The 219,643-nt window shown below is 40.7% G+C and overlaps 4 protein-coding genes, 2 non-coding genes and 1 pseudogene across 53 annotated transcripts; 4 read left to right on the forward strand and 3 right to left on the reverse strand.

The window, feature by feature from the left end:
• Positions 1 to 13,073: 13,073 nt before the first annotated feature.
• Positions 13,074 to 99,964, forward strand: GOLGB1 (golgin B1). 42 transcript variants are annotated; one of them, XM_078352013.1, is made up of 22 exons: positions 13,074 to 13,101; positions 27,420 to 27,533; positions 28,353 to 28,505; positions 29,028 to 29,180; positions 31,571 to 31,699; positions 36,458 to 36,583; positions 39,079 to 39,201; positions 40,324 to 40,437; positions 41,683 to 42,085; positions 43,823 to 43,938; positions 62,444 to 62,558; positions 65,158 to 65,231; positions 66,141 to 71,329; positions 72,192 to 74,106; positions 81,378 to 81,556; positions 85,849 to 86,011; positions 86,275 to 86,412; positions 94,156 to 94,311; positions 95,027 to 95,124; positions 95,559 to 95,693; positions 98,139 to 98,244; positions 98,560 to 99,964. In XM_078352013.1, exons 3-22 carry the CDS (start codon positions 28,374 to 28,376, stop codon positions 98,692 to 98,694), a joined length of 9,699 nt encoding a protein of 3,232 aa, XP_078208139.1. In that variant the 5' UTR covers positions 13,074 to 13,101; positions 27,420 to 27,533; positions 28,353 to 28,373; the 3' UTR covers positions 98,695 to 99,964. The 42 variants fall into 42 exon arrangements, with proteins under 42 accessions (XP_078208139.1, XP_035129940.3, XP_078208146.1 ...); XM_035274049.3 differs by having other exon boundaries at positions 27,420 to 27,505; XM_078352011.1 differs by lacking the exon at positions 13,074 to 13,101 and adding an exon at positions 13,206 to 13,934.
• A 1,960-nt stretch (positions 99,965 to 101,924) lies between these two features.
• Positions 101,925 to 129,520, forward strand: HCLS1 (hematopoietic cell-specific Lyn substrate 1). The gene is made up of 14 exons (XM_002758755.6): positions 101,925 to 102,024; positions 104,478 to 104,561; positions 105,470 to 105,543; positions 114,134 to 114,263; positions 115,489 to 115,599; positions 117,442 to 117,496; positions 123,237 to 123,347; positions 124,601 to 124,656; positions 125,281 to 125,350; positions 126,522 to 126,733; positions 127,778 to 127,882; positions 128,396 to 128,606; positions 128,754 to 128,819; positions 128,937 to 129,520. The coding sequence occupies exons 2-14, from the start codon at positions 104,478 to 104,480 to the stop codon at positions 129,071 to 129,073; spliced, it is 1,422 nt and encodes a 473-aa protein (XP_002758801.3). The 5' UTR covers positions 101,925 to 102,024; the 3' UTR covers positions 129,074 to 129,520.
• Positions 107,391 to 107,518, forward strand: LOC118148267 (U4 spliceosomal RNA; annotated as a pseudogene).
• A 1,739-nt stretch (positions 129,521 to 131,259) lies between the features above and the next one.
• FBXO40 (F-box protein 40) lies at positions 131,260 to 172,573 on the reverse strand. Of its 5 annotated transcripts, XM_054246067.2 has the most exons (6): positions 172,128 to 172,251; positions 147,607 to 147,767; positions 147,324 to 147,514; positions 146,899 to 146,931; positions 144,150 to 146,060; positions 131,260 to 134,702 (listed from the first exon to the last, which is right to left on the reverse strand). In XM_054246067.2, exons 4-6 carry the CDS (start codon positions 146,899 to 146,901, stop codon positions 134,487 to 134,489), a joined length of 2,130 nt encoding a protein of 709 aa, XP_054102042.1. In that variant the 5' UTR covers positions 146,902 to 146,931; positions 147,324 to 147,514; positions 147,607 to 147,767; positions 172,128 to 172,251; the 3' UTR covers positions 131,260 to 134,486. The 5 variants fall into 5 exon arrangements, with proteins under 5 accessions (XP_054102042.1, XP_078208184.1, XP_008980612.1 ...); XM_078352058.1 differs by lacking the exons at positions 147,324 to 147,514; positions 147,607 to 147,767 and adding an exon at positions 172,350 to 172,573 and having other exon boundaries at positions 172,128 to 172,238; XM_008982364.5 differs by lacking the exon at positions 147,324 to 147,514.
• LOC118148260 (U4 spliceosomal RNA) lies at positions 165,196 to 165,335 on the forward strand. The gene has a single exon (XR_004735015.1). It is a non-coding gene; the product is annotated as a U4 spliceosomal RNA (small nuclear RNA).
• A 1,370-nt stretch (positions 172,574 to 173,943) lies between the features above and the next one.
• LOC118148212 (small nucleolar RNA U13) lies at positions 173,944 to 174,047 on the reverse strand. Its single transcript, XR_004734988.1, has one exon. It is a non-coding gene; the product is annotated as a small nucleolar RNA U13 (small nucleolar RNA).
• A 3,212-nt stretch (positions 174,048 to 177,259) lies between these two features.
• On the reverse strand, positions 177,260 to 198,271 carry ARGFX (arginine-fifty homeobox). 3 transcript variants are annotated; one of them, XM_078352060.1, is made up of 5 exons: positions 198,225 to 198,271; positions 195,272 to 195,484; positions 188,225 to 188,341; positions 178,844 to 178,992; positions 177,260 to 177,895 (listed from the first exon to the last, which is right to left on the reverse strand). In XM_078352060.1, exons 2-5 carry the CDS (start codon positions 195,456 to 195,458, stop codon positions 177,332 to 177,334), a joined length of 1,017 nt encoding a protein of 338 aa, XP_078208186.1. In that variant the 5' UTR covers positions 195,459 to 195,484; positions 198,225 to 198,271; the 3' UTR covers positions 177,260 to 177,331. The 3 variants fall into 3 exon arrangements, with proteins under 3 accessions (XP_078208186.1, XP_017820687.1, XP_078208187.1); XM_017965198.4 differs by having other exon boundaries at positions 198,200 to 198,267; XM_078352061.1 differs by lacking the exon at positions 188,225 to 188,341 and having other exon boundaries at positions 198,200 to 198,267.
• Between the last annotated feature and the right edge of the window lie 21,372 nt (positions 198,272 to 219,643).

Consider the following 219,643-nt stretch of genomic DNA (forward strand, 5'->3'; position numbering starts at 1 on the left):
CAAAAATAAAAAATACAAATATAAATATAAAGAAGTATCTGGGTGTGGTGGCAGGTGCCTGTAGTCCCAGATACTCGGGAGGCTGAGGTGGGAAGATCACTTGGGCCCTGGAGGTTGAGGCTGCAGTGAGCCATGATCATGCAACTACACTCCAGCCTGGGTGACAGAGCAAGAGCCTGTCTCATTGACTGGTTCTCTTTTTTGTTTTTTTTTTGAGACGGAGTTTTGCTCTGTCACCCAGGCTGGAGTGCAGTGGCGCAGTCTCAGCTCACTGCAGCCTCCACCTCCTGCTTTCAAGTGATTCTCCTGCCTCAGCCTCCCGAGTAGCTGGGACTACAGGCACATACCACCATGCCCAGCTAATTTTTATAACTTTAATAGAGATGGGGTTTCAGCATATTGGTCAGAGTGGTCTCCAATCTCCTGACCTTGTGATCCGCTGGCCTGGGTCTCCCGAAGTGCTGCGATTATAGGCATGCGCCACCATGCCCGGCTGACTGGTTCTCTTTAACAAACTTTTTCCCTTTTATATAATGCAGCAAGGTGTCTCATAGTACCTCTAACAACTTGAGTTTTAAAAGTGTTACAACTGACAGGCAGCACTGAAAGCATGATTTCCCCTCTAATATTATTATTATAAAGTCTTTCCTAAACTGGTCTCCGTGATGGGTCAGAATTAGAAGCTTCATGTGACTTGAAGTTAGAGGTGAGATAATTACAATAGGATGGCACATTGGAAAACAAGTGTCACCGAAAGTGCAACAGAAGAGGTTGAGCTAAACTCCCTGGAGAAATCAAGCAACCCATAGTGGCACTAGAGTCTCTGCCCAGAAAAGTTTTATTCCCACACTCAGAGGGTGTGCCCTCTGGGAACAAAACATATGTTAGCAAATGGCAGAAATAGCACCAGGAATCCCTTTCACAAAAATTTCTATGGTAGGAAGGAAGAGATGAAAAATGTAAATGTTTCTATGGTCCCAAATTTAAACTCTCCACTTTATTAAGTAACTACAACTAGATCATCAGGACTGTTTCAGAGTTTAAAAGGAAAATATTTCCAAACACTTCATGTAATAGAAGCTACACAGAGTAATCAGTTATTGTATGAGCAATATATAAATAAATCCTTATACAGAAACAAGTTAATTGTTGGTAAAAATGAAAGCTACTAGAAGAGCTGCATAAAGGTTTTAAATAGTTTTGGACTAAAGTCATTAAAAACAAGACTGAAATTTTTTTTGAGACGGAGTTTCGCTCTTGTTACCCAGGCTGGAGTGCAATGGCTCGATCTCCCGGCTCACTGCAACCTCCGCCTCCTGGGTTCAGGCAATTCTCCTGCCTCAGCCTCCTGAGTAGCTGGGTTACAGGCACGCACCACCGTGCCCAGCTAATTTTTTGTATTTTTAGTAGAGACGGGGTTTCACCACGTTGACCAGGATGGTCTCGATCTCTTGACCTCGTGATCCACCCGCCTTGGCCTCCCAAAGTGCTGGGATTACAGGTGTGAGCCACCGCGCCCGGCTCTTTTGATTTCTATAGGTTTGCTATTAGGAGAAAAAAAGGGTTTTTTTTCCTAAACTGAATTCTCCTATACTGTCTTAGTTGGTGGTGCCATACTCAATCCCTTTAACCAAACAAGCTAGAAACACACAGGTATCATCAACTCTTCCCTCTCCATCATACCCTAGAACCAAGCATTTATCAGCTAATCATTTATATGCTAATTCTCAAATAGGTTACTTCCTCATTCTCATTCCTTCCCTGCCCTAGTTAATGTCTTGACCATATCTATTTTACAGCAGATAGTAGCCTCACAAGTAAATTGTCTTCCTCTGCATTTGTGTGCCTTGCACAATTACCACAGTAGTTAATCTAAAACACAAATCTGACCCACTCAAATTCCTTACTAAACGCTGAATGACTTCCCATTGTCAAAAGGATAAATTCCAACCTCTTTAATATGTTACTCCAAGGCCTTTGTCATCTAATCCCAGACAGACACTCCATGATGGCAGATATTAATAATAAACATTTCTTAAAATAAAACAAATTAGGTAATAAATATTGCTTAATAAAATTTGTTGACTAAATATTTACATAAATGAATAACTCCAGGCCGGGCGCGGTGGCTCAAGCCTGTAATCCCAGCACGTTGGGAGGCCGAGGCGGGTGGATCACGAGGTCAAGAGATCGAGACCATCCTGGTCAACATGGTGAAACCCCGTCTCTACTAAAAATACAAAAAATTAGCTGGACATGGTGGCGCGTGCCTGTAATCCCAGCTAGTCAGGAGGCTGAGGCAGGAGAATTGCCTGAACCCGGGAGGCGGAGGTTGTGGTGAGCCGAGATCGCGCCATTGCATTCCAGCCTGGATAACAAGAGCGAAACACCGTCTCAAAAAAAAAAAAAAAAATTGAATAACTCCAGTGGTCTCATTTCTGCTACTCCCTATTTAGCAATTTGTTCTCTGGCAAGATCAAAGAGCCTCTAATTTTCCAAGCAGCCCAGGCTGCTCTGCCCTACATTTCTCTTCTCTTTGACTGTCTGGTTATCTCCCACTCCTCCTTTAATTTTATTTATTTATTTAATTTTAATTTTAATTTTTTTTTTTGAGACAGAGTTTCGTTCTTGTTACCCAGACTGAGTGCAATGGCAGATCTCGGCTCACTGCAACCTCTGCCTTCTGGGTTCAAGCAATTCTCCTGCCTCAGCCTCCTGAATAGCTGGGACTACAGGCGTGCACCACCATGCCCAGCTAATTTTTGTATGTTTAGTAGAGACGGGGGTTTCACCTTGTTGACCAGGATGGTCTCGATCTCTTGACCTCGTGATCCACCTGCCTCGGCCACTGAAAGTGCTGGGAGTATAGGCGTGAGCCACCACGCCCGGCCCACTCCTCCTTTAATATGCATCTAGAACACTGGAAGCTTTCCTCAAATTCTTTTCACTTCGTCTGGGTTCTTATTATAAAAGACCCTGTGAAAAAATCTTTACAACTGAACTGAAGATGATATGAAGTTATAAATCACATTTTTATTCCCAACACTTGTATCATGCCTAGCATATTAAAGATACCCAATAGCTTTAGTTATAATAAATGAATAATTCTAATCTGAATGTCATACATATGTGTATATATATTTTAGTTAATATTAGATATTAAATAAAATTCACAAAAATGTGTTTCTTCAAAAACTTGCACCATTCTACAAAGCATAATTAAATGGGTAAATTCTGATTTAACATTTACAAAAATGTTAAATTTTGATTTACATTATTTACAAAAATTAAATTTTGATTAAACCAAGCTTTGATTTGCCACAATCAAGTTGTTTTTTTTTTTTTTTTTTTTTTTTTTGAGATGAAGTCTCGTTCTGTCCCCAGGCTGGAGCGCAATGGCGCGATCTCAGCTCACTGCGACCTTCGCCTCCAGGGTCGAAGTGATTCTCCTGCCTCACCCTCCCGAGTAGCTGGGACTATAGGCGCGCGCCACCATGCCCGGCTAATTTTTGTATTTTTAGTAGTGACAGGGTTTCACCGTGTTAGTCAGGATGGTCTGGATCTCCCAGCCTTGTGATCTGCCCGCCTCAGCCTCCCAAAGTACGGGGATTACAGGCGTGAGCCACTGCGCCTGGCCCACAAGCAAGTTTTAATCAAAGCTTTAACACCTCTGTTTTGGTCAGTATTCTCTGAATAATCTATTTATGAGGTAATTCTATTATTTAAAAATAGATAATTTTAGGTCAGGCGTGGTGGCTCACGCCTGTAATCCCAACACTTTGGGAGACCGAGGTGGGTGGATCACCTGAGGTCAGGAGTTTGAGACCAGCCTGACCAACATGGCAAAACCCTGTCTCTAAAAAAAAAAAGAGATAATTTAAAAAGTGCTATGAAACAAAGGCAATACAGTACATTAGATTATTACTGCTATTAAATATCTAATATGCCTTTCATATATCCAATATGTGAAAGTGATCTTTATTTGGCTGCTCTGCTAAAATCATAGCCTTGATAACCATGGATTCACCTAGACATCTATTAAAATTTACACAGAATAGTGATGCATTGAATGGATCACTATAGTGATAGACACAGAAAAGACAGATCTCATAGGGTACTTTCATATTACATGTAAAAGAATACATGATTTTTCTAGTAAGTCCAAATTTAATATTAATTTATTTCATAAGTATTGACCAAACTATTTAAAAAATTGTAGTAAAATTTATGCATTATAGTATTTAATGGACATATTTTTTCAACACAAAATTAAAAGCATTAATGAATTTGTGGTATTTTCTCAAAATGCCTACTAACAGAAAGGCTAAAGGAGTGCTGCATTATAAAACCAGCTGAATTCATTTATCCAATGCTCTTTGCTAGTATTTTTGAGCATATATTATGTGCAAGGTGCTGGAATAGATGCTGGAAATAGAAGAAATACAAAGATTATCTTTTAAAACACGTTTTGTTCTCGAAAAAGTGTATAATTTATAGGGATATTGTTTGTGGTCTAATCATATACAAAATTAAATAGAGGATAAAGAGTTTGCAATTTGTTTTTTAGTACACTTTAAATCATGGATCACTTATGAGCTTTGGTTCAGTGAATATCTAGAACCAATATAGAAAATAGTTTGAGCCGGGCGCGGCGGCTTACGCCTATAATCCCAGCACTTTGGGAGGCCAAGGTGGGTGGATCACGAGGTCAAGAGATAAAGACCATACTGGTCAACATGGTGAAAGCCCGTCTCTACTAAAAATACAAAAAAAAAAAAAAAAAAAAAAAAAATTAGCTGGGCATGGTGGCACGCGCCTGTAGTCCCAGCTACTTGGGAGGCTGAGGCAGAAGAATTGCTTGAACCCAGGAGGCGGAGGTTGCGGTGAGCCGAGATCGAGCCATTGCACTCCAGCCTGGGTAACAAGAGCGAAACTCTGTCTCAAAAAAAAAGGGGCTGGGCGCGGTGGCTCAAGCCTGCAATCCCAGCACTTTGGGAGGCCAAGGCGGGTGGATCACAAGGTCAAGAGATTGAGACCATCCTGGTCAACATGGTGAAACCCTGTCTCTACTAAAAATACAAAAAAAAAAATTAGCTGGGCATGGTGGCGCGTACCTGTAATCCCAGCTACACAGGAGGCTGAGGCAGGAGAATTGCCTGAAGCCAGGAGGCGGAGGTTGCGGTGAGCCGAGATCGCGCCATTGCACTCCAGCCTGGGTAATGAGCGAAACTCCGTCTCAAAAAAAAAAAGAAATAACCTAAATGCTAAAAACATGATAGCTAACTCAGGCAGATTGGTAGACTCTATAAAAATGTAAAAAATAGACTCATATCTTTCCAGATACTTTGCAAAATCATCATTTATTAAATGCAAATATTCTAATATTTTCATAAATTTAATATTTATTTATTTAAAGATGGGGTTTCACCATGTTGGTCAGGCTGGTCTTGAACTCCTGACCTCAGGTGATCCACCCGCCTTGGCCTCCAAAGTGCTTGGATTACAGGCGTGAGCCACTATGCCCGGCTGAATTTAACTTTTATTTGTTTGAATACACTGTCATGTCAGTTTAAAATTAAGTGCTAATAAAGGAATTCTTAGATCGATTAGGGAAAAATAAATCATTTCATCATTGGCATTCAAGGGGGTTCTTTTTACACAACCTGAGAAAAGTTTGAAAGTATGGAACATTAAGCAGAGCTCTTACGCCCCCTTGTGATAGCTAAATGAATTGTAAATGCTGCATAAGAGTTTAAACAAGATTTTTTTTTTTTTGGTTTGTTTTTTTTTGAGACAGTCTCACTCCGTCACCAGGCGCCAGGCTGGAGTGTAGTGGCACGACCTCGGCTCACTGCAACCTCCGCCTCCCGGGTTCAAGCAATTCTCCTGCCTCAGCCTCCCGAGTAGCTGGGACTACAGGCGCGCGCCACCACGCCCAGCTAATTTTTTTGTATTTTTAGTAGAGACGGGGTTTCACCATGTTAGCCAGGATGATCTCGATCTCTCAACCTCGTGATCCACCCGCCTTGGCCTCCCAAAGTGCTGGGATTATAGGCATGAGCCACCGCGCCTGGCCTTAACAAGGTTTTTAATGAAATCCCCCAAATGTGGCTAGATTATATATGTTAAATAGAATTCAGCTAATACAAAACACTTCATACTTCTTAAGATAATTTTAAGAATTGAAAGTGAAATTGGCCTGGCGTGGTGGCTCACGCCTGTAATCCAAGCACTTTGGAGGCCAAGGTGGGTGGATCACCTGAGGTCAGGAGTTCAAGAACAGCCTGACCATCATGGTGAAACCCTGTCTTAAAAAAAAAAAAAAATTGAAAGTGAAATTCATCATAACTTACTGAAAGTATAAAAAACTTAATATTGTATTTCTTTTTTATTTTAATTCAACATGCATATCTTTTTTTTTTTTTTTTTTTTTGAGACGGAGTTTCACTCTTGTTACCCCGGCTGGAGTGCAATGACGTGATCTCGGCTCACCGCAACCTCTGCCTCCTGGGTTCAGGCAATTCTCCTGCCTCAGCCTCCTGAGTAGCTGGGATTACAGGCACGCGCCACCATGCCCAGCTAATTTTTTGTATTTTTAGTAGAGGCGGGGTTTCACCATGTTGACCAGGATGGTCTCGATCTCTTGACCTTGTGATTCACCTGCCTTGGCTTCCCAAAGTGCTGGGTTACAGGCTTGAGCCACTGTGCCTGGCCAATCTTTAAATGTCTAAATTTCTTGATGCACAAAAATAGAGCACAAGATAAAAACTAGGCAGCACAATTATTCAGAGGGTTTTAACCAGAAATGATTTGTTTCAAAGGGCCACATTTTTATTGAATAGCTTCTCCATGATACTTGTATTTTAATATGACCAAAGAGAGGTGATAGAATTGTTAACCTGAAAACACTGAAAGGGCCAGATTCACAGAAATGCTCCAGGATGCAGAAATCCATAGCATCAACATAAATGTTCCTTTTGGGTTTTCAAAAGCCAAATGAGATAAAGCAGTTTATCTAAGTTAAAATACAAGGAGGTTGAAACTTATCTTAGATGCACTCTTCTCTGTCCAGCAGCCCTGCAGTCTGCCTCAGCATTGAGGCTTTATCTCCCTCTTTTCCAAGGATCCAATGTTTTCTATAGAGGCCTAGCATGGAGGTATAGGCTTAAACCTCACCCTTGTTAATGTCTTTTTTTTTTTTTTTTTTTTTTGAGACAGAGTTTCGCTCTTGTTACCCAGGCTGGAGTGCAATGGCGCGATCTCGACTCACCGCAACCTCCGCCTTCTGGGTTCAGGCAATTCTCCTGCCTCAGCCTCCTGAGTAGCTGGGACTACAGGCACGCGCCACCATGCCCAGCTAATTTTTTGTATTTTTAGTAGAGACGGAGTTTCACCATGTTGACCAGGATGGTCTTGATATCTTGACCTCGTAATCCACCCGCCTTGGCCTCCCAAAGTGCTGGGATTACAGGCGTGAGCCACCGCGCCCGGCTGTTAATGTCTTATCACACCATCTCTCATACCTCTTAAAAGGCCATAACACACTCTATCCACTGTTTTTGTTACCAACTCTTGGTATTGTATTACCACAGAGAATAAACACACACATACACACACACAAATTGAAGCTAACATGTAAATGTTTGCTTATCACATTTGATAACTGCATTTAACAGGGATTTCCTAGAAATATGATATTTGAACCCAAAATAATGATAGCATTTTAGGTGCCACTGTAAAAGGAACAACTATTGACCATTTACTTTTAGCAGGTACTTTATTTAAAACTTTATTATCTCATTTAACCTTCAGGATAGCCCTGTGATGCAAGCTGAATTGTTTTCAGTTCACAGATTTAAAAACTGAGGCTTCAGTAGCAATTCACCCAAGGTTACATGGTTGATAGTGGATTCAATTTTCACAAACAGGTTTGTCTAGCTCCAAAGCCTATATTACTCACCTTTAGCAAATAAGGACATATTTTTGGCCCAGGGTTTTCAGGTGACTTTCAGACCTCAAATAAAGATTGCTTTCTTCTCTATCTATGCCTAATGATCTTTCTGGTGAGTTGGGAATCATGTTCAGTGCATCAAATATGGAAAAAGTTCTCAAAAATAAACACATAAACATGAGATCACTAAAGAAATTTTCACTCAAGCCCCAGGATTTTCATTATTATTTATAGTTCTCTATTGATTGTTTTATTACATTATGAATTTTGTGGAGTTCTTATTGAACCCTATTATAATCATCAGAAGTATTTAAACATTTATTTGAATTTATTCACCAATTATTTATTAAAACCTAATAGGAACCAATTCTGTGCTAAACATTGGAGATAGAGTGAACATTATTGTCATCCCTACCCTTAGAGCACTTATAGTTTACGGGGAATGTATACAAGGAGAAAAAAGTCTTCAAAACAACAAGATAATCACTCTGGTAGATGTAGAAAAGCCAGAAAGAATGACACCAAGCAGAGGGGCCACCAGACCCAGACTTATTTAGGGAAACTTCTTAGGAAAAGGGATGCCAAACTGAGCCAATGAAAGAAGGGAGAAAACAATGTTTCAGGGAGGGGGACAGTACTGAGAAGCAGACAAATATTTAAGGTATAGAAGCAACAGGATTCTGTAAAATGCTTGATATGATGCAGCAGAGAAGGAGAGAGGACAGATTGAGAGCCTTTAAGCCCAAATCAGCAATTTAGACTGGTTGGTTGTCTGTTTTTGAGACAGGAGTCTCACTGTTGCCCAGACTGGAGTGCAGTTGATACAGGAGGTAGAAAGAAATTTTTTAGGCAGATCGTAAGGGCAAAAGAGTCCTTGGCAAAGCTTCCCCTCTAACAAAAGGCAGCCCCAAAAGACATCCCCTAAAATAATTTCTTTTCTAACAGTAGCCTGAAAAATCAAGCTGCAAACATTGATAAGCAAGCTGGAAGTTTCCACAGGGGAATGCTGGCATCTATGCCAATAAAGAGCTACCTAGGGGCCAGGCATGCCCAACATAAAGGCTCCATCTTCCCTTTTTTGTTACCACATGTATAGTAATAAAGAAATGGGTAACATGGTGCAGCTCAGGCAGTGGCATAATAAAAGAATAAGGTGAAAAGAGATTTACACCCTATGCAAATGGAATGCCTGTTCCAACCAATTTTTCTTTCTTTCTTTTTTTTTTTTTGAGACGGAGTTTCACTCGTTACCCAGGCTGGAGTGCAATGGCGCGATCTCGGCTCGCCGCAACCTCCGCCTCCTGGGTTCAGGCAATTCTCCTGCCTCAGCCTCCTGAGTAGCTGGGATTACAGGCACGTGCCACCGTGCCCAGCTAATTTTTTGTATTTTTAGTATAGACGGGGTTTCACCATGTTGACCAGGATGGTCTCGATCTCTTGACCTCGTGATCCACCTGCCTCGGCCTCCCAAAGTGCTGGGATTGCAGGCGTGAGCCACCGCGCCCGGCCATATTTTTCTTGCCTTAAGTAAATAAAACACTTACTCCTCACCTGCTCATCTATAAAACCCCCTGAATTTCACTGTGGATCTAGCAACCCATTTTTCTGGGACTCCTGTCTGCACCAGAGAGCTATTCTCTTTATTTTGCCTGTTAAACTTCCATTCTCAACCTCACTCTTTGTGTGTCTGCATCCTTGTTCCCATGGCTATGAGACAATAAACCTCAGGTGTTAGTCCAGACAATGAGGCTGCTTCACAGTGACACGATCTCTGGTCACTGTAGCCTCCATCTCTGGGTTCAAGTTATTCTCATGACTCAAGCCTCCCAAGTAACTGGGACTACAGGCGGGTACCACCATGCCCAGCTAATTTTTGTATTTTTAGTAGAGATGGGGTTTCACCATGTTGGCCAGGCTAATCTCGAACCTAAGCTCAAAGCAGTCCACATGCCTCAGCCTCCCAAAGTGCTAAGATTACAGGCATGAGCCACTATCTGACAATTTAGACTTTATAATAAAGGTAAAGATGATTAAACTGGTTAGCAAAAGAAAGATATGATATGCATTTTGGATACATTGCTCTAGAGAATTGATCAGAAAGAGGCCAGACTAGAGGTAGGAGACCTACTGGAGACAATTTCAGCGATCAAGAAAGTAAGTGGATACCCAATTGAAGGTCATTATTGCAGCACTACTGAGAAATAGATGAATTTTTGGAATATGTAAACCATATGATTTTTGAGATCTTTGATATAAGGAGTGAGAGAAAAAAAGAACCCAGGAGATGTTCAGATTTTTGCTAACTCAATAAAAACACAAGTTGTGAGATACAAAACAATAAAGAAAAAGGTTTAAGGGAAGGATGGAAAAATGAGAACATTTGATATTTCAGGAAAAATACAGTCAGTTTGAATTCTTAAAGCCAGGTAATTTGTAGTATGAGAAAACTAAAGCATCTTTTAAATATGTATTGTGGAGAATGGGAACATGAAATAACTAACACTGGGAACCCACGTGCAATTGAAAATGAACCAGTGCGGGCACCACCCTGACCTATTCTGTGATTTTTCACCACCAGTGCTCAGCCAGCCACAGCTGAGGCATGCAAGGACCTTCAGGTTAATCCAGGATTGATGGTGTACTGGTGAATGAAACAAGAAATCAGTGGGGCAAAGAACAAAGGAAAATGAGGCTTTGAGACAGCTGAGGGTTTAGTGTTTCAATAACAAGCACAGTAAAATAACCGAATCGAAGAGTTAAAAATGTGGTTCTCATCTGTGGCTGCAAATCAGTATCACCTGGGGAGGTATATAATATACTGATCCTTGGATCTCACCTCTAGAGATTTCAATTTAATTAATCTGAAATGCAGAAATTTTGAAAATGTCTCTGGATATTCTAAAGTGCAGCAAGTCTGAGGACAACTGAACTGTAACGGATATGGAATTGATAATTGGGTGTTTGACTCTAAGATTTTAAAGAAGTAATGAACTATTATTATTATTATTATTATTTAAAGTCTAGGATGTAGCTTAGAGAATAGCTGGATGAAGTAGTGTGGACGTAAAGGACACCCACAGATGTGGGAATCAAAGACCTGAGCAGAGAAGCAGATGAGCCATCTACATGACAATAAAGTGACCTAAGGTGATGGCAAACTTGGAGGGGAGTCAGTTGTCTAGTTTAAGTTAATCTAAGATTTAAAAGACAAGTAGAAACCAGAAGTTGCTGATTCACTTTATAAATTATATAACTCCTTAAACAAATCTAAAACTTAATATAAGTATTTATAAAATGTTAATATATTTCGTATTATGTATAAAACAAAAACTGAGATAAACTGTAAAGCTAAATCTGTGGTATTAATAAAATCAATTCAGATTACTTTATTGACCTCTTCACTGGGGAAAATGTAGTATGTTATTGGTGACCTTGAAAGCATAGAATATAGAACAGAAGCAGTCTTCTGTACGGGCAAATGGCATTTTGTGGGTATGAATTTTTAACATAAATCAATCTGCCTACCCTTTTATGAGAGCTTCTATTTACCTCATAAGAAACTGAGTATTCCTCTTCCCTGATGTTTACCCACCTCAAGCCACTCTGTCTAAGTTAACAGTGAAAAGGAAGAAAATATTTCTAGCAATTTTTTACCTGGTCCATACACTCACCTAGTTTCTACCAGTTGGTCAACTGGAGAGAGAATATTTATATAACACTAGACAGTATTTGATAGGGCTACAATAACAATTGCTTATATTTAGAGTGTGACTTTGTGACTCTAACCAATCTCTTCCCTGCCTCTCCCAACTCCACCATCCCAGCCTCTGGTACTTATATCTATTCCATGAGATCAACTTTTTAAGTTCCTTCATGAGTGAGAACATGTGATTTTTTTTTTTTTTTCTGTGTTGGACTTATTTCACTTAGCATAATGACCTCCAATTCCAAAAGATGGGCAGCCAGGAAAAGCCTTACTGAGCTGATGTTTGAATTGCAAGGAGTTATGTGACCCTGCCGGGCGCGGTGGCTCACACCTGTAATCCCAGCACTTTGGGAGGTCAAGGTGGGTGGATCACGAGTTCAAGAGAGCGAGACCATCCTGGTCAACATGGTGAAACCCCATCTCTATTAAAAATACAAAAAATTAGCTGGGCATGGTGGCGCGTGCCTGTAATCCCAGCTACACAGGAGGCTGAGGCAGGAGAATTGCCTGAACCCGGGAGGCGGAGGTTGCGGTGAGCCGAGATCGCGACATTGCACTCCAGCCTGGGTAACGAGACCGAAACTCCGTCTCAAAAAAAAAAGATTTATGTAACCCTTAAGATAAGTATGCATCCAACGGGCCAGCTGAGTAACATAGTAAGATTCAATAAATTCAAACCAACATTATTCTTATTGTCAAGAGTGCCTGAAATGACAGGCCACTGGGAGCTGGTTACTTTCCCTCACTTTCCTTAGGAGTTTAAGGAGAGTATGAGTGATTTCAGTCTTTTGCTGGAGCTCCTCAATGACACCCATTGCAGAACCTGAGCCCTTAACTCTCAATTTTTCCTTAGGTCTTGCCTGGCTCAGTCTACACTTTGTAAGAGACACATTCCTAGTAGTCACTCTCTCTCACAATCATGTCCTTACAGACATCGCTGATCCTCGTTCATACTGACATCGGGTTCTAGTCCGAGTTCCATCACTAAGTCGCGGTTTGACTTTGGGCAAGTTACTTCTATGGTTGTTTTTCATCAACAAAATCAAAAGGTCATACTAGACGAACAACTAAGATGCTCCAGTATTTTTTGACTCAAGAGTGCCGTATCCCCCACTCCCTTCTCACAGCTCATTCAACAACCCTAATGGCAGCGGGTGCCCGCAGTCTCAAAGTCTCTGAGGAAGTCCAAGTCGCAGTCCGGGTCAGCCACAGCCGACGAAGCGAAGGAATTGGAAGAATCCAACTTAAGCATTTCACGCCAAGAACACCTGACCTTTCCCAGAACACCCGCCCTCTCAGCATTTCCGGTTCCTCCCAGATCTTCTTCCGGGGCACCTACTCGCATCTAATCACGCCCCTCATTCAGTCTTTAGGGCCCATTGGCTGTTTCATTGAGGAAGCAGAGCATCTTCTGTTGTTGATTGGTTTCCGTCATTGTTGATAGGTTAGTAACAAACAAGGCGTGCCTGGTCTCCGTAGTAACGTTCTGCCGATAGTCTTGATTGGTCGGTGTTTTAATCCCATCTTCCGTCCCAACTGCTAGTGGTTGAGCCCCTGGCGGGGCGCGGCGTTGGTAGGTGTCGCGTATGGGGTTCCCGAGCTGACGTGGCTTGAATTGAGAGGGGGGCGGCTGGAGCCTCCGGCGGCAACACTTGTAGGTGAGTGGGGGACGCTCCCCAACTCCTCCCCTCTGCGAGTCCAATAATGGTCACCCCCGCCAGAGGGGCCGCAGGAGCTGCCCCAGCAGCTACACTGGAGTATCCTCCTCGCCCCGCCTCTCCGGGATTCAGTCCTGGATCCGGCCCTTCACCCGCCTCCTTCACCTACCAGGGCTTATTCTAGTAGCCCACAAATCTCTCGGCACCTCCGGAGGCCCTCGGGGTCGCCCTGCGCAGACTCGGACCCCTTGCTCACGGTCTGTCCCTTCCCCGGCACCTTTCTTCTTTGGGAGCGACGGGGAAAAGCGCCCAGGTCAGTCCTGTCCGCAAGGCCTTATTCCCGGCCTGCCTAAGTCGGCCTCGGTGCGCAGCCGCTGACGTCGGAAAGAACCTGCGGGGCCCCTATGCTCAAGCCCTAAACAAACTTAGTGTCGCAAAAGGGAGACGGGACGCAAAGAAATCAAAGGTCTTGAGGGCGGAGATCACAGAATCATTGGAGATATTAATACAAACGGAGGTCTGTTCAATGATCCTGCTAATGCTAATGGGTAACTGGAAAGATGAGAAGAGAGAAAAGATCCCAACGATCCCAGCAACACGAGAATTCCAGGAATCAGAGGTGGGCAGGCTGTTAGAGAAAAAGGAACCTCGAAGAGAGTTCTGGAGGAAAAATAACTTGACTTGGTGGTATGAAGTATGTTTATTCTGCAGAGTGTGAAAGGGAGGGTGGGTCCCTTGAGGAATCAGGAATATATTTGTCTGACTTATTTAAAGAGCTCCAGCTGGTCTGTGGGGAGCGGACAGTTTGAGAGTGGGACAGAGATATTTAAAATCATAGATAAGTACTTTCACTTTTGGAGATAGTTGGAAGCTGTCCGAGTACTTAAAGGACCTTCTTACAGTGTATTAGCTGCAGGCAAGTGGAGAGCTCTTTACAGACGGGCGGGAGGCCTTTCCGAAAGCGTGAATTGATAAGATTTAGATGATCGGAATGGTTATGAAGGGACAAACTCAGGAAATATTCTATTGGAGAAATGGCAGGATTTGGTTTTGGAATAGATGCAGGAAAAAGTTGAAGAGCACTCAGAAGTTGCAGAAATTACATTGACTGCTTCATAGCTTTAACTTCTCATCCCTTGACCACAGAATGACCATTTAATGTTTTTCTCTTGACTGCATTAATTCTTTTTACTATCTCAGTAGTTTCCAAACATTTTAAATTGCACTCCCCATCAGTAAAACATTTTTGAGCATGCATCTCCCCAAATATCGTATGTTTAATTATGGATAGTATGTGACTACCACTGGAAATATGTTGTGTATAGTATGAAATATACAAAAGTAGAAACTTAATGACATTTTTAAAAAGCCTTGTCCACACCGTGGGACCTCCCAACCCAATTTGACGATCATGTAAAGGTGCTGCCTTGTTTTTCAAGAAGCCCATTGGCTTCTCTGGCATCCAGACTCTGGGATGCAGCCTTTCTTAAAAATAATCATCTTTAGAAGATTTTTTTTCAACCTTCTGCTTGAGGTGTATAGGCGCCCTTTCTTTTTCTCCCTTTGATTAATGGGTTAATTAAAAGGATGTTGATTTTATCTTTGTTTATAAAATGAATCATTCGTTAACTTCTCTAGGTTCACTACTATTAGGAACTGGTATTACATACCAGTCTGTGGTCAGAAACCATTATGTAAAAGGAGACTAGGCTCTATATTGCTACATTTTTAATTAACCTATTTTAAAATCAGCTACATGCTTTTGATAAAGGAAATTTAATAGAGAAGGATACAATGTAAAAAGAAAACTCTTTTTCATCTCTTATCTATTGATCTACCCATCTCCATTTTCCACTTCCCAGAAATTAAACATAATTAAACACCATAAACAATTTCTTGGTTATCCTTAAGAAATTTTATGATCATAATGAAGCACGTGTAAAATATATACTCCCTTCTGTCTCTCCCACAACTGGAATCCTAATGCTATTCTATACCTTTCTTTTGTTATTTAATACTGTATATTAGGCATTTTCAATATCCATGGGTATAAAACTACCTCATCCTTTTAGATAGTTACACAGCAGTCCTCTGTAAAAATATTAAGAATGTACTTAGCCTGTCCCCTACTGATGGACATTTAGATTTTCAGTCATTAGCCATCAAAACACTGCTGTTGTGAACATCCATGTATATTTATATATTCTAGAGCCTTTGTGCGAGCCTGTCTGTGATGTAAGCAATATGGAATTATTGGAGGCCATACTACTATAAATCATTTTAGTCTACGTACTGCTAAAAAAAAAAAGTACTTATCTAACTATTAACACAGTGCCTTTATACCCTCATCTTATTTTCAACCCCAGTGAAGAATATTGGGTAATTAGATTATTTAGAAAATAAAATATTTTTTGTGTATCTTCACCCACCAAGAAGCTTTGTTGAGCTATGTGACTGGGGAAATAATTTCCCTCTGCCTTAGTTTACTCATCTGAAAACTGGGAATATTGACAGTACTCCCTACTGCAGTTGTTTTAAGAATAAAGTGAGTTAGATCAGGTGTGGTGGCCCATGCCTGAATTCCCATCATTTTGGGAGGCTGAAGTGGGTGAATCACTTGAGGTCAGGAGTTCAAGACTAGCCTGGCCAATATAGTGAAATACCGGTCTCTACTAAAAATACAAAAAATTAGCCGGATGTGGTGGTGGCTGCCTGTAATATCAGCTACTTGGGAGGCTGAGGCAGGAGAATCACTTGAACCCGGAAGGCAGAGGTTGCAGTGAGCCGAGATTGCACTACTGCACTCCAGCCTGGGCAACAATAGTGAAATTCCATCTGAAAAAAAGAAAGAATAAAGTGAGTTACATAATGAGGATAAGTAAATTATGTATAAAGATTCTGGAGCATTGCTTGGCAGGTCATGCTGTGTATGTATGTTATAGCTACCACTTACTTTTTTTTTTTGAGACAGAGTCTCGCTTTGTTGCCAGGTGCCAGTGGCACAATCTTGGCTCACTGCAACCTCCGCCTCCCGGGTTCAAGCAATTCTGCCTCAGCCTCCTCTATAGCTGGGACTACAGGCACACGCCACCATGCCCAGCTAATTTTTGTATTTTTAGTAGAGACGGGGTTTCATCATGTTGGCCAGGATGGTCTCGATATCTTGACCTCGTGATCCACCCGCCTTGGCCTCCCAAAGTGCTGGGATTGCAGGCACGAGCTACCGTGCCCGGCCACCACTTACTTTTAAATTCAATTATTGAGCAACATTTAATTGCTACTATTGTATGTAAAAGCTGCTATTACATACAGTAATATGTATGTATATAAAAGCTACTACTTAATAGTATATATGTAAAAGCTACTATGTATGTAATAGTACCATTATATACAATAGTACAATACTACTATTGTATGTAATAGTAGCTTTTACATCATGAAAAATAGTTGTTCATTTTCTAATTGGAAAATTATGTCATAATATTGAATATGTTATTTCCAGCTGTATAGCACTACCTATTAGCCCCTCAATTAGGTTGAGAATCACTTTGATATTTAAGGAATTAAGGACAGCTACTGAGGCTTAACTAAATAGGCATGAACTAAGTTTGAGGGGTCACCTCAACTGAAACGTAACCACCTTCTCTGTGTTTCTGTGGGAAAATGTGATTTAAATTCCAAAGTAGATGATGCTTATGTGTATACACACAGGCATGCACTCAATGTCTTCAGTTATTTTGCTTATTTTCCTGTGCATGTTGTAATGTTTTCTGTGGCTAGGGACATGTCTTATATTTCTTTTTATATTTTTATAGTTCCTAGCATAATGCTCAACACCAGGTGGATGCTATAAGAATAATTGTTGATAACAGTGAAGACATGGAGAAAATAAAACTTACTTAATTCTAAGTGCCACTTCAACACGTATTGTAGGAACTGTTTTATTTGCCTTACTGCTGTTTTTTTGTTTGTTTGTTTGTTTTTGAGGTGGAGTTTCGCTCTTGTTACCCAGGCTGGAGTGCAGTGGCACAATCTCGGCTCACCTCAACCTCTGCCTCCTGGGTTCAAGTAATTCTCCTGCCTCAGCCTCCTGAGTAGCTGGGACTACAGGCGTGTGCACCCATGCCCAGCTAATTTTTGTATTTTTAGTAGAGATGGGGTTTTACCATGTTGACCAGGATGGTCTCGATCTCTTGACCTCATGATCCACCCACCTCGGCCTCCCAAAGTGCTGGGTTTATAGGCATGAGCCACCGTGCCTGGCCCGCCTTAGTGTTTTATAGAATCCTTGACCTTGGCATGAAGCTTTGCATATTATTCTTTTCCATAGTTGCTATTCATGATTTTGGTGCTTTATAAAATAATAACAAGAACATTGTTTGTCCAATAGTCATGTATTCCTTACATGAATTTATGACTATGATTAGGAATATTTCCCCTTTATTATTATTATTTTTTTGAGACAGAGTCTTGCTCTGTCACCAGGTGCCAGGCTGGAGTGCAGTGGCACGATCTCGGCTCACAGCAACCTCCGCCTCCCGGGTTCAAGCAATTCTCCTGCCTCAGCCTCCCGAGTAGCTGGTACTACAGGCGCACGCCACCATGCCCAGCTATATTTTTTTGTATTTTTAGTAGGGACGGGGTTTCACCTTGTTGACCAGGATAGTCTAGGTCTTTTGACCTCGTGATCCACCTGCCTCAGCCTCCCAAAGTGCTGGGATTATAAACGTGAGCCACCGCACCCGGACTCAGTCTTCATTTTAAGATGAGGAAACTGACACTCTAAAATGACTTACCCGATACGATGCAGCTTGTTATTGAGCCAGGACTGAAAACTCAGTTCCTTGGCTCCCAGTATGGTGCTCTTCCCCCTGCTTTCCTGTGGATCTCTGAGATTGTTGAATCAATCTATGAGAGACTCCTTTTATCTTGCCTGAAATGGTACATGTCTAACACTCTCCCAGATTTTTATCTCATTTAAATATTAGTCCTTCCTCTCTTAAAATGTACATATTTTAAAAAGATTATGTGAGAGGCCAGGCGTGGTGGCTCACGCCTGTAATCCCAGCATTTTGGGAGGCCAAGGCGGGTGGATCACGAGGTCAAGAGATCGAGACCATCCTGGTCAACATGGTGAAACCCTGTCTCTACTAACAATACAAAAAATTAGCTGGGCATGGTGGCGCGTGCCTGTAATCCCAGCTACTCGGGAGGCTGAGGCAGGAGAATTGCCTGAACCCAGGAGGCGGAGGTTGCAGTGAGCTGAGATTGCACCATTGCACTCCAGCCTGGGTAACAAGAGCGAAACTCCGTCTCAAAAAAAACAAAACAAAAGAGATTATGTGAGAAAAGTAATCTAGTTTTCCTTTAAATAGCTTTTTATTTTTTCTATTAATCTTATTAATCTTTTAAATTTAATTTTATTTATTTATTTTTTTTGAGACAAGGTCTTGTTTTTTTACCCAGGCTGGAGTGCAGTGGTGTGATCATAGCAGACTGCAGGGCTCAAGTGATCCTCCTGCCTCAGCCTCCCAAGTAGCTGGGACTACAGGCATGTGCCAATATGCCCAACTAATTAATTTTTTTCTTTTTTGGTAAAGACAGGGTTTCAGTATGTTGCTCAGGCTTGTCTTGAACTCTTGACCTCAAGCCATCCTCTCACTTAAGTGCTGGGATTACAGGCATGAGCCACCCTGCTTGGCTACTGTTTTATTACACATTTAGCTGAGGAGGCTTGAAATGTCTTAATTTTTGCGTGTCAGTTTTCCCTCTATAAAATGGGGGTGATGATAATACTTACCTTGCAGATTTTATTAAGATTAAAGAGTATATAAAGTGTCTGGTACACTCACTTTGCATTTAAATTAAATATTGCTCAATAATTGCTGCCATTAATATTATCATTATTATTCTGTGTTCATGTGTATGTGTTCTTTGTTTGCAATGATATTTAATGATATTCAGTTGAATGCTGGTGGGCACACTCCTTTCTAGGGAGGATCAATCAGAAACTCCTGTGCCAGTGGTAATCGGGGAGAGAGGAGGGCAAGTATAATTCTTAAAATATTTAGGATTTTAATTTTATATACATGGAAAATAAAAAATTATTTTCACAATTGAAATTATATACAGTAAGATTCATCACTATCTACGTAGCTATTGATGATATATAAAAGATTTATTCTAAGCCATACTACCTTATGGGGTAGGTGGGTGGGTGCACATGTGCTTGCATACACGTAATATTTACACATTTCTCTGAAGAGGGTATGGCTTTAAAATGGTTGAGAAACACTGTCACTGTGTTTAAAATTTCATTATTTTTTGGTGTATCCCTAAAGGGTGTCAACAGCAGGGCTATGATAGAGGTGGGGTTGGGGAATCTGAACTGCAAAGCGGCGGGTGAGTTAAGTATATATAGGTAAGGGCGTGTGACAAAGCCTGGGGTTAAGTCAAAAAACTTTCTTATAGGTATCTCTAAACATAATTGCTTAACTATTTGTTATTTAATTAAAATAAAACTTATTGTAAAATAAAATACAGATATAGAAAACCACATTCCAGAAATACTCAGCTTAATGAGTTATAAGGTGTCATAGGTACCAGGTCAGTATCTATAAGCCTGCTAGCCATCCCAGAAGCACTTCTATGTGGTCTTGGTCCTCTCCTTCCTTCCAAAAGTAATCACTTTCTTGTAGTTTCTTCTTAGTTTTATCACTTAAATGTGAATCTTGCCCTTTTAAAAAACTTGATTTTCTTTTAAGACTTTACATTGCGGAAAAAAAAGCAAAGCAAAACAAAACAAAACAAAACAGGAGTTGTAACTTTCCTCTCTGACAAAATAGACTTTAACAGTAACAGAGACTAAAAGAAACAAAGGACATTACATAATGGTAAAAGGATCAATGCGGGCCGGGCGCGGTGGCTCAAGCCTGTAATCCCAGCACTTTGGGAGGCCCAGGCAGGTGGATCACGAGGTCAAGAGATAGAGACCATCCTGGTCAACATGGTGAAACCCCTTCTCTACTAAAGATACAAAAAATTAGCTGGGCATGGTGGCGCGTGCCTGTAATCCCAGCTACCCAAGAGGCTGAGGCAGGAGAATTGCCTGAACCCAGGAGGCGGAGGTTGGGTGAGCCGAGATCGTGCCATTGCACTCCAGCCTGGGCAACAAGAGCGAAACTCCGTCTCAAAAAAAAAAAAAAAAGGATCAATGCAACAACACGACTCAATGATCATAAATATATATGGACCCAATATAGGAACATCCAGATATATAAGACAAGTTCTTAATGACTTATAAAGAGACTTGGAGTCCCGCACAATAATAGCGGGAGACTTTGACACCACATTGTTAATATTTGACGGGTCAACAAGATAGAAAATTAACAGGGACATCTATGATTTGAACTCAGACCTGGAACAAGTAAACTCAGTGAATAGTTATAGAATTCTTCACCCCAGGTCCACAGAACATACATTTTTCTCAGTATCATATTACACCTATTTTGAAAGGGACCACGTAATTGGAAGGAAATCACTCTTCAGCATTTGCATAGCATTTCACAAACTTAAATGAAATATTGGTTGGCTGTTTTTATTTTCTTCCCTTATTCCTTTCTGTCTCCGCTGTTAAGCACAATTATCAGCATAAAGGAGATTTTTTGATAACTATTTTTGGATTGCATTCCAGCCTGGGCAATAGAGCAAGACTCCTGTTCTCTCTTCCCCTTTCTCTTTCTTTCTTTAAAAAAAAATTATCCTCTTATTATTACAGAGTGATTTTATTTATCTTTTGGGACAGATTTTTTCCTAGAAGTCTATTTTGTCTGACATAAATATGGCCACTCTTACACTCTTTCAATTATTATTGGTATGGGTTTTTAAAATTTTTAATCATTAACCAATGTGTGCCTTTAAATCTAAAATAAGTAACTTGTGTGAAGCATACTGTTAATTTTAAAAATCTATTTAGACATTTTGTGAATCTTTTATTTCATTTTGTGCTTTAGTAACAGAATATCCTAGTGTTGGTATTTTATAACGAATAAAAGTTTACTTAGCTCACAATTTTAGATTATGAAAGTCCAAGAACATGTCATTGACATCTGATTAGAAACATATTTCCACATCATAAAATGACCAAAGGCATGAGGATGGCAAAAGGCATACACCAGAGGGGTTTTTTTGTTTTGTTTTGTTTTTTAAAAAAGACTTTACATTACAATTGCCTTTGACCTGTGTAGTTATCCACAGCCTAGGAATTGCACATTCTTTTTTTTTTTTTTTGAAATGGAGTTTCGCTCTTGTTACCCAGGCTGGAGTGCAATGGCGCGATCTCGGCTCACCACAACTTCCGCCTCCTGGGTTCAGGCAATTCTCCTGCCTCAGCCCCCTGAGTAGCTGGGATTACAGGCACGCGCCACCATGCCCAGCTAATTTTTTGTATTTTTAGTAGAGACGGGGTTTCACCATTTTGACCAGGATGGTCTCGATCTTTTGACCTCGTGATGCACCTGCCTCGGCCTCCCAAAGTGCTGGGATTACAGGCTTGAGCCACTGCGCCCGGCCGAAATTGCACATTCTTAGAGCAGTTTGGCATTTTCTTCTATCTTCTGCATTTCTTGCAAATTGGCACAGGATGGGAGGCTTCATCAGGCTGAGATTACATCCCTTGGCAGGGCTATAGTTGGTGCTGTGTTCTTTTATCAGGAAGTTCGTAATGTCTGGTTTTTGTCTTTTTATTATCAGCCACTGATGCTCAATGTCTGGATCCATGAATTCAGTAGTGTTTGTAAAATATTAGAATTAATATTCCAATTCTACTATTTTGTTTTCACTTATTAGGTTAGAACCATTTTATGAGATGCATTCCCTCATCTATTTTTTGTTTCCTCAGTAGTAAAGTTCAAATAGGAGAGGCATGATAAATCCTTAGGTTTACTTAGTTTTCAAGAAAATAGGTTTAGATGGTGACTAGTGTATTATTATTATGAAATCATAGACTTAAATATTTTTATTTAAGTGGGTTTCAGTGTGTTGTAGTTTTTGTTTGTATATATTTAAATTATCCTTTTAGCCAATGGGAACCTGTGTCCTTTGAAAGCTTCCTTGCTATCTTGTATGACAAGATGTTTCAGGCTCATTTTTATATTTTCACTTTAGAACTGGAATTAACTATTTCTCTAAGAAAACTTCCTTTTTAAAACTTTTTTAAAAATAGGAAATAGTATTTCAAGACCCCAATCTAGGCACTAAAGATATTCATTGCTTCTCAGTTTGTCATTACTTTTAAGCCTTTTCAGTGGACAGAACTAGGAAAATATATGAACAAGTATAAAATACTGAATTGTCATTTCACATTGATACTTCCTTCAAAGATCAGTTTGTATTTGGGGGTTCTTAATTTCTTCTGTACTACATCTGTGTCTTCTTTTCATAACTGAAAATACAGAATTCGTATATCCACAGTTACTCATGTGCTTTAATTCTACATTTCACAGATAGTAGTCTAGGAGTAATGATACTAATACCACCACAACCACTTTTAGTTGAGATTCGGTATGTTCAGGGTGGTATGGCCATAGACAACAACCATTTTTAATTATTGAAAACTGTTTAAAAATAGCTTTTATTTTTTGCATTACTATTTGCATTCTCCTTGTTTTCCATGGTTGTCCTATATATTGTCAGAGCATGTCATCATTACATACTATGCTGTCTCTTCCCCAGTTTTTACTTAGTCTTAATTCTGTTAGTAACCGTATATTGAATGCTCACCACTAGTTCTTATAATGATGTTTCTTTAGTCTCAAGTTTTGCCTCTGATAAATTATTTAGGAAGGGCTTAAGGGGATATTCATATTTCCTTGCTTGTTCATAATATTTTGTCTGTGTTTTCTATATCTGAAGGTTGTGTTTGCCAGAAATAGAATCCTTGGCTCACTTTTTCTTTTCTTGAATGTCTTAAATTTGTAGCTCTTTTTTTTTTTCTGGCAAAAACATCGCTGTTGAAAATTCTAATGTTTTATTTTCTTTCTCTCACTAGTCATATGATCTTTTAGCCTAAATCCTAAAGGATTTATTTAGAAGTCCAGTAATTTTACTACAGTATGTTGTTGGTAATTCTGAGTTGACATTCTAAGGTACATTGTGGGCTCTTTCAAGATGTAGTTTCAAATCTTTTTTTTTTTTTTTTGAGACGGAGTTTCGCTCTTGTTACCCAGGCTGGAGTGCAATGGCGCCATCTCGGCTCACCGCAACCTCTGCCTCCTGGTTTCAGGCAATTCTCCTGCCTCAGCCTCCTGAGTAGCTGGGATTACAGGCACGCGCCACCATGCCCAGCTAATTTTTTTATTTTTAGTAGAGATGGGGTTTCACCATGTTGACCAGGATGGTCTTGATCTCTTGACCTCGTGATCCACCCGCCTCGGCCTCCCAAAGTGCTGGGATTACAGGCTTGAGCCACCTCACCCGGCCCTCAAATCTTTTTAAAAAAAATTTCAAATAAGTATTCTTGAATTATGGTTTTTTCATGTTTGTGCTGTTTCTTTGCTTTGCTTTTCTTCTTCAGGGAATCCTATTCATATTACTTATCTTCAACATTTATCACTTTCTCACAAATCCTATTTAACTGATAATTTCTTAAATTAAAAAAAAATAAACAAATTATTAGGAATTATTTCAGATCACTACAGAAACTTTACTACAGAAATTTTGCAAAGATAGTACAGAAGTCAGGTGTATCCTTTGCTTAGTATTCCCTAAGATTAACATGTTGCATTAACAGTGTACAAAATTAAGAAACCAGCGTTACTAATTACTATTAACTGAGCTCCAGACATTGTTCACATTTCATTAGTTTCTCTATTAATGTCCATTTTCTGCTTCGGGATCCAATCCAGGATATCATGTTGCATTTAGTTTCTTTCTTTTTCTTTTGTTTTTTAAATATGAAGACAGTTGTAGAGTCACATGTAGTTGTAAGAAATAATAAAGAGGGCTGGGCATGGTGGCTCACGCTTGTAATCCTAGCACTTTGGGAGGCCAAGGTGGGTGGATCACCTGAAGTCAGGAGTTCAAGACCAGCCTAGCCATCATGGTGAAACCCCATCTTAAAAAAAAAAAAAAAAGAAAAAGAAAAGAAATAATACAGAGATCTCTTATATACTTTGTTGTTTCCCCCAATGGTAACATTTTGCAAAACTAATTCATGGTATCACAATTAGGATATTGACATTGATGTATTCCCCAGTTTTACTTGTATATTCATTTACGTATGTATTATTAAGTTCTGTAGTATTATATCACCTGTGTAGCTTCCTGTATCCACTGCCACATTCAAGATATTGAACAGTTCCAATACCACAAGGATCCCTTGTATTGCCTTGTTATGACCACAGCCACTTCCCACCCCAACCCTTCTCTAAACACTGGCAACCACTAACCTTCCCTCCATTTCTAAAATTTTATCATTTCTTTTTTTTTTTGAGACAGAGTTTCGCTCTTGTTACCTAGGCTGGAGTGCAATGGCACAATCTCGGCTCACCGCAACCTCCACCTCCTGGGTTCAGGCAATTCTCCTGCCTCAGCCTCCCAAGTAGTTGGGATTACAGGCACATGCCACCTTTTAGTAGAGACGGGGTCTCACCATGTTGACCAGGATTTTTCGTAGAGACGGGGTTTCACCATGTTGACCAGGATGGTCTCAATCTCTTGACCTCGTGATCCACCTGCCTCAGCCTCCCAAAGTGCTGGGATTACAGGCTTGAGCCACCACGCCTGGCCAAATTTTGTCATTTCAAACATGTTATAGAAGTATGGAATTGTATAGTATGTAATCTTTTGGGATTGGCTTTGTTTCATTCAGTGTAGTTTTCCGGAGATTCATCTAAGTTGTTGGGTCTGTCAGTAGTTTGAGAAGTATTCCATGGGATGTATATACCATTTTGTTTAACCATTTCCTTGTATATCAGTTTGTTTATTAATAGAAATAAAGCTGCTATGAATGTTTGTGTACAGATTTTTGTGTGAACTTAAGTTGTCATTTCTCTAGGATAAATGCTGAGGAGTGGAATTGAGGGTCATAAGGTAGTTGCATGTCTGGTTTTTAGTTCATTTCTTTTTGATTTTTAAAATTATCCTTTGTTTTAATTTTGTTCTTTTTAACAATATGGTTTGTTATATTTACCCATTTTTCTGTTTCTTCTAGTTTCATCTTCATTTCCAAAATGATATTTTAAATTTTCCAGTCACTTCTTGTTTCCACTTTATGTCCGAGTTTTTCTATTTCTGATGTTTATTTTTTCACATCTTATGTCATTTTTAATGCTTTTTAATTCCTTTAGTACATTTAGGCTGTTGTAGTTTTGAACTGTTTTTATGAGCATGGCTCTCTGAAATACTTCCATTTTCTCTCAGGATGTTATCATGATCATTTTCCTCTTTCTTCTAGTAATGCTATATCTGAATTGTGATACTTTTCAGTTGCTTTTTTTTGTTTTTAGAGACAGGGTGACAGGGTCTCACTCTGTCATCCAAGCTGGAGTTGTAGGGGTGTGATTATGGCTCACTGCAGCCTCCACCTCTTGGGTTCAATGAATCTTCCTGACTCAGCCTCATGAATAGCTGGGCCTACATGAATGTGCCACCATGCCTGGCTAATTAAAAAAAAATCACAGAGATGGGATCTTCCTCTATTGCTCAGGCTGGTCTTGAACTGCTAGGCTCAAGTGATTCTCCCACCTCATCCTCCCAAAATGCTAGGATTACAGGATGAGTCAGCACGCCCAGCCTCAGTAGTTTATTTATTTATTTTTTTTGAGATGGAGTTTCGCTCTTGTTACCCAGGCTGGAGTGCAATGGCGCGATCTCAGCTCACCGCAACCTCTGCCTCCTGGGTTCAGGCAATTCTCCTGCCTCAGCCTCCTGAGTAGCTGGGATTATAGGCACGCACCTGCCCAGCTAATTTTTTGTATTGTTAGTAGAGACGGGGTTTTACCATGTTGACCAGGATGGTCTCGGTCTCTTGACCTCGTGATCCACCCGCCTCGGCCTCCCAAAGTGAATTTCTATCCTTTTTTAATATATGCATTTAATGCTGTACATTTTGGACAATGTTTATATTTAAATTTTAGCAAAACCATGTGGTTTATCAAGAAATCTTTCTGAAAGAATGGGGTTCATGGGGCACACAAAAAGAAAAATGTTGCAGGATCATGGAGTTTATTTGAACAAGTGGGAGAGAATAACAGTCTGGCAGAGGAAGAAAAAAAATAAGAAATTCATGTTTGGGACTGTGCCTATAGTCTCAGCTACTCAGAAGGCTGAGGTGGGAGGATCACTTGAGCCCAGGAAGCAGAGGTTGCAGTGAGCTGAGATTGTGCCCCTGTACTCCAGCCTGCATGATAGAGGAAGATGCTGTCAAAAAAATAGAAAAAAGATAAAAGAAATTCATGTTTGTCAGTGAAACTACTATGAAAGAAGGACATTAAAGATAAAAATCACCTTTAAGATCCCGGGATCTTTGGGAGGCCGAGGCAGGTGGATCACGAGGTAAAGAGATCGAGACCATCCTGGTCAACATGGTGAAAACCCATCTCTACTAATACAAAAAATTAGCTGGGCACAGTGGTGCATGCTTGTAATCCCAGCTACTCAGGAGGCTGAGGCAGGAGAATTGCCTGAACCCAGGAGGTGGAGGTTGCAGTGAGCAGAGATCGCGCCATTGCACTCCAGCGTGGGTAACAAGAACGAAACTCCGTCTCAAAAAAAAAAATTACCTTTAAGGTGTATTTAACAATTATGTATTTGTATTTAACACTGTACTAATGTTTAGCAATTAGGTACCTGTGTTTTATTTTAGAAATCATGTTAGTGATGGTGATAACCTCTGTATAATTGCCACTGAAAAGAACAGTGTGTGAGTACACTATAAGTACTCAAATGCCTTTTGAAGACATCCTTGTGCTGCAGACTGTGTCAAATACAAATCACCTGTACGGTTTTCTTTTTTCATTCACGGATGATATGGTTACCAACATAGGAAAAGCCTATGTTCATTTTGCTGTTTCTTAGGTTTTTCTTCCCCCTTGTTTTCCTACAGAAATGCTGAGCCGATTATCAGGATTAGCAAATGTTGTTTTGCATGAATTATCAGGAGATGACACTGATCAGAATCCCTTAGACCCTGTGAGTAGCTCTGTTCTGATTTAAACTGGTAAGACATATGTTCTGTGTTCTTCTAAGGAAAATAATTTAAGATAGAAGGCTGTGAGAAGGCTTCTGGTGCTAGGTGAAGCGAGGATTAATAAAAATATTGAAATTTTATAAGTGATCCTTCTCTTGTAAGTTTTTAGCTTAAAAGCCACAGTAGTGGGAAACAAGTCCTGGATACAATTTGAAAAGCTTTCTCATTTGTCTCCCTGGGCCTTGTTTAGTGCCAAATTTTTAAAGTCCTTTCTTCTCATTCTTGGCTATTCCTGTTCCACAGGAAAGGTCTAAGTGGCAAATGGGGGAACTAGAACGACTTTTGGGTTTCAAAATATCTGTTTGCTTTTATAATTTATTTACCACTTATAGTTTGTATTATATTTTCTTTTTAAGATGACACAAATTGGCACTATGTATTATATTTTCTGAAGGCCACATAAGGAATTTTTAAAAGTCCTTAGTTTTCTGAAAAGACAAGAAGTAATGCTTAGTGGTTAAGAGAGTTTTATTTAACTACTCTCTTTGTTTTAAATTTTGGCCTTTACCCTTACTGGTTTATGATCTTTGCTTCCCTTTATTTTTCTCTTTGGTAAAATCAGGATAATAATAACTTAAATGAAATAATGTTTGTAAAATGCTTGCCATTTATAAAACACTTAATACATTGTAATGGCTATGATAATGATTTTTATTGGATCAGAGTTAGATTCGTAAGTTAACAAGAATATGAATTGGGTAAAACATAAAAAGTTGGAATGAAGAAACTCCTGTTGGGAAACTAATAATGTTTTCCTGGTGCACTGGCAACTTCTTGTCTAAATATTAGGAATTACACCAAGAATCTGACATGGAATTTAGTAATACTACACAAGAAGATGTTCAGGAGCGCCTGGCTTATGCAGAGCAATTGGTGGTGGAGCTAAAAGATATTATTAGACAGAAGGATGTTCAACTGCAGCAGAAAGATGAAGCTCTACAGGTACTATTGTTTTTATCCTTTCTTGTGGAGTGTTTGATAAAGGATAGATGATACACTACTCACTTTGTTTTTGTCTTCACTCAGATTATTAGAGAATCTGATTATTTCCCTACTACTGTATCCTTAGGCCTAGAAAATAACTTTTGGGCTGGGCATGGTAGTGTACACCTGTTATCTCAGCACTTGGGGAAGCTGAGATGGGAGGATTGCTTGAGGCCAGGAGTTTGAGATCAGCCCAGGCAACATAGTGAGACCCTGTCTCCACAAAAAAATAATTTAAAAAATTAGCTGGGCATGGTGGTAGGCAACTATAGTCCCAGTTATTCTGGAGGCTGAAATAGGAGGATCACTTGAGCCCAGGAGTTTGAGGCTGAAGTGAGTTGTGATTGTGCCACTGCACTCCAGCCCTGATGACAGAGAGACCCTGTCTCTAAAAGTAATAATAACAAAATTAACTTTTGGTATGTGGTAGATAAGAGGTGAATAAACATTTATTCATTTGCCGTCATTGTTCTTGGGCAGGAAGAAAGAAAAGCTGCTGATAACAAAATTAAAAAGCTAAAACTTCATGCCAAAGCCAAACTAACTTCTTTGAATAAACACATAGAAGAAATGAAGGCACAAGGAGGGACTGTTCTGCCTACAGAACCTCAGTCAGAGGAGCAACTTTCCAAGGTATGGTAACTGGCTATAGTATATATTTCCTAAGTTGAAAAAACCTACCAACAGAGCAGATTTTCACCAACCACAAACTTTTGGGATGCTAAAATGACACAACACTAAGTCATGTTTTTTCATTTTGTTTTGTTTTTTCTTATTAAGCGTATACTTCAGCTGGATTGTAGCCATACACAGGGAGAATGAAAGGCCTACAGAAAACATGGACATGAAATGCCAGTTGTGACTAGACTTTGAGGGAATCAAAAAAGGCTAACAGGAAGAAATAAGTACTGAAGTGAGGCATTTAAAGAGGAGAGAAACATACCTTTTGGAGGAGTTTCATCATTGATCAGAAGATTAAATTAGATTATCTCTGAGGTTTCTTCCAGCTCTGAAAGTTTTTAATTCAATGACTTAACACAGAATATTCTGTGTCCTCATATAGTTACATAGTGGTGGATTAATGCTTCACGCATGTGGACTGAATTACCTTGGAGTCTCTAAAATGGAGACTCTCTAGGTTTATTACAGCAACCAACAAAACAGTTTAAGATTGGAGATAAAGAGGAAGAGTAAGGAAAGTACTATGCTGTGAGGAATATTGTCCCAATGCTCATATTTTCATTTTCTTTCCTCTGTGGTTAAACTCCACATACCCACATTCAGTCAGCTATTTAGGGAATAAGAAACCAGTTCTTTGGGAGGCCAAGGTGGGTGGATCAGTAGGTCAAGAGATTGAGACCATCCTGGTCAACATGGTGAAACCCCGTCTCTACTAAAAATACAAAACTTAGCTGGGCATGGTGGCGCAGCCTATAGTCCCAGCTACTCGGGAGGCCGAGGTAGGAGAATTGCTTGAACCCAGGAGGCGGAGGTTGCAGTGAGCCGAGATCGCGCCATTGCACTCCAGCCTGGGTAATAAGAGCGAAACTCCATCTCAAAAAAAAAAAAATGAAAAAAAAAAAAGAAAGAAACTTCAGTTTTGTGGATAATTTGGTACAGCTTATATGGAGGCAGGCATATCACATGCATACTGTAGTTACAGAGTGAACCTAGACTTCACCCTATGTAAGAAATATTTTTATCCTTAGTTTTTGGGAAATGAGATTTTAATCAATTTTCTAGGCACAACCCTTGGGGTCGCTAGTTAGTGACCCAGTTCCTGCTTTGTCTTTTCTCTCAGGGGCTAATGCTCAGAGGACATTACTTTTTTTGAATTAATAACCTTATTTAACTTCTCAAAGCTTATTTTAAAATCTTCTTTCAATCTTCTCAAATTATTTCATCTTGATCCTTCTTTTCCTTTCAGTTTTTCCTCTATCAGTTCTGCTCCTCTGACTGCAATAGCACCAGCCTCTCTCCTCATATTGCTTTGTTCCCTCGAGCTTCTAGCCAGCTATGATGTCAGATTTTTAAATAATCCATTTTATACTCTATTTTTAAATTTTTTAGTTCTGAGACCTTAAACAAATCAGTGCCTTAGAGCTCATTTTCTTCCTCTGTTAAAGAAATGATTTCTAAGTTTCAGCAATCAGTTATAGCAACCCTTTAACTATTATATACTTAATACAGAGATAGGTATTCTGTGGAAAGTAGTTGCAGAAAGGTCAGCAGTCTTCAGGTGCTTGACTATTATGTGAAAATAAAAAAGTATTCTTTGTAGTTCCAGTAGGCATAAATAGCTTTGTTTGGGGGGTTGGGGGGAGTAAATTTAATAGAGAGGCAGAATCTCAGTCTAAGGGAGAGTTTCTGAAAAAAAAAAAAAAAAAAAAAAAAAAAAAGATTATTGAAAAATTTGGATTTCCCCTCACTGGCTCTTTTCTGATGTTTTGCTTCTCACTTAACAACAGCTGTAGTTTCCTGAACACTCTCCTTGATTCTTCAAGGCAACAAGACTGTGAGTTTTCTGTTAAGGTTTAGTCCTGCATGGCACTGACTCGTTTTGCCCTCAGCATAAAAGCTGTCAAAATGGGAAACTCCGTGCCATTTCTTCCAATTATCACATCCCCTCCAGTATCTTCTTGCTTTTTGTTGTTCTCCAGTATTTACAGATAGCTGTTATCTATATTGTCCACAGTTTGGGGTTCACATGCTTGGTGTGAGGAAGAAAAAAAAAAATATATATATATATATATATATATATATATATATATATATATATATATAATGTATTCCACAGATTATAGCTATTATGTGAGGGAGGGTAAGTCTAACAAGAACTACTCGGCCATACGAAAACTGGAAAACCCTAAGATTTCATGTCTGTTAGATCAGCTGGTTTTTCTTGCTCCCATCAGTTTAATAAAATTATAACTAAATAGTTGTAAATGAAAAATTAGAAGAAAATATTAAATATATATTAATTGTAATTCTTTTAAATAAGACTTTATCTCCTGCATTTTCAGCATGACAAGAGTTCTACAGAGGAAGAGATGGAAGTAGAAAAGATAAAACATAAACTCGAGGAGAAGGAAGAACTTATTAGCACTTTGCAAGCCCAGCTTAATCAGGCACAGGCAGAACTAGCTGCACAGGTAGGGATGGAAGTTACTTCATAATCATTAGGTTGACAAATCACTAAAACCAATGGATTATTATATGACAAATACATTTTTCTAGATGCCCAGTGGGCATTTATCTATGCATCTATCAGTCTCCTTTTCTTCTTCTTGTCTGGTAATTTTATTAGCATATGCATTGGAGTTTGTCATTTTTAGTTGTTATTTGTAGATACCCAATATGCTCTTTCAATATATTGTTTCATGTATTTTAACTTTTTTTGTTTGTTGTTTTCTTTCACTATGAATTTTCTTTTTTTGTTGTTTACTTTTGTGTTTTTTCTGGTTTAATCTTCTATTCTGCAGTGTTTTTTTTAATTGAATTTTTTGAGTTCTGTCACCTCATTTCTGATTTTTCTAAATCTATGTTTTTCTCTTATGTCTGTATTTTTTTTCCTTTCTTTTCTTTTTCTTTCTTTTTTTTTTTGAGATAAGGTCTTACTCTGTCGCCCAGATTGGAGTGCAGCAGCACGATCTCAGCTCACTGCAACCTCCGCCTCACGGGTTCAAGCAATTCTCCTACCTCAGCCTCTCGAGTAGCTGGGATTACAGGCATGCACCACCATGCCTGGCTAGTTTTTTGTATTTTTAGTAGAGATGGGGTTTTACCATATTGGCCAGGCTGGTCTGGAACTCCTGATCTCAAGTGATCTGCCTGCCTTGGCCTTCCAAAGTGCTGGGATTATAGGTGTGAGCCACAATGCCTGGCCTGTATAATTTTCTTAATTTTTAAAAACTTTTTGGCTGGGCGCAGTGGCTCACATCTATAATCCCAGCACTTTGTGAGGCCGAGGTGGGTGGATCACGAGGTCAAGAGATCGAGACCATCCTGGTCAACAAGGTGAAACCCCGTCTCTACTAAAAATACAAAAATTAGCTGGGCATGGTGGTGTGTGCCTGTAGTCCCAGCTACCCAGGAGGCTGAGGCAGGAGAACTGCTTGAACCCAGAAGATGGAGGTTGCAGTGAGCTGAGATTGTGCCATTGCACTCCAGCCTGGGTAACAACAGCGAAACTCCGTCTCAAAAAAAAAAAAACTTTTTGAAATAGATTACGATTTTAATTTTTTTTTTTTTTTTAGTGTGCCTCTGGGGTGCTTTTATCACCTATAAGCATTATCATTCTGCTCCTTAGTTTTTTTTTGTTTTTAATTTATAATAAAATAAATTTAAATAAAGGAATTTATATCTTATATTTATGGAGGTTGAGAAGTCTAAAGTTGAGGGCCCGTATCTGGTAAGGGTCTTCTTGCTGATAGGGCTCTCAGTGGTGTCCCAAGGCAGCACAAAGCATCACATAGTGAAGGGTGTGCTGATTAGCCAGCTTAGATCTCCTATTCTCTTCTTATAAAGCTACCAGTTCCCCTTCCATGACAACCCATTAATCCATTAAAACATGAATGTGTTCATTCATTCCTGAGTCCAAAGACCTCCTGAACCAGTCCTTTCTTAAAGGCCTTTTGTCACATTGGGGATTCAGTTTTATCATGAGTTTTGGAGGGGACATTCAAACCATAGGTTTCCACCCTTGGCCCTCCAAAACTCATGTTCTTCTCACATACAAATACATTAGTTTCATCCCCACAGCCCCAAAGTTTTAGCTCATTCCTGCACCAACTCATTTGGGAGTCTTTAAAATAAAAATGCATTATCTACCTCCAAGATACAATGGTAGGATAAGCATAGGGTTCACATTCTCATTCTAAAAGGGAGATATAGGCAAGAAGAAAGAGATTAAGAGACCCCAGGAGAGCAGACATTGGGCCTTAAAGTTCCAGAATAATCTTCTTTTATTCCATTTTCAGTATCCTCTGCACAGTTATGGGGGTTGGGTCCCTAAGGCCTCAGGCAGTTCTGCCTGTGTGGGGTTTAGTCCAGCCAGCTCTCCCAGGCTGCCTTCACATTGCACACTGGTAGCTCTATAGTTCTGGTATGTCAGTGGTAGTCCCAAACCATGGTTTCACTAGGCATTACTCTGGTGGGGACTCTGTGGGGCAATTCCAACCCCACATTTCTGCTTGGCATTGCTCTAGTGGGGAGGTCTCAGTGGTGGTTCTGCCCTGGAGACAAGTCTCTGCCTGAGCCCTCTGGCTATTGATGGCATCCTTTGACATCTGAGTGGAGGCTACAAGCCTCCACAGCTCTTGCTTTCTGCAAGCCTGCAGAATTAGCACCATGTAGATGTTACCAAGTTTTACAACCTGTACCTTTTGAGCTGTGGCATGAGCCATACCTGGGGCTGCTTAAGCCATCATTGCACCGACCAGAACAGCTGGGATGCAAGGAGCAGTGTCCTGAAGTGGCACAGAGCAGTGGTGTCTCAGGCCTATTATTCACAGAAACCATTCTGTCCTCTTAGGCCTTTGGACCTGTGATGGGGGTTGCAGGGGCAGCCTTAAAGATTTCTGAAATGCCTTCTGAAATGCCTTTGGGGCCTTTTCCAATTGTCTTGCCTATTGGTAACTGGCTCCCTTTTAGCCATGTTAATCTCTTTAGCAAGTGGTGACTGTGCATTCTTAGATTCCCATCTTGAAATGCTTTTCCATTCTTTACCACATGGCCAGGTTGCAGATTTCTTTTTTTTTTTTTTTCTCTCTCTGTTTTCTTTTTCTCTGTTCACTGTAGCAGTTAGAAGTAACCACATAGCAGCTTGAGCACTTTGCTGCTTAAAATTTTCTCCTGCCACATACCCTAGTTCATCACTCTCAAGCTCAGCCTTCTACAAAGTCCATGGGCATGGACACAGTTCAGCCAAGTTCATTATTAATTTATAACAAGGATGGGCTTTACTCTAGTTTCTGGTACTTTGTTCCTCAGTTCTATCTGAAACCTCATCAGAATGACCTTTACTGTCCATATTTCTATCAGCATTGTGGTCACAACCACTTAACCAATCTCAAAGGAGTGCCAAACTTCCCGTAGTTGTCTTCTAAGCCCTCACCAGAATCTAGGCATTTTTTAGCCAGTTCCTCAGAATTCTTCCAGCCTCTGCCCATTACCCAGTTCTAAAACTGCTTCCACATTTTCAAATAATCCTTATCAGCAGTGACCCTACTTGTCAATACCAGTTTCTTTTTTTAGTCTGTTTTCTCTTACTTGTAGCAGAACGCCTGAAATGGGGTAATTTATAAGAAGTTATGGAGGCTGAGAAGACCAAGGCTGAGGGGCTGCATCTGGTGAGGGTTTTCTTGCTAGTGAAGGGTTGCTTTTTTAAAGAGTAACTTTATATGGGATATGACCCTGATCCTTTTCTGCCTTATTTTTGTGTCAAATTCATTTTCCTAAACCTCTGTTTGGAAGAAGGCTTGATTCAGGAAAGCTTTTCTTACCAGACTTCCTTTTTTGTTATTTTTATGTTGTATTCAAAGATATAGGAGCTGGATTTCTGAGATTTCCTGGCTTTCTTCCTTCTGCCCTTCACTTTGGTTAATGCCAACATTGTCCAATAGTAATAGGTTTATTTGTGATAATTAAAGACTGGAAACAACTCACATGCCCATCAATACAGAAATATTTGAACTGTAATATATCCACACACTGGAATACTACTTAGAAGTAAAAAGGAACCAACTATAGAACAGTAGCAGACCTTTTTAAAATTTTAAAATGTGTCTATATTTATTTTTGAACTTAGGAAATAATTCAACTATAATGTTTATATTGCAATTTAATTATGATTAAATTAGTATCAGCTGTTACTCATGCTATCTGCATTAAGTATACAAATAAACACATTACAATGTTACATAAGGGTCTAGAAAAAAATTAAACTGAATCAACCCATTGACACCAACTACATATACACTTGTTACTTATGCAGCACCTCAATAGTAACTTACATGATGCAACAGATAAGATGAAATACAGTCATGCCAAAACAGAGTTGTACTTAATGGAAAAATAATTTATACCTCAGTTTTCAAATTCCAATTAAATAATGTTAAAAATTAAATTTTTTTTTATATTAGACATGTTTCAAGCCCTGTTTAACCACGTGTCTAGTTGATACTGCGTTATATAGTATGTTTGTAGACTTCTTTCTTCTGTCTCTTTAATTCCTTTTCTGCTTAATTTTTATTTCACTCCTGGCAGTTTCTTCTTAGTACAGGTTCGTGTCTCAGAATGGAGTCATAACAAGTCAGTTTTGAGAGTTCAGAGGGCCAACTAGATTGCTCTAGCCCATTTAGTCCCTTACTATGCACCCTTGCATTTGCCGAGTATTAAGGAATGGCAGAGCCCTGCTGCTGTTCGAAAATTGGCCAACTGTGCATTCCAACAAATGAATACATTGGCTGTTTAGGGTTGTCCCTTTCTCAGAGCCATCAGATTTCACTTTGTTGCTGCCTTCTTTTCCTTACACAATGTAAGACTCTAATGCAATGTAGTTCTTGTGGGTTTTTGTGGTTTCTCCTTACTAGCTTATATTTTAGGGTTCTTAGGACTTTCTGACTAATTTTACTGTAAATGTTATCTATGGTTTTTGGTTTTACTATTTCATGCTGTCTGTATGTGAGGATTCAGAGAAATTGAAAAATTGCCACTACTGCTTCTGTTTTCTTCTGACAAATGAAATTTTGATAATTACTTTTTAAAAACCATAATGCATGCAATTTCCTTTTTTGTTCAATATAAATTAGAAGGGAATATGGTAGGCATTTAACCCAAGCAAGAAAGGGATGTCAAAGAATTGAGAATGCTAATTCTTTTGCTTACTTTTTTTCCTTCTATGTCTTTAGTTTGATAAAAGTTCTGCAGAGATGGAAGAATTTGTAGTGATGAAGCAACAGCTCCGGGAGAAGGAAGAACTCATTAGCACTTTACAAGCTGAGCTCAGCCAGACACAGGCAGAGCAAGCTGCACAGGTAGGGGGAAGGACCTCACAAAATTAGGATAAAAAACCATGAAGTCCAGTGGGTTATTACCCGCAACTCAATTCAGTCACTGTAAAAAATCTTAGTAGCTAAAAGTATAGTAGATGTTGCACTAGAAATTATAAGTATATGTAGTGGTAGAGATTAGAAGAGGTGTGGTAGGTAAGTGTGTCATTAGGGAACACCAGAAAGCCTCACAATGTGTTATTTACCTTGATGAATTTGCTATAGCCTAATTTAGTTCTTAGTTCTGTAGGTCCAGAAACTTAATTTTAATAGCAGACAGAGATTGTCTTTTAGGAATGGGCTCATGCTGAATTCAAAAGAGACCAATAAGTAAACCAAAAGAAATAAAAATAATTAGGTTCATTCTTTCTCTAAAATAGTATCTATCTTAATAGGAAAATAAATTATAGTTAGATTACTTAGCGAGCCTGTAATGAGGAAGTGGTGTAGGTCATGTGATTTTATGTTAAGTGGCACCAGTATGTGATGTTCCTTTTCCCATTTATTTCGGTTATCAAGACCAGACCATTTGGATTGGCATCCTCAACTTTTTCTATTTTTCTAGGTTTCTTGGTTGGCCACCCACTGTCACATGTATGTTTTTGAAATTGAGTCTCACTCTGTTGCCCAAGCTAGAGTGCAAGTGACACAATCATAGCTCACTGCAGCCTTGATCTCCTGGGCTCAAGCCATCTTTTCACTTACCTTAGCCTCCCCAGTAGCTGGAAATACAGGCATGTGCCACCACATCTGGCTCAATTTTTTTTTTACATTTTTTGAAGAGACAAGTTCACACTGTGTTGCCCAGGCAGGCCTTGCACTCCTGAGTTCAAATGATCCTCACACCTTGGCTTCCCAAAGCGCTACGATTACAGGCACTGTAATTTGTGTGTGTGTGTGTGGGGGGGGTGGGAATGCTTTTGAATCATGAAAGATTTCTTTTTCCGTGAAGTACCTTTGTACATAGCTAATCTTATCTATTAGGTGTTTATTGATAATTTGTAGTATTAGTGGCGGCTTCTCTCTGTGGTTGGCCTACTGCTGTGTATACAGTTAAAATTGTATATCCTGAAATTCTTGATTTTACCTATTAGCTTTTATTGTGTCCTTTTATTATTTTTTATTGTGTCCTTTTCATGTATAAGCACTATATACAGTGCAGGATGAAGAAATACCAAATATGGTTTTTACCTTGTGTTGCTAAAATATGGAAAGCCAGATATGTAAATGTTTTAAGAGGTTCATCATAATTTAAGGCTTTCCAAATAAGTGCCAAAACAAGCAATAACACAAACAAAATATTTTGAGAGGTGAAAGAGGTTTCTGTGAGTATGACCATTAAGGAAAATTACATGGAAAAGTTGGGATTTAAGCAAAACCATGATAGATAGATAATATTCTAGACAAGCTGGGGAAGGTATTCCGATCATGAGGAATGGTGTCAGCAAAACTGCAGAAAAGGAAAATAACACGAAACATATATGGGAAAGGAGTTAGATATGTTTGGCTAATGAAAGCCTCCAGTGCCTACACACTTGAAACACAAGAGTCCAAATTCCTGGTGAGGTCAGAATCCAGATAATAAAAAATTATGAGGGTTTTTTTTCTCCTACCAAAAAAGAGAGCCAGAGTTGATTCAAGGTGTCACAAACTGTGATATCAGTAGTTAAGGACCAATGCAAAATGGGCAAGCTAACAGCTAAGCAGCATGCTCCTCCACTGTAGATCTTAAGGAGACGAATTAGCAAATGCACACGCGTATGTGCGTGTGCGCACACACAAACACACACACGAAACCTAAAAACAAAGCAGAATCACTGATAGTGAACAGCTCACAATCAATCTATTTATTTCCATTTCATTCTATTCAGAGCTAGTTAAAAATGAGCATGATCTAGAAGGCTGCAAGTAATGACAGCTGAAAACAGCTGTATGGGGAGGGGGTGTGGAATTAGAAGTACACCAGGTTCTTTGGTAAAAGCAATTCTTAGAAAATAAGACTAGAAAGCTAGATTAGTATTTCCAGTTGTAGAGAATCTTGAATAAATGATATGTTAGTTGACTTAAAGGGCATGAGAATTTCATTGGAAGCTTTTCAGCCATGAGCAAGAAGTGTCCAGGGTTTAGTTGAAATCCAACTTCACTTCATATGTTTAATATTCTAATCTTTTTAGAACTTTAAAAAAATATATACTTCTTATATATTTAAAACATTTCTAATAACAATGAACGTATAATTTTTGATCAAAATTTATGTTGAGGCTGGCTTCTGAATTTGAAAATAGGCTTTTTCTCACATTTGGTAGTTACTGTCTGGCCAATTCTCTTCCAACATCCTCATCCTTGACAATCAAAATTTCACTTTAAAAAGCTACTGTCTATCAATTCTCAGTGTCTGTCTTGGAAAGTAGTCTGTGAGTTTTATTTGTGCAATATTTGGGGAGTGTAACTTGCATAGTTTCTCTGGTATGTGTCTTCAGTTGAGTTCCATGCAGCAGGTGGTCCGAGAGAAAGATGCCCGCTTTGAAACACAAGTTCGTCTTCATGAAGATGAGCTTCTTCAGTTAGTAACCCAGGCAGATGTGGAAACAGAGATGCAACAGGTGTGTTGCTAAAACTCAGTAGAATGACTGTCATTTTGGTTAATATTTAATCATCACAGCCACCTTCCTACCCTTACCCGCTGCTCTTCATTTGGTGTTAGTGTTTTCCTTGTTGGCCTCTTTTTGGTGTTCTTGCCTTCTGTTGTATAAAAATTGTTTATTTTTTCTTATCCTTTTCTTGCCTTTTACTCCTCTAATCAGGTTGCTGGTACTCAAAAGCTGAGTTTAGTTGGTGAATTTATGTGGTAGTCAAAAATTGGTTTCTTTTCAGTTTTCTGATTGTAGCTACCTTTGTGCATAACACACCTAACCCAAAGCTTCAAATCAATGAAGTCAGTTTTAAATGTTCAAAAAATTAGAGATGAAAAAGAATGATTTTGAAGCCATGAAGTCTTTTATTAGATTAGTAATTCTTTTTTTAAAAAAATTTGAAAATTGGCTTCATTGTATTTGAGTTCACCATCTACTAACTCAAAGCATTTTGTTTAATTTAGTATGTAGTGCAGTGCGGTACTGAAAGGCACTTCAGTGATACTTCATGTTTGATCTGTTTAATTAGAGTGAAAACTAATTAGAGTTAATTAGAGTAAAAACTTCTAAGCAGTCTTTCAGAATGTGCCATTAAGTAAAGTTTCAGAATACAACATATTATTAAGTAGAATACTAATTATATATGTGTATCATTGATCTATTTATTCAACAAGTGTTTTTCAAGTGCCTGCCCTGTGCATGAAACTAGAAGAGAAATGGTTCTTGCCTGCAGAGAATGTTCCCTTGGGTGTGTAAGATGTACATGTACCTATGCTATCCAGGTACAGGATGTTAACTATGATTTTGAAAGCAGATACGTGTCATTATTTTTTTCTAATTTTTAAAGTGGCTCCCTAATTCAGGGACTTGCTTGTGTCTGGGTTTGGTTGTTGTTGGTGCTCTGGAGAAGACATTCTGGACAGTCTTTGTTACTGCTGAATGGGGAGGATGGCATGCTGAACTCCCACTCTTTAAACTGTCATCTTCAACACCCCAAAATTTAAGTACACTAATTTACAAGGCATTTTGAAAGAAAAGCAAATGTAAACACTCATATGTTAGCGCATTATGTCTAAAATGTTTTCTTCTCAGAAATTGAGGGTGCTGCAGAGGAAGCTTGAGGAACATGAAGAATCCTTGGTGGGCCGTGCTCAGGTCGTTGACTTGCTGCAACAGGAGCTGACTGCTGCTGAGCAGAGAAACCGGGTACTGCTTTCTAATCTTTACTTCCTGCCTTGGGGGTATTCATTTCTACTTTAGTTTGCCAGGCAGTAGATATAAAAGCCTATTTAAAGTCTTCAGAGAATCAATGCCATTTATTCATTCTTTCAATAAATACCTCGTGCTTAAGTGGTGGGGATGCAGTACAATTATGAGCAAAACTAAATACAGTTCTTTCCCTCATGGAGCATACATTGCAGTTCTTTTGTTGCTCTTTTCCTTTGCCCTTTTAGGTCTGGGGTCCTAATTTCTCTACAATGTCAAACAGATTGAGTATGCCTAATCTGAAAATCCAAAATGCTCCAAAATCTGAAACTTTCTAAGCACCAACATGACACCACAAGTGGAAAATGCCACACTGACCTCGTGGAACAGGGTAACAGGTCAAAGGCAAAACTTTGTTTTACGCACAAAATAATTTAAAATATTGTATTAAATTATCTTTAGGCTATGTGTATAAGATGTATTTGAAACAAATGAATTTCATGTTTAGACTTGGATCCAATCCCCAAGATATCCAAGATATTCCAAAATCCGAACAAAATGGAAAACTGAAATACTTCTGGTCCCAAGCATTTAGAATAAGGGATACTTGGCCTGTATTTTCCTTTAGTGAGTTTCTTTTTCATCAGTTACCCTTCTCTGTCTTGAATGGTTCTTTTCCTTTGTGTACAGTCCTGTCTTTGCTTGTTTTAGTCAATTGACCTTCTGTTGGACATGATCTCATTCTGCAATATTCCCTTGAGTCTGAAGTTAATCAGGAATGCTGATCTGACTATAATCCATCCTGCCATTTTCTTTTTCATATTGTCCTGATCTTCATTCTTATTGAATTCCATTTTTCTCCTCCAGTATGTTAATTCTTCCTGACTCTTGCTCCTTTCTATATCCTGTATGGACCCATGCTTGACAATTTGAACTAATTTTTTTCCAGCTCTTGTATTCCTTGTGTCCCTATCCTGTCACATCCAAGTAGTCTCATCGTAATGCAGAATTAGTGCTAGAGTCCACATTCTCTGTTCGTTTATCTGGGCACTTGTGTGCTGCTGGAGAAAGTCAGCTATCTCCTATCTCCTCTCTTCATTTTCAACTCTCCTTCTTGAGAAAGGCTTTCTCTCTAGCATAGAAACATGTTCTCATTTTTTTTTCCAGCCTCCAAGAAGAAGCATTTTACAATGCTTGTTGAAATGAAATCACATATTTATGGCTCATGAGACTCTTTTTTCTTAGGTTCTCTCTCAGCAATTACAGCAGATGGAAGCTGAATGTAATACTTTAAGGAACACCGTGGAAACAGAAAGACAGGAGTCTAAGATTCTACTGGAAAAGATGGAACTTGAAGTGGCAGAGAGAAAATTATCCTTTCACAATTTGCAGGAAGAAATGCGTCATCTTTTAGAACAGTTTGAGCAAGCAGGCCAAGCCCAGGCTGAACTAGAGTCTCGGTATAGTGCTTTGGAGAAGAAGCACAAAGCAGAAATGGAAGAGAAGACCTCTCATATTTTGAGTCTTCAAAAGACTGGACAAGAGCTGCAATCTGCCTGTGATGCTCTAAAGGATCAAAATGCAAAGCTTTTCCAAGACAAGAATGAACAGGCAGTTCAGTCTTCCCAGACCATTCAGCAGCTAGAAGGTCAGTAGCTGATTACTTTCGAAGTCCATGTCTCTGGCACCTGTGTGGCTTGTATTTCATGTTTTCAGGGATCTGTTAATGAAATTTTTGCTCAAACCAATTGAACCAATAAAAGGACTAAGAAAAGCAGCTCTTCTGAACTTCTCATTGCATTTTTCCTGCCTCTGATTGGTTATAATCTGTCTTAATATTATTATTATCCTTACAGTACTAAAAATGTGATAGTGATGTTCTGGATATTAAATAGAATGTTATGTGAAATATGACTCAGATCTGAAAGATTCAGTGACTGAAATGAGTAGGATTTGAATTAGTTTTTGGGAAACTCAGGCCAGATCTAGGTCCATAGGTTAGGAGACTAAATTGCATGGCATCATCCATAAATCTAAAGATGTATCTCGCCGGGTGCGGTGGCGCAGGCCTGTAATCCCAGCACTTTGGGAGGCCAAGGTGGGTGGATCACGAGGTCAAGAGATCGAGACCATCCTGGTCAACATGGTGAAACCCCGTCTCTACTAAAAATACAAAAAAATTAGCTGGGCATGGTGGCGCGTGCCTATAATCACAGCTTCTCAGGAGGCTGAGGCAGGAGAATTGCCTGAACCCAGGAGGCGGAGCTTGCGGTGAGCCGAGATCGCGCCATTGCCCTACAGCCTGGGTAACGAGAGTGAAAACTATGTCTCAGAAAAAAAAAAAAAGATGGATCTCAATGCTTTTCTTACAGGTGAAAATCTTTTTTCACCTAATTTCTTTTCCTATAGGTGAAAATTTATCCTTTAAGAAGGTATAAAGAAAAGTTTTTTTAATATGCTGTTATAAAATTAATATGTACCATTAAGAAATTGAACATTTTAGAACTTTATATATTAAAAAGTTAAACTTCTTTAACACCAATACTCATCTCACTAGTCCTCTTCCCCAAATTATAATCTTTACTAATAGATTGGCATAGACGTAAGGGAAAGATTTTGGAAAGAATTAAGTTGAAAATTTGTATTGAATAACTGAACTTTAGCTAGACAGTTTTGAAGGGCCTCACACCGGAACAGAGTGTTACATGAACAAGCTGTTCTCTTAAGCATGTTCATGTTTAAAACTTTGTAATGAAATCTTGGTGGGACCCATAACACCTATGTTGAGAGTGAAGAAAATAAAAACCCTAAAGCCATTTTCAAGAGGGAAAGGGAAAATGAACTTTTAAAACATGCCTAGGGCCGGGTGCGGTAGCTCACACCTGTAATCACTGCACTTTGGGAGGCTGAGGTGGGTGGATCACTTGAGGTCAGGGGTTCGAGACCAACCTGGCCACCATGGTGAAATCCCATCTCTACTAAAAAAAAAAAAATTAGCTGGGCGTGGTGACACACACCTGTAATCCCAGCTACTTGGGAGCCTGAGGCAAGAGAATCAGTTAAACCTGAAGAGTTGGAGGTTGCAGTGAACCAAGATCACACCACTGCACTCTAGCCTGGGCAACAGAGTGGGACTCGTGTCTTTAAAAAAAAAAAAAAAAAAAAAAAAAGCCTAAGCTTATTTTATTTTACTTTTGAAGGAAATATTTACCAAGGTGTCCTTTGGTCCTTGAGAACATTTAAACAATGAACAATGTTATCATTGGCATTATAATTTTAACTAAGGTAACTAAACTAGTAAGCAGATACAGTGTATCCTTAGAAGATGATAACTGCATTTTAGACTTGAAGCAAATATTACATTTATTTGTTTTCTTTTCCTTAGATCAACTTCAGCAAAAATCCAAAGAAATTAGCCAGTTTCTAAATAAACCACCCTTGCAGCAACATGAAACAGCATCTCAGACTTCTTTCCCAGATGTTTATAATGAGGGCACACAGGTAATTAAATGTGAAGTTCTTATGAATGAAGTTCTTATGAATGTTAACTATTTGTCTTTGCTATCTGTACTTCAGTGCTCTAATGAGGATTTATTCCAGAGAGCTGTATAAACCTTCTGCTTTTTTTTCTGCCTGACAAAAAAAGGCAGTTCTTTTTTTGAGGACAGTTCTATTTGAAAGGAATCATGAAAGGCATTAATGCAGGGTTTCAACAATAGAGAATGAGAAAATAATAGATAACAAGTAGAATGATCTCAGAAGCCCTTCTGATTTTAAGGTCTTAACAATTTGTATTGGAGATGAATCATTACTTTTGCTTTTATAGTTAATTTTCCCAAATTAGAAGTCTTTTTTTTGGGTGGGGGGGGGGCGGTAAACTAAGATTTGATCAGGTTTAGTGAACATGAATCAGTCTAATCAAACTTAAAAGTCTACTATGGAAATCATATTGTTCTCATTAATTAACAGTAAAAATAAAATAATAATAATAATGGCCAAGTAGCTTCTGATTGGCCACTATATTCTCTCTTCCTTCTGCAAAAGTCTCTGTAGAAAGCTGGATTATAATCACTGAAGGCGGATTCAGGCTGATTGAGCCTGAGTATCAGAACAAAGATAGTTAGTTTGATGTTCTTAATTGACTAATGTCAAGCTGGGATAACTAGATTCATTCATCTCCATTGTAAGATTATACCCTTCCAAACTCACAGACTTATTGGCCAGCAGAGTCCTGTGTTTCCTGCACTGTACTGTGCACTGATAAAAATTTTTGCCTCTTGGTTTCTAGCATCTAGGCTTTCTAATCTCTTCTATTCTCCCATTCTAGACTTTTTCCTCTAATGTTTTGTTAAGACATTTTCTTTTCTTTTTTTTTGTTTTTTTGTTTGTTTTTGAGACGGAGATTCGCTCTTGTTACCCAGGCTGGAGTGCAATGGCGCGATCTCGGCTCACCACAACCTTCGCCTCCTGGGTTCAGGCAATTCTCCTGCCTCAGCCTCCTGAGTAGCTGGGATTACAGGCACGCACCACCCTGCCCAGCTAATTTTTTGTATTTTTAGTAGAGAAGGGGTTTCAGCATGTTGACCAGGATGTTCTCGATCTCTTGACCTCGTGATCCACCCGCCTCAGCCTCCCAAAGTGCTGGGATTACAGGCTTGAGCCACTGTGCCCGGCCTAAGACATTTTCTTTTCTTTCTTTTTTTTTTTAAAGACAGGGTTTCACCATGTCGGTCAGGCTGGTCTTGAACTCCTGACCTCAGGTGATCCACCCACCTTGGCCTCCAAAGTGGTTGGATTACAGGCGTGAACCACCATGCCTGGCCAGGAGATTTTCCAACCATTCAAATAAGTTGAAAGAGTTTCATAAGTTCGTGTCCTTTGGAGGGACATGGATAAACCTGGAAACCATCATTCTCAGCAAACTGACACAAAAGCAGAAAATCAAACACCGCATGTTTTCACTCATAGGTGGGTGTTGAACAATGAGAACACATGGACACAGGGAGGGGAGCACTAGATACTGGGGTCTGTTTTGGGGGGAAATAGTGGAGGGACAGCCGGGGGTGGGGAGTTGGGGAGAGATAGCATGGGGAGAAATGCCAGATATAGGTGATGGGGAGGAAGGCAGCAAATTACACTGCCACGTGTGTACCTATGCAACAGTCTTGCATGTTCTTCACATGTACCCCAAAACCTAAAATGCAATTAAAAAAAAAAGAGTTTTATAGTGAACATCTGTATACCCACTATCTGAATTCTATCATTGACATGTTAACATGTTTGCTTTATCAAATGTCTATCTATTTATTCATAGATATCTGCCCGTTCATCAGTTCATCTTAAATATTTAATATATTTCACAGTAAATTTTGAACATCAGTACATTTCTCTCTAAATATGTCAGCATTCATGTCATTGACTGTATTTCAATATTTATTTATAATTATTTTTTTTTGAGGTAAGATTTACAAACATTTAAATACACAGATCTTAAGTATACCATTCCTTGAGTTTTGTCAAATGCATACACCTTTGTTACCCAAACCCCTGTTCAAGATATATCACATTACCATCACCTTACAAACTATCCTTACACCCCTTTACAGTCATCCTCACCTTTCCCCTTCAGAGACAACTACTGACTTTTCACCATAGATTAATTTTGCCTGTTTTACAACATCATATAAATTTACCATACAATATGTCCTCTTACATGTAAAGCTTCTTTTACTCAGCATATTTGAAGATTCATCCATATTGTGCATGTATTATAATTTATTCTTTTATATTGCTGAGAAGTATTTTGTTTTATGAATATGCTGTATTTTCCTTTTGCATGATTTACTGCATTTTCCTGTTGATGGACACCTGGGCTTTTTCATGTTTTGACTATTATGAATTAAGCTGCTATGAACATTCTCTTTTTCTTTTTTTTATTATTTTATTTTTAATTAAAAAAAAATTTTTTTGAGACAGGGTTTCACCATGTTGGCCAGGCTGGTCTTGAACTCCTGACCTCAGGTGATCTGCCTGCCTTGGCCTGCCGAAGTGCTGGGATTACAGGCATGAACCACCACACCCAGACATTATGAACATTCTCATATAAGTATTAATGTGGACATATGTTTTCATTTATCTTCAGTAAATACTAGTTAAGGTATTGCTTGGCTGGCCATAGATTACCTATGTATTTAGCTTTATAAGTTACTGTCAGATCTTTTTCCAAAGTGGTTGTACTATTTTTTTTTTTTCTTTTTTTTGAGACAGAGTCTTGCTCTGTGGCCCAGGCTGGAGTCCAGTGGCTTAATCTCGGCTCACTGCAACCTCCACCTCCCAGGTTCAAGCAATTCTCCTGCCTCAGCCTCCTGAGTAGCGGGGATTACGGGTGCCTGCCACCACACCTGGCTAATTTTTGGATATTTAGTAGAGATAGAGTTTCACCGTATTGGCCAGGCTGGTCTCAAACTCTTGACCTTGTGATCCAGCCGCGTCAGCCTCCCAGAGTGCTGGGATTACAAGCATGAGCCACTGCGCCCAGATGTGGTTGTACTATTTTAGACTCCCACCTAAAATATATGAGAGTTCCACATCTCCAAGATTTGGTGGTGTCAGTTTTAAAACATTTTAGCCATAGCCGGGCACGGAGTTCAAGACCAGCCTGAGGTCAGGAGTTCAAGACCAGCCTGGCCATCATGGTGAAACTCCATCTTTAAAAAAAATAAAAATAAAAAATTTTAGCCATTTTAACGGGTATGTAGTGGTATTTCACTGTGGTTTAAGTTTGCATTTCCCTGATGACAAATTATGTTGAACATTTTTTCTTGAGATTCTTAGCCATATGTATACCTTCTGTTGGTGAAATGTCTTTCTGTTTTCCATATTTCCTTATTCTGAAAATTGAGTTGTCTTTTTATTATCAAGTAGGAATTCTTACATATTCTGAATGTCAATCTATTATCATATATGTTTGGTGAATATTTTCTCTGATGCTATGGCTTGCTTATTCATTTTCATCATGATATCTTTTTATTAGCACACACTTTTAAATTTTGATGAACTTAATTATTTATCATTTTTTTGTGTGCCCTGTCTATGAAACCTTTCTTAGCTCCAATTCATGAAGATATTCTCTTACGCTTTCTTCCACAAGCTTTATGGTTTTAGTTTTCATATGAAGTCTCTGAATCTCAAATGAAATTTTATGTGTGTCATAAGGTAAAGGTCAAGTTGTTTTGTTTTTCTGCATATGGATATTTAGTGGTTTTAGCACCATTTCTTAAAGAGACTCTACTTTCCTCATTGGATTCTCTTGGTACCTTTGTTGAAAATCAAAGACTAATATGTCCATTTCTGAATTTTCTGCTCTGTTATATTGATCTGTTTGTCAGTCCCTATGCCAGTATCACAGTCTTAATTATTGTAGTTTGTCATTAGTCTTGAAGTTAAGTATTAATAGAAGTCCTCTAACTTTGTTCTTTTCAAGGTTGCTCTGATTATTCCAGGTCCTTTCTGCATAAATTATAAAACCAGCTTCTCAAATTCTACTTTTTTAAAAAAGACAGATGAGATTTTGAATTGGCATTGTGTGGAATCTGTTAATCAATTTAGGGAGAATTGACATCGTAACACTACTGAATTTTTAAATCTATGAATATAGTATGTATCTCCATTTATTTAGATCCTTAATTTTTTTCAGAAGTGTTTTGTAGTTTTCGTTGGAGAAGGTGTACACATTATAACATTTATTCTGGGAGAAAATGCTAAGGGCAGCCAGAGAGAAAGGTTGGGTTATCCACAAAGGGAAGCCCATCAGACTCACAGCAGATCTCTCAGCAGAAACCATACAAGCCAGAAGAGAGTGGGGGCCAGTAGTCAACATCCTTAAAGAAAAGAACTTTCAACTCAGAATTTCATATCCAGCCAAACTAAGCTTCATAAGTTAAGGAAAAAATAAAATCCTTTGCAAACAAGCAAGTACTCAGAGATTTCATCACCACCAGGCCTGCTTTACAAGAGCTCCTGAAAGAGCCACTACACATAGAAAGGAACAACCAGTACCAGCCCCTCCAAAAACATACCAAAGGGTAAAGAGCATCAACACAATGAAGAAACTGCATCAACTAACAGGCAGAACAGTCAGCTAGCATCAAAATGGCAAGATCAAATTCACACATAACAATATTAACCCTAAATGTAAATGGGCTAAATGCCCCAATCAAAAGACACAGACTGGCAAATTGGATAAAAAGCCAAAACACATTAGTGTGCTGTATCCAGGAAACCCATCTCACATGCAAGGATACACAAAGGCTCAAAGTAAAGGGATGGAGGAAGGTTTACCAAGCAAATGGAGAGCAAAAAAAAAAGCAGAAGTTGCAATTCTTGTCTCCAATAAAATAGACTTTAAAGCAACAAAGATCAAAAGAGACAAAGAAGGACATTACATAATGGTAAAAGGATTGATAGAAGAAGAGCTAACAATCCTAAATATATACATACACCCAATACAGGAGCACCCAGATACATAAGGCAAGTTCTTCATGACTTACAAAGAGACTTAGACTTCCACACAATAATAGTGGGAGATTTTAACACTCCATTGTCAATATTAGATCAACGAGACAGAAAATTAACAAGGATATCCAGGATTGAACTCAGACCTGGAACAAGCAAACCTAATAGACATTTACAGAACTCTCCACCCCAAATCCACAGAATATACGTTATTCTCAGCACCACATCACACCTACTCTAAAATTGACCGCATAATTGGAAGTAAATCACTCCTCAGCAAATGGAAAAGAACGGAAATCATTATAAACAGTCTCTCAGACCACAGTGCAATCAAGTTAGAACTCAGAATTCAGAAACTAACTCAGAACCACACAGCTTCATGAAAACTGAACAACTGACTCTTGAATGTTGACTGGATAAACAATGAAGTGAAGGCAGAAATAAAGATGTTCTTCAACAACAATGAGAATGAAGACTCAACATACCAGAATCTCTGGGACACATTTAAAGCAGTCTCTAGAGGAAAACATATAGCAATAAATGCCCACATGAGAAGCAAGGAGAGATCTAAAATTGACACCCTGTCATCAAAATTGAAAGAGCCAGAGGAGCAAGATCAAAAAAACTCAAAACCTAGCAGAAGAAAAGAAATAACTAAGATCAGAGCAGAACTGAAGGAGATAGAGACAGAAAAAACCCTTCAAAAAATCAATAAAACTAGGAGCTGGTTTTTCGAAACGATCAACAAAATAGACAGACCATTAGCCAGATTAATAGAAAAGAGAGAATAATCAAATAGATGCAATAAAAAATGATAAAGGGGATATCACCAGAGATTCCACAGAAATTCAAGCCATCATCAGAGATTATTATAAACAACTCTATGCACATAAACTAGTAAACATGGAAGAAATGGATAAATTCCTGGACACTTGCATCCTCCCAAACCTAAACCAGGAAGAAGTCAAAACCCTGAATAGACCAATAACAAGGTCTGAAGTTGAGGCAGCAATTAAGAGCCTACCACCCAAAAAAAGCCCAGGTCCAGAAGGGTTCACAGCCGAATTCTACCAGACACACAAAGAAGAGATGGTACCATTCCTTCTGAAACTATTCCAAATAATCCAAAAAGAGGGAATCCTTCCCAAATCATTTTATGAGACCAACATCATCCTGATACCAAAACCCGGCAGAGACTCAGCAAGAAAAGGAAGCTTCAGGCCAATATCCATGATGAACATAGAGGCAAAATTCTTCAATAAAATACTGGCAAGCTGACTGCAACAGCACATCAAAAAGCTTATCCACCACGATCAAGTAGGATTCATCTCGGGGATGCAAAGCTGGTTCAACATACGCAAGTCTATAAATGTTATTCACCACATAAACAGAATCAAAGACAAAAACCACATGATTATCTCAATTGATGCAGAGAAGGCCTTTGACAAAATTCAACAGCCCTTTATGCTAAAAACCCTCAATAAACTGGGTATTGATGGAAGGTATCTCAAAACAATAAAAGCTATTTACGACAAACCAACAGCCAATATCATACTGAATGGGCAAAAACTAGAAGTATTCCCTTTGAAATCTAGCACTAGACAAGATGCCCTCTGTCACCACTCCTATTCAATATAGTACTGGAAGTTCTATAGGCAAGAAAAAGAAATAAAGGGTATTTAGATAGGAAAGGAGGAAGCCAAATTGTCTCTATTTGCAGATGACTTGATTGTATATCTAGAAGACCCCATTGTCTCAGCCCAAAATCTCCTGAAACTGATAAGCAACTTCAGCAAAGTCTCAGGATACAAAATCAATGTGCAAAAGTCACAAGCATTTCTATACACCAATAACAGACTTAAAGAGAGCCACATCAAGAACAAACTGCCATTCACAATTGCTACAAAGAGAGTAAAATACCTAGGAATACAACTAACAAGTAATGTAAAGGACCTCTTCAAGGAGAACTACAAGCCACTGCTCAACGAAATAAGAGAGGACACAAACAGATGGAGAAACATTCCATGTTCAGGGTTAGGAAGAATCAGTATCTTGAAAATAGCCATACTGCTCAAAGTAATTTACAGATTCAACGCTATCCCCATCAAGCTACCAATGACTTTCTTCACAGAACTGGAAGAAAACACCTTAAACTTCATTTGGAACCAAAAGAGAGCCTGCATAGCCAAGTCAATTCTAAACAAAAAGAACAAAGTGGGAGGCATCATACTACCGGACTTCAAACTGTACTACAAGGCTACAGTAATCAAAACAGCATGGTACTGGTACCAAAACAGAGATATAGACCAATGGAACAGAACAGAGGCCTCGGAGGCAACACCACATATCTACAACCATCCAATCTTTGACAAACCTGACAAAAACAGGCAATGGGGAAAAGATTCCCTGTTTAATAAATGTAGTTGGGAAAACTGGCTAGCCATGTGTGGAAAGCAGAAACTGGACCCCTTCCTGACACCATACACTAAAATTAACTCCAGATGGATTAAAGACTTAGACATAAGACCTAACACCATAAACCCTAGAAGAAAATCTAGGCAAAACCATTCAGGACACGGGCGTAGGCAAGGACTTCATGACCAAAAACACCAAAAGCATTGGCAATAGAAGCCAAAATAGACAAATGGGACCTAATCAAACTCCACAGCTTCTGCATGGCAAAAGAAACAGTCATTAGAGTGAATTGGCAACTAACGGAATGGGAAAAAATTTTTGCACTGTACCCATCTGACAAAGGGCTGATATCCAGAATTTACAGAGACCTAAAACAGATTTACAAGAAAATAAAAAAAAAAAAACAAGCCCATTCAAAAGTGGGCAAAGGATATGAACAGACACTTTACAAAAGAAGACATACATGAGGCCAACAAACATATGAAAAAATGCTCATCATCACTGGTCATCAGAGAAATGCAAATCAAAACTACATTGAGATACCATCTCACTCCTGTTAGAATGGTGATCATTAAAAAATCTGGAGACAACAGATGCTGGAGAGGATGTGGAGAAATAGGAACACTTTTACACTGCTGGTGAGCGTGTAAATTAGTTCAACCATTGTGGAAGACAGTGTGGCGATTCCTCAAGGACCTAGAAATAGAAACTCCATTTGATCCAGCAATCCCATTACTAGGTATATATCCAAAGGATTATAAATCGTTCTACTATAAGGACACATGCACACAAATGTTCATTGTGGCACTGTTTACAATAGCAAAGACCTGGAACCAACCCAAATGCCCATCGATGATAGACTGAACAGGGAAAATATGGCACATATACACCATGGAATATTATGCAGCCATCAAAAACAATGAGTTCATGTTCTTTATAGGGACATGGATGAACCTGGAAACCATCATTCTCAGCAAACCGACACAAGAACAGGAAATCAAACACCACGTGTTCTCACTCATAGGCGGGTGTTGAACAACGAGAACACATGGACAGAGGGAGGGGAGCATCACACACTGGGGTCTGTTGGGGGGTAATAGGGGAGGGACGGGGGTGTGGGGAGTTGGGGAGAGATAGCATGGGGAGAAATGCCAGATATAGGTGAAAGGGAGGAAGGCAGCAAATCATGCTGCCGTGTGTATACGTATGCAACAATTTTGCATGTTCTTCACATGTACCCCAAAACCTAAAATGCAAAAAAAAGAGAAAAAAAGGAAAAAAAATTATTCTGAAGTAGTTGATATTTTTGATACTATTCTAGATAGAATTATTTTTATTTCATTTTCCAATATATGCTAAGATGTAACTATACAATTGAATTTTATTAACCTTATGTTCTGTGACCTTAATAAACAAATTAATTTTATTGGCTCTAGTCTCTTTTTGTAGATTCTTTAGGATTTTCTATATAAGCAATCATGTCATCTGAAAAGAAAGACATTTTACTTCTCTCTAATTTATATGCCTTCAGTATACTGTTTAATAGAAGTGGTGAGACTGGATTGTCTTGCATTGTTTCTGATCTTAGGGAAAAGTACTCCATAATTTACCATTGGCTGTGATAATAGTTTTAGGTTTTTTATGAATTTCGTCTATCAGACCGTCCTCAATCTGATAGAGGAAATTTTTTCTTAGTTTTTTTGATATTTCTTAATTTTTTTCTTAATTTTTTAAATAAACTCTTAATTTTTTTGATATTTAGGCTATGTGGTTCTTCTATGAGTAATAACAAATGTCAAGTTGTAGCAAAGCTCCAAAAAATTTTATATTTATTTTTTTGAGATGCAGTTTCACTCTGTTGCCCAGGCTAGAGTATAGTGGTGTGATCTGGGCTCACTGCAACATCCACCTCCCGGGTTTAAGCGATTCTCCTTCTTCAGCCTCCTGAATAGCTGGGACTACAGGCACCTGCCACCACACCCAGCTAATTTTTGTTATTTTTAATAGAGTTGGGGTTTTGCCATGTTGGCCAAGCTGGTCTAATACTCCTGACCATAGCTGATCTGCCTGCCTCGACCTCCCAAAGTGCTGACATTACAGACATAAACCACTGTGCCTGGCCTGGCCTTTTGTTTTTCTTTAAATTTTCTTTTTTTCCTTTAAGACAGCATCAATCCGTTGCCCAGGCTGGAGTGTAATGGTGTGATGACAGCTCACTGCAGCCTCACCCTCCTGGGCTTAAGTGATCCTCCCACCTCAGCCTCCTGAATCACTGGGACTACAGGCACAAGCCACCATGCCTGGCTGTTTTTGTGTTCGTTTGTTTATTTGTTTATTCATTTATTGCTGGAAATGGGATTTCATCATGTTGCCAACGCTGGTCTTGAACTATTGGACTCATGCAATCCTCCTGCCTTGGCCTCCCAAAATGCTGGGATTATAGGCGTGGGCCACCACACCCAACCCCAATATATTTATTGAAGAAAATCTGCATATAAATGAACTCATGTAATTCAAACCTGTGTTCAAGAGTCAACTGTATTACCCTTCTTCTATATAACTGAATTTGATTTGCTAATACTTTGTGAATGATTTTTATATTCATATTTATGAAAGATATCAGCCTACAGTTTTCTTGTTTTGTAATATCTTTATCAGGTTTTGGTATTAAGGGTATGGCAGCCTCATATGTTCCTTTTTCTTCTATTTTCTGAGGGTATTTTCTTTTTTTTTTTTTCTATTTTATGAGAGTTTGTGATTGGTATTATTTCTCTTTTTGAAAATAATTAAAATTTTTTTTTTATTTTTAAGAATTCACCAATGAAACCATCTGAGTCTGGAGTTTTAGGAATGTTTTTGATAATGAATTGAATTTCCTTTACAGATAGAAGGCTAATAAGACTGTGTTTTTCACTTTGTGCCAGTTTTGGTTTTTTGTTTTGTTTTGTTTTGTTTTTTAGTTAGGTCCATTTCATTGAAGATGTTGTATTTTTGTTATAATGTTGGTTACAGTATTACTTTTTATCCTTTTAATGCCTGTAAGCTCTGATCCCCACTGTTGTAAATTTGTGCTTCATTTTCTTCATCAGTCTACCTAGAATTTATTCAACTTTTTTCCCCAGTCTTTTCAAAGAACCACTTTTGGCCTTGTTAATTTTCTCTCTTGCTGATTATTTTCATTTTCATTGATTTCTATTTGCTTTTCTTTTTAAGTTTCTTAAGGTGAAACTTTATTTCAAAGATTTCAGGTCTTCTTTTCTCATGAACATTTAAAGTTAACACAGTTCCCTCTAAGCACAAATTGTTATGTTGTAGTTTTTTACTCATTTCAGTTTTTGAAGATTTTTCTGAGTTTCCCTATGATTTTATCATTGGCCATGGATTATTTAGAAGTACGTTCTAAATAAATATGTTGTAGAATATCCAGATATTTGGTTTTCTTTCTAGATATCTTATTATTATTGATTTCTAATATTTCATTATGATCATGAATATGTTTTATATGATTTCAATCCTTTGAAATTTATTGACACTTTGAGATTTTATGGCAGCACATAGTGTCTTGGTGAACACATCTTGTACACTTGCAAATAGTGTGTATTCTGTAGTTATTGGATGTAGTGTTACACAAATAGCACTTACATCATAGTATTGTTCAGGTTATCTCTGTGTTTGATTTTTGTCTGGTTATTGAAACATTGCTAAGAGGGGGCTGAAATCTCCAACTTTGACTGTGGAATTGTCTGTTTCTCCTTTTAATTTAGTTGTTTTTTGCTTTTTGGTAATTGGAATCTCTATTATTAAGTACATACACATTTATCTTTGAGATAAATAACAGATTTTTTCATTTACAAAAATGTTACTCTATCTCTAGTAATACTTCATTTACATTTCTCTGTGTCTGTCATTAATAAAAGAATTCCAATCTTCTTATGTTTATTGCTTGAATGATACATTATTTTCTATCCTTTTACTTTCAACTTATGTCTTTCTTTAAAGTGAATGTCTTGAAGGCAGCATATAGTTGGGTTATACTTTTTTATTTCTTCCGTCCTCTGCTTTGTAATTAGAGTGCTTAGTCCTTTTATTGTAAGTATTGATGTCATTGGATTTAGGTCTATCATTTTGCTTTCTGTTTTTTCCCCTCTGTTTTCTCTTCTTCTTTTTTCCTGCCTTCTATTTGATAATTAGAAGTTTCTTGATTTTAATTTTCATTTATTGATTGACAGCTTTTCCTTGTAAGCCCCTCTATTAAAGATATACTTGACATACAATAATATGTACACATTTAAAGTATGCAGTTTAAGGGGGGGAGTTGTTTATTTCTTTTTTGAAACAGGGTCTTGTTCTCTCACCCAGGCTGGAGTGCAGTGACATGATCACAGCTCACTGCAGCCTTAACTTCCTTGGCTGCAGCAGTCCTCTCACTTCAGCTTCCTGAATAGCTAGGACCACAGGCATGTGCCACGACCCCTCACCAATTTTTTTTTTTTCTGTAATGACAGGGTCTGACTTTGTTGCTCAGGCTGGTCTCAAACTAACTCCTGGGCTCAAGTGATCCTCCTGCCTGTCTCCCAAAGTGCTGGGATTACAGGTGTAAGCCACAGCACCCAGCAGAATTTGATAAGTTTTGACTTATATATAACATATAAAACCATCACTACTACCAAGAAAATGAACATAGGCATCATCTCTAGAAATTTTCTTATGTTCTCTTTTATAAATCTTTTCTCTCACATCTTTCCTGACCTAAACAACCACTGATGTGCTTTCTGTCATTATAGATTTTTTAAAAATTTTATATAAGTTGTATACATACTTTTTTGGGCTTACTTTACTCAGTATACTTATTTGAGATTCATCCTAATGTTTGTTTACCAATAATTCATTCCATTGAATTGTTGAGTATATTGTACACAGCAAAATTTGTGTAACCATTGACTCATTGATGAATAATTTGGGTTGTGGACAGTTTTTGGCTAATACATATAAAGCATTTATGTTTTTTGTTTTAAGGAGATTAAAATATAATAAATCATAACTACCATTGCAGTTACCATTTTTGGTACTTTTCATTCTTTGGTGGTAGATCAGAGGTTGGCATTCCTTTCATATATAGTAAATATTGTAGGCTTTGTGGGTCATACAGTCTTTGTTGCAGGTACTCAACTCTGCCATTGTAGAACAAGAAGAGACATAGAGCAAAGGTAAACAAATGGTTGGGTTATGTTCCAATAGAACTTTATTTATGCAGGCCTCCAAAGTTTGCCAAACCCTGGCTTCATATTTCCATCTGGTATCATTTTTCTTCTATTTGAAGGGCTTTTTTTTTTTTTTTTAAATAGAGACAGGTTCTCACTTTGTTGTCCAGGCTGGAGTGGGCAACAAAGTGTGAACCTGTCTCTATTTTAAAAAATCATGGCTTACCACAGCCTCATCCTCCTGGGCTCAAGCAATTCTTACACGTCGACCTCCCGAGTAGTTGCAACTATAGGCATGTGCCACGATACCCGGCTAATTTTTTTTTTTTTTACTTTTAGTAGAGATGAGGTCTTGCTAAGTTACCTAGGCTGGTTTTAACCTCCTGAGCTAAAATGATCCTCCTGCCTTGGCCTCCCAAAGCCCTGGGATTACAGGTGTGAGCTACTGCACCTGTCTCTGAAGGACTTCTTTTAATTTTTGTGTGTGTGTGCACATGTATGTGTGTGTGGAAGTCTGCTGGTCATGGGTTCTTAAAACACTTTATGTCTGAAGACAGCTTTATCTCACCATTGTTGTTAAAAGATTATTTTTGCTGCCTCGAATTCTACATTGAAAGTTTTGTCTTCTTTCATTTCTGTATTACTCTACTATCTTCTTTCTTGCATTTTTGCTTTTTGTTGTTGTTTTTTTTTGTTTTTTGAGACAGAGTCTTGCTGTGTCATCCAGGATGGAGTCCAGTGGCGCGATCTCAGCCAACTGTAACCTCCTCTTCGCGGGTTCAAGTGATTCTCCTGCCTCAGCCTCCCAAGTAGCTTGGATTACAGACACCTGCCATCACGCCTGGCTAATTTTGTATTTTTAGTAGAGATGGTGTTTCACTATGTTGGCCAGGCTGGTCTCAAACTCTAGTCTCAAGTAATCCACCTGCCTTGGCCTCCCAAAGTGCCGAGATTACAGGCATGAGCCACCGTACCCAGCCCTTGCATTTTGTTTTTGATAAGAAATCTACTGTCATGCATCTCTCTTTTTTCTTCCTCTCTGCTTTTATGATTTTACCACTGTTTTTGAGCACTGGGATTATGATATACCTTGACATAGCATGTTTCTTGTGCTTGGAGTTCACTGAACTTTTTGAATCTGTTTGTAGTTTTGGAAAATTTTCTGCCATTAATTTGTCAAATATATATATATTTTTTCTGACTCCCTACTCTCCTTTGGGAATTCCAATTACATGTGTATTAGATTACTTAAAGTTGTCCCAAAACTAATAAATGGGGTTTTAATTTTGTGTTTTGTTTTTTGAGTTGGAGTCTTGCTCTGCTGCCCAGGCTGGAGTGCAGTGGCGCAATCTCAGCTCACTGCAACTTCTGCCTCCCGGGTTCAAGTGATTCTCCTGTCTCAGCCTCCTAAGTAGCTGGGACTACAGGCACCTGTCACCACACCTGGCTAATTTTTGTATTTTTAGTAGAGACAGGATTTCACTATGTTGACCAGGCTGGTCTTGAACTCCTGACCTTGTGATCCACCCACCTTGGCTTCCCAAAGTGCTGGGATTACAGCCATGAGCCACCGCAGCCAGCTGGCTTTTAATTTTTTAATTCTTTTTTCTCTGTTTTTCATTTTGTTTCTATTTCTTTATGTTCAAGTTCACTCATATTTTCTTTTACAATGTCCAATTTGTTGTTAATCTCATCTAGTATATTTTTGCAGTCTCAAACATATTTTTTTTTCCTAAAAGGTTGATTTGGGCTTTTAAAAAATATCATTCATGTTTTTGTTTTTGTTTTACTTCTTGCATGTATAGAATGTGTCAGTACTGGCTCCGTTTCAGTTGATTATTCTATTCATTGTGGCTTTTATTTTCCTGCTTGTTGGCATGTCTGATAATCTTTGATTGGTTGCTGGACATTATAAATGCTAGATACCTTTGTTTTATTTACATATTTTGGTGCTTTTTTTAAAAATGGAATTCCTTTGGGAGGCCGAGGCGGGTGGATCACGAGGTCAAGAGATCGAGACCATCCTGGTCAACATGGTGAAACCCCGTCTCTACTAAAAATTACAAAAAATTAGCTGGGCATGGTGGCGCGTGCCTGTAATCCCAGCTACTCAGGAGGCTGAGGCGGGAGAATTGCCTGAACCCAGGGGGCGGAGGTTGCGGTGAGCCGAGATTGCGCCATTGCACTCCAGCCTGGGTAACAAGAGCGAAACTCTGTCTCAAAAAAAAAAAAAAAATGGAATTCAGCTGAATTCTTTGGAAATAAAAACTTAATCCTTTCAGATCTTGCTGTTTTGATTTGTTAGGAGGGTTTGAATCAGTGCTCAGTCATTCTTTACTACTGAGACAAGACCTTGCTGAGTATTCTACTCAATGCCCTGAGAAGTGTTTTTTCACATTTGGGTGTAGAACTCACACTCTTTCAGGTTTTGTGTGAGCACCAAGTGCTATTCTGTCATCTCTTCAGATAGATAGTTAGGGGTAGTTCAAGTAGCCTTAGATGCTTTCCTCACATTTATGTGCTGCTCTGTATTTCACTAAACACTTGTTCAGTCCCTTTGCAGATCTGCAGAGTTTTCTCTTTATGTGACTTTTTCCTTTCTGGTATTGTGTTCTGTGTACTGCAGCCGTCTTGTTCTGTCTTGAGTCTCAGCTCTGTCTCATGAACTTACGGAGTGTACAAGGCTCAGCCTAGGTTCCCCTTCTTGGACCACAGCTTGAAGACTCTCTCAAGGCATGAAGCTTGGTCAGTTTTAGGGATCACTTTATTTATTTTCTGCCTCTCTCAGAGATAATTATCCTTTGTTGCTTGATATCCACTATTTTGAAAATGATTATTTCATTATTTTGTCTGGTTTTGGTTGTGATTGTTTCAGGTAGGAGGGTAAATCTGTTTCGTGTTATTCAGTTTTTAGCAGAAGCAAAAGTCCTCTATTGGGTATTGAGCTATATCTTTATACAAAAAATTTTTAAGTGGTTGCTCTAGGAAGTACAACATATATCCATAACTTTTCAGTCTTCTTAGAGTTAATACTGTACTACCTCACTTAAAAGGTAGAGCCCTCATAATCATATACCTTCAGCCTATTCCTTATGCCACAGTTGTTTTATGTATTATATTAACAAAAGTGATAAGCTCCAGTATACAATTTTAATATTTATGATTAAAATGGTTATATATATTTGAAAGACATTAAGAGGAAAATATTGACCTTAATATTTACCCACATCTTTACCATTTGCAGTGCCCTTTCCTCTCTGATGATCAGATATCTCTTTGATTCCATTTTCTTTTTTTTTTGTTTTTGTTTGTTTGTTTTTTGATTCCATTTTCTTTAGCCTCTAGAACAACCCGAAATATTATAGGTCTGTCTGTGAAAAAATTTTCTTAGTTTTTTGCTTATCAAAAATGTCTTTATTTTACTTTTATTCTTGAATGATATTGGTTACTGGATATATACTTCTGGATTGGCAACTTTTCTTTTAGAAACTTTAAACGAGATGTTTCCCTCTTCTGGCCTATATTTTTTCCCTAACAGCTGGTCAGTAGTCATTTAAATTATTGTTCCTCTGTATATAAAGTATCATTTTTCCATGGAGATTTTAAGACTTTCTTTTTATCCTTACCTGTGATGTTCTTAGTTATAATTTTCCTTGTCATTTTCTTGCTTGCTTTTGCTGAGTTTCTTACATATATAACCTTATGTTTGAGAAATTTTTGGCCATATCTTTTTTTTCTTTTTTTTTTTTGAGACGGAATTTCGCTCTTGTTACCCAGACTGGAGTGCAATGGCACGATCTCAGCTCACCGCAACCTCCACCTCTTGGGTTCAGGCAATTCTCCTGCCTCGGCCTCCCGAGTAGCTGGGACTACAGGTGTGCACCACCATGCCCAGCTAATTTTTTGTATTTTTAGTAGAGACAGGGTTTCACCATGTTGACCAGGATGGTCTCGATCTCTTGACCTCGTGATCCACCCGCCTCGGCCTCCCAAAGTGCTGGGATTATAGGCGTGAGCCACCGCGCCCAGCCTATTTCTTAAAATATTTTTTTCTTCCCATTCTGCCCTTCCTCTCTTCTGGCACTCCGATTATAGGTGTACTGAACCTTTTAATATTGCCCCACATGTCCTTGAGGTTGTATTCTTTTTTTAAAAAATTTTTTAAATTCTTCCATCATTAGATTGGATGATTTCTGTTGATTTATTTTCTTCAAGTTCACTAAGACTTTCTTATGTCATTTATAGTCTACTGTTAAGCCTATCTATTGAATTTTTCATTTCAGGTATTACTTTTTTTAGTTCTAGAATTTTAAACTGGTTCATTATTATATTTTCTTTGTACCAAGATTTCATTACTCCTCATTCATTATGAGCATATTCATTTATGTCCTAAGCATAAATAAAAATTGTTGTTTGCTGCTTACAAAATCTGCATCATTTTATGGCTAGAATCTGTTAGTTACATTTTTTCCTTCAGAATGGGTCACACATTCCTATTTCTTTATGTGTGAATAGTTTCATTTTGAATTCAGGATGTGGATGTTGTGTTTTATTTTCAAGATTTTATTCTGTTATTTCTAAAATTTCAATTTCTTTTTATCAGACAGTAAGTTGGACTCGAACTCCAAACTCTCACCTATGATAGAGAGGCATCAAAACTCAGTTCAGTTATTTTTGCCTTAGCTGGGCTGCTTTGAGTCAGCCCAACAAATACATAGTACCATTGTTAAGCCAGAAATTTCAGCTAAGTTTATACATAGGATTCAGGGCTTCTCCTTTCTAATACTCTTTTTTCTTCTCTCTGATCTCTCTCCTCACACCTTGGCAGCTGTGTTTGTCCCAAAATCAGTCTTCTCATTCTTTGAACCAGAAATATCTGTGGCTATTCTATTGGAGTTTTACTTGCTCTGTATAATGCAAATTGGGAACTTCCCTCATGATAAAAGCCATTCATCCCTTGCTATTTGTTTTAAACATCAAATGAAGATTTTGGGTCAAGTATGCTGTAAAGACCCTCATGGCTTAAAAATTCTACAATTGTATGAAGATTTGATAGAATAATACCCATGGAGAATAATATATATTATACATATATAATATAAAATATATATTATACATATATAATATAATATAATATAATATATTTGATGGAATAATACCCATGGAGAATATATTATATATTATTCTCCATGGGTGTATATATATTCTCCATGGGTATATATATTATTCTCCATGGGTATTATTCCATCAAATTGTCATACAATTGTAGAATTGTATGAAATTCTACATACATACATACATACATACGTACATATACATATGGGGGGGGAGAGAGAGAGACATAAAACTAAAGATGTGGTGTAATTAGATATATGCCTGTCCATAGGAAAACTGAAAATTCTGGATGTGTAAATTAAGCCAAGGGAATTTTTATCATACTTGGAAAAAAAAAGTTATAAATCTTCTTTCTTTCTTAAGAGGTACATATTCCTTTGCCTCTATTTCTTTTTGTGGAACCTCTCTTCATGTTTATTCTCCTTCAGGAGAGAGACCATGTTACTTGGTGGCATTAATCTAATCTTTTAATGTTATTTGTGAACCTGAAAATGTTCTTTCTTATCCTGTAGACTTGGGATTTCTATCTTTGTAATCCAGGCTTCAGTCTTAAATTTAAAAGCCAATGAACTTGATATTTGTGTGAAATATTTTATTTCTTTTCTTCAAAGATTACCTAGGCAGATAAGTAGATGTTATTTTTAAAGTATTTTCATGGCTAGAGAACTTTTAGAAGACAGAAATGCTGGAGGCTATCTGGGCATTTAGTGTGAGAATTTTCTACTGGAGAATCATTAATTTGTTGTCTTTCTACAATTTAGGCAGTCACTGAGGAGAATATTGCTTCTTTGCAGAAGAGAGTGGTAGAACTAGAGAATGAAAAGGGAGCCTTGCTCCTTAGTTCTATAGAGCTGGAGGAGCTGAAAGCTGAGAATGGTATGTATAAAAGAAAACCATAATTCTCTGTCTTCTTATCCCACAATTGCCTCTACTTTTATTACTATTTATGTATAACATGTAGAATTATCTGATTCCATGATAATAAAGATTTAGATAGTAGAGCTGGTAACTATCAAAGATAAAATTAATGCACATTATATAATTAGAGGATAGTATCAGTGTTTACATAAGTATAACATTTTACAATATGGACTATACATGCTGCAGGATTTCTTTATAACTCATAATCATCTTGGAGTGGTCATGGTATCCTATGGGAAGTATGGCTTAAACAGGACCTTAATAAGATGATTTTTAAAATAGGTAAAATGAAGAAAGAAAGGGCATTCTGGTAATAAATTTGTGGGATGAGGTAATAGAGATTAGTATAAAGGTTTAAAGGTAGAAACTATTTTGTGAGTGAGTGGTTTATGCTCATGCTGTACCCTGCTTAGAATCCTGCTCCTTTCCTTTAGTCTGGATGATTCTTACTCATCTTTCAGGCCTTGACTAGCGCATTATCTTTTTCGGGAATTTGGTACTGATCCCCAAAAGTTGGGTTAAATGATTTTTTCGTGCTTCCATAACATCCTTATATAACTTTAACATTGTATTAAATGATCTGTTTATATGTTTGTCTTTTTTTACTATATTATAAGTTCCTCAAAGTTGAAATATTAGCTCTTCAAGGGCAGGGGTTATTTTTTTCCATCTTTGCTTTACCGAAAACTAGTATACTACCTGGCAAATAATGGCTGCTGAATAAAGTTTTGTTGGATTAAACTGAACTTAGCATTTTATCCTGTTGGATTGTGTGTGAATAGTTAGTGAGAATGAAGACGTGTTTCTTTTCACTCATCATATGCTTCATTCGGACTTGATGGATTTAGTAGCGTATAGTTAATGATTTATTGATCAAATTCATCTTGGATTAACTGACTACTATGCTTTATCATCTAGGAGTGAGAATGAATAGGAAGTAAAGGTTGTAAAACTTGTATTAAACTTTAGAGCCAATATTTCTAACTCAACCATTTTACAGTTTTCCACTTAGATCTAAATGGAGGCTTATGCACTTATATTAGACGATTCCCACTATTGCTAATAAGTAAAGAACACCACAAATTCAGCTCATTATTTAAACCATTCAGAACACTCTTTTGAGGCCTTATCCATGATGCTTATTTTGCAGTTTTGCAAACAGTCTCTATCCTGTTCATGTGGCTTCATATGATTTGGAGGTATTATATGAGTTCCTTTCCTTTGCTCTTTCCTGCAAGGATCACTGGCCTTAAGGTTTTTTGTATTGGTTTTTATGTCTGGCCTTATAGATTACTTTTACTTTATATGTCATGTTCTTTTCAACTCACCTTTTGCACTGACATTTCTCAAATGGAATCCCTTTTTCAGGTAATCTTGTGAAATGTCTGAACATATTATATACTGTGTCTTGAATTCACTTGCCTCATCTATGGTACCTTTCCTATGTGCCAGGCGCTATTCTAGATGCTGGGGATGTAGCTATGAACATATTAGAGGGGAAGGCAGACTACAGACCTGTCTATACACATAAGAAAATCTCAGAGAATTATAAGTATGAGGCTGAAAATAAAACAGGGCATTTCAAATGCCTTGGAGAAGAGGAAAGCAGAATTAGAGTAGTGGGAGTAGGCCTCTCCAAGGACTTAAAACCTGAATGATGAAAGGGAACAGCCATGCAAAGAGGCTAAACAAAGAAGATTCCATGCAGAGAAAAAAGCAGTACAAATGTCCTCACGTATGAATGAACTCGGTAAGTTTGCAGAATAGAAAACAGGCCAGTGTTTGTAGCAGAGTGAATGAAAAGGGGGCAGTACAAGAAGAGGAGGTTGGAGAATTAGTAGGGTCAAAGCATGAGGGTTCCTATGGGTCACATTAAGACATTTGGATACAGTGTAAAAAACGTATATATTTTTTCCTTTGGTGTATCTGTTTTAGCTTCTCAGAAAGAATATAAGCTTTTTGAGGTTATTGATATCAATGCTCAATATATACACATTGTAATAGAACTTGGGTTAAAACTCAAATGACCTGGATTCTAATCCCAGCTCTCTAAACTAGCTGTATAACCTTTTGGGTCATGTCATTTCCTTGTTTCCTAATATGATAATTGAGGAGACTGGATAGCTCCCTTTTAGTGCTAAAATTTGATATCTTTATGAACACTCAAGAATATTGTAAGTGTAAGTGCTATATTAATGCAAAATATACATTATGAACACAGCAGGATTATGGATATTGTCCTAGAAGTTCCAGATTATGCCACAGAAATAGCTGCTTTATGTCTGTGCGCTGGCATCCTTCTCCTTTCAAACCTTCCACTATTTAGTATACTTTACTCAAGTACATTGTCATTACCTAGTACTGTTTGATCTTATATCTTATCTAATCATATTCTCTTGCCACTTCTTTATTTTAATAAGGCTTTTACCTCTCCCAAACTATTTTGTTTGTTTTTTAAAAATTATTTCATGCATCTTAAATAGCTTCATAGCAATTTTGTTTTTTTACACACTCCACATATATCTTCTAAAGATATTTATGTTGTGACTTTCAGAAAAACTATCTTCTCAGATTACTCTCCTGGAGGCTCAGAATAGAACTGGGGAGGCAGATAGAGAAATCAGTGAGGTAAGTGATATATTCTTAATATAACCAGAACATGAACTAGATTAAGAGAAGGTATCTTCATACCAAAACATGTCTATAATTTTCTAGTGTTGACGGAGAAATATATTACCTACAGAGTAAGATCTATTTAAGACATTCATAATGGTTATTACATCTCATTTATTGTCACTTGTTTCTGAATATTGGAATTCACTGTCCTAAAGCAACATAAATACAGTAACTACTTATTTAGGATTTGATAACTCAGTTTTTATACTGGGTTATCTGTCTCAACTTCTTTGTTCATCCCAGAAAAGTTTCTCAGTGAAGAGATTAGATAAGATTTATTGGGCCTCTTTCCCCACAATTGGCACAGTTTTACTAAGATGAAATATAAAGGGCTCTTTGGAGAATGATGTTTTTTTTATAATCTGAAAATTACTATAAGAAATATATGGTTGCTTAGTATCATTCTCTTGATTTAAGATTATTGTCATCTGTTTTGTGCTTAGTTAGCTGTATTCTTTTAATCAGTAATTCAGTGGTAGAATCATATATGCCCTTGAGGAATAATGTGGCTTCCTAACATAAGTATTGTGTGTGCTTACATTTTTTAAAAAAATAATCAATTAGGAATTTTATTCTGAAGAAAAAAACAGCTTCTCATGTAAGGAGTATCTAGAAAGTGAATTCCAGGTTTCCTTACATCTTATGAATGGGGCTTGACTTCAGTGCAGGATTGGCAAAGTGCCCTTGGAGTTCCAATTGGGAGATACAAACTGATTTTAAAAGGATTTAGCAGTATTATGGTACAACGGAGGTTTTGACTAAAAAGTCTGAGGTTTTGGAAGATGAAATACAAGTTTTTAGTTGAGGTATTTTTTAAATATTATAAAACATTTGATTAAAACTTTTTTTTTTTTTAAATAGATCAGCATTGTTGATATTACCAACAAGAGGAGGTCTTCTACCGAGGAAAATGGACATGATGTTCTAGAGAATACATTTTCTCAGAAACATAAAGAATTATCAGTTTTATTGTTGGAAATGAAAGAAGCTCAAGAGGAAATTGCATTTCTTAAATTACAGCTCCAGGGAAAAAGGGCTGAGGAAGGGGATTATGAGATCCTTGACCAGAAAGAAATGAAACAGATGGAGGGTGAGGGAATAGCTCTAACTAAAATGAAAGTATTTCCTGAAGATACCGGGCAAGATTTTCCCTTAATGCCAAATGAAGAGAGCAGTCTTTCAGCAGTTGAAAAAGAACAGGAGAGCACTGAACATCAAAATAGAACTTCTGAGGAAATATCTTTAAATTATGCTGGAGTAGAATTGCAATCAACAAAGCAGGATGGTGATAAATCCCTTTCTTCTGTATCAGATACTGGTCAGTGTCATCAGAATGAGTTGGAAAGGTTAAAAAGTCAAATTTTGGAGCTTGAGCTAAACTTTCATAAAGCACAAGAAATCTATGAGAATAATCTAGATGAGAAAGTTAAGGAAATTAGCAACCTAACGCAGTTAATTGAGGAGTTTAAAAAAAATGCTGACACCACCAGCGGTGCATTCACTGCTTTGTCTGAAGAAAGAGACCGGCTTCTTTCTCAGGTGAAGGAACTTAGCATAGTAACAGAATTGAGGGCTCAGGTAAAGCAACTGGAAATGAACCTTGCAGAAGCAGAAAGGCAAAGAAGACTTGACTATGAAAGCCAAACTACTCATCACAACCTGCTCACTGAACAGATCCACAGTCTCAGCATAGAAGCCAAATCTAAAGATGTGAAAATTGAAGTTTTACAGAATGAACTGGATGATATGCAGCTTCAATTTTCTGAGCAGAGTACACTGATAAGAAGCCTGCAAAGCCAGCTGCAAAAGAAGGAAAGTGAAGTGCTTGAGGGGGCAGAACGTGTCAGGGATATCTCAAATAAGGTGGAAGAACTGTCCCTGGCTCTTTCACAGAAGGAACTTGAAATAGCAAAAATGGATCAACTCTTACTAGAGAAAAAGAGGGATGTGGAAACCCTCCAACAAACCATCGAGGAGAAGGATCAACAAGTGACAGAAATCAGCTTTAGTATGACTGAGAAAATGGTTCAGCTTAATGAAGAGAAGTTTTCTCTTGGGGTTGAAATTAAGACTCTAAAAGAACAGCTAAATTTATTATCCAGAGCTGAAGAAGCAAAAAAAGAGCAGGTGGAAGAAGATAATGAAGTTGCTTCTGGCCTTAAACAAAATTATGATGAGATGAGTCCAGCAGGACTAACAAGTAAGGAAGAACTTCAGCGTGAATTAGACCTTCTGAAGAAAGAAAGTGAGCAGAGAAAGAGAAAGCTCCAGGCAGCTCTTATTAACAGAAAGGAGCTTCTGCAAAGAGTCAGTATATTGGAAGAGGAATTAGCCAACTTGAAAGATGAATCTAAGAAAGAGATTCCACTCAGTGAGAGTGAGAGGGGAGACGTGGAAGAAGATAAAGAAAACAAAGAATACTCAGAAAAATCTGTGACTTCTAAGTGCCAAGAAATAGAAATTTCTTTGAAACAGACAATATCTGAGAAAGAAGTGGAACTAGATCATATAAGGAAGAATTTGGAAGAAAAGATGGCAGCTGAAGAGCAATTACAGGCTGTGGTCAAACAGATGAATCAGACCTTGCAAGATAAAACAAACCAAATAGATTTGCTCCAAGCGAAAATCAATGAAAAGCAAGCAGTTATCCAGAAGTTAACCACAAGTAACAAGGATGCAGGTGATGGGGACTCTGTAGCACTTGTAAAGGAAACGTTGGTGGTAAGTCCACCTTGTACAGATAGTGGTGAACCCTGGAAACCAGAACTGGAGGAAAAGATACTGGCCCTTGAAAAAGAAAAGGAGCAACTTCAAAAGAAGCTACAAGAAGCCTTAACCTCCCGCAAGGCAATTCTTAAAAAGGCACAGGAGAAAGAAAGACATCTTAGGGAGGAGCTAAAGCAACAGAAAGATGACTATAATCACTTGCAAGAACAGTTTGATGAGCAAAGCAAGGAAAATGAGAATATTGGAGACCAGCTAAGGCAACTCCAGATTCAAGTGAGGGAATCCATAGAAGGAAAACTCCCAGGCACTGACCAGCAGGAATCGTACTCTCCCACTCCGGGTTTTGAAGAACCTTTATTCAAAGCCACAGAACAGCATCACACTCAACCTGTTTTAGAGTCCAACTTGTGCCCAGACTGGCCTGCTCATTCTGAAGATGCAAGTGCTCTGCAGGACGGAACTTCTGTTACCCAGATGAAGGCCCAGCTGAAGGAAATGGAAGCTGAGAAAGAAGAGTTGGAATTGAAAGTTAATTCTACAACAAGTGAGCTTACTAAAAAGTCAGAAGAGGTATTTCAGTTACAAGAGCAGATAAATAAACAGGGTTTAGAAATCGAGAGTCTAAAGACAGCATCCCATGAAGCTGAAGTCCATGCAGAAAGCCTGCAGCAGAAATTGGAAAGCAGCCAGCTACAAATTGCTGGCCTAGAACATCTAAGAGAATTGCAGCCTGAACTAGATGAACTGCGAAAACTCATAAGCAAAAAGGAAGACGACGTTAGCTACCTTTCTGGACAACTTAGTGAGAAAGAAGCAGCTCTCACTAAAGTACGGACAGAGATAATAGAACAAGAAGATTTAATTAAGGCTCTGCATACACAGCTAGAAATGCAAGCCAAAGAGCATAATGAGAGGATAAAGCAGCTACAGGTGGAACTTTGTGAAATGAAGCAAAAACCAGAAGAGACTGGAGAAGAAAGTAAAGCAAAGCAACAAATACAGAGGAAACTGCAAGCTGCCCTTATTTCCCGAAAAGAAGCACTAAAAGAAAACAAAAGTCTCCAAGAGGAATTGTCTTTGGCTAGAGGTACCATTGAACGTCTCACCAAGTCTCTGACAGATGTGGAAAGCCAAATTTCTGTTCAAAATAAAGAAAAAGATACATTCTTAGGAAGGTTAGCTCTTCTTCAGGAAGAAAGAGACAAACTTATTACAGAAATGGACAGGTCTTTATTGGAAAATCAGAGTCTCAGTGGCTCTTGCGAAAGTCTAAAACTAGCTCTAGAGGGTCTTACTGAAGACAAGGAAAAGTTAGTGAAGGAAATTGAATCTTTGAAATCTTCTAAGATTGCAGAAAGTACTGAGTGGCAAGAGAAACACAAGGAGCTACAAAAGGAATATGAAATTCTTCTTCAGTCCTATGAGAACGTTAGTAATGAAGCAGAAAGGATTCAGCATGTGGTGGAAGCTGTGAGGCAAGAGAAGCAAGAACTGTATGTCAAGTTAAGAAGCACAGAGGCAAACAAGAAGGAGACGGAAAAGCAGTTGCAGGAAGCTGAACAAGAAATGGAAGAAATGAAAGAAAAGATGAGAAAGTTTGCTAAATCTAAACAACAGAAAATCCTAGAGCTGGAAGAAGAGAATGACCGGCTTAGAGCAGAGGTGCACCCTGCAGGAGGTACAGCTAAAGAGTGTATGGAAACACTTGTTTCTTCCAATTCCAGCATGAAAGAAGAACTTGAAAGGGTTAAAATGGAGTATGAAACCCTTTCTAAGAAGTTTCAGTCTTTAATGTCTGAGAAAGAGTCTCTAAGTGAAGAGGTTCAAGATTTAAAGCATCAGATAGAAGGTAATGTATCTAAACAAGCTAACCTAGAGGCCACTGAGAAACATGATAACCAAATGAATGTCACTGAAGAGGCAACACAGTCTATGCCAGGTGAAACTAAAGAGCAAGACTCTCTGAGTATGAGCACAAGGCCTGCATGTTCAGAATCAGTTCCATCAGAGAACAGTGCCAACCCTGATGTAAGTGAGAATCTCAGTTCCCATGATGAAATTAATAACTACCTACAGCAGATTGATCAGCTCAAAGAAAGAATTGTTGGATTAGAGGAGGAGCAGCAGAAAAACAAGGAATTTAGCCAGACTTTAGAAAATGAGAGAAATGCCTTACTCAGTCAGGTATCAACAAAGGATGGTGAAGTAAAAATGCTTCAGGAAGAAGTAACCAAAATGAACCTGTTAAATCAGCAAATCCAAGAAGAACTCTCCAGAGTTACCAAGCTAAAGGAGACAGCAGAAGAAGAGAAAGATGATTTGGAAGAGAGGCTTATGAATCAATTAGCAGAACTTAATGGAAGCATTGGGAATTACTGTCAGGATGTTACAGATGCCCAAATAAAAAATGAGCTACTAGAATCTGAAATGAAGAACCTTAAAAGGTGTGTGAGTGAATTGGAAGAAGAAAAGCAGCAGTTAGTCAAGGAAAAAACTAAGGTGGAATCAGAAATACGAAAGGAATATTTGGAGAAAATACAAGGTGCTCAGAAAGAACCCGGTAATAAAAGTCATACAAAGGAACTTCAGGAACTGTTAAAAGAAAAGCAACAAGAAGTAAAGCAGCTACAGAAGGACTGCATCAGGTATCAAGAGAAAATTAGTGCTCTGGAGAGGACTGTTAAAGCCCTAGAATTTGTTCAGTCTGAATCCCAAAAAGATTTGGAAATAACCAAAGAAAATCTGGCTCAAGCAGTTGAATACCGCAAAAAGGCAGAAGCAGAATTAGCTAGCTTCAAAGTTCTGCTAGATGACACTCAAAGTGAAGCAGCAAGGGTCTTAGCAGACAATCTCAAGTTGAAAAAGGAACTTCAGTCAAATAAAGAATCAGTTAAAAGCCAAATGAAACAAAAGGATGAAGATCTTGAGCGAAGACTGGAACAGGCAGAAGAGAAGCACCTGAAAGAGAAGAAGAATATGCAAGAGAAACTGGATGCTTTGCGCAGAGAAAAAGTCCACTTGGAAGAGACAATTGGAGAGATTCAGGTTACTTTGAACAAGAAAGACAAAGAAGTTCAGCAACTTCAGGAAAACTTGGACAGTACTGTGGCCCAGCTTGCAGCCTTTACGAAGAGCATGTCTTCTCTACAGGATGATCGTGACAGGGTGATAGATGAAGCTAAGAAATGGGAGAGGAAGTTCAGTGATGCGATTCAAACCAAAGAAGAAGAAATTAGACTCAAAGAAGAGAATTGCAGTGTTCTAAAGGATCAACTTAGACAGATGTCCATCCATATGGAGGAATTAAAGATTAACATTTCCAGGTAAATGAGTAATGAATCTTTTCTCCTGTAGAGGTAATTGGAAGCTAAGAAAGTGTCTAAACTATTTCTGCTTCCTTTAAGACAATGGGACTAATTTTGACATGAATTCCCATGGAAGATATATTCTCTCTCACTTCTGACTCTTTTTTTTTGGCAAATAACAATCCTGTTACAACTGCATGAACATGAAAAGTTCACATCTTCTCATCTTTCTGTTGAGAGATAGCTGTATTTCTTTTTACTCCCATTTCAACTGCTCTTGTCTGGATTTTAACCACAGTACTCTCAAATTTTATTGCCTTGGTGTACTAGATGGTCTCATCTTTTCTCCTTCCTGTAGTCCACATTAATTCATATTGCATATGCCTCTTAGAGTCATTTTTTCTCAAATTTCAATTTTATATCACTTTTTAAGCTCTAGAACTAGCAATGTCTCTCATCCTCTGTATTCCTTACTTCTATTAGGATCCTTCTGTTCTAAATAGATTTCCTCACTGTCCCATATCAAGATTATCCCATAGATAGGCCAGATATTAGCTTGTCTGGAACAAAGTAGAATAAAATAGGAGAAAATACTACTTTTCAGAGTGTCTAAAACCATGTCACTAAAATAAGCAACACATTTTGGAGTTTACGACTTAAATATATGAACCCTTAGTTGTGATATACCTTTAATACATAGCATTCAGTAGACAAAGTGTAGGTACAGAGAATTAATACCTCTTCAGAAAAACATTTAACATCTTCTGTTATATATGTTAATTCATTTGTAAATCTATTGAGTATATGTTATAGTATTTGTTCTTAGGGAAACATAGTTTTTTCTTGAAATCTATAACTAATGACCTTCTCTCTGTTTCAGGCTTGAACATGACAGGCAGATTTGGGAGTCCAAGGCCCAGACAGAGGTCCAGCTTCAACAGAAGGTCTGTGATACTCTACAGGGGGAAAACAAGGAACTTTTGTCTCAGCTAGAAGAGACACGCCACCTATACCACAATTCTCAGAATGAATTAGCTAAGTTGGAATCAGAATTTAAGATTCTTAAAGAGCAGTTGACTGATTTAAGTAACTCTTTGGAAAAATGTAAGGAACAGAAAGAAAACTTGGAAGGGATCATAAGGCAGCAAGAGGCTGATATCCAGAATTCTAAGTTCATTTATGAACAACTGGAGACTGATCTTCAGGCCTCCAGAGAACTGACCAGTAAGCTGCATGAAGAAATAAATATGAAAGAGCAAAAGATTATAAGCCTGCTTTCTGGCAAGGAAGAGGCAATCCAGGTAGCTATTGCTGAACTGCAACAGCAACATGATAAAGAAATTAAAGAGCTGGAAAACCTGCTGTCCCAGGAGGAAGAGGAGAATATTGTTTTAGAAGAGGAGAACAAAAAGGCTGTTGACAAAACCTATCAGCTTATGGAAACACTGAAAAACATCAAAAAGGAAAACATTCAGCAAAAGGCACAGTTGGATTCCTTCGTTAAATCCATGTCTTCTCTCCAAAATGATCGAGACCGCATAGTGGGTGACTATCAACAGCTGGAAGAGCGACATCTCTCTGTAATTTTAGAAAAAGACCAACTCATCCAAGAGGCTGCTGCTGAGAATAACAAGCTTAAGGAAGAAATACGAGGCTTGAGAAGTCATATGGATGATCTCAATTCTGAGAATGCCAAGCTAGATGCAGAACTGATCCAATATAGAGAAGACCTGAACCAAGTGATATCAATAAAGGACAGTCAGCAAAAGCAGCTTCTTGAAGCTCAACTTCAACAAAATAAGGAGCTGCAAAATAAATATGCTAAATTAGAAGAAAAGCTGAAGGAGTCTGAGGAAGCAAATGAGGATCTGCAGAGGTCTTCTAATGTCTTACAAGAGGAGAAACGAGATTTATCTAAAGAGATTGAAAGTTTAAAAGTATCTGTATCCCAGCTAAAGAGACAAGTAACAGCCTTGCAAGAAGAAGGTACTGTAGGAATCTATCATGCCCAGTTAAAAGTAAAGGAAGAAGAGTTACAGAAGTTAACTGCTGTGCTTTCCTCCTCTCAAAAGAGAATTACAGAACTGGAAGAGGAATTGGTTTGTGTCCATAAGGAAGCTGCCAAGAAGGTAGGTGAAATTGAAGATAAACTGAAGAAAGAATTAAAGCATCTTCATCATGATGCAGGGATAATGAGAAATGAAACTGAAACAGCAGAAGAGAGAGTGGCAGAGCTAGCAAGAGATCTGGTGGAGATGGAACAGAAATTACTCATGGTCACCAAAGAAAATAAAGATCTCACAGCACAAATTCAGTCTTTTGGAAGGTCTATGAGTTCCTTGCAAAATAGTAGAGATCATGCCAATGAAGAACTTAATGAACTGAAAAGGAAATATGATGCCAGTCTGAAGGAACTGGCACAGTTGAGAGAACAACAGAACCTCTTAAACAGAGAGAGAGATGCTCTTCTTTCTAAAGCCACCTTTTCAATGAACTCCACTGAGGAGAACAGCTTGTCTCACCTTGAGAAACTTAATCAACAGCTCCTATCCAAAGATGAGCAACTGCTTCACTTGTCTTCACAACTAGAAGATTCTTATAACCAAGTGCAGTCCTTTTCCAAGGCTATGGCCAGTCTACAGAATGAGAGAGATCACCTGTGGAATGAGCTGGAGAAATTTCGAAAGTCAGAGGAAGGGAAGCAGAGGACTGCCGCTAAGCCTACCACCAGCCCAGCTGAAGTACAGAGTTTAAAAAAAGCTATGTCTTCACTCCAAAATGACAGAGACAGACTGGTGAGTAGCTAATTCTTTGTTTCTGATATGTTTAAGAGTTTTTGAACCTTTCTTTATATATAAAGAAAGGTTTATATAAAAAGATAAATACATTCTTATACATATTATCTGGGCATTCATTTTCCTTTTTTAAATATATCCCACAGGTTCTGTTTGGTCTTAGAGAAACACAGAAACATGATTTAAATTGCTAAACCTGCCAATACCATTAGAGAAAAAATCAGAAATTGCCTTGGCACACATCTCTCCATTGGTTATAAAAGGACTAAGAGGTCGAGGGCTGTTTTACATATTTTATATACACAAAGACACATGTAAGTGTTTCCAGAATTTGTCATAGCTTAACTGAAAGAAAGCATAAGGATCACTTAGTGGGCCTTCTTACAGTATAAGTTTAAGGATCATTTAGTGCCTTGCTTACAGTTTAGCAATAGATTATCTGGTAGAATTTGGAGCAGAGAGGACTCGGTTCATCTCATGGGTATCTCAACCCTAATTTGTCAAAAATAAATGTAAAAAGAATTTCTTTAAATAAGTTAAAATGACTTTTTAGGAAAGTTTTATTTGCAAGCTGACCCATGTACCCACTTACTTTTAATACACCCAACATTTCCAATGGGAGAAAAAGCTCAAGAGGCTTTTAATGCTGAAATTTGACTGCTTTTAGTACAAGCCAGGAGTTTAATCCAGGTCTCCTAAGATTCAGGGACAAGAACTGGAACCATATGAGCTGAGCCAGGTTGTCAAGAGATTCTACTGAACTCCTGGGCTTAAGCAATCCTCCTGCCTCAGCCTCCCAAGCAGCTGGGATTACAGGCATGAGCCACACTCTTGACTTGTTAGGGGAGTCTACTTTACAACGTTATGTCTTCACTTTCATGATAGTCTCTTAACTCTATCGAGGCTTTTTATTTGTAGGAAAATAGGCCACATAGGAAATAAATGGAGTTTTGAAAGGCTAGGTTTTCCATTTTAAAATGTGACCCATGCCCAGAATCTGAAAATTCTAATTTTTAAGATTAGCCCCAGTAAAAAGATTATTTCCCCTAACTGTAGAGTTAGTTTTTCCTTTTTTTAATAGATAACTGTATTCATTTCTATTTCACTTAATATCCTGTATTTATAGACAGTCTTTCCCCTTTTGTAATCTGAACAAAGCCCCTCTGTTCAGTTATGGTTTTGACTTCCAAAATATGCATACTTGTTTATATTTTTTAAATAATTTGAGTTCAGCTGACTTTGCCCTGGGAGCTGGGCCTTTTGTCTGTCTTTCAGAACATAAATGCAACAGGTTCTATTCATCAGGACAGTATGTGTCTCAAAGCTGTAATTTATGATATACTAGTATTAATTGTCTTCTAAGTAAAAATCATTTTTCTTGGAGCTGTTAGGACAGATTCTGAATTAGCTAATTATGCTTAATTCAGTGAATTGCTTTATTATCCTTATCTGTTGTAAACACTAGGCATTAAACTTTGCACATTTTTGACTGCTAGATAGTTATAGCCAAGCCAACCTTTTTATTTTCGTGTTTCTATAATTCACAGTCATATTCTTATGTTCTCAAAGGCTCATAACTGTGATTTTATTTTATTTAACCATCAAGCTATATCACCCCTTTATTCACAATGTGCCTCATATATTTTTCTTTTCCATTTTTAACATCCTAAGATAAGCTCTAACACTTTACCCTTAAACTCTTGTAGTAATGTTGCTTTCAGGTTATCATCTCTTCAGTATTTTCAGACCATTGCTGAATAAGTCTTTCTGAAACTCTATTACTGCACTACTTAAAAATATTTAAAAGTTGTACTATCTCTAGAATTGATTTAGTATTCAAACCCCCTTTAGTCTGGCATTTAAGACCCTGTAATTTTTTCTTTTTTCTTTTTTGAGAGTCTTGCTCTGTTGCCCAGGCTGGAGTGCAGTGGTGCAATCTCAGCTCACTGCAACCTCTGCCTCCTGGGCTCAAGCAATTCTTCTGCCTCAGCCTCTCATGTAGGTGGGACTACAGACACGCACCACCACGTCCAGCCGATTTTTGTGTTTTTAGTAGAAACGGAGTTTCACCGTATTGGCCAAGCTGGTCTTAAACTCCTGATTTCAAGTGATCCGCTCGCCTTGGCTCCCAAAGTGCTGGGATTACAGGTGTGAGCCACCATACCCAGCCAAGACCCAGTTCCCCCATTCTGAAATTTTTTGATAGCATAATTTGGTATAGGTGTTTTTTTCTTCATCATGCTATGGATATGTTAAATTCATACCTTTTCAGCATTCCCTTTTACTGCTCCATACTCATACCCTTCATTCAAGCCAAACTAATCTACTCAGTATGCAATAATCATACCTGGTGCTTCCTACTTGCCCATATTATCATCCTCAGCCAAAATGCTCTCCCAATTGCTTTCCTTTTTTGGGTAAATATTTCCCACTATTTAAAAAGGCCTTTCCAGAACTCAGATCCTCTGCTTATATTTCATGATTGCCTGATTGTCTTTTGCCTTTGTATCTCCCTAGTACTTTTCTTACCATTTGTCACATATTGCCTTGAGGTGTGTGTGTGTGTGTTTGTGTGTTAATTTCTATATACTATTTTTAATTTCCCCAATTATATTGCAAAAAATCACTTACTCAAGATAAGAATGTACAAACACTTGTTTATACATTTTTTTTTTTTTTGAGACGGAGTTTCGCTCTTGTTACCCAGGCTGGAGTGCAATGGTGCTATCTCGGCTCAGCACAACCTCCGGCTCCTGGGTTCAGGCAATTCTCCTGCCTCAGCCTCCTGAGTAGCTGGGATTACAGGCACGCGCCACCATGCCCAGCTAATTTTTTGTATTTTTAGTAGAGACGGGGTTTCACTCTTTTGACCAGGATGGTCTCGATCTCTTGACCTCGTGATTCACCCGCCTCAGCCTCCCAATGTTTGTACATCTTTAGCATAGGATTGACTAAGCAGATGGCATATCTCTAGGGGTGCCCGTATTTGTTTATCTGTACTCTCCTCATTTTGAAAATGACTTGGCATAGCATATAAAGATATAAACAGTTTTTCAAGATAAAAGAAAAGGGACTGAGAAGGAAGAGAAAATAAGGATAGGATAGAAAAATATTAAACCAGGAGTAAGGTTATAGTGTCCCAAGAAATCACCATATCCTGTACTTTGTTTGTTAGAAAGAGGGGTCCCTAGTTTGCTATGAGCTTTCTATCAACCAACAGAAAGAGGGAATGAACACCATGTCCATGAACTGCAGTATTCATATTCTAGGAGAAAAGGAAAAAGAAAAATCACCTACTCAAGATAAGAATATTCTTTAAGTATTGAGGCCTGTAAGAAATTTCTTCTGTGTTCCCATAAAGAGAACACTATATAGTTGTGAAACATTTATTACTTCTCTACAGTAAATATAATAATGTGTTCTTTAGGGTTTTTATTTAGCTGTCCCTTGATGTAAGTGCATAACAAAAGAATTATGTCCAGTTCACTCAAACTACCACTTCAAGGAGCTAAAATGCAGTCCTAGGCACACAGTTTTCTGTGATCCGTTCTAGGATACCCTATTCTAGATGCTAGAAGAGTGAGTGGATTGCATAAGGATATGTTTTTGCTTTAAGTTAAACAAAAATATGTTTGGGGGGTTGGGTTGAAAAAGTGATATGGTACATATTTAATTCATCACTAAATTCTACAGTGTTTGGTGGGAAAACCTAAGAGTAGCACTACCTCAACCCCATTTCTTCTACTCCTGAGGCAATTTGCTTTCAACAATTTCAGTATTTCCTCAGTATCTAAATATCATGCTTACATTGCATTTTGGCTATTGATTTGTTGCACTGACTCTTGACTTTCTTTACACTAACAGAGTTTAGCTCTCCAGAGTCCCCCTGCTTTCACAATAAACTGTCAGTGTATGCACTTTTTTTTTTTTTTTTTTTTTTTGAGATGGAGTCTCGCTCTGTCACTAGGCTGGAGTGCAGTGGCGTGATCTTGGCTCACTGCAACCTGTGCCTCCCGGGTTCAAGCGATTCTCCTGCCTCAGCCTCCCAGTTAGTTGGGACTACAGGTGCGTGCCACCAGGCCTAGCTAATTGGATTTTTCATAGGGATGAGGTTTCACAGTGTTCAGCAGGATGGTCTCGATCTCTTGACCTTGTGATCCACCCACCTCGGCCTCCCAAAGTGATGGGATTACCAGTGTGAGCCACCACACCCTGCCAGTCTATGCACATTTTAATACAGAATTCCTTCCTCATTCTTTTGTTGTAATTTAATTTTAATTTTGGTTAAGTCAATTCAGAGTTACATTTTTATGACTACAAATGCTACTAGAGCGTTAGAGGCATGTTACTTTTATTTTCCTCTGCGTCTTGCTGTTTTTCCCAGATTAACAACAGTTTTTCTCATTGGTGTTACTTAGTTTTTTTTTTTTTTTTGCACTTAGTGTAATTTACCTCCAGATTTACTGCCATTTGTCCACATCTCCTCTCAAGATGTTTATTCCCATCAATTTTGTCTTCAAGAAGAAAATTCTCCTGGAGTACCTGATTTGCTCCAAGATCAACCAGTGGCCCTGTAGTTCTAGGATACTCTTTCTATCCTAGAATATTTCCCTTCACCTTTCTCCTATAGTAGATCTCCTATTTCTTCTATTCCGTGTATTCCTCCTCTTGGTTTTGTGCCATCTTTTTCTTGGAATAAATCATTCAGTAGCTCCCTGAGAAATGATACATGGAAGGTAAATTTATTGAAAATGTCTATTTATCTCGCATACCTGATTGATAGTTTTGCTGGATATAGAATTCTAGGCTGAAATTAATTTCCCTTCAAAATTGTGAAGACATTGGTTTATTGCTTTTTAGCTTATATGTGGTTCACAAGACTGAAGCTGTTCTGATTCCTGATCCTTTGTATGTGGTCTGTTTCTCACTTCCCTTCCCCTCACCCTACCTTCCCTCCCTTTCTCTCCATTCTGAAATTTTTTTGATAGTATAATTTGGTATAGGTCTTTTTTTCTTCATTATACTAACTAGTCTTTGGAATCTAAGAAATCATACTAGCAGCTTTTTGGAAATTCCATTGAATTATTTTTTTACCATTTTCCTCTATCCTTTTTTCTCTGTTGTCTTATTTCTGAAATTTTTGTTATTTAGATGTAGGACCTTCTGCTTCTCTAATTTTCTTACCTTTTCTCTTCTTTTTTGCTGTATTTCTGGAAGATTTTCTCACTTTTGTCTTTTGATTCCAAAATTTTTTTCATTTTTACTATTCTTAATTTCTAAGGAATTTTTTTTCTTTGTCTCAGATTTTCTTAACTTCTCTTTCTAAGTCTAGTGGTGGTAGTTTTTGTTTTTTGACATTTTCTTATAATGAGTTTTTCTTTATAATTTTTAATTTATGCTATAATGTTTCTTATTTACAGTATTATCTCTTAAATCTTTGAAGGCATTACATTTTCCCCATTGTTAATATCTTCTAAATTACCTTCTCCAGTTGGTTTTCTTCCCTTCCTTAATATTAGCCATTCTTCACATGAAGGTTAATCCTTCGTGTACTCTTCATGTTTAAGTAGAGGGTCTAAAAGTGACTTACCCAGAGTTTCATTGCATTACATTCATTTCATTCCAAAGTGAGTGGGACTTACCAACTGAGTTTCATTGCATGATGTTCTTATTGAGCTTCTTGGTAACCCTTATCTCAATATCTTTAGTTCCTCTTGAGCTGGTCCAATTTTCAAGAGAAGACTTCTCATTTCTTTTGTGGAGGGGAAAGGCCTTTTGCTAGCATTCTTCAAGCTCAGTAGGGGAAAGGCTTTAAGCACTCAGGAAGCATGCATTCACTCTGTTTGGAACAGTACCCTTACTTGTAACCTCGCCTCATGTGCCATAGTGCACAGACACTTCTTTTACCTCTGCGGAGAATAAAACAAATTGTCTGTTGGGGAAACAAAAAGTGTAGAGCTGAGGAGGGGATCTATGGATGAAGTTGTTTTTTGGCCATGTGCAGTGGCTCATGCCTGTAATCCCAGCACTTTGGGAGGCTGAGGCAGAAGGATCACTTGAGCCCAGGAGTTTGAGACCAGCCTGGGCAACATACGGAAACTGTCTCTACAAAAAAAAAAAAAAAAAAAAAAATACCAGAAAATAAAAAGAAATTGTTTCTTAAGCAGCTTTTATCTAGACCTCCTTATCTCAGCTATCACCTCCCTCCCACCCCCATTACCACCTTTCCAGAGGTACCTGATATTGTTAATTCCTGAGCCTTTTGAAGATTCTGCAGAGTAAGTGCTACTGGTTCGTGGATTTTCTTATTACCAGCTTTAGAGTCTGCTTTCTCAGATCTGTTAAGCCAGTTACCACTTATTCATCTGCTTTTGAGCTTCCAAAATTAATTTTATTGCTGCTGATTCCTCTATTTTTCCTGTTCTTGTGTTTTGTGCTTTAAAAAATGCTATTATTTTAGCTTTAGTGATGTTTCTAAGTGGGCGAAAGAGGTGTGTGAACAAGACCCTATCTTTGCCCAGATGTCCTGACATTATTTCTTACTTACTAAGCTTTTAATGAGTATTGGAGATAAAGAGCTTAAAAATATATCTGAAATGTAGGTAGGCAGTTTTACTAATTAAAGGCAAGTCTGTCATCACTAACTTTGTGTGTGAAATGCATTAATTTTCTCATTTATTTCTTATATTCTTATGAAAAAGATACTATAATTATCTTCATTTGATAGATGAAGGTATGAGGAACATGTGTTGGGTCACATGTCCAAGAAGTAGTAGGATATCTAACTCTGGAGCCTAAGTCCTTAACCACTGAGCAGTGCTGCCTTCTTTATAATCAGTATTGACTAAGCTACGGTTAAGATTGATAGTCATGTAGGAAAGTTAAGAACTCCAACGAGGGCACATAACTAGTTCTTGTTTTAGGATGTGCCCACTCATGGTGAAGCTGTAGGTCTCTTCAGTCTACCCCATGCCAGAGCTGTAGCCCTAAAGTGAACTTAGAACCTTTGGAGCCAGGGGAAGGAGTAGAAGTTACAGGAATAGTCAGTCAGACCCTGCAGCCTTGATGGCAGATCCATGGGTGATTTTCACCAGTCTAGCTGCATGTGTTTCACCACTTTAGAGACTTATGCTGCAGTGGTATGTCGTCAGTGGACTGTTTGGTGCTGGTTGCATGTTGTGTCTGACTGACTTAGTAGGGAGCTACCAATGACTTATAGTTAGATGAATGAGATGTGACAGATAATCTTTTTATTTTCCCTTTGGTTAAAGCTGAAGGAATTGAAGAATCTGCAGCAGCAATACTTACAGATTAATCAAGAGATCACTGAGTTACATCCACTGAAGGCTCAACTTCAGGAGTATCAAGATAAGACAAAAACATTTCAGATTATGCAAGAAGAGCTCAGGCAGGAAAACCTCTCCTGGCAGCATGAGCTACATCAGCTCAGGTACGATAATCCCTCCTTTTCAACTCTTTTTGTTTTAACTGATTGTAGATTTATAGAGAGTTGGGAAAACAGTGCAGAGAGCTTCTATGTACCCTTCACCTAGTTTCTTCCAGTGGTAACATCTTACATAACTGTGGTACAATATCAAAACCAGGAAACTGACATTGGTACAATTCACAGACCATATTCAGATTCTACCAGTTTTACATGCTCTCATTTGAATATCTATGTGTGTGGTTCTATGCAATTTTCTGACATGTATATTTATGTAAGCGTCACCACAACCAAAATACAGAACTACTCCATCACCACAAATACATCCTTTGTGCTACTAGTTTACAGTCACATTCCTCCCTTCCCTACCCTCCTCGTATCCCTAACCCCTAGCAACCACTAATCTGTTTTCAATTTTGTCATTTTGAGAATGTTTTCTAATTGGAATCTTATAGTATGTAACCCTTTGAAATTGGCTTTTTTCATGTGCCATAATGCCCTTGAGATCCATCAGAATTGTCTGTATCAATTGTTAATTCTTTTCATTATAAATACTGTTTCATATTATGAATATACCATTGTATTCACCTGTTGAAGGATATGCATGTTGTTTTAAGTTTTTAGCTATTCTAATAAAGCTACTATGAACATTTGTGTATAGGTTTTTGTGTGGACATAAGTTTTTATTTCATTAAAATAATTGCCCAGGAGTGCAAATGCTCGCTTGTATAGTAAGTGAATGTTTTATTTTTTAAGAAATTGCAAAACCACTTGGCATAATGGCTGAACATCTTTTTAATGTGCGTATTTAGCATCCATATATCCTCTTTGATGAATGAAATATCTATTCATGTCTTATGTCCATTTTCCAATTGGGTTAATTTTTTACTGTTAAGTTTTAAGCATTCTTTATATATTATAGGTATCGTTCTGTGTCTGATTTGTGGTTTGCAAATATTTTTTTCCCAATTTGCAGCTTATCTTTTCATCTCCTTCAACAGGGTCTTTTTAATTTTGATGAAATCCAATTTACTGATTATTTTCTCTTATAATTTCTCTAAATAATTTAGATTTAGTATTTTCTATTTGATTTTCAAGTTCTCTGATTCTTACCTCCATTCTGCTATTACACCCAGCGTATTTTACATATTGTATTTTTCAGTTCTAAAATTTCAATTCAGTTCTTTATATTTTCTATTTCTTTGCTGAAGCTTTTTATACTTTCCCCAGTGTGTTAGTAATCGCTTGTTGAAGCATTTCTATGATGGCTGCTGTAAAATCCTTGTCATATAATTCTAATATCTGTGTCACCTCAGTGTTAGAATCTGTTGATTTCCTTTTCTTAATCAAGTTGTGGTTTTCCTGGTTCTTGGTACAATGAGTGATTTTTAGTTATATGTTGGACATTTTGGAGATTATAAGACTGTCAGTCTTATTTGAATCTTCTGCATTAGCGGGCTTCACTGACACTACACCAGCAGGGGAAGGACGACATTGCCACTTTACCACTAGGTGGAGGGTGAATTCCTGGCACCTCATTCAACTTCCATTGATACCCCTAGAAGGAAAGGATGCCCTGATACTGCCAAGGGGAAGTGGGAGTCCGTGCTCCCCACATGGCCTCCATTGATACTGTGCTGGAAGGAATGGAAAGGAGCACCTCATTATTGCCAAGTGGTGGTGAAAGTTCAGACTATCTGCTTATCCTCTACTGACACTGTGGGGAATGGTTGAAGAGGGGCACCTTGTTACCACTGGGGAGTACTCAAAGTACAGATTCCCTACTTGGTCTCTTCTGATACAACCTCTGCAGAGGCCAGGAAGAGTGCCTTATTAATCTTGTTATGGTGGAGGTGAATGTCCAGGCCCCACATGTTGCTTCTGCTGATACCACCGTGGGAGTTGGGGGAAGAGGGGCAGTCGGAGAGAGGCACCTTCTTAATGCTAGGTAATGGTAAGAGTCTAAGCTCCATACTTGGCCTCTTCTCACACTACTCCAGTAGGGAGGATGAGGTGTACCTTGTCACCACCAGGCAAGAACGTGACTAGCTTATCCACCAGGTCTTTGTTAATGGGAGTGGTGAGATACTGTGGTTTTCCCATGTTGTTTGCCTGGAATATGGTGGTTATTATCATTAATGTCTCTGTCTAGCCAGACTGTCCCTTCCTAGTCCTTTGGCAAGGCAAAGTAAATTTGGTACTCACTGGTGTTCCTGGGTCATGGAATTCTCCAGTATCCAGTTTGGGATATGTAGAATATAAATGAAAAACTAAAGAACTTGCTGCCATTGTCATTCCTCAAGTCTGGGGATCCCGCTGGTCTGCCACCTTCATCTTTCTAAATTTTCTTATGTTTGTTTTTATTTATAATGCCCAAGGGTTTTATCTATGCAGGTTGAGTATTCCTTATCTGAAATGATTGGGACTCGAAGTGTTTTGGATTGCAGATTTTTTGGATTTTGGAATATTTGCATTATCCAATGAGTATTTTCTTTGAGTGTCATGTCAATGCTCAAAAAGTTTGGGATGTTGGAGCATTGTAGGTTTTCTTATTAGGGATGCTCAGCCTTATTTGGAGGAATAAGGAGAAATGTTTCTATTTTATTTTGTCTAGAACCAGAAATCCTAGCTCTTTTCTTTTTAGGGAGCAGAACAATCAATAACAATGCTATCATGGCAGAAGAAATTAAGATAGGAACTATAATTCTGATTTTTTAAATTCAGTTTTTCTAACAAATTGAATCCCAAGAATAAACAGTGTATAAAAACAGGTCTAGTTGTTGCAACCTCATTTTTGGGATGCTATTACTGTTTAACTTCAGATAGGTCATGCCTTAATAAATTCAAACTCGCTGGGTGCAGTGACTTAGGCCTGTAATCCCAACACTTTGGGAGGCCGAAGCGAGTGGATCATCTGAGGTTAGGAGTTCGAGACCAACCTGGCCAACAAGGTGAAACCCCGTCTCTACTAAAAATACAAAAATTCTCTGGGTGTGGTGGTGTGTACCTGTAATCCCAGCTGCTTGGGAAGCTGAGGCAGGAGAATTGCTTGAACCCAGGAGGTGGAGGTTGCAGTGAGCCAACATCATGCCACTATACTACAGCCTAGGCAACAGAGTGAGACCCTGTCTCAAAAAAAAAAAAAAAAAAAAAAATCAAACTCAAACTCAAAGCTTTCAAGATTTGATATTAAAAGGAGAATTTCCATGTTGGAAATTGCTTCTTGTCAAGCAGCACCTGCTTTGTCTCACCAGTACTAGAGGACAAGAGGCAAGTGAATACAGAGAATATGAGTTGGAGTCTCAATTCTTATCCAGCTTACAAAGGGCCAGTAGGATGACAACTGTCAATGTAGTATAAATATCATAAGATCTCTAAGAGAGTTCTTAATGTTCAGATACATGAGCTTTCAAACCTTAAGCAACATTGATGTAGCAAAATGCTTTTTAGAATCAATGATTTAAACTTTATGGAGTAAAATTACATCTAAAAGTGTTTTATGTTTAACATCTTTATGGACTTGCTTATAAGCAAACATTTATTAAGCTCATTGCATGGAGTTGGCAGCTTCCCCAGATAATACAAGAACAAATTCTTTTTTTAAACAAATGAGGACGGTTGCAGAGCAAGTTAAAAAAAAAAAAGACAAAAGAACAAGAGTTTTGCTCTCCAGAAATATAAATTTCTGTTCCTTCTTTTTGAAATTGAATCTCAAGAGAAAAGATACATTGCTCCATTTTAACCATCATTTTTCTTTAGGAAATAGCTGCCCCAGCTTTATTCTGTTAGAATCTTAATTTATCATTAAAAGTTTAGGTACTTGCTGTGTCCTTCAGATGTACTTTAATGCTGATCATTGACATTTGGGCCCTCCAAAAGTCATTGGTACCATGTCAGAGCATCACCTGATGCCTCCCATATTATCATCACATCACCTAGAACTACAGGAATATTAAAGTGTTCAGGTACTAGTGTAAACCTAAGAAAAGCTGCAGAGCACCAAAGGCTTATTTCCTGCAGTCTTTCTTCTTTAAATTTTCTCGAACAGCAATCTAAAAGGATATTTATTTTCCTTATTTCCTTATGTAATTGACCCTTAGAGGAGAGAAAAAGAGATAGAGAAAAAAAGATTTCTGTTTTTCCCCCACATTTTCTCTCTTTCCACCTTAGCCTTTCTTTCTTTAACTTCCAGATTTGATTAACCTTGAAGATGAGCAAAGCGCTGGGGTTACATGTGCAAGCTACCATGCCCAGCTACAAGTGTATTTTTACCCACGATTGTGTCATGTTTTTTCTAGGATGGAGAAGAGTTCCTGGGAAATACATGAAAGAAGAATGAAGGAGCAGTACCTTATGGCTATCTCAGATAAAGATCAGCAGCTCAGTCACCTGCAGAATCTTATAAGGGAATTGAGGTCTTCTTCTCAGACTCAGCCCCTCAAAGTGCAATACCAAAGACAGGTGAGTAATTTCAATGCTGATTGTTACTCAGAGATAAATTTTTAAACAAATGATGATGATTGCAGAGAAAATTAAAAAAAAAATAAATAAAGGCACTACCCAGAAAGCATCAGCTTCCTACAAATTAAGTGCCCATCTGCCACTATTAATTGTCCATAAGCCACCTTATAACTTCCTATGGGATGGACAGGATTTCTAGAGGGAAGGAATTAAAGCATGAGCAATCTTAGGAGAGAATTTCATCGATGTTTATGTTTTGACAGGCGTCCCCAGAGACATCAGCTTCCTCAGATGGGTCACAAAATCTGATTTATGAGACAGAACTTCTCAGGACTCAGCTCAATGACAGCTTAAAGGAAATTCACCAAAAGGAATTAAGAATTCAGCAACTGAATAGCAAGGTAACTATCTCCTGCTAAATTGGAAGTCAGTTTCTTTTTTCCATGACTGGAACAAGAAGGCAAGTAGAAGCCAATTCAGCATGAAGTCCCAGCTGTAGCATATCTTAGAGTACAGAAGTTTCACTTTCTCAGAACCTAGGTGCTTATTCCAAAACAATGGACACAAGGCCATTTCTTGTTCTTTACCCTTGGTGAGTCCTTGGGAATGATTGAATAAATCCAGACAGTAAGAGTAAAGAAGCCAACTACTTTAGGAAGCCTTCCCCCCGACCTGTGTCACTTGTTAGTAATGCTGAGGTTACTCCCTACCCCACCCTCTTAAGAATTGTCCTCCTGTTGCTCTCTGACTATTCAAAATATTCTTTATTCCTTAGTGACATCTGCCCTAGTTCTGCTCTCTTGAGAGGAACTCAGCTAAGTAGTTTATGACAAAACTATAAGATATTTAGAGATCAATGAGAATCAGAAATTAAGAGATTAGCTTTGAGGAGAGCCAAGAATGTACCCAATTTATATGCACAATGGTGTGTGTGTGTGTGTGTGTGTGTAAACTTTATATCACAAGAACTCATCAGTTGACAAGGGGTCTATGACCCAAAATTTATAAAGATCACTAGGCTATTTTCACAGGTGAGGAAAAAGGCCTTGGGAGTATTAAGTAACTTGCCTGAGGTGTTAGGAGGAAGTCAGTTTAAGATAAATGTGATAATGTAGATGGAAAAGCACAGTGCCTGCCATATGTAGAAGGTACTTATTAAATGTAGTTAAATTCAACTAATTGACACTAAAGTATCAGAGACTAACACTATTAACTTGGAAGAGACATTTGCATTTTTTAAGGTTTGCAGGCCCAAATGATTTAAACTGCAGACCATTTGTTGGGAGATTTATCTGGGAGTTTTCAAAGGGACTCCAGAGCATTTCCCACACAGTTCTCCTTCCAGTGAATGAGCTATTTCCGGAAGTTCTACTCTTTATAGCTCTAGCCCATCTCTTCTTTCCATGAACTAACTCCCATCTCAGCCATATTACATTTACTCTCCAAGCATTAGACTCTGAAGCATGTTGGGCATTTGTCTGTCTAGGACAGTGTTTTAAACTGAAATTCAGGACCATTAATAAATGATGAAATCATTTATCATTTATTAATGATTTCATGGTGGGTAACAACTAAAAACAATTAAATATTTTATTGAAGTAAAACATACAGAAAAGTAAACAAATCATAATCACAGCATGGTATATTTTCACAAGGTGAAGATGCCCATATAATCAGCACCCAGATCTAGGATCAGAATACACCAGAACTCTAGAAGTCCCATGTGTCTTCTTCTGTTCACTCCTACCCCTTAGAACTACATACAAATGGAGTCATATCTTTTCTTTTGTATTGTTTCATTTATTTTGTGAGATTCATTCATGTTGTTGCATATAGTGTCATTTTTCCATTCTCATGCTGTATAGTATTGCATTGTAGGCATATGCCACAATGTCTCTATTCTTTTGAAGGACATTTGGGCTTCTCCAGTTTGGGTCTATTACAAATAGTGCAGTCAGTGTTTTTACAAAAAAAGAAATGAGGTAAAAACATGTATGTAATATATAATAAAGAGTATGTCTGTCTTTGACAAACTTTAGTTTTAATTATATATATTTATATACTGGGTTCTAAGTCATAATCAAAGTTGTGTTTTTTAACAGCTTTATTGAGATATGTAATTCCACTTGAAGTGTAAGAAACACTGCATTAGGTCACTGTTATTCTGAGTGAGAAACAGTTCTTCCTTTAGAACTCAACTGTAAAGGCCGGGTGTGGTGGCTCATGCCTGTAATCTCAACACTTCGGGAGGCCAAGGCGGGTAGATCACGAGGTCAGGAGTTCCAGACCAGCCTGGCCAAGATGGTAAAACCCCATCTCTTCCAAAAATACAAAAATTAGCCAGATGCGGTGGTGGGCGCCTGTAATCCCAGCTACTCTGGAGGCTGAGGCAGAGAATTGCTTTGAACCCAGGAGGTGGGGGTTTCAATGAGCCGAGATCACACCACTGCACTCCAGCCCAGGAGAAAAAGAACTCAACTGTAAGGCCCCTCCATTCCTAGCCTTATTCAGTCATTAAACAGATAATTGTTTTTTGCCTTCCATGAGCCTGGCTGTATGCTGGGTACTGAGGATATACATGGTCCTTCATGAAGCTTACAATCCCAAGAGCTTAGTCTCACTCCAGCTAACTAGGAGAATTTCTTCTTGGGCCCTAGAATGAGATTGTAGTAGATAGACTGTCACTGTTGATTGTTTCTCTCTAAGCCACTGCCCTAATTCTTGCTTCTAATGTTCATATTTGAAATTTTCAGTTGGCCCTTTGTATTGGTGAGTTCTGCATTCACAGATTTAGCTAAGCATAGATTGAAAATATTTCAGAAAAAAATGCATTTTAAAAATATAGTATAACAACTGTTTATATAGCATTTGCATTGTGTTAGGTATTATAAGTAATCTAGAGATTATTTAAAGTATATGAGAGGCCACAGCTAATATTGTACTGAACAGGGAAAAATTGAAGGCCTTTCTTCTAAGATCTGGTATAAGACAAGGATGTCCACTTTCACCACTGTTATTTAATATATTACTAGACACCCTGACTAGAGCAATTAGGCAAGAGGAAAAAAAATAAAGCACAAGCAGATTGTAAAGGAAGAGGTCAAATTAGCCTTTTTTGCCCATGAGATGACCTTACATTTAGAAAAACTTAAAGAATTCACCAAAAAACTGTTAGAAGTGATAAATAAATTCACTAAAGTTGCAGGATACAAGATCAACAAGCAAAAATCAGTAGCATTTATATATGCCAACAGCAGACAATCTGGAAAATAAATCAAGAAAGCAATCCCAGCCAGGCACAGTGGCTCTTGCCTGTAATCCCGCACTTTGGGAGGCCAAGGTGGGTGGATCACTTGAGGCCAGGAGTTTGATACCGGTCTGGCCAATATGGTGAAATCCTTTCTCTACTAAAAATACAAAAATTAGCCAGGTGTGGTGGTGCACGCCTGTAATCCCAGCCACTCTGATGGCTGAGCCATGTGAATCACTTGAACCTGAGAGGCAGAGGTTGCAGTGAGCTGAGATCGTATCACTGCACTTCAGCCTGGGTGAGAGTGAGACTCTGTCTCAAAAACATACATACATACATAGAAAGCTATCCCATTTACAGTAGCTACAAAGAATATAAAATACTTAGGAATCAATTTAACCAAAGAATTGAAAGATTTATAAAACACTGTGAAAGAAATTGGATACAAAAAAAAAGGAAAGATATTTCATGCTCATGGATTAGAAGAATTAATATCATTAAAATGACAATACTACACAAAGCAATCTACAGATTAAATGCAGTCCATATCAAAATACCAAAATATTCTTCACAGAAATGTAAAAAAAATAAAATGAATGTATACAAAACCACAAAAGCTCCTAAATAGCTAAAGCAATCTCGATTTGAAAAAAACAAAGCTGGGCCAGGCGTGGTAGCTCCCACCTGTAATCCCAGCACTTTGGGAGGCTGAGGTGGGTGGATCACCTGAGGTTGTTCGAGACCAACCTGGCCAACATGGTGAAACCCTGTCTCTACTAAAAATACAAAAATTAGCCAGCTGTGGTGGCAGGCGCCTGTAGTCCCAGCTACTCGGGAGGCTGAGGCAGGAGAATCGCTTGAACCCAGGAGGCGGAGGTTGCAGTGGGCCGATATCATGTCACTGCACTCTATTCTGGGCGCCAGAGGGAGACTCTATCACAAAAAACAAAGCTGGAAGCAACACACTACCTGATTTCAAGTTTTACCACAAAGGCTATAGTAAACAAGTCAGCATGATACTGGCATAAAAACACACACACAGAGTGCCAATGAAACGAAATTAAAAACCAGATATAAAGCCAGACATTTAGGGGCAACTTAATCTTCAACAAAGGCACAAAGAACATACGATGGGGAAAGGACAATTTCTCTGATAAATAGTGCTGGGATAACTGGATATGTATATGCAGAAGAATAAAACTAGACTCCTATCTCCCATCATACAAAAAAATCAAGTCGAAGACTTAATTCTAAGATATGAAACTACTAGAACAAAATTTGTGGAAATGCTTCATGACATGGATCTGGCCAAGGCTTTTTTGTGTAAGACCTGAAAATACAGGCAACCAAGGCAAGAATAGACAAATGGGATTACAGCAAGCTAAAAGGCTTCTGTACATCAAAGGAAGCCATCAACAGAGTGGAGAGACAACCCACAGAATGAGAGAAAACATTTGCAAACTACCCATCTAACAAGGGATTAATAACCAGAATATATAAAGGACTCAAGTAGCAAGCAAACAAATAACTCAATTTAAAAATGGGCAAAAGATCTGAATAGACATTTCTCAAAAGAAGACAAACAAATAGCCAACAGATATAAAAAAATACTCAGCATCACTAATTATCAGAGAATTGTAAATCAAAGCTATAGTGAATGTCATTTCACCTCTGCTGAAATGGCTTTTATCAAAAAGAGAGGCAATAACAGATGTTGGCAAGGATGCAGAGAAAGGGGAACTCTCATACACTGTTAGCAGTGTAAATTAGTATAACCACTGTGGAGAACAGTATGGAGGTATCTCAAAAAACTAAAAATAGAACTATCATATGACCCAGCAACCCACATATCGAAAAGAAAGGAAATCAGTATATCAAAAAGACATGTTTATTGCAACTATTCATAAAAAATACAATATAGAATCAATCTAAGTGCCCATCAACAGAGGAATAGATTAAAAATGGGGTATATACACAAGGGAATATTATTCTGCTATAAAGAGGTATGAAATTCTGTCATTTGTGGCAACATGGATGGAACTGGAGGATGTTATGTTAAGTGAAATAAGCCAAGAACAGAAAGACAGATATCACATTCTCACTTATGTGTGGGAGCAAAAAAAGTAAATCTCATGAAGATAGAGACTGCATTGGTAGTTACTAGAGACTGGGAAGGATAAAGGAGAGGAGGGAAAGAAGAGAAGCTGACTAATGGGTACAAATACATGGTTTGATAAAAGAAATAAGACCTAGTGTTTGGTAAATCAGTAGGTGATTATAGTTTACCACAGTCTTGTATATTTCAAAATAGCTAGAAGAGAAGAATTTAAATGCTTCTAGCATAAAGGAAAGACAAATATTTAAGGTGATGGATATTCCAAATACACTGATCTTTACAAATTATATGAATGAATTACATTATAGCATGTATTCTGAAACCATGTACATCTATTATGCATGAATTTTAAAACAGTTTAATGAGAGGATGTGTATATGTTATATGCAAATATCATGCCATTATATATAAGGGATTTGAGCAACCTTGAATTTTGATATACTGGGTTTTGGAGGTCAGGGGTGGTCCTGAAACCAGTACCCCTTGGATAACAAGAGATGACTACATTTCTACCACCTTGGTTGGATGTTTGTGTGTAATTTAAGAATGTGCTAGAAACTTAAAAACATGAATGGATGATTAGTGATATAATATAATCTAAATTTTTCCCTCCTATTTCATTTTTACAGGTGTAGATACAGTGAAATATAGTAGCTTATAAGCTAAAGTAGAAGTCAGTAAACTTTTCCTTAGGGCTCAGACAATATTTTAGGTTTGTTGACCATACGGTCTTTGTTAACAACTACTCATCTCTGCAGTTGTAATACAAAAGCAGCCATAGACACTATAGAATCAATTGGGGGTAGTTGTGTTCCAGTAAAACCTTATTTACAATAAAAGGGCAGCAGGCCCTGGATCATAGTTTGCCAGCTCCTAAACGAGAAGGACCTATGTTTTTGTTTGGTATGGTTTGGACTGTTCATTGTGGCCAGGAAAATTAGCTTCCTCTAGGCTAAGGGAAGAACATGTTCCCTGTCTCAGAACCCAGTAGTTGTCATTGTACATAGTTAACTCTCTTCAAATTAATATTGCTTCTCAAATATTTATATCCTTTTCTAACTATTCCCAGCTCCTCCCACCCCCCCCCCAAACAAAACTGTAATTTTCTTAACTTTCCTTGCTAGACTGTCAGACTGAACACCATTAGGTAGTAGATAGAACTCTAGACTTGGAATCTAGAACCACACTCGAGTCCTAATTTGACATCTACTAGCTTGTAAACCAGGACTGGAATCCTTTCTCTGCCTCTCTCAAATAAGATGATACTGGTGAAAGTACTTTGTAAGTTAACATTGCTTTTCAGAATGACAAACACAAAATATAACCCTACATCTGAAGATCAGTTTTCAGCTAACAGAGCACTTTTACAAGTAAGTATGGATTATTTTGTTCTGATTTTCTATATGCATCAAATGCCCTTTCTTGGAGTGTCTCTAGAAAACTGTTGTCTCTTCTCCAAAACATTGTTTCAACTTTTTTTCACAAAAACTTACAAAAAAGAATCATCAAGAAAAGATTGACATGCAGCCAATACACTGGGTTTCTCTTACCTAATATACATGGTCCTATGGTAGATAACTTGGAAAGACATCAGTGTGTTTATTAATGTACCTGGATGCTAATCACAACTAAAACTTAAAACTTGACAGCCTGGGCCGGGCGCGGTGGCTCAAGCCTGTAATCCCAGCACTTTGGGAGGCCGAGGCGGGTGGATCACGAGGTCAACAGATCGAGACCATCCTGGTCAACATGGTGAAACCCCGTCTCTACTAAAAATTACAAAAAGTTAGCTGGGCACGGTGGCGCGTGCCTGTAATCCCAGCTACTCAGGAGGCTGAGGCAGGAGAATTGCCTGAACCCAGGGGGCGGAGGTTGCGGTGAGCCGAGATTGCGCCATTGCACTCCAGCCTGGGTAACAAGAGCGAAACTCTGTCTCAAAAAAAAAAAAAAAAAAAAAAAACTTGACAGCCTGCAAGTAAAGAATTAGAATTATAGTTCTAGAGGACCAAATTCAAATCAATGGGTAGAAGCTACATAGGTAAAATGTTCACTCAATATAAAAATGAATTTAAATGGTTCAGGTTGCTTTGCCAGGTAGTAGGCACCCTGACACTGAACACATTCGAGGGAGGACTGAACAATGACCTGTTAGTCATGCAGTAGAGGAGAGTCCTGCTTTAAGTGACTCAAATGTTTCTACCTGGGACAATCTGTGCCCCTAATACAGTTTCTGAGGTATACATAGACATGTTGGGATTTATTTTGTTTCTCCCTTCTACCACATGCTATAATTTCTTATTCTGTGCTCTTAGTAACTTATAACTCTCTATGGTATTGAGGAATCTCTCTAGTAATACTGTTGCACAGATTATGGGGTGACAGCTCTCTCCAGCCATATTGAATTCTGGAGATTATAGTCATTTGTTAGTACCATGAACTTGGACCTGAAGCACTGCCTTCCCCCTCTTAAATGCCCAGAATAGCCTATCTTATTGGATTGCTTATGGATTTCTGCATCATGGTTTTTCAGTTAATTTACTGGGCACCATTGAAAAAAAAACAACAACAAAACTTTTCTGCTACTCCTCCAGATTTGTTTTTTGTCTTGGTCAAAAAAAATATGCTTTTTCTAACTTTGAAGGAACACAAAGTGCTATTGTTGCTGTTACTGAAACAAAGGTCGTCTGTAGGAAAATTAGATCCTGAAAACTCAGAACAGTTCACCTAAGCACTGCTTATGGTACTGCAGGATGGTGCTTATCCTCACCTCTGTTTCAGTTCTCTCAGCTACTGGAAGAGAAAAACACCCTTTCCATTCAGCTCTGTGATACCAGTCAGAGTCTTCGTGAGAACCAACAGCAGTATGGTGACCTTTGTAATCACTGTGCAGTCTTGGAGAAGCAGGTTCAAGAGCTGCAGGCGGTGAGTAAGGAGGTAAGAGACTGAGAGAAGTGTGATGATATTGAATTCAAGTGCTGAGGCACCAAAGAGCAGTATGGAAGAAGTTAATGTAGTTAGGTGTCACAGAAGAAAGGGGGAGATAAACCGAGATGGGAATAAGGTCTGAGAAAAATTACAGTAAAGCAATTAGAAGAAAAACGATCAGTAAGATGCTGGGAGAGAAATCAAAACATGAGTGAGAAACAGTGATGACTGAGACTTTTGTTACTCTGAAACAGAGAAACTGTTGATTTTGCTTTAAACAATAAGAAAATTGTAGGAAGCTTTGGACCTGAGAAACAAAACAGGCAGCACTGTTGACAGCCAGGGAGAGAAGTGCAGTGTTGAAATTGGAGGAGTCTGAGAATTAGTATGAAGATGTATAGGATATGGAGGAGAGGGGGGTTGGGAGGGGCTGGCAAGCAAGGGAAGGAACAAAGTGGCATCTGGAAAATCCATAAGCATCCTCAGCAGACTTAACTTTTAAGAGGAGAAATTCAAGAATGAAAATCTGGGATAAAAAAATCTAATCCAGACAAGAGGTTTATATAGGTGAATAATCTGCTAGAGCAGAGAAGCTTCTCACTTCTAAATTTAGACTTGAGAATTCTAAGCAGGGATAGTCCTCTATAAACAAGCTCTAATTTTGCTTGAGTACACTTTCTTAAGAGCTTTCATCACTGAATTACTAAGCTTATTCTTCTTCTAGGGGCCACTAAATACAGATGTTGCTCCAGGAGCTCCCCAGGAAAAGAATGGTGTTCACAGAAAGAGTGACCCTGAGGAACTAAGAGAGCCACAGCAAAGGTAGGGGAGTGGCTCTCTCAACCCTGGAGCATACACCAGAGTACAGAAACTGGGCGGTATTCTAGATTTAACTGGAGTCCTTTATATGGATTTAGTGTCATATTATCTTATTAGCCTGACAGAAGTTATGTGAGGATCAAATCATAACAATAATAACTAACGTGTTTGAAAAGTTTGTAAAACAAAAAGAGCAACACATGTCACTAACAACTACTCTATGGTAGTAAAATGAAAGATAATCAGTTCCTGAAATTTCTTTAGGTATTTTCTACAGCGTCATTTAATCCCTCTACAGCTTTGCTTTTAAAATATCGTGCTCAGACAGGCTTCTATGAATTTTCCTGTTTTATAACGTTATGAAGACTTTGAATCCCTTGTATTAGCAACTGTGTTCTGCATCTAGTGATGCTCTTTGTTTCCTTTTCATCCTAAAGCTTTTCTGAAGCTCAGCAGCAGCTGTGCAACACCAGACAGGAAGTGAATGAATTAAGGAAGCTGCTGGAAGAAGAACGAGACCAAAGAGTGGCTGCTGAGAATGCCCTCTCTGTGGCTGAGGAGCAGATCAGACGGTAAAGGCTGAGAGAGATAGCCTCTCTTCCCTTCTGATCCTTTCTGATCATACTCATGTACATTTCCTGCCAGATTTAAGATTTCTTCAGATCTTTTTCTCATCTTCAGGTAGTTACTGCAATGAGTTTAGCGATCATTGTGGTCACCCAAGAGAACACTGTATGTTTGTTTTTTAGAAGAGTCAGTGTTTTCTAAAACAGTAATTCTTAGAGAATAATAATGATATCTACCATTATCGAAAGATGTTCTATTTCATCCCAGCAATAACTATATGAGGGAGGTACTGGGTTCTTTAGAGAACCAAATAAGTGACAACCCCATTTTCTATCTGAGATCTGAATCCATTGAAATCTTTTTTAAAAGATTAAAAGATTGAGAAATTAAAAGACTGCTTTATAAATGATATTAAAAGAATGTACCTTTTTATTTGTTGGCAGATGCACTTCCTAACCCTGAACTGCCCCTCTCAGTCACAGGCAATGTTGGGCCAAATAGATCTCCTTCCCAGAAAATCTTGGTTTTGCCAAACTAGAGCGCTGGAGTAACAGAGTGAACTGTGCTTCCTATGAGCAGTTTGTTCCAAGTGTAACTTGGAAGGGCAGAGCTACACATCCCTAGTTCCTTATTCTCAATTCATCAGTCAAAAGAATCACTATGCATGACAGGATAGAGAGTTGCTACAAGTATTTTGCTGCTGGAAGTCCCTTTCCATGGAACATATTATTAAAAACAGGCACTTTTATTATGGAAAGCCACCTATGTATATGATCACTTTCCTCCGAGAGTGACATTTCTGATATTAATGCCTTCTTGCAAAGTTTATGTGGCAAAGGTGACAGCCCCAATGAGCAGGTCTTACTTGAGATACCTTTCTTTCCAATCCAGCATATTCACAACTTCTTAATTTTCATCATTTATTTAGGCCTTGATATGCAGCTTTGAGGGTGGGCCAGCTTAGCTTAAATGCCTTGTGTGGTGTCTTGGTATCTCTGCCGAGCATTTTCAAACCGGTGCCTCTGTGACTGTTTCTCTTCAACTTGCTGTGGAATTGTTTAGACTGGTGAAACCTGGCCAATGGGGAGGTTGATCTCCCTCATGCGTAACTAACCTGTCCCAAACCAACTGAGATTGCATTGTGTGGGATGATGATTCTTTAGCCTGTGGGCAAGCTGTATTAATTCAGGTGTAGCTGCTGCACAATTCCCTCTTTAGCCCTGATGCAGAATGGAAATTTGGATAGCTAATTAAGTGCTGCCTACCTAGTCCAGGTACTGCCATTTTAATGCGAGAGCCTCACATGTATTCTACAGAGCCGGTGGAACTCAGTACCCTTCCAATTTAAAGGCAGCCAGTACTGTCTTTCTCACCAATACCTACAGACTTCTCATTCTTCCTCAGCCTAGCCTATATTGACAGACTGATCTCCGTAGTAACAGACCATGCTGTTCCAGATCAAGGTTGCTTCTGAAAAGCTTATTGCATGGAGGAACAGACACAGAAGGTGTATTCTTTAGTCAGCCTGGCTCTCAGGAGGAAAGCAGGAAAGAAGGAGCTAGGCTCTGCATGCTAAATTTCTCTTTGCAGACTCACAAATTGGATTAAGGTATTTCTTCTCTCCTGGAGAAGAGTGTGTCCTGCAGAGAACTGAAGATAGCCTTTCACAAGGAGATATCCTTTCATAAGGAGAAAACATGAAGAGTAGAGTAAAGAGTTTCATCCTCCTTACCCCAATGAAAAAGTTCATCCCTATAGGCAAATGCTTCATCGAATGTGCTGTTACATGCAGCTCCTTTGTTTGATAAAACCATTGAGTGAGCAATGGCAGCTCCTTCATTAAATGGAGAAATTCCAGTATTAAATTAGCAAATCAGCAAAAACTAAGTCAGAAGGCAGTAGAGACTGCCAGTTCAACTTAATTTTTTTGGTGTAACTTAATTTTTAAAACCCCACAGAAATCTTCCTTGGATGCCTTTGCCTATTAGCCTTTAATAAAAGGAAAAAATATTTTTGAGTTTCTCCAAGTCAGGTGTGATGTGGAAAGAAGAGCATGAGGCTTAAAAGGCAAAGTTGGGTATTGAATTCTGGCTCTGTTGCTTATTGACTGTGCCACCATGGACAAGTAATTTAACCTTTTTAAACCTTAGCACTTGGAAGATAATAAGACCAAAAACCCGAGGATTAAATGTATATAAAGCACCCAACCCAGAGCCTGATACATAGTAAGTAGACAGTCAATTCCTGGTAGTTACTGTCACCTTTTACTGCTGCTGAAGGAAAGTGAAGGAAAATGTCACCCCTTGCATGGGGTTGGGGCTGTGGGAGCAACCTTTGCTGCAAGTCTCCTCCTGTGCTGCATTGCATGCCAGGAAGACTGGGAAGACTTGGCCTGATCAGCCTCTTGTGCCATGAACCAATGTCATGTCTCTTTTTTCCCCTCAACTCAGGTTAGAACACAGTGAATGGGACTCGGCCCGGACTCCTATCATTGGCTCCTGTGGCACTCAGGAGCAGGCACTGTTAATAGATCTTACAAGCAACAGTTGTCGAAGGGTAAGAAGGAAGAATGATAAAGAGAGGATGTTCTACTATCAGACAGGGCTGGCTATACTGGGGGTAAGGAGCCAGGGAGAGGGAATGTGGAAGTCCTGCCGCTGAGCAGCTGATGGTTCTAAGGCTGGAAGGGTGTAGAAGATTAGAAGAACCTGGTGGAATTTGACAAGTTGTCGATTCTGAGGCAACTTTCCTTTCAGGATACCCCTTTCTATAGTGGTTGGATCCGCTTTGCTTAAGTGCAAGATTACTAGGAGGGAAAGCAACATAGCCCTATAGGGTGAAAACTCTCTGACTTTCACATTTTCCTTTCAGACCCGAAGTGGCGTTGGATGGAAGCGAGTCATGCGTTCACTCTGTCATTCCCGGACCCGAGTGCCACTACTAGCAGCCATCTACTTTCTAATGATTCACGTCCTGCTCATTCTGTGTTTTACAGGCCATCTATAGACTTAGTTGTTACTCTTTGGACTACTCCCCTCAGAACTTGGAATTCTCTCACCTCTTAACATCAGAATTATCAATTCCAGTGGAACAGTCTTCCTATTTACAGGTCTTCTCTCCAACTCTCCACAGAAAGTGCCTGCAAAAACAGAGGTGGATATAAGGACAGGTTGGAGCTGCAGGGAATGGCAAGTCTGCTTTCTTCTACTGCCCTGGGCCTGAACACTTCTGCTTAATCTGGGAATCACAGTTGGTTTGTTGAGCCTGATATTTGAGATTTTGCAGGACCCCTATCTTTTGTGGTCCTGTAAAAGATACTGAGGAATGTCTTTCAGCCAAACCAAGAAGATGGTTTCAATAAACCTAATAATATGAAGTCCAGTATCATTTTGATCGATAACTTTCTTTGCTTTGTTTGCATGTATTTTCTCCTGTTTCGGGGGGAAGGTGGCTTTTCCATAAACAAAGTTCAGGGAAATGAACATACCACCTCATAGAATATCTGATTTAGGTCTGTTGCAGAATAGGGTGAGAGCTGAAGGAAATCTCCAGGGGTTTTAGCTATTAGATCACAGGGGAGGACAGCATTTTCTTCCCTGCCAGTTTCAGACATAATTGGAGGGAGAATTTCTGGTCCTGGACTGTAAGGACAAAATCCCCTTGCTTTTGCTGTTAATCACATGTACACTAAGGTATTGAGTGGCCCACATCTTTTCTTTCACCAAAAGGCAGTGAGAGCTGTCCATGTACAGCAGGTTCCAATTCTTGTCATTCCAGGAATATCCAGATATTCCTGGAATGTAGGCCCTGAGACAGTGCCCAGAGGCCACCAGGAGCCAGTATTAGGCATTGACTCTCAGCCAAGAGTCTGACTGGTCTGACCACATTGCAACTCCTGGCCTCTTGAAGTACTAAACTACTTTGCTGTTAGTGACATTTATTTCAGTTTCTCAGCCCCATTGTCTCTGCTTTCTGTAGCAATGGAAGAAGAATATAGAGAAGATAAAATGTTTAAATATAGACCCCAGAAGGACAGCCAGGATTGAATTCCATTTGTGCCTATTCCCTGCCTCCCCCTGCTCTCCCGTCCTATCAGTTGGTTATTTTCTCATTGTGTATGTGATGTGTTCACTGCCTATTCTCTCCCTAAGGAAGAGGGAAGACCAGTGGGCTGACTGATCTGCTCTAAATTGTCTGTGGTGATTAAATCTTGATCATAACATCCTGGGAACTTTCCTGAACAATTGTAAAATAATAAAATTATTTTCAGAATGAAGAGCATGTGTGTATGTGTGTGTGTGTGTGTGTGTAAATGAATATGTGCACAGTTGCTTAGGTACCTGTGTTTGCATGCTGTGGGGTGGAAGGTGGGTAAGGGAAGTAGGGTTGGAGGTAGCCAGGAGTGGTTACGGGGTAGAAAGCTCTACATACTCAGGCTTTCTTCTCACTGGCCAGTATCAGTGATGGCTGCATGCATTTGTCCAGCCTTAGCTGCTAGACTCTGGTGATGAATGCAGTGAGGAAATTCTATCCTAATACTGAACCAAATAAGCTGGGCCTTATGGCATGAAATTGATGCATGTCCATGCATGGTCCTGGGAAAACTCTTGTCTGGCACACACTGAAAACATTAGGCCCCTAGGGATCCCTCTGAGTGGGAATGGGAGAAGAGAAGCTTAATAGCATGTAGCAGGTTAGATAGGCATTATTATGGTTTTTTATATTAAGTTGCTGCTTCAGAAAAGCTAGCTCACTTTCTCAAGGTACAGTAAGTGGTTTAATTGAACCAAGTCTATCTGGCTTCAAGGCCCATTCTGTTTCTGTGTGATACATCTCACTACCTCATCAGTAATGAAATTGTGACATTTGCTAAGGAAAGATGGGGCTTCTTGGTGTCATCTCTGATTAATTTTTATAGTTTCTCTAGATAACTATGTACCTGGATGGTATGTCACAATATCTAGTCTTAATTCTATTTTGACACTACATGAGGATTCCAAGTGATTTTAAAAGACTATTTTCCCTTCTACAAATGTACTCTTTGTTATAACTTTGGTGCTAGCATGATAAATAGGTAATAAAGTAGGAGGGATAAATAAAGCTCCCCCAGGCATCGAATCCTTAGATTGGGAAGTGACAAACTTCATATTCCTAATGCAGAAAAGTGCTTGTATCATGGGCCAGTTTCATGCACTCCTGCTTAAAATCCTTGGAGAATGCACCATTGTGAGCAATTTAAGAACTCCACAATCAAGATTAGGAGAGGCTAGGTCAGATAAAATAAGAGACACTCTCAAATTCTCAGTAGCCAAAACAAAGGACTATTTTGAAAGACTGAAAGATTCCCTCACATGATGGATGGGGTTTCCACTTGTGTTCTTTCTCACTCAGGGACCCAGGGTGCAGGAGGAGGTACTCTGGAGAATTGCAGGTTGCCTTAGGCATTGGTGAAAGAACATGGCAAAGCTTGCAGTGTTTATAAGGTCTCCTCTAGAAAGTGGTATCTGTCACTGGCCGAAACAAGTAACCTGAGCAAGTCTGACTTCAAGAGGGAAGGGAAGGGCAGGAAGTCTTGACCTTCAGTAAAACAGGATACCACAAAGACGTTCCATCCGTTGACCAGCACCTGGTTCTTTCAGAATTCTTCCTACTATCTGGAGTCTTGTATGTTAGCTCAGACTTCACACTGCTTCATCAAACAAGCTAGGAACCTTTCTCCCTCCATATCCTGCCTTTTCCCTTGTGAGTTATTCCCGTCTGGTTTTCAATTGATCAATGTTTATTTGAACATCTATATGAAAACCCTACTTTTAAATGCTGTGGATAATGTAGGAGTGAGTTTAAGTCTCATGCTTCAAAATCCACATATAAATCACTTTTCCCATAAAGCCTTTCTTGTTGACTACCGCCCATACCAAGTGTTCTGAATTTCTTTACTGTCTCAAATGTAACTGCCCCTCTGTTTAGGACAGTGCTGTTCTACAGCATTCTGTAATGTGTTTTCTTGTTGAATGTTTGTTTCTCTCACTGAATTATAAACTCAGAGTCAAAGCAGCATTTCCTATGACTGCCCTATGACCCTCACTGTCAAAACATTGCAAAAGATCAGGCACAGAAACATTTAATCCTTTTTAAACTTAAGTGTCTAAAGCAGAAGGAACTGACTCAAACTTCAGGAAGTAGCTGTGAGGATGGGGTGGCAGGAAATGACAAAAACCTGAATACGGAACTGAAGCAGCAGCTCAGTTTCTCACTCCAAAGTGGCAGCAGCCAGAGAGGGAGTCGGTGTGGACGTGAGGAGCCGGGCGCTTAGAACAGAGGCTCGCACAGGTGGAGGTAGGTACTCTGAGCCATGGGACGGTCGGGAAACACAGGGCAAGATTTGAGGAGGAATCTACCTGACTCTTAGTCTTTGGTAAGGGGCAAGGTCACCACTAGTAGGCTTTTATCCTTTTATGGCCAGAAGGCCTGATTGTAAGTGTTTGTAGCGAATCAGCATCTGGAGATGGAAACAGAAGGGAGGGGCTTAAACACAAGGCAAATGATTCGGGAGCCATCTAGTACCAAGATCAAGTAAAGCTTTGCCTGATTTCTGCTGACAGTCTACAACCCACTCTAAGGCCTGTCTCCGCTATGTACTGAGTTGGGAAGAGGACCACAGAAGATGAAAACAGTATCTGCCCTGGAAGAGCATTATGGTCTCACAGGGAAACAAACCCACATAGGAAATGTAACAGATCAGGAAGTAGCCACTGATGTACACCAGTGCTGAGTACCAAGTTCTGATGGAGCCCAAGAAAAGGCATGATTGTTCTGCCCTCGCTAGTTCACAGAATCCCAGAATGTCAGAAATCCAGGAGACTACAGATTAGCTAGGTTAAGCCCTTCATTATTTTCCACTGAAGAAACCAGAGATAGTCACTGATTTGCAAATTATTAGTTAGCATTTATTAATCGCCGATCTGGTAGCTGCCAAATGAGTACCTACTCTATGTTGATGCCCTTGCGATGGTCACAGAGCTAGGGTGACTATTCCGACTCCCGGTCCATGTATTTTGTCGCAGTAGGTCAGCATTGCAACAAGGCCTCACAAGATTACTCTCTGGTTCCCCCTCTAGATAGCCCTTCTTACCTTTCTGGTTTCTGGTCAGTAGGTCAGGGATATTAGATAAATTGTTTCTGTTTCAGAAACTCTTCTCTTTATTTCAAAAATGGGTGAATGGGAGAATCAGGCTAATGCCTCCGAGGAGCTGCAGGAAAGAGGATGGGACCATCAGTCCTCATTGCTTCCTTATTGCTCATGACTATTTCAGAAACTTCTCCTTTCCAGTGTTCTGTGTGACAGTCCTTTTGTTGCACAGCAGCCCAGGAGCCAGGAAATGAGAAGCAGAGGGGTCTTAAGGATGCAAGATTCTAAGTCTTGTTTAGCTGCCTGCAACCGCGTCAGGGAAAGCCGAACTGCTTTCAGCTGTGACTCATGGCTGACTCGGTCAATATCTCTCCAGTGTCTCCTTACCACCTCTTTAACTAATTTACCCCAGACTTCCTCTGGGCTGGCTTTTAGGGGGTTGCTCAATGGAGAAGATGGCATTTTCAAGTGGAAATAGAAAACTGGAGAATCTGAAGGCCTAGGTGGAGGCAGGAGAACCCTAAGGAGTAGTTGTCAAGGGAGTCTTAGGAGAAAATGCAGAGCATGGGAAGGTCTCCAATGGGATGAGGTGTCTGAGGAGGGAAGGGTTGCCAGCTGGGAAGGGTTACCAACTAGCAAGTGGTGCCAGGGCCAAGAAGTCTCAGTGGCCATCACAGCAGTTGAGCGTTTTCTGTTGTTACTTCTTCATACCAAAGTCCACAGATGCAGAGCAACTGTGCCGCTCTTCTGCACAGTCTGGAAGACCGACTGGAGCACTGGGGATGGCCTAGCAGAATAACAGTTTGACACCCCTCCCAACTAGTGTTCTCTAAATATGTCTGCAACATTTATTTAATTGATAAAAATGGAATACCTCTTAATGTTCAAAATAAGATTTATTGTATACTATTCTTTTTTCTTTTCCACAATAGTCAACTTGAAAACCTGCTATTTTTTGAACTACTTTTCCTTAGAAATATAATTGAAACATTTTTTAAAAATTGAGTAAGAAATGACTTATTCCCAGCAAATAACACTTTCCCATGTGTTGCTCAGGGTGGAAATTTCAGCTGACTGTCCCTACGGACATACAGCTGTGAGGTGAGCAGTCTCAGGGTGGAGGTGGGACAGCACTTGGACCAGAGGCTGGATAAATTCTCAGTATAGTTAAGCAGGGTGTAGAGAGGGATGTAGATGTTCACTTTGTCAGAAGCTGAACAAATTTGTATTTCAACAGTGACAAAGGAATCATATATAGAAACCTGAGTGAAATGAGGCCATAATTCTAGGGATATTATAGCACCCCTCCTTGCCAACCACCTCCAGCCTCTGCCTGGCTGGCCTCAGGACACAAGTGAACAATTCCAGCAATTTTGACTTGTGGGTTACCTAGTGTTACTCACACCCATGATGACTTCTCTCTAGCCACAGGTAGGCCCAGGCCACATCAGTTTGTCTTGATTAAAGCCCCATCTTTCCTCTTGTAACTGAGCAGAAAAGCCTTCTTATAACTCCCATTTGCTTTGCTTCATTTTCTATTTTTTCTAAGAAAAAAAATGGCAGGAAAGATTGGGCTGCTATATTTTGACTTCAGCATTCTTATTTTTCCTCCTCTTGATTCTTTTTTGTCCCAATTATTCCCATCTCCTGCCACTCTCAGATGTGGAAGTCTGTAGTGGGCCATGATGTGTCTGTTTCTGTGGAGACCCAGGGTGATGATTGGGACACAGATCCTGACTTTGTGGTGAGTTTGGAAGTAGCTGTACTTGGACGGTGCAGAGGGTGGGGAGGGGAGGGCATCTGGGCCGCTCTGTGACCTTTGAGGATGCTTGGAAAAGAGCCTTCTGGGACTGAGACAGCCCTTATAGTGGGACAGATTGGTAGGACAGTTGGCTATCATGCATGGGGCATGCACGATAGCAGGTATCAGGGATGAAAGGAGACAGGCGTGGGGAGTTTGACAGTGTGACTGACAGGCCATGACAGGCTATACTGAAGGTGAGAAGCAGGTGAACCTGGGTCTTCCCTGGCCCACGATCCAGGATCCAAGCTGGACATGTGTAATTGGGGGAATTGAAAAGTTGTAGGAGACCAGATGGGGTAGGCATGAAGTATGCAGAGGAGGAATGGAGGTTTCAGAACTCACTAATTTAATTCTTTGTGTTTTTTTGTTTGTTTGTTTTGAGACAGAGTCTCACTCTGTGGCCCAGGCTGGAGTGCAGTGGTGCTATCTCAGCTCACTGCAACCTCTGCCTCCCAGGTTCAAGCTATTCTCCTACCTCAGCCTTCCGAGTAGTCCCTGTAGCTAGGACTACAGGCACAGCCACCACAGCTGGCTAATTTTTGTATTTTTTTGGTAGAGATGGAGTTTCACCATGTTGGCCAGGCTGGTCTAGCACTCCTGACCTCAAGAGAGCCACCTGCCTCAGCCTCCTAAAGTGCTAGGATTTCAGGCATGAGCCACTGCTCCGGGCCTTACCAGTTTAGTTCTTACATGGGGTCGGGTTGGGATAAACACAGAGTGGATGTGAAAGACCCAGACTGAAGGAGGCAGTGGACACAGGGGATGTGGAGGCATGTGTCAGTTGTGTGGCCCTTTTCAGTGTGGCCCATTTCTTGCCATCATCTATTACTGAGTGCTGTCGTTTGCAGAATGACATCTCTGAGAAGGAACAACGGTGGGGAGCCAAGACCATCGAGGGCTCTGGACGCACAGAACACATCAAGTAGGTGCCAAAAAGACTGGGGAAAAGGAAGGGGATTATGGGAAGAACTCAAAGAAAATTCAGAGACTTGAGAGAAGGTGAGGGAGGAAAAGGATAGGGTAGTTCATGTCTATGTATTATTGTGTTTGTTTTTTCTAGAGTCTATTCCTGTGTGTACCGGTGTATCATTGTGTATTTCCATTTTATGTCTCTCCTCTTTATCGTCCTCAACCCTGTCATCTGTCTTTATTATCTAACAACTGTGCTATTTCCCCAAGTGGGTCTATTGTGTTAACTGCCTCCCTTGCTTTAGTAAGGCATGAGAGATTCAGAGAGGAAGTGGCCCAAATACTAAGGTTCTCTCTATCTATCTGTCTGGCAATCATCTATCACCTATCTATCTCTTTAGATAAATACAAATGTGTGTTTAGAATTCAGGGTGACTTCCTTCAGATGGGCTAAGAACAATTAAGTACAATATCAAGGTGAAGAACTCAGAATAAATGCTATAAAATGAGGACACTTCAGCTCCCATACCTGGCCCAAATAACTTTTAAAATACAAATTTGTACTTAGCTATTTATCAGAAGTTGGAAGCCAAGAATGGTTGGAAAACCTGTTGATAAAAACTATTTTGGCAATGATGTTCAGGGATCTTTAAGATTACAGCCCTGTATGCATTTTACCAGAAACAAACAAACAAAGCCCTCTGATATCAGAAGATAAAGGGAACTTGCAGACTATCCAGGGGTTTCTGTGGGATGTGTCACATATTCAGGCCGAGAGATCCCCTCCTCTCTCCATGGATTATTCAGGATCATCTAACCAGGACCATCTGCTTTGGGTAATATCAGAATGTAAAACATAAGTAGCAAGGTAGACACAATAAATAGTATAACAAGCAAAAAATTCAACAACTACGCACAAAATGGCAAGATTAATACCATTTTAAGCTCCATTTTTAAGTCCTCCCACTGTGCACTAACAGCAGTGTTTTTACCTCTAGATTTTAAAAGTGTCAGTGGGTGACCACATTGCACAAGCAGCACACTGTGAAAGCCTGGCACATACAATTGGATGACAGTACCACAGTGTTTAATCAGAAATAAATGGTTTTGGCCAGGCGCGGTGGCTCACACCTGTAATCCCAGGGCTTTGGGAGGCTGAGAAAGGTGGATCACTTGAGGTCAGGAGTTGGAGACCAGCCTGGCCAACATGATGAAACCCTGTCTGTACTAAAAGTACAAAAATTAGTCGGGGATGGTGGTGGGCACCTGTAGTCCCAGCTCCTTGGGAGGCTAAAGCACGAGAATCACTTGAACCCGAGAGGTTCAGGTTGCAGTTAGTAGAGATTGTGCCACTACACTCCAGCCTGGGCAATAGAGTGACACTCAGTCTCAAAAAAAAAAAAGAATAAATAAATAAATAATTTCAATTGAGTAGCTATAATATTATTCTTAAACAACCCATGCAATTCTGGAAACAGATTTAACAATGGAACAGGGTCATTCAGGAAGCTTCTGTGATACTCCTCTATAGACTCATAGATCCAAAAAAAAAAAAAAATCAAGACCCTTTTGCTTTCTGAATAAAGGCCACTCAGCAGTAGTATTCTGGGAACTGTTCAAATGGGGATAGACACTTCATACCTTTTATCTCCCAGTGCCTGTTTCATATATAGGAGGTAGGAGTAGAATATTTTAAGGAAGACTCCTAAATTTCTGCCATAATCTTATGGAAAGAGCTTGAATTTGGATATCAGATTAGATTCAATTCCTAACTCTGCCACTCTTAGCAAAGTGAACTTGGTCACATAACTTTTTTGAACCTCAGCTTATTTATCAAACGGGGGTAAGAATAGCAACCCTAGCTTTGCACAGTGGTGGTATCATAGCCAATGAGGTTTATCTGAGGTGTGATTACTGCTAGTTGAAAACTTTTCCCAACACTCTGCTGTGATGACTTGCAATATAGTAGACGTTGGGAAAAAGAAAAAAGATAGCAACACTAATAAAAAAAAATGAAATAAGTAAAAAGAAAAAAAAAATAGCCACCCTGAAGATGTATAGTTAGAATTCAATGGGATAGCCAAAGTCTAGTGCAGTACTTTGCACTTCTGAGCAGCTCAGTGATGTTAGTTTTGTTTCCTGTTAACATAGGTTAGTTTAGCTGGGTGCGGTGGCTCAGGCCTGTAATCCCAGCACTTTGGGAGGCCAGGTGGGTGGATCACGAGGTCAAGAGATCGAGACCATCCTGGTCAACATGGTGAAACCCTGTCTCTACTAAAAATTCAAAAAATTAGCTGGGCATGGTGGCGCATGCCTATAATCCCAGCTACTCAGGAGGCTGAGGCAGGAGAATTGCATGAACCCAGGAGGCGGAGATTGCGGTGAGCCAAGATCGCGCCATTGCACTCCAGCCTGGGTAACAAGAGCGAAACTCCGTCTCAAAAAAAAAAAAAAGGTTAGTTTAATCATATTTCCTTACTAAAATCTAGCAAACATGTAAACAGACAACAGCCCTCTTTTTCCTAAGTGTGTTGGCCTGGACTGTTACAGCGCAACTCCTGTATACAAATCACTGACTGGTGCTCCCTGGAGTTGTACAACGTGGTGACTCTGCACACTTCCTTGTTAACCTAGCTGAATCTATCAGATAGAATAAATGATGGAGATATTGACAAACAAACAAACAAAAAAAACCGCTTACTCATCTCTCATTTACCCAGTCTACCAAGGTATAAAAGCCTGGTATCTGCTGGTAACAGACCAGGTGACCTTAGACAAGTCTCTTTTCTTCTCTGATTCTCATTTTGCCCATCTGGATCAAAAAGACCTCTAGAGGACTTTTCCAGTAGTAAGTCTCCAAAATTTTGGGATTCTCTCTGGCTAGTGTGGGCTAAGCCAGTCTTCATATGATGGGAATCACCATGGTCCTTGGAAAGGAGGGGGAAATTGGAGAGGAGAACAGTAGCTGTAGATTCTAACACTGACAGATCCCAAAATGTAAAAATAATAATAATTAAAAAAGAACAGTAGCTGTAGAGCTGAGATGACTAAAAGCAGGAAACGGAAGTGATTGCAGTTCTTACTAATCTTGCTACCTTCCCCCACACCGTGATGTCTTTTTTTGGGTCTGTGTTGAATAAATTAAGTTTGGGTAGTAATTTGGTAATTCAGTGAATAACTCAAATAGTCCTATCCATTTCTTATCTATTCTGTAAAGAAACTGCCTGGTTTTCAAGAACTATCACCCTTCCCTTCACCTTCTTTTCTCCACTCTTGACCATTCATTCTCAAGACTCAAGGGTGTATTTTCCCTTGACCAGTTTGTTAATCTTTAAATCTGTCACAGATTGATACTTTTTTTTTTTTTTTTGAGACAGAGTTTCGCTCTTGTTACCCAGGTTGGAGTGCAATGGCGCAATCTCGGCTCACCGCAACCTCCGCCTCCTGGGTTCAGGCAATTCTCCTGACTCAGCCTCCCGAGTAGCTGGGATTACAGGCACGCGCCATCATGCCCAGCTAATTTTTTGTATTTGTAGTAGAGACGGGGTTTCACCATGTTGACCAGGATGGTCTCGATCTCTTAACCTCGTGATCCACCCGCCTCGGCCTCCCAAAGTGCTGGGATTACAGGCTTGAGCCACTGCGCCCGGCCTAGACTGATACTTTTATAAAATAAAATAAAGTTGAATTTCTGGAAAAATAAATGGGAAAAAAATAACATAGATAATACAAACACTATTTTTATTTTTAAATTCAACAGATATAAAAATCATAATCATGTCAAGCATGATGGTCTGTTCCTGTAAACCCAGCTACTCGGGAGGCTGAGGCAGGAGGATCACTTGAGTCCAGCAGTTCTGGGCAATAGTGCTCTATGCTGATTGGGTCTCCATGTTAAATTCTGAATTAATATGATGACCTCCCACCTTCCAGGAGTAGGGGACCACAGGTTGCCTAAAAAGGGTGAACTGGCCCAAGTCAGAAATGGAGCAGGTCAAAACTGTGTCTGTGAGTAGCCACTGCACTCCATCCTAGGCAACATAGTGAGACCCCATCTCTAAAAAAGAAAAAGGAAAAGAATAAAATCACTATGTCAAATTGCTATAAAAGTTTCTAAACACATATTCTCAATTTTTCTTCTTATTTCTCTGTGAAACAGAAACAGTTCAGCTTGTGGACCACACACTGAATGGCACCACTCTGGAATAAGCTTTCAGCACTTCCTGGAATTTGTCTGGCCTTTAGATTAAATCTTTACTGTGCTATAACCATAGGATGTCTGCCTCAGTGGCCCTGTCCACTTTCTTGTGCCCTGACATTTTATAGCAAATGGAAATAAAGAATGGTGTAGAGCCAAGAGTATTGAAATCGAATTCTGGAGCTCTAGGGACTGGTTCCAGCTCTGCTATAAAAGGGCTTATACTGCTGAAGAGAGTAATAATATTTTGCCATTCTATCTTGATTTCCAGTGGTGACTGGAGATTATAGTATCATCCCTGTTTACCTTACAGGGGTACTGGGGAGAGCCATGGCTATAACTTAAGAATAATGGCCAACATTTATTAAGCTATTATATGTCATGCAAAACACTAAATACTTTTTCAAAACAGCCCTATATCATGGATGATGTTGCCATCCTGATTTCACAGAAAAGTGAATGGATATATTAATGTTTAGCAATTTGTTCAAGGATATAGAGAAACAGTTTGAGCACCCTAATCCAGAAATTCAAAATCTAAAATGTTTCAAAATCTGAAACTTTTTGAAAGCCCACATAATACCACAAGTAGAAAATTCCACACCTGATTACATGTGATGGGTCACAGTCAAAATGCAGGTGCACAACATCTTTTTCAGTATCCCCAAGGGAAAAATAAAGTTACCTCCATTTATTTAGATCTTCTTTAATATTTTCCTTAATATAGTGTATATGACACATAAATGAATTTCATGTTTAGGCATGGGTCTCGTTCCCAAGATATCTCATTATATGTATGCAAATATTCCACAATCTGAAAAAATCCTAAATCCAAAACATTTCTGGTTCCAAGCATTTTGGTTGAGGGATACTCACAGTAGTAATTTGAATTCGGCTTGGTCTGACTCCATGAGCTGAAATCTTAACCATTATATCATATTGTTTTTGTCTCATAAACATAATATTGTCAATAATTCTCTTGTTGAAATAAAATGCTAATTTCCATAAGCTAAACTATTGCCATTCCCTAAGGTTGCTTGCTATTCTGTTTACAATGACAAAATACTTTATAAGTTGGCCTTAATAATACTACAATCACTACATAAACCTCTTTATGAATGCCCAAAGTCTCTTTCATTTGATGTTTTCTTCACCTTATTATTTTTCACAAATTAACTAACTTGTTTTTTTTTTTGAGACAGAGTCTCGCTCTGTCACCTAGGCTGGAGTGCAGTGGTGTGATCTCGGTTCACTGCAACATCCGCCTCCCACGTTCAAACGATTCTCCTGCCTCAGTCTTCTGAGTAGCTGGAATTACAGGTGCCCTCCACCATGCCTGGCTAATTTTTATATTTTTAGTAGAGACAGATTTTCATCATATTGGCCAGGCTGGTCTCAAACTCCTGACATTGTGATCAGTCCACCTCAGCCTCCCAAAGTGCTGGGATTACAAGTGTGAGCCACCATGCCTGGCCACTTTTTCATTTTATTAATGGCATCTTATTAAGAGCAAAAGATCTTAATCCTGATAAAGTCTAATTTACTGAAAAAAATTTGTGGGGCTAATGCTTTATTTGTCTAAGAAATATTTACCCACTCAAAAATTGTGAAGACTTTCTTTGATGTTTTGTCCTAAAGGACTTATAGTTTTAGCTTTCACATTTAAGTCTATGATCCATTTCAAGTTGTCTTTTCTGTGCAGTGTGAGGCCAAGATTGAGGTTCATTTTTTTTTCATGTGATTATTTTTTTTGTTCAATGCTATTAGAAGAGTATACTGTTCCCATGGACTTACCTGGTGTCTTTGACCACATACACGTGGGTTTGTTTCTGGACTTTATTCTGTTCTCTTGATCTGTTTTCTCTGCTGACAGCATATCATAATGCACTGATTATTGTAGCTTTATGCTAAGTCAAGAAATCATGTAGTCTTCAACTTTGCTGTCCTTTTAAAAAAAAAAAGAAAGAAAGAAAAAAGGAAACAGGCCAGGCACGGTGGCTCATGCCTGTAATCCCAGCACTTTGGGAGGCCGAGTTGGGCAGATCACGAGGTCAGGATTCGAGACCATCCTGGCTAACACAGTGAAACCCTGTCTCTACTAAAAATACAAAAAATTAGCTAGGCATGGTGGCACACTCCTGTAGTCCCAGCTACTTGGGAGGCTGAGGTGAGAGAATCACTTGGACCTGGGAGGAGGAGATTGCAGGGAGGTGGAGATTGCAGTGAGCTGAGATTGGGCCATTGAACTCCAGCCTGGGTGACAGAGCGAGACTCTGTCTCAATAATAATAATAATAATAATAATAATAAAGACCTGTTTAGAATGACTTCAGCTATAACCTAAAGAAGAAGTTGGTTTTCTTTAGGCCTCAACAATTTCATTCAAATTATATCATCTATTGGTGTGATCCCCTGACTGGTCTTTCTGTTATTCATTAGATGAATATCCCTGAATATCATTTGCTAATCCCTTTTAAAACTTGTTTTAACTATAATATACTTATAACCCATTTAACAATCATACTCATTAAAAATTTACAGATTTTCTCCATTTGAAAGTAAATTTTGGCCCTAGTTTTTCATCTTTCACCTGAATACTTCAGCTGTAAGATATTGGGCAATCATTTACATGTCCTTGGTCCCAGTAGCTTTTGACAGTGTTGGTGTTGAACTGACAATACAAGATCTCTGCTTTTATTGTTGCCAGAGAGTTTAGAGGAGGCATGGGAACAGGGGGTGCTTCCAGCACTTAGCTTAATTTCATCTGATTCATAGCCAGCTTTCTAAAATTAGCTGTGGCTAAAGCTGAGAAGGCTTTTTTTTTTTTTTTTTTTTGAGATGGAGTCTTTGCTCTGTCTCCAGGCTGGAGTGCAGTGGCATGATGTCGGCTCACTGCAACCTCTGCCTCCCAGACTCAAGCAATTCTCCTGCCTCAGCCTACTGAGTAGCTAGGACTACAGGTGAGCACCACCACACCCAGCTAATTGTTTGTATTTTTAGTAGAGACAGGGTTTCACCATGTTGGCCAGAATGGTCTCATCTCTTGACCTCATGATCCACCTACCTCAGCCTCCCAAAATGCTGGGATTATAGGCGTCAACCACTATGCCTGACCGAGAAGACTTTTTAAAAGACCTTTAATGGAATTATCCACTAAAGGCCACCAGATGGATCTATTCTTCCATAAAAGAAGACAATTTCTGCTATGAGACAACCATTCTATATATAATCAATGTGTCTGGTTGTCCTGAGCTGGTGAAGTCCCAGTAACCTCACTATCTCAACACCCAAACCCTCATTGCTTGCTGCAGAAAGTCAAATTTCTTATTTGGGGTTCTCTTGCCCAAATGTTTCCAAGAATCCCTGGATCCTTATATATGTCCAAGTAACAGATCTGATTGCCACTTGTTGCTAAGCTATCACTTCATATCCTCAAGCCAAACGGGTTGACTGAGATGGCTCTCCACCCTCTTAAGTGATGCAAAGATGGTAAAGATGGAAGTGGGTGAGAAGTAAGAATGCCTTTTTTGGTGTCACTTTCTCTTAGGGATAGAGGTGTCCCTTCAAATCAGAATCATTTGGGCCTTAAAGTGTTATAGCAATTATTTTGTTAGTTAGTTTTCATTAGTTATTAGTTTTCTCAGGAATTATCAGCCTGTGGAGAGAGGGCAGAAGATCTTAATTCATGATGAAAAAGTATAAAAAATACTACTAATGTATAAGTAATTTTTCCCAATGCTGTGTTTTTATAAGCATTATTTTTAATGATGTTCTAGGATGCTAATGAAAGGTAATATTTCAATTTATTTAACTATTATCCAACCATTGGGCATATAGATTGTTTCTTAGTTATTGCTATTATATACAGTGCTTTGGTGAGCATCATTAGACAGTAAGCTTTGCCATATTTAAAGTCATTTCCCCCAAAACCTAAAATGCAATTAAAAAAATAAAAATTTTTCATTTCCCTGGTGTAGATTCCTAGGACTAGAATGTGTAGGTCCAATGGTATGTGAATATTTTTTTGCTTTTTGAGACAGATCATCTAATTGATAGAAAGCATATCCATTCAGAAAAGAAAATAACTTTCCAGTGATCAGAATATAGGTATCATTGTCCTCTAATATTTAAAAACATGAAAAATGTGACTGAAGATCAGAAGGTTATTTTACTGAGCAAAATAACAGACTAGAGGAAATATTATTGGCCTATGGAGAGTTTAGATCAGGCTATGGTATGCAGGCCAGACTGATCTCTTACTTCTAGACCCATTACTAGTATGTTTTGGGGGCTCAGGTTATTACTAAAAATAAACAGAACAGATTTCAAGACTTCCATTTCTCTGAGAGGATGGGTTTGTTGACCTCCCTGGGATACATGAGCCTTGGTCATGTATTTTCTTCCAGCATCCACCAGCTCAGGAACAAAGTATCAGAGGAGCATGATGTTCTCAAGAAGAAAGAGATGGAGTCGGGACCCAAAGCATCCCATGGCTATGGAGGTCGGTTTGGAGTAGAAAGAGACAGAATGGACAAGGTTAGTTGAAAGAGAAAGATTTGCTTAAAAAATATATATATATTTTATACATATTTATATATAATTATATATTTATATAACAGATAGACATATGTATAAATATATATTTATAATATATAATAAATAAATATAAATATAATAGAATTATAAATGTAAATATATAAATTTATATTATAAATATATATTATACCTATATGCTATAATATAGGTATATTATAAATGTATAGTTTGTTCATAAGTATATATAATTAAATATATAATATTTAATTATATATAAAATATTTCACTAGAACACCCAGATACTTTTGTTCTAGATCAAAATATATATATTTTGACTCATTTATTGGCTCATGAGTTAAAACTCATTCAAAAGTGCAGTATTCATTTGGTCTCTTAAATAGAATGTCCATGTTATTTGTATCAAATTTTTCTGATCTCAACACACAAGATATGCATGGCAGAAAATAAGAGTCAAGATATTAGAACTGCTGGTCTGTTGTAGCCCCAACCATACTGTAACTCCTAGACCAAGAAGGCAGGGAGCACAAGTGGAGGACAAAAACATGTTTTAAAATTATTGGCTGTTTTTAAATGTTTATATATTCTATGTTGCAACTTCTCTTTATTATTTTCTTTACTGTGTATTTAGTGATTTTTTTGTATATATGTTCTACATTACATGTTGTATAAAAGCTGAGAGTTCACTTCTGAACTTTGATGGCCATACAGGAGCAAAGATCTAGAACAAAAGCACTGGCTCTCCTAGTGAAATATTCAATCCCGGGTATGGCACCCGGTCAGTCCCCCTGGTCTCTCCTCCATACTACACCCACTTCTGTTCTGCCGCACAATGCCCTTGTTTCGGCTCTTTTTGTTTCTGGTTTAAACACTGCTCTGTCTACCTAGTCTCTATCCCCTGGTTCCCAGCCCATTCTATGGGAGTGTTCAGAATGAAGGCTTCCTAATGGTATTAAAGAAGAACAGGCGTGAGCAGGCATCCAGAAAAAGTCTCCATTTCTCCCATCGCATATTCCTTGGCACCACTGTCAGAGGCCATAGATCTGACCCAGAATGGAATTTCTTACATGCCTACATCTCACTCTATCTGTGTTTATTTTTTCTTTATTTTTTAATCAGTTTTGTCTTCTACTTAATTCATCTGAATGTATTTATTTTTTACGGTCATTTTTATCATTTCACTTAGTCCATCCTTGATTTTTCTCAGAGTGCAGTGGGCCATGAGTACATTGCTGAGGTGGAGAAGCACTCTTCTCAGACGGATGCTGCCAAAGGCTTTGGGGGCAAGTACGGAGTTGAGAGGGACAGAGCAGACAAGGTAAGTGACAACTCTGTCTCCCCGCCGCCCACCTCAAGTCATGTAAAACTTGCTCACACTCACCCCTGGATGTTGGCCCATGCTTCTTTGTTGAAAGACAGCAGTGGATGCAGTGAGGACCTGACACCATTACAGGGATACCTCCCTCAGCAAGTTCCTTGGTGTCAATGTTGGAAACCATACATTGAGCTGAAAGACAGTGATTCAAATGAGGAGAAGACTCCAAACTGTCTGTTTGAATAAGGAATTCCTCAAGCGCCTGGTTTTTATTATACTCATATGCATGAAGATAAAACAGAGAATCAGAAAAACTCTTCTTTTGGCTTAACATCAAAACCTTATAAATACTCATGCCTTTTAGGAAAACAGAGTCGTTAGTTTAAATGTTATTACGAGGGCAGCAAATAATCAAGTTAAACAACTATTTAGGGTTACAGTTTTTTAGAAAGTAACAGTTACTATTTACAGGACTTAGCATCAATATCCAAAGTCCGGGTATCTTTAAAGACTCCTTTGTACAAAACAAAACAAAATGTTGTTTTAAAGAGAAAAAAAAGTACAGTATCATTATAGCAGCATATTGTTGACAGGAGAGTAAGATTGATAACTCATTGATGTGTTTAGTTCCATGCCTCATTAGGTCAGATTCTTTGAACTTATTTTTCATGGTGCAGAATGGTGTCTCCTCCCTTGCAGCTGCACACAGAGGGAGGACATCTTCTTCACAGCTAGCTGAGATGTTTTCTTTTTTTTTTTTTAAACCAGCAGTTGTTATGAATCCTTAAAGCTAAGTTCTAGAACACTAATTGTTTGCATCATGGGGGGAAAAACCATGAAAAACAAAACCAGGAAAGTTTAAAACATACTATAAAGCCAAGGGAAGATGTAGAAGGAAAATTTTAAAGGCAATAGTGGAATATGGAGCATGCAATGTTCTAGAATCAGGATGGAATTCCCTGTTCCATCTTGGTCCCCTCCTGCCTGACTTTGCATAATCTCTGATTCTTACATCTTTTGCTCACAAGCCACAAATGGAATCATCCAGTCAGTGTGTCATGTAAATCAAGAAACAATACATGCTAATGAGTTCTTAAGATGCAAAAACCCAGACTTGCTTAGAGACCCATAGTTCCTGAGCCAGATGGAGAACAAAGCTCCAAAACTCTGTGGTAATGTTAGGTATCTGGGCAACATGTCCAGTCCCGGAGCCAGCTAGAATCCAGACTCTCCAGGTTGCAGTTATCCCACCAAAATCCACATATTTGTGTTTCCATTATTGAGTAATGAAAGAGAAGAGGCACAGCGTTATCAACTGAGAATAGAATAATGTCTCTTCATGAGCAGAGTGCTTTCTACTTTACAAGGCAATTTTCTAGGTATTACCTTTCAGTTTTGTGAGGATTCGTTAGGAAGAAAAGCACTAAGTTAGTGAATGAACCTAAGTAGACACTTTACCTTGTCCCATTTAGTTCTCATGATATCCCAAATGAAGAGGGATCATTTTTCTCACTTTATAGTCAAGTTAGAGAAGGCAGGCATGCCTCTCCTCATTTTATATGAAAAGAGATTGGGGCTTAGTAATATAAAGGAACATGCCTAAATTTCAACAACTATAAATAGGGGATGTAGGGTTTGAACCTAAAACTATCTGTGTCCAGGGCCCACGTTCACTGCTCTGTAGTAGCCTGTGTCCACATCAGCCTGTTCCTACATTAAACATCCATACTCAGCCTCAAGACCCTACAAACTACCTCTGGGGCTGGGCTGGGAGTAAGGACAGGTCAGGGAGGGGAAAACCTGTTGGCTCTGACTCTAACCAATTCTCTCTCCTCCTCTCTGTAGTCAGCAGTCGGCTTTGACTATAAAGGAGAAGTGGAGAAGCACACATCTCAGAAAGGCAAGGAACTGTACTTCACTCAGTCTCAGCAATCTGACTGGCAGGCTCTTCTGCTAAGACTTTATCTTCCAGCAGTTGTCATCAGCTTTTTTAATCCTGTGACCCAGCTCACCACTATTTTATTTACTTTTGTTTGTTTCTTTGTTTTTGAGACAGGGTCTTGTGCTGTCACCCAGGTGGGAGTGCAGTGGCATGATCACCGGTCACTGCAGCTTCGACTTCCTGGCCTCAAGCAATCCTCCTACCTTAGCGTTCTGAGTAGCTGTGACTACAGGTGTGCACCACCATGCCTGGCTAATTTTTTTTTTTCTTTGTAGAGATGGAGTCTCACTATGTTGCCCAGGCGGCCTCATTTCACGTGATCCTCCCCTCTTGCCCTCTCAAAGTGCTGGGATTACAGGCATGAGCCACCGCATCCAGCACTATTTTATATACTTTTTAATCCCAGTCTATACTTGCTTCTCTTTTTCTCCATTATTGCTTTCTATAATATTAAGTTTTTGAATCCCTCTTTTTCCTCTAATGGATTGAAAATAAGGTATTCTATTCCTTTTAGAAAGTTATTCCTAAATTTTAACATGCATCTTTGACTTAAATTTAAAATTAATCACAATCTTGGCCGGGTGCGGTGGCTCACACCTGTAATTCCAGTACTTTGGGAGGCCAAGACAGGCGCACCACCTGAGGTTGGGAGTTCAAGGATAGCCTGACCAACATGGAGAAACCCCGTCTCTACTAAAAATAAAAAATTAGGTGGGCGTGGTGGTGCATGCCTGTAATCCTAGCTACTTGGGAGGCTGAGGCAGGAGAATTGCTTGAACCCTGGAGACAGAGGTTGCAGTGAGCCGAGATTGCACCATTGCACTCCAGCCTGGGCAACAAGAGTGAAACTTGATCTCAAAAAAAAAAAAAAAAAAAAATTAATCACAATCTCTTCCTGAGTATATAAGATACATAGAATATTTTAACTACATTTCTTTTATCAAACCATATTGTTGTTGTTCAGTATATTGGTTCCATCTTATAAACCCCACAAAAATGAATCATTATTATTACTTAGTAAGTGTTTATTTAAATTGACCAAGGTATTTACCTATTTTCTAGCTCACCATTGCTTATTGTATTTCTTTGTTTCATCTTTGCATCTTCTATTTTCTTCTTGCTAAAATATATCCATTAATAAGCCTTTTAATGAGTCTATGTAAGGACTTTCAGTCTTTGAAAAATGTCTTTATTTTGCATTATTCTTATTGTTATATTCCCATCATCACTTTAAAGATAATATTTCATTGTCTCTGAGATCTCTCTTGTGTCAGACTATCTTTCCTGTGTAAGTAACATGGTCTTATCTCTGTTTTTTTTTAAATTAAAGATTTTCTTTTGATTTCTGATATTCCACATTATTATTAGGGCATGTCTAGGTGTTAGATCTATTTTTTATTAACCTATGTGGGACATATTGCTCTTTTTCAACCTCAGATGTGACTTTCATTATAGAAAGTTCTCAGATATTTTCTCTTTGAATAACTCTTCTCTCTTCTCTTTATGTTCCTGTGCTGCATTCTGAGTAATTCCTTAAGATCTAGGTTAAGTTCATTAATTCTCCCTTCAGCTGTATTCCATTATTGTTTCAGCTGTCCATTACATTTTAAACTTTTTTTCAAATCCCTTCCCTCCCCTTCATTCCTTTCCTTTTTCTCCTTCCTTCTACCTTGACCTTCTAAAGTGCTAGGTTTACAGGCATGAGCCACCACATCAGATATTTTTATTTCTGGAAGTTTCCTTTGGTTCTATTGCACATCTGTTGATTCATTTTCCATAAGACATTACAGTTTCATTACTATTCCCTGCTCCACTTCTTTAAGCTCTTTAATTACTTTAAATATGTACTTTGTAGTTTCTTTCATATTTTATATTATTTATAGTTCTTGACTGTGCCCGTTCTTCTAACTAATCTGCTTTTCCTCATGGTTATTTATTTTCTCAATGGTTTGTAATGTTTGTTTATAAACTTATTTCAGTGAAGGAGAGGGATATTTGTTTTATGAGAATTTCATGTGCCCTGGGTTTAGTAAGTACCTCATCCAGGGAAATTTTGCCTCTACTTCTGGCTGAATTCTAGAGGTCTTAATAGTAATGGACATTTTTTTCTTTATTATTATCTTTTCCCAGGAGTTCAAGTTTTTCTGTTTTTTAAGTTGGTATGGTAGGTTGTGCTTTTCAAAAAATTTGTTCATTTTGTCTGTGTTGTGAGGTTTATTGGCATAAATTCATTATAATATTCTCTTATTTTCTTCTTAGCTTCTATAAGATTTCTAGTGATGTGAAATGTCCATTTTCATTTCTGATCTTGTTTATTTGTGTTTTTTCTTTTTTAAATTATTCTTACTAGAAGTTCATCAATGTTATTTTCTTTCCAAAGAACAAGCTTTTGGCTTCGCTAATTTTCTCTATTGATTACCTGTTTTAAAAAATGCATTGGTTTCTGCTCATATCTTTATGTTTTTCTTCTAATTAGTGTTGATTTAGTTTTTTTCTTTGTCTAGCTTCTTAAGGTAGAAACTTAGATAATTGATTTTAAGCCTTCCTTTCTTTTCTATATGGGCACTTAAAAAGCTATACATTTCCTTCTAAACACCACATTTATTTGCTACATTCAACAAATATTATATATGTTTTAATTTTCATTCATCACAAATCTGTGGTCCCAGCTATTCAGGGGGCTAATGTGGGAGGATCCTTGAGCCCAGGAGGTTGAGGCTGCAGTGAGCCATGATTGTGCCACTACATTTTGGCCTGGACAACAGAGTGAGATGCTGTCTCAAAAAAAAAAAAAAAAAAAAAACAAACCGAAAAACATTTATTCAGTTACAATATTTTCTCATTTCCCTTGTAATTTCTTCTTTGACACATTTATTATTTAAAAGTTTTTACTACTTTTCTAAGTATCAGGGAAATTTTCTAGATAATTTTATTGGTATTGACTTCTAATTTAATTCTATTAGGATCAGAATATGATCTCTAATATTTCAGTCTTTTGAAATGTACTGAGACTTATCGTCTTAGAGATTTATGGACCAGCACACGGTTTATTTGGTCAATGTTCTATATGCATGAAAAAAGCACATTCTGTAGTTTATAGTGTTGTAAGAGTCAATTATGTTTTATTAGCTGATAATGTTTGAATCTTCTATAATTTTACTGATTCCTTTTTGCCTAAAATGCCTATCAATTAAGGAAAGAATGATGTTAAAGTTTTCAACTACTATTATAGATTTGTCTATTTCTTGTTCTACTTCTGTCAGCTTTTGCATTGTTTGTGTGTGTGCGTGTGTGTGTTTGTGTGTGTGTGTCTGGTAGAGTCTTGCTATGTTTCCCAGGTTGGTCTCAAACTCCTGGGGTCAAGCCATCCTCCTGCTTCAACCTTCTGAGTAGCTGGGACCACAGGCATTCACCACACATGGTTTAAAAAAATTTTTTTTTATTTAAGAGCTTCATGCATTTCGATTCTGTGAATAGGTTTATACCAGCATACATATTCTTGATGAATGGTATTGTTCTTTTATCATTGTATCATGTCTCTCGTCTCTTATAATGCATTTTGTCTTGAGATCACTTTGTCTCATATTCATGTCATCTTTCTTATGCTTATTCTTTCCATAATATATATTTTCCTGAATTACTATTCAATTTCTCAGCTTAGAATTCCCACATCACCTAAGTGGTAAAAAAAAATTTTGTGTGTGTGTGTGTATTTGCATTCTACACTCAGGTGTAGGCTTGGAGTTTCCAAGTCTCATAAGCAAATTTCCCCCCTATCAAATGTTGAACAGGCTACAAGCCCCCCTCACCATTTTCCTGGATAAATGAGTAGAATTTTTTTAACATTCTCTTATAGGAGTGGAGACAGCTTCATTTGTGGTTTTCTTCCCTCCTCCCCCATTTTTATATGGAAATTAGAATCCCAGACCCTGGATTCTAATCCCTATTCATTACATTTGGAATTTAAAATCTGATCAGGTATGATAGTTCACACATGTAATTGCAGCACTTTGGGAGGCTGAGGTGAGTGGATCCTTTGAGACCAGGAGTTTAAGGCTAGCCTGGGCAACATAGTGAGACCCCATCAGTGCAGAATTTTTTAAAAATTTTTTTGAGACGGAGTCTGCAACCTCTGCCTCCTGGGTTCAAGCGAATTTCCTGTCTCAGCCACCCAAGTAGCTGGGATTACAGGCAGCTGCCACCCTGCCCGGCTAATTTTTGTATTTTTAGTAGAGATGGCCATGTTGGCCAGGCTGGTCTCAAACTCCTGATCTGGTTATCCACCCGCCTTGGCCTATAAAAATGTTGGAATGGCAGGCATGAGCCATTGTGCTTGGCCTTTTCCCTTCCTTCCTTCCTTCCTTCCTTCCTTCCTTCCTTCCTTCCTTCCTTCCTTCCTTCCTTCCTTCCTTCCTTCCTCCTTCTTCTTCTTCTCCCTCTCCTCTCCTCTCCTCTCCTCTCCTCTCCTCTCCTCTCCTCTCCTCTCCTCTCCTCTCCTCTCCTCTCCTCTCCTCTCCTCTCCTCTCCTCTCCTCTCCTCTCCTCTCCTCTCCTCTCCTCTCCTCTCCTCTCCTCTCCTCTCCTCTCCTCTCCTCTCCTCTCCTCTCCTCTCCTCTCCTCTCCTCTCCTCTCCTCTCCTCTCCTCTCCTCTCCTCTCCTCTCCTCTCCTCTCCTCTCCTCTCCTCTCCTCTCCTCTCCTCTCCTCTCCTCTCCTCTCTTTTTTTGACAGAGTCTCTCTCTGTTGTCCAGGATGGAGTGCAATGGTGTGATCTCAGGTCACTGCAACCTCCGCCTCCTGGGTTCAAGTGATTCTCCTGCCTCAGACCCCCAAGCAGCTGGGATTACAGGCACACACCACCACACCTGGATAGTTTTTGTATTTTTTAGTAGAGACAGGGTTTCACCATTTTGGCCATGTGGGTCTCCAACTCCTGACCTCAAGTGATCCTCCTGCCTCAGCTCCCAAAGTGCTGGGATTACAGGTATTAGCATGGTGCCCGGCCTGAGCTTCACTCTTTAAAACAAAATTGTTATGTTTTATCTGACATTTCTATGTGCTTATATAGGAGTAGGGGAAAGGAATACATTTCATATATCTGCCTTTTTTTTTTTCTGGGAATCTCTTCACTCTCTATGCTTGCCCCTTCTTGAAAATGGGAATGTTCTCATCTTGGGATGGAAATGAGAGAAGAGAGGGAAAAGGTAAGCAATATTCAATTAGAAGACTACTTAGGGCCGGGCACAGTGGCTCATGCCTGTAATCCCAGCACTTTGGGAAGCCAAGGCAGGTGGATCATAAGGTCAGGAGATCGAGACCATTCTGGCTAACGTGGTGAAACCCTGTCTCTACTAAAAACACAAAAAATTAGCTGGGTGTGGTGGCATATGCCTGTAACCCCAGCTACTTGTAAAGCTGAGGCAGGAGAATCCTTTGAACTTGGTAGGTGGAGGTTGCAGTGAGTGGAGATCAAGCCACTGCACTCCAGCCTGGGTGACAGAGCCAGACTCCATCTCAAAAAAAAAAAAAAAAAAAAGACTACTTAGGACACAGTTTCTCTTTAATTCCCCTGAATTCAAGCCCTGCTCTTTTCCCAGGCCCCTAACACTCTGCACCCATTCCTGCTGGCCTCTGTTCTCCAGCGCTTCCCTTTGTGCTGGAGCCTAAGGGTGGGCTCTCATGACTGCTCCTTCTATCATAGATTACTCTCGTGGCTTTGGTGGCCGGTACGGGGTGGAGAAGGATAAACGGGACAAGGCAGCTCTGGGATATGACTACAAGGGAGAGACGGAGAAACACGAGTCCCAGCGAGGTGAGTTGGGGTTGGAAGGGGGAATGTCACAGATAGTACAGGGCTCTCCTTCCTTCCTTACTGGAAGCTCACCCAGGGGTCCCAGAATACAGAGGGGCCAGATGTCCAGAGCAGGGGTGAGTGCACAGTAAGCGCGTGTGTGGGTGGTGGTAGTGAGGGGAGAGAGGAAAACAGCAGGATTAAGAGCAGGGCCTACACTGGCCAGGCACGGTGGCTCACACCTGTAATTCTAGCACTTTGGGAGACTGAGGCAGGCAGATCATCTGAGATTGGGAGTTCGAGACCAACCTGACCAACATGATGAAACTCCATCTCTACTAAACATACAAAAATTAGCTAGGCGTGGTGGTGCATGCCTGTAATTCCAGCTACTTGGGAGGCTGAGGCAGGAGAATCGTTTGAACTCAGGAGGTGGAGGTTGCAGTGAGCCTAGATTGGGCCATTGCACTCCAGCCTGAGAGCCTGAGCAAGAGTGAAACTCTGTCTCCAAAAAAAAAAGGTGGGCGCAGTGGCTCACGCCTGTAATCCCAGCACTTTGGGAGGCTGAGGCAGGTGGATCACGAGGTCAAGAGATCAAGACCATCCTGGCCAACATGGTGAAACCATCTCTACTAAAAATACAAAAAATTAGCTGGATGTGGTGGCACATGCCTATAATCCCAGCTACTTGGGAGGCTGAGACAGGAGAATCGCTTGAACCCAGGAGGCGGAGGTTGCGGTGAGCTGAGATCCTACTATTGCACTCTGGCCTGGGCAACAAGAGCGAAACTCCATCTCAAAAAAAGGAAAAAAAAAAAAGAGCAGGGCCTAGCGGGGAGGTGAGAGAGAAGGGAGCATTGAGGAAGGGATGAGGACAGAAAGCTGGGTGCTGGCCAGAGGATGCTTTGCCATGAGTCTTAGAGGGCCCTCTGCTGTCATCACAGTGGATAAGGAGGTTTACTGCTTCCCTGGAACCCATAGGGATGGCTGGAGTGCTCTCTGTATTTTTCCCTTTTTCTTTTACATTTTTTCTTAACTGTTGCTTTCCACTTTCCATGTTTCTCTATTTCCATCTTTCTTTTCTCCATTCTCTCCCAAATTTTTTCCCCATCTGTTTCCCTCTCTTCTCATCCATGTCTCCCTCTATCTTCTGACTCTCACATTTCCTCCTACATCTCTGTTTTCCACATTCCTGTCTTTCTTCCCACTGATTCTTCTCCCCACCCATTCCCAGCATTTTGATTTCCTGTAACTCAGAACTTTCTATCCTGCAGATTATGCCAAGGGCTTTGGTGGCCAGTATGGAATCCAGAAGGACCGAGTAGATAAGGTAAAGCACCAGAACACCAATGTCTTAAGAAGAGTTCTCTAAGTTTAGGGAAGTGCGCAGAGAAGAGTGTGAGGCAAGGCTGGGAAAAGGAGGGGATGGCAATGCTGGCTGCCCAGAGCCTGTCCTGCTGGCATCCTGCACTCTGCACTGACTCAGCGTCTATGGGGCATGTCTTCCAAAGCCTGAGCTTTGAGGACAGTGGGAGAGGCACACAGAGACACAGATCAACCGCAGGGAAAGGTGGTGTGGGACTGGAAATTGTACTGATTCCTTAGCATTGCTTAACCCAGTCTTAAGTCTCTTCCCACACCATGCCACTGTCCTCCCTACACTAATTTCTCCTCATGCATTGGCCAGGGGCCCTGCTACATTCTAGGCAACTGGGCTTGGAGACATAAGATTCTAAGGTCACTGAGCTTTTGAAAGGGGGAGCTGAACCCAGCAGTTTAGAACTTCTTTACCCCCTTCTCTACCACAAAACAATATTGGAACATGCTGTCCAGCCTTTGAGCATCCAATTGTTAAGGATGCCTTCTACAGTGGCCCCAACCCCCAAGACCGTCTCTAGGTCACCACTATCCCTGCCTCTCCCCCACAACACACATGCTGTTCTCCTGCCTGCAGAGTGCTGTCGGCTTCAATGAAATGGAGGCCCCGACCACAGCTTATAAGAAGACGACACCCATAGAAGCTGGTGAGGTTTTGTGATTCACTCTCCGTGAACCTCACTACCTTCTCCCACATTCGTTTTCCTCCCTAGACTATCTCCTCCATACCTTTAACTACCTGGATTAGCTGAGGTAAACCTGATCCCTATCCTCATGTTCCCAAATTCTGTCTCTCCTAGAAAAACCAGGTCAGGCAGGGCTCATGCCTGTAATCCCAGCACTTTGGGAGGCTAAGGTGGGAGGATTGCTTGAGCTCAGGAGTTTAGGAACATGTTAGATAACAAGGGGAAACCTATCTCTATAAATAATACAAAAATTAGCCAGGTGTGGTGGTGCGTGCCTGCAATTCTAGCTGCTTGGGAGGCTGAGGCAGGAGAATCGCTTGAACTCAGGAGGCAAAAGTTTCAGTGAGCTGAGATCATGCCACTGCACTCCAGCCTAGGTGACAGAGTGAGACTCTGTCAGAAAGGAAGGAAGGAAAGAAGAAAGGAGGGAGGGAGGGAGGAATAGGGAGGAGGGAGGAAAGAGAAAAACCAAGTCAAGTAGATAGAGAGATAGAGTGATGTTGGGGAAGGAACTAGAGGCGGAGAACAAAGTGTGGCAGGGGGTGGGGGTGGGTGGGGTAGGGGCACTGATGGGGAACCACTTGGGAAGGATACATAGGGATAGGAGCCTCGGATGGGGTTGAGGATGAGTAGTGGCTCAAAGAAGGCATACAGATTTGTGGAATACGAACGGGGAGGATGCCGGTTGGAACCTCAACGTTTACAATTTAGAAAGGACGCAAGCAGGCTGGGTATGGTGGTTCACGCTTGTAATCCCAGCACTTTGGGAGGCTGAGGTAGGAGAATCACTTGAGCCCAGGAGTTCAAGACCAGGCTGGGCAACACAGCGAGATCCCCTCTTTATAAAAAATACAAAAATTAGCTGGGCTTGGTGGTGTGCAGCTGTGATCCCAACTACTCCAGAGGCTTCAGTAGGAGGATTGTCTTAGGTTGCATAGCCTGGCTTTATAAAAATCCAGGCTTCCGGGCTATGGCATCCTCCTATAATCCCCTTCTTCCTCTGTTGGTACCTTCCTGTCCCACAAGTCCCTCCTCCTGGATATTTAACTGATTCCCCTTCTTCCTTCAAGTGCCACTCCTTCCCCACCTTCCAATCCAAGACAACCCTAATTCTTCTTGCCTGTGGCCACAGCTTCTAGTGGTGCCCGTGGGCTGAAGGCAAAATTTGAGTCCATGGCTGAGGAGAAGAGGAAGCGAGAGGAAGAGGAGAAGGCACAGCAGGTGGCCAGGAGGCAACAGGAGCGAAAGGCTGTGGTAAAGATGAGCCCTGAGGCTCCACAGCTGGGGGTAGCTATAGAGGAGCCAGCGGTACCGGTCTCACTGCCCAAGAAAATCTCCTCAGAGGTGAGCGCCTGGCCCTCCAGGATCCACATCCAAGATCTGTTGCCCAGACAGGAGCCTAAGGGGTCCACACCATTGGCAGAAAATAAGGCAAAGGCCTCGCCTGGGCTGGGCAGCGTCTGTTGTCTCTGACTTTAGAAGACTTCAGTCTCACTGTAATTGGGCCTCATATATCAGAATGTTAGAAAGAAAACTCCAAGATTTACATAGTACAACAGAAAGCAAGTCACAAGCCAGTACAGCCAATTATTGCTGTAGAAACTGAGAGGAAGGGGCTGTCACTTCAGGTTGGAGCCCATCTTGAAGAATGAGTTCCATTTGAATTGGCAGAGAGCAGGAGAGGGTGTTCCTCGTACATGTAACAGTGAAGACATGCATGATGTGGTGGGTCATGCTTGTAATCCTAGCACTTTAGGAGGCAAAGGTGAAAGGATTACTTGAAGCCAGGAGTTCTAGACCAACCTGGGCAACATAGTAAGACCCTATCCCTATATATATTAAAAAAAAAAAAAACCTAAAGATTAGCTGGGCATGGTGGTGCACACCTATAGTCCCAGCTGCTTGGGAGGCTGAGAGAGGAGGATCATTTGAGCCCAGGAGTTTGAGGCTACAGTGAGCTATGATCTCAACCCTATGCTTCAGCTGGGGCAGCAGAGTGAGATCCTGTCTCAAAAAAAAAAATTAAAAAATAAAAAGAGTGAAGATGTGCCAGGCATGGTAGCTCACACCTATAATGCCAGTACTTTGGGAGGAGGAGGCGGGTGGATCATGAGGTTAGGAGTTAAAGACTAGCCTGACCAACATGGTCAAACCCCATCTCTACTAAAAATACAAAAATTAGCCAGGTATGGTGTCATGTCCCTTTAATCCCAGCTACTCAGGAGGTTGAGGCAGGAGAATTGCTTGAACCTGGGAGGTGGAGATTGCAGTGAGCTGAGATCGTGTCACTGCACTCCAGCTTGGGTGACAGAGTAAGATTCTGTCAAAAAAAAAAAAAAAAGTGAAGATGGAGGTTTGCTTACTTGAGAGATGCTTCATTCTCCACAGGCCTGGCCTCCAGCTGGGACTCCTTCATCATCAGAGCCCAAGCCTGTGATAACCAGTAGGGAAAATCCAGTGCCCTTGCTGCCCATGAGGCTGACTCTCTCGGAGGTAAGCAAACCCCCAAAGATTCTCTGCCCCCTACCCCATCTCCTCGAGTCTTAGGAAGGTGGGCTGTGCAGGGTGGCCAACCATTCTGGTTTACCTTGTACTGTTCTGGTGTTAGCACATAAGTCCCTGCATTCTGGGAAACTCCTTTGTCCTGGGCAAACTAGGACAGTAGGTTATCCTAGCAGTGGTAGCTCAACAATGTGCTTTTGCTTCAGTGTTTCCTTGGTGTCCCAAAGAATCTGACTTGCTTTCCACTTCCCTCCCCTCACACATTTTACATTCTCTTCCCATTGTCTCTGGAATGTGTTTTGGGTGGTGGATGTGGGAGGAGGTTGAGGAGTGAAGACAGATGAAAGGCTGTGTCCCCCAGGAGGGGCAGTTAGACAGAGGCAAGGGTGGAGGGGAGAAGAGGCAGGGTGGTGAAAGGTGGCAGTGGGGAGCAGATCTTAGCAGTCCTTCATTGAGTCCTCCTGGAGAGTGGAAGTCACGCTGCTCCACACTGTTTCTTCTCAGGACAACGAGGAGCCCCCTGCTCTGCCTCCTAGGACTCCGGAAGGCCTCCAGGTGGAGGAAGAGCCAGTGTATGAAGCAGAGCCTGAGCCTGAGCCTGAGAATGACTACGAGGATGTTGGAGATATGGACAGGCATGAGCAGGAGGATGAAGCAGAGGGGGACTACGAGGAGGTGCTTGAGCCTGAAGGGTCTTTTTCCTCCACTCTGGCTGGTGAGTGGTGGGAGGAGAAGCAGGAGAATTTGGTCATGTCCAGGGGAGGGAAAGAGGAAGAAGAATTTCTTTGTTGACCCAGCAGGAGCTTTCTCTGTTTGCCTTCTTCATGTTGATGAGACCATGTTTGTGTTTCTCATTATGCAGGATCATCGGGCTACCCGGATGGGGGTCTGGGGATCTCAGCTGTGGCCCTATATGATTACCAAGGAGGTAGGTTGGGAGTGGCCTGAGGACCCTGGTGCCTGGAGGCCCTGATACAAGACAGGAGGACATGGGGAAAGAGATTCATGTCTGACCATTCTAATATTCCCTCAACTTTCTCCCCAGAGGGAAGTGATGAGCTTTCCTTCGATCCAGATGACGTCATCACTGACATTGAGATGGTGGACGAGGGCTGGTGGCGGGGACGTTGCCATGGCCACTTTGGACTCTTCCCTGCAAATTATGTCAAGCTCCTGGAATGACCGGAGCTCTCTGTCTGCTGCAACTGTGATTTCCCATGTCCAAAGTGGCTCTGTCTCCACCCCTTCCATATTCGTGCTGCAAATCTCTAACTAGATGAGGTCCTAGGCAGACTTCCCTCTCCTGCTTCATTAAGGGCTTGGGGCAGAGACAGCATGGGGAAGGAGGTCCCCTTCCCCAGAGTCCTCTCTACCCTGGATGAACCCATGGACATTTCTCTTGTGGTCCTGCCTCCTTCTGCATAAACACCTCTCTGCCACCCCAAGCTCTGCTCTCCTCCTCTGTGAGCGCTGGGCTTCCCAGTTTGTTTACTTGGGAAAGTATGTCTAGATTGTGTGGTTTGCCTGGTTGTGCTATTTGCCCACTTTCCTTCCCTGAAGAAATATCTCTGAACCTTTTTTCTCTTCAGCCCTAAAATTCTAAATAAAGTGGGAGTGTGGTCACCTCTACGCCGAGGTAAATAGTACTTTTTGTGTGGCTCTCATGACTCCAAATCCTAAGACTCCAGCCTTTCCTCTTCCAGGCATATCCAGGAGACTTTCTCTTACTACTGCCGATTCCCCTGCACCCTAGATGTCAAGGGCTAGGCCTTTTCCTTAGGCTGAACTTTTTTTTGAAACGTAGTCTCGCTCTATCACCCTGGCTGGAGTGCAGTGGCACCGTCTCAGCTCACTGCAGCCTCCACCTCCTGGGTTCAAGCCTCCTGAGTAGCTGGAACTGCAGGTGCTTGCCACCACGCCTGGGTAATTTTTGTATTTTTAGGAGAGATGGGGTTTTCCCATGTTGACCAGGCTGGTCTCAAACTCCTGACCTCAGGTGATAGCCCGCCTTAGCCTCCCAAAGTGCTGGGATTACAGGCGTAAACCACTGTGTCTGGCCTACTTAGGCTGCACTTGAAACTCAGTCCAAAACAGATCAGCTTGAGGAATGGCAGTAAGTGAGATAAGAGGGGCCGAGTAGTATCCTAGGTATGCCTATCAAGGCAGTTCAGCTTCTATTGGCTTCAGCAGTAGTGGAAGCCCAGACACCTTCTACCTGGGGGTCATGACCTCACTCTTTTAGGGATGTAATGACCATTTAGGGATGTATGTCTTCTGGAGGAAGACATATGAATTAGGGGATAGGAAAAAGGAAAAGGGAGGTTTGGCCAATGGAAAAGAGTAAAGGTAAAGGAAAATAAACTTAGGTGAGGTTTAATAGGATTTGGAGCCAGAGACAATGACCCATGCTCAAGAAAGTTCAGGCTTCCTTGTAGCTGAATAATTGAAATCAGTGGCCAGGAAAGAGAGTGGACAGAGAACGCACACAAGCTGCTGAGGGGTCTAGGCCTGAGGCCTACAGGAAAAGAGGTGAGACGTGAACAGCCAGTAGTAGGCAAAAAGTGAAGCACCGAGCACAATATGGGGATGAGGAAGAATGCCAGTGCGTTTAGCCCAGCCCCAGGCTATTGTGGGTACAGCTTCAGCAAGGTCAGATGTAAGAGGTCCTAGGGAAATATCAAAATAAAAGTCAGAGATTTGGTGTAGATCTTTGGTTAGTAGATCACAGGACTGTGCTGTTACCAGCATCGAAGCTGGGTCTAGCTTTCAAAGATGGAGAAGCTGGCCATCTTTCAAAGATGGAGAATTATGCCTGTAATTCTAGCACTTTGGGAAGCCAAGGCAGGTGGATCTCTTGAGCCCAAGAGTTCTAGCTAGCCTGGCAACATGGTGGAACTTTGTCTCTACAAAAAATTAGCTGGACATGGTGGTATGGCCCTACAGTCCCAACTACTCAGTAGTCAGAGGTGGGAGAATCACCTGAGCCTGGGAAGTAAAAGTCAAGGCTTCAGTGAGCTGTGTTCGCACCACTGCACTCCAGCCTGGGTGACAGAGTGAGACCTTGTCTCAAGAAACAAAAGATGGAGAAGGCATTGGGATCAAGGAGGAGCTAGGATGAGTTGCTAAGACCCATAGTTAGTTGCTCCAGGGCTTCATAGAGTTGGTGAGCTGCCCAGCAGGGGTGTCCAAAGGAGAGAATACAGCCATGGGTTCATAGTTTCTGTTTTTGGTTGGGTCAGTAAAGCCCCTTCCTCATCCCTCTTTTCCATGTATCCCTCTTTTTCTAGAGACAGAAACTGAAAACCATGGCTTCAGGCTGCTAAAAGCCTAAAACAAAACAAAACTGGAAAATAACACAATAAGGCGGGTTGGACAAGCTTGGCACTGCATCTCAGACTTGTGCCCTGGTCTTTATTCATGATACACACTTGGTTTCAGTGACAACTTCTATGCCTGTTGAATCACACATCTATCTTTAGACCTAACTCACAAGAGTCACCCAGTTAGCCTTTCAGAATGCAAGGCAGCTTTTATTTCCTCTTCTAGAGACATTGAGATTTCTAGAATACAGAGGTCAATCACCACAAATATACTCAATCTCATTCTTCATTTCAGTTTAATTTGACATCACACATAAATGAGACTTTTATAGTGATTTTCAGACACATCTTCAAGTCCCACTTGCTTTTCACTTTTCCTTTTGTTGTAAAACAGAAACTTCCTTTCCAGACCCTTATGCTATTAAGGCAGCAAGGTCCTTTCTGGCCCAGTGCTACAGAGCTCAGTCTCCATATTCCGCTGATCTCTATTGTGGATGGCCTTTCTTGGCAATGATACCCACCAAGGGCTCTGCCCATAGACATCTCCCCTACCTGTATACACTGTCCCTCTTTGCTCCCCTCAGCTGCTTCGAAATCTGAAGCCACATCTAGCTGTCTTGTCTATCAGATAACAGTCACGGTTCATGCTGTTCATTCCAGCTTCCTCTCACAAATCATTTCCAGCTAATCCATAGTCACCTGAAAGGCTTTGGTGCCACTGCCCTCTCACTATGAAGTGTCCTTATCTTATTGAAGCTCGTGCTTCAATACAGCTCTCAAGGCAGCAACTGGAGGGGGAGAGTATGGCTGGAAGTGTGCAACTTACACAGCAGTTGTGGGCAGTGCCACTCTCCTGAACTGAGGCTGCCCCCACCCACCTGATTTGGGAAGGAAAAGCCCTCTGCCCTCTTCCTTTCTCTATGTAGCACCTCATTTCTCTTCCATTCATCCACAGCCCCTGATTTTCATCTCCACTGTTCCGTAGTTTCCCTTTCTTTTTCTATTAAAATCACAAACCCAGAGTGGATTTTAGGAGCCTTTTCCCTTGGAACTGCCACCTGGACAACTCTCTTCCTTCCTTCCCACTGCAGTGTTAGGTTGTTTCCAATTACTCATCTTCATGGAATAAAACCTTAGGTCATACCCTCGTCATATTGTTAGAAAATGGTGCCTTATATGCAAATAAGAAATATAAACCAAAGGATGGAATTAGGAAAAATAGAGTGACATTACCAAATAGTACCAAGTGGCACATTACAATGAAAAGAGGAGCATGTTTCTGGTCTGGGACTTGCTCTACTGCCTTCTTGACTCTTTTCAGAGGTGTTAGCTACTTCATCTACACCAGCTCTGAACCATGTTTAGAGAGAACCCATGCAATAACAAGCACCCAGATATGCTAGACTGCTTCTTTTATTGGCGAAATTCTTTATTCTCTGCTTCCCTACAATGCCTGTCCTTTTCTTTTCCTATTTCTCACTTGCTTGAGAAATTGCTAGGACTGCTGGGAAAATGACACCAATTACAGTGACACAGGGCCAATAACTCAACTTTCCAAGCTTCAGGTATAACCAAAGAGAGCTGAAAGGATACATTCTTCATGTGGCTGAAGGACATGAAGCCATACCAAACAAATCATCATCTCCATCTGGTTCCCAGCTTAAAATCACTACATGTCTAAAATAAATATTTCAGTTTCATGAAGAGCTGCATGAAATCATAACTACTGTGGAAATCTAAGGGAAATAAGATTTTGCTGTTCTAAAAAATAAGCATATCCTAACTTATTGTCACTAGTATGACATCCTCTAGGGATTTTCAACCAGGAGCCATTTTGCTCCCCGACATTCAGCAATGTGTGGTGACATTTTTGGTTGTCGCCTCTGTGTGGGTGCTACTGGCATTTCAGGGATAGGCCAAGGATACTGGCAAGTGTCCTGTAGTGCACAGGATTTCTTCTCAGAGTTCCTGAAGTAGGACAGAGCGTGGCCTTTCTTTAAGGGACAGTAGGACAGTCCCTTAAAACAAATAATTATCTAGTTCAAAATGTCAATAGTTCTAAGGCTATGAAGCCCTGCTTTGGGGGATGCCAGTTTCTATTGTGTCTTTTTATCTTTTACTTTTGTTCTTATGAGTATTCACTGTTTGATACCAAAAACGGCAGTATCATCCATTTTCGTCAGACTGAATGCATGGCCAGCAATATGGACGGGTAGGAGTAATTCAGGGAGCCATTATGTTCACGTCTTTCTCTCCAAGACCCCAGTAGGTACCGAAGTGGGGTCTAGGAGCTGGTGACTGGTGCCATAGGAACTACAGTGGGCCTTGGCTGGACTTTGCCAAAGGCATGGTCTCCCTGGGCTACCTTGTGTATTCTGGCATGACGCTGAGGTTGGTGTCGTTTCAGATAGCACAGGGTGCCCTGGGGCCATGCCTATGTTCTGCCTAACTCCGACTTAGAACTTAATTTTCAGAAGAAAAAAAGTATTGACTCCTGAGTCATCATTAAGATGATACAAAGTAGGCTTGTGGCTTTTTGTCCTAAGGTTCTCCATAAATGTGGTGTCTCCTTTGGACTCCCATTCCTCAAGGCTTTCCTGCTGTATGTTGCCAAGATTCTAACAACAGACTCTGTGACTGCATTTCTGCCTCTCATGTTTTGGCCTGTGGTGTCTTTGAAGCTGCCATGCTCAGCCAGGGGCTCTCTTATGTCAGGCTGTGCCTCTCTGGCTTAGAGGCAGTAGGATGACTAAAATGAGCCTTGGACTTGACTGTCAAAACAGACACAGCTCCAGAGCCTTCAAGCTGTGTTCCCTTCACCCTGTGTTCTCTGGGGATTAACTCTCTGCACCTTAGTCCCATCCTGCATTTACTGTCCCACAAATTTGAAAGTGCTTTGTAAGCTAAAAAGTTCATGTAAAGCACAGGCCTGTACTGGTTATGGAATTTTGCGGCTCTCTCATCTCTTAAAAAATTGGGTCCATCTTCCAAATGGCCTCAAATTATTTACTTTCTTCTCAGACCAAGCTATTTTAGAAAGAAAGGAAAAAGAAAAGAAAAGGAAACAAGTCATCAATATGGCACTATGGTACAGGCCATGGCTTAGGGAATTCTTAGGCCTTGTGTTGAGGTTTCGAAGGACATTGCATGTTCCAATACACCCTGATAAGCAAATAGGCAGTTTACAGAAGGGAGTCCTCAAAACCACACTCTGTCCTACTTCAGGAACTCTGAGAAGAAATCCAAGAATGGTGCATTGGGTGACATCTGAATTTTTAGGAGACGTATCTTCCTCGTGGTCTGACTCTGAAGGTGGAGACTAAGCTCTCTCGGGCCTGCTCACGTGGCTCACACATGCTGGTCAAAAGAATCGGGTCAGTTTTGTGCTCTACAATGTTGAAAGGACAAGACTTCAGGTGCTCAGACATGGAGGTGACTTCATTAAACTCCCAGCTCTTGATTTTGGAGAAAAGGCTGCTGAACTGCCAGATCTGTTGAGAAAGATAGAAGTTCAAAGGTGAATATAGGGGCATTACACTTCAGCTGGCTTTATTTGGTCCCTATAAGGAAATGCCCTTCTGTTCTTCCTATTCTTAGACTCCAGAGTGTTTAGTGGCTCCTGCAGACATTTGGTAGCTCCTTCTCCAGCATTCAATTCCTAGTTCCCCTTTCCAACCAATAATCTTCCCAATTAGCCCTGTAGTTGCAAGAATGGCTAACACCAAGCAGCATATTGACCACACACTCTCCCTTGTTCCTCTACCAGCAAGTGATTAATTTTAGAGTAGATGCACAGTTCAAATCAGGACAATTAGTACCAATGCAACTCTTATTTCAGAACTTTTGTCGAAGACATCAGAAAGCAAGTTCTCTTTTTCCTTCTGTACTTGAACTGGGAAGCTGAAGTCCTAGGAGCTACCAGCACTCACCAGGAACCACCGAGGGAGAACTATCTTACAATGTAGCCATTATAGAGGAAGTAAAGGTAAGAAACAAAGAAAAAAATGTCATTTGGGGGCTGTTTTTGAGCTGTTAGATCAAGCCTTACCTGAAGTCATTACCTTTGAACTTTTTAGTTACATAGGCTAATAAATTCCCTTTATTGTTAATGCCACTTTGGGTTGATTTTCTATTACTTGAAATTAAAGTATCCTAACTCATGAGTCTCACTAGAATGGGAGCCCCATAGGAGACTTCTATAATTTCTAAAATATCCTCAGGTCTTTCCACCTGGGATGTGATGGCAAAGTTTTTCAAGTCTGCCTATGTGAGTAGGCATAACCCAATACTCTTTCAATCTGACTGCTTCACCTACAGTTTCTTGTCATTGATCCTATGTAGGAAAAGTGGTTTTATTTTGAGCTCTTAGGACTATTTCGCTTTTTACTTTAAAAATCCATTCTAGATGGGGCACGGTAGTTCATGCCTGTAATCCCAGCATTTGGGAGGCCAAGGTGGGTGGATCTTGAGGTCAGGAGTTCAAGACCAGCCTGGCCAACATGGTGACACCCCATCTCTACTAAAAATACAAAAAATTAGGCGTTGCTGCTGTTCCCCATGCGGCATGCAGGGGATGGCCATGACTGTGTTCAGGATTTTGAGATTTTTAATAATTCACTGGAAGTGTGACATAGAAGTATCAAACGGAGCACTGTGAGAAGGGCAGCTAGTGATTTCCATAGAAGGATTAAATTCTAAGCACCAGGCAAATGCTCTTCATTGTGTAACAACTATTGCTTCTGCAGGAAGCCTTTTTGGTGGCATGGTCCTCAAGAAATTCCTAAAAGTCGGTCTTTTTAAAATTTCTCTGAGTGGAGTGCAGATTCAAGACGGTGTGGTAAGAACAACTCAGGATTGCAGCTCTCAGTGAACACGCAGAGGCTGCTACAGGTGTACCCCAGACAAGCAGGGCCTGGAGTGGACCTCAGCAGTTGTACAGCGGAGGGGCTAGACTGGTAGAAGGAAAACCAAGTAACAGAAATACCTCATCATCAACAATCTGGGCGTCCACTCAGAGACCCAGTCGAAAAGTCAGCAACTACTCAGACGACAGGTGGATAAATCCACAAAGATGGGAAGAAACCAGCGCAAAAAGGAGGAAAACACCCAAAACCAGAACACCTCGCCTCCTACAAAGGACCAAAACTCCTCACCAGCAAGGGAACAAAGCTGGATGGAGAATGACTGTGACGAAATGACAGAATCAGACTTCAGAAGATGGGTAATGAGAAACTTCTGTGAGCTAAAAGAACATGTTCTAAATCAATGCAAAGAAACTAAGAACCTTGAAAAAAGATTTGAAAAAAGATTCGAGGAAATGATAACAAGAATGGATAACTTAGAGAGGAATATGAATGAATTGAAGGAGCTGAAAAACACAACACGAGAACTTCGTGAAGCATGCACAAGTTTCAACAGCCGAATTGACCAAGCAGAAGAAAGAATATCAGAAGTTAAAGATCAACTCAATGAAATAAAATGAGAAACCAAGATTAGAGAAAAAAACGCAAAAAGGAATGAACAAAGTCTCCAAGAAATGTGGGACTATGTGAAAAGACCTAACCTACGTTTGATAGGTGTACCAGAAGGGGATGAAGAGAACGAATTCAAGCTGGAAAAATACTCTTCAGGATATTATCCAGGAAAATTTCCCCAACCTAGCAAGGCAGGCCAACACTCAAATCCAGGAAATACAGAGAACACCACAAAGATACTCCGCAAGAAGAGCAACCCCAAGGCACATAATCGTCAGATTCACCAGGGTTGAAATGAAGGAGAAAATACTAAGGGCAGCCAGAGAGAAAGGTTGGGTCACCCACAAATGGAAGCCCATCAGACTCACAGCAGATCTCTTGGCAGAAACTCTAAAAGCAAGAAGAGAGTCGGGGCCAATATTCAACATCCTTAAAGAAAAGAACTTTCAACCCAGAATTACATATCCAGCCAAACTGAGCTTCATAAGTGAAGGAAAAATAAAATCCTTTGCAACCAAGCAAGTACTCAGAGATTTTATCACCACCAGGCCTGCTTTACAAGAGCTCCTGAAAGAGGCACTACATATAAAGGAACAACCAGTACCAGCCACTCCAAAAACACACTAAATGCTAAAGAGCAACAACAAAATGAAGAATCTTCATCAACTAATGGGCAAAACAGCCAGCTAGCATCAAAATGGCAGTATCAAATTCACACATAACAATATTCACCCTAAATGTAAATGGGCTAAATGCACCAATCAAAAGACACAGACTGGCAAATTGGATAAAAAACCAAAACCCATCGGTGTGCTGTATCCAGGAAACCCATCTCACATGCAAGGATACACAAAGGCTCAAAATAAAGGGATGGAGGACGATTTACCAAGCAAATGGAGAGCAAAAAAAAAAAAAAAAAAAAAAGCAGGAGTTGCAATTCTCATCTCTGATAAAATAGACTTTAAAGCAACAAAGATCAAAAGAGACAAAGAAGGTCATTACATAATGGTAAAAGGATCGATAAAACAAGAAGAGCTAATGATCCTAAATATATATGGACCCAATACAGGAGCACCCAGATATATAAGGCAAGTTCTTAATGACTTACAAAGAGACTTAGACCCCCACACAATAATAGTGGGAGACTTTAACACTCCACTATCAATATTAGACAGATCAACCAGACAGAAAATTAACAAGGATATCCAGGACTTGAACTCAGACCTAGAACAAGCAAACCTGATAGACATTTACAGAACTCTCTACCCCAAATCCACAGAATATACTTTCTTCTCAGCACCACATCACACCTACTCTAAAATTGACCACATAATTGGAAGTAAATCACTCCTCAGCAAATGCAAAACAACTGAAATTATAACAGCCTCTCAGACCATAGTGCAATCAAGTTAGAACTCAGAATTCAGAAATGAACTCAGAACCGCACAGCTTCATGGAAACTGAACAACTGGCTCTTGAATGTTGACTGGATAAACAATGAAATGAAGGCAGAGATAAAGAAGTTCTTCGAAACCAACGAGAACAAAGACACAACATACCAGAATCTCTGGGACACATTTAAAGCAGTCTCTAGAGGAAAATATATAGCTATAAGTGTCCATATGAGAAGAGTGGAGAGATCCAAAATTGACACCCTATCATCAAAATTGAAAGAGCTAGAGGAGCAAGATCAAAAAAACTCAAAACCTAGCAGAAGACAAGAAATAACTAAGATCAGAGCAGAACTGAAGGAGATGGAGACACGAAAAACCCTTCAAAAAATCAATAAATCCAAGAGCTGTTTTTTTGAAAAGATCAACAAAATAGACAAACCACTAGCCAGACTGATAAAAAAGAAAAGAGAGAACAACCAAATAGATGCAATAAAAAACAATAAAGGGGAAATCACCACAGATTCCACAGAAATTCAAACCATCATCAGAGAGTATTACAAACAACTCTATGCACATAAACTAGTAAACCTGGAAGAAATGGATAAATTCCTGGACTCCTGTGTCCTCCCAAGCCTAAACCAGGAGGAAGCCGAAACTATGAATAGACCAATAACAAGGTCTGAAGTCGAGGCAGCAATTAAGAGCCTACCACACAAAAAAAGCCCAGGTCCAGATGGGTTCACAGCCAAATTCTACCAGACACACAAAGAGGAGCTGGTACCATTCATTCTGAAACTATTCCAAATAATCCAAAAAGAGGGAATCCTTCCCAAATCATTTTATGAGACCAACATCATCCTGTTACCAAAACCTGGCAGAGAACCAACAAGAAAAGAAAACTTCAGGCCAATATCCATGATGAACATAGATGCAAAAATCTTCAATAAAATACTGGCAAGCTGATTGCAACAGCACATCAAAAAACTTATCCATCATGATCAAGTAGGATTCATCCCGGGTATGCAAGGCTGGTTCAACACACGCAAGTCTATAAACGTAATTCACCACATAAACAGAACCAAAAACAAAAACCACATGATTATCTCAATTGACGCAGAGAAGGCATTTGACAAAATTCAACAGCCCTTTATGCTAAAAACCCTCAATAAACTCGGTATCGGTGGAATGTATCTCAAAGTAATAAAAGCTATTTACGACAAACCAACAGCCAAAATCATACTGAATGGGCAACAACTGGAAGCATTCCCTTTGAAATCTGGCACTAGACAAGGATGCCCTCTTTCACCACTCCTATTCAATATAGTACTGGAAGTTCTAGCCAGAGCAATCAGGCAAGAAAAAGAAATAAAGGGTATTCAAATAGGAAAGGTGGAAGCCAAATTGTCACTACCTGCAGACGACATGATAGTATACCTAGAAGACCCCATCACCTCAGCCCAAAATCTCCTGAAACTGATAAGCAACTTCAGCAAAGTCTCAGGATATAAAATCAATGTGCAAAAATCACAAGCCTTCCTATACACCAATAACAGACTTAAAGAGAGCCAAATCAAGAACGAACTGCCATTCACAATTGCTACAAAAAGAATAAAATACCTAGGAATACAACTCACAAGGAACGTAAGGGACCTCTTCAAGGAAAACTACAAACCACTGCTCAACGAAATAAGAGAGGACACAAACGGAGAAACATTCCATGTTCATGGTTAGGAAGAATTAATATCGTGAAAATGGCTATACTGCCCAAAGTAATTTATAGAATCAACGCTATCCCCATCAAGCTACCATTGACTTTCTTCACAGAACTGGAAAAAACCACCATGTACTTCATATGGAACCAAAAGAGATCCTGCATAGCCAAGTCAATTCTAAGCAAAAAGAACACAGCGGGGGCATCACACTACCGGATTTCAAACTATACTACAAGGCTACAGTAATCAAAACAGCTTGGTACTGGTACCAAAACAGAGATATAGACCAATGGAACAGGACAGAGGCATCAGAGGCAACACAACATATCTACAACCATACAATCTTTGATAAACCTGACAAAAACAAGCAATGGGGAAAGGATTCCCTGTTTAATAAATGGTGTTGGGAAAACTGGCTAGCCATGTGCAGAAAGCAGAAACTGGATCCCTTCCTGACACCTTACACTAAAATTAACTCCAGATGGATTAAAGACTTAAACATAAGACCTGGCACCATAAAAACACTAGAAGAAAATCTAGGCAAAACCATTCAGGACATAGCAGTAGGCAAGGACTTCATGACCAAAACACCAAAAGCATTGGCATCAAAAGCCAAAATAGACAAATGGGACCTAATCAAACTCCACAGCTTCTGCATGGCAAAAGAAACAGTCACTAGAGTGAATCGGCAACCAACAGAATGGGAAAAAATTTTTGCAGTCTACCCATCTGACAAAGGGCTGATATCCAGAATTTACAAAGAAATCAAACAGATTTACAGGGAACAAACAAACAAGCCCATTCAAAAATGGGCAAAGGATATGAACAGACACTTTACAAAAGAAGACATACAAGAGGCCAACAAACATATGAAAAAATGCTCATCATCACTGGTCATCAGAGAAACGCAAATCAAAGCTACATTGAGATACCATCTCACGCCAGTTAGAATGGCAATCATTAAAAAATCTGGAGACAACAGATGCTGGAGAGGATGTGGAGAAATAGGAACACTTTTACACTGCTGGTGGGAGTGTAAATTAGTTCAACCATTGTGGAAGACAGTGTGGCGATTCCTCAAAGACCTAGAAATAGAAACTCCATTTGACCCAGCAATCCCATTACTGGGTATATATATCCAAAGGACTATAAATCGGTCTACTATAAGGACACATGCACACAATTGTTCATTGCAGCACTGTTTACAATAGCAAAGACCTGGAATCAACCCAAATGCCCATTGATAACAGACTGGATTGGGAATATGTGGCACATATACACCATGGAATATTATGCAGCAATCAAAAATGATGAGTTCGTGTCGTTTGTAGGGACATGGATGAATCTGGAGAACATCATTCTCAGCAAACTGACCCAAGAACAGAAGATGAAATACTGCATATTCTCACTCATAGGTGGGTGAAGAAAAATGAGAACACAGGGACACAGGGAAGGGAGTACCAAACACTGGGGTCTATTGGGGGGAAGAAGGGAGGGACAGTGGTGGGGGGAGCAGGGGAGGGATAGCCTGGGGAGAAATGCCAAATGTGAGTGAAGGGGAGGAAGGCAGCAAAACACACTGCCATGTGTGTACCTATGCAAATGTCTTGCATGTTCCGCGCATGTACCCCAAAACCTAAAATGCAATTTAAAAAAAAGATACAAAAAATTAGCTAGGCATGGTGGCAGGTGCCTGTAATCCCAGCTACTTGGGAGGCTGAGGCAGGAGAATCGCTGGAACCCAGGAGGTGGAGGTTACAGTGAGCTGAAATTGAGCCACTGCCCTACAGCCTGGGTGACACAGTGACACTCAATCTAAAAACAAAAACAAAAACCATAAAACAACAAAAACAAAAACAAAACCCATTCTAATGTGAGTATCCTTTAGCCCCAACTAATTTTATTTCTTTCTGCAAGGAAATTAGCTTGTCCCAAAGAATATCTGAGAGTGGTCAATCATCATTGAATTGGAGACAAACTGGAGCCAAAAATTAATGCGATTTCTAGTCTCTAAATTAAATTATTTACGTCTATTTTTAGGTGGTTTTAGACAATACTATTTGTGAAGGCAGTGTGTCAGTCTGCAATCATGTTTCTTCCTAATATGTGCTTGGTTGGCAATCAATGTTTATTTAACACTTAAATACAGGCACGTATACAAGAGAGAGAGTCTTGTAATTACTTTTTGAGGAAGACTGCTCAGGAATAAATAATGGAAAACATACTAAATGTTTTAGACATAATTAATAAAAATAGATGTAAACAACTATAACTCCCCAATGCCAATTTGCAAACACCGCATATTAGGAAGAAATTCAGCAGTGAGATTATGGAATTATTGGCCTAAATGGGCATCATAAATTTATGGTTCATATTACCAACATGTTTACCACGAGAAAGGGTGCTACAGGCACTGGAATATGATGAATTAGGAGCCTCACTTCAGCATGGTACAAGCTGGTAGAAGTTATAATACAGTTAAACAAACATGACCCATTGGGGAAAAGGAACAAGGTATTTCTGAATGGAAAGGTTCTTTGATTTATACAACAGAGTGTTTTTTGAACAATTAAATTCGCATTTGAATCATGGGAAATCAGTGGGCCAATTCATTTAGAATTTCAAAATGCCTTTATCAAAGGCGAAACTGTTTTAAAAAATTAGTTGATGTGGGATTGAGGAGATTTGTTGGCCTCCTGTATCAATCAAACTCAGAGCAGGGAACAGGTGGCACACTCAGACTGGGAAATCTAAAGAGGATTTTTTTTTAAAAGGAATAATTTACAGACATGAGAGCAGGGTATAGGAAAGCCACAAGATACAGTGCAGTCCCAAGGGTGAGTAGCAACATAGAGAGTCATGCCCTGGTCCTGAAGGAGAAGAAGGGAGGTTATTGGATCCCAGAGTGAGTAATTTTGTATAGAGACCAACCTGATAAAGCCACCTTCAGTGGAGGAACAGTGCCTGCGCAAAGTGTCATGAAGGAGAGAAAGCATGCATGAGCGAAGCCAGGAGAATAGATACTTCAACCTCTTTCTTCCCTCCCTCCCGTTTCCTGCTGACACACTCCAATTAGGTTAGCCCCACTGGAAGCTGGAAGGCAAGGGAGGCAGCTGAGGCAATCTGTGCAGGTCAGCCTCCCAGGGGACAGATAGTGTGGAGAAGAATGGAGAATGGATCGTGTGAGCAAACAGAAGATGTTCAGCACGCATATACAGATGAACAGGCTCTATCCTCTGCATTGCTGTTTACATGTTTATAAGTCTGTCTTTTCTACTAGACTGACCTCCTTAAGTCAGTCTTATTCTCAGCAATTGTCCCAGTCCCTAGTACTGTGCTTGGCACATAAAAAGCTCCTTAAGGCTGGGCCCAGTGGCTCATGAGTGTAATCCCAGCACTTTGGGAGGCCAAGGCAGGAGGATCACCTGAGGTCGGGAGTTTGAGACCAGCCTGACCAACGTGGAGAAACCTGTCTCTACTAAAAATACAAGATTAGCCTGGCATGGTGGCGCATGCCTGTAATCCCAGTTACTTGGGAAGCTGAGGCAGGAGAATCACTTGAACCCAGGAGGCAGAGGTTGCAGTGAGCTGAGATGGCACCATTGCACTCCAGCCTGGGCAACAAGAGTGAAACTCTATCTCAAAACAAACAAACAAACAAACAAATAAACAAATAACTCATGAAAAATATTTGTTAAGGCCAGGCGCAGTGTCTCACACGTGTAATTTCAGCACTTTGGGAGGCCAAAATGGGAAGATCACTTGAGGTCAGGAGTTGAGTAGTTCAAAACCAGCCTGTACAATACAGTGAGACCCCATCTCAATTTAAAAATTAGTCAGATGTGGCTGGGCATGGTGGCTCACACCTGTAATCCCAGCACTTTGGGAGGCCAAGGCGAGAGGATCACCTGAGGTCAGGAATTCGAGACCAGCCTGGCCAACATGGTGAGACCCCATCTCTACTAAATATACAAAAAATTAGCTGGTTGTGGTGGCATGCCCCTGTAATCCCAACTAGTTAGGAATCTGAAGTGAGAGAATTGACTGTACCCAGGAGGTTGAGGTAGCAGTGAGCTGAGATAGCGCTGCTGCATTCCTGCCTGGGCGACAGAGCGAGACTTAATCTCAAAACTATAAATAAATAAATATTAGTTGGATGTGGTAATGTACATCTGTAGTCCCAGCTACTTGGAAGACTGAGGCAAGAGGATCACGTGAGCCCAGAAGTTTGAGGCTGTGGTAAGCTACGATTGAGCCACTGCACTTTTGCCTGGCAACAGAGAGAGAATCTGTCTCTAAAAAATGAAACAAAAAGTTGTTGAATGAACTAATTACTACATAAATGAGTGTTTACTCACTTCTCTGTGGACTCTCCAGGAGAAGCCTCCATGGGAATACCTCTTCTTCTTCCATTGCAAGAGGACCATCCCTCTCTCTTGTAATAAAGTGGCACAGATATTCCTCATCAGCACAGACACCTGGGAGAGCTGGGCCAGGCTGACGCTGTCCAAGAACCCAGCAATGTACTGCAAAATCTCCAGGGGCAGGCTGGTTAGAGAATTCTCACTTTTTCCTCCATGGCCCAAAAGATGGTTGTTCTTCCTTCCCTCACTCAGCTCTGGAGCAACCTCTGGCTTAATGGCAAAGGTCTTGAGCTCCTGACTATAGATTACTTTTGCCTTTTGCCCTGGGGGACGGAAATGGTTTTGAACAAATGTACAACCCATGTAGGCAAGGGGGCATCGATGCTGGAACCAGCCATTGAGACACGACTGAATGTCTGTGTGAACATTCTTGAAGTGCAGGGGGAACTCATCCCTCCTGAAGAATTTGTTGCAAGTGAAAGTGAAGGCAGAGCTGCTTTTGTTGTGTCTCCTGGTCACACACTCGCTGTGGAGCTCCACGTGGAGTCCCCCTGGGGTGGCAGGGGCTAGGTCAGCCAGCACTGTCCCAGAGGAAAACTGTTCCGGCTCAAAGTTGTATGTTTGTGTGGCAAAATCCATGAACAGTCCATCAATGCTTCTGGATTCAGAGATGACGTGGCCTTTGAGTTCTCTTTCCAAAGCACACTGGAGGGTGGTCTTGATGAGATCTGATTTGGGCAGATCCTCCACAGTGATCCCCAGATCTGAAGTATCCACTGCCTTGTGTTCACTGGGCTTACAACTCAACATGGCGTCTCCAAGTCGAGCTCGCTTTCCACAGTAGCTCACAGGAACTTTGAAGGTGTACACAGTCTTAACTTCCTGAGCTTCAAGCTTGCCATAAACAAAGTCTCTCTCCTTAGGTGTACAAGCAGGCATCTGACCGAAGTGAATCAGCATCCGCCCATTGTGCACTAAATACATGTTATAGTCCTTTGCATCCACAGCTGTTTTCAGTCTTTCCAGAACACCATCCTGCCAAGGGGCAAGCCCTGCGGTTTCCACGGCTTTATGAATGTCCTGTTGCTTCTCATTCTCCTGTGGTTCTTTCTTTTTGGGAACGCCCTCTCCTTCTACCGTGTTATTGCCACTGGAAATCTGTTCTTTCTCTGGGCCAATCTTGTTCTTGCTCTCACAGCTCACTGATGAATTTGTTAAAGCAGAGGCTGCATGCTCTTTACTGAAAATATTTTCCCACTGGCCAAACTTGTCCAGGTCCATCCCTTCTTTGGTTTTGGCTAGCATCTCCCGTTCTTCTTGACTTAGCTCTGCCATCTCCTCATTAGTTGCTGACAAATCATGTGGTACCAAACCGACATCCAATCCACCCACTGCTCCTCCCATGTCCTCCACACTGGTTTCACCATTCATAGTTGGCTCCTCCTCAGTGGCCTCTCTAGTTTCTGGGAAAAGTTCCACCATTTTCAAGGATCTGAAGAGGACCTTCTGGTCCTGCAGGGCCAGGGCTGTGTCCAAACACTCCTCATTGGGGTTTTCTTTCATGATGTTCTCATGAAGGGTGGTTTCAGAGTCCACGTTTGGCCAGCGGTTCCACTCCATGGAGCAGCAGACCACGCTGGCGGGGCACACCTGCAGGTGCTTGGCCAGCTTGTGGCGGGACATGGACAGGGGGCAGCCATATTTGGAGTTGAGGCAGGGAACCTGCTCTAATGGGCAGAGAAGCTGGTGCTCTGCCTCTTTGCACATGTGGAAGGTGGCACCACAGAGCAGGTGGCAGCTTATTACCAGGCAGGAGATGTTGGGTTCCACAGGAATGTGGCAGTGGCGGTTGAAGCACCCCTCACAATGCCTGTGCTGCCCTGGTGAGGTTCTGCGTGCTTTCCCCTGGAGACACCAAGAACAGGGGAAAGAAAACAAATGGATACTGAGGAGAAGCTCTATGCATGTCTGTGACTGTGTTTTAATCGACATATTTCCTGTTTATACCTGCTTTTTATAGAAACCTTGGAATGTGTAGAAAATCACAATCCCGCAACCCAGAAATAAAAACTATAATTACTTTTTACAATTTTCCAATAGTTTATTGTATATTTGGAGTAGAATTGTTTAGAATAGGAAAAAAAGAACTGAATGTAATGGACTACACTGTTAACAATGGTTATTTTTTAGTTGTGGATTACAGGTGATATATATCATACAGATAACACTATGAATATGACCTCTCATCCTGCTTTATGAGACTAGATTGTTTTATTAGTTATTCTTTGCAAACTTTCTTTATAATGGCAGTGTAACATTCTGGAATATGGGTGTACTATCATTTAATCAGCTACCACCAGAAGGCGGGCTGTGAGGACAGTGGCCATGTCTGGTTTTGCAGGCATCGAAGTCCCAAGCATCTGGCATGGGGCCTAGACCTTTGTGAGTACTCAGTGCTTGCTGAATGAAGGAACTGTTAACCGTTTAGACTATTGCTGGCTTTTTGACTGTTTTATTTAAATTTTCACTAAAACTCTTTGCTCAAAAATGTTTCTCAACTCTGTTTTCCCCTTACTCTGCATCAATTTCTTCCAGGTTCTGTTCGGCATCTCTGGTTTGGAGAAAAGCTGATAAATATTATAAAAACCATAAGAGCAAGTCTGCTACCTGCTTGGGCTACAGGCTAAATGAAAAAAGACCTGGACCTCTCAATGTGAAGCTCCAATAAGCTCCTGGTGCTTACCATGGCGCCCCAATTTCTTCTTGCTTCTTAGCTCTAGGGGAAAATATGAATATAAATGATTAGTAAGAAAAGTAGTTAAGTTATCTATATTAACAGGGGCTAAAGAGACTTCACACACTGTCTCATTTAATTCCTTCCACCATCCTGGAGGTGTCTTTATCCCCATTTTTGAGACAAGGAAACAGAAGCTCGAAGAAGGTAAGTCACTTGTCCAAGGTCACACAGCTGCTAAGTGATGCAATCAGCTTTGCAATCCAGGCCATGCTGGCCCATGCTATTTTCACTGCCCCCCACTGCCCTCTGATGGGGCATATTACCAACCATGGGATGTGTAACTTCTGCTTTCTGTAACTTTTCTCCATTGTCTGCTGAAAATTATCCTGGCATTCTAAACACTCTTCTACCCACAATCTGGCATAGGTTACCTTCTAATCTTCTCTTCCACTGGGGCTTCCTGTCCACTTAGAGGTCAGCCTGACACCTCTCCTGGTCTGGGGCAGTGTATAGGTGTCTGTGAAATATCTGTAACATGCCATTCCCCTTGGCATATTCAGCCGAGCTGTGGCTAGAGCAGAGGTCACAACCTCAAAGGTCCCAGAAGTCAACTGAGTGGAAACTGGCAAGTGAAAGAGAAAATGCCCTTCAGGGAAGTGAAATTTCTCAGCTAGCTCTGGTTAATTGATGCCATATGGGAATGTGTTGCCAGACCTGGTTTTTCCAGAAGCAGTGGGGATGAGTACTTCTGTGAGTGGTGATATGGTTTTGTGGTTGGAAGGCAGACTGGACAGGTTTCAACCCTGGTGCTAAGAGTCAGTGGCTCTGAGACTTTGGGAACGTTATTTCACCTCTTTGCTCATCAGTTTCCCCATCTGTAGAGAGAGGATAATAATAATACTTATCCCATTAGTGCTGTTGTGAGGAGTAAATGACCTAAATATACATGAAACTCTTAGAACAGTGCTTGTCTCATAAGAAGTGATCTATACATGTTTGCTATTATAAGGTAGTATTTTACATTTCAACATAATGCAAAATATTTTACTATATAATACATCATAATGCAAAATATTTTAATACATAATATATCAAAATAAAAATACTCTGAATTTTAAATGTTAACAACTAACTTAATTTAAAACAACACTCTATTTGTGCCAAGGAAAACGTTAATGCTGGCCAAATAGGATCTGTAGGTTGCCAGTTTGCAATTATCTGGTCTAGAGAATTTGTAACATGATTTCAGCACTGTGTTAGTCTGCGAAGGAGTGGGGAGGTTAGCATCTAAATGTCAGAAGATCCATGTTTAAAATTTGGCCATGCACAGTGACTCACACCTATATTCCTAGCACTTTGGGAGGCTGAGGTGGGTTGATTGTTTGAGCCCAGGAGTTCAAGACCAGTCTGAGCAATGTAGTGAGAGCCTATCTCTACTTAAAAAAAGTTTAAAAATTAGCTGGACATGGTGGTGCATGCCTGTAGTCCCAGCTACTTAAGAGTGATGCTGAGGTGAGAGGATCGCTTGAGTCCAAGAGGTCAAGGCTGCCGTGAGCCGTAATGGCACCACTGCACTCCAGTGTGGGTTCCTGAGAGAGTAAGACCCTGTCTCAAAAAAAAAAAGGTTTTTACTTTACTTTAGAATTTGCCAATTCATTGTGGATAAAATTTCCCCAAACTTTAAAAAAAAATTTCAAATATTGTTTTTTACTCCCAAAGACAAATCACAAAAAATATAAAATAAAATTTAAAAAAAGAAAAAAACATTTCAAATATACAAAAACAGTGAAGGAACATATACAATGAACACCAAAATATACTTAGTTAGATGCAACGATTGCTAACATTTTGCCATTTTTGTGTCCTCTCTGTCCTTCTCTCCTCTCTGTCTCTCTATCTCCCCCCACCCCATGCCCACCCACCACACATACACAGTTTTGGCTGAGCCACTTGAAAATAAGCTATTGATGTAAGATGCTTTATCCCTAAGTAATTCAGCTTGTATTTCCTAAGAATAAAACCTTATAATAACATTATCTTACCTAAGAAAACTAAAAATACTTTTCTAATATCATATAAAATGCCAATAGTCACATTTCTCCAGTTGTCCTCAAAATGTCTCTTATAGTTATTTTTAATATTTTTTATTCAACATTTTATTGATACATAATAGTTGTACATATTTGGGGGTACATGTAATATTTTGATGCCTGTATACAATGTGGAATGATGAAATCAGGGTAATTGGGATATCTATCACCAAAAACACTTTTCTTTGTGTTGGAAACATTACAATTCTTCTCTTTTCGCTTTTTTTTGAGCCAGAGCCTCACTCTTGCCCAGCCTGGAGTGCAATAGCACATCACAGCCCACTGAAACCGCCATCTCTTGGGTTCGAGCGATTCTCCTGCTTTAGCCTCCCAAGGAGCTGGATTACAGGAGCCTGCTACCATGCCCAACTAATTTTTTTGTATTTTTAATAGAGATGGGGTTTCACCATGTTGGCTAGGATGGTCTTGATCTCTTGATCTTGTGATCCACCCACCTCAGCCTCCCAAAGTGCTGGAATTACAGGCATGAGCCACTATGCCTGGCCCCCAATTTTGTAACTGATACATAATATTTGTACATATTTATAGTGTGCATGTGGTATTTTATTACATGCATAGAATCTGTAATTATCAAGTCAGGGCATTTAAGTCATCATCTTGAGTATTTATCATTTTATGTGTTGGGAACATTTCAAGACTTCTCTTCTAGCTGTTTTGAAATATACAATACACCGTTGCTAGCTATAGTCACCCTACTGTGCTATCAAACACTAGAACTTGTTTTTTTCTGTCTGTTCGTATCCATTCACCAACCTCTCTTCTTCCCTCTCCCTCTATCCCCTACACCTATCTCAGTCTCTGATATCTATCATTCACTCTCTACCTCCATGAGATCAACCTTTTTAGCTCCCATGTATGAGCAAGAAATGCAATATTTGTCTTTCTGTGCCTGGCTTATTTCACTTAATGACCTCTGCTCATTTTTGAACAAGGATCCTTTTAATGCCAATTTATTCCATTTAGTTGTCAAGTCTTTTTAGCCTCTTTAATCTGGAATAGTCCCCCACCTTTTCTTTTTCAGGACAGATAGGCTTAAATCTCAAGGAAATTATAGTCTGATTCATTCATTTAGTTATTAGTTCCTCCATTCATTCATCCATTCAACAACATTTGTTGATTACCTACTATTTACCAGTAAGTGAGCATACGGGTCACCTGGATTGCCTGTTACAGTCTTAAACACTATTGTTCATTAAAATCAGTTGTGATGCTTGCTAAACCTATAGCTCTGCACTGTTCAAAATGATAGCAACCAGCCACATATGGCTATTTAGATTTAAATTAATCAAAATACAATAAAATGAATAATTCAGTTTCTCCATCATGTTAGCCACATTTCAAGTCCATCTTAAAGTGAATAGTGAGGCACTCACAAGTCAATTGCCACATGTGACTAGTAGCTCCGCTTTAAGACAACACAGAATAGAACATTCCCATCTTCACAGACAGTTCCACTGCTACAGATGCTGGCTGTACCTGGACCCGAGGGAAGGGTGTACCAGAATTTACATGCTTCATACACTTCCCATCCAATTCTTCTGCACATTAATAAATGAGAACCCTTGTTCTAGACCCCACCGGGGCTACTGAGTGTGAAAGAGGAATAACGGTAGAGTGCCCCATACTCCTAATAGCCCTAGTCAGGGGGCAGGTGAGAAGTCCCAAGTAGGAGCATCAAACAGGGTTAGGACCTAGCAGAAGATAAACAAAGCTGTTAAAGACAGAGAAAGAGAGGAACAGAGTAGGGTGGCTGAGAGGTTTGTACTGTGCTATGGTCTGAATGTTTGTGTCCCCCCCCAAATTAGAATGTGGAAATCTAATTCCCAATGTAATGGTGTCTGGTCGTGGGGCCTTCAGGAAGTGATTATGTTCAAGAAAGCCCTGCTTACCAGGCCTCTTGTTTAATAAGACATGACCAGAGTGACTCCATCTTAAAGTGAATAGTGAGGCACTCACAAGACACCTGTAAGGTTAATACTTATGGTCTGAAAATAGCCACATCCCAAGCTGACCACCACTTATATAATTACAGAATATTTATGGTCAGACAAAACGTCTCACACCAAGCCTGCAGAACGTCCACGTGTGCTGAGAGTGCAACCCTCTTTACTTACAGATAATGTTAATGAGCAAGCTGGGGTTAAAAATTTAAAAGATTGATGGTCATTGATAACACTGACAGCCACTGCCTTTAGTGAGCACATCTGTACATTTCAAGTTTAATTTAGCTCCTTATGGTTTTTTTTTTTTTCTTTCTGTTTTTCTGTTTTGGAGACAGTCTCATTCTGCTGCTCTGTTGCCCAGGCTGGAGTGCAGTGGCGCCATCTCGGCTCACTGCAACCTCTGCCTCCCAGGTTCAAATGATTCTCCCACTTCAGCCTCCCCAGTAGCTGGGATTACAGGTGTGCACCACCAGGCCAGGCTAATTTAGTATTTTTAGAAGAGACAGGGTTTTGCCATGTTGGCCAGGCTTGTTTCGAACTCCTGACCTCAAGTAATCCACCTGCTTCAGTCTCCGAAAGTGCTGGAATTACAGGCATGAGCCACCACACCAGGTCTTGTAGTTTCTTATAAGTAGAGCCACTAACAAAAGAGGGAGGATTCCCTCTTTTGCTGCAGATTCCATAACCTGTAACAGTAGTTTCCAACAAACATGTTTCACTGTGCTCTGTGACTTGCCTCAAATCCTTTCCTGTGAGAATCCAAGAACCCACTCTTGGGGTCTGGATCATGACCCTCTTTTCTGGCAACATCTTTCTGGTGTCCTTGTATGGGGATTGACAATAAGAAGAAACTCCCACTCTGAAGGAAAACAGTCTGCGCAGTATGGATTGTCTGACTTTGGGTAAGCGGGGCTCATTTTAGAGTCATTAAGCCATTCTGGGGGACAAGAATGCTTGTCCACTACTACCTGGGTTAGAGGCCCAAGGCTCAAGGGGTTACAAGCACCAGGGTTTATTTGGGAAAATGGATTTGGCCCTATGAGATATATGCCACTATCTCTTTGGGAGAAATCCACCTTGTGCTCTCTGCTGCTGGCTTGATCGTCCTGCTTCTTGCTCTCCGCTTCTTGCCTGATCTCCTGTTTGCTTGCTGCCTTCGTTTAACAGAAGCCCTGAGACTGCCACAGGAAGGAAGGATGGCCTAAACAGTTTAGACTTTTTTTTTTTTTTTTTTTGAGATGGAGTCTCACTCTGTCACCCAGGCTGGAATGCAGTGGTGCAACCTCGGCTCACTGCAACCTCTGCCTCCTGGGTTCAAGCAATTCTCCTGCCTCAGCCTCCTCAGTAGCTGGGATTACAGGCACCTGCCACCATGCCCAGCTGTTTTTTGTATTTTTAGTAGAGACAGTTTCACCATGTTGGCCAGGCTGCTCTCAAACTCCTGATCTCAAGTGATCCGCCGACCTCAGCCTCCCAGAGTGCTGGGATTACAGGGATGAACCACCATGCCCGGCCACCAAACAGTTTACCTTTTACTTTCCTTGCCTCTCCTCTGACTCAATTTGCCACTTGTCTGAGGGACACTGGAAACGAGAAGTCTTTCAGGAATCTAGTCTTTTTGTACCTTAATAATTGGAAGAAATGGGCAACAACTCCTCTATTACTGCAGTTACAAGTTAAAGTCTGGTATGTAACAGCCATATGTGATAAGATTAAATATGCCCTGTAAGCAAAATCCTCTTTTACGTCTGTCCCTGCAAACAATTAGCCCCAGAATGGAGGACAGGAGACTTTTTCTTAACAGTGAAAACTCTTGTCTCTTAATCAGAGGATCATCTTTCATCTGCTGGGCCCTGCTTTCTAGACCCAGAATATCATTTTTGCCCTGAAATAGTTTTGTTAGGGAATCCCAAGTTACGGCTTGCCTATTTCCCTTGTTTGGTTCAACATCTATTTTTTTTGCTGGGTTCCTTGTGGCACTGCCTCAGGCGACCATGGGTCTGCTTACTTGTTATTATTATCTTGATATAAACAAGGGGACTCAATGGGCTCCAGGAGTTTCTCCCTTGGCCAAATTGGCACTAACTCCCTTTTAGTGGAGCTTGGCTGGGGGCAATGCAATCTTGCTGACAAGGAGTATTTGGCACTCTCAGTCCTCTTGGAGAATGTGGGGGTTTCTACCTGAAGAGCTCACTTCTAGGGTGCATTTTAACCCATTGGGAAAGATTTAAACTGGATGGGCTTAAGATAAACTTTTTTTTTTTAAATAACACTGGCCTCAGTATCCTTTGGGAGGATCAGAAAGGTGGACCTCAGGTAGTACAACAGCCCCAACTCACTATATTTCGGCTTGATTTGTTTTGCAGAAGGGAAACTAAGTGGGGAGAAATACTCTATGTTCAGGCCTTCCTAATGGTTAGCCAGGATTTGAAACACGCTTGGATATGCTTGATAGAAAGAAAAAAAAAATGAGGACTAGACATAATTCATGACCACTTAATGCAAATACCTTGTAATCCCAGGCTTTGCCTAGCTGGTGCCGCATTCCCTGCTGCAAGTTCAAGTGCTCCAGAGGAACAAAGTCAAACTCCTAGTTCCCAAGAAGTGTCCAAACTACTATTAACCCCTACTGGTTCTTTGGGGATGTCCGATGTCCTGCCATCACCTTCTCCTTAACCTTCAAGCCCTGTCTTACATCCATTCCCCGAAAAGCCTAGCCCCACTAGCACCACTCTGAGCGGGGCCTCTTACCAGCTGGCAAAGTTGACTCTTTGCCCTCTTCAGGAGGTGGCAGATGGTGACAGGGGCACTCTATGGGTACATGTACCCTTTTCTGTATCTGACAGCCTTATGCCAGGAAAAATTCAGCTGGTTTTTAGAGGATCTAGGAAGATTTATAGATGAATTTGTGAGACTAACACTGACATATGATTTAACCTGGCAAGATTTGCATAAACTTCTGTCTGCCTGCTTCACAGTAGAAGAAAAGCAGCATATTATGGGAGCTGTTAAAGCATATGCAGATGGATTGGCAGCCTTCAACCAGGGGCATGACATCCATCCAGTGGGAGGCACAGCAGTGCCTGACTGGGACCTAAATTGGAGTTATCAAGAGGAAGTTAAGTTTGGGCAGCCAAGATGGGCAGATCACTTGAAGTCAGGAGTTTGGGACCAGCCTGGGCAACACGGGAAAACCCCATCTCTACTGAAAACATAAAAATTAGCCGGATGTGGTGGCACATGCCTGTAGTCCCAGCTAATCGGGAGGCTGAACCAGGAGAACTCACCTAAATATGGGAGGTGGAGGTTGCAGTGAACTGAGATCTTGCCACTGCGCTCCAGCTTGGGCAACAGAGTAAGACTCTGTCTCAAAAAAAGGAAGAAAGAAACTTGAGAAGAAAAACCATATGACTATTTGCCTCCTTGAAGGAATGAGAAGATGTGTGGTAAAGACTGTTAATTATGATGAAGTCAGAGAAATTACTCAGGGAAAGGATAAAAACCCAGCCTTTTTCCAAGGATAGTTAATTGAGCCCTTGAGGAAATATACTAACACTGACTCTGACTCCAAGGAGGGACAGGCATTGCTAAGAGTCCATTTCATAACCCAGTCTGCTCCTGATATCTGCAGGAAGATATAAAAGAACCTTAGGCCCCTGGACTTCCATAAATCAGCTATTAGACATGACTTTTACAGTTTTCAATGACCAAACCTCCCCAAAGGTCCAGCTTTTAGCTGCAGCCTTGAGCTCTCCACCCCTTCAGAGCCAGCCTCTTATCCCCCAAGCCCTGCCAGAGGAAGCAAGCAGGCAGAAAGCCCCAGTGTAAACCAAAGCCCACTGTGTCCTGGGTGTAAACCAATGTGTTTTCTGTAAGAAGATTGGTCACTGGAAGAGGGAATGCCTTTTGTCCTCAAGAGAGCTGTTGGCTCCTGAACCCATAATGGCCCAGCAGACCCAAGAGTGATGGCCGGAGACTTCACACCTCAGTTCCTGTTGGACAATTAGCCATTGCTCTGGAGGAGCCTCAGGTGACTCTTGAAGTGGCAGGTAAGATTATTAATTTCTTGCTCAGTACAGGAGTAGTTTACTTTGTTCTGGCCCAGCATAATGGGGCCCTGTCTTCTCATAGCTGTACCGGCATTGACAGGCAAGTCTAGAAATGCCACTTTCCTTATCCTTTAAGCTGCTCTTCACGGACTCTGGTTTTCTTGCATGGCTTTTGAGTACTACCTGCATGTCCTACCCTTACTGGGGAGAGATTTATTGATTTGGCTGCAAGCTATGGTTACCTTCAGAGATCATAAAGCAAATGAATGTTACTTTTGTTCCTGTCCCCTGAGGAGAGAAAAAAGGTAGATAAGGATGATGCATTTTCTGCACCCAGTGCATCCAGATCCACAACCTCTGTGTGCCTTTGAATGGTCTGATCCAGATACTCATTCAACCTCACAAGTAACCTGGACAGTTCTCCCTCAAGGATTGCAGGATAGCCCATATCTGTCTGGAAATGCTCTAGCTAAGAACTTAAAGAATCTATAACTGCAAAAGGGCACAATTATCCAGTATGTAGATGATTTGCTCATCACTAGCCCAACTAAAGAGGACTCAGATAATACTACTGTTAAATTGCTAAATTTCCTGGGAACCAGTAGATATAAGGTATCATCACACAAGGCTCAGATTTCTACTCAGAAAGTCAAGCATTTGGGATATATCTTTTTTATATAATTTTTTTTATTATTTACTATTAGTTTATTTTTTTCTCATTTATCGCATTCCTCCAGAATTAATTTGGGATATATCTTAACCTCTGGCACCCAAGCCATAGCCTCAGACCAATGTGGGCCTTTTTAGGGATGATGGGGTTCTGCCACTTATGAGTGCCTGGATTTGGGCAAACATTCCAAGCCTCTATATGAGGTTCTAAAAAAGGACAGATTTAAAACCCTACGATTGGAATGAGAATTGCAGACAAATCTTCAATACTCTCAAAGTGAAATTGAGCTCTGCTCCAGCCTTAGGCCATTTTTCCTTTATGTGGCCAAAAAGCAAGGTATGGCCTTGGATGTTCTTGTCCAAAAATTGGGGAATATTACACAGCCAATAGCCTAATTTTCTAAGCAACTAGACCATGTGGCTTCTGCGTGGCCTGGATGCCTTAGGACTGTTGCAGCAGCTGCTCTTCTGGCAGACGAAGCTAAAACACTAACTTTAGGATAGCACCTGGAGGTTTTGGCCACACACCAAGTGTGTGTCCTAGAGGTTAAAGGGCACCAGTGGATGATGGAAGGATGTTTATTAAAGCATCAGGACTTACTGTTAGATACACCAGACATAACTCTTAAAAGTTTGCCAAGTAAACCCAGCTGCTTGTCTGCCAGAGTCCACAGACACTCCAAACAAATCCTGCATGCAGGTTATGGAGCAAATTTATTCTAGCAGGCTTGACTTAAGAGATGAGCCCTTTAACAATCCTGAGGCAGAATGGTTTACAGATGGAAGCTGAGCTAATTGCCCTTACTAGGGCTCTGTGATTTGAAAAGGGCATAAAAGTTAATGTTTTTGATGATTCCAAGTATGCCTTTTTAATGCTTTGTGGTCATGCTAACATTTGGAAAGAGTGGGGACTCATGACCACCAAGGCCTCCCCCAGAAAACGTCATTCAGAGATTTTGAGCTTGTTAGATGCTGTTTTACTGCCAAAGGAAGTGGCTGTAATTCATTGCAGAGGACATCAAAAGGGAGACTCTGATATTGTAAAAGGAAATGTCCCTTGCAGATGTGGCAGCCAAGGCCACTGCACTAAAAGAGCCAGTTCAGCTTATGGGCATGCTAGTGCCCACTGCCCCAGATATAGCTGAGGCAGAATACTCCAAGGAAGAACAAAAATGTGCCAAGGATCACAGTTTGGCCCAGGACCCCTCTGGCTGGCTAATGGTAATAAATTACTAATGCCAAGTGCTGATCAATGGAGAATAGTTAGGTATTTTCATAATTCCACTCATTAGGGAAGGGATTCTTTATATTTCAGTTGATATCTTATTTGTTTATGAGAAAAACTTTTCAAGACACTAAAACAGGTGACTTGAGCCTGCAAGCTCTGTGCCCAAAATAACCCAAACAGCCAATCACTGCCCCCATCTCTAGTTAAACCTGTCCAACATAGAGAAACCAATCTGGGTGAAGTCTGGCAACTAGATTTTATTTAAATGCCTCTTTGCAGGGTATCCAAACATTTACTGGTATTTATTGTTACCTTCACTGGTTAGGTCAAGACTTTCTTTCACTTGATCCAAAAGAGCTTTAGAGGTCTCTAATTTTTTTTTTTTTTTTGAGATGGGAATTTTACTCTTGTCACCCAAACTGGAGTGCAATGGCATAATCTCGGTTCAATGCAACCTCTGGCTCCAAGTGCAAGCGATTCTCCTGCCTCAACCTTCCAAGTAGCTGGGACTACAGGCATGCACCACAATGCCCAGCTAATTTTTAATAGAAACAGGGTTTCACCATGTTGGCCAGGCTAGTCCCGAACTCCTGACCTCAGGGGGTCCACCTTCCTAGGCCTCTCAAAGTGCTGGGATTACTGGCATGAGCCACCACACCTGGCATATCTAAATGTTTATTAAAAGAAAGAATCCTCAGTCTGGGTTACCTGAAAGACTGCAAAGTAACTATGGCTCCTCTTTCATGACAGGCATAACCCAATACCTATCCTTAGTGTTGGGAATCCAACAACATTTTCACTCTGCAGGGAGACCCCAGTCCTCTGGAAAGGTGGAAAGGGTTAATCACCAGCCAAAGAGGATTCTAGCTAAATTTTTGCCAGGAAGCATCAGAGACCTGGCTATCTCTATTGCCTGTAGCTTTACTGCAGGTTTGAGCTGCTCCAAAGGGAACTTATAATTAAGTCCTTTTGTATTAACATACGGAATGCCTTTTCTAACTGCCAATCTCCTAAGAGATGAAATGATTCATTAATTACAAAAATATGTCATCAATCTAGGACAAATGCAAAATGCACTGTGTGAATATGGATACAAAAGGCTTTCCCTCCCTACATGAGAAGAAAATTGTTTCAGTTCAACTAGGGTATTTAATTTTACTAAAGACTTGAACAGAAGGATCTCCAGCAGACCAGATTTTCCCAGTGTGGAAAGGATCATATCAAGTTCTCTGAGCACTCCAAGAGCAATTAAACTTCAAGGCATTCACAGTTGGGTACATTTGTCTTGAATTAAACCTGTTTCTTATGAAGCCCCATGAGCTACCAACACCCAGTCTGCTAATGTAGTCTACTTTTGTTAGCCAGTAGAAGGTCTACGCTTCCTATTCGGGAGAAATCCCTGGAAACTTCCTACTACAAAGTGATGCTCTGGATAAGGTTGAGGGCAAAATTAGTCTTCTTGATCCTCCTCCTGGTTATCTTTTACTTTTACTGGTATAAGTCTGTCCCAGCTATGGGTAAGAAATATCTATGCCCTTATAGGAGATAACTATAGAACATAGCTTCTCTTATATTCTTATCTGTTTTGGGGCTTCTACCCATCTTTTCACTACTGCTGGAGGTTCAAATCTTTTCTTAAAATGGGCACAGGACTATGCTGATGTCCTCTTGCTGGATTTGTGAGCTGTTGCCCTCCTCCAGCACCTCAGGCTTGCCCTGGTGGATATACCTCACATAGGGACATGCTTAGATAACTTACAGACATACTTAGAGAACCTTAAACAATGGACAGGAGCACAAATATCTGGCCTGACTTGGAACAATATAACCCAATGGCCAATTAACACTTTTAGCAATTCTGGGCATAGGAAGCCATTCTCAGTAAATGAGACCACAGAAAAGGTTCTTGCACTGGGCACCTCCTTTCTAAATCCAAAGACAAATATCCAAACTAAAAAGCTTAAAAACTCCAGTTTTAAAGAATGATTTCTTCAAATTTGGGATGGTTTTATGTGACTAACCACCTCTGCAGGATACCTGTCAGGTAGTCCCATTGTGTTAGGAACAATGGAATCACTCCCTTGATGCTTTGACAAATGCTACTTGTGTCATGGGATAGATTCCTGCAAGACAGTGCCAACATACCATAGTCCTGCAACAAATGGACTTCTCCTGCCAATTGGTCACAACAACCAAAACTCAACTGATATGCATCCCTTAGGAACTCAGTGGATATGTGGCACCAATCTTTGGCCATGATTGCCTTCGGGGTGGCTAGGACATTGTACGTGAAGCTTATCTTAACTCCAGGTCACTGGACAAAGACTATATAAAAATCCAGCCAGTCTGGGCCTCATGGCTCATGCCTATAATCCCAGCACTTTGGGAGGCTGAGGTGGGTGGATCACTTGAGGTCAGGAGTTCGAGACCAGCCTGGCCAACATGGTGAAACACCATCTTTACTAAAAATACAAAAATTATCCAGATGTGGTGATGTGCGCTTGTAATCCCAGCTACTTGGGAGACCGAGGCAGGACAATCACTTGAATCTGGGAAGTAGAGGTTGCAGTGAGCTGAGATCATGCCACCACACTCCAGCCTGGGCAACAGAGTGGGACACTGTCTCAAAAAAAAAAAAAAAAAAAGAGACCAGGCATGGTGGCTCACACCTGTAATCCCAGAATGTTGGGAGGCCGAGGCGGGTGGATCACGAGGTCAAGAGATTGAGACCATCCTGGCCAACATGGTGAAACCCCGTCTCTACTAAAAAATTAGCTGGGCATGGTGGCGCGTGCCTGTAATCCCAGCTACTCAGGAGGCTGAGGCAGGAGGACTGCCTGAACCCAGGAGGTGGAGGTTGCGGTGAGCTGAGATCACGCCATTGCACTCCAGCCTGGATAACAAGAGCGAAACTCCGTCTCAAAAAAAAAAAAAAAAAAGGCCAGGCATGGTGGCTCATGCCTGTAATCCAAGCACTTCGGAGGCCAAGGTGGGCGGATCACCTGAGGCCGGGAGTTCAATCAAGACCAGCATGACCAACATGGTGAAATCCCGTCTTAAAAAAAAAAAAAAAAAATGCCAGCCCAGCCAACCTTCTCCACATAATCAGTATGTAGACCAGATTCATTTTTCATGGGTATGACCACCTGGCCTCACTCTTCCTGCCATCTACCGGATTAGAAGATGCTATTTGGTATGTTGAGGCCATTGCCAATGTTACCCAATGGACCTTAAGTAACAGCCTGTGAGGTGTATCTTCTATAAATGCTGAAATATGTTATATGCGTAACGCTGTCATGCAAAACGCAATGTCACTAGATATTCTGAGTGCAGCACAGGGAGGAACCTGTGCTATTATCAGCAGTAAATATTGTATATATATCCCAAATAACTCAGACAATATGTTTTTGGCCCTACAGATATGCATTAACAAATTAAAGCTCTCTCTGCTCCCATACTGTCTTTAGATAATCTAGCATCATGGTTTGGGTCAGGGCCATCACGGTGGAAAGTTCTTTTTGTCACCCTGGCTATAATAATTGGAATAGGCATAGTTTATTTGTGGATTTTATTGTTGCTGCATGTTTTGTATGGAGTGTAGGGTTTACTCAGTCGTATTCTTATTATTAATCCTTAATTCACAACATATGGTACTCATATCATGATTTATAATCATAGCTGTAATTCTTATTTGATGAGTTTCTATGTTTCAGGATATCAATTTATGAGTGAGCTACAAACCTACAGACCTATTGCTTCTCTAGTCAACTGCAACAGCTTTAAAGTACCTCTGGTGAAGGCCCCTCCCAGCCATGACAGGTTCCTTAAAGTTAGGCAGAATTAACATCAATGACCTTTCTCAGCAGGAAGAGGTTGCAGAAGACTGACCTCTGCCCTTCAGCATCCCTTAGGATTAGGGGTTCACTCATGACAGAAGGGAGAAATATGTTAGAGGAACCCCTATTTACCAGGCCTCTGGTTTAATAAAACATGACCAGAATGATTTCATCTTTAAGTGAATAGTGAGGCACTCACAAGGCACCTATAAAGTTAATACTTATAGTCTGAAAATAGCCACATCCCAAGCTGACTACCACTTATAATTACATAATATTTGTGGCCAGACAAAACATCTCCCACAGGCCGGGTGCAGTGGCTCACACCTGTAATCCCAGCACTTTGGGAGGCCAAGGTGGGTGGATCACTTGAGGTTGGGAGTTCGAGAGAAATCCTGTCTCTACTAAAAATACCAATTATCTGGGCATGGTGGTGCATGCCAGTAATCCCAGCTACTCAGGAGGCTGAGGCAGGAGAATCGCTTGAACCCAGGAGGCAGAGGTTGCGGTGAGCTGAGATCGTGACATTGCACTCCAGCCTGGGCAACAAGAGCGAAACTCCATCTAAAAAAATATCCCACCAAGCTTGCAGAACATCCAGATTTCCTGAAAGTACAGCCCTCTTCACTTAAAGATAATGTTAATGAGTAAGCTGAGGTTAAAGGATTGATGGTCATTGATAACACTGACAGCTACTACCTTTAGTGAGCACATTCCAAGTTTAATTTACCTATTTATAGTTTCTTATAAGTAGAGACACTAACAGAAGCTAGAGCGTGCCTCCTCTTGCTGAGGATGCCCTAATCTTTAACAGAGTAGTTTCCAGTAAACTTCCAATAAATTTACTCTTTGAATGCCTCAAATTCTTTCCTGTGAGAGAATCTAGGAATCTGCTCTTGGGGTCTGGATCGGGACACTCTTTTCTGGCAACAATTGGACATGTTTCCTGCTGGATCCTATTTGGCTCCATCACAGTTCATTTTTGTCCATTCAGGCTTCTATAACAAAAGATTCTAGACTGAGCAGCTTACAGACAACTGAAACTATTTGGAGACTGTAAAATCGAAGATCAAGATGCCAGCAGATTGATGCAAGGGATCTCTCTTGGGCTTGTTTTATAAGGACACTAATTTCAGTCATGAGGGTTCTACCCTGATGTCCTAATTATTGCCAGAAAAGAGTGTCCTGATCCAGAGCAGATTCTTAGACTCTCACAGGTTCAAGAGTCCAGCTACTGATCTCTTAACATGCAACGTAATGTGCAAGTCGACTCCTGCCTTATTCCAGGTGACTTTTGGAAAAAAGGAGTCCATTATGGACTTACTGTGGGAATTTTTAAATATTAGGCTAATGCTTCTGGAATTCTTTGGTATATGATAGGGAGTCATTTAACACTGTAATTGAGGTGTTAACTAAGAGTACTGGAGGGATAAATGGGGTAGGAAGACCTAGAGTTAGAAACTGCTGTGTAGAGAATGTGATGAAGGCTTGGATGGGTGAGACTGAAGACAGTAAAAATAGTCAAGATAAGACACAGAGAAGGCATTACAAAGGGAGAATCATACTTTTATTTCTGGCTGGGATGGTAAAAAAGGAATCAAAGTTGATGCCAAGATTTTGAACCAGGAAGAAAGAATGTTGGCTATAATTTTTGAGAAAAATAGAGATCTGTCTGTAGAAAGTAAAAAAATTCCTCTTTAAAATTTCCCTTCTTGTTAAAGACTAATAATAATGAATGTTAGAAATAATAGTTTCTTTTAAAGACTAACTCTCTTCAAAGCCTTCTTGCTTTTTGCTAGTAACTTTTTGTTAAGCCCTATCCTTTGTAGCTGTTAGATATAAAGGAATAAATGCATTCTATGTCCTTGTACTTTAACCAAGGTATTTGTGCTGGACATGCTCACAGGCACATAGTACATTCTGTGTCTTTGTACTTTAACCAAGATAGTTTGTGCTAGGTGCTCATAGGCACATAGTACATTATATATCTTTGTACTTTAACCAAGATATTTATGTTATTACTTTTCTAAGTCCTTTTGCAAGCAACTTTCTGTCCCTTCCTCATTTATACTTTTTCTTTTCCTTTGTTCTCCATTGCCTTTACCTATTTAGAAAAATTTTAAGTTGTTAGCCAATCAAGTTCAGTTTAGATTGTGCAGTCTAGCTTTAACAAATGGAGATCTGACATAGCAGTAAAGACCCAATGGGTAAAGAATAAATATGCTGACTTTCCTTTGTTCATTGTACTCTTATGGCAAGATGGCTGACGAGCAGTACCCTTTCTGCAGAATGTAAAATTGCCTGCTAAGAAAACTTTTTGTCTGAATGCTAATTTCTCTTTGCAGTGCCTGAGAACAAGCATTCTGTCTCTAATAAGATCTAAAGAGGGAACAATTTGGGGAGGAAAGATTGGTCCTGAAAGTTTAATATAAGTTGCTTGAGCGGATGATAGATCACATGGATAGGAAGATGAGGGACTGGAATGTGGAGATGCAGATTTGAGAAGTATTTACTTACAAGTGAGAGAGGAAGCCATATGCAGGGAAGTAAAAGCACAGAATAGAAATTGGAGTTATGAAGTACATAGCAAAGTATGGTGGCTTTCGGGGAAATTAGGAAGAAGTAGAACCAGAGAAAGAGAGACCAGAGAGCTAAAAGAGTCAGGACTATGTTGACACAGATGCAAAGGAAAGGGTAAGCTATAGCCTCAAATGATACTGCAAAGTTAAGAACAAGGATGACAATGCCACTGCTTATGGGAGGTCCCCAAAGAGCTCTTACCAAAGCAAGTGTGGCATTTTAGGTGTGCAGTGAGAACTTTGGCCATTGAAAATGTGTTGTTTGCTTTTTTTTTCCCCCTTTAACACTGATTCAGTTTAAAACTGCTGAAGTTGTTTGCTTTTAGAGGAAGGAAAAGCTATTAAGCATACACTCTGTCTATGTGTAATGCTTCTTTCAGAAGCTCTTGTAAAGCAGGCCTGGTGGTGAGGAAATCTCTGAGTAATTGCTTGTTCACAAAAGATTTTATTTTTCCTTCACTTGTGAAACATACACTCCACTGTTTGCAGGGCATGTCCTGTCTGAGAGAATGTGACCATCTGTTTTTTTTCTTTTCTTTTTCTTTTTTTTTTTTTTTGAGATGGAGTTTCACTCTTATTGCTCAGGCTATAGTGCAATGGCACAATCTCAGCTCAATGCAACCTCTGCCTCCCAGGCTTAAGCAATTATCCTGCCTCAGCCTCCTGAGTAGCTGGGATCACAGGTGTGTGCCACCATGCTCGACTAATTTTTTGTATTTTTAGTAGAGTCGGGGTTTCTCCATCTTGGTCAGGCTGGTCTTGAACTCCGAACCTCAGGTGATCTGCCCAATTCGGCCTCCCAAAGTGCTAAAATTACAGGTGTCAGCTACCATGCCCAGCCAACCATCTGTTTTTATTCAGAAGAGAAATTCACTAATTAGGACAAAGTCTGGATAATTCAGAGTCCTCTGCTGGTTTTCAGATGGGAAAGAAGGGGAAAATCACTCATGGAATAAGGCTCTGTGATAAAAGCTACCAGCTCCAGGAATGTCTTACTTCATATTTGCCAGCCTGTTCTGTCATTAAGTTGAGCTCAGTTCCTGGGAAGGGAAAAGAAGGGCTGGTGAGTTCTGGGTGCTTCCATGTGGGCAGTGAGAGCTCTGCCTCAGCAGCAGGTATGTGCTGGCTGGAGGGACACTAGTGATTAACTCTAAGCTCAATCATTTCTTACCCTTCAGCACTATGGAGTGTGGTTCTTGGGAACAGTGTTATTGAAGCTGGAAACATTTGTGGTACAGCCTTATGTGGTACAGCTGTGGTACAGCTCTTTGAGGTTACTTGAAAATTTCTCTTTAAGAGATAATAAAGATGATGGGTTCCCTGCCCCACCCCCCCAGCCCATGTTGCTATTTAAAGCTCTTCTGCCAGGCTCTGGAGCTACATTAGATGAGTGACTTTGAGAGAGAACATGTGCAGAGCAGAAAGGCACGGTGAGTGGAGACCACTCCAGAGAATCTGGCAGTGGAAGGAAGGGGGAAGATGAAATAGCCTAACGTCAGTAAACAAGTCACATCTCAGCCTTTTGTTGTATATGTGGGGGGAATTGTTCTCACTGAGATAAGGGTCAATCTGAAACTCTTGATAGTCTAATCATGTCTGGATAAGTGGGGTGACCAACTGTCCTGATTTGCCTGGAACTCTTCTGGTTTAGCATTGAAAGTCCCATGTCCCAGAAAACACTTGAGTCCCAGGCAAGCTTGGACAGTTGATGGATCACCTTAAGTAGGAGCCAACTGGTGTTCTCCCAAAATGATCAAATTAGATATATCATTAGTTGCCTTGTGATAGAAGATGCCCTGTTCTCCTACTCTTCTCTGTTCCTATACACAGTAACAGGATCCTTAACCTCCATGGGGTTTGTCTGACTTTCCTAGATTGAGAGATTTCTAGCTTTGCACAGTGGCAGTATCGTAGCCAATGAGGTTTGTCCGAGGTGCGATTATTGCTAATTGAAAACTATTCCCAATACCCTGCCATCATGACTTGAAATATAGTTAGTGTTGGCAATTTTTGGCAGTCTCTACGGGAACTGAATCGTCTCATTAAACAAATAAAAATTATAAAAGAAAGATTTCTCTGCATTTTGAGTGTCATAGAGGCAGAGAAATAAAATTTTAATGCCTTTCCTAAGCTTTTACATAACACTTCATTTGATTTTCACAACAACCGTCTAAGTTGGATCCTACCATTTCTAATTTGGTAATGGAACAAAGGATTCTGAGGCACAAGGAGGCCTAAGTCTGTCTGTCTTCAAACTATATACTCGTTGCTACATTGCACTTGTCCCTCAGAGCCCCATGGCATCAGATGTGTTTGATCCACATGTTTTGGGGAAAATGCAAGCCTATTGCTAGAGTTGGGGCATAGAATAGTGTCCACATGTATTAATCTTTTCAGGTTGTGAAGGAGCCAGATGCCCTTCCTTAGGAAGCACCTCTATCCCTATGGTGACTTTTTTGGTACTTCTTTGAACCATATCCCATACTGTGCCCTCTCTTAGTAGAGAAAACAAGAGGAGCATCCAGGCCCAACGACTTTGCATTTCAGAAAATACAAATGTGAAAGGGAAGGTTGTAGGGTTAAAAAATATGCATTACATAGGCCAGATGCTGTGGCTCATATCTGTAATCCCAGTACATTGGGAGGCCAAGATGGAGGATTGCTTGAACTCAGGAGATTGAGACCAGCTTGGACAACATAGAAAGACCTTGTCTCTACTAAAAAAAAAAAATCAGCCAAGTGTGATGCATGCCTGTAGTCCCAGCTACTTGGAAAGCTACTGTGGGAGGATTGCTAGAGCCTGGGAGGTTGAGGCTGCAGTGAACCGTGATCATGCCACTGCACTCCAGCCTGGGCAGCACAGCAAAATCCTGTGTGTGTGTGTGTGTGTGTGTGTGTGTGTGTGTGTGTGTGTCTGCACTGCAATATGGATTCTGATATTAAAAATGAAACACCTACTAAATCAAAGCACTCAGATTATAGAAAGTCTTCACTGTGAAAATGTTGACAGAAATCTATGCCTGAGACAGAGTATGGCTACTCAGGTGCCATTTCCCTTTCAATTTCTATGCCCTCTGTTCACATTTAAATTCTTGCTTCTTGTCTGAAAAAGCTGTACATTCTATCCTCTTAAAAATGAACTAAAGTTAAAAATATGGTCAACCAGTTTTCTCCAAAATATAAGTTTTAAAGTTCCCCTGTCTAGAGGAGATAGCAGTCAAACTAATATAGTTTAGACTTAAATAGTCCAAAGATCTGCAAGGAATGTGCTAGATGTAGTTTAAATGAAACATAGGATAGTAGAAGGACCAGGTGTGCGAGCTTAAGGCATAGGTTGTTTTTTAAAGAAATAGAGAAGCATTTAGAACCTGCCAAGGGGGCAGGAACTCGATTTGATGCAGGTTGTGGTGCTGGTGGACCATGCAGAAAGGAGTAAATTGGGCCCAGTTCAGTGGTTTAGGCCTGTAATCCCAGCACTGTTGGAGACCAAGGTGGGTAGATTGCCAGTTAGGTGGGAAGGCCTTGACAAAAGATCTGGAAAAGGGAGTGGGCAAATTCTACCACTTCTTTCATCTCCACCACTGCCCAATGCCAGGCATCTTCCTCTCTCACTGGTGTAGTGCAAAGGCTTTATAAGCCGTCTCACTCCTTCCATCACGTACCATGTTTCAATTCACACACCAGGTCATTCCACTAACTCATATTCTGTTTCAACTACATCTAGCACATCTAGTAAAATCTAGTTCTGTGTGTATCTTTGGAGTATTTAAATCTAAATCATATTATGTTGACTGCTAGGGGAATTTTAAAGCTCATGTTTTGGGGAGAATGGATTGGCCATATTCACCAGCAGTAAGCGTCATTTTTAACAATTTATAAAACTAGGTTATTACTCCCCCACTTAAAATTTCCAGTTGATTCCCTTCACAAGGAAATAAACTCTGAAGTCCTTCTCTTGGCCCATGAAGACATGCATGAGCTCTCCCCTCCTTGCCCTTCTACCTGACCTCCCACCCTTGTGCACTTTGCTCTGGTCTTGTCACTTATGCCAGTGCAGGGCCTGTGTATCTGCTCTTTCTACCAGGAGATTTCTCATCTTGATCTGTATTTGCATTGTGGAATCCTTCTTGCCAATTAGTTTTCTGCCTACATGTTACCTCCACAGAGAGTCCTTACCTGACACCCCCAATATAAAGTAAGTCAATAAGCACTCCCATGAATTAGCTGAGTGATTTTCAATAAGCTAATCTCCCTAGAGCTAATTTACTAATTCAAAAACAGGGCTTATAGGCTGGACATGGTGGCTCATACCTGTAATCCCAGCACTTTGGGAAGCTGAAGCAGGTGGATCACTTGAGGTCTTGAGTTTGAGACCAGGCTGGCCAATGTGAAGAAACCCCATCTCTACTAAAAGTACAAAAAAGTAGCAAGGTTTGGTGGTGAGCACCTGTAATCCCAGCTACTTGTGTGGCTGAGGAAAGAGAATCGCTTGAACCTGGGAAGCGGAGGTTGCAGTGAGCCAAGATTGAACCATTGTACTCCAGCCTGGGCAACAGAGTGAAACTCCATCCAAACAACAACAACAAATCTAAAATAGGGCCTATAGTAATAATCCATAGGGTTGCATGAGCATCAGATGAGATGAAATAGGAAGTGTGTAATAGATGAGTCACTCTGTGAGGAAAGTCATTCTCACGGTCACCTCCCTCCTCCAGGCCTTCATCTAGCCCATGTGTAACCTTTCCATTTTCCATCACCCTCATTCCAATGTATCTTATATTCCACTGTCAGTTTGATGATATTCAAGTTCTATTTTTTAAAAAATTATTTCCTCTTTGAGAATGTAAACCTTCACACTTGCCTCCGATTTTGGACCCCTTTAATCACCACAAACCATTCCTTAAGCACTTAGGAATTCAAGTAGTACTGCTTCAGTACTGAAACTTTTTAGATGCCATAAAGACAACTTGAAGGCATCTTTGTTTTCTAGGTCAAAATCTGTAATTTTTATTGCTCATCTGTATTATTCTCTTTAAGAAAAAAGGTAAGCATGGCTGTTGAGACTTGGCTTCTCTCTTGCTATTGGCTGTGGGAGTCGGCAGAACCTGGCAAAGTTGCCAAGAATGGTGAGGGAGGTTCCAGTGATGGGCACAAGTGTTGTTGCCAGCAAGGTGTGTGCAGGCAGTGGAAGGAGGTCTCACTGGAATATCAACACAGGATGGTAATACCTCTTAAGGACCCACCGAATGGGCTCCCAGGGACTGAAGAGTGAGTAGAGCCAACACTGCCCCCAGCACTCAGTCAACAAACATTGAATAGGATTGAATTGAATTAAACTGAACCTGGAAAAGGGCAGCATTTTAAAAGCCAGGAGAATAATTTGAAACAAATTTAGGGAGAAAATAGAGTGATGTCAGATGTATGCTAATTGGGGCTGCTTTTTTTAAGGTGAAAAAGAAATCATTTCAATTTAGGTTAATGTAGGCCTCGCTGAAGAAAAGACCTGAGTGGGCTGGGTTTATAGCATACTCTGAGCGCTGGCCAGATTGTTTGCAGGGAATTAAAGTACTTATTCTTTTGAACACTTGGCAGTCATAGAATCCGAAATCTGGATCAGGCAGATAACAGGAAATCTGCTATTCCATAGCTTCTCAAACTTCAACATGCAAAGGAACCACCTGGGCAACCTTTTTAAAATGCAGATTCTGATCCAGTGGGACTCGGGTGAGGCCTGAGACTCTTCCCTTGTAACAAGCTCCAGATGAAGCTGATGGTCTAAGGACCTCACTTTGAAAGGAAAGGCTGTTTTAACCTCCTTGTTTCCTCGAGGAGAAACTGAGGCTCTGAGAAGTGAAATGTCTTGCCTATGCTCCCAGAGTCTCTAGCTCTAGTTACTTCCCTTTTTCTTTTCTATTGCACTTTGACGTTTTATTAAGAAAGTCAGTAGAAATCACAGCACCCCACAAAGCTACCTGCGTGTTGATGGCCAAGGCATGTTGGCAGCTTAGATGGTACCAAGGGCAGAGTAGGACAAAGCCTGGAAGAAGGAGGAGGAGGTGGTGACCAAGTGTTGCTGGACAACAAAGTCATGCTAACACATATAGCAGGTGTATTTAAATCACTGACTCAAGCAAAAGAGAATGGGATTAACAGATAATAGTTTTAACATTTTTTCCATAATTTTAAAGTTAGTAGGCAAACGGAGTTGATGTCAGGGAGATATTTTTAGGCAAGGGGCCCTCTCAGTACCCCTCACATGATGTCAGTGACTAAAGTATTCAGCCTCGTCATGTGGCTAGCCCTGGCAATAATGATTTATTTCTGAGCTTTAACTTCAGTGAAAGTGACAAGGTTAAAAGTTAAAAGTCAAAGATATTTTTAACTCTTAACTTATTAACCAGCCAATTAATTAGTTATTTAATTATGCATCGTTGAACTGTTTCCCTGCTATGGAAAAATTTATTGTAGGGAAAGAAAATGTATAAAGTTACTTATAACGTAATCCATTTGTCTTCCTGAAATTTTAACACAACCAATCTGCTGAGGATAATTCCCACATTAGACCCATTGGTGGGTCCTTAGGAGGTATTATCACCCTCTGTTGATATTCTGGTCAGACCTCCTTCCACTGCCTGTACATGCCTCACTGGTGACAACACTTGTACCCATAATCCTTCGCTTCCAGGCTGCGATTCCAGTACCTTCACTGTAACCTGAAAGCATAACTACTCTCTCCCAGATCCATTCCACTTCACAATCGGAAATTCTCCACCTATACTAGAAATCTCTCTACCTTTATACTTATTAGTTATTTATTTAGCTAGTTAATTCTCATATCTGGTGCTTCCATACTAGTACTATTGTACTAAATTACTGTTGTATTGGCCAAGAAAGTACTAAAGTAACTGGATTATCTAGGGGTAGCTGTGAGTCAACCTGTCTGCTTGGTTACTTGTAAGCCAACACACCCTAGTTTCACCAGGACAGCACCCCGGAATATACCTTGGAGACCTTGGTGCTTGGAAGCTCTGGAAAAATTAAATGAAGTTAGGTGATTATACACAGTGAATTTGCTTGTGCCCAGAAAACAGGCATAATTATAACCCCGACACACACCTATAGTGGAGACATGGGGTACATATAGAGGGTACAGAGACAGACAGGAAGGAAGCAGGAGTTCAGGTTTCTGAATAGTTGCTTTAGGTCTCCTTTTACTTGGCATCAGTGGCATTAGCCTGTACACTTCAAAGGTCAGAGTGTACAGAATCCCTTTTGCTGCATAGGCCACTTCCCAGGATGTCCTGAGCTGAACTTTGAACCAGTGAAAAACAAGAAAATAAACACTGCTCCCTTACCCTGCCAACTTTTAGTGCATGCAACACTATACAGCTATTCTAGAAGCAAGAAATTATCTGTCTATAATTATAACTTTTAATACCTCGAGTATCATTAGTCATTTTACTTTTGTCCCTCTGAATATGCAAAATTGTTGAAGCTTGTAACAATCTTTGGTTTTGGTGCACAAGCCTATGCAAGTTTTTCAATTTTAAAAATATTTCACTTATATTCCATGGATGCACTTTGGACTCAAGAGAGCTGGGGAGAAGAGGGCCACACTTAGAGAATATCGTTGGAGAAAACATGGTTTTAAACTCTGCAGACAGAGTTTCAATAGTACATACAGAAAATACAATTGTGTTTATTTACCGATAGTGTGACACAGCAGATGAATTTAAGCTGCATGAGAATGACTTGCAATTAAACACACCAAGTGTTGGCTGAAGAAAAAGTCACAGAATTTAGACTTTAGAAAATAGAAATTCTGGGCTGGGCACAGTGGCTCACGCATGTAATCCCAGCACTTTGGGAGGCTGAGGTGGGTGGGTCACTCGAGGCCAGGAGTTTGAGAGCAGCCTGGCCATCAAGGTGAAACCCCGTCTCTACTAAAAAAATCCCAAAATTGGCCAGGTGTGGTGGCAGGTGCCTGTAGTCTCAGCTACTCAGGAGGCTGTGGCAGGAGAATCACTTGAACTTGGGAGGCAGGAACTACAGTGAGCTGAGATGGTGCGGCTGCACTCCAGCTTGGTTGACAGAGCAAGACTCTGTCTCAAAAAAGAAAGAAAAGAAAATAGAGCTGAGCATGGTGGCTCACACTTGTAATCCCAGCACTTTAGGAGGCTGAGCCGAGTGGATCACAAAGTTACGAGTTTGAGACCAGCCTGGCCAATATAATGAAACCCCATCTCTACAAAAAATATTAGCCAGCTACTAAGGAGGCTGAGGCAGGAGAATCGCTTGAACCCGGGAGGTGGGGGTTGCAGTGAGCCTAGATCATGCCATTGCACTCCAGCCTGGGTGACAGAGCGAGACTCTCTCAAATTTAAAAAAAAAAAAAAGAAGAAGAAAAGCAAAGAAAAAAAAGAAAGAAAATAGAAATTCTGGGTTCTAGGCCTTCTGCTTGTTTCCTCACCACCTCCTCCATCCCCCTCCCCCGCCCACTCCCCCCCTCCACCCACACCCATCACCATGTTGTAACTTTTCAGATATCATGTAACTATTCTGGTTGATTATAGAAGAAAGAACCTAAGCTATCAGAAAGCAAGTACTCTACCTGCTCTAAAATTTTACATTGGAAGCAAAAACTTAGGCATGGCTGGATCTCATTCTCAGTGCCAGCTTTTCCCCCAATTCATTACATAATTAATTTGCTTAACAATCCCCTTCCTCAGGACACGAAAGTGATATGCAGCTCAGCTTCGTCTGCATATTCACCTCTGAAGGTCCTCGTCATGGTGCACCTGCTCCTGTTTGAATGCTTACCTTAATGGAATGGGCTGAGTCAGCATTTGCTTGCACCTGAACCCTTGATTGCACGTAAGCAGATTGCCGGGAGGTGGCCGGGGTGCATCAGCTGCAATAGAGGACAGAGTTCTGTTGGGGAGGCAGGGAAAGGAGAGAAAACTTCAACAGAAATAGTCCAAGTCTTGCGAAGTTAAAAATAAAACTATATCACAAGGGGCAATGTGACCAGGCTCAGCTTACGACTTTTTCCTTCCCCTGTATTTACCAACACTCAGTCTCTACTGGAGTGGCATTTCGCAGGGTAAACTGAATGGGAAGTAAAGTTTTATACCAATAGGTTTTCTATCCCTTGAGGAAAGAGGAAAATCTTTTTAAGAAGGATCATTTTCAAGGCTAGAGCCGCCTCTCAGATTCCTGCATGTGCAGCTGGCTGGCCCAGCTGTGCTGGAGGAGGCTGGCAGAGCATTCAGGACCGGCTGCTGCTCTAATTATAACCATGCTCCTCACCTAAACCCATCACTGGCTGAAGCAGCCACTTGTGCAAGTGACATGCTTTCCTGCTTCAGTTTCTCCTATCTCGTGTCATGACAAGTAAGTGTCTGTCCTCCCCTGGCCCTTGTCTTTCCTAGGTGGCTGGGAAAGGGAAAGTTTGTAATTCAGAAACCAGGTGTAGAGCTAATCCAGTGTGAGAGAATTAGAGGTTGTAGGAGGCTTTAGCTATCATTTCGTCCAACTCCCTCTTTTTACAGAGGAGGAGACAGAGATTCAGAAGAGGGAAACTCCTCATCCAATATCACACATCTCATTAGTGGAAGAGAACATCTCGTTAGTGGAAGAGCCAGAGGAAAGCCACAGAGAGCTCGTTTAACTCCCAATCTGATGTTCCTTATCATCTCGATAAACTCATTCAGCTATCTTGTGAGGAAAGAAACTATAGAATTGTGACTTTGGTGTTTTCTAGGTATGTGATTTTGACCAATTTACTTAACCATATTCTATTTCAGTTTTCCCCACTGTGAAATGGTGATGATACTTAGTGTAACCACATGTAACTCTGTCAATACACATAAGGCACATGAATGATATGTACCATATACAAGGTGCTCAACAATGCCCACTGTTATTTGAATGTATTTTGACTCAGAGCAGATGTGCTAAATTCAGCTGTGATTAACAGCCATCGAATTAACCTTTCCCCTGGATTCTTCCATACATATTTCTCCATGGAGGTAAACTTATTTGGAATGAGCAAATAGCAGTTGAAAATTGTAAAAACTTTCTACATTGATTTTGTATCTTGAAACTTTGCTGAACTGGTTTATTAGTTGTAATAGTTTTCTTGTGGATTCCTTAGGATTTTCAAGGTCATGCCATCTGTTAACAGAAATATTTTAACTTCTTTCTTTTCAATTTAAATGCCTTTTACTTTCTTTTCTTGCCATTTTCCCTGGCCGAGAACTTCCAGCATTATGTTCTCACCGTGTTTGGTGAGTGTGAGAGTGGCCACACTTCACTTGTTCCGATTTTAGTGGGGAAGCATTCAGTCTTCCACTGATAAGTATGATGTTGCCTGTGGATTTTTGTAGATGGCTTTTATCAAGTTGAAGGACAGGAGTTTGATAGTTTGTTCTAGTTTGTTGAGTGAATCAAGAAAGAATGTGAGTCTTCAGCAAATGCTTTTTCTGTGCCCAGCAAGATGATCATGTGGTTTGTCCTTTATTCTATTAATATCTTGTATTACATTGATGAATTTTTTTATGTTGAAACAATCTTCCATTCCTACTTGGTCTGGTATATGTCCTTTTTAAATGTTGCTAAATTTAGTTTGTTAGTATTTTATTGAGGTTGTTGTGCCAACATCGAAACCAGGTTTGAGGGTGGCACTCTCACACATCCGTGTGAATGCCCAATCATCACGCTCATGAACTACAAAAGGATCTTATTGAGGATTTTTGCATCTATATTCAGAGGAGATGTTACAGGTTGAGCATCCCCAATCTGAAAATCTGAATTCCAAAATGGTTTAAAATCCAAAACTCTTTGTGCCTAACGTGACATCATAAGAGGAGAGTTTCACACTTGGCCTCATGTGATGAGTCATAGTCAAAATGTAGTCAAAACTTTATTTCATGCAGAGTTATTTAAAATATTGTACAATTACCTTCAGGCTATGTATATAAGGTATATATGAAACATAAATGAGTCATTTAGACTGGTGTCCCATCCCCGAGATACCTCATTATGTGTGTGCAAATATTCCAAATGCAAAGAACTCCAAATCTAAAACACTTCTGGTTCCAAGCATTTCCAATAAGGGATACTCACTATATTCCATAGTTCCCTTATGGTGTCTTTGTTCAGCTTTGGTATCCAGGTAATATCAATCTCATAAAACGAGTTCCCTCCTCTTTTGTTTTTTGGAAAAGTTGTGAGGGATTGGTGTTAATTCTTCTTTAAACATTTTGGTAGAGTTTAGCAGTGAAGCCATCTGGAACTGGGCTTTCCTTTGTGGGAAGTTTTTGATTGTTAACTCAATCTCTGTGTTTATTATAACTGTCTTAGGGACTGTTTTTGTGTTGTTATAACAGAATACCTGAAACTGGGTAATTTATGAAGAAGAGAAATTTATTTCTTATAGTTCTGAAGGCTGGGAAGTTTTCCAGCCTCAGATGGAAGATGGAGGGGTGACATCTGGCCAGGGTCTTCATGTTTCATCCTCCCATGGCAGAATGAAGAGGAGGAGAGGAGAGAGAGAGAGAGAGAGAGAGAGAGAGAGAGAGAGAGAGAGAGAGGTGGGGGTGGGTGGTGGGGGAGAGAGAGATTTGGAGAAGAGGGCTGAACCCATCCTTTTATCAGAAACCCACTTCTGAGACAACTAATCCACTCCTATTAATTTAATGGCATCAATTCATTCCATGGGGGCTCTGCCCATTACCTCTTAAAGGTCTCATCTCTCAATGTTTGCTTTGGGGATTAAGTTTCCAATGCATGAGCTGTGTGGGACACATTCATACCATGGCAAACTCTATTCATAAGATTCATTTCTTGTGGAGTCAGATTTGGTATTCTGTGTCTTCCTAGGAATTTGTCCATTTCATTTAAATTATCTATTTGTTGGCATTCAATTGTTCATAGTATTTCTTTTGAATAAGTTTTATTTCTACAAGGTTTATAGTAAAACCTTGACTTTTGTTTCTGATTCTAGTAATTTGAGTCTTTTGGGAGCTATGTCAATCTAGCTAAACCTTTGCCATGCTGTTATCTTTTCAAAGAACCAGCTTTTGATTTCATAATTTTTTTTTCTCTATTGCTTTTTTATTCTCTATTTCATTTACTTCTGCTCTAAGCTTTCCTTCTCTCTGACTTCTTTGGACTGTTATTATCAATTATTGAGAGTGTTGTATGAATATATCATATTATGACTATATATTGGTGACATTTTCTTAAGAATTTTAATTTTCAGCAGGGCATGGTGGCTCATGCCTGTAATCCCAGCACTTTGGGAGGCCGAGGTAGGTGGATCCTGAGGTCAAGCGATCGAGACCATCCTGGCCAACATGGTGAAACCCTGTCTTTACTAAAAATACAAAAAATTAGCTGGGCATGATGGCACGCACCTGTAGTCCCAGCTACTAGGGTGGCTGAGGTAGGAGGATTGCTTGAACCTGGGAGGTGGAGGTTGCAGTGAGCCAAGATCACACCACTGCATTCCAGCCTGGCATCAGAGCAAGACTCTGTCTGAAAAAAAATTTGCCTCATATATTTTGGGTATATGTTGTTAAGTATATACAAATTCAGAGTTATTGTATACTTCAAGTTAATTGTTCCTTTGTTGTTGTCTAATACACTTTCTTTTTTTTTTTTCTTTTTGTTTTGAGATGGAGTTTTGCTCTCGCTGCCCAGGCTGGAGTGCAATAGCACGATCTTTGCTTATCACAACCTCTGCTTCCTGTGTTCAAGCGATTCTCCTGCCTCAGTCTCCCAAGAAAACGAAATTTTCATTTGGAAAAATTTCATATTTCCAAATGAAATAGGGAATAGAAAAGCAATAGAGAAAAAATTATGGTCAGGCTGGTCTTGAACTCCTGACTCAGGTGATCTGCCTGCCTCAGCCTTTCAAAGTGCTGGGATTACAGGCATGAGCCACTGCGTCTGGACTAATATACTTTATTTCTAAAAAACTGTTTTAGCCAGCCAAGGTGGCTCACACCAGTAATCTCAGCCCTTTGGGAGGCTGAGGCAGGAGGACCACTTGAGCTCAGGAGTTTGAGGCCAGCCTAGGCAACATGGCAAACTCCCATCTCCACTAAAAATACAAAAATTAGCCAGGCATGGTGGCAGGTGCCTGTAATTCTAGCTATGTGGGAGGCTGAGGTAGGAAAATTACTTGAACCCCAGGAGGTGGAGGTTGCAGGTGGTGGTGGGCACCTGCAGTCCTAGCTACTCAGGAGGTTGAGGATCACCTGAGCCCAGGAGGTGAAGGCTTTGGTGAGCCATGATCATACCACTGCATTCCAGCCTGGGTGACAGAGTGAGACTTAGTTGCAAAAAAATAAATAAAGTGGATAACCCCCAAAACCACTGACCTACTTTTAGAAAATCCAAGATAGCTTTGGGAAGGGAATTTTGTAGTCTCACTGGCCATGTAAGGGATTAGAAAGGCTTTTCAGGGAGAATTGTGGGGCTGATTGCATACTGCTGAGCTATATTTGGAAAACTCTTCACAACATTTCCATGGAAATCAAAGAGACATAGACCCAGATGTTTGGGTTAAAACCAGACAAAGGAAAAAAAAAAGTCATGTGCAAGAGGCAAGACCTCTTTTTTTAAAAAAAAATTTTTTTTTGAGACAGGGTTTCACCATGTTGGCTAGGCTGGTCTTGAACTCCTGACCTCAGGTGAACCGCCTGCCTCGGCCTCCCAGAGTGCTGGGATTACAGAAGTGAGCCACCACACCTTGCCATTTTTCTTTCTTTTTGCTTTTAAAAAAAAAAAAAAAATTTTTAAGACCTCTTTTCTAGGCCAGGCGCGATGGTCATGCTTGTAATCCTAGCACTTTGGGAGGCCGAGGTGGGTGGATCAACTGAGGTCAGGAGTTCAAGACCAGCCTGGCCATCATGGTGAAACCCCATCTTTTAAAAAAAAAGACCTTTTTTCTAAATGGTCCGTATTTATTAGTACTCCGATCAGAGTAATCCAAAGGCTACCATATTGGAGGTTTTCTAGAATTCTAGACTGTCTGTTGGACTGTAGGCTTCAAAGCCTTGGCTTGTCATACTGGGCCAGGTTTGTATGGGAGATCGGCCTACAGCTGGACCAGCAAAGATGCTGAGAGAGGAACCCTGTCCTCCTATCTGGTGCTTTGTTGGCGAGAGATACTGATACAGACAGTGGAAAGAAGAGCTGGATATCTCATTCTCATCAGGAAGATCATACAGTTCTATGACTTGGGATATGTCATAGGCATCAGAGTACAAAGCAGGAACTGAGGCTACCAGCTTTTCCCACTGAGTATCTTGCATTTGGAAATCACTTGTGGGACTCTCAGTGAAAGTAGAGTTCCATGCCCAATTGGAAGGGCCTAAGGACTGAGGTGGAAGGGAGCTGTAGAAATCTGAAACCACAGGATAAAAATCATAAGAAATGATAGATGTTCTCAGGAAGGTGGGCACATCCTTCTCGGATAGAAGGATCTGGTTTGGTAGCATTGCTGATTGCTGCTGCTGCTGCTGCTGCTGTTGCTGCTGCTGCTTTTTCTGTTTGAATCGCCGGTTCCTGAACCAAACCTGGGAGTGGGGGAAGAAAGGAGATGATGGTCTGTTCTTAGAGAAGGCGTTTGAGGCTTCTCCTGAATAAAAACAGCCAGATTATAATCTTCATGTCCTCTCCAATTTGCCATGACACTGGGTTCTGCAAGAGCAGTGATGGGCATGACTGGAGTCAATAGGAGGGACGACAGAGATCAGGTTTGGGACCCCAGGAAGGAAGAAAGGGGGCGTGTTTCAGGGTTTGTGCTGGGGGTTCAGAGACAGGGTCCTGAACTTGAGAAGAGAGGCTAGTTCAGGGATCTAGGATCTAGGGATAGGTGAAGAATATGAACTGAAGGATTTTCAAGGATTATTTTAGGAGGCCTCTACTATGAGAAATACTCCAATAAAAATGTATGGCCAGTCACGGTGGCTCACGCCTATAATCTCGGCACAGAGTCTGAGGCAAGAGGATCACTTGAGCTCAGGAGTTTGAGACCAGCCTGGGCAACATAGTGAGATCCCGTCTCGAAAAAAAGAAAAAAGTACAAGAAAAATGTTATGGGCTTAAGCAGGCTCAGAGGTTAGAGGGAGTATTGTTTGTCTGTTGGTAGCAATATGAATAAACAGATTGCAGGCCTTTGCTTTGAAAGACGCTAGGTGAGGAGTCTGTCTGGATGAGAGCCTTTCTCCTATTTGAACTCTATGGTACAGTGTTAAAAACAAGATTTCTGGAGTTTTAATTCTAGCAACACTACTATTATCTCTGTGGCCCAGTCACTTTGCCTCTGAACCTCATTTTTTCTCATCTTTCAAACTGCATGATATTGAGGCCAGTGTTTGCGATGCCCCCAGTTTAGTACTGTTTCGGTAGGTACTCGATAAATAGAATATTATTGTGGGGCACGGTGGATGGTGGGGAATTTCCAGGCTGGATAGGTGAATGTGGCTTGGATGGGGGTACCAAGGACACCTTAGGGATCAGACCTTTACTGTTGACTCCGATAGGTTGAGTTTCAAAGCTAGTTTCTCCTGACGATTTCTATCTGGGAACATGGTCTCGCTAAACAGAGCTTCTAGCTCTTCATACTGTTCGCGGGTGAATGAAGTACGGGCTTGATGCCTTCTCCATGTTGCTTCAGGGCAGAGAAAAAGAAGGGGTGGTTACATTTACATTACCAATCTCTCCCCCAACCAAGAAAACAAATACCAAAAACCAAATCACCACTGTGAATCGCCCATGCCTTTCCTACAGCCAGGCTTAGGATCCAGAAAATGCAGATTCCAAGTCTTGAGTCTGAATGGCTGAGGCCTGGGTAACCACGCTCTGTTCTCTGTTTTCTGAGATTTTGTCCCTGATAGGACATTGGTTACTTCTTCAATTTTCTCTGCACTCAGTCTGTTCACCCTGGAAACTGGCTCCCTTGATTTTCATTTTGCCCCACTGCACTGAAAAGCTTTCTGTTTTACTTTTTTTCTCTGGTACTCAGTCTTTCTATCCTACCTAACCTCAGGAAAGTAGATAGTAGCTTCTGTCTTCTCATCTTTTCCACACTTTCGTTTTTCTAGAAACTAGGAATATTCTGTGCAAGAGCTAGCCAAAATTTAAAAACTAATTATGAAATAGAAGAAACTAGGAATAAACTCCATGTCTTTGCACCTGAATATAACCCACTCTTCAAAATGGGTTTCCTCTCTTCATTTATTTATTGAGGAACCTAGTCCAACTTGTCTGGCAAATAGGCGCTCTCTCTCTCTCTCTCTCTCTCTCTCTCTCTCTCTCTCTCTCTCTCTCTCTCTCATTTTTAGAGACAGGGTCTTGCTCTATTGCCCAGGCTGGAGTGCTGTGGCATGATCATAGTTCATTGTGACCTTGAACTCTTGGGCTCCTGCAATCCTTTGGCCTCATCTTCCTGCGTAGCTAGGACTACAGGCACTACTACCACTCCTGGCTAATTTAAAAAAAACATTCTTTTCATAGAGATGGGGTCTCCTTACATTGCCCAGGCTGATGCTGAACTCCTGGGCTGAAGTGATCCTCCTGCCTTGGCCTCCCAAAGCGTTGGAATTACAGATGTGAACCACCATGCCTGGTAAGGCTTTTTCTTTTTTTTGAGATGGAGTTTCGCTCTTTTTACCCAGGCTGGAGTGCAATGGCACGATCTCGGCTCACCACAACCTCCGCCTCCTGGGTTCAGGCAATTCTCCTGTCTCAGCCTCCTGAGTAGCTGGGATTACAGGCACGCGCCACCATGCCCAGCTAATTTTTTGTATTTTTAGTAGAGACGGGGTTCCAGCATGTTGACCAGGATGGTCTCGATCTCTTGACCTCGTGATCCACCCGCCTTGGCCTCCCAAAGTGCTGGGATTACAGGCTTGAGCCACCGCTCCCGGCCGGGCTTTTTCTTTTATGGGATTTCTGAGGCTCTATTCACTACTTTGGGGAAAAGATCATAAGAAATCAAATGTGGGCCGTACACAGTGGCTCATGCCTATAATCCCAGCACTTTGGGAGGGAGGCGGGTGGATCACGAGGTCAAGAGATTGAGACCATCCTGGTCAACAAGGTGAAACCCCGTCTCTACTAAAAATACAAAAATTAGCTGGGCATGGTGGTGCGTGCCTGTAGTCCCAGCTATTCAGGAGGCTGAGGCAGGAGAATTGCCTGAACCCAGGAGGCGGAGGTTGCGGTGAGCCGAGATCGTGCCATTGCACTCCAGCCTGGGTAACAACAGCGAAACTCCGTCTCAAAAAAAAAAAAGAAATCGAATGTGGTCATCACAATGTGCTTACACCTGTAATCCCAGCACTTATGGGAGGCTGAGGTAAGAGGATCACATAAGTGGAAGAGTTTGAGACCAGCCTGGACAATGTAGGGAGACCCTATCTGAACGAAAAATTTAAAAATTAGCTGGGCATGGTTGCATGTGCCTGTGGTCCCAACTATTCTTGAGGCTGAGGTGGGAGGATTGCTTGAGGCTGGGTGGTTGAGGCTGTAGTGAACCATGATTGTGTCACTGCACAGTCATGTGTCAGCATGGGTGACAGAGTGAGACTCTGTCTCAAAACAAAATGAAATAATAAATATGTGTAGAAATTCTCTAGCACAACTGCAAAATATGTGTGTGTGTGTGTGTGTGTGTGTGTGTAGAAGATTGAAGAAGTATAGTTTTTTAAAAATGGCAATGAAAAGGAAAAGTGTTTTTTCTTAAAAAATGCAGTTATTGGCCAGGTGTGGTGGCTCATGCCTGTAACTGCAGCACTTTGGAAGGCTGAGACAGGTGGACCACTTGAGGCCAGGAGTTTGAGACCAGCCTGGCCAACATGTTGAAACCCCATCTTTACTAAAACTATAAAAATTAGCCAGGCCTAGTGGTGCATGCCTGTAATCCCAGCTGCTAGGGAAGCTGAGGCAGGAGAATCACTCACTGCAGAGGTTGCAGTGAGCCGAGATCACGCCACTGCTCTCTGGCCTGGGTGACAGAGTGAGATTCCATCCCTATAAAAAATCAACAACAACCCACAATTATAAAAAATTTGGCCATGCACAGTGGCTCACACCTGTAATCCCAGCACTTTGGGAGGCCAAGGCAGGATAATTGCTTGAGGCCAGGAATTCAAGACCAGCCTGAGAAACATAAGGAGACCCTGTCTCTATAGAAAATGTTTAAAAAATTAGCACATGCCTATGGTCCCAGCTATGGGAGGCTGAGGTGGGAGGATCACTTTAACCCAGGTCAAGGCTGTAGTGATCTACTATTAGGTGACTGCCCTCCAGTGTGGGCAACAGAAAGAGACCCTGGCTCTAGAAAAATAAATAAAATAAAAATAAAAGGAGGAAAGGTTCTCACTTGGACCTCCCTTCTTATACCTAAAAGTCCATAATACCAATACTAAAATCAGGCAAAATAAACTCTATAGATAAAACTATAGGCTAATGCCACTTAAGAACATAGATGAAAATAACCTATATAAAACATATTTAATCCTATTTTAAATGTACATATTCTTAAACTTATAATATCTTATTTTTGCAGTTTATATGTATATATTTGAAATCCAGTATACTTAGAAATATTTATTTTTTTCTGCTCACATTTAATAACATTATTCTACTCAAATGGTATTTACTTTGGATAACCACATCTTAAATATTCTAAGCCTGTTCTTTTAATTAAATAACATCGTTTTACCAGGCACATATTCTTTATTTTTAAATAAGAAGTTTGTGATACAATATTTCTGGAATACGTCTATGGCATACTATTATTGGGAATTTTGTTCTAAGCTACAAGGAACTTTTTAATGTAATATTAAGATAACCACTCCCCAACCCACTCATCCTATAAGGGTGCATTTGTGATTTCCACAACCTAAATACTTACTATAAATTGTTTAAAAACAAGAACCTGGCCAGGTGCTGTGGCTCATTGGTACTTTGGGAGGCCGAGGTAGGTGGATCATTTGAGCTCGGGAGTTCAAGACCAGCCTGGCCAATATTGCAAAACCCCCTCTATACTAAAAATACAAAAATTAGCCAGGCACGGTGGCACATGCCTATACTCCCAGCTACTTGGGAGGTTGAGGCAGGAGAATCACTTGAATTCGGGAGGTAGAGGTTGCAGTGCGCTGAGATCGTGCCAGTGCATTCCAGCCTGGGTGACAGAGTGAGACTCCATTTCAAAAAAAAAAAAAAAGCCAGGCATGGTGGTTCATGCCTATAATCCCAGCACTTTGGAGGCTGAGGTGGGTGGATCACGAGGTCAGAAGTTTAAGACCAGCCTGGCCAAGATAGTGAAACCTCATCTCTACTAAAAATACAAAAAAATTAGCTGGGCACAGTGGCAGGCACCTGTAATCCCAGCTACTCTAGAGGCTGAGGCAAAAGAATTGCTTGAACCCGGGTGGCAGAGGTTGCAGTGAGCTGAGATTGTGCTACTGCACTCCAGCCTGGGCAATAGAGTGAGACTGTCTCAAAAAAAAAAAAAAAAATTAGCCTGGTGTGGTGGCATGTATTTGTAATCCCAGCTACTCAGGAGGCTGAGGCACGAGAATCACTTGAACCCAGGAGGCAGAGGTTGCAGTGAGCTGAGATTACACCATTGCACTCCTGAGCAACAGAGCGAGCCTCCTTCTAAAATAATAATAACAAACTTACTATCTACTTGTGTGTCTCTAAACACAACATGTACAAGTAAATTAAGTAAACCAAAACTGTATAGATGATAAAGAAAAGGAAGCAATGGTTTTTTTTCTGTATGTTTTAGCTTTTTACATACTTCTGAATCATTAGCTTCTGTATTTATTCAAAATGTCATCCCTTGAAATAGGACTGTAATGATTTCATGCCAAAGCTTTATATCCATATCTTGGTGTCCATAATCAGTCTTTTTTGGAAACCCCTCCCTTTTTTTTTTTTTTTTTTTTGGTCTTTTTCAAATGAGTTTTGGAGCTGTTGGTTGGTTGTGACTTCCCACTTATCTGCCCACAAAGATGCAGAAGGAAGACAGCAGGCATCACCCAGGCTTCAGAAGAGAACCCCCAAATATTAACTAGAATTCACTTGAAAGTTCAGCAGACCATTCTGAGAAAAACATTCGAAACTGAGAGTAGTTCTGCAGACTCCAATGTGAATGAGTACAAAGAGTTTAAATATGTCTAAAGCTGTGGAATAGTTTAGGCCCTATCATCTCATGAAACTAACAAACCAAAGCTCCTTTCCAAAACGAAATGCTGCATTAGGGAAAAAACTATGTTTGCATTCTGCTGGAAGGGATTGCTAAACACAAAATAAACAATACAGAACAAAAGAAAGGAAGGTTCAGATACAAGGAGGAGGCAGATCTCTGATAACTTCAAAAAGCAACTAAAAGATTGGGTGTGGTGGCTCATGCCTATAAACCCAGCTACTTGGGGGCAGAGAGATTGCAGTAAACTGAGATCCTGCTACTGCACTCCAGCCTGGGCTATAGAGTGAGACTCTGTCTCAAACAAACAAACAAACAAACAAACAAATAAAAACACTCCAGGGGTGGAGGCTCATGCTCATAGTCCTGCCCTACCTTGGAGGCTTAGGTGGAAGGATTGCTTCAGCCCAGGAATTTGAGATTAGCCTCAAACACAGTGAGACTCAGTGAGTAGGGAGAAAAAAAACCCAAAAAACCTTTGGGACAATTTAAAATCTTATAGTTGGCTAAAATATGTTTTAAAAAACCAAAATAAAAATGCTTGTGGACAAACAAAAGATGAATCTATCACCTGTACCCTGCACTATAATATGTTAGAAGACATAATTTTTATTTGAAATTTTCTATATTAGTCTAGGCACAGTGACTCACACCTATAATCCTAGAACTTTGGGAGGTCAAGGCGGGCAGATCACTTGAGGTCAGGAGTTTGAGACCAGCCTGGCCAACATGGCAAAACCCCATCTATACTAAAAATACAAAAATTAGCTGGGTGTGGTGGCATGCACCTGTAATCCCAGCTACTTGGGAGGCTGAGTCAGGAGGCTCTCTTGAACCCAGGAGGCAGAGGTTTCAGTGAGTAGAGATTGTACCACTGAACTCCAGCCTGGTGACAGACACTCCATCTCGAAAAAAATAAAATAAAATGTTTAAGATAATGAAATAAGATGTAATCTTCAGCAATTATTTGTTCCAAAACAAAGGGACCCCACCTACTCTGAGATGGAACTGTTAGGAACAGGAACTATGTTCACTAAACTATGTGACTGGAAGCAGTGGAGAGAGGCTTTAATGAGCTTGGATTTCCAGGGCTGGCAGTTCTCATAAAACAGCAAACGAGGCCTGGCGCAGTGGCTCACGCCTATAATCCCAGCACTTTGGGAGGCCAAAGTGGGTGGATCACAAGGTCACGATTCACGTGGCTAACAGGTTCACGTGGCTAAAACGGTGAAACCCCATCTCTACTAAAACTACAAAAAATTAGCTGGGTGTGGTGGCACGTGCCTGTAATCCCAGCTACTCGGGAGGCTGAGACAGGAGAATCATTTGGACTGAGGGAGCGGAGGTTGCAGTGAGCCAAGATCACACCACTGCACTCTAGCTTGGGCAACAGAGCAAGATTCCGTCTCAAAAAAAAAAAAAAAAAAAAAAAGAAAAGAAAAGGCAAATAAACCATCTGCAAAGTAGGTGCATCATATACACTGATAATAACTAAAGTTGATTGGTAGGTACAGGTGATTTTAATGTAAGTATTCTATTTTTCTTCTCAAAGATGGGGGTTTTCCTATATTAGTCAGACTGGTCTGGATTCCCTGGGCTCAAGGGATCCTCTCATCTCAGCCTCCTGAGTAGCTGGGATTACAGACACATGCCGCTGCAACCAGCTCTATAATTATTCTTTAAGTTCTCTCTTTCTAATGTTTTTCATAATACACAGTTTTAAAAATAAGGTTAAAAAGAAAAAGCAAATTGATAACACCATCACCTTGAATGAATGGTAAAGTGGTTGGGAAACATGATTGGAGGCAAAGTCAAACTTGTACCCTCAGATCCAGAGAAGTAACTCTACCACTGCAACAGAAGAGCGAGACGCTGAGCTACCTGTAACGGAAAGTATAGAATATACTGGCCCATTCTTTCCAGTGGCCTCCTGACTTTTTTTTTTTGAGATGGGGTCTCAATATGTTGCCCAAGCTGGTCTCTTAACACCTGGGCTCAAGGGATCCTCCTGCCTCAGCCTTCAGAGTAGCTGGGACTAAAGGTGCACCACCGTACCTGGCTCACCAACCTCCTGATTCTTTTCCAGGAAAACTCATCTCAATCAAATATGACCAACATACGAGATTTAGTCCTAGATCTAGGTGTGTTTTATTTAAACCTGGTAACTACCCTCTTGAAGAAGGACAAGTGGGCTCCCTGAGAAGAGGGACAGACTACAGAGTGGGCACAGGGGATCAGAGCTTGCTGGAACTGGCTTAGTCCTGTGGTATCAAGGACATGCTGGAATCACTCATACTGATGAAAGTATGTGGCTGAGGAGTCACAAAGGATACCCTATTCATCAGAGTATTGTGGAAATAAACCTCATACACTTGAAAGTATTTTCAGTCAGCCTTGGCCAAAATGAAAATGAAAGAAACTATAGATCAGTTTGGTGTCAGATAAGGAAAAATAAAAAGCCTGGAGGCAGGATAGACTTTGAGTTACAAATACTTCAATAATTATAAATGCAGATCTAAGTTATTTTTTATGGCAATATGATAAGGAAGATTAAGTCAAGGAAGCATCATGTATGGACAATTACCAATGACAGCCCGGGAAAACTCACATCGATGAGGGGCACATTTCTTCCTGAAACTTAAATGTATACATGCTGTCTTCTGCAAACTTCAATCGATTTCTTATTCAGTTAGCTCAAGGAGTCCATAACATGCAAGTTGCACAGTGGAAAAGTTTTAACCAATAATCCTGATATATGTTCAATGGTAGAAATTTTGCTTTTAAAACTATGCTTTACTAGAATGTGATTATGAACCCATTACCTAAACTCTTCACTTCAGTTTCTTTTTAAAAAAAAATTTTTTTTTTTTTTGAGACGGAGTTTCGCTCTTTTACCCAGGCTGGAGTGCAATGGCGCGATCTCAGCTCACGGCAACCTCCGCCTCCTGGGTTCAGGCAATTCTCCTGCCTCAGCCTCCTGAGTAGCTGGGATTGCAGGCATGTGCCACCATGCCCAGCTAATTTTTTTGTATTTTTTTTTTAGTAGAGACGGGATTTCACCATGTTGACCCAGATGGTCTCGATCGCTTGACCTCGTGATCCACCTGCCTCGGCCTCCCAAAGTGCTGGGATTACAGGCATGAGTCACCGCGCCCGGCTCTTTTTAAAAAATTTTTAATTTTAAGAAATACATATGAGGGTCTCACTATGTTGCCCAGGCTAATCTCCAACTCCTGGGGTCCAGCTGTCCTCTCACCTCAGCCTTCCAAATTGCTGGAATTACAGGTGGAAGCCGTTACACCCAGCCCACCTCAGTTTCATCAAGCATAAAAGGGGAATGTTAAGAGTACCTACTTTAGGCTGGGCATGGTGGCTCATGCCTGTAATCCCAGCACTTTGGGAGGCCGGGGCAAGCGGATTGCTTGAGGTCAGAAGTTTGAGACCACCCTGGCCAACATGGTGAAACCCCATCTCTACCAAAAATACAAAAATTAGCCGGGTGTGGTGGCAGGGACCTGTAATTCCAGCTACTCAGAGGGCTGAGGCAGGAGAATCACTTGAACCCCGGGAGGCAGAGGTTGCAGTGAGCTGAGATTGCGCCACTGCACTCCAGCCTGGGTGATGGAGTGAGACCCTGCCACACACACAAAAAAGAGTACCTAATTTATAACAGGCTGTGTAAATTTGTTACATGAATATATTAATGTAAGGCATTTATTCCATTGATTAATGTAAAGGCATTAATACACTAATGTGTGGACATTGTATGCACAACATACATATTTTTAAAAAATTTACTTTAGTTTAGAGTATGACTGAAAATGAAGTCTTCTCACTTAAAGATATAAGATATTGAACATAGGCTATCTAATTTCATCACATTTCTGATAATAACTCACTGCTTATGACCCTACCGATCTTATAGTAGTTAACATCCTCTGCGTATCTATCGACTGTTAGGAAAATATTACCAATTAAAACATGTTCATGATTTCATAGAAAACACATTTTAAAAACTAATTCTTATTTTGCTATGTAATGTGACATATAAAATATACTTTTCTGGCTGGGCATGGTGGCTCATGACTGTAATCTCAGCACTTTGGGAGGCTCAGGCTTGCCGATCACTTGAGGTCAGGAGTTCAAGACCAGCCTAGCTAACATGGTGAAACCCCAACTCTGCTAAAAATACAAAAAATTAGCCAGGTGTGGTGGCACACACCTATAATCCCAGCTACTACTCAGGAGGCTGAAGCAGGAAAATCACTTGGACCCAGGAGGCAGACGTTGCAGTGAGCTGAGACCGTGCCACTGCACTCCAACCTGGGTGAAAAAGTGAGACTCCATCTCAAAAAAAATTATATACTTTGCTTTATAACTCAAAATCATAATTTATGAATATATACAGAGTAGACTATATATTTTCACACAAAAAATGATAATTTTCTGTATAATTTTCACAAAAATTATGTGAAACCTATTGTAATGACTACTCAGAGAGGAGGTAAAATGGAACTGATAGAAATGGTCATCAAGTACTTTTGTTTTATCTCCATTATTTTAATTTGTTTATTATTATTTTTAATTAGAGACAGGGTCTTGCTCTGTCTTAGGAGTTCAAGACCCATCTGGACTACATGGTGAAATCCCATCTCTACAAAATGGGTGTAGCGGCACATACCTGTAGTCCCAGTTGCTTGGGAGGCTGAGGCGGGAGGATCACTTGAGCCTGGGAGGTTGAGGCTGCAGTGAGCCGAGACTGCGCCACCACACTCATGCTGGGATGACAGAATGAAACCTGTCTCAAAAAATAAGAAAAAAGAATGAAGAATGAGAACATAAATTTGAGTTTAGAAATAGGACCATCAAAACTGCTATGGTCTCAGGGAACACATTTTTATTATTATTAGAAAATTTGGGTTGGGCACTGTTGCTGACATCAGTAATTTCAGCATTTAGGGAGGCAGAGGCAGGAGGATAGCTTGAGCTCAGGAGTCAAGACTAGCCTGGACAACATAGTAAGATCCCCATTTGCCACAAAAAGGGGAAAAAAAAGAGATTTGGCAAAACATAAATGTCTTTTTACATGGAGAATCTCAGTTTTCACATTTATAAAATAAAAAAGAATAGTTTTATCTTATTGAGTCACTTTGTAGATTATGTACAATGAGACCTCATTTCCCTCTTCCTTTTCTCCTGTATTTTTTTTTGAGACAGAGTCTTGCTTGAATGCCCAGCCTGGAGTGCAATGGCATGATCTCAGTTCACTGCAACCTCCACTTTCCAGGTTCAAGAGATTTTTCTGCCTCAGCTTCCCAAGTAGCTGGGACTACAGGCGCATGCCACCATGATGGCTACTTTTTGTGTTTTTAGTAGAGACTGGGTTTCACCATATTGGCCAGGCTGGTCTCGAACTCCTGCCATCAAGTGATCTGCCCACCTCGGCCACCCAAAATTCGGGGATTACAGGTGTGAGCAACTGCGCCTGGCCCAACCACACCTTCTTGATTGAGCCGGAGAGTGACACTCTGAAGTGATGATGCCCCAGCCTCGAGAGGCCATACATGCTTCTGTGCTCGCTCTCAAGCCTGCCCTCTCTCTCACCCACTCTCTCTCCCTCCAAGCCTGGACTAGCCTGCTAGAGGATCAGAGACTGTAGAGAAAAGAGCTCATATTCCGCAACACAGGCAATTTTAAATGAGTTTACAGCTAGTCAACCCTCAAGCATGCAAGAGATGCTAGCCAAGATCACAACTGCCCAGCCAGCTTGTAGATTTATAAACAATAAGAAATGCTTATTTTATTTTAAACCACTGAAATTGTATTAAACAGCCATGGGGGCAAATTATACATACATTTGGTCTTCGTACATATCAATTTTCTGAACTTTCTTCTGTTCTCTCAGTTCTCACCATGTTCCTGTAGCCTGTACTTCCACATTACCATTCTGCTGGGGATTTTCTGCAAAAGTCTTAGCCATGTACTGTATGAGGTATAAAGAATAACAATTCTGTTTTGTATGTAATATATTCTTCCACATTCCCTAAATCTGGGGTCCCCAACCCCTGGGCTACGAACTGGGCCACACAGCGGGAGGTGAGCGGTGAACAAGTCAGCGAAGCTTCATCTGTATTTATAGTCGCTTCCCATAGCTCACGTTATTGTCAGAGTTCCATCTCCTGTCAGATCAACTGATAGCATTAGATTCTCATAGGAGTATGAACCTCATTGTGAAATGCACAGGCGAGAGGGATCTAGGTTGCATGCGTGTTATGAGAATCAAATACCCTATGATCTGTCACTGTCTCCCATTACCTCCAGATGGCACCATCTGGTTACAGGAAAACAAACTCAGGTCTCTCACTGATTCTACATTATGGTGAGTTGTATAATTATTTCATTATATATTACAATGTAATAATAATAGAAAGAAAATGCACAATAAATGTAATGCCCTTGAATTATCCCAAAACCACTCCCTAACCAGTCTGTGGGAAAATTGTCTTCCACAAAACAAAAAGGTTGGAGACTGCTACCCTGAATGCTCTGGAAATAGCTTTTCATACCTTTCAGTAAATACATATATTTTATGAGATGGGGTCTCACTATATTGCCCAGGCTGGTGTTGAACTGGGCTCAAGTGATCCTCCCACCTTGGCCTCCCAAAGTGCTGGGATTACAGGTTTGAGTCACCATGCCCGGCCTCTTTCAGTAATATCTGTTCAGCACCCGTTGCATGCATGCTGCCATGCTAAGTTCACTAGCAGATGGAAGGATGAGTATGAAACAACATGATGGAATAGCACAAGGCATCAGTGTTCCTGTACTGGATAACTTTATAATAAAAGAAAAAGAATTTGTATGTTCTTCTCTCCCAGAGCAATGCAAAGTTGTTTTGTTTTTAGGGAAGCCAAATGGGCTAGAATGCCTTCTAACAAAACATTCCCTAAATAGGTAACATGTGGAGCACTTTGGTATAGGTGCCAAAAAATCTAATTTAGCACTAGAATAGAGAATAGAAAGAAAAAAAAAATGAGCATAGATGGAAAGATGACATTTCCAGTCAGAAACAGAAAGAAGTGACCATTAATGTACAATAAAATTAAAATTTTTAATTCACAACATTGAAAAGCAATTACAGATGGGTTCAAAAGCTAATTTTTGAAGTTTATATTAAAATAATAAAAGAAAAAATCTTTTAACATAAAATAAAATGCATCCCAATAGAGAAAATAGTGCAACATATATGAATGAGAAAAGAAAAATATTTCTATTTTACAAGGAATTTGAACAAAATAAGAAAAACTAATTCCATCATAATATTGGATCAATGGCATGAAAAAAAATGTCTAGAGGAGAGAGTATAACTTATTTTATTTTAATTTTTTTGAGACAATGTCTCACTCTGTTGGCCAGGCTAGAGTGCAGTGGTGCCATCTCGGTTTACTGCAACATCTGCCTCCTGGGTTCAAGTAATTCTCCTGCCTCAGCCTCCTGAGTAGCTGGGATTACAGGTGCGTGCCACTATACTAGGCTAATTTTTAATACTTTAGGTAAAGATGGGTTTCATCATGTTGGCCAAGCTGGTCTCAAATTCCTGATCTCATAACCCGCCTGCCTTGGCCTCCTAAAAATAATTTTTTAAATGGTGAAAAATGCTCTTCACTAGTCATTTATAATATGTACATTAATTCAATAATGAGTTAATTTTTTCCCAAAAAAACTGTCAAAAATTGACAATATTAACAATCACAGAAAAACAAAACAGAAGACTGGCAAAAATTTTTAGTTATAAATCAAGACTTATTAGTAAAGTAGGGAATGTATGCCCTAATTTATTATTAGTGGGAATGTAAATTGGTACAGGATTTGAGGGGAATGTAACATCTTTCATTTTAATATACTTCATACCATGTACCCCAGAATACTTATAGAAGAATTTTAAATGGTCAGTAGGAGACTGATTCTACCATCTTAACCATTTGCTAGCATACAGTTCAGTAGTGTTGAGTGCACTTACACTTTCGTGTATGTAATCTCCAGAACTCTTTTCATTCTGCACGACTGAAACTCTATACCCCTTGAACAACTCTCATTCCCCTCTCCCCCAACTTCTTCTTCCTCCTCCTCCTCCTCTTCTCCTTCTTCCTCTTCTTCTCCTTCTTTTTATTATATATATATATAGAGAGAGAGATGGGATTTCACCATGTTGGCCAGGCTGGTCTCAAATTCCTGACCTCAGGTGATCTGCCCACCTCTGCCTCCCAAAGTGCTGGGATTACAGGCATGGGTCATCAAGCCTGGCCTCTTTCGTCTTTTTCTTTCTTCTTTTTTTGAGATGAGATCTCCCTGTGTTGTCTGGGCTGGAGTATAGTGACATGATCATAGCTCACTGTAATCCAAATTTCCTGGCCTCAAGCAATCCTCCCACCTCATCCTCCCTAGTAGCTAGGACTACGGCTATGCACCAGCATGCTTGGATAATACTTTTTCTTTTTTCTTTTTTTTTTTTTAAGACAAAGTTTTGCTTTTTCACTCAGGCTGGAGTGAAGTGGTGCAATCTTGGCTCACTACAACCTTTGCCTCCTGGTTTCAAGCAATTCTCCTAACTCAGCCTCCTGAGTACCTGGGATTATAGACACCTGTCATTATGCCTGGCTAATTTTTGTATTTTTAGTAGAGATGGGGTTTCACCATGTTGGTCAGGCTGGTCTCAAACTTGACCTTAGGTGATCCACCTGCCTCGGCCTCCCAGAGTGCTAGGATTACACATGTGAGCCCCCACACCTGGCCAGTTTTTTTTTTTTTTTTTTTGTAGAGATGGAATCTCACTATGTAGTCCAGGCTGGTCTCAAACTCCTGACTTGGCCTCCACATGTGTTGGGATTATAGGTGTGAACTACCATGCCCAGCATAGACCCTGCTTCTGATTTTTTTGGGTGTATACCCCTAAGTGAAATTGCTGGATCATATGGTAATTGTTTTTAATTTCTGAGGTACCACCATAGTGCTTTTCATAGTGGCAGCACCATTTTACATTCCTGCAAGCATTCTAATTTCTCCCCGTCCTCACTGACATAGTTATTTTCTGTTCCTTTGATAGTTGTCATTCTAATGTGTGTGAAGTAGTATCTCATTTTGGTTTTGATTTTCTTTCCCCTAATAATTAAGTTGCTAAGCATCTTTTGTGAATTTGTCCATTTGTATATCTTCTTAGGAGAAATATCTATTCAAGTCCTTTGCACATTTTTAATTAGACTTTTTTATTGTTGTTGAGTTCTAGTTTTGTATATATTATAGCTATTGACCCCTTATCAGATAAATGATTTGCAAATATTTTCTCCCACTTTTTTATTGTTGTTGAGTTCTAGTTTTGTATATATTATAGCTATTGACCCCTTATCAGATAAATGATTTGCAAATATTTTCTCCCACTCCATAGCTTGCCATTTCACATTTTTTTTTTTTTGGAGACAGAGTCTTCCTCTGTTGCCCAAACTGAGTTCAGTGGCATGATCATGGCACACTGCAGCCTTCACCTCCCAGGTTCAAGTGACTTCCACCTCTGCCTCCCAAGTAGCTGGGATTACAGGTGCCTGCCAACACACCTGGCTAATTTTTGTATTTGTAGTAAAGATGGGGTTTCACCATGTTGGCCAGGCTGGCTTCAAACTCTTGACCTCAGGTGGTCCACCCACCTTGGCCTCCAAAGTGCTGGGATTATAGGCGTAAGCTACCATGCCCAGCCCATTTCACTTTTTTGATTGTGTCCTTTTTTTCATACAATTTTTTTTTTTTTTTTTTTTTTAGAGGTAGGGTTTGCCATGTTGGTCAGGCTGGTTTTAAACTCCTGCCTTCAGGTGATCCACCCACCTCAGCTTCCCAAAGTGCTGGGATTACAGGGGTAAGCCACCATGCCCTGCCCAATCATACAAGGTTTTTTTTTTAAATATAGTCTAATTTATCTATTTTTATTCTGTTGCCTTTTGGTGTCATATCCAAGAAATCATTGCTAAATCAAATGTTATAAAGCTTTTCCCCTATGTTTTTTCTAAGTGTTTTACAGTTTTAGCTTTTGTGTTTAGGACTTGATCCATTTTAATTTTTGTATATGGTAAGGTAAGGATCCAGCATCATTATTTTGCATGTGGATATTCAGTTTTCCCAACACCTGTTTGTTGTAGAGACTGTCCTCTACCAATTGAATGGCCTTAGCACCCTCATTGACTGTCTGTGCAAAGATGTATTTCTGGACTTGTTTTTTTCCATTGGTTTATATATCTGTGTTTATGCCAGCACCACGCTCTTTGATTAATTTGTAACCAATGTTGAGATTAGGTAATAGGCCTCCAACCTTGTGCATCTGTTCATCTTTTTCAACATTATTTTGGCTATTTGGGATTCCTTGAGACTTTACAGAAATTTTTGGATAGATTTTTCTTAAATTTCCACGAAAAGCACCATTGGGATTTTTATAGGGATTGCATTAAATCTGTAAATTAGGCAGGGTGTGGTGGCTCATGTTTATAATCCCAGCACATTGGGAGGCCAAGACGGGTGGATCACCTGAGGTTGGGATTTTGAGACCAGCCTGACCAACATGGTGAAACCCCTGTCTCTTAAAAAAAATAATAATTTTGGCCGGGAGCGGTGGCTCAAGCCTGTAATCCCAGCACTTTGGAAGGCCGAGGTGGGTGGATCACGAGGTCAAGAGATGGAGACCATCCTGGCCAACATGGTGAAACCCCGCCTCTACTAAAAATACAAAAATTAGCTGGGTGTGGTGGTGTGTACCTGTAGTCCCAGCTACTCGGGAGGTTGATGCAGGAGAATTGCTTGAACCCAGGAGGCAGAGGTTGCAGTGAGTGAGACTGTGCCACTGTACCCCAGCCTGGTGCCTGGTGACAGAGTGAAACTCTGTCTCAAAAAAATAAAAAATAAAAAATAAAAAAATATCTGTAAATTGCTTAGGTAATATTGACATATTAATAATATTAAGCCTTCCCATTTATGCACATGGAGCGTCTTCTCATGTGTCTTAATTTATTTCAGCAACATTTTATAGTTTACAATGGACAAGTCTTTCAAGTCCTTGGTTAAGTTTATTTCTTACTACCTTATTACTTTTGATGCTATCATAAGTGGAGTTATTTTTATAATGTTCTTTTCTAATTGTTTATTATTAGTGTATAGAAACACCATTGATTTTTATACAGTTTTGTATATTTTTAAAGGTAGACACTGTATGCAAACAATATTTGGAAAATCTCTAGGATACAATATCAAATAACACATACATATTTCAGAACAATTCACTAAGATTCACCTTATGTAAATAAATCTCTTCATACATGTGTTCACTACTACTCTGAATAATGAGCTTCTTTTTTTTTCATTTTCCCACCCTACTGGGCCACAATATACCTGCCCTGGAAAAGGAGATTTCTCAATTTCTATCTCTCTATGTTTCAGAAATTCTCTCCTAGAAAAACATTCTCACTTGTTCTATGTATTGTATTCTTAGCTTATCTCTCATAATTTGAATAATTCATGGGCCAAAGGCCCATTCAATTTGAAATGTATTTCTCCTTTTATGATGGGAGACTTTTTGAATAGATTTTTTAAAAACATCAATAGCTGCCTTAAAACAAATGCAAAATGCAATCACAGGGCTACCTGAGAAGGGAGTAGTGGAAAGGGAAAGAGGAGAAAGAAGGATGATACTCACTGGGACTATGAGGATGATACTCCCAGCGAGTATCATCCTTCTTTGTTCTCTTTCTGGATCCTGTGGTGGTATCACCTTCCTGCTGATATCTAGCGGGATCCTGTGGTGATATCACCTTAATGCTGGAATCATTCCTGTTGATGGAAGGGTCTTGCTGGGGATTCTCTGGGGCCATTCTGTTCATCATGGTTTTTGAAATCTGAGATGGAAGGCCTATGAGATAGGGAATGCTGATGAGGAATTCATTCGCTGGATAGCAATGTTTTCAAGGAGCCTGGGCTTGCTGTATGACCTCTGGCAAGTGAGGTTAACCCCCAATTCCTCTATCTCAGCTGGAAAATGATTCATATGTTATATTATAGAGAAATACTCTAGCTGTACCTGTCAAAAATGAAACTTTAGAAATAACAGAAGAAATTATGTGTCAATATCTTTGTGACTCAGAGTAGAGGATCATCTCTTTGATGAGATTGAAGTGCAATCTGTGCATGAAAAGATAGAGATCAAATGACTACAGATTCCTTATCAGAAAAAAAGACAGTTCTTTTCTTTCAGCACTTCAAAGATTTTGTTCCACTGTCAACTTAGATTCTTATATAGACCACTTGCCATCACCCCCAATCAACTCAGATTCCATATCCAGGGAAAATATCTTTCAGGAAAGAAGGTGAAATGAAGACATTCTCAGAACAACGAGAATCCGTGGACAATAGTCCTGTTCTATGGAATATTAAAGAAAGTTCTTCCCAAGAGGAAAAATTGGAACTTCAATAAAAATCACACGTATGGTAAATATCTGGTTACATATAATAGGTCTTAAATTATTAAAAGTTATTTCCTTTTTTCAGTAATAAAGGAAAAGCTACACATATGGTAAATATCTGGTTACATATAATAGGTCTTAAATTTTTTTTTTTGAGATGGAGTCTTGCTCTTGTTGCCCAGGCTGGAGTGTAATGGTACGATCTCAACTTACCACAACCTCTGCCTCCAGAGTCAAGCGATTCTCCTGCCTCAGCCTCCTGAGTAGCTGGGATTACAGGCATGCACCACCACACCCAGCTAATTTTTGGAGTTTTTAGTAGAGATGGGGTTTCTCCATGTTGGTCAGACTTGTCTTGAACTCCTGACCTCAGGTAATCCACCCACCTCAGCCTCCCAAAGTGCTGGGATTACAGGCGTGAGCCACCATGCCTGGCTAAGAATACTCCTTTTTCTAGCATCATCTGTGTAAGGTCAGATTTTCTTCTTACACTTCAAAAAAAAATGTATCAGAAAAGATGACTGCAAAAGCAGACGAGAATTCTGCCATCTTCCATTAGGCCAAAGTACTGAAATGTAAAACAATGCCATTGGTCTCACTATTTTTTGTGTGTCTGGAAAATATAGTTAATATGTAATGCTGCTGGGCACGGTGGCACGTGCCTGTAGTCCCAGTTACTCAGGAGGCTGAGGCTGGAGGATTACTTGAGCCCAGGAGTTCTGGGCTGTAGTGTGCTATGCCCATTGGGTGTCCACACTAAGTTTGGCATCAGTATGGTGTCCTCCCAGGAGCAGGGGACCACCAGATTGCCTAAGGAGGGGTGAACCGGCCAGGTCAGAAATGGAGCAGTAGTGGGATCGGCCTGTGAATAGCCACTGCACTCCAGCCTGGGCAACATAGCAAGACCCCATCTCAAAAAAAAAAAAAAAAGATAAAGAAAAGAAAAAAACAACATAATGCATGTATCATTTCATTTTGAAAGGAATGAATAAATATATTTTAATTTTTCAATTTTCACTTTGAATATGGTAAATATCTAGATATATCCTGTAGAAACAAAGTTCTTTGGAGTCCTCAACAATTTTTAATATAAAGAGGTCCTGGGACCAAAAATTTTGAACAGCAGTAACAAGGAATGGCATAGGGCTTGGCATTTAATTGGAAAGAAATTAAACTTAACTAATCATCTATTATTCAGTACAATTCTAACAGTAAATAAATAATGCAGTAACATTCAATAGCAACATTAGGATACTGTCAGACATCCAAGTGCTTCATATACATGATTCATTTGATCCTCAACAAACACATAGGGTAATGTACAATTATTATCAACCTCTTGTAGATAAAGAGACATGAGGTCTTAGAGTTTGGCCAGGTAGAGGAGAAGCATAGATGGTAATGATCAGGTCTTACTGACTGTTGTGCACACAGTCTAAACCCTGGACCACTTTCCTGTGATGGGCATTGAGAGTCTGCAGCTTAAACTAGCATGTTATAAAAACAAAGAATTGGCCAGGCGTGGTGGCTCCCGCCTGTCATCCAAGCACTTTGGAGGCCAAGGCAGGCGGATCACCTGAGGTCGGGAGTTCATGACCGGCCTGACCAACATGGTGAAACTCCGTCTTTAAGAAAAAAAAAATTTTTTTTAATAAAAACATAAACAAAAACAAAGAAGCAAACAAGTCAACTGGTCTAGAGTGTTTTTCCTGATCAAGGCTATGGAGAGCATAAGACAGAATTGCCACTAAGAGAACCACATTTACTCAGCAAATTTTTGTTGCCTGCCTCCTACAAATGGGCACTTACATAGGTCTGCTGATTCTGCAATGAAAGAAGTACACAAAAATCATTGCTATTACATTCTAATAAGGATTTCCAAAGGCCAGGCTAGCACAGACTGGGAAAGTTTGGGAGCCCTGCAGAACAGACAACCACACTCAGTAAATATGGAGTCTCACATTCACTCCCTGATTTTCACAAGGTGAACAGTCTTTCTGACCTTCCTTCTGTCCCTAATTTGCAACTCTTTATTTCATGTCCCCCTAATGTGAATGGGCTGAGTTGCTTGCATCCTTTAATCTTGCTCCTTTGATTTTTCAAATCCTCTTTGAGCACTTAAAGCCCCAAATTCTGGTTGACCCCCCCCTCCTCCCCGTGCTTACCTGTCCTGAATCCCCTTAGACTAACCGTTTTCAGTCCTGCTTGCTGTGTCTCTCTCCGGAAATGCAGTTTCCTTAGCGCATCCTCATGGAGAAGACCCTGTATTTAAATCCTTTTTATGCCATCAGACCTCCTCCTGTCCCTGAACCACCAGACACACCCTGATGTCCCACCCTTCATTCATTCATTTGTTTATTCAACGAAAGTATGCTTGGCCAGTGTGGTAACTCACGCCTGTAATCCCAGCACTTTGGAAGGCTGAGGTGGGTGGATCACCTGAGGTTGGGGGTTTGAGACCAGCCTGACCAACATGGAGAAACCCCCATCTCTACTAAAAATACAAAATCAGCTGGGAGTTGGTGATGCATGCCTGTAATCCCAGCTGCTTGGGAGGCTGAGGCAGCAGAATTGCTTGAACTTAGGAGATGGAGGTTTCGGTGAGCTGAGATCACACCATTGCACTCCAGTCTAGGCAAACTCTGTCTCAAAAAAAAAAAAAGTTCCTAAGAAGCTGTCTAGATGGTTAAAAAAAAAAAGTATGCTTGGAGCATATTGTAACTGTTGCTGAAAATAGAGTCATTATTCTTTTTTTGTACCCAAACTTCCTACCTTTGACAACCCTTCAAGTGGCTCCTGTGTTTTTTTTATCCAACCGCCTTTTTACTTTTACACTTGTGTTGTTCAAAGTTTTAGGTTCCTCTAGGTGCCTCTGGTCCGAGGTACTCAGGAGGCGGAAGTGGAAGGATGGCTTGGGCCTGGGAGATTGAGGCTGCAGTGAGCCCTAATTGCACCAGTACAGTCCAGTCTGGGCAACAGAGCGAGACAGCAAGACCCTATCTCAAAAAAAAAAAAAAAAGAAAAAAAAAAAAGAAAGAAAGAAAGAAAAAGAAAAATAGTTTTAGGAGTGTATCTTTAAAATAGTGATCCACTCTGAGAATTTTTATATGGAATAATCCATTTATGTTCTAGAAGATAAGAATACAGTAATCCTACCTTCTCCAGTTTGGCTTTCTATGGTTTTAGTTGACTGCCATCCAAAAATATTAAACAGAAACTTCCATAAATAAAAAATGTATACGTTTTCTTTTCTTTTTCTTTTTTTTTTTTTGAGATGGAGTTTTGCTCGTGTTGCCCAGACTGGAGTGCAATGGCAGGATCTCAGCTCACTGCAACATCTGCCTCCTGGGTTCAAGCTATTCTTCTGCCTCAGACTACCAAGTAGTTGGAATTACAGGCGTGTGCCACCACACCCGGCGAATTTTGTATTTTTTAAGTAGAGACAGGGTTTCTCCATGTTGGTCAGGCTGCTTGAACTTCTTATCTCAAGTGATCCACCCACCTTGGCCTCCCAGAGTGCTGGGATTATAGGCATGAGCTACCATGCCTAGCGCTTTTGTTTTTTTTTTTAATGTACAAATTTTAGATTGGCTGTACTGCTCCACCCAAGATATGAATCAGCCCTTTGTCCAGTGTATCCATGCTATAGAAGCTACCTCGCCTATACAATGGGTTGTATAGGAAGAAACTGAAGATCCTGGAATGTACCCCCATGGATAATGGGGGGATCACTATTTATTTCTACCTCATTTCATACAATCTTTGTTCTGTTAGAATGGTTGTATTTTATTTTCTCCCCTTCTCAAATGGTAGGTAAGTTTTGTGCAAGATTTAAAGTTACATTATTTTTATCTATTTATTCTTTTTTTAGAGATGGCATTTCACTCTGTCATCCAAGCTGGACTGCAGTGGTACCATCATGGTTCACTGCAGCCTTGACCTCATGAGTTAAAGTGATCCTCCCCAGTAGTGAGCCTCCCCAGTAGCTGGGACTACAGGTATGCACCACCACACCCAGCTAATTAAAAAAATATACATTTTAGTAGAGATAGGGTGTTGCTAGGTTGCCCAGGCTGGTTCAGAACTCCTGGGCTCAAGTGATCCTCCTGCATTGGCCCCTCAAAGTGCTGGGATTACAGGCCTGAGTCACTGTGTCCAGTCTAAGCTTGCTTGTATGTTCCTAAAAGTGGCCATTATTTATTTTTGTCATAAATATTTATTTAGATTTAATCATATATTTATCAAGTGCTTTGATCATAATTGCTTCTTTCATCCTTTTTCTTTCTTTTGGGCACAGTTTTATTTTTTCTGATGTAGAATCATAAATAGTTCTTTTAATTGTAAACATTTTTAAACTTTAAAAATGTCTTTATTACATTCTTGCATAATAGGTTAGGTGAATATAGAAGTCATTTATCTGAGAAGTCTGCTAACATTCAAACTTTTATTCCTTTGTAGGTAATTGTTCTCTACTCTCTAGTTGCTTTTATTTTATTTTTCCAAGACCAAGTCTTGCTCTGCCACACATCACCCAGGCTGGAGTGTGGTGGCTTTTTTTTTTTTCTTTTTTAGTAGAGATGAGGTTTTCACCTGTTGGCCAGGCTGGTCTCAAACTTCTGATCTCATGATCTGCTGCCTGCCTTCACCTCAAACTCTAGTGCTCAAGTAATCCTCCTGCCTCCACCTCTTGAGTAGCTGAGACTACAGGTGCATGCCACCATGCCTATTTTATTATTATTATTATTTTTGTATGGTGGGTTTTCCCTATGTTGCTTAGGCTTGGCTCAAGAGGTCCTCACAGGCTGGGCATGGTGGCTTGCACCTCTAATCCTGCACTTTGGGAGACTGAGGCAGACGATCACCTGAGGTTGGGAGTTCAAGACCAGCCTGGCCAACATGATGAAACCCTGTCTCTACTAAAAATACAAAACTTAGCTGGTCCCAGTGGTGCATGCCTATAGTCCCAGCTACTCCTACTTGGGAGGCTGAGGCAGGAGAATTGCTTGAATCAAGGAGGCAGAGGTTGCAGTGAGCCAAGATCCGGCCACTGCACTCCAGCCTGGGCAATGGACTGAGACTCCATTTCAAAAAAATAAAAAAAAAAGATCCTCCCACCTCAGCCTCAGCCTCAGCCTCAGGATTATAGGCATAAGTCATCGTGCCCAGCCAAATTTCATTTATTTATGTATTTTTGAGACAGGATCTTGCTCTGGCTTGAGTGCAGTGGCATGATCATAGCTCACTGCAGCCTTGACCTCCCGGACTCAAACGATCCTCCTACCTCAGATTCCAGAGTTGCTGGGACCACAGGTATGAACTACTGTGCCCAGCCCAACAGCCAACCTTTTAAATGTCTCTGAGTTATCTGTGACTACCAAATTCTCTTATTCCTGTTAGTCTGTTGCACTCCTATCCATCTCTTCCTTCCTCTTTCCCTTTCTTTCTCTTCTATTTCTCCTCTTTACCCCTCCTTCTCTCTAAATCTTTCAAAACTCAATTTCAGCTGGGTGCAGTGGCTCATGCCTGTAATCCCAGCCCTTTGGGAGGCCGAGGCAGACAGATTACAAACTCAGGAGATCGAGACCATCCTGGCCAACATGGTGAAACTCCATCTCTACTAAAATACAAAAAATTACCTGGGCATGGTGGTACATCCCTGTAGTCCCAGCTACTTGGGAGGCTGAGGCAGGGGAATCACTTGAACTCAGGAGGCAGAGGTTGCAGTGAGCCGAGTTCATGCCATTGCACTCCAGACTGGGTGACAAGAGAGAAAAAAAAATTCAGTTTCTTAGCAGTGGTTCACATCCGTAATCCCAAAACTTTGGTAGGCCAAGGCAGGTGAATCAGTGAGGTCAGGAGTTCGAGACAAGGCTGGTCAATATGTTGAAACCTCGTCTCTACTAAAAATACACAAATTAGCTGCACACGGTGGTACACACCTATAATCCCAGCTACTTGGGAGGATGAGGTGGGAGGATTGCTTGAGGCTGGGAGGCAGAGGTTGCAGTAAGGTGAGATGAATCCACTGCACTCCAGCCTGGGTGAGAGAGCAAGACTCCCTCTCAAAGAAAAAAAAAAAAAAAAAAGGCTGGGCGTGGTGGCTCACGCCTGTAATCCAAGCACTTTGGAGGCCAAAATGGGTGGATTACCTGAGATGGGGAGTTCAAGACCAGCCTGACCAACACGGTGAAACCCCGTCTATTAAAAAAAAAAAAAAAAAAAGGAAAAAAATATATGTATACTGAAGCCAAAAGGCCAATAAAGAAAAAAAAATTAAAGAGAGAAGGAAGCAAACTATTAACAGGAGTTCTTAAGGGATTGGGATTCACTTGGAAAGTTGCTAGTTCATTATTTTTATTTATTTATTTATTTTTTGAGGCAGAGTCTCACTCTATCACCAGGCTAGAGTGCAGTGGCACGATCCCAGCTCACTGCAACTTCAGTTTTTGGGTTTCAAGCAATTTCCCTGCCTCAGCCTCCCGAGTAGCTGGGACTACAGGCATGCACCACCACACCCAGCCAATTTTTTGTACTTTTAGTAGAGATGGGGTTTCACCATGTTGGCTGGGATGGTCTTGATCTCTTGACCTTGTGATCCACCCGCCTTGGCCTCCCAAAGTGCTGGGATTACAGGCATGAGCTACAGTGCCCGGCTATTTTAATTTTTTTTATAAGAATGAGAAAAAGCCTAGGAACAGTGGCTCCTGACTATAATCCCAACACTTTGGGAGTCTGAGGCAGGAGGATCACTTGAACCTAGGAGTTTGAGACTGGCCTGTGCAGCATAGCCAGACCCTGTCTCTATTTAATTATTTTAAAGAGAAAAAAAAGAAAATTTAAAGAGAAATCAGATTTGCTGAATTCTTTCTCCATCTCTTCCCCGTTTACAGTTGGCCTGGTTATGTGCTGAGCTTTACCTTGAGTGGACCCAGGATAGCGATGAGCCCAGCTTGGACCTCAGGCAGATCCTCCTTTCTTTTCTCTGCCCTTCTGTTTTCCTAACTGGGTGGGAAATGCAGATTCCTTTCTTGCAGATAGAAGCCAGTCTGCCCTAGCCCCCTACCCGCCAGGTCCTAGTGTGTGATGTTCCCCTCCCTGTGTCTGTGTGTTCTCATCATTCAACACCCACTTATTAGTGAGAACATTTGGTGTTTGGTTTTCTGTTCTTGTGTCAGTTTGCTGAGAATGATGGTTTCCAGTTTCATTCATGTCCCTGCAAAGGACAAGAACTCATCCTTTTTTATGGCTGCATAGTATTCCGTGGTGTACATGTGCCACATTTTAGGGATAGCATTAGGAGAAATACCTAATTTAGATGACGGGGCGGTGGATGCAACAAACCACCACCATGGCAAATGTAAAACTATTTAACAAACCTGCATGATCTGCACATGTACCCAGAACTTAAAGTATAATAAATAAATAAATAAACAACAACAAAAAAACCCCAACCAAACAAAAGGAAGCCTGTCGGTGCAGAGGCGGAACTGTAGGAGAGCCCTGTAGCATGAAGGGGAGAGAATGTCCTAGGTGAGAGCACCCCAGATGACAGCAAAGATTCTCAGCTTCAGAAATGAGCCAGGAGAGGACTGTCAGCAGAAGTAGAAGCACATGGCTTGTGTTGAGAGGGAGAGAAATTGTCTGGAAGGAACCTTAGGGGCCTGTTCTTGATCTCTACTTTCACCCTGAGGGAAGATCCTGTGTGAGCTATGTGGCATAGATTATAGTTGTTGGGGATATTGTGCCTTCATTCCAGTAAATCCATTTATTCATCCTAAAAGAATGATGCCCCTGGGACAAGACCCTTATTCCAAGAGCTGGTCCTGTTTCTGAAAGTCTGATTGGCTCATTCTCTCTTCTTTACTGTCCCCTCCTCCTGCCCCCACCTCTCCTCCAGCTTGCCCTCTTCTGAGTTTGGCAGGGCTTAAGACTTCTTACTCCTGATTGCCAGGGTCTTGTTCAAGCATGAAGAGCTAAAAGAAGGCAAAGATGTAAGGAAAACTTTGGCAGTTTCCCCAGAAATCAAAAGTATCTGCAAGGTGAGGAGGAGGACAGAAAAGGAAGGAAAAGGAGAGTGAGAAAATGTAAATAACAGTGAGAATGGACCCTGGAGCCAGAATGAATGCATCTCGGCTCTACTGTTTACTAGATGTGTGACCTTGGGGTACCTAACCTCCAGGGGTTGTTCTGAGGTGGTCAACCTAAGTAACAAATACAAAGTAACAAATAGAAAGAGGCTCTCTAAAAGATAAAGATGGCTGGGAGCGGTGGTTCACGCCTGTAATCCCAGCACTTTGGGAGGTCCAGGTGGGTGGATCACCTGAGGTCCAGAGTTTGAAATCAGCCTGACCAACATGGAGAAACCCTGTCTCTACTAAAAATATAAAGTTAGCCGAACGTGTTGGCACATGCCTGTAATCCCAGCTACTAGGGAGGCTGAGGCAGGAGAATTGCTTGAACCCAAGAGGTGGAGGTTACGGTGAGCTGAGATAGCACCACTGCACTCCAGCCTGAGCAAAAGAGCAAAACTCAGTCTCAAAAATAAAATAAAATAAATAAAAGAGAAGGACATAAATCTGGGAATAGAGCATTGCAAAGGGAATATGCATGCCATAATAAATTATGGGCATATTCAGGGAGGAAGACAAAGAGGTTTAAAGGAAAAAATAAAGAGAATTACATAATTATTTTGAAACACTTATCCCTGGCTACGAAAACCAATAATAAGGCTGATGCCAGCCCAGTGTTGGACAGGCAACTGCTAGGCAGATGTCCTTGCAGAAGTATGTTTTGTGTAAGATCGCAATGGCCTCTGTGCAAGGTTGTATTTTTTGCAGAGTCTTTTGTGATAGTTTTTGTTATCAGGCATATGAGCATTAGAACCTTCTATTCATGGCCTTCCCCAGCTCTTTTTGTCAGGATTTTGTTTTTGCTTTTAACATTAATGACACCATTATTCTTCTGATTACTTTTACCAGGTTAAAGCAATCAATATCCCTAAAGCAATCAGAACATTAAATAATCTGTGATATTGTGATTTACAGTAAGGTATATATGCACATGCACATTTCCTGGCACAGAGCTCCTGAAACTCCAGAGTCAGAAACTCTGGAGTGATAAGCATATATTTTGTTTTTGTTTTTTTTAAAGAACATGGGGTTTCACCATGTTGCTCAGGCTGGTCTTGAACTGCTGACCTCAGGTGATCTGCCTGCCTTGGCCTCCAAAGTGCTTGGATTATAGGCGTGAGCCACCATGCCTGGCCAAGTGTGTGTTTTGTATGTCAACACAATGACTAGTAGCTAGCAGCCCCTATGTAGCTTCAGTGTGGGGCTGGTCACCAGAAAGACCATGGCATGATTAGAGGATTGGGGCTTTCAGCCCACCCTCCACTCTTCAAGGAGAGGAGAGAGGCCAAAGGTTAAGATGGTCACTAATGGCCAATAATTTAGTCAGTCATGCCTACACAATGAAGCCTTCATAAAAACCCAACAGGACAGGGTTTAGAAGAGCGTCTGGATAGCTGAACATGATGAAGTTCCTGAAGGGTAGTCAGCCCAGAGCTGGCATGGAAGCTCTGCACCCCTTCCCACAAACCTTGCCATAGGTATGCCTTCAGCTGGGTGTTCATTTGTATCTTTTATTATATCGTGTATTAATAAACCAGTAAACACAAGTAAAGTGTTTACCAGAGGCAGTGGTGCATGCCTGTAATCCCAACATTTTGAGAGGCCGAAGTGCAAGAATCACTTGAGGCCAGGAGTTTGAGCCCGGTCTGGGCTAACATAGTAAGACTCCTCATCTACAAAAATTTTTCAAAAAAATTATCTGGGCAAGGTGGCACATGCCTGCAGTCCCAACTACTCAGGAGCTGAGGTGAGAGGATCCCTTGAGCCCAGGAGGTCGAGGCTGCAGTGAGCTAGGACTGCACTCCAGACTAGCAACAGAATGAGACCATGTTTCAAAAACAAAAAACGAAAACATGTTTCTCTGAGTTCTGTGAGGCCACTCAAGCAAATTAATTATACCTAAAGATGGGGTTGTGGGAACAGGGATTTATAGCCAGTTGGTCAGAGCACAGACGATAACCTGTGCTTGCAACAGGCATCTGAAGTGGGGACAGCCTTGTAGGATTGAGCTCTCAACCTGCTGGATCAGATGCTATTTTCAGGTAGGTAGTGTCAGAATTGAACTCAATTAGAGGACACTCAGCTGATGCCCACCGGAGAATCTGCTGCAGAATTGATTGCTGCTGGGGAGAAATCCCCATATACGTTTTGGTGACCCCAGGTGAGGTGGTCTTGTATTGAGAGTTAGGGTGTGAAAAGACCAAAGTGGGGTTTTTTTTCTTATACGTTTTGACTATTAGTAAACACTCTGTTCCCCAGGAAGACAAGTCTGGAGGGAGGGAGACGTAAAATAATTAACAGCAGCTCTTGGAGGAGACAGCAAAACAGCTAGAACAGTGAGGGAAAGAAAGTAACTAAAACCCTTGAAGACAGAGGCAGACCGAGAAAGAGCTTTTTTCCTTTTTCCAAGACAAGGTCTCACTCTGTCACCCAGGCTGGAGTGCAGTGGCACAATCTCGGCTCACAGAAACCTCTGCCTCCTGGGTTCAAGCAATTCTCCTGCCTCAGCCTCCCAAGTAGCTGGGAGTAAGAGTGTGCACCAACATGCCCAGCTACTTTTTAAAAGTTTTGTAGGGAAGTGGTCTCACTATATTGCCCAGGCTGGTCACAAACTCCTGGGCTCAAACAGTCCTCCCACCTTCAGATTTGCTTGGATTGCAGGCATGAGCCACCACACACTCAGCCCTGATAATATTCTAATGCCTACATGCTGAGAAAGGATAGGGAATTCTGGGTGTCTCATCAAGTGTCTAGGGTGAGGACGGATTCTGTGCACATGGACAGAGCAACTGTAAGTTAGTATCTCCTGAAGGGCTCACATTTTCCCTACACATGTCCAGCCAATTGCCTAATCATCCAGACTTAAAAAGTGACAGTCAGGGCTGGGCACAGTGGTTCACACCTCCTTTGGGAGGCCGAGGCGGGTGGATCACAAGGTCAGAAGTTCCAGACCAGCCTGACCAATGTGACAAAACCCTATCTCTTCTAAAAATACAAAAATTAGCCCGGCATGGTGGCAGGTGCCTGTAATTCTTGGCCTCAGCTACTTGGGAGGCTGAGGGAGGAGAATTGCTTGAACCCAGGAGGCAGAGGTTGCAGTGAGCCAAGATCACACCACTGTGCTCCAGCCTGGGTGACAAAGCAAGACTCTGTCTCAGAAAAAAAAAAAAATTAGCCAGGCCTGGTGGCAGGTGCCTATAATGCCAGCTACTCAGGAGGCTGAGGCAGGTGAATCACTTGAACCCAGGAGGCAGAGGTTGCAGTGAACAGAGATTGTGCCACTGCACTCCAACCTGGGTGACAAGAGTGAAACTCCATGACAGAGTCCTGAGTGTCAGAGGATGACCTTGGAAAGCTGTGGAGTCCCTCAATCTTCAAAAGACATTGCTGGAATACTGTGCAAAGGAGCCCTCTGAATCAATGTCCAGTTTCATTTCCTGCATTTACTTCCACCTTCTGCTTTTGCCCAGCATGTCCTCCTTGCAACTTTCTGAATCTCTAAATTCAAAAGTCATGTCTCAGGCTTTTTTTTCTCACTATGTCTTCTGTTAGGAATACAATTCCTTCTTTTTTCTTTTTTGAAACAGGCTCTCACCCAGGCTGGAGTGGAGTGCAGTGGTGGGATCTCAGCTCACTGCAAACTCCACCTCCTGGGCTCAAGCCATCCTCCCACCTCAGCCACCCAAGTAGCTGGGATCACAGGCACAGGTCACCATGCCTGGCTAATTTTTGTATTTTTAGTAGAGATGGGTTTTTGCCATGTTTCCCATGCTGGTCTCATACTCCTGGGCTCCAGCAATCTACCCGCCTCAAGCTCCCAAAGTGCTAGGCTTATAGGCGTGAGCCACAGGAAATATAATTATTGACCCTTGCCTCATTCTCCGTTCACAGGTAAAAGCCTCCTTCAAGGGTGTGGTGGTCCATGCCTGTAGTTCAGCTACTTGGGAGGATGAGGCAGGAAGATTGCTGGAGTCTGGGCATTATAGGCTGCAGTGTGCTGACTGTACCTGTGAAAAGCCACTGCAGTCCAGCCTGGACAACATAGTGAGGGCTTAGGTGACCCGCCCACCTCGGCCTCCCAAAGTGCTGGGATTACAGGCGAGAGCCACTGCACCCTTCAAAGAGGCTTCCTAACCAGTACCACTATTATTCCACATTTGTTGTTTATTTTCCAGCTCTTTCTTTTTTGCCCTTTGGCAAATCACTTCCACTCACATGAAAAACAGAGTTTTCAGTCTGGGTAGATAATTCTGTTTTAGTCAATTCACAAATGTAGTTTGAGTAATTGTGTTTTTATTTTTATTTTTGAAACAATAATAAATCACTTGGGGGGATTGCAGTGGTGCCATCACAACTCACTGCAGCCTCAGTCTCCTGGGCTCAAGTGATCCTCTTGCCTCAACCTCCCTAGTGGCTCAGGCTACAGGCACGTGCCACCACTCCTGGCTAATTTTTAAATTTTTTGTAGAGGCAGGGTTTCACTATGTTGTTCAGGCTGGGCTCAAACTCCTGGGCTCAAGTGATCCTGCCACCTTGGCCTCCCAAGTGTTAGGATTATAGGTGTCAGCCCCTGTGCCTGGCCTAGTTTGGGTAAATTTTTTATTTCTCCATATAACTTCTGCAATTTCCATTCAAGGCAAATCACTCTTGATAATTTTTGTAAACTTATACAAAAATCAATGATGTTTTTTGAATGTACATCAATTATTGTTAATTGAGAGTTTTCTATTTCTTTTCCTTTTTTTTTTAGATGGAGTCTTGCACTGTCACCCAGGTTGGAGTGCAATGGGGTGATCTCTACTCATTGCAACCTCCACCTCCTGGGTTCAAGAGATTCTCCTGCCTCAGCCTCCTGAGTAGCTGGGATTACAGGTGCCCACTACCATGTCTGGCTACTTTGTTGTATTTTTAGTAGTGATGGAGTTTCACTATGTTAGTCAGTCTGGTCTCAAACTCCTGACCTCAGGTGATCCACCTACCTTGGCCTCCCAAAGTGCTGGGATTACAGGTGTGAGCCACCACACCTGGTCTCTTCAAGGTTTTCATAGCTAATCCCTCTCTCATTCCAGGAGGAAGAAAAAGGACAAATCAGACTAAGGAAATCAGTGCACAAATATCAAACTTCAGGAGATTCAAACTTTAGGAATCATTCTCAAATGCTCACAACTCATGTCTCTAATATGACCAGTTAATATTTATATCTCACAGCACACTCAGTAAAGCCCATCTCACACTAAACCTTTCTTTTCCAAGTCAAAGAGCAAAACTGAAAAACTTTAGAAAAGGTAGACAGATGGTATGAAATTGAGATTCACAAAAGGGGAGACTGTCTCATTCATTCATCACTGTATCCCAGAGCCCAGCAATGTGTCTGACATAGCGGTCACACACTCATTCCACAGATATTTGTGAGTGTCTGCTATGTGTCATACGTTGTTCTAAGTGCTGGAGATAAAACTCAGAAGACAAAGTTCCTGCCTTCATGGAACTTACTTTCTGGTCAAGAAGTCTATAGAAATGTAAATAAATGCAAATGGCCAGGTGTGATGGCTCATGCCTATAATCCCAGCATTTTGGGAGGCCCAGGCAGGTGGAAGGCTTGAGGCCAGGAGTTCAGCTTGGCCATCATGGTGAAAACAACGCGTCTACTAAAAATCCAATAATTAGCTGGACATGGCAGTGCATGCCTGTAATCCCAGCTACTTAGGAGGCTGAGGTGGAAGAATTGCTTGAACCTAAGAAGGGGAGGTTGCAGTCAGTGGAGACCATGACATTGCACTCCAGCCCGGGCGACAGAACAAGATTCTGTCTCAAAAAAATAAAAGTAAACAAATAATACATTACAGAGACTTATAGGTGTTATGAAGAGTATAAAGCAGAGGAAGAGAAAATAGAGCTGAGCCAATGGGGGATATTTAGAAACAGTGGTCAAGGAAGGTCTCACCCAGAAGATAACTTTTAAAGCAGAATATCTGTGGAATAATTGCATGAATTAATGTAGTTTTCTTTCTCTTATTTACAAAAGAAATGGGTGGCACTTCATCAACCACAGTTTGGGTAGTGACAAAATGTTTTAGGAAAACCCTACAACCAATGTTTAAAGCTGATCTTCCACAACTAAGTAAGCAGAAACTCTCAAGTCCAAACAGTTTCCTGAAAGTTTTTCTTAAAATACACAAGATAGTCTACAGAAAGAGGATACTAGATCCCAGCTGCTGGGAATATCCTTTTCCCAAGCAGGAAGAAATTAAGAAATAGGGTCTGGTGTGGTGGCTTATGCCCGCAATCCCAGCACTTTGGGAGGCTGAGACGGGTGGATCACCTGAGGTCAGGAGTTCAAGACCAACCTGGCCAACATGGTGATACTCTGTCTCTACTAAAAATACAAGAAAAATTAGCTGGGCGTGGTGGTGGGCACCTGTAATCCCAGCTACTGGGGAGGCTGAGGCAAGAGAAACTTTGGTGGAGTTTCATTCATTCTTTCGCCCAGGCTGGAGTGAAGTGACACAATCTCCATTCACTGTAACCTCCACCCCAGGGTTTAAGAGATTCTCCTGCCTCAGTCTTCTGAGTGGCTGGGATTACAAACATGCGCCACTATGCCCCGCTAATTTTTGTATTTTTAGTGGAGATGGGGGTTTTACCATGTTGGTCAGGCTGGTCTCAGACTCCTGACCTCAAGTGATTCACCCACCTCAGCCTCCCAAAGTGCTAGGATTATAGGCGTGGGCCACTGAATTTAACAACCCCCCACCTTTTTTTTTCTGAGATGCAGTCTTGCTCTGTTGGCTAGGCTGGAGTGCAGTGGCATGATCTTTGCTTGGCTGGAGTGCAGTGGTGCCATATCGGCTCACTGTAACCTCTGCCTTCTGGCTTCAGGTGATTCTCCTGTCTTAGCCACCTAACAAGTTGGGATCACAGGCACACTCCATCACACCTGGCTAATTTTTGTAATTTTTGGTAGAGATAGGGTTTCACCATGTTGGCCAGGCTAGTCTCAAACTCCCGACCTCAAGTGATCCGCCTGCCTCGGCCTCCCAAAGTGCTGGGATTAGACATGAGCCATCACACCCAGCCAAGCATTTCTTTATATCAATGCAAGAATGGCCTAATACAATCGGTATTTTGTTTTATTTTTATTTATTTATTTTTTGAGATGGAGTCTTGCTCTGTTACCCAGGCTGGAGTGCAGTGGCAGTATCTTGGCTTATTGCAATCTCCAACTCCCAGGTTCAAGCAATTCTCCTGCCTCAGTCTTCCAAGTAGCTGGGATTACAGATGTGTGACACCATAGCTGGCTAACTTTTGCATTTTAGTAATAGAAATGGGGTTTTGCCGTGTTGGCCAGGTTGATCTTGGACTTCTGACCTCAGGTGATCTGCCCACCTCAGCCTCCCAAAATGCTGGGATTATAGGTGTGAGCCACGATGTCTGGCCATCTTTTAACTCTTAGAAGGCAAAAATAGGCCGGGCGTAGTGGCTCATGCCTGTAATCCAAGCATTTTGGAGACCAAGGCGGGCAGATCACCTGAGGTCAGGAGTTCAAGAGCAGCCTGACCAACATGGTAAAACCCCGTCTAAAAAAAAAAAAAAAAAGAAGGCAAAAAAATATTTCTGTACACATCCTCTTCATCTCTATCGCAGAACATCCAGAAAAGCCAGAATTAAGCATGAGAATTGTTTGTTTTGTTGAACATAGGCATACTACATTATTTTTTACCATGACAATGTGTGGCTGACATTAGGAGCTTCAAAACTGTGCCAAGATCAAAATCACTTTGGCGTACTATGAATCATCTGAAGATCCAAAAGATTAGCATGGGCACCACTGAGCCTGAGTCTTATAAGAAAAGCTCCTGAAAAGATTTGTAAATGTGAGGGAAACGTCTTTTGCAGCCTGGAACTTTTTCTCCCTTCTTTCCTGTTAACAGGCAAACCAATATTACACATAAGTTAAGTGCATGGGTTCTGGATCCAGGCAGAATTGGTTGTCAATGCAGAGCTCTCCAGGAACCGGCTGTATGACCCTGGGTAAGTGATTTCACCTCTAAGAATGTAAGTTTATTAATCTATACAATGGGAAAATATAATCTTCATGGATTTATGAGAATTTGGTAAAATCATAAAGCTCCTAGTCCATCTGTGGGTCAGAATATTTCACAGGAAGAGCTTTCTTTTTTTTAAAATTTATTTTATAATTTTTTTTGTTTTGAGATGGAGTTTCGCTCTTGTTACCCAGGCTGGAGTGCAATGGCGCGATCTTGGCTCACCGCAACCTCCGCCTCCTGGGTTCAGGCAATTCTCCTGCCTCAGCCTCCTGAGTAGCTGGGATTACAGGCACGCACCACCATGCCCAGCTAATTTTTTTGTATTTTTAGTAGAGACAGGGTTTCACCATGTTGACCAGGATGGTCTTGATCTCTTGACCTCGTGATCCACCTGCCTTGGCCTCCCAAAGTGCTGGGATTACAGGCGTGAGCCACCGCGCCCAGCCAATTTTCTTTTTTAATATAGAGACAAGGTTTCTTTCACTATGTTGCCCAGTGTGGTCTCAAAGTCAGGATCAAAATAAATAGTGATCCTCTCACCTCTGCCTCCCAAAGTGCTGAGATTACAGGCATACGCCACCGTACCCAGCATTTTTTAAAAAAGTTATTTTAATTTTTTTAATATAGAGACTAGGTTTTTAAAAATATGCATTTATTTTATTTTTTAATTTTTATTTTTTGACACAGAGTCTTGCTCTGTCATCCATGTTGCAGTGCAGTGGTGCAGTCTTGGCTCACTGCAACCTTCACCTCCCAGGTTCAAGTGATACTCCTGTCTCAGCCTCCAGAGTAGCTGGGACTACAGGCATTCACCACTATACCTCGCTACCTCGCCTTCTTCTTCTTCTTCTTCTTCTTTTTTTTTTTTTTTCAGATGGAGTCTTGCTCTGTTGTCCAGGTTGGAGTGCAGTGTCAGGATCTTGGCTCATTGCAACCTGTGCCTCACAGGTTCAAGTGATAAATTTACCATGAGAGAAAATTCAGCGCCATAAATATCAAGAACATAGTCTCAGGTGCAGACTAGCTTCAGTCTCATTTGAGGAGGAAGCTCTGTAGCATAAATCGGCAGCGTTGATAGGAGTCAGGCCCCAGCAGAAAGGGTAGATGGTGGTGCACAGCCCACACTGACAGCGTCTGTTTGTCCCTGAGATGTTCCTCCAAGGAGGGGGCGGCTGTGAGTTATCAGCTAACACAGCAGCCAGGGGTTCGGTCAATCACCCAGTGAAAGGGATCTGGGAAGGGCAACGTCATACACTGTAAATGTCTGCTTGTAAAAAGATTGTCAAAAGACTAAAAGTTGAGATAGCCGCTTCTGGGAAGATGAAGTAGACATGCTTTCCCCTGTTCCTCCTGATAACTGCATTAAAAGCCCTAAACATTATATGTAAACAAACACAAGAAGATTCTGAAGGCAGATCTGGGGACCCAAAAAACTAAACTTTCGTGAATTTCTTGGGTTTTCTTTCTGTTTTTTTTTTTTTTTTTTTTTTTAATATTCCAAATTGTGCCAGGCGCCATGGCTCAAGACTGTAATCCCAGCACTTTGGGAGGCCGAGGCAGGTGGATCACAAGGTCAAGAGATTGAGTCCATCCTGGCCAACATGGTGAAAGCCCATCTCTACTAAAAATTAGCTGGGCATGGTGGCGCGTGCCTGTAACCCCAGCTACTCAGGAGGCTAAGGCAAGAGAATTGCCTGAACCCAGGAGGCGGAGGTTGCGGTGAGCTGAGATCACGCCATTGCACTCCAGCCTGGGTAACAAGAGCGAAACTCCGTCTCAAAAAAAAAAATATATATATATATATATTCCAAATTGAAAGCTGGAGTTGCCAGCAACCTGGAAATGCCAATGAAAACAATCCAAACACACACACACGCACAGCCACAAGAAAGGCCTGTTTTCTCTAGTCCAGGGACAAGGAAAGGTCCGCCAAGCAAGACAGAACACTTTTTTTTTTTTTTGGAGATGGAGTCTCACTCTGTTGCCCAGGCTGGAGTGCAGTAGTGTGATCTTGGCTCACTGCAACCTCTGCCTCTTGAGTTTAAGCGATTCTCCTGCCTCAGCCCCCAGAGTAACTGGGATTACAGGCACGCACCATACACCCAGCTAATTTTGTATTTTCAGTAGAGACAGGGTTTCATCATGTTGGCCGGGCTGGTCTCAAACTCCTGACCTTGTGATCCACCTGCCTCGGCCTCCCAAAGCTGGGATTACAGGCATGAGCCACCATGCCCGGCCAACAATACATTTCTGTTGTTTATACATTATGCAATAGGCTGGGCGCGGTGGCTCACGCCTGTAATCCCAGTATTTTGGGACGCCGAGACGGGTGGATCACTTGAGATCAGGAGTTCAAAAACCAGCCTATCCAACATGGCGAAACCCGGTCTCTACTTAAAATACAAAATTAGCCAGGCATGGTGGTGCGTGCCTGTAATCCCAGCTACTCGAGAGGCTGAGGCAGAAGAATTGCTTGAACCTGGGAGGCGGAGGTTGTAGTGAGCCAAGATCGTGCCACTGCACTCCAGCCTGGGCAACAAAAGAAAAACTCCATCTCAAAAAAAAAAAAAAGGAAAAAAAAATTATGTAGTCAAAGGAATTTTAATACAGCAGCCAAACTAAGACCAGACTATGTATGAATGTGGAAGTTATGGGTCTGTGTACTTACATATTCAGGTAATTTAGTCTTTTGGGGGGATTCATTCTTTAGTTTTACCACCTTCAAGTTGGCTTTCTGATGTTTTAACCTAGACCTTTGAGGTTATTTCAATTGTGCTTTCATCCCCATCCACAAATAAGCTATTTCAACTAGTTCCTTGAGGCATTGTGGAAAAATTGGTCTTTGTCAGAGTCCCGTGTTAATTGAAGCCCCTTATTAAAAGTTTCTCACTGAAGCCACCTGAATTCAAGTCAGCCTCATCCCTTGCTTGCACTGGTGGTTTTCAATTCCAGCATGTCAGAATACCTGCGGAGCTTTTAAGGCAAGCATATCAGTGCCTGCACTCCATCCCAGATCAATTAACTCAGAATCTCCAGGGGTATTATAATATTTTAAAAGCTCCTCTGGGATTCTAACTGTTCCACTAGACTTGTTTTAGTTGAGAATCACTGGATTCAAACACAAAATCCTTAATTAGCATCTCCTTTTTTCTGAGTACCTTAGATCTAATCAGTACCACTCAGTCCACATTCCTTGTTTATTTTCCAGCTTTCTTTTTTGCCCTTTGGCAAATCACTTCCACTTACATGAGAAACAGAGTTTTCAGTCTGGGTAGATAATTCTGTTTTGGTCAATTCACAAAAGGAGTTTGAGTAATTGTTTTTATGTTTGAAACAGGGTTACAGGGGACTGCAGCAGTGCCGTCAAAACTCACTGCAGCCTCAACCTCCTGGGCTCAAGAGATCCTCCTGTCTCAACCTCCCTAGTGGCTGGGGCTATAGGCACGTGCCTCCACTCCTGGCTAATTTTAAAATTTTTTTGTAGAGATAAGGTTTCACTATGTTGCGCAGGCTGGGCTCAAACTCCTGGGCTCAAGTGATTCTCCCACTTTGGCCTCCCAAAGTATTAGGATTATAGGTGTCAGCCCCTGTGCCTGGTCTAGTTTGGGTACATTTTAATTTTTTCATATAACTTCTGAAATTTCCATGCAAATCACTCTTGATAACTTACAAAAAAAATCAGATGATGTTTGAATATACATCAATTATTGTTATTTAAGGGGTTTTTTTCTTCTGTTTTTTTTTTTGGTTTTGATTTTTTTTTTATATGAAGTTTCTCACTCTCACCCAGGCTGGAGTGCAATGGTGTGATCTCTGCTCACTGCAACCCTGCCTCCTGGGTTCAAGCAATTCTCCTGCCCCAGCCTCCTACCACCACACCCGGCTAATGTTTTGCATTTTTAGTAGAGATGAGGTTTCATTATGTTGGCCAGGTTGGTCTTGAACTCGTGACCCGCCCACCTTGGCCTCCCAAAGTGCTTGGATTACAAGCATGAACCACCTCGCCCAGCCTTTTCTTCTGCTTTTAGCAATATTAAACTGAAAAAGAAACCACTTTGACTATTGCACACCTTCCTTAACATTCTAACTAAGCTGATTAAATCAGGGAATCCTCTGCAGGACAGAAATGTCAAACACATTTCAGAGGATTAAGAAAAGCTCTTGACCCAAAGTTTTCCATACTGATGACTGCTGATCCCCCTGGGGTCTAGAGCATGGATTATGGGCTTGGGGGATAGGAATCTGGAGTTTCTAGCAGGGTGAGAGGTAAGATCTAAAATTCTCTGCATAGGCTGGGCATGGTGGTTCACACCTGTAATCCCAGCACGTTCAGAGGCTGAGATGGGTGGGTCACTTGAGGTCAGGAGTTCTAGACCAGCCTGGGAAATATGGTGAAATCCCATCTCTACCAAAAAATACAAAACTGAGTTGGGTGTGGTGACAGGCACCTGTGGTGCTAGCTACTTGGGAGGCTGAGGCAGGAAAATTGCTTGAATGTGAGAGGTGGAGGTTGTAGTGAGCTGAGACTGTACCACTGCACTCCAGCCTGAGCAACAGAGTAAAACCCTGTCTCAAAAAGAAAAAAAAGTCTCAAGGCCAGGCACAGTGGCTCAGGCCTGTAATCCCAGCACTTTGGGAGGCAGAGGCGAACAGATCATTTGAGGTCAGGAGTTTGAGACCAGCCTGACCAATATGGGGAAACCCCGTCCTTACTAAAACTAAAAAATTAGCCAGGCATGGTGGCAGGTGCCTGTGATCCCATCTACTCGGGAGGCTGAGGCAGGAGAATTGCTTAAACCTGGGAGGCTGAGGTTGCAGTGAGTGGAGATCGAGCCACTGCACTCCAGCCTGGGTGACAGAGCAAGGCTCCACCTCAAAAAAAAAAGAAAAACAAAACGGTTAGGCTAGTTGCCCAATATCTCACTGCTACTAAATCTTCAAACCTAGACTGGCTGCCTCCAGAGTAGCACTGTCAACCCTTAAATTACACAGCATCTGAGAAAGTTCTTTCATGATTACAATCTATCTTGCGTGTGTGTGTGTGTGTGTGTGTGTGTGTGTGTGACATAATCTCACCCTGTCGCCCAGGCTGGATTACAGTGGTGTGTGATCTCGGCTCACTGCAACCTCTGCCTCCTGGGTTCAAGCAATTCTCAGCCTCCCGAGTAAGTGGGATTACTGGTGCCTGCCACCATGGCTGGCTAATTTTTGTGTTTTTAGTAGATTTGGGGTTTCACCATCTTGGCCAGGCTGGTCTTGAACTCCTGACCTTGTGATCCACCCACCTCAGCCTCCCAAAGTGCTGGGATTACAGGAGTGAGCCCACATGCCTGGTCCTCCTTTTTAAAAATTTTCTTTTTGAGACAGAGTCTTGCTCTGTTGCTCAGGCTGGAGTGCTGTGGCCCAATATCGGCTCATTACAACCTCCGCCTTCCGGTTCAAGCGATTCTCCTGCCTCAGCCTCCCAAATAGCTGGCATTACAGGCACCCACCATCTTGCCCGGCTAATTTTTGTATTTTTTGTAGAGACAGGATTTCACCATGTTGACCAAGCTGGTCAAAGTGCTAGGATTACACGTGTGAGTCACCAAGCCCAGTCAGATCTCTCATTTCTTTGATAGTACTCTATTCATTTATTTTTTTCTCTTAAACAGGTAATTATTATTAACAAACAAGTACTCTATTCATTTCTGCCTGGGCATACGGCACACTTAATTATTAACTGATGTGTTTAATGTCTATCTCATTCTCTAGACTCTTTGAGACCAGGAACCTCCTTTTTTTTTTTTTTTTTTTTTGCGACAGAATCTTGCTCTGTCGCCCAGGCTGGAGTGCAATGTCAGGATCTCAGCTTATTCTCCTGCCTCAGCCTCCTGAGTAGCTCGGATAAGCAATTCTCCTGCCTCAGCCTCCTGAGTAGCTCGGATTAACAGGCGCGCTCCAACAGACCTGGCTAATTTTTGTATTTTTAGTAGAGACGGGTTTTCATCATGCTTATCAGGCTGCTCTCGAACTCCTGGCCTCAAGATCCGCCTGCCTCAGTCTCCCAAAGTGCTTGATTACAGGCGTGAACTACCGCGCCCGGCCGACGAGAGCAGGAACCATTTTATGCCATTTCACTGCCATACCCAGTAGCTAGCTTACAGTAGATGCTCAATAAATAGTTGTTGATGGCATAAAAGGTGAAGAAAAAAATGTTTCATTCATGGAGTAATATCGCCATCTCGTGGAAGTTTAAAATATTGTCATTTAAATCCCTTAAAAATTTTTTTGGGAAATTTTTGGAAAGAATTGATGGTTCGAGTGCTATTTTTCAGATTGTATTCGAGTAGGTTTTTTTTTTTTTTTTTTAATTGAACTGGACCTTTTGAGATTTTTAGTGCTCTAGAATTGCACAGCCTCTCCAGGTCAGGTTTGGGGCCTACTAGGTTTGCTTGGTGGAATGAATTGTGCACCTGTGTCATGCATGGTCACTGCTTTACGTTCAGAACCCGTTTGCTTCCACTTTTACAAAAGAGAGTACACAGATCCCTTACTAAGCTCTTGGCTCATAACGATCCCTGAGGTACATTCAGAGCCCCATCCTCGCGGCGTTCATGCAGGTGTCTGAGGGGTCTGTCGGCCAGCAATCCCCAATTCCTCATCACATATTCCTCACAATGCATGCTGGCTAAAATGGAAATTGCGTTCAGAAATAGCCCTGCTCTGCCATCATACACTAGGAGAAAGGGGGAAATTATGTTCCATTAGAAACCCTAGGCTCTCTTGCATGCTTCGCAATGTAAAATAAATTTTTACAAAATACCGATACGTTAAGAAGAGCTACTTCCGTGACCTACCTACTATGGGAAGCCCACTTTATGAAGTTAGTATGGCCTTCCCATTCAAACCAGAAATTGATAAAAATAAAGGGTAAGTATGGTTATAACTGTAGATTCTGTATTCTTCCTCTTTAATTTACGTTTCATATTAACTAACAATGGTGGCCGGAGGCCGGAAGTCTTAGACACCAGAGAGAGCCGCTCCTTCCCCACGACTCTATGGCTTTCCTCTTTAAGTCTCATATTCACTAACAACGGAGGCTGGAGGCCGGAAATCTTAGACACCAGCGAGAGAGGCTTCTTCCCCACGACTCTATGGCTTTCGGGTTACTTAAGCCACGGAGAACTCTATGGTTCCGGGGCGGGCCGGGAGGTTTGAGTTTGAAGACAGGCGGGAAGATGATGACAGCACCTGTCGGCAGGCCAGGGTTCTCCCGAGTGGAAGGACGCTGGGACTGTGGCTTGCCCTGATCTTCCGAGAAGGGTTTCCCATGAATTTTCTGCGTCGGGGTGGGAAACGGCGGCGTTCAGAGTCAGGCTCAGATTCGTTGTCGGGAAGCGGCGGTGACAGCAGTGCCAGCCCCCAGCTCCTCTCGCTGACCGTGCTGAGC

The sequence above is a fragment of the Callithrix jacchus genome, chromosome 15 (assembly GCF_049354715.1).
Source record: "Callithrix jacchus isolate 240 chromosome 15, calJac240_pri, whole genome shotgun sequence".
Lineage (NCBI taxonomy): Eukaryota > Metazoa > Chordata > Mammalia > Primates > Cebidae > Callithrix > Callithrix jacchus.

What these genes read in the sequence shown, in the direction of transcription:
- GOLGB1 (XM_035274049.3), top strand. Translation starts at nt 27,422, where the DNA reads ATGCTGAGCCGATTATCAGGATTAGCAAATGTTGTTTTGCATGAATTA. An exon ending in TTAAAGATTAACATTTCCAG is followed by an intron (nt 71,330 to 72,191) that starts GTAAATGAGTAA and finishes TCTCTGTTTCAG; the next exon opens with GCTTGAACATGACAGGCAGA. An exon ending in AAGTGCAATACCAAAGACAG is followed by an intron (nt 86,012 to 86,274) that starts GTGAGTAATTTC and finishes ATGTTTTGACAG; the next exon opens with GCGTCCCCAGAGACATCAGC.
- HCLS1 (XM_002758755.6), top strand. Translation starts at nt 104,478, where the DNA reads ATGTGGAAGTCTGTAGTGGGCCATGATGTGTCTGTTTCTGTGGAGACC. An exon ending in GACGACACCCATAGAAGCTG is followed by an intron (nt 125,351 to 126,521) that starts GTGAGGTTTTGT and finishes CTGTGGCCACAG; the next exon opens with CTTCTAGTGGTGCCCGTGGG. An exon ending in TGAGGCTGACTCTCTCGGAG is followed by an intron (nt 127,883 to 128,395) that starts GTAAGCAAACCC and finishes GTTTCTTCTCAG; the next exon opens with GACAACGAGGAGCCCCCTGC.
- FBXO40 (XM_078352058.1), bottom strand. An exon ending in CCTGGAGAGTCCACAGAGAA is followed by an intron (nt 134,703 to 144,149) that starts GTGAGTAAACAC and finishes CTTTCTCAACAG; the next exon opens with ATCTGGCAGTTCAGCAGCCT.
- ARGFX (XM_078352060.1), bottom strand. Translation starts at nt 195,458, where the DNA reads ATGATGAACAGAATGGCCCCAGAGAATCCCCAGCAAGACCCTTCCATC. An exon ending in CCAAGCAACTGGGACTACAG is followed by an intron (nt 178,993 to 188,224) that starts GTATGTGCCGCT and finishes TCTGCCCTGAAG; the next exon opens with CAACATGGAGAAGGCATCAA. An exon ending in TATCGGAGTCAACAGTAAAG is followed by an intron (nt 177,896 to 178,843) that starts GTCTGATCCCTA and finishes CCCCACTCCCAG; the next exon opens with GTTTGGTTCAGGAACCGGCG.